This window comes from Apodemus sylvaticus, chromosome 12 (assembly GCF_947179515.1).
Source record: "Apodemus sylvaticus chromosome 12, mApoSyl1.1, whole genome shotgun sequence".
In the NCBI taxonomy this organism is placed as follows: Eukaryota; Metazoa; Chordata; class Mammalia; order Rodentia; family Muridae; genus Apodemus; species Apodemus sylvaticus.
In genome coordinates, this window is record NC_067483.1 from 63,697,753 (window position 1) to 63,986,110 (window position 288,358).

Sequence of the window (288,358 nt, forward strand, 5' to 3'; positions counted from 1 at the left end):
CTGACAGCTCTTCCATAGGTCCTGAGTTCAAATCCCAGCAATGACACGGTGGCTCACAACCACCCATATATAATGGGATCCAATGCTCTCTTCTGGTGTGTCTGAAGACAGTTACAGTATATTCATGTAAATAAATTAAATAAAAACAATTTGTCTTTCTGTCCCTCCCCCTTATTTTTACACAGAGTCTCACTATGGAGTCCTGGCTAGCCTAGAACTTACTATGTAGACCAGGCTGACCTCAAAGTCACAGAAATCCACTTGCCTCTGCCTCCCTGGTGCTGGGATTAAAGGGCATTCACCATCACACACAGCTTTTCCCCCCCTTCCAGTTTGAAAGTGCTCAATTCTGTGGCATGAATTATTCACACTGCTCTATAACCACGGCCACTTTCTAACTCCAGCATGCTTTACAGCCCTCTGGAAGGAGATCCTACACCTTTACATGGTAACTGCCGTGTCCCCACTGCCTCCATCCGCTGGCTACCACACATCTGCTTCCACTTACATGAATTCTTCTGGATAGATTGTAGCATGTGTACATCTTACACCCTAGAGCTTCTTGTGTCAGCATAAACTTTTCAAGCTCCATCCCTGATGACGTGTGCATCAGGGCTCCATTCCCTTCCATCAGTCACTTTCCTTGCCTGAATACACCGTAGCTGCCATATATTGATGGACTTTTGGGTGTTTGTAACATTTGGCTGTTGTGATGGTCCTGCTACAAACAAACATGTTCAGGCATTATTTCAATACTTCTCTTTAATTCATGGTTATGTATGTGTATGTAGACATATGTACATATATATATATATACACACACACACATATAGAGATATGTATGTATGTATCTGAAGCAGGACAGAAAAACATGGAAGATTAAGGGGACATCAAAGGGAAAGCCATCTTCTACTCTGGGGCCTAGTTGGCTTTTCTTGCCAATTCAGAGAGAGACAGGAAACTTAGACACAACTGATAAAGCCAAAATTGCCTATAGAGATAAGGAGTGGGTTTTTGAAAATTATAATACATACTTATTTGTGAATATGTTGGGTGGGAGTTTACCATGACATATGTGCGTGAGGTCAAAGGACAACTGAGAGAGTCAGGGTTCCAGAGATTAAACTCAGGTTGTCAAGCTTGGCAGCAAGCGTCTCTCCATGCTGAGCTACCTCACCAACCCTGATATGGTTTCCTTAGCAAAGAAGGATGTTTAAAATAATAGTGTTTACTCAGGACCACCACATCTGTAATCTTTACCATATTAGCATTCCTTGCTCTCTCCTTCCCAGGCCTAAACATTGTAGCTCCTATAACACCTTACAGTCTCATTTACAAGAGGAAACTTTTCTTCAGTTACATAAAGCCATTTGTCAGTTCTCTAAATGAAGTATACTTGTCCCCACGTTTACATTTTATAAAGTTGGGGCACACTCCTATGTAGGTGATACTGTGATGGCTACAACGCCAAGTCCCAGATGCTCACATCTTATTGTTCGTTTTTAGGTTTATTGCATTTTATGTGTATAAATATTTTTCTCAAATGCACGTCGATGCACCACACCCATGAGGTCAGAAGAGGTCATCAGATCCCCTAGGTCTAGAGTTACATAAGGTTGTGAGATGCCAAGTGGGTGCTAAGAATCAAACCCTGGTCCTCTACAAAAGCACCAAGTACTCTTAACTGCTGAGCAGTCCATTCAGAGTTTCATTATATATTTTCATTGATATATATTAAATTATACACATTCATGATATTTTTTAAGATTTCTTTATTTATAATATTTAAGAACACTGTAGCTGTCTTCAGATACTCCAGAAGAGGGCATCAGATCTCATTACAGATGGTTATGAGCCATCATGTGGTTGCTGGGATTTGAACTCAGGACCTTTGGAAGAGCAGTCAGTGTTCTTAACCGCTGAGTCATCTCTCCAGCCCATGATATTTTCATACATGAGTGCTATATATTATAATCTTGCTCATCTCATTATTAAGAGTTTACATTTGTTTTAGTGTGTGTGTGTGTGTGTGTGTGTGTGTGTGTACATGTATTTGCAATGTCGAGATCAGAGGACAGGTTGATGGAGTTAGTTCCCTCCTTCTACTATGTAGGTTAGGAGTATTGAACTCAGGTCATCTTAGTGGTAAATGCCTTATCCACCGAGTTATCTCACTGGCCAGTCCCCATTATTTACAAAAGGAAACTCTTTAAGAAAATAAGTAAGCTACTTCATATACATTTACTTTAATTTTTAAATTTTATTTAATTTTAAGATTTACTTGCTCTTTGAAACTTGTAAATTATATTCTTTAAGAATATAACCACCAGCGGTGGTGGTGCATGCCTTTAATCTCAGCACTTGGGAGGCAGAAGCAGGGGGATTTCTGAGTTCGAGGCCAGCCTGGTCTACAGAGTGAGTTCCAGGACAGCCAGGGCTACATAGAGAAACCCTGTCTCAAAAAAACAAAAACCAACCAACCAACCAACCAAACAAACAAACAAATCTTTTTTAAAGAGACCCTTAGAAAACCACAGGATTACAAATAACCTTTATAACAACACTTAAGTGTGACTCTCTTGCTCTTGAGAATTATACAACCATGACAGAGTTGGGCACTGTCCCTTTCCAATACGACTATGTCAAAAAGCTTGGTAAACTCATTAACTTTGCTTCACAATAGCTTATCCAGCGATGCAAGAACTCACAGCTGCAGTGCTTACCTACGCAAGACTAATCTTGGAGTCAGGCTCTAGAATCTTCCTCACCCGACTGCTCCTGTAGCACCTCTGACAATAGTCTGCTCCGACATGCTGGTGTTCTGAACTGCATACTTAATGGTGATTACAGAGTTTAGTGAAACCAAGGCTTTTAGATTCGAAGTGGGGCTCAAAAATGGTAGTGCTGGTGACAATGTCCTAAACAGAAACTCCAGCTGGGTCAACAGAAGGACTATTATTTGGTAACAGAAGCCTCAATCCAGCATTCCTTAGGAATCTCACAAGGTGCTTTTTCTGATTACCAGGAACGGGTGAAATACCTCAGGCAAGGGCATCAAATTCCCAGTTAACCAGAACAGTGTGTATCAGCTCAAAGCCCGCGATCCGGAAGACTACCACATAAAATCCATTTGCTTTCCTGACAAGCCTCTGTGTCACATCCTGGGAGGCAAACTAGCAGTTTGTTTCCACAATAAACTTTTCTTTCTTCCCACAGAGTGGTCTATCCTGGCGGTTTCACTTCACGCCCTCACAACAGGCATCTTGGTTTGTGTCAATTCTACTCTGTAATGTTTGCACAGCCGTGAAATAACTAACGACCCATCTCCCCCTTGAGCAATGTGTGACTCTATCAATTTTGTTTTTTCCAGAACAGATGAATGTGTGGCCTCCGCAGCTTTGATCATGACTCCCAAACAAACGTCTGGGCTGTTGATGACTGACATTCCTAATTGGCCCCCAGAATCCAGGGTGGGCGGAGTTTCAGGAGTACAGCAAGATGATAGCATTGAAGACTGAACCCAGGGTCTCATGCTAAGCACTTGTCTTTCCAGAGCTACTGCCTAAAGTCCTAGTGGGAGGCTGCACGACTCCATGGAACATTCATTCGTTTCTTTCTCCTTCGGGTTTGGCTGCTTACTTCCATTTTCTTTCTTTCTTTCTTTCTTTCTTTCTTTCTTTCTTTCTTTCTTTCTTTCTTTCTTTCTTTCTTTCTTTCTTTCTTTCTTTCTTTCTTCCTTCCTTCCTTCCTTCCTTCCTTCCTTCCTTCCTTCCTTTCTTTCTTTCTTTCTTTCTTTCTTTCTTTCTTTTTTCTTTTTTTGGTTTTTCGAGGCAGGGTTTCTCTGTGTAGCCCTGGCTGTCCTGGAACTCATTCTGTAGACCAGGCTGGCCTTGAACTCAGAAATCTGCCTGCCTCTGCCTCCCAAGTGCTGGAATTACAGGTATGCGCCAACACGCCCCGCTTACTTCCAAAATCTTAAAGGCCATTTTTTTTCAGCTTTAACACACATCTCTGCCCTTTATTAAGGACAGAATGGGATGATTGGTCCCGCCCCCTCCCACGTGGCATCCATTGAGAGTCAACAGATGTAGGAATACCTTTAAACAAATATGATCTATTAAAAATCCAAAGCTTGAGGATTTTTTTCTCTAAAGTCTAGGTCTTATTCGCTCTCTCCTTTCTTTCTTTCTCTCTCTCTCTCTCTCTCTCTCTCTCTCTCTCTCTCTCTCTCTCTCTCTCTCTCTCTCTCTCTCTCTTCTCTCTCTCTCTCTCTGTGTGTGTGTGTGTCTATGGAAACCCAAAATTGATATTGTCTTCCCGTCACTCTCCCTTTTTTGTTGAGGCAGAGTCTCTTGCTGAACTCCAATTCCAGCTCTTCTAGTTAGCCAGCTTTCTCTGGGGACCCCTGCCTCTGCCTCCTGAGTAATGGGATTATAGGCAACTCCCACACTTGCCCATCTTTTATGTGAGTTCTGGGGATCTGAACTTCCAGAGTTCACACTTCACGTGTGTGGCAAGTGCTTTAGCCATCAAGCTGTTTCCCTGGCCCTTGGTTCTAATTGTAGATTATCATTACCATTTTTTTTTACAAGAGATTTAATGATTCACTACATTCCCAAGATTTTTGTTTCATTTGGAAGGTCTGTTTGTTCGTTTTGAGGTAGTATCTCACTGTGTAGCCTGGTTGGCCTCAAGCTAACTCTGTAGACCAGGCTGGCCTCAAACTCAGAGATCTGACTGTCTCTACCTCCCTGGGGTTAAAGGTGTGCAGCACCACCTGACTATATGATCATATCTTAATTATTTGAGACACTTATCTCATGCATGCCCAGCTAGCACTGAATTCTCTATATAGCTGAGGATAACCTTGAACTCCTGATCCTCCAACCTCTACCTTCAGCGTGCTTGGATTATAGGTATCCATTACCAGCGACTGGTGAGGTACTGGGGAATGGAACCTAGGATTTCAGGCACCCTAAGCAAGGCCTCTTCCAACTGGGCCACACCCCTACCTACTCCCATAGCAACATTTTTAAATATTTTTTATTATATGTGCATGGGTATTTGCATGCATGTATGTCTGTGAACTGTGTGCATGCCCAGAGTCTGAGGAGCCCAGAAGGTGTTGGATTCCCTGGAACTAAAATTATTATAAGCCACTTTATGGGTGCTGGGATTTGAACTCGCGTCCTCTGGAAGAGCAAGCCTGTGCTTTTAAGCACTGAGTCATCTCTTCAGCCTCCCATATTAAATTTAATAGAAAAATATTTCCCTCCAAGCACTTAAGCACCCTATTTATACTCCCCTAGTTATTAAACCTGTCTATGCAGCGCTCACCAGGACCTTTCAGAGTCCCTCACTGGCATCTAACTGTCTGCTTCTCATATAGCTCTCTTGTAAGACTTCAGAAAATTGCATTTTGATCTTTTATGGGTGGTAGAAAGGTCATTGCCGGACAGCACCCATGGGTTCTGGGAATCTTAATTTCTACCTTAGGTTGAATAGCCTTTCCCACAGACTGTTGCAACCTGACACGCTGGGCTTGCCTGGGCTTGGGGTAATTAGACTTTTTATATACACTAAGTCACTGCATGCTTTAAGAAGAGTGCTGATATCTTTAGAAGGCTGAGTAGTTTAGAATCACCATCTATGGTGTGGGAGAGATGGCTCAGTGGTTAAGAACACATTCTGAACTTGTAGAGTATTGCTGGTCTTTGCTACTTTGTAGGTTCTTAATTCCCACTTTTAATCCCCCTGCCCCCACTTTTCAACCATTAACACTAGATAGGAGAGAAACAAGGATAGATGGGAAAGAGATTCCTGAATTTATTTTTTTTTCTTTTTGTTTCTCTGTTGACCATGGCTACTAACAAATCACAACCAACCTCCCTATATCACCAACAACCCCCTGACCCTATCTCAAAAGGCCTTTGCTTTTATATACCCTCTGCAAAGTTCCCGGAATTCCAAAGTCAAACAATCACAGAAATTAGAAGCCAACACATAAAATGGCAAGACCACACCTCTGCTAGAGCACAAGGCAAAAATCACAGTCAGCTGCCATGGACAATCCAGAGGAGACTCACATCCCTACACCTGGGGTTGGTTAATACAGGACATTCTTAAAATCAATCTCTCTCTCTCTCTCTCTCTCTCTCTCTCTCTGTGTGTGTGTGTGTGTGTGTGTGTGTGTTTTAAATAAACTTACAGAAACCAAAATGCTGGAATTCTCAAAAATGTTACTACAGTAGAGGACTGGAGTTTGGTTCCTTGCCCTCATATGGCAACTTATAACTGACTGTAACTCTAATTTTAGAGGCCAAACTCCTCCTGTGGCTTTTGTGGGCACCTGGCATGCCCAAGGTACACATAGACATTCAGGCATTCACACACACACACACACACACACACACACACACACACTAAATAAATAAACAATCACACATATATGTAAATACATACACATACATATATATATATATACACATATATACATATAATAAACCTGTCTTTAAAAGGTCATAGAATGAATGTGTCATCTATATATCTCCCTGTTCAAATCCTCTGTGAGCGGAGGTCATAAAGAAACGAACAGCCTCGGCTCAGTCAGTCCTGGCAGCAGCTGCGGCGGCTCAAGTCTTCAGTAGCTCTTTCTGTCTCCCTTCCGTTTCCAGAAACATGGCCTCTGGTGTGACTGTCCCTGATGACTCACATCCCTACACCTGGGGTTGGTTAATACAGGACATTCTTAAAATCAATCTCTCTCTCTCTCTCTCTCTCTCTCTCTCTCTCTCTCTCTGTGTGTGTGTGTGTGTGTGTGTGTGTTTTTAAATAAACTTACAGAAACCAAAATGCTGGAATTCTCAAAAATGTTACTACAGTAGAGGACTGGAGTTTGGTTCCTTGCCCTCATATGGCAACTTATAACTGACTGTAACTCTAATTTTAGAGGCCAAACTCCTCCTGTGGCTTTTGTGGGCACCTGGCATGCCCAAGGTACACATAGACATTCAGGCATTCACACACACACACACACACACACACACACACACACACTAAATAAATAAACAATCACACATATATGTAAATACATACACATACATATATATATATATATATATACACATATATACATATAATAAACCTGTCTTTAAAAGGTCATAGAATGAATGTGTCGTCTATATATCTCCCTGTTCAAATCCTCTGTGAGCGGAGGTCATAAAGAAACGAACAGCCTCGGCTCAGTCAGTCCTGGCAGCAGCTGCGGCGGCTCAAGTCTTCAGTAGCTCTTTCTGTCTCCCTTCCGTTTCCAGAAACATGGCCTCTGGTGTGACTGTCCCTGATGATCAAGGTGTTCGATGACATGAAAGTTTGCAAGCCATCAACGGAAGTGAAGAAACGCAAGAAGGCAGTGCTCTTCTGCCTGAGTGAGGACAAGAGGAACACCATCCTGGAGGAGGGCAAGGAGATCCCGGTAGGAGATGTGGGGCAGACTGTGGACGACCCCGACACCACCTTTGTCAAGATGCTGCCAGACGAGGACTGTCACTGTGGTCTCCGTGATGCAACCTATAAGATCAAGGAGAGCAAGAAGGAGGACCCAGTATTCATCTTCTGGACCCCCGAGAATGCACCCCTAAGATCTGTGCCAGCTCCAGGGATGCCGTCAAGAGCAAGCTGACAGGAATCAAGCGTGAATTACAGGCTAACTGCTACGAGGAGGTCAAGGACCGCTGCACCCTGGCAGAGAAACTAGGTGGCAGCGCCTGGGCTTCTGGCCTTCCCACACTGCTTTTGATCTTCTGATTCCTCTTGGGTTGAAGCAGACCAAGTCCCGTCCTAGGCACCCTCCCCATCCCACGCTCTCAACTTCTAACCACAACAGTAGCTCTGTGCTTGTCTCTTTAGCTCTATGTGTAACTGAAATGTGAAATGACCCTCCCTGTATCAGCTGGGCCACTCATGGAAGCAGGACTAATAAGGAACCTTACATTAAAAAAAAAAAAAACAATAAAAGGTCTAATTAACAGAAAAAGGAGAGGGGAGGAGGAGGAGAAAGAAGAAGGAAAGAAAGACAGAAAGAAAGAAAGAAAGAAAGAAAGAAAGAAAGAAAGAAAGAAAGAAAGAAAGAAAGAAAGAAAGAAAGAAAGAAAGAAAGGAAGGAAGAAAGAAAGAGAAAGAAAGAAAGGGAGGGAGGAAGGAAGGAAGGAATAGCTTCATGCCTTCTCTATTGCATATTCTGCCAACCATTATTTTTGTTTTGTTTTGTTTTAGTCTTTTCTTGAGACAGAGTTTCTCTGTGTAGCCCTGGCTATCCTGGAACTCTGTAGAAAAGGCTGGCTTTGAGCTCAAGAGATTTGTCTACCACTGTCTCCTGAGTGCTGGGATGGAAAGTCACCACGGCCCAGCTTTGCCAAACATTCTTAATCTGCCTGAGCTTCTGTTGAACTCAGGGCCTCGCATGGGTTAAATAGGTGCTCTACTTAGAGAGCCCGTATCTGCCCCGTCCTATGCTAAGCAGGTGCTCTACTTCTAAGCCTGAATCTGCCTGGCCTTATGTAAATTGATTGGTTGGCACAAACCTATAATCCCAGCATTGAGGGGAGGAGGTGAAAGCAGGAGAATCCAGAACTTGTATTGGGCTACACATTAAGTTGGAGCTGAGCCTGAGAATTTGAGACTTTATTTAAACAACAACAACAAAAAGCCAAACATCCATAATGCACATGTGAATCCCAGCATGCCTCACCACAGACATGTAATCTGTACCTCCAACATTAACAGATGTCTAAGAGTCTACACTGCCTGATGCTCTATTGTGTCAGCAGCTGTCTTAAATATGGTTTCTACTGCTGCAACAAAACACCATGAACAAAAAGCAAGTTGGGAAGGAAAGGGCTTATTTGGCCTATACTTCCAGATGTAGTCCACCATTGGAGGAAGTCAGGGCAGGAACTCAAGCAGGGCTCAGAGGCAGGAGCTGATGCAGAGGCCATGGAGAGGGTTTTTCCTTCGTGTATGAGGACCCATGTAGTGCCTAAGAACTCCAGAAGAGGGCGTCTAGAGCTGGCATAACGGGGGGGGGGGGGGGGGGGGTGTGAACACCTTCCATGGGTGCTGGGAACCAAACTTGGATCCTCACAGAGCCATTTCTCCAGCCCAGTCTTTTTTTTTATTTTTTTATTTTTATTTATTTATTTATTTATTTATTTTGGTTTTTTGGATTTGGTTTTTTTCAAGACAGGGTTTCTCTGTATAGCCCTGGCTGTCCTGGAACTCACTCATTTTATATATATATATATGTGTGTGTGTGTGTGTGTGTATGTATGTATGTATATGTGTATGTATATGTATGTGTATGTGTAGTGTATGTGTATGTGTAGTGTATGTGTGTGTGTGTGTGTATGTTTATGTATATATGTATAAAATGAAAATTCCGGATTCATCATCAGTTTGTTTTATAGGTGGCATTTTTCAGATGCTAAGAAGAGAACAACTCTGGCTGCAACCTTCAACTTGAAACCCTCTTTTTGTCATGAGGGGATTGGCTCCTGAGAGCTACAGTGACAGCTGGCCCGGCAAGGCATGTCCACTTGTGCAACAGTGGCATGAATATTGTGTCTCTATAATGTTGATACCACAGTCGTTTTTTTAGATTAAAAAAAGTTTTAATTATATGTATGACGGTAGCCTGTGTGTGGGTGTATATGTACCTGTAAAGTGTGTGGAGCTGAAGTGACAGGCAGTTGTGAGCTGCCTGACCTGGGGTCTGTAAATGATCTTTGGTCTGCAAGAGTAGTGACTTTTAATCACTGAGTCACCTCTCAAGCCTCAGACTGTGATTTTTTTTTTTAATGAAAAAGTAATTTCTATCACTACATTTAGGACCTACAACCTATAACACTAGTTATAAAGGCACCCCCAGACACCCTTAGGGAACATCAATAAGGATTAGGTTACCATGCCAAAGTTCCAGGTCACGAAACTGAAACTAAGCTATCGGACACTCCAGGAAATCAATAAAGGGAGAATTGCTAGCCGAATTCCAGGAACAGACTGATTTAATGTCAGGGCAGGCAGCTGCAGGTGAACTCAGCTGTAGAACAGCTGCCTCCCATGAAGGGGACCCTGCTCTTTCATCCTCAGCTTCAAAACCAAAATGAGCAAAACCAACTGATGCACTACAAAAATCAGCTGACACGGTCATGGGGCTGTTTCCGGCCTTAATTCTTACACATACACCCCCAAAAAGGAACCTGACATTAAGTTGTTATTTTTTCCATTGAACAATGTCTGCCTTACAAAAATAATGTCTATCTTTGTCTCCTTACTGTTTTCTGAGACATGATCTCACTGTGCAGCCCAAGCTAGCCTGACTTCCTGGCCCTCCACCACACGAACATTGGGATTATGAGAACACTACTTTCTTATTTAAGGTTTCTATTGCTGTGAAGAGATACCACAGCGATTCTTATAGGAAGACAGTGAGGGCTGGCTTACAGTTCAGAGGTTTATTACTATCCTGGTGGGAAGGAAGCATGGTGGCACGCAGGCAGACATGCATGGTGCTGGAGAGTTCTGGAGAGTTCTACACCTGGATCCAAAGATGTAGGAAGAGAGGCAGGAAGAGAGAGGGACGCTGGCTTGGCTTGGGCATCATCGGAAACCTCAAAGCCCAGCCCCCAGTGACGCGCTTCCTCCAAGAAGGACACACCTACTCCAACAAGACCACGCCTCTAATAGTGTCCCTTCTTATGAGTCTATGGGGGCCATTTTCATTCAAACCGCCACAGCTATCCTGCCCAGCAGAATGGTAACTTTGAAATGACCAAACTTTTTGTTTTGTTTGTTCATTTCTGTCCTACAATTATTGTTTGAGATTTCTGTGTTTGTTTTTTTTTTTTTAAGTGTTGTTATTTATGTCTGTGTCTGTACCCAAGGAGATCAGACAAGCACTGGCTCCCTGAAGCTAGAGTTCCGGGCATTTGTAAATTGCCCACTGTGTGTGCTGGGAATCAAACCTGAATCCTCTGTAAGAGGAATGTGTACCTTAACCACCAAGCCATTTCTCCAGCCCTTGTTTTGCCTCTGGAACTGGTTCTCTTGTAGCCCAAGCTGATTATAAATTCACTATTGTTGCTGAGAATGACCTTGAACCCCCAATCCTTCTTCCTCCACCGCCTAAGTATTGGAATCACAGATGTGTGCCACTGGGCCTGTTTTCTGTGGTGGTGGGATCAAGTCAAGGTGTTCGTGAGTGCTGAGGAAGCACTTCCTGACTGAACTACAGAACCAGCTCCCCGATTTGGCTCTTTATTCTGAGGCAGGACCTCACTAGCATGCCCTTGACGCACTCTTAGCTCAGAACGGCTTCTCAGCCAACCTCCCACAGCTGGATTGCAGCTTCCAATGACTAGACCTGGCTTTCTGTCTTTAGATTTGGACTTGGGCTAGCCTCATCCTGTTGGTTCTCCTACTTATCAGGCTGTTGGTCTCAGAATATAATTATGTCATCAGCTCTTCCAGGTCTCCAGTATGGATACATTAAGGCCATTGGTTGAAAAAGTCTGAGTGATTATGTTTGGGACTTAAATCCCTTCTCTCAGCAACTTATTGGGAGAGAGATGAGCCTGGACGAGATCAAGCTCAGTTTGATTCAAGCAGATTAAAGAGGATGAGGAAAACACAGACTTCATGGATTTTACCGGTGTTGTGTGACGAAATGTTTCCTAGGGAGAAACAACACACGTGTTTATTCACCCCAGATAGGCAGCCCACCACAAACACCACCAAACTTGGTGACCAATGAGCTTTATTGGGGTTATTTATGGAAATATGGGTGGGGGGAGGTTACTTACAGAAGCAGAAATGACTCAAAGAAAACTCTGTCACCAAAGCCCATCCCCTCATGGTGACAGTTCACAAAATCTGAACTCTGCTGGTTTCTGCTTCTTTCAGGAGGCTGATCTGGTCTCAGAGTCTTCTTTGACATTTGTCTTGTCTGAGAGTCTTCGCTGAAGTTCATCTCCTGAGAGAGACTCTTAGGGTTTTTTTTTGTTTTGTTTTTGTTTTTTTTTTTACTTACTCTGGCAGGGAAGGGTCTAGTGAATCTGTTATGTTTCAGGGACTTCCTGAAGCCACTTTGAATTGTTTACCTTCCTGCTTAAAGAGACTCCCTGTGGGACGGACTGTTTTAATCTTGGAAAAAGCTGTGTACAGAACATTAGAATAGGGAACTCTCATTACTTCCATACCTCAAACATTGAAAGTTAAGACAGAAAAGGCCTTCAGTGACTGAATTAATAAAATGTTTAGGTAATCCAAATGATATTTCCACATACCTATTGTACTGAAGAAGCTGCGTCCTCTATAAAACATTAAGATTAAAAAGAGAAGGCAGTGAAGAAGCAAAGAATGGAGGTGATCCCCAGGCAATGATGGTGCTTGCCTTTAATCCCAGCACTTAAGAGGCAAAAGCAGGTGGATCTATGAGTTCAAGGCCAACCTGGCCTACAGAGTTAGTTCTAGGACAGCCAGGGCTGTCTTCCTAGGACAGTTAACAATCAAGATAGTGCCCCCTCCCCAAGTCTGTAGAGAGACTCTGTTTCAAAAAATCAAAAAGAAAAAAAAAAAGGATGGCAGTGTCTCAAGGGTGGCATATAGAGGTAGTTGACAAATTTGGCAAATAAGAATCTAATACCTTCAATATTTGATCTGGCAACCCTGGCTTTAGAAAATAAGTTTGAGAATAGTTACTGGTATGGGAAATGAAATAACTTACAAAAATATCTAATTTTTGAAAGGATTGTCTAATGAAATCATAAATCTGAGCTGGGTTGTAGACCAGGGGCAGAAGTTGGGCTCACCATTCGTACACCATAGATTTATCTCCAGCTAAAAGGAAGGGTGCAGGAGAAGGAGGGACTGCATGGGAAGCCATAAGCCTGCTTTGGCCAGCCAGCTTAACCATGTCAAGCCTCCACACGTGTACAGGTAGGAGGTACTCCAGGAAAGTGTCCTGATTTGCTCTCTGTTGCTGTGATAAAACACTAGAGAGATGGCTCAGCAGCTAAGAGCATTTCCTTCCAAAGGATCCGCATCGTGTCCCACACAACACTACACCAGGCAGCACCCAATCACCTGCAACTCCAACTCCAAGCTGTCTTCTGCTGTCCATGGACATGTTAACTCACACTTGGCATTTATTCACACAGGCACAAGATATATACACAGTTCTCTCTGTCTCTGTGTCCTCTCAAGGGAAAAAAACCCACAGCTTTCTGGCTTATGTGCTGGCTCGTGCTGACCTAGTTTTCTTACACAGCTCAGGGCCACCTGCTCAGGGAATGGTGCTGCCCTCCCGTGGCAGTTCCTCCTAGGACAGTTAGCAATCAAGATAGTGCCCCCTCCCCAAGACACACAGACATGCCCAGAGGCCTATATGACCTGGGCAATTTCTCGATTGAGACTCTCTTCTTAGGTGACTGTACTGGCTGACTTTGTGTGTCAACTTGATACAAGCTGGAGTTATCACAGAGAAAGGAGCCTCCCTTGAGGAAATGCCTCCATGAGATCCAGCTGTAAGGCATTTTCTCAATTAGTGATCAAGGGTGGGAGGGCCCATTGTGGGTGGTGCCATCCCTGGACTGCTAGTCTTGGGTTCTATAAGGAAGCAATCTGAACAAGCTAGGGGAAGCAAGCCAGTAAGTAACATCCCTCCATGGCTTCTGCATCATTTCCTGCTGTGAGTTCCTGCCTTGTGTGAATTCCTGTCCCAACTTCCTTTGGTGATGAACAGCAATGTGGAAGTGTAAGCTGAATAAACCCTTTTCTCCCCAACTTGCTTCTTGGTCATGTTTTGTGCAGGAATAGCCTGACTAAGACTGGCTATGTGTCAAGTTGACACGTAAAGCCAGCTATGACAGAAAACCTCCTGAGATGGCATGTTCTTCACACTTACTACAGACATGCTACCTTTATGTGGATTCCAGTGGATTCCAGGAATCAGACTCAGGTAGTCAGATTTGTTCTGCAAATGTGTCACTCGCTGAACCATCTTACTGGTCCATGTTTCCATTTTTTAGATTATATATGTAAACTCTGCTATCAGCCTCCCTCGGTAACCTGTAGGACAGTGGTTCTTAGCTTTCCTAACGCTGCAACTCTTTATTTCATTTCTATTTCATAGCTGAATTTTGCTACTGTTATGAATCCTAACGTAGCTGAGAGCAGCCTTGAACTTGTATTCTTCCTGCTTCCTCCCATCTCTGCCTTCTAAATGCTGGGGTTTAGAAGTGTGTTCCGTGCTGGGTGCTGGGTGGTGCATGCCTTTAATCCCAGCACTTGGGAGGCAGAGGCAGGAGGATTTCTGAGTTTGAGGCCAGCCTGATCTACAGAGTGAGTTCCAGGACAGCCAGGGCTACACAGAGAAACCCTGTCTTGAAAAAAACCAAAAAAAAAAAAAAAAAAAAAAAAAAAAAGAAGAAGAAGAAAGAGAGAGAGAGAGAGAGAGAGAGAAAGAAAGAAGTGTGTTCCATGAAGATTTTGAGGATTTGTCTATTGCAAATGAATTCCAATTGCTCAGTTCATGGGAAGTGGCACTATTAGGAGGTGTGACCTTGTTAGAAGAGGTGTGGCTTTATTAAAGGAAGTGTGTTACTTGGGGGTGGGGTCTGAGGTGTCCTATGTTCAGGCTCTACCCAGTGTGAAAGGTACCCTCCTCCTAGCTGCCTGCAGAAGACAGTCTTCTCCTGGCTGCCTCTGGATCAAAACATGGAAGTCTTGGCTCCTCCAGCACCATGTCTGCAGGCTGCCATGTTTCCCGCCACGATGATAATGGACTGAACCTCTTAAACTGTAAGCCAGCCCCAATCGAATGTTGTGCTTTGTAAGAGTTGCCTTGGCCATGGTGTCTCTTCACAGCAGTGAAAGCCTGAGTAAGACAAGGCCCTAGGGTGTACGGGAGCAGAGAAAGAGCCAAGCACTAAGCACAGATGCAATCTTTTCTCCCTTTGTTGACTGGCTATGACCAGGTACTTCACATTTCTGCTACCTTGACTTCCCCAAGATAATGGACTGGAACCTGGAATTGTGTGATAAATAATTCACTTTTCACATAAAGATTTTTTTTTAAAAAAGATTTATGTATTTTATTTATATGAGTTCACTACAGCTGTCTTCAGACACACCAGAAGAGAGCATCGGATCCCATTAGAGATGGTTGTGAGCCACCATGTGATTGTGGGTCTTGAACTCAGGACCTCTGGAAGAGCAGCCGGTGCTCTTAACCACTGAGCCATCTCTCCAGCCCCTCACTTAAAGATTTTTAATTTATTATTCAGTGCATATGAGTGTTTTGCCTGCATATGTGTCTGTTCTTGTACCACGTGTGGTGAACCTCCACATGGGTGCTGGGTCCTTTGCAAGAACACCAGTGCTCTTAATCACTGAGCCAATTCTCTGATCCCTAATGTTTTTTTTATTAAGTTTTTATTATGTGTGTGGTATTTTGCTTTCATGTGTGTCTGTGCACTACATGAAGGCAGTGCCCTTGGAGTGCAGAAAAGGACAGCGGATCCCCTGGGACTGGGGCTAGAGATGGTTGTGAAGTACCACGTGGGTGCTGGGAACTGAACCTGGATCCTCTGCAGGAGCAGCCAGCGCTAACCGCTGAGCAATTTCTCCAGCCACTCCAACAATTTTAGTCGTTGCATCAGGGTTGTGAAATAGAATGTGGCAAGGTTGTTACATTTGGTGGGCCCATGCCAAGGTGTGCCCCTGGAAAATTACACCAGGCAACAGACCTGATGTACAAGAGGTTTTATTGGGGAAAGGGAGAGGGCCTGGTAAGAGATAGAGACAGGCACGTGGACATGTAGACAGGCAGACAGACGGGAGCAGAGCCACAAGGGCAATGAGAGGGGGCAGAAAGAGAAGAGGGGGCAGCCACAGAGAGCAGATGGGGGGCACTGGGAGCAGACAGACAGAGAGCTCCTGAGCGTTCCGCAGCTCCTCTTATAAGCAGCACGCACCTGTCACACCTGGCAGGAGTAGTCCTTGTTGTAAACAATTGCTAGGTCCCCGAGGGCAGGCCAGCAGAATGCCTGTATACTAACATTCCTTCCTTTTTGTTCAAAACAAAGAACTAGGAAGGAGTGGTGAGATGGGAATCAGGGTGTTGTGTTCTTTAGACTGCTTCCTGCTGTCTGGGGATAATGGCATCTTTAGGGACCCTAAAAAAAATTGAGATGCTGGCCAAGTCTTGAGAAAGCTGACTGTTCAATGCTGTCTAGGCTCTGTGGGACCATCTGGGGCTAGGAGAGTTCAAGCCCTGCTGAAGCAGTCTGTGAGACTGGACCAGAGCTCCTGGGGCTAGCTGCTTTGGGGCTGTCCTGGATGTAGATCTTGAGGAAACAGCTGGGCTAATGAACAGATGTATGTATGTGCATATATATGGGGCAGAAGTTAGCGTTAACTAGGTTAGCGAGAAAATATTCTGTAGGTGTACCTTTGAAACTTTTAGGTCCGTGGTCTTGGCAGTTAGGGCTGGGGAGTTCCAAAACCAGGAATAGCCGATACAAGAGCCTTAGGCTATTCACTGACAGGGGTACTTATCCGGAGTCCATTTGTCCCATGAGAGGTGGATTTGAGTTGATTTTCTGAAGCTTACAAAATCTTTTATTTTTTTTAAAGATTTATTTATTTTATATATGTGAGTACACTGCCGCTGTCTTCGGACAGACACACCACGAGAGGGCATCAGATCCTATTACAGATGGTTGTGAGCCACCATGTGGTTGCTGAGACTTGAACTCAGGACTTTCTGGAAGAGCAGTCAGTGTTCTGCACTGAGTCATCTCTCCAACCCACAAGAATCTGTTTAAGTTTACAAAAAGAGATACATTTTAGACATTACCAGTGTTTGTAATCTGTCCTGGGACTCGGAAGCAGACTTACACCTTTGTGTCACAGTAGAGGCATGAGAAATGATTTTGGGTTAAAAACATGAACCCTCTTTTTTTGGGGGGGGGGTTCTGGATTGGTTTTTTCAAGACAGGGTTTCTCTGTAAGGCCTGACTGTCCTGGAACTCACTCTGTAGACCAGGCTGGCCTCGAACTCAGAAATCCGCCTGCCTCTTCCTCCCAGAGTGCTGGGATTATAAGCATGTGACACCACCACCCAGCTAAACATGAACACTCTTAAAGGAGGAACTCAGGGAAGTCAGAAACCTTCCGTGGAGCAGAAGGGACAAAAGCTGACCTGATCTTGATTTTCAGTATAACTACAGACTGTGAAAGAAGGATGTCTTAGTTAGGGTTTTACTGCTGTGACCAAGGCAAGTCTTATAAAGGACAGCATTTAATTGGGCCTGGCTTACAGGTTCAGAGGTTCCATCCATTACCATCAAGGTGGGAGCATGGCTCTGTTCAGACAGAGGTAAGAGTTCTACATCTTCATCTGAAGGCTGCTAGCAGAATACTCGATTCCAGGCAGTTAGGATAAGTATCTTAAAGCCCACACCCAAAATGACACACCTGCTCCAACAAGACCACACTTTCTAATAGTGTACTTTCTGAGCCAGTCATATACAGACCATCACAAGGGCTTCTTCCCTCTCTCCTGAAGACATGGTGTATATAGATCTAGAACAATGAGAAACGCTTTTAAGCCTAAACTTAAAAAACAGCCAAAGGAAATTTAAAATCTTGAATTTGTGACGATGATAGTGGATTGTATAGTAGAAGGCTTTGATAGTTTGTATATGCTTGGCCCAGGAAGTGGCACTATTAGAGGTATGGCCTTGTTGAAGTAGGTGCGTCACTGTGGACTTTACAACCCTCATCCTAGCTGCCTGGAAGCCAGTCTTCTCCAGTTTGCCTTCCGAACCACGTCTACCTAGATGCTGCCCTGCTCCCACCTTGATGATAATGGACTGAACCTGTAAGCCAGCCCCAGTTAAATGCTGTCCTTATAACAGTTGCCTTGGTCATGGTGTCTGTCCACAGTAGTAAAACCCTAACTAAGACAAAAGGCTTTACCAGAGTTAGGGTAACAGCTTATCAGATCTCCGCTGATCCGCTGACTAATGTTAAAGCTCAGGTCTTTGAAGTCTTAAGATAACAGTAGCGCAGCAAGGGAAAGAAATCTGAAGCATTTGTAATTCCTTTTACACACCTTCAGTCACTTTCTTTCACCATTTAGGCTTTCACATCTCCACCCTTCATAATTTGGATTTACCAACCTTAAAAACACCTTCTTAGACCCTAAGACACTTTTTCCCTCCTCACAACTTCAGCTTCTGTTTCCTCAGACTTTACCTAAGCTCTGCACATTTTTCCTATCCAATCATTTACCACGAGACACAGGTGGTTGATTACTGGGAGCAATCATTATTAAATCAAGTTCCTTTCGATAAAGGAATAGTAAAAGATTACTTTGGAACCTGTTTTCTGCATCTGAATATGAAGTAAACTGTGTCTAGACCTGAAAGTAGCAGCTCTCAGATAGTAAGGCCTGTTGACTGATTTTTATATATGAAGAATATATATATATATATATTCAAAATTTATATATTCATAAATTTTATTGTTTATTAGTTAATTAATATAAATTTATTATTTATATATTTCTCAAATATATATATATATTTGAGAAAGTGTTTGAAACCTTGGTTGCTGCTGTTAAACTGATAAGTTGTTCAATAGCTTAGTCTTCAAATTCACCAGAGACCTGAGAAGGAGAAATTTCATTTGAATAAGCAGGAAATGCAGAACGAGCTGCTTCTGAATCTATAAAAGTGACACAGACGAACCAGTACCCGCACAGTTCCTCTGGGGTTGGCGGGATATCCATCTTCAGCTGCCAGGCCCAGAAGATCTGACAGACTTTTCTGTGGAGCAGGAATTTTCTGGGGGATTTGCCTAGGCAAAATAAGACAGCCAACTTCCCAGTGTCCTTCTTGTCCAGACTGGACAGCCTGCTGTCAGCAGCTGAGGCAAAGGGCAGTTTGTAGCCTAGTGGCCAGCTTTTCTACATGTAACAGCTTCAGGTGGAGGTTCTTCTGTGCGCATCTTCTCTGGAAGAGATTAGGGGGCTGGAGAGATGGCTCAGCAGTTAAGAGCACTGACTGTTCTTCCAAAGGTCCTGAGTTCAAATCCCAGCAACCATATGGCAACCACATTGGTGACTCACAACCATCCATAATGAGATCTGACACCCTCTTCTGGTGTGTCTGAAGACAGCTACAGTGTACTTACATATAAGAAATAAATTAATTTTAAAAAAAAGAGAGAGAGAGAGATTAGGGGTGCTGTTAGGAGCTGGCATGTCTATCACGGAGTTTTTTTTATTAAACATTTTAAATGCCATATTTTGCAGCTCTCTGAAGTGTTTGGGGACCTATCTAAAGTATATTTAGATAGACAAACTTTGCTTGTTTCTAGTTACTTACTTTCTGCTTAATATTGAAAACATGTATAGCTAAATAAAGTTTAATCTTGTAATTAATTACATTAGTACTTATCATAACTACAAATACGTTTCTGAATGCATTAAGAGATTTGATCATTTACAAGGTGAGTGACTGCCAACTTGGATTCCTCCATTATCCCTAACGGTTTACAATATTTAGTAGCTTTCATAAGACTAGGACTTTATATCACATCTGTTAGGTTTAGATTTAAAAATAAGAATTTTAAATTGGAGCCTTCTCAGCATGAAAACAAAACCTTTTAATCCATAAACATAGTCCACAGAGACTGGGAGCTTTATATGGTGTATCATTATAGAACATAACAGTTTCCTGCATGATTTAGTTTATAAGAAAAACTATAGCTTAGTAACATTAACAAAAACAAGATTAAACACATCTCAACCCAGTGATTTTTAAACTTTTTATAAACCTCCAAAAATGTTTAAAAGAAGTTTAAAATCCCTCATTTGTTTTTGCAATAATAAAATAATGTACTTTTTAAAGAGTAAACATAGTCGGGCAAGGGTGGCACACGCCTTTAATCCCAGCACTTGTGAGGCAGAGGCAGGCAGATTTCTGAGTTCAAGGCCAGCCTGGTCTACAGAGTGAGTTCCAGGACAGCCAGGGCTACACAGAGAAATCCTGTCTTGAAAAACAACAACAACAATAAATAAATAAATAAATAAATAAATAAATAAATAGTAAAAGAATGAACATAGACCATAACCATAATTTTTAAGAAGCAAACCCAAGTTCTAATAGTGTAACAATGTAATGTCTCTAAAATTAATTCCACGTGAGTAGCTGTTGTTTGGCTATCATGTTACTACCAAGGTTGGCAAGGTATGTGCTTGCAGGAAGGCACAGTGTTAGCATCTCATTAAACCAGCACTGTTTTAAATCCTACCTTTAATAAACCCGATTTTTGACAGGACAGGAACCATACAGAAGTCTTATCCCACTTTAAAAGTATCTTCAGAAACCGGTGTCCCTGGTCAGCTCATCCCACAGGTTGCCACCCTTTCTCAAGATGGTGGTGAAGCCAGACTTCCCAGGCGAAGGTCACAGCCAGCCAGGAGTGGCCATGTCCCAGAATGGAATCACGCCATATGGTCTAAGACTATCTTGGCACAGACTTTCAATTTCTAACCTCAAGTTAGGAGTTTTAAGTTAACCTTTAGCTATAGACATTACAGATTTTTTAGCATATCCAATAATTTATGTCAATGATCCTGTTTTTGATGCTGGACTTTAAAAACACGCCTGGGTCTGAAAAGGGGTAAGCAATAACCTATTCCAGAGCCAGCAATAAAGTAAACCATATAAAACAATTTTAATATTATTCATATTCAAATAATATTTGAATCCTATTATATTAAATCCTGTGGCCAGAAAGCCTGGAGGTAGATTCCAAGCCCACGCAGCAGGCAGCAGGAAATAGAAGCAGCATTTATTCAAATATTTAAGATCAGTCAGAAACAAGCCCGCAGTGGTCAAGTACATCTTAAATTAGCTTTTGTGTAATCTGAATAGGCCTTTATAACCTTGAAATATTTTCATATAGAAAATATTTTAAACCAGGGTTCTATCACATATACTGTATGCTGTAGCAAATATAACTTTAAGTTTCTATCGTCATCACACAAAAATCCAAACCAATTTAAAATATTTGAGACTTGTCTTCTTAGTCTGAAGGGAGATAAAATAATAAACAGAGTTTATTACGACTAAGACGTTTACAAGGGTCGCTTTATACCACGTGGTCATCTTAAGATGGTGAAATCGCATGGCAGGTTGCAAGCCATATGGTTGTTATTTAAATATATATACGGAAAAGAGGTTTAGCCTGGCTAAGCCAGAGGGAGGCGGGAAGGGGCGCACAGGCTAGTAGGGTCTAAGGAAACTGCAAGGTTGCAGCTCCGGGACGATGGGTCAGGGTCAGGTGAAGAGAGCCAGCCATAGCCTTACTGACCTAGGCTGGGTTACCTCCACCTCCAAAAGTACCAGAGGGATGCAGGACATACTTCCTGGGACTCAGGGAAGTGTTTACACAGACCAAAGGGTGAACTTACCTAGTTGTTGCTAGTGGGTGGGATGCTGAGCCTGTCTGTTGCCGGTGGCGGGGAGGCCGGAAATAGGGTCCCTGTATGGCTTAGACCCACAAAGAGGAGCTCAAGCACCGGGAGAGCCTATCCCAGTCCCGGAACCGAATGTTATGAAATATAATAGGGTGAGGTGGATACCTTTAGTGACCCTGTGCTGAGGTGTGCTCCTGGGAAATACCATGCAACAGATCTGGTATAAAAGATCTGGGAGAAGGAAGAGCAGTGAGGGTCTGGGAGAGGGATAGAGTGGACGAGTAGACAGGCAGGCAGATGGGAGCAGAGCCGTGAGGACAATGAGAAGGGGCGGAGAGAGAAGGGGTAGGCGGCGCCCGCAGAGAACAGATACAGAGGACACCCGAACAGACAGACAGAGCTACTGAGTGTCCGGTACGTCATTTAATTTGCTGCACACACGGGTTGCAAGGTGCTAGGTCCCTGAGGGCAGGCCAGAGGAATGCTTTTGGTTTTGTCTTTTAATCACAGCAACAGAAATGAAAGTAAGACAAACAAAATACTTTTACTTGATTGTTTACTTAGCAGTGTTGAGGGCGACCTGACCCAGGGCTTAGCATGCCAGGCAAGCCATAAGGCACACCACCTGCATCTCAGATAAACTCTCTTTGATTTCCTTCGCTTTGCGACAGGGAGCCAAGGGCCGGCCTCAAACTTTGCTTGATAGCAGAGGATAACCTTGAACTCCTGACCTTCACGATCCCATCTCCCAAGCGTGAGAACAACAGGAGGACTCGGAGAGGCAGAGGCAATCCCATGCAAACCGATGGCTGCCCCTCGGTCCTCTCTTCCCTGTGACTGTTTCAATTTCCCCAAGGCAATACCACGATTCAAAACAATGGCGCTTAATAGAAACACTTAAATGTGGCTAGTTCAAGTGTGAGGGACATGCAGACTTGAACATGTAGTGAATGTTCTTAACTACTGAGCCATCTCCAGCCCCTGAAAGATTGTTATTTATGTGTATCTGTGTGTGGGTATACCACGTGTGTGCCACGTGTGTACCACGTGGGTGTGCAGGTGCTGCAGAGGTAGGAAGAGGGTAGGGTGTCAGATCTCTTTGAGGCTGGAGTTATAGGTAGTTGTGAGCCACCCAGTGTGGGGTTCCAGAAATCAAGATTAGGTCCTCTGCTTAGCACCCCACCCCCAGGTATAACAACTGAAATGTGTGAAGACATTGCAAGACCCTGGGGGAGGGCGGGGAGGGGCAGGCTTGCAAGAAATGCTAAGTATGTTGGCTACTTGACATAAGTGGGCAGTTATATTAAAAAGTCTCACTGTCTATCTGAGGTCTAAGTTGACACCTGTGTTTTTATTTGCTAAATCTGGCAGCTCTACTTGGAATGCAAATCATTCCAGGTCAAGGTTGGATGTGGTTGATGAAGTCCATAGATTAAATGAAACCACGTTTAACTCAATAGAATTTCACCAAACACATACTCTGCATAAAGGCTTTTTTTTTTTTTTTAGAAAAAAATAAAATAAATTCAATTCGTATATTCAGACTTTAAACCCAGGGTGGGATCACAGACCTGCCGACGACAGTCAGAGAAGAGGATGCAAGGAGGAGCATGTTGTATAGATAGATACAAAGATGGAGACAAAGTGAAACCTTTTCATTTCAACAATCTCAAACCTAATCTGCTCCAGAATCTAAAACCTCTTGTACAGTGTGCTATGATGTGGCGCTGCGCGCTCGTGCGCGCACATGCATTTGCATTTGGAGGTCAGAGGACAACTTAAGGGAATCAGTTCTTTGTGCATTCAGTTCTTACTTTCCACTATGTGGGCCCTGGGGAGCAGACTCAGGTCATCAGGCCTGGTGGCAAGAACCTTTACTCACGTAGCCATCTGGTCAGCCTTCCTCTTATACTTTAAAGAACTGGAAAGTAGCTGCTCGGACAACAGGGACTCAGAAATGTCACCAGCATTCATGAAATAATATATAGCTTTCACAAAGGCATAGATTTTTGTTGTTTACTAGTTTATCCTAAACAGGGCCTAGTGCACAGGAATCACACAATAAACATTTGTTGAACAAGTGATTGGAAGAGTTGACAGTGTGTGTGTGTGTGTGTGTGTGTGTGTGTGTGTGTGTAAAATGGCCACATAATAATAACTATAATTGTATAGTTCCCTGTAAGCAATGGATGACTGGAGGTGGTGCATACCTAAAGTCTCCGTACTTGGGAGGCTAAGAGGAAGATTTCTTGGATTCAAGAGTTGGAAAGCTGTGGGGAGTACAGAGACATACACATAGATACAGAGACAAAGGTTTTGGGGAGACAGCTTGGCTGGAACAGTGTAAGCTCCATCTCCCAGAAGCCATGCAAAAGCCAGGTGCTGTGGTACGTGCCTGTATCCCAGCACTGTGGAGACAGCCAGGAGGACCTCTGGGACTTGCTGGCCAACCAAATCAGTTATCTTTAGATTCCCAGAGAGAGACCCTGATGCAGAAAGTAAAGCGGAGCAGCCCTGGGGAGGTGGCTGGTGGCTAAAACACTTGCTGCGTATGTGTTAGGAGTGCAGCTTCCAAAAACCCATGGAAATTCCAGGACACGTGGCAGCCCTCCTGTAATTCCAGTGCTCAGAACACAGGGCATCCCTGGAGCAAGCTGGTTAGCTAGACCTGTCCAGATCAGCAAGCCCTGGATTTAATTGATTGTCCCTGTTTCAGTGAATCAAGTGAAGATTGATTAAGAAGGACTTCCCATCTCAAGCTCATATCCCTACACACATAGTTACACATGTGCACACATGCATGCATATATATTACATACACACACACTTCCCATCTCAAACTCATATCCCTACACACATAGTTACACATGTGCACACATGCATGCTTATATATTACATACACACACACACTTCCCATCTCAAACTCATATCCCTACACACATAGTTACACATGTGTACACATGCATGCATATATATTACATACACACACACACACTTCCCATCTCAAACTCATATCCCTACACACATAGTTACACATGTGCACACATGCATGCATATATATTACATACACACACACACACTTCCCATCTCAAACTCATATCCCTACACACATAGTTACACATGTGCACACATGCATGCTTATATATTACATACACACACACACACACTTCCCATCTCAAACTCATATCCCTACACACATAGTTACACATGTGCACACATGCATGCTTATATATTACATACACACACACACACACTTCCCATCTCAAACTCATATCCCTACACACATGGTTACACATGTGCACACATGCATGCATATATATTACATACATACACACACACACACACTTCACATCTCAAGCTCATATCTCTACACACATAGGTACACATGTGCACACATGCATGCATATATATTACACACACACACTTCCCATCTCAAGCTCAGATTTCTACAGACATAGGTACTGTGATGGTTTGTATATGCTTGGCCCAGGGAGTGGCACTGTTGGGAAGTGTGGCCTTGTTGGAGTAGGTGTGGCCTTGTGGATGTGGCCTTAAGACCCTTGTCCTAGCTGCCTGGGAGCCAGTATTCCGCTAACAACCTCAGATGAAGATGTAGAACTCTCAGCTCCTCCTGCACCATGCCTGCCTGGATGCTGCCATGTTCCCTCCTCAATGTTACTGGATGAACCTCTGACCCTGTAAGCCAGCCCCAATTAAATGTTGTCCTTTATATGACTTGCCTTGGTCACGGTGTCTGTTCACAGCAGTAAAAACTCTAAGAAAGACACACATGTGTGCACATGCATGCATATATATTACATGCACACACCATACACAACAGGTGGAGAGTGATAGAGGAAGACACTGGGCATTGACCTCTGGCTTCAGAACATATGCTCACACACCAGAACATATGCTCACACACCAGAACATATGCTCACACACCAGAACATATGCTCACACACCAGAACATATGCTCACACACCAGAAAGAAGAAAGAAAGAAAGAAAGAAAGAACGAAGGGATGAAAGATAGATAGGAAGAAAGATAGATGGATAGATAGATAGATAGATAGAAAGAAGGTAGAAAGAAAGAAAGGAAAAAAAGAAAAAGAAAGATAGAAAGAAAGATAGAAAGATAGAAAGGAAGAAAGAAAGATAGATAGAAAGAAAAAAGATAGAAAGATAGAAAGGAATAAAGAAAGAAAAAGATAGAAAGAAAGAAAGATAGAAAGGAAGAAAAGAAAAAAGAAAGAGAAAGAAAGATAGAAAGAAAGAAGATAGAAAAAAGGAAGAAAGAAAGAAGGAAGGAAGGAGAGAGAGAGAGAGAGAGAGAGGACTAGAGATGAGCTAAGTGGTAGAGAACTACGTGTACTTGATCCCCGGCTCAGGTTCAAACACCACAGTCAAGCAGCCAACAGAACCTTAACACACTCCCTTTTGTGAGAATATCCAGATGTAGCCCAATGTCCAACCCACTTAGGTTTCTATTGCTGTGATGAACCAGAACTAATTCAGGGATGAAAGAGTTTATTTCACTTTACAACTCACAGGTCACACTCCATCATGAAAGGAATCAGGACATGAATGCAGGGTAGGAACATGGAGACAGGAATTGACCCCAAAACCATCAAAGAGTGTGACTTGTAGGCTTACTCCCTGCAAGCTTATCGCCTATTGGCTGGCTTATCAAACTTTCTTTTTTTCTTTTCTTTTCTTTTCTTTTTCTTTCTTTCTTTGTTTTTTTTTTCTTTTTTCTTTTTCTTTTCTTTTCTTTTTTTTTTTTGGTTTTTTTTTTTTTTTTTTTTTGGTTTTTTTCAAGACAGGGTTTCTCTGTGTAGCCCTGGCTGTCCTGGAACTCACTCTGGAGACCAGGCTGGCCTCGAACTCAGAAATCTGCCTGCCTCTGCCTCCCAAGTGCTGGGATTAAAGGCATGCGCCACCACTGCCCGGCTAAACTTTTTTATACCATCCAGGACCACCTACCCAGTTGGCATTGCCCATGGAAGGCTGGGTCCTCCCATACCAATCATTAATCAAGGAGACTTGCCTACAGGCAATCTAATATCCGTACAGTCTCGTCTGAGGGTCTGCTTCCCAGATAGCCCTAGCTTGCATTAAGTTGACAAGATACCACTCTGTGGCCACGTGGTGTCCTATGAAGATGAGTGCTGCTCCTCTGAAACCCTAGAGGCCCTGTCTGTGACAATTACAAGGTATAGTTATGGGGAGATGGTTTTCTTATTCAGGTGAGGCTCCACCCTTTCCCATCATCAGCATCAAGATGCTGGCCTGAGGATAACGGGCTCCAGGAAGAAACTGGGTGTCCATGAGACGCCCCAGAGCACAGTGGCCGGGTTCCTAGTGTCCCAGCACCAAGTCCACAAACACCAAGCTGCAGAACAGGGAACATGGGGTTGAGGACCAAGTTCAAGGCCCCTGGCTGTCAGAACATCCACATCTCAAACAAGTAGGGCTTCTTGTTTCGGAAACATGGTAGCTGAGAAGCAGTTCACTCCCAATGGCTGGGGGTTGGCTATATGTCTCTATGTGTGGTCCTCTACGTGTGGTAGGCCGTGTACATGTGAGGGCTTCCTCTGCTCAGAAATCATGCCCTATCAGTAATGTTCACTGACAAATCTCATATCCGGTCTCCAAATAAAATATCAAATATGACCAACATCCATAGTGTATGAAATTGTCAGGCATTTTTAAAGTATTTTTAAACATCTAAAAGAAAAGAACAGCAGCATGGAAGAAGGGAGAGATGGTGGAAAGAGGGGGAGAGGGAGGAGAAAGCGTGACTATTTAGACCTCCGCACAGAGCAGGCAAGCCGACTCAGTGGCCACAGATGGTTGCAGCCCCATTCACGGCCAGAGTCCAGGCTCCAGGACCCAGGGGTGGAAGAAGAGAGCCCACACGTGCCGTACATAGCATGTGTGTCTACACAAATACACACAAAAATAAAATAAAACAGCAGCATCAGAGCTGGGGTATGACTCAGCGGTAGAGCCCTTACCTTGTTTGTAAAGGCCCTCAGTTTTATTCGGGGTACCAGAAAAATAAGTAAAAATAAAAACAAAACAAAACAAAACCCTCAAAAGCTACATTAAGAGCTTGCTGACACTTGCAAGATTACACAGAAAAGTATGACAAATACTTGCACTATAATAGTACTCATAAAAACATAGATTTCCTTGGGCAGTGGCAGTATCTGTCTTTATTCCCATAACTCAGGAGGCAGAGGCAGGTTTTCTCTGAGTTCGAGGCCAGCCTGGTCTACAGAGTGAGTTCCAGGACAGCCAGGGCTATACAGAGAAACCCTGTCTTGAAAAACCAAAACCAAACCCAAATAAAATGAAACAAAACATAAAAAACCCCAAACTAAACCAACCAAACAAAAAACCCATGGTGCTGCTATTTACTGACTGAGTGTTTTGGCTGCCTTGAGTTTCCTGTCTGAGAACTGGGATAACAAAAACATGTGGGTTTATTATTAGGTTTTAGAAAGATGTGTACAAGTGCTTAATATCTGAAGCACCATGACCAGCACCCTGTAAGTAACTGTTATTAACAAATGTGAGGAGAGATGATATCTCCCATAAACCGACCCCCAATGTCCCATCCATTAAAGGTTCTCTTTGGCAACCTCCATCCTGTCTGGATCTTTTCTTCCCCGGTACCACTAGTGAACACCCTGTCTTAGTTAGAGTTTTATTGATGTGAAGAGACACCATGACCATGGCAACCCTTACAAAGAAAAACCGCTTAACAGGGGCTGACTTACAGTTTAGTCCACTATTGTCATGCAGGAAGCATGGTGGCCTGCAGGCGGACATGGAGCTGGAGAACGAGCTAAGGGTTCTACATCCGGTTCGGCAGTCAGTCAGAAAAAAGACTGAGACACTCGGGTTTCCTTCAGCTTCCGAGACCTCGAAGCCATACCTATTAGTGACACTTCCTCCAGTCACCTCCCAGCTACTCCAACATGGCCACACCTCTTAATAGTGCCAGTCTGATGAGCCTCTGGGTCATCTTCATTCAAACTGCCACATAGCCCCATATAAATTCCTTTATTAAAAAAAAGTATGTATCCCTCTGTCATAGATGTATATACAGTGCTTTGGTCATTTTCATTCCACCATCTCCCCTATTCCTCTCCATTTCTTGTGGATTTCATCTAGTCCTATCCCAGGTTACTCTCTCTTATGTAAGTGCAATCTAAGTCTCTACTCTCTACTTATCTAAGTACCATAAAGGGAAAAATGATATCAAATACTGAAAAAATATTTATTTATTTAGACTGGCCTTGAACTCATAGAGATCCACCTGCCTCTGCCAGCCAAACACGCAGGGCTCAGAGGTGTGTGTCCGCTACCTGGCAATGAAACGATTCTTTTACAAAAGACTGTAAGGATGTGCGTGATGGCGCCTGCCTGTGGTCACAGCACTTGGCAAGCAGACCACACTGGTTCCTTTATGTCAGCTTGACATAAACCTAGCGATATCTGGGAAGATGGAATCTTTAAAGAAGCCGGGCGGTGGTGGCGCACGCCTTTAGTCCCAGCACTTGGGAGGAGAGGCAGGCAGGCAGGCAGGCAGGCTGATTTCTGAGTTCGAGGCCAGCCTGGTCTACAGAGTGAGTTCCAGGACAGCCAGGACTATATAGAGAAACCCTGTCTCAAAAACAAACAAACAAACAAACAAACAAACAAAAAACCAAAAAAAAAAAAAAACCCAAAAAACCAAAAACAAAACAAAAAATCTTAAATGAGAAAAATGTTCCATAAAATCGACCTAAGGCAAGTTCTGGGAGCCATTATCTTGATTAATGATTGATGTGGGTGGGCTCAGCTCCCCGTGGGCCAACAGTGCCAACCCTGGACAGGTGGTTCTGCCGTGTATGCGGATGCAGGCACAAGAAGCCATGAGCAAGCCAGTAAGCAGTGGTCCTCCGTAGCTTCTGCTTCCATTCCTACTTCTCTGTTCCTGCTTTGAGTTCCTGCCCTGACTTCCCTCAGTGCTCTGGTAGTTGTGAGAGGAGATAAGCCCTTTCCTCCCCAAGCTGCTTTTGGTCACAGTGTTTTATCACAGCAGTAGGCACCCCGTCTAAGACACAGAGGAAAGGGGATAGTGACTCTGAGAACAACCCAAGTCACAAAGCAAGACTTTGCCTCAAAAATTAGAAAAAAAAAAGGAGCAACCCCAAAACCTAAATAAGGGCTTGGGGAGGATGGGTCAGTGGGTAGAGGTGCTTGCTACCAATCCTGACAACCTAAGTTTGATCCCTGAAACATGATAGAGAGACAGAAATGGCTTCTGTAAGCTATCTTCTCATCTTTGCTCAGACATTATGGTACATGCCTGTGCACACATGCCTCCCCTAAATAGAAACCAAACATAAATTGTTCTTAAAAGCCATGACTCCCCAGTTTTCAGCCTTGTTTGGCTATGTCAAATACTTGAAGGGTCATTTAAGATGTATTTATTTAATGTCTGAGTGCTCAATCTACATGTACACCTGCATGCCAGAAGAGGGCGCCAGATCCCATTACAGATGGTTGTGAGCCACCTTATAGTTGCTGGGAATTGAACTCAGGACCTCTGGAAATGCAGCCAGTGCTCTTGACCTCTGAGCTATCTCTCCAATCCCAGACATTACATTCTTTTCTTTTCTTTTCTTTTCTTTTCTTCTCTTCTCTTCTCTTCTCTTCTCTTTTCTTTCTTTTTTTTTAAAAAGATCTATTGGAGGGTCATTTAAAGTCAGCAAGATTATGTTTTGTTATGACAGTATTATGGATTCTTTAACCTATGTTGATGATAGAAGAGTCTATTTGAGGTCAGCTTTTGAGTTTGGGACTTTAGTCTCTTCCAGAAATAAGCTTTTCATTCTTTGAGACAGGGTCTTAGTATGCAGTCCTGGATGGCCTGGAACTTACTATACAGACCAGGGTGCTCTCAAACTTACAGAGAGCTGCCTTTCTCTTCTCTCCAACGTTGGGATTAAAGGCCTATGCCACCATGCCAGGCTAGGACTAAGCAATTTTTTTTCTTAGCTAGTTTGGAGTTCTTTTTGAGGCTCCATGATATGCCCAATGGAACCATACAATGATTATCCTCATTGCAACCCCAAAGATCTTTCAGATGTCCTGTGAAGAGAATTCCTCTGCATTTCAACATAGGCTCACAGTCAAGAATGTTAGTAAAGGACCTTTAGAACTTGACCTTCAACTTCAGTGCCCGGGTCTCTTCCCCTCTACCAGAAGGTCCACCCTCCATTCAGGACAGAAACAAAAGTATCTATCTGGTTGGAGACCAGAGGTTCCATTTCCTCCAGATGAAAATGAGTCTAGACATTATTATCTGAGTAAAGAGAAAAGCCAGCAAGATTGAGAGATGCCCTCGACAGAATCCTGGCCTGAAAGAAGAAAACTAAGAAACATTAGTCTTAAAGCAAAAAGTATGGCTTCAAAGGGACTGCAGTGTTTATGCATACCTCAAACAGAATGCTTCTGATCTCCTAGAACAGAGAAAGACCATGACAGAGACACTTTAAGTCTGAGTCTTGCTTTTTTTTTTTTTTTTTTTTAAGTTGAGACAGGGTTTTCTTATGTTGCCCCAGCTGTCCTTGAGTTCTGTATATCAGGCTGGCTTCGAACTCAGAGATTTGCCTGCCTCTGTTTCCTAAGAGCTGGAATTAAAGGTGTGCAACACCACCATAGGCTAGGCCTGAGTCTTACACTATTCTTTCCTATTGGGAATGCCCTGCAGTAGACGAGAAAGCTAGTCTAAGAGGTTAGACCATATAGCAATGATATTGAATATCCCCTGTGTGATCATGTGGGTCCCAGAATATATTTCTGTTCTTGCCTTGTGCGTGGGCACGTGCACAAGAGTCTCTTCCAAACCTCTCACCAGGAAAATATAAGGATTGTGTGTTGTGTGAATGTGCATAGATGACTTCATTATACGTTAACACTTTGTTTTGACCCAAAGCACCACCTGTGAGTCACAAGTATTCCCATGTTCTTTTGAAATCTCAAGTCTTGGGATGTCGAGAGGGCTGAGTGGTTAAGACTGCTGACTGTTCTTGCAGAGGGCCAGAGTTCAGTCCCTACTGCCGACTTGCCTGCATACAGTCACAGTCAGTCACTCTAATGGCATGGGATCTGAAGCTGTCTTCTGCCCTCTGCTGGTTTCTGCGCTGTAAATGGTTCACATAAACTCATACAGGCTCAGTCACAATCAATCAATAAATAAATAAATAAATCAGTGAAAGAAAGAGGCACCCTCAAGTCTGAGATAAAATACAGTAGCTTCGAAGGGTATGTTTAAGCAGTTTACTGAAAATGTTAACAATTCAGGTAGATAACTGGATTTTCGCGTTTTCATAAATTTCAATGAAGGAAGTCCTGTGCTGCTTGAAGTTTTAGGAGGAAACAATTGTAGAAGAGAGAGATTGGCATTGGGGAAATAGGGCAAAGGAGAAACTGTATCTTGCCAAGCCAGGTTACCCTGGGAAGGTCTTGGTAGCCACTCCCTTTCGTTTCTCTGTCTAAGGGAGACATCTAGAGGCTACTGGATGGTTCTGTTCTGAGAGGCTTCTCCAGATGGCTTCCTCGCAGATCCAATCATAAAGCAGAGATCACTGATCCTAGTGGACAAAGCCCAATTGAATGATATTAAGCTATGACTAATCTGAAGAGGTTATGATCACAGAGAGCAGAAGATTATAGTGGGTGAGAGAACAGTGAAGGACATTTAGGGGCCACTGAGGAAATCTTGAGTTTGACTAAATTCTGGCCGATGTGACTGAGTTGATGTTTATTCTTTTCTTTAATTTCTCTCCTACACCTCCTCCTCCTCCTCCTCCTCCTCCTCTTCCTCCTCCTCCTCCTCTTCCTCCTCCTCTTCCTTGTGACAGGGTCTTGCTCAGCTAGCAATCTGCAGCTCACACGACCCTTTTGCCTCAGCTCCCAAGTAGCTCAATACCACATCTGGCCCAAGATTGTTTTTCTTAGGTGTGGTTAGGACTGCATCCGCGAGTTGATTTGGGAAAGGTGAGTGTGCACAGACTCACAGAGAGCAGAATGTCACTAGCTGCAAACTTGTAAGTGTGTGTATGTAGAATGTGTGTTTATGAATAGCTAACATACTATTTTTCTTTGCAAAGTAGCAGGAAACTTTATTTAAAGCAAAACTATGTGGAGAGTGTGGTACACTCCTTTAATCCTAGTACTTAGGAGACAGAGGCAGGTAGGTCAAGGCCAGCCTGGTCTACACATAGAGTTCCAGACCAGCCAGGGCTACATAATGAGGCCCCATTCTTTTTTCTTTTTATTCTTTTAAAAGAAAGAAAGGAAAAAAGGAAGAAGGAAGGAAGGAAGGAAGGAAAGAAAGAAAGAAAGAAAGAAAGAAAGAAAGAAAGAAAGAAAGAAAGAAAGAAAGAAAGAAAAAGAAAGAAAAGAGCAATGGGCCACATGAGTGAGAAAATACTCAAGGACTTTACTTCTTTTTATAAATTTTATTTATTTATTTATTTATTTATTTTTGGGTTTTTTTTTTTTTTTTTTTTTTTGGATTTTGTTTTTTCGAGACAGGGTTTCTCTGTGTAGCCCTGGCTGTCCTGGAACTCACTCGGGTAGACCAAGCTGGCCTCGAACTCAGAAATCTGCCTGCCTCTGCCTCCCAGAGTGCTGGGATTACAGGCATGTGCCACCACCACCCAGCAAGGACTTTACTTCTTAAAGCAAAATCAAAAACACCTGAATATAAATGTATTGAGCAGAGCTGCTTGCTTAAGGGACTGGGAGGGGATAGGAACTCCACGGGAAGACTGAGTGTCAACTACCCTGGACTCTTGGGGCTCCCAGAGACTGACCCACCAATCAAAGAGCATACATGGGCTGGACGCAGCTCCTTCCTTCACCCCCACACACATGTGTAGCAGATGTGCAGCTTGGTCTTCACGCAGGTCCTGACTCTGTTGCCTGACTATAGATCCTGTTCCCTAACTGGCCCAGTGTCTTGGGCCTCAGTGAGAGGATGAACTTAGTGCTGCAGTGACCTGATGTGCCAGGATAGGTGGATACCCAGGGGGGACCTTCTTCTCAGAGAAGGGGAAGGGGAAGGGGGGGGAGGGGAGGGGCTAGGGGGCGGGGACGGGGAGTAGAAGGGACTGCAATCAGGATGTAAAGTGAATAGATAAATAAATTAATGGAAAAAATATGATCATAATTTGAACCTGGTAGCACAGAAAGCAAGATCATAGGTTCAAGGCCTGCCTGGACTTCAGAGATACTTTAAGGTCAGACTGAGCAACTTAAGGGTTAAAAGTGAAAGAAAAGCCTGCAGTAGTTCATGTCTTTAATCCTAGCACTTGGGAGGCAGAGGCAGGCAGATCTCTGAGTTCAAGACCAGGCTGGTCTACAAAGTGAGTTCTAGATCAGGCAAAACTACACAGAGAGACCCTCTCTTGAAAAAAGAAAAAGCCGGGGGCAAGGGGGCACTGAGGAATAGCTTAATGGTGGAATGCTGGCTTAGCATGTGCAAGGCCCTAGTGATCTCCAGCCCACTAAAAACAAGAAATATGACTGTAAAGCAATCGGGTGTGGTAGCACACTCCTTTGTCCCTGGCACTCAGGGGAAGGTAGATCTCCCTGAGTTCCATTTGGACCAGGGCTATTTAATGAGACCTTGTCTCAAAAACGCAGAGCAAAACAAAGAAACAAGCAAGACACAGCAACGGAAATTTGAGCTGAGTAGTGCTGCTTGCCTGTAATCCTAGCAGCACAGATGAGGAAACTGAGGCAGGGGGATCATACCTTGAACTACTCGGTGGGACCTGGAATCAAAACAACAGAATAGAATTTGCATCTGTGTCGTGACCCTTATTCGGATTTGCCTGTGTGGAAACAATGTTTCGTGCTTCTCGGTCTCACACTACAGGGATCGCTCACAGCCCATCATCTTCTCTGCTTTCTATCACTTCTGCTGTGCTCAGCAAACACAAACACTCGGCCATGCTAAAATGGTAACGCCCGTCCTGCCGGTGCCATGGTCTCTCAGGTCTCTCCTGGGCTGGGAGGACGCTGCCTTCCTCCCTTCCCCCACCCTAGCTTCCCAGGCTGACTCCCGCCGCTCCTCTGGATCCCTGAGCTGGAAAAGCCTTCCTGCCCTACTTCTCTGCTGGTAATCATTTCCCCTGCCTCAGCACTTAGCCCAGTCTAGTCTAATTATCAGTTTTCTTGACTGATATCTCCCCAGGACTACAGTTTCCTGGAAGAGATAAGAACTCCTTTTACAGCTGTAACCCGAGTCCCTGACGCAGCACCTACACAAAAAGCCTGAAAACAAACGTAGTGTGGGACTACACCGGACTGACCAAGTTTTTAGAGCATCAGAATGGAATGCAGCTGTACTAGAGAAACTCTAAATATATGTGCACATCATAATTTAGCATAAATAATGAAAATGGTTGCTTGATATGAAATGGATTTTAATTAGGATTATGATAGAAATTCTTAGAAATGACATAAAATCAGGTTCTCTTCAAAAGTGCTCTCTAATTATTGAACTACTTTTAGACACACCAGAAGAGGGCATCGGATCCCATTACAGATGTTGTGAGCCACCATGAGGCTGCTGGGAATTGAACTCAGAACCTCTGGAAGATCAGCCAGTGCTCTTAAACCACTGAGCCATCTCTCCAGTTACTATTATTTTGTGTGCATTTATGGAGAGGGTGTGTACCACAGTGTGTGTGGAAATCATAGGACAGCTTGTAGGAATCAGTTCTCTCCTCCTACCATGTGGGCTCTGAGAATCAAATAGGTTATCAATCAGGCTGGGTGGCGAAGCTGCTGAACCATCTACAGTTCTGTCTGTAGCTTATCATTGCCTGCAGTGCAGTCGTATCAAGGGTATGTGTCTTGTATCTCGTATTTCAAGTTGTGGTACTGTTTCTAAAACCAGCTAAGTATCTTATATTTCCTACATATAGTCATGCCTGAAGGTAGTTATTTCTCCAGCAATTAGACCACCCATTTTTTTTCCTACTTTATTACCTTATCTAGAACAATGGCTTTCATATTGAACCAGTAGAGTCTGCAAAGACTTTGCCGTGTTTATCTGAGCAAGGGACTTTATCAGTGTCCAGATTCTCAGCTTGTAGGAGCCTGTGTGTGGAGAGCTAGCGACTGTGAGTCTCCCTTTCTTCTACTTAGAAAGGCGCTTTAGTAAGCTCATCAGCACTGGAGTTAGATTCTCAGATGGATTTTATTCTAGCTACCTAGACCAGTTCCAAGTCTCCTGTCAGAAAGCGTACACCAGCCTTATGACCGCCTCCTCACACCTGAAGGTCTGTGCATAGTCACAGCAAGCCCCTTTTAATATGACAAGACTTTATACCAATCAAAGCTCCAGGGGTTTGTTACTGCTGCTGTGTTTATGTTTGGTGGTATTAGGGGTTAAACCTAGAGCCTTGCATGCTGGGTAAACCAAGCTACATCACTAGTCCTCTTTTTACTTTAAAAGGATTTTAAATTACATTTATTTATTTACTGTGGAGGTGGGTGGGGGTGGTGTGTCAGAAAACGACTTTCAAGCTTCTGCCAAACACTAAATTAAAAAAAAAAAAGTGCAGTTGAGCTGGGTCTGGTAGCAACTTACTTATAATCCCAGCCCTGAAGAGGCTAATGCAGGAGGGTGACTACAGTTCAGGGCTAGCCATGGGCTATATAGCAAAGCCCTGTCACACATGCCCATGTGTTATGTACAGGGTTCCGAACAAGGCGGATAGTGCAAGGCATTCACAGGTAGGAAGTTTTCATTTTGGGTAAGAAGTTTATAGAAGCTGGGTGTGCCGTTGCATTCCTATACTCCTAGCACCCAGGATGAGCGGGGGACAAGAGAGTTCAAGGCTATCTTTGGCCATGTAGGTAGTTTTCAGGCCAGCCTGGGCTACAGGAGACCCTGATACACCCCCCTTTGCCCCCACAAAGTAGTTTATAGACAATGGTATTAGCCAACATTTATATTTATACTGTCTGTTGAGTATGTAGGTAGATTAAAGTCTAGTTTGTCTTTGGGCAAAATATAATCTTATTTTTATATGTTCTTCACTTCACCAAATCATGAAACCTATTTTAAACTTGTTCTTTTTATTTTTCCAGAGTCTTTAAAAGCTAGGAAGAACATTTTGCAATTGTTCCTGTGATTAGAGGCACTGCTTGGCAGACCATAAAAAACATGGTTGTCAGTAGGACTTGTCAGTTTCAGTTCTGCACACTAAGGGAACAATCCATCTGTCAGCAAAATTTCTTTTTCTCTTTTCTTTTCTTTTCTTTTTTTTCTTTTTTTGAGACAAGATATCTATGTAACAACCTTGGCTGGCCTGGACCTCACTTACTGTGTAGACTAGGCTGGCCTCAAACTCATAGAGATCTGCCTGCCTCTGCCTCCCCAATGGTGGGATTAAAGGTGTGCGCCACCACATCCATCTAAAATTTCCCTTTCTATTTGCCAACAAAACTTCTCAAGTGGGAGCCATGAGTCCACAGGATCATGGAGCGCAGGTGCGAATGCACATGGGCGCGTGTTCCTTTGTGCTGCATCCGACAGCATCTATTTTAATCTGGGCTCTGGAGTCATGGAAGAGAGGAGAGTGTTTAATTTGGGGCTCGGTGTGGTTGCACATGCCTGTAATCCCAGCAACCTGACACCCTGCCCACGAAAGAGACTGAACTGAGTGGAAGTACTTGCCTTTCCCATCCTGAACTTTTGAGAGTCAGTCTATTTTCAATCCTTTGCTTATTCTTTGACAGTTTCAGACATGTCTACAATGTATCCTGGTCATATCTACCTCTAACTTCTTCTCCCTCATTCTCCTGATACTTTGCCAACCCCTCCCTGTTGGTTTTTCGGCGCAAAGGTCTGTCTGTCTACTCTGCAGACCTGTGTGCCCACCACGTGGGCCTCTCGGGCCACAATGAGATACACCAGGCCAAACAGTTCCACGTGGAACTTTATTTAAGATGGGAAAGGAATAGCGGGTGGGAAGAAGGAAGAAGAGAAAGAGGGGGAGAAACGCTGCCCAGTTATATACGGATGATGACGTAATTACAGGTAAAGGTGGGCCACTGAATTCTGGGTATATGGTGACTGTTGCCTTGGCAACAGACCTATACACTGTCCTAATTGTCGCCTGTATGGCGTCCCAGGCCTCGCAGGTCTCGGTACCTACACTCCCTTCTCCTCTTCACACCTCTCCTTTTGTTCTGTAACTCACTGGTCCAGTTAGTGTGCCCACTGGCTGGGACACTGATCTTGCTGTCCTGAGTTAATGACATCGGTAGTCACTCCTGTGACTTCACAGCACTCCTGCCCTTCCTCTGGCTCTTCTAGTCTTTCCACCTTCTTCATCTCCTTGTCTGTGGTATTCTTTGTGCCTTGAAGCTGGGGAAGAAGAGTTGGTATAGAAGTCCATTTAAAGTTGAGGACTTATCATTTATTCAAACTACCTTGATTAGTTATGAATCTCTGCACTAACTGGTCACCACTGCAGAAACTTCTCTGGCCAAGATTGAGAACATCACCAACCTATGCATAATAAACATAGCATTTAGAAGGCAATTTGACAACATCCTGTTAGGTAAAACAATAGTGGACTCTCCCTTAGGCCCCATGACCTCCTGAGCTCTGAGCTTTTCAAATTTACAGTATTTATTTATTTATGACAAGACTCTCCATCTATAGTTCAAATTATCTTGTATCTAACTGTGATGATTCTCCTTCCTGCCTTAACCACCGTGCCTGAGATGAGAGTCATTCTTGAAGTCACTGCTTCTGCCTTCCAACGCCAAATTCTTTCCCACAAGTTATACAGTGTGCTGTTTTGATAGAAGCTATCATTAGCATAACATAGATGGCCACAACATTAAAAAAAATTAAGCTAACAATATACTGACACAGGCATAATGGCTAATCCACCAGGAAAGTCAAAGAGATTGTTATACATTGTCCTTAAATTACATGCCTCGAAGTGATGCAACAGTGAGGGACAGCTAACTGAGGCGGAGACATCAGCCTGGGACAACAGAAGGGGGCAGCAAGCAGCCATGACAGAAGGCCAGCAGTTCGTGGATGTGAGGCCCAACTGACACTAAAAATAGTGCTACCTTCGGCCTCTTTTTTAAAAAATAGATTTATTTATACTTACATTGTGTATATGACTGCTTTCCCTGCATGTGTGTATATGTGCTTCATCCCCAGAGGTCATAAGAATATTAGATCCCAGGCTGGAGAGATAGATAGCTCAGCGGTTAAGAGCACTGACTGCTCTTCCGAAGGTCCTGAGTTCAAATCCCAGCAACCACGTGGTGGCTCATGACCATCGGTAACAAGATCTGATGCCCTCTTCTGGGGTACATAGTGCTACAGTGTACTCACATATAATAAATAAATCATTTTTTTTTTAAAAAAAGAATGTTAGATCCCCTACACTGAGTTAGGGATGATTGGGAGCCACCAAATTAGTGCTGGGAACAAAACTTGAGTCCTCTGAAAGAGTAACTGTGCTCTTAACCACTGGGCCGTCTATCCAGACAACTGTTAAGTGTATGTGTGTTTGTTTTTGAGATGTCTATGAATTCTGCACCTTGGGTACAGTCAGATGGCACTTTGTGAGAATCAGATGTTTAGCACCTTGAGTTTTATAAGTGATGCTGCTAATGACAACAGACATTCAGAGTTACTCGATTTATCTAGACATAATGGGTACATGCCTATAATCCCAGCTATGGGAAATGAATAAAATCCTGAGTGAATGTGTATTATTGACAGGGACACAGCCATGTCAAGGACTTCCATGCCTCAGACCCAGAGAACTGACAGAAGCTCCCTTAGTGAGGCTGGGGGTGGGGTTCTACCAAATCCTTCCTCTGGACAATGGACTACTATGCAAAAAACCCCTAGCAGCTGCAGCCTCTTCCTCCCGGATATCCACAACCCGACACCAATCCCCGACAGAGACCTCCTATGGAGACCAGCTAGCTGCTCCTCTTGTACTGTACAAAATAAATGCTCTGAGTTTCCAGGTGTCCACCATCAAAGCAAACTAAGCTCACCAAATTCTAGCTTCTTTCTATTCATACCTGTCATTTCTTCAACGCCAGTCATTTCTTTGTTCCCAAGTCACTGCTGTCAGATTTCCAGAAGCAAACCGTGCAGGCCAGAGCGCTGAGCACCAGGAAGACTGAGGCAAAAGGGTAGGTGTCGATTCTAGGCTAGTCTAGGCTATCTAGACTTCTAAGCTAGCACTGGGCCCTGGGAAATCAGGACTTCATATGTGAATAGAGAGAGGGACATGGCTCAGGTCACAGCAAGCAGCCTTACAGAGGAGAGCCCAGAATTGCCAACTGACAGCAGCATTGGTTGTTAGACGTGAGTGAATCAGTCCATCATGTCCCTTCTTGCTCAGCTCACCCTTCAGTAAAATTGTCCAGAAATAACCAAGGTTAGAATTATCTAGCCAATGCATGGGATAGCATGAAGCAATAAGTCAGAGGTTCTTATTTATTTATTTATTTATTTATTTATTTATTTATTTATTAAGTTAGTTTTTTCGAGACAGGGTTTCTCTGTGTAGCCCTGGCTGGGCTGTCCTGGAACTCACTCTGTAGACCAGGTTGGCCTCAGACTCAGAAACCCGCCTGCCTCTGCCTCCCAAGTGCTGGGATTAAAGGCATGTGTCACTATCGTCTGGCTATATATTCATTTTAAAGTAGGGTTTTGTGTACTTTAGTCTGGTTTTGAACTCTCTGGAATGTTGAGGATGACTCCCCATCTGCCTGTCTCAAGTGCTGGGATTATATGTGTGGGATCATTCCCAATGAATCGTTGTTTTAAGCCATTTTTCATTATGGTTTGTTATGTAACAACAGGTTACCGAAACAACCCCACTTCCCATAATTTCCAGTTCAGGCCTGAGCCTATTACACTGCACTTGATGATAGGTTACATGTAAAATCGATTGGTTAGTCAGCGCTTTCATTATTACCATTGAAAGGAAAGTGAGTACTAACTTATTAATTTAAAATGAATAGACAGTGCTACTGGTAACATCTATGTAGCACTTTGCCAATTGTTTGAAACAATCTCTTAATAATTTATAAGGTTTTTTAATCAAAGAAATATTGAATGCTAGACTCCCGGGGCTAAAAGGAACAACAGGAGGTCACTTACACCATCTCTTCACCTTCAAAGAGAATGACTTATTCTATCTCGGACAGATAAAATTCCTCATCTCTTCCCTTCTCTGCTTCCCCCTTGTTACTGTCAAAACAACCTTTAAAGTATTGATCTATAAGCAGGACTGCATTTGGCAGTCTATAGGCCTTTAAAGATTTAATACAACAATGCAGAAAAGAAGCAGCTCAAATCCAAAGTACTGTATGCCCAGACCGCTTCAGAGAAACGCTATACTTACAGTGACAGCATTTTTCCCTTTCCATTTGTCTACACAAGTGTTTTCAGAGCAGGTAGTTGAATAAGCAGAGGCTGTAGAGATGGCTCAGCAGTCAAGAGTGCAAACTACTCTTCCAAGGGATGGGTGTTCACCCGGTCCCAGCAGGTGGCTCACACTGCCTATTATTCCTTCTTCTGGGGGCCTGAAGCTCTCAGCTGGCTTCTCCAGGAACCTGTTCTCATGTAGACGTAACCACGCAGATGCACACTTACATGAAACAGAAGCAAAAAAGAATATTTTTTTTTTTAAGAAGAAACATACGGCCGGGTGGTGGTGGCACACGCCTGTAATCCCAGCACTTGGGAGGCAGAGGCAGGCAGATCTCTGAGTTCGAGGCCAGCCTGGTCTACAGAGTGAGTTTCAGGATAGCCAGGGCTATACAGAGAAACCCTGTCTCGAAAGGAAGAAGAAGAAGAAGAAGAAGAAGAAGAAGAAGAAGAAGAAGAAGAAGAAGAAGAAGAAGAAGAAGAAGAAGAAGAAGAAGAAGAAGAAGAAGAAGAATTAACACACGGAGAACATATAATAAACATCTAAGCAAACTCGCATATGCATGTATGCAGTGAAAAAGATATTTTTGAAGATTCAGGATGGCTTCCCAGTGTTTCAAGGACTGTGGTATAGAAGAAAGACCAAGATTTGCTCTGTGCAGCTGGAGGGTAGAGCCAAGATCAGGAATGAACAGGGAGAAGTTGGACTCTCCTCTCCTCTCTTCTCATGTAGCCCATGTTGGGTTTGAACTCATTATTTAAACTCCCTGTTTTCCTTCCTCTACTTCCTTGCTGCTGGGGTTACAGGTGCATATAACTACACTTGGCTTATGTGATACGAGGGATCGCCCAGAGCTTTGCCTCTACCAGGCAAGCACTCTACCGACCGAGTTCCATCCCCAGACCTCACGTGAGTATGTTTTATTTTATCTTTAGGGATAGCATTAGGTAACCATTGCCCTTCAAAATAAATGGATTCTCCTATAGTAGAATTACTATAGGAGAGTTTCTAGATTAACCTAAATGACCTCTAACACTTTCTCCAACTCTATAACACTGAGCTATATACCAAAAATTAAACATATCTGGGGGGGTAGATTTGACCAAGACACATAGAATACAGATATGAAAAAATTAATTAATCATACTTGGAAGATGTGGATGAAAGCAAGCTAATTTTAAAGGCAAAGTATTCTTGCAGTTATATTTCCCAGAAGACTCTCAGGTCCCTGTTGAAGTCTGAGGTTCTCTTATGGTGGAGATAGGATCTGAGTAGTCTCTTGGGCTCTGTAAGGGGGAGGGGCACGCAGGACCATACTGGGGAGAATAGAAGTATTACAAAGTGATTACAGAGAAGACATAACAGAATTAGATTGACTTGCTAAAGCATGTGTGTCTACTGCAGTCAAGGTAGAGGTTGGAGGATTAGGACCCAAAGGCCATTAGGTGACTATAACCCAAGGTATCTTGGAAAAATAACTTTGAAACAGTATATACAATTTTAGCCGCTTTATATAACAAAGTGGAGGAAGAGTTTAGGCTAAACGATGAGAAATGAAGTTTACTTAAAACTTTTTATATTTATTTGTGTGTGTGTGTGTGTGTGTAAGAACATGTATGTATGTGTATGAGCAATCAAGCCATGTGTGACAGTCAGAGGATAACTTTTGAGTATTGGTTCTCTTATTCTACCATGTGAGTCCTAGATATCAAATCCAGCTCTAAAGGCTTGGCAGCAAGTGCTTTTACACACCAAGCCCTCTTGCTGGCCCATAAATAGTTTTGGTTTAGTGAACTGGTTGGCACTAAAGGCAAGGAGCGGGGTGTGGGTGGAGCAAGGCAGGAAGAGGCTAAGCAGTAGCACAATTCAACAGAGAAGTCACCTGAGCCTAAAGTCACAGCGTCCCACGTAGCACTGTGAACTGAAACTCCCAGAAAATAGACACATCTGTTAAAGCTTTCTAAGGCGGATTGGCTGATTAGAACTAAATGATTACATTTAACTAAATGATTATATTTATTATTGTAAGCCACTCTGTGGGTGCTAGGAATTGAACTCAGGACCTCTGGAAGGGCAGTCAATGCTCTTAACTGCTGAGCTGTCTCTCCAGTTCCCCAACCTACATCTTTGTGACTATCAGGCAAAACCTTTTAGAATGTACCAACTTAGCTGACTACTAGTCAAGTGTCCTAACCCCTCCTTGCCCCCATGTGGTGTGATTCTCTGTTCCCTTTCTAGGGGAATAGCTAGAGCTAGGAATATCCTCAGGTAGCATCTCAAGTCTATAGCAGAGATTTTTCCCACTTTGCTATAACCTGCCTACATAATGTTCTGTCAGTATACTTTAAAAATGCCTTGAACTACTACTGTTGTCTGTGTTTGGCAACTGTAGAAAAGTCATGAAACCACTCCCACATTAGACATGTCATTTGGGGCAGCCTGAGTCAGTGTTGGGGGACCACAGCCACTCATCACTGGCTTCTCTTGGTGTGGAGCTGTGATCGACAACACTGTCTGTCCGTCTAGATGTCGAGAGAAGGGGGAACGCCTATGAAAACTGTAAATATGACAAGAGCTTGGAATGTAGATCCCCGAGGCAAGGAAGGAGTCAGGGAGGTGTTTAGCAGTTCCCTGCTTTTGCAAAGCTGGTGAGGCTTTCCGATGCAGATGGTGAGGGTATTGGGCAGCAAGTCTCTCAGCTAAGGCTGTTCTGGGCCTCTGTGTTACCATGTCTGCCTCCCCTTCCTCTTCTATCTTTCTTTTATTTATTTTTTTCTTAAAGATTTATTTCATTTATATGTGTACACTGTAGATAGATACACCAGAAGAGGTCATCAGATGCCATTACAGTTATGAGCCCACCATGTGGTTGCTGGGAATTGAACTCAGGACCTCTGGAAGAGCAGTCAGTGCTCTTAACCGCTGAGCCATCTCTCCAGCCCCCTCTTCTATCTTCCTTATTCTCTTTCTTCTCTTCTTCCTGCCCCTTGCACCTCTCCTGTGAGTGTGGGTCTTACATATAACAGGCACGCACTCTCCCACTGGGCCATGGGCTATGCATACCTCCACCTCTCTATTACTTTCTTTACCTGGTTATTCCCTAAAGCTCCCAGCCACCTTCAGGTCAGGTAGAGATGGTACTAGGAATTGTTTTAAATGTGGAACTCTGATGTCTCGACTGATTAGCATAATGAACAGGGTGAGATTTTATAGAATATATATATGTGTGTGTATGTGTGCACATATATATAATAACCAACCAGGCCCTCCCTAGTCTATTCTCTGCCTTTCATTCTGAATTCTCAAAGCTCTCCCTTCACTCTGAAAATAGAAGAGTAGAAAACCCTGTAAGATCATGGATGTGCCCTAAGTCTCCACTTACAGAGTGTTTGCATGGGTCCCAATAGGCCTTAAAGAGCGGTGGAGGTGGGCACGGCAGCCCCCATCCACAAACCCCAGTACCTGGAAGGCGAGGCAAGCGAAGATGGAGAGAGCTGAGACAACCAGAGTTTCCTGCAGGGCAGGGGTAACCTAGGACTCTCACCAGAGCACTTAGCACTGAGGCATGAGGAGTGCCGTGAGTCTGAGGTAGCCAGGGCTACAGAAAGAGACCATGTCTCAAAACTGGAAAAAGGAGACAGGAAGCCAGAAAGAGCTCGTGAGAGAGGAGAGAGGAAGCGGCCTCGATGGGGGAGGGTGTAGTCAAACACAGGATATGAAAGAAGTGGGAGACTCCTGGAAATTAAAAGGGTGATGGGGCAAGGGAGTTGGGGGAGAAGAGGAAGAGGAGCTGGGTTAAAAAAAAAAAAACACAACTAAAGGTGTCTGAAAAACCCTCATGGAACCCACTGCTTTGTAAGCCAATTAGCAAATTTAATAAAGCTGGAAGTAGGTTGTATGCCTTTAATCTCAGCACTTAGGAGGCAGAGGCCAAACTCTGTTTGGGTCTAGCCTGATCTATATAGCAAGTCCTAGGACAGCCAAGGCTACATAGTGAAAGCATGTCCCAAGAAGTAAATAAAAGGAAAAAAAATGTAAGAGTTTGAACACAGTACCCTGCATGGGTGGCCAACCCTTCTCCCGTAAGACGTGGCCTAGCAAGTGAAAAATCCCAGTCCCAGGTATTGACACACTTCCTTACAAGTTATTGATCTTGAAGCCCCCTTGAAAGTCCCCAGACAACAGGCAAAGTGCTACTGCTCTTTTTTTCCCCTTATTTTTAATTAACTTTCTTGAGCAGGAAAATTTTAAATATTTGTTTATTTACTTTGCATATATGAACATGTTTATGGGCACATGTAGATGTCAGAAGACAATCTGAGGGCATTGTTTCTCTTCCCATGTGAGTCCCAGGGATCAAATTTAGATTATTAAGCTTGGTGGCAACTGCCTTTATCTCATGGGTCATCTCACCAAGTCCTGCTTTGCTCTTAACTCCCCGCCATAACTAGACAGTATAATGCTGTTGCTGAAGACACTGTGCACTGTGGTTGTATGGCATACAGAATTCAATCTGGAATTGGTTGGGAAACTTCCTCCCTGAAGGCTAGCTTTTGTAGGACTAAAAAGAGCTATGTAGGCCATTGGGTAAGACATCAGTGGTCCAGCCCTGGGTAAGACATCAACCGTGAAAGGTACAGCATTGACTTGCCAGGCAGGATGCACCCACCAGTGCAATAGGGGCATAACTGTTAGGGGTCATCCATGTAATCTTTTAAAAACTAAATCTGAGGCTTGTTCCACAGGAGGGAATTCCTGCCTGTCACTGTTAATCTTGTCCACAGCCCACGGTTGAGACGTTCACAGGCCCTAGTGGGAACTTAACTATTGCTTTGCTAAATGTTGTCAAATCACTGTAAATATTTATATTTATGCCCACAGATTCAGGCTGCCCTTAACTTTGGTCATACCTGGATGTGGCATGGCCATTGCACTGAGGAACTCATAGAGGCTTTACTTACCTCCCAAAGTCCTGCATAAAATCAAGCCAGTCCCTTCTTGAGACACATCCCATGGAAGAGAGCCAACCCGACACTATTAGTGATATTCTGCTGTGCTTGTAGATAGAAGCCAGGTGTAAGCATCTCCTGAGAGGTTTCACTCAGCAGCAGATGGAAACAGATGCAGAAACCCACAGCCAAACATCAGGGAGCCCAGGGAGTCTTATGGAAGAGTGCGGGGTAGAACTGAGTGAACATCAGGTGTCAAGAACACCACAAGAAGATCTATAGAGTCAACTAACCTGGGCCCCTGGGGCTCACAGAGACCAAACCACCAACAAAGAGCACACAGGGGCTGGACCTAGGCTTCCTACGCATTTGTAGCAGATGTGCAGCTTGGTCTTCATGTGGGGCCCCTAACAATTGGAGCTGAGGCTGTCTCTGTCTGTCATGGTTTCCCTTCCCCTCACTGGACTGCCTGGTTGGGCCTCAGTGGGAGAGGATGTCCCAGAGTGGGCTGGTACTCAAGTGAGGGCTTCCCCTTCTCTGAGGAGAAGAGGAATGGGTAATGGAGAGAGGGATTTGTAAGGATGGGATTGGGAGGAGAGGAGGGATTTTTTTTTTTTTTTTGATTTGGTTTTTTGGAGACAGGGTTTCTCTGTATAGCCCTGGCTGTCCTGGAACTCACTCTGTAGACCAGGCTGGCCTTGAACTCAGAAATTCGCCTGCCTCTGCCTCCCAGAGTGCTGGGATTACAGGCATGCGCCACCACCGCCCGGCGAGAGGAGGGATTTAAAGTGAACAAATAAATCACACACACACACACACACACACACACAATCAAGCCAAAATACTAGCATGGCTTGAGGAGGCGCTCATGAGGCCCCACTTCTAGCTGAGAAGTTCTTAATAGTTGGCAGCTGCTGGGTGCTGGGGAGGGAGGGTGCTTCTCTTTGGGGATGTGCCCATTGGTAGGTTGGTTGTGCACACTCAGGGACAAGGGCAGAGGAAGGGTTGAGAAGAGGGAGGATATGATCAAAGTACACGTGTACACATATGAAATTCTTGGTAATAAAGACTGTATTAAAACACAACAGAAAGGAGAAAACAGAATTAGAGAAGCTAATGACATTAGAGAATTTACAGGTAATGGACTCTACAAGCACTTCTTTGTTACTTTTGCATTATTGTTTTATGTTTGAGGCAAGGTTGGTTCTGAATCTTCTTCCTCCGCCTCATATTTTTTGTACAAATAATAATATATATTTACATGAGGCTTTGTTTTTTTTTGTTTTTGTTTTTTAGGTTTTTGTTTGTTTGTTTTTTAAGTCAGGATCTTTCTATATAGCTCTGGCTACCTCAGAACTAACTCACTATGTAGACCAGGCTGCCCTTGAACTCACAGAGCTCTGCCTGCATCTGCCTGAGTGCTTGTGCCACTGCAGACTCTTTCCTCCAGTCCTCTCTCCCTCCTTCCCTCCTTCCCTCTTACTTTTTTTCCTTTTTTCCTTTCATGCTTGTTTTTACAAAAGGTTTTGCTATCTAGCCTGGGATGGCTTGATTTCTGGTTCCAGCCTTCAGAGTTTCTGGGGTTATAACTATCCCTGTTCTGTCAGAGCTAAGTTTTGAGTCTAAGCCTTCTAATTTCAGAGTCCCTGCCCTTAACCACAGCACTGTTCTACACAGCAATTACTGTCCCTCATTCACGAATTAGCAGAGAAACCAAACTGTTGTCACCACATTGAAATTCCATGGGTAAGTAAAAAACCAAACAATAAAAACAAATTCTACTTCTATGATCATCTTTATGCTTTGTGAATTAATCTTTTCAGTAGCTGCAACCACTTTGTGAATGAAAAGAAAATAAATAATATTTGGGAGCAGCGTCTTGCTATGTCACACGGGCTGGTCTCACCCAGATCCTCAGCCTCGAGTATTATCCTGCTTTAGCTTTCTTAGGAGTTGGGAATACAAATATATACCACAGCATGGAGGTGTGTGGTCATTTTTGTTTGTTAATTTTCAGACAGAGTCTAGCCTTGAACTTGTGATCTGACTGCCTCTGGATCTATAGTGGTAGGGGTACAACATAACACTCAGGCAGAAAAGGTATTTTAAGTACAGGAAAACATTGATATAAATTAAAATTCATATTCTATCCAGTGCTAAAGTATAGTGCTTCTTTTCTATGGGAATTAAATTTGGTTGTTTCTGTCTGTACCCTGGGTGTGGGCGTATGCGTGTGCATGTGTGTGCACGCTGGTTGTGTGCATGTGTGTGCGCGCTGGTCCCAGGACAACTCTTACTCTCAGTTCTTGCCTTGTTTAAGACTGGGTACCTAAGCCACTGCACATGTAAGCCAGGCCTGCTGGCTTCTAGAGACTCCCTCATCTCTGCCTCCCCGCTTCTTGTAGATCAGCCAGGATCACAGAGCTTGGGCTAGTGCGTCTGGTTTTTACTATGACCAGTAAGTAGCTTCTTGTGTGGGTCCTGGGGGTCCACGTGCAGGTGGTCAGGCTTGCAATGCAACTATTTATTTATTTATTTATTTATTGTCATTAACCAATCTTTCGCCAGCCCCTAAGGTTCTTTTTTTTTTTTTTTTTGGATTTGGTTTTTTTTTCGAGACAGGGTTTCTCTGTGTAGCCCTGGCTGTCCTGGAACTCACTCTGTAGACCAGGCTGGCCTCGAACTCAGAGATCCGCCTGCCTCTGCCTCCCAGAGTGCTGGGATTACAGGCATGCGCCACCACCGCCCAGCCTAAGGTTCTTTAATAGTGAATATCTGTATCAAAATCAGCTGGAGGTTGGGTAGTAGCAAGTGGAAGCGCACTTGCTTGAACTCAGGGCCCTGAGTTTGAATCTCATCAACACACACTTGTGATCCTACACGGTTCTACAAGAGACATGTAAGGGGAACTACATCTATTTTCCTAATTCTGTTCTTCCCCAGGGTTGTTTTCCTTGATCTAAGCAATGACTCCAATCCTCATCCAAAAGCAAAAGTTCAAGTGCTATGTCCAGTAACTGATCCTTTTGTTTTGTTTTTGTTTCCACCTGCCTCTGCCTCCCAAGTGCTGGGATTATAGGCATGCACCACCACTGCCCAGTTTGTAACTGATCGTTTTAAAGAACAAAACTAACAAGGAATGGTGGGAAACAAGCATCAAGTCTTTGAGAATTGAAAAAACAGCTGGCTAAACATTAAGATAAAAGAACACATAATGGGGTGGCATGGCGAAGACAATTGCACACAGGGTGCACATCTATAAAAATAACTTCTTTTCTGCCCGTTTCTCTATTAGACACCAGAAGGTAAAGATGAGTAAGTTCTGACTCAGAAACAAGGTCAAAACAATTATCTTTTCCTTGTCAACAAAGGAGGGCCTGACCTGCACGGCGAGGAAAACATGTCTGTGGGAAGATTAACTTTACTATCAGGCGTTTTAAAGTAAACAGAAACACATGCGGTTAGGTAGATGGTGGAAGAGTTCAAGAGAAATCCACGGTAGTTATGAGGAATTGAGCTACAACTGCTTTGGCAATAAGACAGCAAAGTGCACATCAAGAAATAATTCACCGAATTAAGTTAACCCCGCACTTTACCATCTCCCCGTGAATTTCGTACCATTTCAAATGTCACTCTAGGCCCGATGCTAAGTGTACGTGTGAAAGGCTCAACCGAATGGCAGGGAAGCACAGGGCTTCATGAGCCTCAGCTGTTTGCTGCTGAGCTGCGCACGTGGTGGCTTCTCAGCCTCCTCTGACTTTGACAGGTAGAGGTGGGACAGGAAAGGCTGGACGCCCACAGTCCTCCAAGTGGGGCAGTGTGTGGAGCCGACCGTGGGTGAAGGTCGCGGTAAATCATTCGAAAGCCCTCGAAAGCTTCGGTGAACCGGTGGGCTGCGCACGTGGTGGCTTCTCAGCCTCCTCTGACTTTGACAGGTAGAGGTGGGACAGGAAAGGCTGGACGCCCACAGTCCTCCAAGTGGGGCAGTGTGTGGAGCCGACCGTGGGTGAAGGTCGCGGTAAATCATTCGAAAGCCCTCGAAAGCTTCGGTGAACCGGTGGGCCCCCCGGCTTCTACCCAGCGGGGCGTGGCACTGGGCGGGGCCACGTGGAGCTCCGCCCACCGAGTAGCGGAGGTGCTTGGGCGAGAGGGGGGCGGGAGACGCTCTGTCCCACGCTCGCCCTGTGCTCGGTGGTTTAAAGATGGCGGCGGCGGCGGCTGGGGCGAGGAGCCGCCGGAGGGGGAGGGAGAAGGAGAGTCTGTGAGTCGCTGGGAGGCAGCGCGGAAGCGCGGCAGCGGCTCTGAGGAGTCCGCGTGCGGAGCTGCCGGCAACTCCGGCCCAGAAGGCCTGGGCTTGGGCCGGAGAGGCCGGAGTGGCGCCAGGAGCTCCGAGGCCGGAGCAGAGGAGGAATGTGAGCAGGGGTCGGCGGGGGCGCGGGAGTACGCGAGCGGCGGGATGGGGCAGCAGGTGGGCCGCGTCGGGGAGGCTCCGGGACTCCAGCAGCCGCAGCCGCGCGGGATCCGGGGCAGCAGCGCAGCCAGGCCCTCGGGCCGCAGGCGGGACCCGGCGGGGCGTACCGCAGACGCCGGCTTCAACGTCTTCACCCAGCACGGTGAGTGTGTCCGGAGCCAGCGGAGGGCGTGAGGGAGGCCGGGGGTGGGGTGGGGTCGGGGCGAGGTGCGAGGCGGACGGGCAGCCTTTGGGGGGCGAGGGCTGGAGGGGTGCCCGCGAGCGGGGGCGGAATCGGCTGCCATCTGGGCCAGTCACGGGAGGCGAGGCACACCCCTCCCCCCGCCCGGCTAGGCTCTCCAGCCTGCCTGGCAGCGTCTGGGGGCGGCGGCGGCGAGAACGAACAGGGGTCTTAGGGACCCAGGCTTGACTGTCTTGCTGTCCCGGGACAGGACGGGGCGGCTGTGGAACAGTGGATGGTATCCCCAGGGAGGGAAGGATGAAGGCAGGTATGAGCCCAGGTTCAGGAGGTGGGAGGATAAACCGGTTGTTAGCGACAGGAACGAGTCTTGCCCTGAGGAACTGGGAAATAGGTACTGAATCTTTAAGAGATTGTGGTGGCATATTCGGTATGTGCTTTATTAATCAGGCGGTGCGCAGTGTCAGAATGGTGAACTGTGAAACCCTTTTCGGTATCTCTTTACTTTCAACAGAGTATTTTTTCCAAACTAAAAATGAAAGGCTTTGCCAAACCACCCTGTTCTGCCTATCAGAGTAGGACACAGGATTCTGAGATGGCTGGCAGGGCTGTAGATGTGGGCATGGTTAGGGCTTCCATGTGGGTATGAACATGAGTTTTTCTTTGAGCCGCATTGGTGTATACATATATGCCTGTGTGCTCCATGTAGTCTTGGACTTACTCGGTCTCATATTCTTCAGAAGAGCTGTTTCTAAACTATTTAAAATTTATTTTGCGTATATGTGTGTGTGTGCACACACACACCCATGTATGCAGAGGTCAGGAGACAACTTGGGGAATCGTTTCTCTCCTTCCACCATGTGGATCCTAGGTATTAAACTCTTAATCAGGCTTGGGGGCAGGTGTCTAAACTCTTAGTAAATACAATTTTGAGCACATATTCTATTAATTTGTGTGTCTTTATTAATATACACAAGCTAATAATAATTAATAAATAATGTAATTAACAGTCAAAAATAGAGTATAAGAAAGGGTGCCTTGAGGACAATTAAGTATAGAGCCATGTAAATTAGTGACAGGGTTCACAGCGTGTCTGAAGCCTGAGTTCAAGCCCCAGTAGCCAAAAAAAAAAAAGAAAAGAAAAAAGAGAAAGAAAAGAAAAGAAAGAAAAAAGAATGAATGAATATTAATTTTTCCCCTTGATGCCAAGTGGGTTCTTTTGTTCTTCTATAGTGTTGTTGACCATTTTTAAGAGTATTGTTTTAGAGGAGGGCAGAATAGAGGAAAAAAATATCAGAAGCCATCCTAAGACCTGAGAGGCGGGTGATGGAGATGTAGTATTTGTAGAAAGGACCAGCTAGTAGAGGTAACAAGCTAGTTTCACTGATAATACAGGAGCAAAGTGAAGGGTAAACTGTCCCACTGCTCATAGCTCGGGGAAAGGGAAGGAGAAGAAGTGTAGACTAGTCATGGGAAAGGGAGTTTCAAAGGAAGTGATGAAGGCATGCAAAGAGGTGATCCCAGAACTTGTAGCTACTGGGTGAGTTGTGTCCGAGTTTTGCTTTTGGACTTAGGAATAAACAGAATTTGTTTCCCTTTCCCTTTTTTGATTTGTAAAAGCAAAATTTAACTTTTATGTGTATGTGTGTTTTGCTGCGTGTATAGCTGTGTGCCGTATGCATCCCTGATGCTGTAGAGGCAAGGAGGAGGACATCAGGTTTCTTCTGGTAATTCGATGGTTGTGAGCTGCTGTGTGGGTGCTGGTAACTGAGTCCAGGTTCTCAGGAAGAACACTGGATAAAGGCACTCTTGCACATAAGAAGTCAGTTTGGGCCAAGTGTAATAGTACACAACTTTAATATCAGCACCTGGGAGACAGAGACAGAAGGGTCTCGAGTTCAGGGCCAACCTGGCCTTACCTGTTTTCACCAGTGTTGTTCTAATTATAAAAATGAGGATGTGTTAAAATTAACATGAAGGTTTTCAACCTGGGTAACTGGGATAATAATTTTATTGACAAAGTTGAAAGTTAAAAGCTGATGGATAGGATGTGAGTATGGTAGCCAAAGACTAGTATAAAAATAATTAATAAGTACTGGAAGAAATATAGTAAATCCTTTTAGTTGGGGTGGGGGCAGGTGGTTCAGGGGATTAAACTGAGAGTTTCATATAGGCTAGAGCACTAGCATATAGGCTAGTGCTCTCCCACTGAGCCAAAGCCTCCAGTACAAGGGGGGACTTCTGAATTTAGTTAATATAGCCATCCAATTCAAAATCTAGCGTGTTTCTAACAGTAGTAGCCCACAAAGGATAACCTGGCCTACCTGGGGTTGGAAATGTGAAGACAGTTGCTTGTACCTAAGGAGACAAGCTAGAGGACTAGGGAGATGGCTCAGTGGTCATCAGAAGCCCTGCCTTTACCCTCCTATACTGTTTTCAAAACAGACACCTGTGGCTTAGATGCTCTTTGAATTTGAGGCCAGCCTGGTCTGTACACACTTGACATGTTTGTGAAAAATACTCTAGCTCATGGAAGTAGCACATAAATCACTATCCTTTTCCTACTGCATTTTGTAATCCCAGCCTGAGAAAGCTGAGGCAGATGGATTGTTGTGTATTTGAGGTTAGCCTGGGGGTATGTAGTAAGTACCTGACCAACAAGGCCCATGTAGCAAGGCCTCGTCTCAAAAAACTGGAAAAAAAAATTTACTGTCTTGAGTATATTGAATTATTAGCATATAAGTCCATAACAAACAGGTGTGTTGTGGAACTGGGGAGGCGGCTGAGTAGTTGAGAGCTTGCTGCTTGTGCAGAGGACCTGAGTGTGGTTATGAAACCCATTCTGGGTGGTTCATGACTGCTTGTAACTCCAGCTCCAGGGGGTCTGATGCCTTCTGACTCCCTCCAGCATCTGCTAACACACACACACACACACACACACACACACACACCAAATGAAAATAAAGCTTAAAAATGTGATAGGTCTTTTATGTGTAGATTTATATTTTAAATTTTATTATTATTGTTGTATTTATGTATGTATATATATTTTATTTGTGTGGGCTGTGTGTGTGTGTACGTGTACACACACGCGCGCGCGCACACACATACACGTGTTTGAGTGCAGCGTGCATGGAGATCAGGGAACAGTTTGGGGAGTTCTCTCTCCTCTGTCCTGGGTTCCTGGAATTGAACTCATGTCATCAGGGTTGCATAGTGATTGCTTTTTCTTGTTGAATTGTCTTACTGGCTCTACATATAGATTTTAATGTAAGTTGCATATTTTATGTATTTTAGAAAGTTTATCACAGTTCATGATTTTTTTCTTTATCCAAGAATGGCAATTTTTCATTGTTAATATGAGTAAGCAGTTACAATAATTTGCTTTGCCAGAAATGTTTTTAGAAATTTAATTAGAAGGAATGAAAATAGTAGACCATTTTTTGGTAGGAAAGAATGAGGTGCTGTATGATTTGCTAGTTTTTTAGTTGATGCTTTATTGGTGAGCCGATGTTTTATGCTAGTAATCTAGTGTTAAATGTATACTTGCCTTTTTTGTTGTTTGTTTTGAGACAGAATAATGCAGTGTTCCCTTAGCTGGCCTTGAGCTTCTGGCAGTCTTAGAGGTGTCCCCTTGCCTAGCTGCTTCATCAGCCATTAGTATCTAGCTTACCTTTCAACCGTTAAAAGATTTCAAGTCGGTGTTGCTTCTTACCTACTTTCTGAAAATTATATTAAAAATTAATCACAAATTATGAAGTTGTGACTAACAACATTTATTCCTTAAACTCACTATTTTAAATAATTGGAATTTTTTTCTTCTGTATCTGAAGTGCATTTTTAAGTCTTTATTGAATAAGTTGTGAATACCCCAAAATGAACTAATATTCCAGAAAGATAATGTGATCTGATATAGTGCCTGCTTATGATTCTTTGTGCATTGAAACAGTCTCTGTGTAGCTCAGGCTGGTATTAATTATTTAAGACCGAGTCTCCTGTAGCCCATGGTGGTCTGAAACTTGATAACTGAAGAGAGCCTTGAATTCCCAACTTCCCTGCCTCCATTTCCCAAATGCTGAGATTACAGATGAGCACCACCACATGGGACTTGTAGCCTGGTCTTGAACTCTCTGGTGTATCTCCTCTTCTAAATTGTAGGTGTCTTCATGTCTGGTAGTGGTCACAAATTGTTATTATTTTGTTGTTGTTTTTAGATAAACTCTCACTCTGTATCTACATATATATTTGGCTGGGCACAGTAGTATGTGCCTGTAATCCAGCACTCAGGTGGCTGAGGCAGGAGGATTGAAAGCTATGAATGTAGAAGAGTGTAAAATACTCACTATTCAGACCCTCTATTAGCAGTGGACCGTACTGGGTAAATGGTTCAGAACTATTGAACAGAAGAGACAGCTGAGAGCTCACATTTCCATCCACAACTGTCAGTCAGAGAGACAGTGGAGATGGCTCAATCTGCCTCCGGTGACATACCTTCTTTAAGAAAACCACACCTCCTCTAATCCTTCTCAAACAGTTCCACCAACTGGGGACCAAAGATTCAAATATATGTGTGTATAGGGGCCATTCTTATTCAGACCACCACACTTTGTATTCTTTATTAGAACATGAACTGGGTAAGTGTTCTTGGGTGGCTACAGTGTTCATTAAATCACATACATATTCTTCCTTTTATATATTTCTGTAATAGTGACAACATATTTGATGAGTAACAACTGTACTTGATACAGTTTTGTAGGTGAGGTTAGGGAGATGACTAGGATAATTGAATCTTAGGGGCTCACTGTCTGACACGGTACACTTCCAGTTCACTGAAAGACCCTCTCTCAGAAAATAAGGTGGAAGAAGATTAAGAAGGACATCCTCATGTCAATCTCTGCTCTCCACATGGGCCCACATGGTGAACTCACCTTTAAAAATGAAGACCAAAACAAATAAGAAAATTGTAGGTAGTTATTTTTCCCTTGATAACAGAATATCCAGATATGGAAGGTCATTTTGTCTTGAACATGAATGTAAATATGTGGAAGAGGCGTATAATCTTAGGATATTAGAATATATAATTGAAGTACTCAAATGATCTTGTATTAGAATTTATAATAGCTGCCTAAGGTATTCTCTCTAGTTTATTAGTACCTTATGTCATTTATAAGAACCTTTTTATTCAAATGATTCCCAAGAAGGAAGGAAGGAGAGGTCCCTGGTCCTGGAAAGGTTCAATGCAGCAGTGTAGGTGAATACCAGGACAGGGAAGCAGGAAAAGGTTGATTGGGGAACAGGGCTGGGGAAGAGGGCTTATGGGACTTTCAGGGAGGGGGATCCAGGAAAGGGGAAATCATTTGAAATGTAAATAGGGAATATATCTAATTAAAAAAAAAGCAAAACTATATATAAAAAAAGAACCTTTTTATTTCTAGATAATCTATCAGGCCTGTGCTGTAAGAACTTTTAGCTGTGGAGCCACCTCACCAGCCCAGAGCATTTCCTCTTTTTCTATATTAGAATAGACTAGGCTTTCTAATTGTACATGTTAATGACTCTTAAGAGAATTTTAAGTATAATTTAGACAAAACTGCTTTTCAAAACTGTTGATGCTCAGATAATTGTTAGTGAACATCTTCATTTCAGAAGTTATACTGCCCTGGCCTGGTCTCTACCTGAGAGGATCCTTTTGTCCTTGTCTCTGAGTGCTGGAATTAGAGGAAGGTACCACCATGTCCAGCGATTTATTTTTATCATTTTTAATTATATGTAAGTGTTTTGTGTAGGTATGTGAACGTTAGTGCAGTTGTCTATAGCGGTCACACACTTTGGAGCCCTTGGAGTGGTCCTACGGGCCATCTGGTGGGAGCCAGACTTGTGTTCTTCAGGAGCAGCCTCCATTCTTGACCCCCTGCCTAGCCATCTCTGTAGCCCCAACCACCAGTCTTTACATTTTTAAATGTTAAAAACTTTTGTGTGTGAAATTAAGATATTTTGCCCAACATTTCTTTTTTAGCAACTACTGCCTTTTGGGGTTACATGCATACTCTGAGAATACCATACAAGTTAGAACACTGTTTCAATATTGCTTTCAATCAAACATCCAATCACATAAATGCATGGATGAATACACACTTAATATAATAGTACCCAGATTTAGTGTGGATTCCTTAAAGAAACAGTAACTGCCGGACAGTGGTGCACGCTTGTAATCCCAGCACTCTGGGAGGCAGAGGCAGGTGGATTTCTGAGTTCGAGGTCAGCCTGGTCTACTTGGTGAGTTCCAGGACAGCCAGGGCTATACAGAGAAACCCTGTCTCGAAAAGCCAAAAAAAAAAAAAAAAAAAAAAAAAAAAAAAAGAAGAAGAAGAAACACTAACTGCCGGGCTCTCATTTACTTTGCTCCTTGTGAATGTGCCGAGTGTGGTGACGCTGGCTTTGCACAGTGCGCTCTGCCAGGGCTGGGCTTTGGTCAGCACAGCACAGAGCTCAGCAGGCTCAGGCCATTTGTTTTCTCTGGTTTGCTGTCCTAGGAGAGGACTGGCTCTTTCAGTTGATGTGATCAAGGTCAAAGATATTACTCTGTAGCTTAATAAATAGTGTATATACATATTTTCATAATCTATACTTTTTATGTTAATTATAACAAACTAGAAAAGTACTACTGAGTTAAAATCCAAGATTGTCACTTAATATCTTGTGGTTCCAGATAATAACTAAGAAAATTTTCTATGAAAATTAACAGTATATTGTTTATATCCTCCATGTGTATTTTATTTGTAAAAAGGCTGATGCCTGAAACTTCTTGTTATAGTAGCTCATTGATTGATTTAAAGATTGCATTTACTGTACAGTGATACCTAAATGCAGAAAATAAATGTACTGTGAAGGAGAGCTTATGTAGTAGTAAATGGTTGGGCATGGTGGCAATGCCTTTAATCCTAATACTAGGGAGGCAGAGGCCAGCTTGGTCTACACAGGGAGTTCCAGGACAGCCAGAGCTATATAGAGAGACCCTGGCTCCCCCCAAATAATAATAATAAGAAGAACAATAATTAGTTTTATGTATATGGGTATGTTGCTGCATGAATGTCTAACATGTGTGCAGTGCTCACAGTGGCCAAAAGAGGGCACTAGCATAACAGACAGGTGTGAGCCACTGTTTGGGTGCTGAGTATTGAACTGAGTCTTTTGAAAGGTGCTCTTAACCACTGAATCTCTCTCCAGACCAGATCTATGGGCACACAACAGACAACCACTTTTTTCCTTTAAATTAATGCTTTAGTTAACTTACAAATAAATGGTTTTCACCCTGACATTTTCATATGTATGTTTGTTTGTATGTATGTACGTATGTATGTATCCATCCATCCCTCCATCCATCCATCTATCTATCTTTGTAGTACAGATAGTTGAATGAAACAAAGAAATAAAAAGGAGAGGACAGACTGCTCCTAGGTATGGTAGAGGTTTATTATAGGTATGTGGGAGAGCATAGGCAGAGTCAGTGACGAGTCCAGAGTGGACATTACTCTGAGCTGGGCCATGTGGGGAAGGGGGACCAAGTACAGCAGCCCTGAGGCCAAAGGCACAAAAAGGGCTGGTAATCAAAATATCTGTATTATGGACTGGAGAGATGGCTCGGCGGTTAAGAGCACAGAGGTCCTGAGTTCAAATCCCAGTAACCACATGGTGGATCACAACCATCTGTAATGTGATCCGATACCCTCTTCTGTCTGTCTGAAGACAGATACAGTGTACTAACATATAATAAATCTTTTTTAAAAAAATCTGTATTATATAGGGAAGAGCCTCTGGGGAAGAGTAGTAGCCCAGCTTCTGGGATGGAAAGTTCGGGTAGAAACCTTGTACTGGGTAGGGGCTGAGGGATGCTGGGAGAACCCGGAGGCCAGGCCTGCTTTGATATGTTAAGCAGGCACCTCAGCCATTTGTCTGGGATTATATGCTATCTGTCATTATAGTACATAATTTATAGTCAGTGGAGGTGCTTTGAATTTATAGTTGTTGGGGTTTAGAAAATATATTTTAAATCTGCCTTTATTTTCTTACTATGCTCCTCTCACCCTAAGTGGCCTATTTTTAGCTTAACTGTATTTTACCATATCTATTTGAGACAGTCCTACTTTGTAGCCCTAGCTGGCCTGGAACTCATTATGTAGTCCAGGGAGGCCTTGAACTCTAGCCAACCTCCTACCTTGGCTTCCAGAGTGAGCAGCCGTGCTTGCCTTAGACTATCTGTATCATCTGTTTCATTAAATTTTTTATTATGTTCTATAATTACCCTTGTTATTTAGAAAAGTTCTAATGCTTTTATAAGTTCTTTGACCTAATTATTTCAAGGCTTTTATTTGAAATTATTAACTGTGTTCAAAAAGAAGTGTCATCTTAGTGATGGGCTGTGGTTGTCAAGGTGTTTTCAGCTCTGAGCAAGTAGGTTGTTTCCTCCTCAAGTCTCACTAGGTCACATGCTTAGTGTAGGTTTTTTTTTTTTTTTTTTTTTTGGTGCTTTGTTTTTGTTTTTGTTTCATTTTGTTTGTTGAGACAAGGTCTCACTGAGTAGCCCAGGCTGGTGGTGAACTTTGAACAATCCTTCTGCCTCTGTCCTGGGATTATAGGCCTGAGCCAACATCCCCTGCTTATTTCTTGCTCCTTTGGGCAGTATGTGGAATTTATTTGGTTCTGGAAATGCCTCATGCATGCTAGGCAAGTGGACTATCACTGAGTTATATTTTTGTCCCAGCTTTTCATTTGTATTCTTTAAACTGTTGGTCGTAAATCATAAAGGCTTGATATGGTAGGTGTGGGAAGAGCTTGTCTTAAGGAGGAACCTTTGTACATACCAGTTTTGCAGTTTGCTGTCTTTCAAGTTTAGGACGTTTTGATTATTTCTCTGATTTTCACAGTACTTGCATTTTGTTTTATGACTTTGTATTATAAATTTATTCACATTGATGTCTTCTCGATTGTTTTTTCAATTAGTAAATTTTCTCAAATTCTTGGCTGATTTGCTTGCACTCATTTCTGCCATTCTCTGAGAATTGCTGCTTCTGTCCGTGTCAGCAGTTGCTGTGGATGGTGTGTGTTGGCAGGACTCTAGGTATAAGAAGCAGAGGTCAGCTAAGCAGTCCATAGAGAGCTCCCCCTCCAGGTAGGGAACACAAGGACAGGCATGCAGCAAGGGCTGTGGATGGAGGGCTGCGAAAGCTCAGCCAGGATTTAGTTTTTTGTTTAGTGGCTCTAGCAGCTGAGCCACACCCCCAGCCCCAAGCAGCCTGACTGTACATTATTTATATCCTTTAGTTCTCTGCAGTCCTAGGAGATAGAGTATATACATATTTTTTTCTATGTTCCAAAGCTTTTATCATAATATGGAAGGGGGTGCGTGGCATATCATTTATTAAAGGTGAATGGATTGTTTTATTTGATACTAGTTTGTAGAAATAGTGTTTCACGTTTTAGTCTCATGTTTTTAGACTTAAAATGACTATTAATAAAAACAAGCATATATAATTACTGTCAGGAGATAATGTTTCTTTTAAACAATTTGGGATAAAAATGGGTGGTAGAGACCTATAATCTCTTCAGCTCTGGAGGCTTAGGCAGAAGAAGCCAAAGTCGTAAGACATTTCTGGGCTACAGAGTGAGTTTCCAAGCAGCACGAGCACTGCGGCCTTTTGGGCTGATGGTAGAGCTCTCGCTTAGCAGGTGTGAAGCCCCACATTCAGTCCCCTGTGAAGGAAGAGGTGGTGGCCGAGTGACATGCTTAACAAAGCGCCTTTTCTAACGTTACCTTTTTACATTGTTGTTTGCTTTTTGCATGCACGTATCTAGTTTTTGGCGTGCGCACACGTGTGGCTTTCTAGACCAGTGTTCTAACATTGGGCCAAACTTTCATTTCTTGTTATTTTTTGAGACAAAGTTTCAAACGTTGACTAGACTTACTGGCCAGCAAATCCTAGGAATCCTGTGTTTCTGCCTCCCTAGTGCTTGAGTACAGCTGTGTGCTGCCTGTTCTGACATTTTGTATGGATGCTGGAGTCAGAACTCAGGCTCCATGCTTGCCTGGCTAGCACTCATTGACCGAGTGATCTTCCTAGGCCTCACTGTACACCCAAAACTGGCCTTGAACTCCTAATCTGTGCACCATCACACCTGGCCCTACCATGTGTAAGACATGCTGTTAATAGCACAGACTTTGTGTTAGACTAGGTGAGTTTAAGATCCTCAATTAAATTAGTAATTTTCATAGCTTGACTTAGGTATAAACAAATTTAGAACCTTAAGACAGTTTAGAACTCATTTGTGTGTAGGGAAGTTATTTTTCTCTGTGTGTCTATTTTTTCCCTCATCAATAAAATAATAGTGTTGGGAGTACCTACCTGACAAAGTTGTTGTAGGAAATAAATTGTTATGTGTAAAATTACCCAGAGTGTGTGGTACATCCTAAGTACTCAGAAGGCAATAGTTGTTAGTACTTCAAACTTTTGACAAATTACAGTTATTTTATTTGTGGGCGTGTAGCACTGGGATCAAATCTAGGGCCTCTCATGGCCCAGGCAAGTGTTCTACCCAAGTGACATATAGTTCCCCTTTTCCTGTTGTTTTTTTCTTTTCTATTGTTTTTTGGTTTTTTATGCACTTTTTAAAAAAAGATTTATTTATTTTGTCTTTTTTTCCCCCCAGAGCTGAGGACTAAACCCAGGGCCTTAGCGCTTCCACTGAGCTAAATCCCCAACCCCAAGATTTATTTATTTTATGTATATGAGTATACTGTTGCTCTCTTAGACATGCCAGAAGAGGGCATCAGATCCCATTACAGATGGTTGTAAGCCACTATGTGGTTGCTGGGAATTGAACTCAGGACCTCTGGTAGAGCAGTCAGTGCTCTTAAGCGCTGAGCCATCTCTCCAGTCCTCCAAAATGTACTTTTAAAAACATTTAAAATTTCTTTTAAGCTTTAAATGAATTATTTATTGAAGGGCTAGTCTGAGAAATGTTAAGGCCAAGATAAATTTTGAGGTAGTAACATATGGTATCATATTTAAGATATATTCCATGCCTTGGCTTAATTTTCATGTTTCTGAATGTATACCTAAGTGCATGTGCACACACACACACATACACACACACAAACCAACTTTCTGACTGGATGTGTTTGTTGGACACTTCACCTATGGAAATCAGTTATTCCTCTCTTACAAAGAATGGGTACCAGCACTTGGGAGGTAGAGGCAGGATGATCAGGAGTTTAAGGTTAGTGAATGAAAGGCCATCCTTGGTTACAGGAGACTCTGCCTTCCCCCTCACTCCTTCCCAAAAGGGACAAAGCATATTTAAAATGATCCATTGCAGAGAGGGCAGAGATCACTGAAGTGGGGCTGGCGGAAACCCTGGGGCTGGAGCACCTGGGGCTCTGAGAACCAAGTCTGTAGCTTTCCTTCCCTGTTGTGCACTGGCTGCAGGCTTTTGGTGTCTTTGCTCTGTGCATCTGCCTCTCTGGTGCACTTTTCCTCCAGCTGGCTTTCTTTCTCAGTTTTGGCTTGTCTGTAGGGTATAATGGATGCTTGGCTCTTCTTTATCATAACTCAAAATATTCTTTTGGCATTTATTCCTACGGCTGAAGGGCTTGGTATTTCTTTTAAGCTGTAAATGATTTATTTATTGAAGGGTTAGTGATTTCAACCATTTGAATTCAGAAGGTGTGGCAGGTCTTGGTATTTTAGCACTCTTCTTTCAGCTGTGTTAATGTGGTAGCACATTGTATTCACACACACACACACACACACACACACACAGGTATCTATATATGCATATAGAGCCACTCCCCTTCTCTGTTTTATTATTTGTAAAACTTCTGTATTTATTTACTTGTTGTATAAGTAAATATGTAAATGTGTGGGTATGTGTGTGTCATGGAGGTCAGTCTCAATAACTTGAGTAGGTGGGTTCTCTCCTCCTTAGTAAATTCCAGAGTTCAAACACAGGTTATCAGGCTTGGTGGCAAGTGCCTTTCTCCCAAGATATCTCACTTGTGTTGTGTCCCCTTCTCCTTCCACTTTAGACTAGTGGGAGCATATACACTGTTTTTCTATTTATCTCCTACCCACTACCCTTAATTTATATTGGTTGTTTCTTCCACATCAGCAGTTTATCATTAGTGTATGTTCAGTAAATGTATGGAGCTCGCTATCTTCTTCCTTTATGTGGTGCTCTAGTTTTCTTTATGTTGTGATGAAACACTAACCAAAAACAACTTGGGGAAGGAACGGATGCTTGGCTTACAGGTTTCTGTCCATTGTCAGGGAAAGCTAGGACAAGAACTTGAGGCAGGAACTGCAACAGAACCATGGAGGGATGCTGTTTAGTTACTGGCTTGCTTCTAGTTTCATTCAGCTCCCTTACCCAGTACAGACTCACCTGCCTGGGGATAGCATCACCTACAGTGGGCTGGAGCTTGTTTCATCAATTCGTAATCAAGAGAATGCCTCATAGATGTGCGCGTGGGCCAGGCCCTCGGAGGCAGCTGCTCAGTTAAGGTGTGCTCAGCTGAGAACTAAAGCTAACTGTGGCTCAGGTTGCCAGGCTTGTGCAACCATGGCTTACTTTCCCCGCCGAGCTCTCTTTCTTGCTATTTCTTTTCTGAGACAGGATCTCTCACCGTATCCTAGCCTGACCTCAAACTTACGATGGTCTTCTCCCTCAGCTTCTCAGTTGTGTGATTCCTTCTATGTTTGGAGCTCTGAGGTCAGCCTTGGTGGTGGTCTTCCGGAAACAGGTCTCACTGGGACGTGAGGCTTGCCTGTTAGAGTAGACTGGCTAGCCACTGACCCCCCTCCCCCAATCTGTCTTCACCAACTGAACCATCTTCTAAGTACCCGCCCCAAAGGATATGTCATCTCATTTGTATGAGTGAATTTTATTATTAGGCTGTATACAGTGCTCCAGTGAAAGATGTGGGCTATCACTTTAGACCTGATACTGCAGCTCTGGATTATCTGTATGGAGTTGGAATTGCTAACAGAAACGGTATAAGGATTTCAGTACAACCACCATTGTTTTTTTTTTTTTTAATCTTCCATTTTGTGAATACAATGAATATCCTTATCCAATAACATACTTGGTGCTATTAGAAGTGTTTCAGATTTGGGAGCTTTTAGATTTTGTATAGATTCTATAGATTTTCAGGTTGAGTATCCCTAATTTAAAATTCTGAAATATGAAATGATCCAAAATCTGAAACTTGCTTTTTTTTTTTTTTTTTTTTTTTTTTTTAAAGAAGCATTTGGGATATTGAGTCATTTCAAATTTAGGAGCAGTTGTTTTGGAGTAAGCATGCACAACCTGTACAACATTCTGTGGGCTTTTGAGTCTATTTCTGGTCTTTCTGTTCTTGTTATGTTGATTTGCCTGTTAATTATGTACCAGGATCTCACTGTTTTATTGTACTTTTGCAATATGTAGCATAACATGATGGTCAGGGTCTGAGGAGCCGAATTTAAATTGCTCAGCTAAACTGAGACAGGCTTGTCTGTGCAGCCCTGGCTGTCCTGGAGCGCCTCTGTACAGACCAGGCTGACCTTCAACTCAGATTTACCTGCCTTTTCCTCGTGTGCTGGGATTAAAGGCATGTGCCACCACCACCTGGCCATTTATATTTATTTTTAATTACTGAATTTTAAAAGGATAGAGTCAACAGAAGAATGAAAACATTTTCTTGGATTTTTCAGAAATAAAATTCAGATATTTTGGGATTTAGAGGTTTAGTTCAGTGGTAGAGCTTGCTAGGCCCTGGGTTGGGTCCTCAGCTCCGAACTAGAAGGGCAGAGGGATTTTGCTTTGTCTCCAAACTAGGGCAAAGCCCCACAGGCATTTGCTACCCTTTCTCTAACAAAGTACTTTTCCTTATATCAGAGAGAATGCAAACAGAAACTGAAACAAGCCCCTTAGCCCCGTGTCCTTCAGACACTTTGAGAGGGAAGCTCTGCTGTCACTCCTCACTGGTATTGACAACCAAAGTGAAACAAAGAGTGAATTTAATTTCTGGATAAATGTTTTATTCACTTTGTTAATTGTGAACCTTCTAAACTAGAGTTCTTAAGTGAAGGAGAAAGTGTTCATTGACCTGTTTTGAGACAACCTCATAATATAGTCAGGCTGACCGTGTACTTGAGCCTGAATTCTGTTTCAGGCTGAGAACTATTGGGGTTACAGGCTTGAGATGCCATCTTAGGGCCCCCTAATAGTCCTCACACTAATATTAATATCTTTCTTTAAAATTTTTTTATTATTTCTGTCTCCCTTAGGTCACATTTTCCTGCAGGCTGTGTCCTCTCTCCTGTTGAGTGCAGTTAATTAAGGAGCAGAGCAGTGAACATTTCAGCAGTCATTTCAGGGTACAGCTCAGTGACTGACGTACTGGGAGTCAGAGCCACTTGATTTGATATAATAACCAAAGCCTATGTGTTGTCTATTGTTATTGTTGTTATTGTTACTACTACTGCAAATTATTATTATTATTATTATTGAGATGGGGGTCTCATGGAACCCAGACTAGCTTTGATTTGGAACTTGCTATGTAGCCAAAGGTGACCTTGAAGTTCTGATGGTCCTGTTTCCATCTGTCAAGTGCTGGCATTATAGCTAGGTGCCCCCATGTCTGGCCTGCTTGCCTGCCTTTTTCCTACCTTCTCATCTCACTCTGTAGCTTAGGCTGGGCTGAAAGTAACGGTAACTCAGGTTGGCCTGGAATTTGTGGGGATCCTCCTTCCTACACTTTCCCAAGTGCTGGGATTCTGAACTTTGTACTCAGATCTGATAGCTTAGCTCTGTTCTCCTTTTAGATTGTGTGTGTATGTGTGTGTGTGTGACTATCTGTGTCTATGTATATGCAAAGTGTATGTGCCCTCAGAGAATGTGTCAGATCCATCCCCTGGAGCTGGACTTACAAGCACTTGTGAGCCACCTGTCCTAAGTTCCCTGGAACTGAATTCAGGTCATCAGTGCTTTTAACTGCTAAGTCATCTTCCACAGTCCCCTCAGATCTTTTTATTCAAGTGAAGTATTCTTGTGACTCTTTGAATAGAACATCTTTAGTCCAAGTAAGACATTGGTAACTATTGAAAACAGTGTGGAGGAAGACTGCAAGGTAATAGTCTATTCCTTAAAAATGTCATGTAAGTTTAATTTCTATTCCTTGAAAATGTCATGAATTTAATTTCCTTCAAGAAGGAAGCGTGGGCTTTCTGTCTCGTTCTTAGGTGGTGATTTATAAAGGACTAGCACTCCCACACTGTTAGTCTGTAATTTGTAAGTGCACATGTCAACTAGCAAGAAGTAGAAATCTGGAAATAAGGCACATCTTTTTATTCTTTAGAAAGTACAATCAGTAATCTTTACTTTTGATGTAGATATTTACTAAGTTGTACCAAATGATGTTTCTCCTAATAAGTAAAGATTAAATTTTTACCATCTTAAATTATTAAAGATTTCCTGCTTTGTTATGGATAGGGAATGCTATAATTTCATATTGCATCTAGTACATTTGTAAAAGTTGACCATAAATAGATACTATGAAAATCTCAAAAAAGGAGATTGTAGTTTAAAATGGTGATAGTGATTAAGTTTTGAGTTTTGTTTTGTGGTGCTGGGATTGAACTCAAGACCTCAAGCATACTAAGCAAGCATTCTACCACTGTGCTTGTTATTTCTTTTTGGACAGAAAATAAGGATCACTAAAACCATACTAAAACCCCCATGTTATTTCCAAAAGGAAGACCTTAGTTGGACCAAAAAAAAAAAAAAAAAAAAAGTCACATTCTGGGAGTCTGAAATTTTGATCAAGAATAGGAAGGGGGTGTTTATGTTCCTCCCTCCCAGTTGAAATATAGAGAGCTTGCCTTGGAGACAGTATTTGATCAAGTGCCCTACTGCCGAGCTACATCCTTTTGGAAGAGTGCCTGCTTTCTTCTAAACTGCCATTGTGCTGGTGGTTGTGACGATTATGCTTTGTGTTCTTCTGCTATAAGTCAGAGCCCTCCACTTGTTTGGTTAGACCTCTTTGCTAATAAGTCGTAGTGTGACTACAGGTATGTGCTAGCTAGTGACTCTCCCTGCCCTTGTGGATTGTCGGCTGAGATCCATCTGACAGTCCATAAAGTGGGTGGTGAGGGGGATGGTGGTGGGGGTGGTGGTGGTGGAATGGTAGGGGTGGTGGTAGTGGGATGGTGGTGGTGGTGGGGATGGTAGGGGTGGTGGTGGTGGTGGGATGGTGGTGGTGGTGGTGGGATGGTGGTGGTGGTAGGATGGTGGTGGTGGTAGGATGGTGGTGGTGGGATGGTGGTGGTTGGATGGTAGGGGTGGTGGTGGTGGAATGGTGGTGGTGATGGTGGTGGTGTGGTGGGATGGTAGGGGTGGTGGTGGTGGGATGGTGGTAGTGTGGGATGGTGGTGGTGTGGTGGGATGATGGTAGTGTGGTGGGATGGTGGTAGTGTGGTGGGATGGTGATGGTGGTGGTAGAATGGTGGTGGTGTGGTGGGATGGTGGTGGGATGGTAGGGGTGGTGGTGGTGGGATGGTGGTAGTGTGGTGGGATGGTGGTGGTGTGGTGGGATGGTGGTGGTGTGGTGGGATGGTGGTGGTGGTGGGATGGTGGTGCTAGGATGGTGGTGGTGTGGTGGGATGGTGGTGGTGGTGGGATGGTGGTGCTAGGATGGTGGTGGTGTGGTGGGATGGTAGTGTGGTGGGATGGTGGCGGGGTGCGGGGGGGGGTGTGCGTTAGTGGTGTGTGCACAGTGGATGTATATGCACATACACCCCTGTGAGTATGTACAGTGAAGAAGACACTCAGGACCATCTGCAGGGAGGCAGATCAACTGCACTTAGTGTGATTCAAGCCTTATATAATTTAGGAGGATGAGGATGGTAGAAACATCCAGGATGGGCAAAGGTCATTGGCTGAAGGCTTAGGCTACCAAAATACCTCATTAAGCATTCGGGGAGCATTTTAGGAATCTCAGGTGCAAGCTTAATGGTTATCGGAAGACAGGAAGTCGAACCTGTAATCTTAACCAAGGCTGCCTGACAATCTGCAGGTAGAGGCGTGGTGGGCTTTTTACCCCCCAGACAAGGTCAGGGAAGGCCTGCCATGAAGGGAGCCCCCATACTGTGCTGAGCATAGAAGGCTATCCGGACAGGACGATGGTAGCAGTTAGCAGTTTTCCTTCACTAGCTCTCAGTCTTTCTGAGTCATAACCGGGAGGTGTATTGGGGACTCTGACACACAGTGGGTGGGGTACATTTATACTGAGCTTCTAGGAGGGAGCATCCGAAGAATGATTGCCACTTGTTTCTGTCTATCCCCAAATGTTACCTGTAGGTAGAGTAAGTAAGCTAAAAGTTAGTTCAGGGCCAGAGAGAAATGGAGGGGGCAAAAGCAAAGCAAACCCCACAAATACTCCCTTGGATTTGTGAGTATGAAATTTATTTTAAAGGGCCAATATTTGCTTTTTCTTTTTGAAGTAGGATCCTCTATAGTTCAGGCTTCCTTAGAACTCAACATGTAAGCTGGGCTTGAGAGGCAGAGGCAGGTGAATCTCTGAGTTCAAGGCTAGGCTGGTTTATGTGGTAAATTCAGGAGCCAAAGCTACATAGTGAGACCCTGTCTCCAAACATAAAAACAACTCAAGCTAGCCTTATGGGACAAGCTAGCCTCGTACTCACACACAGTCCTGCTTCAGCTTCCTGAGTACTGAGGTTACAGGAGTGAGTGTCTTGCAAAGGTTCTATGGTTCACGGAAATGTAAAGTTATAGAAGGGAAACTGGGGGCCACTAAGTGACTAGGAGCACAGACTTCATAGAGACTTTATGAATGCTGCTTGGCATGGGGTGATATGTGTGGTATCAAATTTCAGTGACTAAAAAGTATAGAAAACTTGTAAGAACAGCCCAGATTCCCAGTTGTTATTTTGTTTTATATTACTTCTCTTTTCCCCCTTTAATTAGAATGTATCAAAATCACCTAGAAAACACTTTTTAAAAAAAGTATTGAAAAAACAGGTGGACTCAATGAAAAATACTCTTCCCTGGCAATTTCGACACAATGTACCCAGTTAAGACCTTACTGCAGGGAGTTGGGTGTGCACACCTTTAATCCAAGGACTTGGGAGGCATAGTCAGGTGGACCTTTGTGAGTTTGAGGCCAGCCTGGGCTACATAGTGAGACTCAAGTCAGATAATGAGAACTGAGGTCTGATATGCTGTAAGACCCCCAAGTGGTCTTAACCACCAAGCCTCTCTGGCCCTTTGTGAATGTCTCTTTAGAGGGCTTCTTGCCATATTGCCCAAACTGCTCTCGAGTTCCCAAACTCAAGTGATTTTTTTTCTCCCTAGTCTCCAGAGTGCTGGGATTACTACCATATCCAGCAAGTTTATATTTTGATGGGGATGAAACACCCTCAATATTGTATCCAATTGCGCCAAATGTATCTGCCTTTTAAAGCAGCCAGCATTTGTTATCCCGAGTGTGAGAACTGTGAGAGCAACTTAGCTTGTCCGTTCTGCCGTTACACTGCTCACTGGAGCACCAGTCATCTGAAGGTTTGTCTGGAACTGCAGCCTCTATTCTAAGATGTCTCAACATGTCACCACCAGTGGGAAGCTAGGTTGTACATGGACTTCTCTGGATGTCCTCACACTGATGGCAGCTTTCCCCAGTATTTTCATCTTATTCTATGGGTTAGGAACAAGTCCAATTCTACCCAGAAAAGGAGCTAACCTTCCCTTCTTGAAAGAAGTATCAAAAGAGTTTGGGTAGGGATGGGGGTTGGATGTAGTTCAGTGACAGAGTGCTTGCTTGTTGCGTGTGTGCGAGGCCACAGGTTAGATGATCAGTACTGGGGGAAAAAATCCAAAAACAGAAAAACACTTTATTTATTTTTGGAGACAAAATCTTAAGCAACCCAGTCTGGTTTCAAACTTACTGAGTAGTTGAGGGTGACCTTGAACTCGGATCTTTTTTCTACTTCTCAAGTGCTGGGATGGTGGGTGTATACCACCATACCCTGTTAAGATGCTTCTTGAAAAAGAATTCTAATTACAAAAAAAAAAAAAAAAAGGAGACAGATACACATTTTATGATTGATAGATTTGATGGGGCTAATACTAATAATGTGTCTGACATTGTAGGCCAAATAGCTTAGACATTTCGTTTTATCTTTATAATAACATGGAAGATAATGGAGCCGTCTTCAATAGCCTGGTGACATGTAAATAAAAGAAGGAAAGAGGCTGCATGGCAGTGTGAGCAAGTGACAGTAGCGTGGGGACTCCACTTGGGAGATTCGCTGACTTAAGATTTGAAAGCAAGAGTTAAGAAGTTAGACCACAGGAGAGAGGTGGAAGCACTTCAGACACAAGAAAGGTAACTGGTACTCTGCATGTTTAGTGCACTGTTTATCTTAGGGTTTTCTAGAGAAACAGAACTGATAGAATGAATCTCTATGTGTCTCAGCAGATTATTAGAGTGGCTTAAAGGCTCTGGTCTAGCTAGTCAAACAGTGGCTGTCTTCCAATGGAAATCCCAATATTCCAGTAGCTTTTCAGTCCACAAGGCCGAATGTGTCAGCTGGTCTTCAGTATATGTTGGAATCCAGAAGAAATAGGTTCTAATGCCAGAGAAGCAGGTATTGATACCACAGCAGCAGGACAAATGAACTAACTGGCCAGTGAGAGTGAGGGCAGCTTCTATGTCCTTTGTATTGACTGCCACAAGAAGGTGTGGCCCAGAGTTAGGATGGGTCTTCCTACCTCAAATAATCCAATTTTAAAAAAAACCCTAGGTATGCCTAGCTGCTTTGGTTTTTAGTTAATTCCAGATGTAGTCAAGACTACCTATCACAAGTAGGTACCTTTTTTTTTTTTCCCAGTAAAGACATTAACAATATCTTGAAATTGTTTTCTCCCATGGTCATGGTGGCTGGTGTGGGCTTGCAGTTCTAGGACTGAAGAGCCCTCTTCAGTGAGGAGGGTCATTGTGAATTGAGGCAACGTAGGAAACCTTGTCTGAGCAAAACCAACACTTTCTCAGTTGGTTTTTTTTTTTTTTTAATTCTACATTAGCAGAAATAATACTATATGTGAACAATTTCTAAGCCCTCTATTATTAGTTTTGTCAGATACTGGCTTTTTGGAAATTATCCTGTTTAATAGTCATAATTAGTTTGTTGACTTAGATCAATGAAGTATTTTAACTTTCATAATAAATTCCTTTGTTTAAATTGTGTTACTAGGAAAATATTAAGTAAAAGTCCTTTGGCCTGGCGGTGATGGCATGTCCCTTTAATCCCAGCACTCAAGATTAAACACACAGGCAGAGAACTAACTTCGAGGCCAGCCTGGTCTACAGAGTTAGGTCCAGGACAGCCTAGGCTACTCAGAGAAACCCTGTCTTGAACACACAAACAAACAGGACCTTTGAAGAGATTGTATTAGAAACAGTATTTTAGGAAAAAACATAGTTTCTGTTTCATAAGAATTTTCTTGATCTCAAAATTATAACATTTACTAAAACCAACCAGTGTTGATACTGCTTTTACTATGTGTAAAAAAGAGGGTTTCTTGTAAGTGAATTTATTATCAGTTTACTAAATTAAAAAATTGTTCCTTACCAGGCCACTAGGGGCTACTCCTGTATTTAGGCAGAAGATAGTTCCCACTACAGCTTAAAAATCATCTCCCTTCTAGTGTAATTAGCACTATCTCATTTGCTTACATGAACACAATAGAGTTTTAAGGCTGGTTCGAGCTATTAATTTTGATAGTAATATGCACCTTTGGTAAGGATTTGTGTCATTTTTCTTTTACACTTACTCACTGGTATGATGTATGTGGCACAGTCAGAAGATAACCTGTAGGGGTCTGTTTTCTTTCTGCCCTGTGGCTCCAGTGCTGGAACGTGGGTCGTCAGTCTTGCTGGCTCTGCTTTGTGTTTAAAATGTAAAAATTCATTGGCCACTTTTTCTCATGGTGCTGCCTCAAACTGACTTCTTTGATCACTTGGGGGAAAAGTTAGAGTTTTCTTCTTTGGTACAGAAAATGTTTCTGATTTGTTTTTTACATTATACCATTCGTTAGAAACTCAGAAAAGCTGGTATTTAGTTACCTTCCCCCCCTCAAAAAAAAATTATGTGTGCTTTAGAGACAGGCAGCTAGAAGGATATTGATGTTACTTTCAAGAGTATTTAACAAGTGGATATGGTGGTATGTGCCTGTGGTTCCAGCGCTGGTTCTCTGAAGACACAGAAGCAGGAGGATCTTCAGTGCAGGACTAGCTTCGGCTGTGTGGTAAGGCCTTGCTGCCAGAACCGAGCACATGGACAGCTAGTCAAGGTATTTAACAGTTTATTTTTGTCTACATTTCTTCCTAGTTACATAGGAAAATACAATGCAGCGTGGTTTAAAGAAAATTACATAAAGTAGAGTGAGAGAGTGCTCTTGCTCTTTTTCTGTCCCTACCCCTCAAGGGTGTCATGTCATCCAGGTTGGTCTTGAGCTTAGTCTATAGCTGAGGATGGTCTTGAACTTAGTTCCATATTTTTTTTGGATTTGGTGTTTTCCGAGACAGGGTTTCTCTGTGTAGCCCTGGCTGTCCTGGAACTCACTCTGTAGACCAGGCTGGCCTCGAACTCAGAAATCCGCCTGCCTCTGCCTCCCAGAGTGCTGGGATTATAGGCATGCGCCACCACCGCCCAGCTTAGTTCCATATTTAATGGCATATTTAATATGGCAAATTTGCAAGAAAATAATTTAGGCACATATGTATTAGGAAAAGGATGTTAGGGTGTGTGTATCCATGTGGAAGCCTCGGCTCTTATTTAGTCCTTCTTATTTTCTAATGTACTCACCTCTAAACATCATAGAGTGATTTTCTGACTTCATACAGAGATTAAGTTTCAGTGCATGAACCATCGGGGTGTATGCTCCAATCCCATCTGGACCACAGCACGTACCTTAGAGTTAACGCAGCCTGTTGGGGTCTGTAGTTTCCCACTTGAAACAAACGTCACAGTTTTTGACTTCCACATCCCCCCCCCAAAGAAAAAATTACCAGACTTAATGTTTCAGAAAATATTTTGCTCAACCAAATTGTACCTATTAAGACAGCCCCCCCAAAAGAGGAGCCTTGCTATGTTGCACAGGGTAGTCCCCAAATATTGTGGCCTAAGCTGCCCTCTTTCCTTAGACTTTGTGGTACTTAGGACAATATCTAGTTCAAACTTTTCTTATTTGTAGTGCTGGAGATTGAAGTCAAGTCTCTACATAAGCTTGGCAGCTGATCTACCACTAAGCTATATCCTTATCCTATTAAAGTATCTTACTTTTTATGTGCCTTTAAAAGAAAGTGTGCGTGCGTGCGTGCGTGCGTGCCACTGTTTTCTGTGTGAGATGATTATATAATTTTCCTGCTGTTTCATTCTGTTAATAAATAAAGGTTAACTGAATTACCAAATTTAACTCAGTTCACCTGACTTATGCTAGTTTGCAACAAATAGGAGAAGCTCTGTGCAGTCCTGAGATATTTGGAAATGGAAATTGAAGCACATGGATCAGACAGTGTATGTATTTGTCTGAAGATGGAGGAGGCCTGGGAGATAGTTCTGCAGGCTACCAGATCCAACAGTGCTGAGTGCTAGCGTTAGATTTGACATTCCCATTGTCCACTTGTTCTGTCCTTATTTCCCCAGTGACATGGGGAGTGAGGAATTGGGCCTTTCACTTGTCCGTCTGGTCTGGATGACGTAGTGCTCATTCCCATGATAGCAGCTGTGGTGGAATAAGAGTCATTGGATTCCCGTGGGTCAGCTTTTCTAACTAGTTCTCCAACTACTAAGTGAAGTTCCTGGGGTGTGTCCTGACTGAGCTGTGACGTGTGATTGATTCATCTAAGACCATATTCTGTTTTCTGTTTCTTGATTACTTGTAGTAAAATGTATTTTTCTCAGATTACTACAACAAGAAAAGACAATTTTAATGCTTGTGCTTAGAGCAGTTTTCTTTCTTATCTTCATGGAATCACACACCAGCATTGCATATGAGGCAAAAAGTTTACCACTGGGCTATAGCCCCATCCCCAAACTTTCAATTTCTATGGCCATTTCCAATTGATGTTCAAATTTTTAAATTTTAGTTTTGTTCAGTTTTTCACATATCACTGTATACAGTAGTGGTTACTAATCAGGGGAAGTCTTGACTTTAAAAATCTGAACTTGGGGGAGGGGACTGAACCAGCAGTGTCCTATAACCAGATAAAACTTCAGTGGAGGGATTGGGACACCAGCCTAGACACAAAACCTTCAACCTACAATCTGAGCTGCCTACAAGATGTGCAGGGGTAGACGTGGAAAGGAATTGAGGGAATAGCCAGCCAGTGACTAGGCCAGCTTGAGATCCATGCGACGAGAGGGAGTGTCATCCCCCACTCCCCACCCCACCACCACCACCACCCCCGACACACACACACACACTGTCAATGATATCTGTCGTACTTGGAGACAGGAATCTAGTATAATTGCCGTCAGAAAGGCTCTACCCAGTAGCTAATGGAAAACAGATGCAGAGACCCACAGCCAAAAATTAGGTAGAGCTTGGGGAATCTTGTGGGAGAGGGGGATGAGGGATTGTAGGAGCCAGAGGGGTCCAGGACACCACAAGAAAACCAGAATCAACTAACCTGGGCCCAGAGAGGTTCATAGAGACTGAACTGTCAACCAAGGAGCATGCCTGGGACTGACGACGCTCTCTGTACACATGTAAAAGTTGTACAGCTTGGTCTTCATGTGGGACTCCTAACAGGGGGAGCAGGGGCTGGCTCTGACTCTGTTGCTTGCTTTTGGGACCCTATTCTCCTACTGGACTGTTCTTCTAGCCTCAGTAGGAGAAGGTATGTCTGATCCAACAATTTGACATGCCAAGGCTGGTTGATAGCCATAGGAGGTCTCCCTTTCTCTGAAGAGAAAGTGGAGGGAGGACTGGGAGGAGGCGAGGGAGGGTAAACTACTGTGGGGATGTAAAGTAAATTAATTAACTACAAACTGAATCGAGTGTAGATTAGTGGCAGTCTTGAAGTAAAATTGGAACAATACAGAGTATGTGACATGAGAATATGTATATGTACAGTAATTTCCTAAAGGGAGAATACTATAGTTACTATATAGTAACTATCATACCATGATATGATATATGATATGATAGTTACTATCATAGTGTAGTTAATTATTTAATTTTGAAGAAATGCACAGGCATATAACCCCTGAGTTTAAATTTAAGGCTTTGGGCTTTAAATTCATTATCTCACAGCCTGCTGCCCCTTCTGGAACTCACTAACTCCCACCCAAATAAAAGGAAGAAAGAAAAGAAAGAAGAAAATTAAGTACAATAGTCTTTTTTATTGAAATTGGTAGAATCAGTACTTGCTTTTTAAATTATGATTTATAATTTTCACCTATCATCATTTGAGGTCTCCTCTTCTGACACTGTCCTCTGCCCTGTGACTTTTGTGTCAGCTGAGAGAAGCATTGTTCACAAGAAAGTTGAGTGTCTTTAATAATCCATGTTAACATAATAATGGAGAAGTGGATTTCTACTTGTTTCCTTTCTTGACTCCTTCCCCACGCTATTCTGTTCATTAGCAGACCTCTAACTTTACAGTTTGCTTAGTCTCTTTATATTCTGGGATATTCTTTGTTGTTTGTCTTTGGCAGTAGAGTTGTTAGTAACAGTGCAACCTTTTCTAAGTGCTTGTTTTAATTTGAGCTCTGCCCCAATCTTTGGGGAGGGAAGAAGAGATGAAAGACGAGTTTATGGTCAGTAGCTATTGATTATATCAATGGCCTACATAATAAACCCTCTGTGAGCCCAAGAGGACTGGGTTGGTGCTCACAGCCCACCTTGGCGCTCTGGGACTAAGGGGTGCTGTGTCACAGCCTGCCTTGGTGCTCCAGACAGACTCTTAACTTATTTACTGTATTATGTGGGGTGAGTTCAGAAGAGAATAAAGTAAGAGGACAGGGTAACGGTGACACCATTTTGGACAGGCTCCTGATAGGGTGACATTTGAGTAGAGAATTATGTTCTAAAGGACTTTGACTAGTGTTTTGCAGAGAAAGGCATTGCAGGGAAAGGACTAGGGCAAGACTTTGGAGGGAACGTTTGAAGCAGAGAGGCATCCTGTTTGAAAATGGCAGAGGAAGCTAGGACTGACTTGTGTAGGAAAGGTAGGGAATAATACATAAATAGAAAAATGAGACAGTTGAGGATGGGTGATCTGAAGTGCTGATAACTTGTTCATACAAGACCTTTGTGAGAAATCAGAAGAGGAATCCTTTGGAGGATTTAGGTTGAAAAGGTTCAATCTAGCTGCTTTGTAAAGACTATAAATTCTTGGGATAAAGATAAGAGCAAAGGCGGTTATGAGGCCAAAATAATGTTAGAATAAACAATACTGATCATTGCAATAAGTATTTTTAAATTTAGTTCATTTTAGTTTTCTTTGTTTGAAGAATTTTAGTTTCTATGTTTGAAGAATTGGAATAAGAAATAATAAACTCATGATAATATTTTTATAATGTATTTTGATTCTATTTACCTTCCTATCTCCAACTTCCCCCGTATGCTCTGTCTCTCTCTTAGTATTCTGAACCCAATTAGTACTGCTCACCTGTGTACTGAAGGTGGGTCATTTTAAAGTCTGGGCAGTCTGCCTGGCCGCACTCCTAAGGAAGAATGACTCTCTCCCAGCAGCCATCAACTGCCCGTGGCTTCTGGAGTCAGGGCCATGGGAGCCCCTGGCCCAGCCATGCTGCAGTTCTGACTGGATTAACTGTATAGGTAACATTGCTGCTCTAGTCCCAATAGTCAGAAATGGAAGTAGCCAAATATCCACGAAAATGTAGTACATACAGACAATGGAATTTTAGTTAGCTATAGAGAAAAATTAAATCATGAAATTTGCAGGCAAATGAGTGGAACTGGAAAAAAAATTATACTAAGGTAACTCCAGGCTCAGGAGGACAAATGGCAAATATTCTCTTACATATGGATCCTACCCTGAGTGTTTAGTTTGGTATATTTAATTTGGAGTGCCTGTGGAAGCCAGGAAACTAGAAAAAGCCATGGCAGCACAGGGGTGGGGCTGCCTTAACAGACAGTAAAGAGTAGAACATTGGTGAAAGAAAAATTATTTTAGGTACATATGATGGTTTGTATATGCTTGGACCAGGGAATGACACTATTAAGAGGTGTGGCCTTGTTGGAGTAGGTGTGCCACATTGGGTGTGGGCTTTAAGACCCTCATCCTAGCTACCTGGAAGCCAGTCTTCTCCTAGCTGCCTTCGGAGCAAGAGGTGGAACTCTCAGCTCCTCCAGCCCCATGCCTGCCTGGTTGCTTCCATGTTCCTGCCTTGATGATAATGGACTGAACCTCTGAACCTGTAAGCCAGCCCCAATTAAATATTGTCTTTTATAAGACTTGCATTGATCATGGTGTCTGTTCACAGCAGTAAAATCCTAAGACGTCACATTAAAATAAAATAGGTACATTTAAAAATGTGTGTGTGTATGCATTTGTGTTTATGTGTAGTTGTGTGCATATGTGTGCAGGTGCCTGTAAGAGCCAAAAGAAAAAATAAGATCTAGAGTTGTAATTTTTGACCCACCCAAGTGCTTTGCCATCTTTCCAGCCCCACATAGAGTTGTTTGTTTGGTTTGGTTTTTTTGAGACAGAGTCTGTATTCCTGGCTGTCTTGGAACCCTATGTAGATCAGGCTGGCCTTAAACTCAACACCAATTTTTTTTTTATTGGTTTTTTGGATTTGTTTCTTTCGAGACAGGGTTTCTCTGTGTTGCCCTGGCTGTCCTGGAACTCACTCTGTAGACCAGGCTAGCCTCAAACTCAGAAATCTGCCTGCCTCTGCCTCCCAGAGTGCTGGGATTACAGGTGTGTGCCACCACCGCCTGGCTCAAATTTTTTTAAAAAAAATTCTGAAGAAGAAAATTATTTTGTTACTATTTTTCAGTTTCAGGCTTGGGTTGCAGTGCGGTGACACATCACTTGTCTAGCATGTTCAGTTCCTCAGTGTGTGTGTGTGTGTGTGTGTGTGTGTGCATGCGCGCTGCCGCCACACCGAGCTGTTGGTTTTTTCTTCAGATTTATGTGTATGGGTATTTTATCTGCATGTAAATAAGTCCAGTGGGTACGTGACCATGGAGGTCAGAACAGGACTCTAGATCCTTTGGAACTGGAGTTAGAAATGGTTGTAAGCCACCAGATGAATGCTGGAGACCAATCCCAGGTTCCCTGCAAAAACAAGTGCTCTAAATTGCTAACCCATCTCTGTAGTGCCCCACAGAGCATTGCTTGATTGCCGCAGTAGTCTCAAAATGTCCAAATGGCATAATAATTATCTTTTGTGTGTGTTTTGTGGTTGGAGTCTAGAGAAGTTAGGGGATTTTTCCAGGACTCAGACTTCATTAATTCGATTGTCACCACCTCCACCACCACCACCACCACCACCACCTCCACCACCACCACCTCCACCACCACCACCACCACCACCAAAGTAGAATAATTTCTCTGGTTTTGTACCTAAATGCAAATCTCAAATCATGGCAGCTCCTATTCCAGACAATCTTTCAATTATTTTCCTCTTTAGGGTTCTTTTTTTTTTTTTAAGTGTGTGTGTGTGTGTGTGTGTGTGTGAGAGAGAGAGAGAGAGAGAGAGAGAGAGAGAGAGAGAGCGCGCGCTTAGAAGACAAATTGGGGGAATTGGTTTTCTTCTTGCATGTGGGATCTAGGATTTGAACTTAGGTCCTCACCTGGCAGCAGGTGTCTTTACCTGCTGAGCCCATTTGGCAGCCCATCTTCTTGAGGCTTCTAATGGCGATGGAGGGGGTTGACTACTAGTGTTGACCTACCTTGACCTTCTTGTGAATATACACATGCCAGAGGCTCACACATGACCGTTTTCTTTAATCTCCCCTTTAGGCTGGTGGAAGACAGACTAAGTAGGAATGTAATAGTCTTTGAGCAGCGTGCCTGGGCAGGCAGCTGTGCTGTTAGAATGTGTCTGACAAATGCATGTGCAATCTTTGTGGTGGCAACGTGCATCATTACAAGTTGCAGAGATAAGGTATTGAGTTGTCTATTTGATACATGATTTTTCCCCCATTCCCTATTTTTTTTTTTTTTTTTTTTTTGGTTTTTTTCGAGACGGGATTTCTCTGTGTAGCCCTGACTATCCTGGAACTCACTCTGTACACCAGGCTGGCCTCAAACTCAGAAATCCTCCTGCCTGCCTCTGCTTCACAAAGTGCTGGGATTAAAGGCGTGCGCTACCACCGCCCAGCTCCCCATTCCCAAATAAGATAATACTATGCTTTTTAATTGTGTTTTTTGCACATTTGTTGTTGTTGTGGTAGAGAGAAGACCTGGAAGAGTTCTGTAACTTTGAAAGAAGGATGAAGGATTGTTAAATATTTTGTGGACCAACATTTATCATTTTTTAAATGTTTGCTGAAGCAAAGTAGTATTCCTAAGTTTCAGATAACTTTTATTTATATTAAATTTTACGTTTTTATTTTAAATATATTTTATTTGAAATTATAGTAAGATATATGTGATATACAAGTTGCCATCTTACCAGATGTTTTACTAGGCTCTAGTTTTATCTTTATGGTGTTGTTACAGCTCCTGAAAGTAATCTTTCACCACTTCCTCCATCTCCTCCTCCACCGCCACCGCCACCATCTCCACCACCACCTCCACCTCCACCACCATCACCACCTCCACCACCACCTCCACCACCACCTCCACCTCCACCTCCACCACCACCACCATCACCACCTCCACCACCACCTCCACCTCCACCTCCACCACCACCACCACCACCACCTCCACCACCACCACCTCCACCACCACCACCACCACCACCACCACCACCACCACCTCCTCCTCCTCTACCACCACCACCTCCACCACCTCCACCACCACCACATTTACCACCACCACCTCCACCACCTCCACCATATAATCCAAGTAGGATTACATTCATACACTACTACATCTAGTTTAACTAGTAGTTATTCTTGCTCTATGATCTCAGTAGCATTTGGTTATATTGTAATGGCTGGTTTGTTTTTGTGTTTCTCCTATTTGTATGTAAGGGTTTAAAAAAATCTTTTAAAAACATATTTTGTGTGTGTGTGTGTGCTCTCATGCTTGTGCTGCCTGTGCCAGAGTATGTGTGTGTTTACTGTTGTGGATAGCCCTGGGCTTGTATTTTGATGCTAATTCCACTCCTCAAGAGGGGCTGCAGATGAGGAGCTGCCTTGTGAACCTTCTCCCCACCTTCCTTAACTTTTCAAATAAAGGCTTGAGCCAATGATTGGCGGCAGGGAGAGAGAAGCTCGTGGCCTGGAGAAACCACAAGTTATATGGGATAATATAGATGGGAATAGAGTAGTGTTGTGGGATATCTGCCCAATCTAGGCTTGTAGCTTTTTAACTGAGTTGAGCTTTTTTTTACTGGGGAACTGGGTTGGAGACAAAGTAGCAACAGTTTACCATGTGCAAGAGCTCATGGTCAGAAGAGGGTACTAAATTTGATAGAACTTGAGTTTCAGGTCGCTGTGAGCTGACATGTGGGTGCTGAGAACTGTACTTTGCTCCTGCAAAGAGCGGTAAGCACTCATAACCACTGAGCTTTCTCTTTAGCCTCATGAGATTACTTTTAAAAAGTTTTAAATTACATTTATTTTATTTATGTGTGTGCATACATGTATGGGCACTGAGAAGGCACAGTACATGTGTGTGGGTCAGAAGGTAACTTGTGGGAGTTGGATCTCTCCTTATTAGATGTGGGCCTCAGGGGTCAACCTCAGGTCATCAGGCTTGGCTGCAGGTACCTATACCTGCTGGACCATCTTTCTGGTCCTAGTATGTGAGGTTCTTGAGGATCAAAGACAATGGCCCATTATCACCTTAGTCTCCTCTAACTAGCCACCATTTTATTTATTGTGAGTGTATGTGTGTGTGTTTGCACATCACAGCGTGTGTGGATGTCAGGGGACAGCTGAGAAGTTAGTTCTTCTGTTCTCCCATGTGTGTCCTGAGGGTTGAGTTCAGGTTGTCAGGCTTGGGGAAACTGTCTTTACTCCCTGAGTCATCTTGACAGACAGACGCTCTGAAATAAAAAATAAAAACTTAACTAAAACTCTGTTTCTTGAATTTCCTAGTATTTATAGTATGTAATGTTATAGAGTATTCTGGAAATAAGTAACCTATTCCCTTGGCTTTTTTGTTTTCTGTTGTGCTAGAAATTAAATTGAGGTATTGGCCTGCTGGCCAGTACCTTCACCTTGGAACTAGCCCTTCCTTGCCCTTTCAAGGTGAAAATTGCTTAGACACTTGACTTGTGAAATAGTCAGTTATAAATAATTCCAATGAGTAGTTATTGTAACAGTCATAATTAGTGTAATGTGGATGCTTATTACAGAATTGGGATTTGAGATAGGAAGCTCAGAATTACAGACTGTGCCTTCGTGTGGAGGAGTTATCTGTGCACTCTAAATAATTGTACTGAGTTATGTAAGCCATACCTTCTAGATAAGTATAGCTGAGTTCTGTACATCCCCCTGGTGACTCACTGAGACTGAGGTATCCTCCTGCTTAGATGTGATTGTGAGCTGCAGTTGTTTCCCAGTTTCTTCTTCCCATAAGTACTGCTTTTCTTCTGTATCCTGACGTCAGTTGGTGCCATGTGTTTTCCTTAGAATTAATGACTCAATAAGTTGTTCCCACGGAAAGCTTTTAAAAGATGTTCTTCCCTTTGAGAGTACATAATCGTAATCATTCTGCTGTGCAGTTCTATGCTTCCTGTGTTCCCTAACTGAGAGCAGCTCAGGAGCACAGGAGTCAAGGAACGTGCAAGCATATTAAAAGTGGTGGGCTCACCTGGCGGTGTGGACTCACTTGGGGGTGGTGGCGCACGCCTGTAATCCCAGCACTTGGGAGGCAGAGGCAGGTGGATTTCTGAGTTCAAGGCCAGCCTGGTCTACAGAGTGAGTTCCAGGACAGCCGGGGCTATACAGAGAAACCCTGTCTTGAAAAAACCAAATCCAAACAAAACAAAACAACAAAAAAAACCACACACAAAAAAAAGGGCTGGTTCCCCCCCCCCCCCCCTTTGGCTTGAGCATTTTTATATAGTCAAGGATTACCCTGGTGGTGGTGTGCTTGCTGAACACATATGGGCCCTGAGTGTGAGGGAGTGGGAGAGAAGAAAGTTCACATGCAAATAATCGTTGAAAATTTCAAATGTATTTGTTTATTTAGCTAAACATTTCAAATGAACAAATTAGAATTAAGCCAGATGTGGCTGCACACACCTTTAGTCCTAGCACTCAGTAGGCAGAAGCAGGTGGATCTTTGAGTCCAAGGTCAGCTTGGTCTATAGAGTGAGTTCGAGGACAGCCAAGTTACAGAGAAATCTTGTCAAACAAACAAGCAAAACAAAAACCAAACAAACAAACAGAAACTAAACCTGATTACTTTTTTCCCTGGTCCAGTAGGTCAATTCTTGTTGCTAGTTATTTGCCTAAAGAAGATTGGCTTTTTATTTTTTAATTTTTTGGTTTTTTGAGACAGGCTTTCTCTATGTAGCTTTGGAACACACTCTGTAGACCAGGCTGGCCTTAAAGGCATGGAAATCCACCTGTGTCTGCCTCCTGAGTACTGGGATTAAAGGTATGCACCAGCACTCCTTGTGATTGGATTTTTTTTAAATCAGTTTTTAAACTTTTAGAAAATTACTGTAAAATATATATACATCTCACAAACTTTACATATACAATTTGACTTAGAGATTTGTTTTTTTGTTTTTGTGTGTTTTTTTCTGTGAAGAGACTCCATCACCACAGCAACTCCTACAAAGAAAAACATTTAATTGGGGCTGGTATATAGTTTCAAAGCGTTTATCATCATGGTGGGAAGCATGGTAGCATGCAGGCAGACATGGTATTGGAGGAGCTGAGAGTTCTACATCTGGATTGCAGGCAGCAGGAATAGAGTGTGGGCTTGGGCATCTGAGACCTTAAAGCTTGCCCCGAATGTCACACCTATTCTAACAAGGCCTTATCTCCTAATCGTGCCTCTCTCTCTATGGTCCTATGGGGGCCATTTTCTTTGAAACCACCACACAGTTCCATGCCATTAATTAAATTCATAGTGTGTGACCATTACTGTTGTCTATTTCTACATTTTTTTCACCAACCACTGTGGAAAGTCTTGTGTCCAACAAAGAGTACCTTCTCATTCCTCCTCATGATCCCTGGTGGCCTCCTTAGCACTGTGAATTGCCTTGGATAGATGTTTGTGTGTGATATTTGCTGTTCAGTGTTTAGCTCATGTTAGTGTACTGTCAAAGTCAAACACTACAGCATGCTTTAGAACCTTGCTCGTTTTTCTTGCTTATCTATTTGTGTGTACCACATTTTGTCTATTAAACCACTGGTGGACACTTAGGTTCTTTTCACTTCCTGCCTATTATTAAGCATGCCTTTCTGAACATTGGCACATGCCAGTATCTGTCGAGTCCTTGTTTTCATTTCTTAAAAGTGTATACTTAGAAAAGGAATATACTAATTCTGTGTTCATATAGTGGTCAATCCATTTTTATATGCCTACCTGAGGTGGCCAGGGATTCATTCTACAGAAATAATTTTATGTAAATGTTCCTAATTAAAGGACCTTAAATGACTCTTCGTCTGTTATTTATCACTTAACCTTTAAAAAACAGAGAGTGAGATAGCTCTGTGGGTAAAGCACTTGCCAGGCGGGCCTGACAACCTGAGTTCATCTCTGGAACCCACATAAAATTAGGAGATAATAGAATCTACAAAGTTTACCTCTACATGAACGCCATGGCAGGCATGCCCCCTATACACAGTAATGATGATGATGATGAATAGCAATAATAACAATAACAACACAGTAATAATAGTAATAATAGTAACAATAACAACAACAATAGCAGCAATAATAAGCACAGAGCTTTAATTGCCTATCAATATTCTGTCTCTAACATTCTGGCTGGCATTTTACTTGATTGTAGCCTAAGGCTGAAATGTGATGCCTGGCATCACAGTGGATTGGCATGAGGTTTGTATTTGCAGTATATTTATCCCTTTCTTCCCTTTTATTTTACTTTTATTTACTTTTACTGTTGTTTTAAGATAAGCTCTCATGTATTCCAGGCTAGCCTTGAACTTCTGATCCTCCTGTTTTTTGCTCTCAAGACATTACATGCATAAACCACCACATCCAAAATGTCTTGCTAGCAACAAGAGTGACATTAATATAGAATAACGTAATGAATGCTTGATATTTTAAAGAAGTTTTACATAATGTAGTACCTGTAGTCTAACATTATGCAGGTAGAGGCAAAGAACACAGCCTGGACTACAGCCCCTGTCTCTGTTGCTTAAAGGTATTATAGGTATATATAGGTACCTTTACTAAAATTTTAAATTTCAAAACTAAAAAAAAAAAAAGTAGTTTTCATAAGAGAGGGGGTGGTTGGTAGAGTAGGATATAAAGTCAGCAGTTCAAACGAGGATATGCTTGGCTACAGTTGTGATGTTTCTGTATATCACAGATTCTGACATACTGGAACTCCAACCTTTTGTTCTGAAATTTGTATATTGTTCTGTATATAATGATATCCCTGCAGATGCAGTAGTATATTTGTTTAGCAGCAAGCACCTGCAGAACATATTACATATGTAATAAGTAGGATCCCTGACTCAGGGGTCCATAGTATGGCCATTGTATGAGAAAGCTGTTTTACTCCAGTATGCCTTTTCCCCCCTTGCTTCTTTTTCTTTACATCCCAATTACAGCCTCCTCAAACCCTGGCATATCAAGTCACTGCAGGACTAGGCACATCCTCTCCTACTGAGGCCAGATGAGGCAGCCAGTTAGTACCCCAGTATACCTTTAACTACTTAGGAAAAACATTTTTAGTAGCATTTTCCCTCTTGGTTACTGATGTCTGAGAGAATCTTGACCAGTTATTATAAAATGCATGACCAGGGCTGGATATATGGCTCAGCAGTTAAGAGCACTGACTGCTCTTCCGAAGGTCCTAAGTTCAAATAAAATGCATGACCAAAAAGCCACTATTCAGCTTGTTATATAATCTGTTAATACTTAATGTGCATCAGTTTTTAGGGGAAAAAGCTTCCATTTTTAAAGCCAAAATCTCAAAAATTGCCTAGGAGCCAGCAAGATACCAGCTTAGCTGGTAAAGGTGTTTGCTACTAAGCATGATGATGAACTGTATTCCATTCAGCCACATGTCACATGGTTGACAGAACTGACACCTACAAATTGTCCTTTGACCTGCATTCAGAAATACGTGCGCACACGCACACACATACACACCAGAGAGATCTGAGAGAGAGAGAGAGAGAGAGAGAGAGAGAGAGAGAGAGAGAGAGAGAGAGAGAGGAGAGCAAGAGGGAGAGCGAGAGAGAGGTTCCTTTCAACACTTTCAATTTTTTTATATACTACCTGAGATTTACAACAAAGTGACCTTTAGCTGCTCTCCACAGTTAAGTGGATTAACTGTTAAATGAAGTCTAGTCATTGCAGTTAAGTCCCACATTTCTTTGCCTAGTGTTTATTAGGATCTTTGCACATATAGTGAAAAATGGCAGCAGTGCCCGACTGCTATGTGGCCTAGTGCAGGGCACTCTTGCAGCCCTGGAGGGCCCTGTGGCTGGAAGGGTCTTCCAGGACTATTCTTGGAGCTTGACTTGTGCCCTTTGGCAGATGCCTCAAGGGTTGGGTTAGATCTCACTGGATCTTTGGAATAATTGGGATGTTTAGTGTAGCAACCAGGGCTCAGGGCTCCAACGGTAATTTTTATTTGTGTGGTTTTGTTTACCTTTTATAGTGTTTTATAGTTTTTGTTTAGTGGTTTTCTTCAAGTGTTTTTGTTTATATGTATGCATGCATTTGTGTGTGTGTGTGTGTGTGTGTGTGTGTGTGTTCATGCACGTATTCCAGGATATAAGTGTGAAGGTCAGAAGACAACTGTAGACGAGATTCTTTTCTGCCACATTTATATGAGTTCTCAGTTCACCAAGTATGGCAAGTACTTTATTTCATTTGGGGGGTGGGGTAGGGGACAGGGTGTCATTTATCTCAGGCTGGCTCTCAAACTTGCTGTGTAACCAAGGATGACCTCAAAATTAATGATTTTCTCCTGCCTCTGCCTCCACCACACACAGTGTTTTTATTCTTTGCTTGCTCACTAGAAATAGGACTTTTTTTCTTCCTCATTTTTCTCCAACATGTCTACTACATGCCTAGACCCCTGAAGTCTAGTGTTCAGTCCCTTTCAGTACATAGACTGAGATGTGATAGTGTATGTCTGTAATCCCAGCACTGATGAGGTAGCAGCAGAAGGCTCAAAGTTCAAGGTCACCCTCATCTACATAGTAAATTCAGACTGGCCTAGGATATATGAGACTCTGATTTAAAGCAAAAATAAAACTTATTTTTCCATTGATTTATTCCATCCTAAGGTCTGTACATCAAAAGCAGAATTTTGTTCCTAAATGAACTAAACTATTTGAATTTTCTTAAGCTAGGTGTGATGGCTATTCTTGGTTGTCAATGTGACTACAACTAAAATTAACTAAAACCCAAGTGATGGGTATACCAGTGATGGGGTGTTTTTAATTAAATAATTTGAAGTGGGAAAATCTACCTTTAATCCAGATCTTTGGAGGTAGAATGTTCCATCTCTAATGCAGGCCACACCTTCTGATGGCAGCCTATACCAGAGACATGGAAGAAGGGAGATATATGTATGTGTATGTATATAGATAACCACATATATACATGCATAATATAATGTATAAAATATGCATTTTATCAGTTCTGTTTTTCAAGAGAACCCTGACTAATGTACTAGGAAAATATAGCAGCACTAAAAACTAAAATTGACTGCTGCCAGTAACATCCTTTTAAGTGTGTTTTCTTACGCTACCTTAATAAGTTAGATATTTGCCTTCATCTCTCAAAGTGAGATATCAAATAGAACTAATAATAAAAAATTTTAATTGCTTAAATATGCTAAGAATGGATGATAATTCATTTTCATCAAGTTTTTAAGTCCCTCTATCAACTCTAGAGGCTATGGCAAGAATTTATTTTATATGCAGTCTAGGTTTATGTCACTGTTCCCTTTTGTTAGCCTTGGTGGCTAGGGCACGAGCCCATGTTCTCACTTACTAGACTTACAAGCACAGCATGCCAAGAGCAAGCAGTGAGCTTCCAGGATGCTCATCTGCAGGAGACTGCAATTAAAGCAGGATGCTTATGTCCCAAGGAATCCACTTAAAGAGAGTGGTCCCTCTCCTCTCCTAGCCTACCCTTAAATAATTTATTAATGAATTAACTGTTTAATAAGTGAATAAACTTGCTATTTATTGACAAATTTAATAAACTAGCCTTTGACCTTAAACATGACTGTTCTAATGCTCCTCAACATTTTATCTATCCCTATCTATCTATCTATCTATCTATCTATCTATCTATCTATCTATCTATTATCCGTTCGTCCGTCCGTCCATCTATCTATCTATCTATCTATCTATTGTCCGTCCGTCCGTCCATCTATCTATCTATCTATCTATCTATTGTCCGTCCGTCCGTCCATCTATCTATCTATCTATCTATCTATCTATCTACCTACCTACCTACCTACCTACCTACCTACCTACCTATCTATCTACCTATCTATCTATCTATCCATCCATCCATCCATCCATCCATCCATCCATCCATCCATCTATGGATTTTTTTGAGGCAGGGTTTCTCTGTATAATACAGCCCTGATTGTGCTGGACTTGCTTTGTAGATCAAGCTGGCCTGAAACTCACAGAGACCACCTGCCTCTGCCTCCAGAGTGCTGGGATTAAAGACATATGCCAACAAACGACTTATTCTTTTAATTCTATGTGTATAAGTGTTTTTGCTTAAATGTACGTCTGGATCAAGTGCATACCTGATCAAGAGTGTTGAATTCTGTGTAACTGGAGTTATAGACTGTTGTGAGACAACATTGAGTTCTGGGAATCAAACTTAGGTCCTCCTTAAGAACAGGTGCTCTTAACCACAGAGTTATCTTTCTAATATTCTGAAGACGCCTCTGGATACATACTAAGTTTTTGTTTCTTGGCAGTGGAAGTGTGGCCTTTACCAATTCAAGTATGTACGGTAGCTTTCCTTATCCTGGCAGAGAAGGAACAGAAAGCCTGTACAGTGGGGCCAAGGCATCAAGGTGGAACCAGCTGGGTATCATCTGTCTGTCTGCAGCCCTGGTGGCCTGTTGCTACTATGCTGTGTATGTTTCGGCCTTACCAGTGACTAAATTCCAAACAATAATTTGGAGACAAAAAGTCCCCCCAAATCTGTCTCATTTTTTTTCTTGATTTTTGTTTTTAAATAAAAAATTCTGGGGATAGAAAGATGGCTCAGCGGTTAGAGCACTGACTACTCTTCCAGAGGTCCTGAGTTCAAATCCTAGCAACTACATGGTGACTCACAACCATCTGTATGTAATAGTATCTGATACCTTCTTCTAGTGTGTCTGAAGAGAGTAACCGTGTACTCACATACATAAAATAAATAAATCTTAAAAACAAAACTCCTCTAACAGATTTCACAGAGCAGCAAAGGGAACAAAGCCCTCTTACCACGCTGTTTTCTGCTTAGAGCCAATAGGAAAATTGAGACTATTAAAAAAGATGTAGAAACTATTGATAATATCAATGGGCTGATTAATTTTAGACATATAGGTATGGGGATATTAATGGAGAACACAAAATATTACCAGGAACAATTTATCTACACAATAATGAAGGTAGGGGAATTTTCTTATTCCTTGATCCTAAAGATAAAGAGGCAGGAATAAGGAAGTATGGTTAGCCAGGGAACCCAGGTTGTGTATCTGCACTTTGAGCCAAGGATCAGAAACATTTGGGGGTTTAAACAAACAACTACATCTATACTGAATGTGGTTCCCCCCGACCTTTCATAGTCATTATAATATATTTATATACATAATATAGGCAAAAAGATTGCCCAGTTTTAGGGCAGCCTGGACTATGGAGTGAGACCCTGACTCAAAAATAGACAAAAAAGTACATGGGAAAATATGATTAGGTTGTATGCAAATATTTCAGCCTTTAATGTAAAGTACATGAGTAACTTTGAACTTTGATATCCATGTATAGAGCTCGAATGGAAGACTGTAATGCTTATGGTGTATGCTGGGTAGGAGAAAGGAGAGTCAGGGGACAGCAAGAACCTGTAAGGATTGGAGGGCGGCTCTGCAGCTGCTTGGACAGTATAGATGTAGGCGCTTACACACACAGCAGGGATTTCTGCTCATTTTCCCTGCCTTTTTTTTTTCTGGGGGATATATGACACTCTTGGTTTAATATCTTTAGAAGAGATTCACTTGCTTTCAGGACTGTGTGCGTGTGTGTGTGTGTGTGTGTGTGTGTGTGTGTGTGTGTGTGTATATGTGTGTGTATTATATGATTTGAGAAACGTGTCTCTTTGCCCACTCTTAAAATTAATTGGTATGTTTTAGTAATTCTTCACTCATTGTATTTTAGTATATTTATTACTATTTCTAATTCTTCCCAGATTTACACACATCCCTTTAAAAAAAAAAAAAAAAACCCGTTTGTGTGGGGTGATTCCCTGTAGTGTGGTTGACCGACAAGGCCCTTAAGAAAGCTTACCCTCCCTCCCCTAGATCCCCTAACTGTCAAGTTCTTCAGTTAGGGGTAGGTGCTTATAAGCTAGAGCGCTGACTGACTTGATCTTATACGACCTGTGCAGAGAAGCACAGCTGCTGAGAGGCTATGAGTGTAGAGGTTCTGTCATGTGCAGAAGACACTGTTTTGCTTCGGTCCTCTCCAGCCTTTGGCTCTTAATCTTTCTGGGCACCTTTCACAGTGATCTCCAAACTCCGTTCGCTTGTAAATGCTCAAAGTTCAGTTTTGAGGAATTTTTTGTATTTTGACTGTATAACCTATGAGGATGTAAACATTTCTGGAGTGGGGAATCCCTGCTATTAATTGTACACTGGAACATAGTACTTAGACTAAAACTGTAGAGAATAATTGTGGTAGAAGCCTGCCCAGAGCAGTGAAAAACCAGCAAAACTGTAAGATTCTCTGGGGCTGGCGAAGACTCCTCAGGGCCATCTAAAAAAGGTGGGGAAATCTCTCTCTCTCTCTCTCTCTCTCTCTCTCTCTCTCTCTCTCTCTCTCTCTCTCTCGCTCTCTCGCTCTCTCGCTCTCTCGCTCTCTCGCTCTCTCATTCAGACACACACAGTGAATAAACAAGCTTCATCAAGCTCCAACAACTTTACATATGTACATATATACATATACATAAAAGCAAAGTTCCAACAACTTTACATATGTACATATATACATATACATAAAAGCAAAGTTCCAACAACTTTACATATGTACATATATACATATACATAAAAGCAAAGTTCCAACAACTTTACATATGTACATATATACATATATATAAAAGCAAAGTTCCAACAACTTTACATATGTACATAACATACATATATTTCATGAAGGAAGCAAAGCTCCAATAACTATTTTTCCCCACAGTATTTATATACTAGTAAAATATTTCAAGCAGTATAAAAATTCCAACATGGTTATATTCTATTTTTCTTCTAGTGAATGATTATGAAAACCCATTATGTTCCCCAATACCTTTACATGAATAAATGCTTTATGTATTGCAGGTGAGAAAACAGATTATTCCCAAGGTCCCATGCACATTCATGTTTTAAGTAACTTATAGATTATCAGAGTATAAGCAAGCAAGGTAATTTTCTCAGCCAGTTTCTCTTACTGGCAGGTTGCAATTTGTGGTTACAAAGAAAGGATCAATTATTTTGTTATTTATTTTAAAGAGTAATCTTACTAAAAAAAAAACTGAGAAGAATCACAAATCTAAACTTATATATAAAAACCAGTGATTTCTATCTGAAATCCTCAGGGTGCACATCTCATTAACAATTTTTTATTATATTGTATTAGGAAGCCAAGGGCAAAATGGGTACAAGAAATAAATCACCTTGATCACTAGCCTATCTTTAGCGAGGGAGGCACGTTAGCTAGTACTAAAAAAAAAAAAATCTTGCTCAATTATCAAGAGTGTGCCAGTGTTTGGGGGGTGGCGGGTTTAATTAAAAAAATTAAGTTTAAAAAAATTAATTATTCAGTTTCCCATCCTCCATTTAATTCATGACTCTTCTGAGACTTAACACTTGGAGGTTTGCATTGTGAATTTTTCTAGAGAAAGGTATTTAATATTTAGTTACAATGACTAATACAAACCTGTTGTTAACAGGTAGGGTGTGTGTGTGTGTGTAGTTGGGTAGCATTAAGATGATGTTCCAAACAAGACTGTTCCAGATTAATTCTTGACATATGTTTGATTTTCCCCATATGCTTCTGATAATTCTCAGGTCTTACTGCTTAGTAAGGTTTGGTGCTCAGTGGTGTGGTATGGTATGCCAGGTTTTTGAGAAAGGCAGACTGGTTGAATACTGTTTACAATAGCCAAGCTATGGGATCAGCCTAAGCATTGTCAGTGATGCATAAAGAAAACAGAGCTATATACATAAGAAATTTTATACTGCTATGGTGGTATGAATGCAAATGGCTCCCATAGGTTCATAGGGAGTAGCACTAATGCGGGGTACGACCTTGTTGGAGTAGGTATGGCCTTGTTGGAGGAAGTACATCACTGGGGGGGTGAGCTTTTGGGTTTTACTTTTCCTGCTGTCTGTTGATCTGGATGTAAAAAAAAAATCTCAGCTATCTCTCCAGCACCTTGTCTGCCTGCGTGTCACCATGCTTCCTGCTATGATGACAATGGACTAAACCTCTGAAATGTAAGTCAGCCCCAATTAAATGTTTTTCTTTATAAGAATTGCCATGGCTATGGTGTCTCTTAAGCAATAAAACCCTTACTAACACACCTCCCTGGGTGATCTGCAGGAAAACATAGGCAACAAGATCTAAAAGTGTCTTTTACTTGCCAGATATAATTGTCTCGGAAGCTTACTTCCAGATAAGCTCATTCTTTCTAGTCTGTCTATTCATTCTGTCGTTTTGTCTGGCCCTCAATTAGACATCACTTTCAAATATGGCTGCTTCCTTCTACAAACTAACTTTACCTTCATTGTTAGGGCTTAAAGGTGTGTACTAAGGGTGTGTCTGCATTCCAGCCACATCACATACACCTAGGATGACTTTGGATGTGATCCCTTGCTGGAGCAGCCATGCTGCCAGATTGAAATTCCTCTACAACTAGAGATTGTCATAAGCAAAACTCAATTCAGAAAGGCTCATAATTCATGGTTTCTCTTGTAGAGTCTAGAGTTCATGTAGGTAGATAGACAGACACACACACACACCATAACAGTAGAAGTGGCAGGAAGGTATGAATGCAGGGTAAATATGATCAAAGGACAAGATGACACTTGAATGAAAGAAAGCCTGAGAACTCCTCACTGTGTATGGAGAATATCTACCAATACTAGCTAGACATTTGATTTTTAGTGTTAATTAATACACCCCCGCCCCCAGACCAGGTTTCTCTGTGTAATCCTGGTTGTCCTGGAACTTACTCTGTAGACCAGGCTGGCCTCGAGCTCAGAAATCCACCTGCCTCTGCCTCCGCCTCCCAAGTGCTGGGACTAACAGCATGCGCCACCACTGCCTGGCCAAAAAGAAATTTTTGCTGCTACGTTGCTGTTTGTTATAAGTGATTTCAAAGTATTGGTGGCTTAAAACTTTCCAATCCTCCATGAGTTTCTGGGAAAATTGGGATATACCTGGCTATCGTGCCTTTGGTAGCTTCTGTGTATCTCATTGTCTTCTCATAGAGGTAACAAAAACATAAGGTATTTTTTTCTAGTGTCTGTGGATATTATATACTGGAATGAGACATCTCAAACAGCAGGAGTTAGGGACTAAAGAGGTGATGAGAAGAAAATATTTGATGATGATTTAGGAACTACAGAGTTCAGTAAGTCCAAAGCATGGAGTGAGCCATCAGGTGTGGCCAAAAAGAAAATGGTAGAGAAATATAGTACACCTTGCAAAACAGCATCTCGTGCCATGTGAGAGCTGAGACTTGAATGCAAGTGAGGGAATTCTTACAAAGTTACATGGCCAGGCTTGTTCATGTCTAAACAAAATGAATGAATGAATGAATGAATGAATGAATGAAATCAGTCTTGGCTATTTATGTATATATCCCATTGATACCATATCTAAACAAAATAAACGAATGAATAAAATCAGTCTTAGCTATTTATGTATATCCCACTGATACTAGGTAAGAGCAGTGTGCAGACCATCACAAATTCAGCTGAGAAATTAATAGTCTAATTAAACTGAATTCATACAATCAGGTCCAGGGAAAATTAACTCGAACTGTGACTTAGGGTTTCATTGTTGTGAAGAGACACCATGACCACAACAACTCTTATAAGGAAAACATTTAGTTGGGGCTGGCTTACAGTTTCAGATGCTTAGTTCTTCATTGTCATAGCAGGAAACATGGCAACATGTGGGCAGATATGGTAATAGAGACGAAGCTGAGAGTTCTATTTCTTGATCTGTAAGCAACAGAAATGAATGCCACACTAGGCCTAGTGAATATGAGACCTCAGAGCCTCCCTCCACAGTCACATACTCCAGCAAGGTCACACCTACTCCAAGGCCACACCTTCTAATAGCACCATTCACTATGGGCAAAGCATTCAAACACACCTGAGTTGGGCGGCCATTCATATTCAAACCACCACAAATTGTATTTACCAAATAGTAAATTTGTCATACTCTTGGTATCTATGTCTTAGATTAAGAGCAGTTTTCCATTTCACACATGTTCTTAGTCTTTAAGAGGGTTAAATGCATGAGAGGCTAAGAATGATTTGAAAAGAGCAAAGCAATGAACCAATACAACCATTACACTTTTTTGATACTTATACTTTGGAGAGTTGAGTGAATACTTGGTATATTGAACCTAATTGATCCATATTTAACTATTAGTGACCTTTTGTTTTATATTTCCTTAGTGTACATATGTAAACATATCTCCCTAATCCAGACATTTAAAAATATGTACTTATTTAAAACAGAAACCTAGATGAATTAGCAATGTATTTCATAGCTTGCCTGGCATGCAGAAAGCCCTGGGCTAATCCCTAGGACCATATAAAGTGGCTGTGGTGGTGCATTCAAAACATCAGACGAGCAAACCAAAAGTAAAACCTCCTGACGCTCCTCTTTGCTGACTGTTTTCCTTGCCCTTCTTTCTTCACTTGTTTTAACCTGGGCCTGGTGTGTAGCTGAGGATGTCCTTGAGTATCTGGTCCTCCTGCTCCTACCCTTCAGGAGCTGAGAGTTCATCTGGGTGTCACCCTCCTGGGCTTCTCGTGGCTCTTTATTACTTTCTGGTTGCCAACTAGATAAATCTGGAGTTCTTGGTGTGGCTGCAGGGCTTTTCTCAATTTAATCTTCTTTACCTCCCTCCTATGTTTGCTATCTTAGCACTTTATTTAATGCACATATATTTTCTGTACTCAGAACAAATCTTGAGGCCATAATATGTATTTTTTTTTCATTCCAAATGTCTTATTGTGCAACATTGTCACTAGTCTTCCCTGACCTGGAATGCCTTCTTCCTTTACTTTAGAGCAGTAGTTCTTGACCTTCCTGACTCTGTGATCTTTTAATACAGTTTCTCATGTTATGGTGGCCCTCTTGTTTAGATGGTTGTTAGAAACATGACATGTTAGTGAATTGAACTGTAGGGGAATAGACCTGGGCATAGATCTCATCTTTCTAGTCTACTCACATAACTCTTGTTACCGTGTGTGGCAAAAGTAAATAATCATGGGTACATTAAGATTATCGATATGGACACAGTTTAGAACTTCCTATATGTGATGGTTAGTGTTGTCAACCTGACACATAGAAGGCTAGCCTTGGCATACCTTTGAGGGGTTGTCTGCATTAAAGTTAGTCTGTGAGCAGTTGTATTGGTATTGGTAATTGATGTGAGAAGATTGATCATTTTTAATTTGTTGAGAATTGTATAAATGAACACTTTACACTGTTACCACCTCCTCCAGTCCCTTCCATGTTCCTCTGTTCTCAAATTCATGACCTTCTTTTCTTTAGTTGTTATTCTTACATACATATACACACACAGACACACACACACACACACATCCCACTGAATCCATTTAGTGTTGCTCTTAAGTCATGTATTTAGTGCTGACCACTGGGTGTTGGGAAAATACAGATTCTCCCCTTCTCAGCATCCACTGATTGCCTATAGCTCTTCACCTAGGGGTAGGCCTTGTGAGATTTCCCCATCCAAGTTAGCATGTCAGTTGGTGTTGTCAGGAGCACTAGTAACCATGCTTTTATGCATTATTCTCTATTCTACAGTCATGGATGTGATGGGAAGGACCAGCTCCTCAGGCTCCTGCCTCTGTGGTTTCCCCTAAATGATGGACTGTAACATGGAACTGCAAGTCAGAATAAGCCCTTTCTCCCTTAAGTTGCTTTTGTCAGGGTATTTTATCACAGCAACAGGAAAAGAAACTAAGACCTGGATTGAATTGGTTTTTGTATTCACACAGATATATGTGCATTTTATGTACAGAAGCTGTGGAATGGTGTAGGGTCATGTGTTTGTGTGTGTGTGTGTGTGTGTGTGTGTGTGTGTGAGAGAGAGAGAGAGAGAGAGAGAGAGAGACAGAGACAGAGATAGAGACAGACAGAGAGACAGAGAGCCCACATGCACAGTTGTTACATGCTTCCATAGTTTTAGTGAAACAGCTGACTGCTTATGTTACAAAGGATTGTACTCTAGATCTTTAGCAATGATCTAGGTTTATTGTGAATCCCTCCTTAGGAATGTCAGCGCCAAGCTTGCATTGAGGTCACTGTACCAGGTGCTAGCTGCACTGACTTTGGGAATTCCGTGGGGGAAGAGGATTGGCGCATTCCTCTCATCCCTTAGATAGCTCTTTGTCTTTGTCTCCCTTTCTCTTTCTCTCTCTCTCTCTCTCTCTCTCTCTCTCTCTCTCTCTCCCTCTCTTTCTCTCTCTCTCTCTCACTCACACACACACACACACACACACACACACACACCATACCACAGTAAGTAAAAAAAAACCTTTACAATTATGAACAAAAGTTATTTATATCTAAAATAAGTTAAGCCAGGGTGGGCTGTACATTTTTACCTATAGATAATTGTAAAATTTGTGTTCTATGATGTGCTGGTTACAGTATTTTCAGTTTTCATGGAATTGACATGAAAATCATTCAACAACTTTTAATGCTCTGCCTGTCTCTATTTTCTTCATTTAAAAATTTTGATGTAGAGCCGGGCAGTGGCGTATGCCTGTAATCCCAGCACTCTGGGAGGCAGAGGCAGGCGGATTTCTGAGTTTGAGGCCAGCCTGGTCTACAGAGTGAGTTTCAGGACAGCCAGGGCTATACAGAGAAACTCTGTCTCAAAAAACCAAATCCAAAAAACCAAAAAAAAATATTTTTTTTGATGTAGATTTTTTTCATATAATTCTATTAATTTAATTATTTGCTTACTTAGGTTTTTTTTTTTTTTTTGAGACATGTTTTACTATATAGCCTTTGCTGATTTTAAACTCTCAATTCTCCTGCATCAGTCCTCTAAGTCCTGGGATTACAGGTATGTGCTGCCATATTTGGCATGTTTTATGAACTTTAACATTTGCAAATTCACGACCCACAACTAATAGAACCATTTTGACCCCAGATACATCATTGTTAAAACTGGAGAACTGGCATCTTCTTTGGACTGAATAGTCATCAAATAATTTGTACTTATATTTTCTATCTTTAACCCCTGGTAACCATTGATTTATTCTTGCCACTATAGTCTTGCCTTTTCAAAGACTTCAGGTAAGTGGAAGCGTATACTATGTAACCTTTTGTGAATAGCTTCTTTGAGAAACTCAGCAGAGTGTTTTGGAGAATCAGGCAACTTGAGTGTGTTGGTGGTGCAGTCTTCTCATTGGTTGGATGCTTTCCATCAGATGAACATCAAATTCTGCTTATAGTCTTTGATCCATTAGATGACATTTAGATTTTCCAGTTTGGAGTGATTTTTAAAAAGATTTTTACTTTGTGTATGTTTGTGTATGTGTCTGCATGCTGTATGTATGCAGGTGCCTGAGGAGGCCAGAAGAGGAAAAACCATCAGAGCCTTGTAGTTCGGGTTACAGGTGGCTGCTCTTACTTAGTTAACTCCTGTGCCGTCTCTGCAGCCCTAGTTTGAAGAAGTTTGGAAAAGAACTTTTAAAAAAAATGCATGCAGGTTTTTGTATTTATTGAAAATGTTCATTTCTCTAATGTGGGAATACTCTGGTGTTTTATACTGTAGGGAACTGTCCAATTGCTTTCCAGCTTGCTGTACTGCTCCTTATTCTAAGTCACACAAAAGTGAACGTTTTAGTTTTATCTTCATCTATTTGGATGGAAAATGATGATGAATTTAGTGTGTCACCCCCGTAGTATGGCATGCAGTTCATACTGTGAAACCTGAAGGTGTGTGGCATTTAGTTTTCAAATCTTGAAGCAAGCATTTCAAAATATACACAGAGTTATGAGCTATCTAGCTTACCACTTTCTTTCAAAGGTTCTCTTTTGTGACTTAAACTTTTTATTGGTTCTTTCTGAGTTTCCCATCATATATCCCAGTTCCACTCATCTCCCAGTCCCCTCATATTTACCCTCCTACTTTGCAGCCTCCCGTCCAGAAGTAAAACATACACACCAACAAAACAAAACAAAGCATAGAAAACATCTGGTTATGGAAGCTGTAGTATATCACAGTGTGTCCCACAATATACCCCTCTATCCATACATCTTCACTTGTGATGTTCATTGGAACAAGTAATTGATCTGGTTTGAGGTCTCATTTAAGGTCTCTAGCGTCTGTGATACCACCAATATTGGCTCCTCATGGGGCTCCTTTCTGTTACCCTGTTGATGCCCTGTATCAGCATGGCACCCTGCAGCTCACAGATGATGTAGGTTTTGGGATGGGCCAACTCAAAAGCCTGGATCTGGGTCTGGGTGGTAGCTGAGCTGCTCAGCACTCCAGCTCCCCCTTATCTGCAGGACTAGGGCAAGCCTGCAGCACAGCCACCCATTGCCACATCAGCAGGAGTAGGGTCAGCTCTCCTGCTCTCATGCCCTCTGCCAGCTCACCAGCACCCACACCTCCAGAGCCAGTTCCACTGTGCTGCCCAGTCGAGGTGCAAGGCTCAGTCTCCCAAGTGCTGCAGCCAGTGAAGGACAAGGCAAGGCTCACTGTCACACCCTTGGGGCTGGCTCTCAGGAGCCTTCACCATCAGGGTCTGTTCCACTGTGTTACCCAGGCAAGGTGCAGGGCCAGCATTCCTGTGCTTTTGCCCTACCTTTGGAGCCAGCTCACCTGTGCTTCTGCAAACAGGGCCTGCTCTCTTGAGAGTGCCATAACCAGCGAGGGAAATGCCAGTTTGCACAGACCCGTGACATCCATTTTAGTCCCAGGCGTCTGTCCAGGGACATCCTCATGGTCTCTAGTGGTAATATGAGCCAAGGACATCAAGCCTGACCCCTGCCTCTGCATAGCCACAGTCTCAGACATGGTACTGAGTGATACCGTGAGCTAAGACTACCGTGGCCTCAGGTGGCAGGCTGGCCACTCCCAGCAGACTATTCCTCTCTTTCCTCAAGTCTGCAGTTCCATCTGCCTTCACAAGGCTCAGACTATTCCACTTCTCTTTCTCTCCCATCTGTCCATCACACACTTGCACATTGTAGTGGCTTCCACTGCAGCGGCTGGTGGCTCTCTGGGTGACCTTTGTCTGCACTGCATGGCATAGCAGCCAGCAGGTCTCTAGATGTCTACGGTCAGCTTGTGTGGCAAGTGGCTCTATGGAGAATGGAAATCTTCCCCCCTCTCTCCACCGCATGGCATGAGGGCAGGTGGGTTCTTATGTGGCCCTGGCCCACTTGTTCTGTGGTGGAGGAGGGCAGGACTCTGGGCATCTTTCCCAGACCATACCATGTGGCATGGTGGGCAGCAGGTCTCTGCATACCTTCTCTTGCAGGGCAGTTGCATGGTGGCAGGTGTCTGTGATCTATTTTTTAAGGATTTATTTTTAGTTAGGTATTTATGTACATTGGGATGTGCATGCACACATTTGGGTGCAGGTGCCTTTAGAGACCAGAGGTGTCAGGTCACCTGTAGCTGGAGTTACAAGTGCTTCTGAGCCACTTAGCCTGAGTACTGGGAACTGAACTCTGTCCTTTGCAAGAGCAGTTTATGCCCTTAACCTCTGAGTCAAGTCTTTGGTCCCAATTTATGACTTTATAACCCAATTACTTCAGGGAGGTCTAGGCGCTGGTTTGAAAGTTTGGAACCACCCTGAAGCAGTACTAGAAATGTACTAGAAATCTTTAGGTCCTGCCCTGGGCCATGAGTCCGAAACCCAGAGTGAGATGTTGTAATACCCATTTTCTGCCAGCTTCCCTTGATGATTACGCTGTGCACTGAAGTCAGGGAACCACTGCACGGAATCATTCTCGTTGATTTTATTAACCCAACAAAACAACTAAAAAAGATTTTAAGAGTTTGGGACTGACCAAGATTAACCAGAACATTCTTTGTTGAGCCATCTGTTAATGTTGGGAATTTTTTATAAACTATATAACAACACTAGTTCAGCTTTCAAATTACAAGTTGTAAAATCTATTTAAATGGAAAAGCTATCCATCGCTGAAGAGAGGGATAAAAAGAAATGTAAGAATCCATGTATCTAGTAAAAAGCTGTGTTGTGAATCTTTCTTTGCAATGGGTTCAAAGTGTGAACAATTGAGTGTGAGTGCTAGCTTTTGTCAGAGCCCTGACTCTTGTAGGATTACAGCAAAGATTAAGTCAGTGGTGCTCAGCTAGGAGCAATTTTCCCTCCTGAGTATGTTTGAGAAAGTTTGGAGACAGTTTTGATAATCACATCTGAGAAAGGGGAGCTATTGTCCTTTAGTGGGTGGAGGGCATGGTTGCCAAACATTGTCATGCAAAAGCCAGTTGTCTACATCCAGGAATCACCTGACTTCACCCACCTCTAGATGCCAGAAGTGGAAAAGTTGGCATTACATTATATTAAAAATTCTATCATGAGAAGAGCATGTTTCTTTCACAGCTGGGGTTATAGCTCAGAGGCACAAGCATCTGCTCCACCCATTTGGCCTTTACACATGCTCGTGTGGGGGGGGGGGGAGGCAAGGGGGGTGTTTGAGACAGGATTTCTTTGTGGCTGTCCTGGAACTAGCTCTGTAGACCAAACTGGCCTTGAACTTACAGAGATCCACCTTCTTCTGCCTTCTGCATGCTGTGATCAAAGGTGTGTGTTACCATGGCCTAGCTCCACTCCACTCAGCCTTTATTAAATGCGAGTTCTGAGGACCAAATGCAGACCCTTGTGGTTCTGTCAACTGAGTGTCTCCAGCCCTGCCACGTAGACTTTTTATCCAGATAAAGCCATTGAGTCTATCTTTCATCCAGTGCAGTCTTCTAGGTAAGCATGTGCAAAAGGTTAAACATGTAATTGTTAAGGCCTAGAGATAAGGCTTGGTATCTTTCCTTCTACTGTGTCTTTATCAATAAAGTATATATATATATCGTTCTTGTTTTAAGATCTTTACATATCTTACTTAGTTCTTGTTACATATAATATCTCATATAATTCTTGTACTACTTTTATGAGTAATGACTATAGTATTGTCTGTGTGTATTTGTGTGTGAACTTTTGTATAGGAATGTGTATACCTGTATCCATCCCTCTCCCTGTCCCTCTCCCTCTCCCTGTCCCTCTCCCTCTCCCTCTCCCTCTCCCTCTCCCTGTCCCTCTCCCTGTCCCTGTCCCTCTCCCTCTCCCTCTCCCTCTCCCTCTCCCTCTCCCTCTCCCTCTCCCTCTCCCTCTCCCTGTCCCTCTCCCTGTCCCTCTCCCTCTCCCTCTCCCTCTCTCTCTCCCTCTCCCTCTCTCTGTGTATATTTAAAGGCCAGAGGTTGACCCCAGGTACCTTTCTCAATCATTTTCTACTTTACTTAGTGAGATATAATCTTTGATTCAACCTTGATTTTACTTTCCCAGGGATGGTATCCAGGTGGTGCCCCCATACCCCCCCTTTTGTAGGTGTCAGGGATCCCAATGTAGATCCTCATGTATGTGCAAACTTGCCGTGGTACCATCTCTCCAGCCATTTATGGACAAAGAAATTGAAGAACAGTGATGCCAGCTTGATAAAGGTTACAGAGATGCAGTAAGTGGTAAAACTTGTCCTTAGACTTAGGGACTATAGCTTGAGTCTGTGCACTCAGTCACCTAGTACCCCAGTCCCTTATGTTCATGGGGGCTTCGCTACAGGGCTGTTTATAGTGCCTCATACTTTACCTGTGATAGCTACTTAGTAAATGAGCTGCTATTGTTACATATTCTTGCTAAACATAACTAGAAATAATTCTTTAAAGCCTGACTTTAAAGCATCACTTAAACAATTACAATCATATCTAAATCAGGGAATGCTTATTTTAAATTTTTCCTAAACAATAGCTATTGAGATGATCATGTTTTCCTTGATTTATGTTAACATATGTGTCTTAGTCAGGGTTTCTATTCTTGTACAAACATCATGACCAAGAAGCAAGTTGGGGAGGAAAGGGTTTATTCAGCTTATGCTTCCATACTATTGTTCATCACCAAAGGAAGTCAGGACTGGAACTCAAGCAGGTCAGGAAGCAGGAGCTGATGCAGAGGCCATGGAGGGATGTTCCTTACTGGCTTGCTTCCCCTGGCTTGCTCAGCCTGCTCTCTTATAGAACCCAAGAGCACCAGCCCAGGGATGGAACCACTCACAAGCCCCCCCCTTGATCACTAATTGAGAAAATGCCCCACAGCTGGATCTCATGGAGGCATTTTCCCAACTGAAGCTCCTTTCTCTGTGATAACTCCAGCCTGCGTTAATCTGACACACAAAACCAGCCAGTACAATATGTCACATTGATTTTATGTTGTTTTAACCTTGCCTTCCTGCTGTTGGATTTGGTTTCTTATAAATTTATTAAAGGTTTTTAAATTAGTAATCATAAGGAATATTGATCTGTATTTCTCCTGTGCTGTCTGTTTTGCTTTACTCCTGCTTAAAATCCATTTTCTACCATCTCTTCACTCATGGAAAAGAGTTGTAGTTGCTCATTTCTAGCTGTAGGTCAGAAGTCAATTTTGTTAACGTAAGTGTGGAAGGCTAAGTATCAGTCTGTTGTGAGTTCACCTAAAATATCCCAGAGTGCGGAGCCTGTTGTCTTTTGCAGAGGAGGAGGTTTATGAATATGTATACTCATCCCCAGATTCCCGATCGATAGTTGGGTCTGAAGATATAGAACCCACAGATACAAAGAACTGGATGTGTAGCTCTTCAGCAATCCTTTAAGTATTTTAATTTGTTCTTTTTTTTTTTTAAACCTTGTGTTGTGTGTATGGTGTGTGTGTCCTCATGTGTGTACAGGGTGCGTGTGTAGAAGTCAAAGGACCACCCTCAAGTGTAGGTCCTTATCTTTTACCTAGTCAGCCTCCGTCTTGGGGAAGATGGAATTATAGGTCTGCACCACCATGCTCAGCTTGAAATATTAATAGCTTACCCACATTCCAGTGTATCTTGGTCTGATCCTGAACCTACCACTTTAGCATAAAATTCATAGTGCTAAGAAGAAATTGCATTGAATGAACATAAATTGTGTGTGACATAGGCACATGCACACATGGTCAGCTTCTGGTATTGTTCCTCAGGCATTGTACACCTTGTTTTAGACTAGGCAGCAGCAGGTCAGCAAGCCATAGTGATCCTCCATTCTCTACCCCGTAAGGCCCAGCTTACAAATAAAGATGGCATGCTACAGACGGGGTGGGCTTCTTGTTGTTGTTGATGGTTGGTTGTTTTTTGTTTTTGTTTTGTTTTTGTTTTTTATGTATTTTATTGTTTTTTTTTTTTTAATCTCTCTCCTTTTCAACCCTTATTTCACCCTAATCTCTTCCACGCTAGATAGAGGAGAAAGAAGGCTAGAGGAAAAGGGGAGGTAGGTATCTGACTACTTTCAGCTGATTAGGGGTGTTGAAGTCCTTGAGGCCAGCCCAATCTTCATCTGCAACAACAGCAACTAGTAGTAGGAGGGGCCAGCAGCAACTCCTCCTTCTTGGGAACACCTCTCACCCTTCTTGGGGCTCTGGCATTTATTCCCTCTGCAGAGTCCCCCAGAATTAAGCTATCTGTAGCTGGCAAAATCATACCCTTCCTAGAGCACAAGACAATCATAGTTGGTGGCTGTGGACAAACAGAAGCAGCCCCATATCCTACACCTAGGATTTAAACAAAACATTCGCCTCACATAACTCACCACAAAATTCTCACTACAGCCTGCTGAGACCATCTAGGGTCTCAGGACCACTTCTTTTTATCTGCTGTTTTACAGAATTAAAAAGATAGAAAAAGCAAGGTCTGACCACCCAGCAAAGACTTATTTGACACAAACACAGCCTCACCCCTCTACACACCCCATATACCCCCTTACACACACACACACACACACACACACACACACACACACACACACACACGGAGATAAGAGAAAGGGGGGGAAGAGGGAAGAAGGGGAGAGAGGGAAGGAGGGAGAGAGGGAGGGAGTCCGTCAGACAGACAGAGACTGACTTCCTGGGTGGGAAGGGGAACAAGAGAAGGTAGAGCTAAAATTTTGATGTGAGTAGGTGAGTTTCCATTCTCCTTAAGGACTGGCTGGTTAGTGCTGGGGGATTATTGGTAAATGCAGACAAAGGGAGCTGACTGGTCGCCACCACAGCACCCCAGGACCCCAGCACCCCTCCCAATGAGAGTCTGCTGAGCAGGTCTTTGCAGGACAGGGGAGGAACAAGTCCATCAAGTTTTTGTTTCTGTTTTTGTTTTTTACTACTTGGAAAGGTGGTGTGTTGTGGTGGGAATGAGAGGGCATTCTCCAACGAGTAAACACCAAATCCCTTGATCTCTTTGGGCTCAAAAGAAGCCTGGCTTGGGGCTTGGTTGGGGTGGTTCCCAGCCATCCTCCTGTGGAGGTGGCTTGTCACACTTCAGTGATACTTGCTGGGACTGAGGAGAGGGGAATCAAGTTTTTGTTTCAGAAAGGGAAAATAATCAGGAAACTTGAATGGAAAGTGCACATGTCTACCTAGAGCAGTGGTTCTCAGCCTGTGGATCATGACCCCCACAGGCTCACAGAGCAGAGATACGTTACAATTCATAACAGTAGCAAAATTATAGTTATGAAGTAGCATCAAAATAATTTTATGGTTGGGGGTCACCACAACATGAAAAACTGTATTAAAGAGTAGCAGCTGGGGCTAGAGAGAGGGCTCAGTGGTTAAAAGTACTGACTGCTCTTCCAGAGGTCCTGAGTTCAATTCCTAGCAACCACATGGTAGCTCACAACCATCTGTAATGGGATCTGATTCCCTCTTCTGGTGTGTCTGAAGACAGCAACAGTGTGTTTACACACATTAAATCAATCAATCTTTTAAAAAAAACAAAACAAAAAGTCGCAGCTCTGAGACTGTTAAGAAGCCTGGATTTAGATGCAGCATTTAGAGCAAGCCATCCTCGAAACAGCAAGCGTGGTAGAGGCTTGAGCTGCAGCAGAGGGACACAGATGCTATTCAAGGCTTCTTGTAAGTCCAAGATTAGACTCTCATGGCGGCTGAAGAACTGACTACTGGAAAAATAGACAAAAAAATGTACTGACTTGTGTCCTGTTTTCAGACCTGCCATTCAAATAGCTGAGTTTACAGCTATTTACAACACAGGAAAAAAATGATAATTACTTCATGGAGTCACAGATATGTGTAAAGTTGCGGTGAAGATCTGTCACATTTTAATGTGAAACTTTACTTTGAGGAAGTAGTCCCTGGTAAGCAGACAGTTCGGTAAGAGACTCTTCTCAACCTTCTTAACACTTCATCGCTCTAATACAGTTCCTCAGGTTGTGGTGATGCCCAAACATAAAAATGTTTATGATGCTACTTCATAACTGTAACTTTGTTACTGCTATGAACCATGATGTAAATATCTATGCTTTCTGATGGTGCTAGGCAACCCCTGGGAAAGGGTCATTCGGACCCCGAAGAAGCTGTGACCCACAGCTTGAAGAGTGCTGATCTAAATGGAAGCATATAATATGCATTAAATTTTGACTTGTAAAAATATAGCATAATGCTTTCAAAGATTGTCTATTATAGCATGTGTTTTGTTCTTTATTACTTAGTAATTTTATGTGTACACTCGTGAGTGGATCCTGGAGATTTGGGTTGTTTAACTTTCGAATCTTAGGGATGGTGCTGGGAGGTACTGTGTGGAAGTTTTGTGTGGACGTGCATGGCTCCACTTGCCTTTCTGCCTGCTACGCGCTTGGGCCTTGAGGTGAGTGCTCTGGAGCTCCATCCATCTTCAGCCCTCCCATCCTCCTAACTTAATCTGTTTCCAACCCTTACCAATTACAAGTAAGAGAGAAAGACAGAGAGACAGACTGACCAGGCACCCAGTGACACAACTCCTCTCAACCTCTTTAATCCTTCTCAGATAGTTCCACTCCCTGGTGACTATTCAAATTCAAATCTATGAGTCTGTGGGGACTGATCTCATTCAAACCACCATGTGTGTGAATTTGTGTAAGTTTGTGAACATGAGTGTGGTGCCCCCCAGGGACAGAAGAGGACACTAGGTGCTGTGGCTACAAGCGATGTGCACGCGTGTGAATTTGTGTAGTGCCCTCGGGGACAGCAGAAGACACTGGGTGCTGTGGCTACAAGGGATGGGCCAAAAAACGTGGGTGCTGGAACCCAACTTCCTTTACCGCTGAGCCACCTCTCCACACTGTTGTAGTTTTTCATTTTTAGTGTTCTAGAATTTCATAAAATTTCCCATTCTATCTAAATATCTTCCTTTAGCAATTCTTCTAGAGCCAGTCTTCTAGCATTGGATTCTTGCTGATATGTCTGGTTTACCATTATTTTTGAAGAGTATTTTCTTTTTAAAAAATTTTATGTATAAGGATGTTTTGCTTGTATGTATGTCTGCGCACCACTTGCATGCAATGTACTTGTGTGCATACCCTGATGTGCCTGTGGAGGCCAGGGGACAACATGTGGGAGTTGGCTCTCTCTTACTGTGTAGAACTGTCTTGGTAACAAGTGCTTTTACCAGCTGAGCTCTTCTACCACCATCTTGAGTCCTGATTTCAATTATCATATGAATGTTAGTACCTTCAGCCCAAGACTGTCTCTGAGCTTCAGATCTGTGTCCCTTGTAAATGTCCTTACTCTTCAGATTTGCTTCTGTGTGCACGGCACCTACCCACGTCTCAAGCTTAAAGCCTTTGTCTTCTCCTTCTGCTCTGTGTAAGCAGTCTTAGCCCTGGGCCTCCATCTGTGAGGCAAGTCTTAGTCCATCTGCTCTTTCTTTGTCTTCACCCTGTCATCTCTCTGAGCTCAGAGGATCCTGCTCCAGAGTCCCAGCAGCTTCTCACTTCTTCTGTGTCCCCTCTCCCCAAGCCATGGAGAGTATTTTAAAGAAGTCAGACCACGGCTTCCCTGCTCAGGGCAGTTCACCGGATTTCCTTTTGTAATTGGAATAGAGTTCTAAATCTTTGAGTGCTTGCTCCGGCAGCCTCAGGCAGCCTCAGCAGTGAGCATATACTGTTTTCTCCACACACCAGGCTCTTCCCTTTCTGCTTCAGTGGTTTCTCCTCTGAGGATCTTCCCTGCTCCCAGTTAAGGGTACCTGCTCTTTTACTCCTGGCCCAGGTTGTCCCTTTCTGTTAAATAGAACCCTTCCTTGCTTCACAGTGTTGCTAAAAAACACTTGTAGACAACGACAATGTTGTTTCAGTTGTCTCTTGAAAAATGGCAGTTTGATAAAAATGTTATTCATAGTGATAATGGATTTGATATTTTAGAATTAATAACCATTGTTAAAATTTCTTGGTTTTAATATAGTAAATGATATTGGAGACCAACTTATTTTAATTTTTATTATGATAAAAATATAAATAACTAAATTTGCCTTTATAATTATTTTTACTATAAAAAGATAAATTCTACAACATTAAATTTATTCACATAATTTACATCTACATGTAAGAAAGTAAAAGCCGGGCGGTGGTGGCGCACGCCTGTAATCCCAGCACTGAGTTCGATGCCAGCCTGCCTGGTCTACAGAGTGAGCTCCAGGATAGCCAGGGCTACACAGAAAAACCCTGTCTCGAAAAAAAACAAATCCAAAAAAAAAAAAAAAAAAAAAGGAAGAAAGAAAGAAAGAAAGTCAAGCTATTTTATATAAATGGAATTATAAAGTATTTGTCCTTTTGTGTCTGGCTTCTTGTGATGCTTTCAAAGCCTATATATGTTGTAACATATGTCAACTTTTGTTCCTTTTTATGGCTGAATCATATTCTACTATATGCACATACCACATTTTGCTTATTTACTATTCTTTTATAGTGTAAGAGCACACTAAAGTTATGATGGCTTAAGTAGATTTACTGATTGAACAGTAAATTATGTGATAAATTCTACACATGAACAGAACATGAATTATGGAGATACTCTCACAGAAAGAAAAGTTTTACATGGTCTTTGAAATTCTGAGTCATTATTTGGAGACATTTTACCTGGTATTTGAAATTGAATCATTATTTGAAGTAGCCTTTAGTCATTTAATTCTTACTTTCCCATGATATGGACACAGTAGCTTTGTAAAGGGTAGTTTCATTGAAAACATAGGTACCGCTGTTGATTATATACATCAAAGTCAGTTCTTCTCTTGCAATGTTAATTACAATTTGTGGTTATATTTTTTATTTTTGTTTTAAATATGTATGTGAGTATATTGTAGCTGTCTTCACATACACCAGAAAAAGGCATCTGATTCCATTACAGATGGTTGTGAGCCACCATGTGGTTGCTGGGACTTGAACTCAGGACCTCTGGAAGAACAGTCAGTGCTCTTAACCGCTGAACCTCTCTTCAGCCTATGTGTTTTTATTTTAATGGGTTATTTAGGTCATGGTTTCCTGTAATTTTTACTGTGTTTCTTTTATTGACCTAAATAAACTGTACATAGTAGGTACTTAAGAATCAATGCATTGGGCATTCCCCACTGTATGGTTATAAGTATTATTACTTATAATAGTACCTTATTATAAGTGTTATTACTATAGTGCTGTGGTTCAGGTTTCTTGAGGCAGGATCTGTAGCACAGGCTGACTTTGAATTTGTAATCCTCCTGCCTCCGCCTAGCCAAGATAGGGTGTTACAAATGTGTGCCCCATATATTCTCTGAATTATTTTCGTTGACTGTACTGTTTAATTATTCATTACTTACCTTACTAGTTTGTCTCATAAATCATTCTGACTTTAAGGTCTTAGATGTTATGTAACGTTCCATGCTGTACTCATGCCTTTCCAAGTTTATCCTTCACAGTTGAGCACTGTGCCAGGCCCTTACCTGCACCGAGCCACACAGGCCTTTTGTCAGGGGAGGCAGGTAGTTGCTCTCTGCTTCTGCCTGTGTTCCTGAGTCACCCTGTAGCTGTTTCTTTGACTTTAGATTTGTGGTTTCTTGACCTGGAGTGATGTAAAAGATGAGTCTCTTAGGCATTTCCTGTCTTTTCAAAGTGTTTGGTGGTAAACTGTAAACAGGTTTCTCCATGGAAACCCCCCCCCCCAACAGTCTCACTCCCTTATGTCCTTGGGATTGGAAGTTTTCTATACTTACTGACCTTAGCTGATTGTATTATTGAACAGTTACTGTTGTGTGACTGAAATAGCCTATGTCTTCCCCCCCCCCCCCCATGGCTGAGGTTTTGGAGTGGCTCCGCCCTTATTCGGGTCTCCGCCCCTGTGGGTTGAACTTGTGCTTTGTTCCTTCTGGCCTCTGAGTGTGTGAGTAATGTCCCACGTGTGTGGATTGCTGGCCAGTATGGAATTTTAAGGCTCATCTATTCAGAGCAGTTTAACTTTTCATGCTGCTTGGCCAAAGGCATGGTCCTGGGACCTGTTCAGCTGCCATCAACCAGTTACTGTAGAGACCAGGACTTGTTGCTTCCCTGCCCAGGCAAGGATGTCTCGGAGTTGCCTGTGGCCCACGTGACAGGTGTGTAGAGATAAGGCTGGGTGGGGGTAAGGACGCAGTAATGAAATGTGGGCTCTCTGCTCCTGTAGTCTCCACTGGGGTCCTGAGGATTACACAGCTCAGCTGTGTGCTTGCTTATCTTTTCAGTTTCATGGGGAGGGGAGAGGGCAGGCTGTCACTGTGTCACCTCCGCTGGCCAATCTCTGCCAGCCAACCCCAGGAGGAAAGGAAGGTGTGTGCCACAGCGGTCAGTCTTGTTTATTTAGATTGAATCTCACTGTCTTACTGGCCTGCCTAGAATTTGCTATATAGACTAGGCTGGCCTTGAACTCATAGAGGCTTTGCTAGCCTGTTTTTGCCTCCTGAGAACTGAGAGTAAAGGTATGTACCAGCACACCCAACATACTAGACCTTTAATAAATGCTTATGGAATGGAAGAACGTGAATAATGTGTAAAATGATGTTAGATGCATGTCTTGATTGAAAAACTTAAGCTAAATTGAAAACTATCAAATATATTCCCAGCTGAAATCGTTTTTAGAAGAGGCATTAAAAATTATTAGACTCTTAGAGAATATACAGAGTAGAATAAATGTTAAGTAATATAAATAATGAAAACATTTTGATGCATTGATTACTACCTGACAATTCTATAATGAGAATGATAAAAAAGTAACTGATTAAATATTGAAAATGTACTTTATAAGCTAAACATTAAATATCCAAATTTCCTCCAAATTTGAATTGGTGTTTCAGTTTTATTATTATAGGTTTTAAGTATGTTGCTGTTTTGTGGGTGTTGTCCTACAAATGTATCAGTAGAAGAGATAACAAATTACTTCTTTTTGGTTCTCGAAATATTTCTGTTCCCTAAGTCTTTTACACAGCTTGGTAGAGTTTGGGGTCCTCTGTTGTCTTCTTTCCACATCCTCACAATCTATTGCAGTGGGTTGATGGAAAGATTTAGTTAACTTGCATTGTTCAGAGGTTAAACATTCTAGCCACACAGACCCTGAATTGGGTGCAGTACATCTGACTCATGGGGCTTGCCTGTCCTAACTAGTGTCGAACTGACATGGACCCTGCTGACTGAGGCTCCAGATTTCCTTTGCTTTTGCTTTGTTCTTGTTTCTTTAACTCATCGCTCCCCAGCCCTCCCGAAGATCATCCTTAACTCCTGCTTAGTCTTGGCCTCAGCAGGAGTTAGGACATTTTTACTTGAAGACACTTTACTTTTGTTTGGTGTTAGAGGGTAGGATGGTGTTTTCTGTGGATATCCTGTACAGACAGATTAGACAGGAACTTGTTGTACAAGAACAAAAGAGTGAGTGGGAAGAAGGAAGGAAAGAAGGAAGGAAGCTCTGTAAGAGCCGGAGACGGGCGGGCGGGACAGCCAGGCCAGGGAACAGAGAGACAGACGGCGGTCTCCTTGGCTTGGCTTCTTCTGGGCCTTTTCTCTTAGGTACTGCATTTATCTTGTGCTTTTCACTTTGGTTGGCTTTTATTAAATTTATTAAAATTTTAAGAAGAGGTTTTTTTTTGTGTGTGTGTATTTATTGGCTATATATTGAATATATTACCTAACTCTCCTGGGTGCAATGTTTTGAGGACAAGAATACCCCCAACTCTTCCCATAGCTTTAAAATTTACACAAAATTGTTCTGTGAACTCCATTCTTTTTATGTTTTGAAGGTAACAACTTGACTTTGGTAGCCCTCTTTTGAGCCTGAAGTTCCTCCCCAGAGCAGATGAAACATGTCTGGATATTTCCTTGTATATTGACAGTTGGCAGTGCAGAACTTTTGTTCACACATTTAAAGGACTTCCAGTGTAGACTGAGCTGTGCATGGCTCCAGAGGCCCCCTGCCCCTGTCCAGGAGTGCCTGCTGTGTGTTTCAAACCACACGTTTACCCTTCAGCAGACCTTTTGCTGTGTGTTGGTTAGTTTGTTTGGAGATGGGGTCTTGTTATGTTGTGCAAGCTTATGTGATGTGGGACTTAAGAGCCTCCTCCCTTAGCCTCTGGAATACTGGGATTGCAGCCATGTCCCACATACCTGTTTTTTTTTGTTGTTTGTTTGTTTGTTTGTTTTTTAAACAACATCTTTTTTTAAAAAGCCTCTTGTACATAAGCTCTTGGGGAGGGCGGAGGCTGTTGTTGTTCAGTATTCAATGAACAAATAAGAAACTTTCTTTCCTTTAAACATTGCCCCCAGGAGAGTTAGGTAATATACACACATATAGGAGGAGTGTCTGCACTTTTGAATAGGATCATTAGAAAAATGTCATTCTCAGAGGGTTACATTTGAGTGAAATATCTTTGGGACAACTATTTTAGCCAGAAGAAAAGGCAAGTAGAAAAAAAAGGCAGGGTGTGTACCTGACCTGTTTAAGCGGTAGTGGGGAGGGTGGTCATCAGCAGAGAGCAAGGGTAAGGGAGAAAATTGACTAGGGCGATTTTCCTCAGCACCTCAGCACCAGCAGTGGGGAAAGGAGAAGGGAAGTGGGCCTCCATGAGTTCAAGTCCAGCAGGGTCTACAGAGTGAGCGAGACCCTGTCTTCAAATAAAGGAAGAAAGGAAGGAAGGAAAAGAAAGAAAAAGAGGGGGGAGGGAAAGAAGGAAAGAAGAATTGGGCAAATTAACCTGTAAGGAACCTGAAAGGACCTTTAAAGATTAGATTTTTACTGTAAGTCTGGGACCAATGAAGAATTTTAAACATTGTTACAAAATATGACCTTTTTTAAGCTTTAAAGGAGTACATGTAGAAGTAGCCTAGTGAAACAATTTTGATAGAAGTAAAAAGGTTGAATGAAAAATGGAGAGATTTGGGGTCTTTTAAATTTTTTCATAAGCTGAGCAGTGGTGGCATATAACTTTAATCCTAGCACTTGGGGAAGCAGAGGCAGGTGAATCTCTGAGTTCAAAGCCAGCCTGGTCTACAGAGCAAGTTGTAGGATAGCCAGGGATACATAGAGAAACTCTGTCTCAAAAAAGCCAAAAAAATTTTTTACATTAATTTATATGTATGGGCATGCTCACATGTGTAGTTAGAGGTTTCTGTGTACATATGTGCACACTCACATGTAAGGTCAGAGGACAGTGTGTGCATGCACACATGTACACACTCACATGTGGGGTCAGAGGACAGTTTGCAAGCATAGGTTCTCTTCTACCGTGTGGGATCTGAGGATGGAACCGGAGTTGTGAATCCGGGCAGCATCCCCAATTACCACTCTGCAGAGCCATTGCTCTGCACTGATAGGTGTTTTTCGGAGGGTAAGAATGGAGTCATAAATGGCCATAGCCACAAATTAGCTTTGTTGCTCTTTGAAGTTGCTGGGTTTCACAGAATAGCATAGATGTGCTATTTGCTACATTTTGCCTTTGTTGGGATTATGTTGGTTTCAGTGTCTTCTAAATACTGCAGAAAACTAAGTTCTAAACATTAGTTAATGGGTAGTTTGCTTTGTTGATGGTGGGTGTTTGTTTGTTTGTTGTTTTGAGGGAGGGAGTCTTCACTGTACTCATTGTACTCATCATAGCTCTGAATAGCCCGGAACTCACAGAAGTCTGCCTGGTTCTGCCTCTGCTTCCTCAGTGCTGACATTAAAGACACACTTCATTGTTTCTGTTGCTTACATTGTTTTTATAAGTTGAGTATCATGCAACTAATAGCTCTTGAGTACAGATTATGGAACTTTTAGAAAAAAATATGATTGTTAGCCATAAGAAATGCATTTTGTGCTTGGGAAAGAGTTGTAGAGAGAAGGGATTGATGCAGCACTCTTTGGAGAACACGCAAAGGAAATGGGGAGACTGCAGATTCACAGGGGAACTGAGTGTTGAACAGTGAGGGTTCAGCAGGTCAAGAGAACAGTGAGGAGGCGGGGCTGGAGAGAGAGAGATGGCTCTTCACTCACCTCCTTGCCTTCAAGCATGAGTTTGAGCTCCAGAACCCATGGTTTTAAAAGCTGGGCATGGTGGCACCCTTGGCATTCCAGTGCTAGGGGGGTGCGGGGTGGGGGGCAGCCTGAATAACCTGCTCAGTGAGTCCTAAGCCAGTCAGACACACTTTAAACAGAAGGATGGTAGCTCCTGAGAAGTAACGCCAAGATTGTTCTCTAGCCTTCACACACACACACACACACACACACACACACACACACACGAGAGAAGAGCAGGAGAAGCCACTACAGGTGTAATGGATTGCGTGGACAAGGCCCGGATGTGGGAGGCAGCCCCAGGAGAGTTTACTGTGTGAAGTGTGGTGTGGGAGAGGTGAAGCAAAGAAGGAGGTCTGCCTTACTCATGACAGGACTTGAAAGTCAGAAACAAGGAGACCAGGACTTTGATGAATAACTCTTAAAGGGGCTCACGAGTGATGTGGTCCAATTTTTGTCTTAAATAGATCACTTTGCCAGCTGTGTGGAGGATGGATTTGAGGGAGACAAGACTGGAGGCAGTAGTCCAGGTGAGATCTGTGGGAATTGAACAAAGCATTGGAGGAGAGATGGAGAAGAGGGAATGGTGTGAAACAAAAGGAAACCCGCAGATGCAAAGCTCTTTCACTTCAAATGTGGCAGCAAAATCAAGTTTGAATAAACTAGGAAGGAAACCTAAGAGAAAATGTTACATGACATAGACAGATGGATCATTTGCCTTGGCATGCAGCCATTTAGCACAGTCCCTTGGAACAAGAACAATGCTCCTGAATGAACAGTGGGTCTTTTTGGTTTGGGTTTTGGTCGGTTGGGGTTTGTTTTGCATAACCAAACTAGGGTATGAGAATCAGATAATTTTTATCAAATGTGGTTCAAGATTAGATTCTGAAAATGTAAAAGCCTTAGGAAGAAACAGATCATACAAGGTATTAGCTGGTGTGCATAATTAAAACTCAGAAGTACATTGATGGTATTTTCTAGAGATTAGAGTTCTTAAGAAATTAAAGAATGAACAAGTGTAAGCTATCATAATATAAAACAATATTTTGGATGCTAGCAGTATTTTGTGTTGTGTTTCTTTTTCTTTCTTTACTGTTTTTGACATAGGTGAGTCTCACTCTGTAGTCTAGGCTGGCCTCAAACTGCTGGCCTCAGAGTCCCCTGAGTGGTGTGTTATAGGTATGAGCTGCTATGCCTGATTCAGATGTATTTCTGTTGGGCAGAGAGCGTCAGGGTTAATCTTGCTAGAAGCACTATGTCTGTACTTGTTATTTGTAAATATATGATATTGATATATAAGATATTTATTTCTAAAGAAGCTTACTTTCCCTGCTTTGTTTTGTATGAAGGCATAAAGCACCTAGCTTAGAAGGGTTTCTTAATGTTACCATCCATAGTTCAGGTCATTATCACATTAGCCGGGTGTGAAGGACATTACTGTCATCTTAGCACTGCCTAGGTGGCAGAAGGATGTGGAGGGAAGGTCACCTTTAGTTCATAGCAAGCTTGGGACTGAGGCCAGTATGATCCATTTGAGACTCTTAACCCACCTCCAAAGAGCTGTGCATCCTTACACAGCCATGTATCACACGTGCTTTTATAAAGCTTATAAGCCCTTGTTTGTAAGTTTTGTTCTCTCTCTCTCTCTCTCTCTCTCTCTCTCTCTCTTTTTTTTAAGAGAACTGCACCTTTGTTGTTGATTTAGGTCTGATTTAGGTGAATGCATATAAAGCAGAACTGAATTCTCTGGTCATGGTCTTTCCTTGACTGCAGTATTACACTTTCAACAAGTCAGTGCTGCCATAAGCCTAGGAAACACACCTTTTGTGCTTGTTGCTTTTTGGGATAGTTTTATGTAGTTCAGGCTTGCCTTGAATTCACTGTACAGTCTGTAGAGGATGACCTAACTCCTGGCTTCCTCTTTGTAACTGTGAGTCTAAGTGTACGCCAGCAGCTCACAGGCAGCCCTCACTCTGAGCTTCCAGTTCTTAGCTGTTTGACTCACTGGACATCTTTCCCCTTTTGTATCTTCCAGAAGTCTTGCACCGCCCGTTTGGCTGTGACGCTGAGTCTCAGGCACTGAATGAGGCTATCAGGTGGAGCTCCAAGGAGAACCTGCTGGGAGCCACTGAGAGTGACCCTAATCTCTTCGTTGCACTTTATGACTTTGTGGCAAGTGGTGATAACACACTCAGTATCACTAAAGGTGAGATGTCTAAATTCTGCTTTCTAGTTTTCTTGGCTGAGAAATGAAGAGCTGTGTGCTGGCTCCTGCCGCTGACACTGACCAGGTGATTTGTGGCCAAGCACTTTTGGTTCGTTCTTCTTTTTACCTGTTTCTGGACTGGTGCCTTAAAAACAATCAGCTCTATTTTCAGGATTTGTTAAGAATAAATGATTTAAAACGCCTCGGGAGTAGTCCATATTGTTAGAAGTTGGTGCTCTGATACAGGCTAACATCCATTTGTTTCCATTGAATTGTGACTGAAACAAGATGCAGTATAGAACCCAACTGGCACTCAGAGTAGCTGCTGTGGACAGACTGCGCCTCTGAAGACTCACACCCATCACAGTGAGAGCAGGACCTTGGACCCAAAGTGTAAGCCACATGGGTCTCTCACAGCACTATGGCTTAGGTTAGCAACAGTCTCACTCTTTGGAGGAGTAGAGAGAGTGGTCCAGAGCTAAGGCCATTCTCAGGCACTAGGTAAGTGGCTCCTGTTCCGTTGTTGACAGGCTCTCATTTGCACTGGCCAAGACGTTTCCATGGGCTAGTGAAAGGAACAGTTAGGAGGGGCTGTCCTGCCGCAGTAGCTGTAAGAGAGAGTAAATAAGATTATTTTCATTGGCTAGGAAACATTAAGAACATGACCAGATAAAATCACCAATGAAAACAGAGTTTTATGAGAAAGAAGAAGGGTGGGTACATTCTCAGCTAGTCTGCTGTACTGTTTTTTGTTTGTTTGTTTATTTTTGAACCTGGAAAGCCTCCCACTATGAGAAAATGTATTTCAAAATATTTAAATGAAAGTATAGCAAATTATCACTTGTCAAACAGACCCTTTGATTCCTAAGGGTCTGAATGAAGAAGTTAGTGGAAATGATGATACCAAGTCAGCAGACCTTCCCTGAAATGTTTCTATATAAATGTTTTATAAACAGCCATTTTCCAGTGCTAGAGATCAAACTTTGGAACCTCATGTAAGCTATGCAAGTACTGAAGAACTCCAACCCCAGTTCCAATGTATCAATGTTTAAGTGCCATCAGATCTACTAAAAATAAAACTCCTTAAAACTGGGTTTCTTTACATTTTTTTTTACATTTATTTAATCTATGTTTATGAGCCTTTTGCCTGCCTTTATACATGTGTACCATATGTGTGCTTGGTGCGCTGTGAAAGTCACAAGAATGGTTGCATCTCATGTAATAGGAGCTTCAGATGGTTGTGAGCCACCATGTGGTTGCTGGAAACCTAGCCCAGGACTGCCGGAAGAGCAGCCCATGCTCTGAGTTGATGAGCCATCGCTCCAGCCTCCAGACAGAGTTTCTCAGACTCAGTGTTGGTTTGTCCAGAGAGCGTGATCACACACATTGAGGCCCAGGGGCAGTGAATACAGACCCTCCTCTGGTCAGCCCTGGGAGTGTGATTTATTGGGCCGGGTATCAGAAGAAATGTACATGTGGAGGCTGTGCTTATGCACTTAACAGGGACTTTTACATAAAGTTGAGGCGAAGGCAAAGGCCTCCCAAGCTGTGTTGTGTTGTATTGTGTACATGCAGTGCTTTGTGTTCATGTGTATTTCCAAAGCAGTGATTAACAACAGTTCTGCTTAAGTAAAATTTTTTCACTGTTATTTTCCAAGATAGTTTCTTCACCGAGAAAACATTGGTAAATAGTTAATTTACTTACTAGTTAATAGTTATAACAACTGTTAGTATGTTGCTCAGGACCCAGGATTCAGTCTCTTTATATCATACTTGGCAGTAGTTTCTCAAAAACCCTGAAATACCTGATTTTTATATCAGGTTTTTATTAATACAAAGATATTATGCTAAAGCTTTGTTGTTGTTACTAATGGAGCAGGTGTTGGAATAGAGGCATTTGAAATCATGCCTGCATATTTATATTTTTTAAAAGGAAAAAATTATCCTTTAAAAGAAAATAACACTTACTTTAGTTACTTTTCTGAAGGTGATAGCTTGCTTGAAATAAATGAAGAAAAGTTTTGGGGTTAGAGAGATGCCTCGGTGGTTAGGAGCACTTGCTGTTCCTGCAGAGGATCCTGGTTCAATCGCCAGCACCCAGTGGTGACCTGCACCATCTGATGCATTCTTGTAGCCTCTTCAGGCACCACACACAGACATGGTATACATACATGCATTTGGCCAAGACATTTGTACATGTAAAATAAAAATAGTTTTTTTTTTAAAGTGTTGTGTTGAACATGTGGTTTTTGTCTGCAATTCTAGCATTTTATAATACTTGAAGCAGAAACATTGTTGGCCAGAGTGGGGCCAAAGTGGTCTCTCCTCTACTAACAGGTTCAGTGTCTGTCTTCCTGTCTATTTCTATAGCAGCCAAGAGTTCCAGAGCAGAAAATTCTAACTAAAATGGGTGGGTGGGGGGGAGGAGGTAGAGTGTCAAAACCCTAGGGGTTTTGGCTCTGTCCTGATTATGATGGCCTATATTAAGCAGTTCTGTTTAAGTGTTTAAGGAAGCAGCAGTGTAGACAAACACATGTGCCAGCACGCACACACACAGAGATCTTGAGTTCTTTTGTACACATAGCTACTGTGCATCTGCATGTTTGTGTAGATGCACCACCATAACAGACACTCATGTCTTATTATGTATATACAGTATATAATATGTACAAATATGAGTTCCTACACAGACCTCTGGGTGCTTTCATATTTAGTTGTCTCAGGTGAGTGAACAGCAGGGCAGAGAAAGCCACATTATAATAAATATTTCTGCAGGCCACAGGAGAAAGGTAGATGGCTACCACAGGAAAGCCGATCTTCTCCTTACCAACCTTAGCCTGCTAGTTCCTGTGCCCTGTACTACAGATTGGGGTGTCTTCCTTTTGCTCTCTAGCATTAATGCCAGGTGTGAGTTCTGTAGAAAAGCTGTATCTCTTGGAAATAAGAGCATCAGGTGCTATAGAGAGGCCTTAGATGAACCTTTGCTCTAGTCTGTGCTGCAGGTGTGGGGTCGGGTGTATACTGAAGTCCACACCAGATGTTTCCAGTTGTAATACAACATCAAGAGATTCAAGCTGATAGAAAGATTCACCAAGTGACTGGAACTTTGGGTTCCAACTTTAGAGCTCTGTTCCCATAGACTAATTTTAGAGGAATGGCAAAGAGTGAGTCATTCTTTATGGGAAACAGGAAGAAACTGAGAAAATGGAACTTTAAACCTTTAGTCCTGGAAACACTTGAGCTTTAAGAGTCCTTGCCAGCCCATCCTGTTCCTCTAAACAGTTTTCTTGCTGAAAATTCTTTGTTGAGTCTAGGGTCTTGGGAGGTGATTGTTTATATTGACGGATTTGTTGCTTTGGTATCATCTGAAAATGTAATTTTGTATTTCACATGTCCTGTTCATTAACAATGAATAATTATGTATGTATGTGTGTATATCTGTTTTAAGTGAAAGTAAAATTGATTGTATGTTTTGAGGAGTAAGTACTATTCGGGTGTGTTAGTTATGTCTTATAGTCCAGCGCTCAGGAGACTGAATTAGGATCTCGAGTCTGAGGCCAGCCAGGCTAGGCTAAATGAGACTCACATAAAAGGGAGAGGATGGGCAGGTGAGCTGGCTTGATGGCTCAGGAGTTAGCGTTCAGTGCTCTTCAGAGGCCTGGAGTTCAGATTCCAGTACCCATGTTGGTACCTCACAACTGCCTGTTACTATACAGTTCCAGTGGACCCAACTGCTCTTTTGGGGACACATACACAAGCACTGTCATTTTCTATCTATTTGGGTAAACTCTGTATTCTAGTTTAATACAATTTATAATTTCTGGAAGACTTTATAAGTGATATGTAATCCTTCAAAAACCCATACTAGCTGTCAGAAGCCAATTTTTTGATATGCTGCTATGATTTACGGTACAAAGTAGAGATCAGTCAGGTTGTTCATAAGCAAGAGCCAAAGTTCTTGGTTAATTTTTCAGTGAATGTGAAGTTTGACACTACACTGCTTCGGTCTGACAGTCCTACCATGTTTTCCTTTCTTTCTGTGATGACTTCACGGCTAGGTGAAAAGCTACGAGTCCTTGGTTACAACCAGAATGGCGAGTGGAGTGAGGTTCGCTCCAAGAATGGACAGGGTTGGGTGCCAAGCAACTACATCACTCCGGTCAACAGCCTGGAGAAGCATTCCTGGTACCACGGGCCTGTGTCCCGCAGCGCAGCAGAGTATCTCCTCAGTAGCCTAATCAATGGCAGCTTCCTAGTTCGAGAGAGTGAGAGCAGCCCTGGGCAGCTGTCCATCTCTCTCAGGTATGAGGGACGTGTGTATCACTACAGGATCAATACCACCACAGACAGCAAGGTAAGACTTGTCAGCAACCTGTTCATGTGGACTGGCTCTTCAGTAGAACTGTATTGACCAGGGAAAAAATAGAAAATCATTTTTATATCTGATGTAAAGTATTGCCTAACTTTGTGAGTTTGGACTTTTTAGCATACAAGAGCTTACTTATTTCAAAACAACTCAAAAAATCCTTGTTATAAATTGTAGATAATTAAGGGTAAGCCATATTTGAAGTTGAAGATTTATACAGGTTAGCTGTTTTAATCATTAGCACAAATACATACCAAGTGCATAAAGGAGAAGTTAAACGTCAGCTATAAACCTGTGGAATTAGACTCCTGTTCAGTAGAGTTCACAGTGAGAGGGCTTTCAGAGGCTGCCAGTCCTCATCAGCGTGTGCTAATGGCAATAGATGCTTTGCCCAGCCAATCTGAGGAGAGAGAATGTTCACACGGACTCTCGAGGGCTGGAGAGAAGGAACACTGTTGCTCTTGCCGAGACATGGGTTTGATTTACAGTGCCACATGGAGACTCCCAACTGCTTGCAACCCCAATACTGGGGGATCCAGTGCTCTCTTCTGACCTCCATGGGCACCAGGAATATGTATGGTGCAGAAACATGTGGGTAAAACACCCATACATATAAAATAATAATGGTAATTACATTTTAAAACAAAATGAAACATAAATTATAAGTCCCGAACTTAAATCAGTTGTCCTATTGAATAGTCCATGAAGTTGAGCCCCCTTTTCCTCCCTCAGTAAGACATAAAAAGTAGGAGGGACACATGGGCCTCGGAGCAGGCGGAACTGTGCTTTGTACCTCACCATTTATTAACTCTGAGACTTGCGTCGTGGTGGTGGTGCTGCTGCTGCTGCTGCTGGTGATGATGATGATTTATACTGGATCTCTTTGTGTACTGGAACTTGCCATATAGGCCATATGTACAAATATGAGCTTGTACAACCATCCTGACTGTCTTCAGAGTGCTGTGATTACAGTGTGCACTGCCATACCTCCTTCCCTTTGCACTCTTTTACTTTTGATTTGTATTAATGATGTGTATAGAATGTGTTGGGTGTGGGTGGGTTTGTGCATTTGGGCGCAGACCTACACAGGCCAGAAGAGGGCTTCAGAATCCCTAGAATTGGAATTGTGAGCTCCCTGGCATGGGTGCTGGAGACTGAACTCTCTTCAGAGAATCCAACCACCAAGGCATCCTTGTCTCTGTCCATTATTAACTCCATTTTGTAAGATTATTGTAAGGATTAAATGAAGCAATTTTTGTAAAGTATGAGAGCTGATTCAGCACAGGAAATATTTTATTAGTGTTCTCTCTGTCTGTCTCTCTGTCTCTCCTTTAACCATTGTATAAGCATAATGTATTGTCTGAATGGATCAGAGTATGTAATATAAGAAGAGATGCAGCCATTATTAGTTGTTTTGCTTTTGTTTGTCTTTGACAAATATCAGAGAGAAACAGTGAAGAAACATGCATTTTCACTCCTGGTTTCAAAGAGTTCGGTCTCTACCAATGGTCCTATTACCTGTAGGCTTCGGTCAGGCGGACCATCATGGTGGGGCTGTGTGGTAGAGCAGAGCTGCTCGCTCTGTAGCACAGAAAAGGAGCAGAAGATGACACTGACTGATTGAACCCACAGCTGAAGACCAAGTCTTTTGGGGAACACTTTATATCTACTCCCTAACACATACACAACAAAAATGAGTACACATATGTGTAAAACTGTACAAGAACATTGATTCACAGCAACAGTATTTATGGTAGCCTCAAAATAGAAGCACCAAATGGCATAATTGACTAATAAATTATCGTATGTTGTTAAGACAGAATCTCCTACAGAAACAGAAGTAAACATGAGGCTCTGCAAGCAAGGCCACAGGAAGCTGGGGCCTACTAGCTGTCCAGTCATTTTTGAATTTTCTGAAGCTACTTTTTATATCTAAGCACACCTGAGTAGTTGCTACAGAAACCCTAGATAGCCCCAAGCCTAAGATACCTGTTTTCCATCTCCGTTCAGACAGCTTTTCTGCCCTCTCCTAAAGATAAATTTCATACACATAAAGTTGACTGACAGATTGTATTTGCCAGAGAATCGTGTGGAGAGGAGTGTTGGGAGTGATTGCTGACAGCTGTAAGTAACTGTGCTGGAGTTAGATAGTGGTGGTTGGTTAGCGAGCCTTGGAAATGTCTTGAAAGCTACTGAATTGTATACCTTAAAATACTGAATTTTATAGCATATGAATTATAGGTTAATAAAGAGAAATGACGGAAAGCAGACACTAGACAACACATACTGTATGATTTCTTTTACATGCAGTTTAGAAAGAACTAGTTTTACATGCTAGAAGCGCACGTAGTGAGAACCTTTGCAGCAGTAAACAAGACTCTGTGCTGGGGATGCTGCCATCCTTGGTGTGGGTGATGTTTCCTACGGGAGTTTATTTTTGTGAAAGACCACATTCTCCACTTACGAATTATGTACATTTAATATACAAAAATACAATTTTTCATTTGTTTGTTTTAAACAATTGTTTGTTTACTTAAACAGTTTGGGCGCGATGGCACGTGGAGTCCCAACAGTCATGAGACTGAAGCAAGAAGCCCACACGTTTGAGGCCAGACTGGGCTACATAGAGGAACTCTGTGAATTCATTAGTCAGTTAATTAAAATAAGTCATACTCACTTTGACAATAAAGCCAAAGACTGCTATCTTATTTTACACTTCTAACTAATTATCACAAATTAGCAAGCATCTTGTTAATAACTCTGAAATCCAATTATGTCTCTTTTTTAATTGCCTAGACATTTTAAAAGGGTGTTATATAAGTAAATAAAATTTATAATTAATTATGTGATATTAAATCAAATTTATACCCATATTAACCTTGCAATATCTAAATTAGTGGCTGTCAGTTTATGTTCTGAATGGATTGTGACATCATACTTTCTTAGCTTAGAAGGCGGATCCAGATTGCCTATTTGATCGCTTCTCTCAGGTTTGGGTTGTATAAGCTCTTGTTTTTGGCCTTGTCTAGCTTGAGCCCAAGCTGACCTGGAACCCCTGGAGTTCCTTCCCCAGAGGCTTTGGAGTGCTGGCTACGCAATGTACAGTCCTGATGCTGAAAAATGGTTTGAGGACTTGTGTGCCCACCTGATGTCCCTGCAGCTGTGTTGGACATTCTTATTCAAGGCTAATTTAGAAAGTACAGGAAGGATGATTAAAATGAGATTAAGCCATCTCCCTTACCCTAAGCATTAGCACTTACTTTGCCTTAATTATAACCTGAGGCACTAGAAGCAATAGCATACAACCTGTAATCCTTGTGCATTAGAGGTGAAAGCAGAAATGTCAGGAGTTCAAGTCCAGCCAGAGCTTCATAATAGAGAACACCCCCCCCCATCTCAAAAACAAACAAAAAAGTCAGGCTAGGAATGTCGGTGCACACATTTAACTTGAGCTCTCTGAAGGCAGAGGCAGATTGATCTGTATGAGTTCAAGGACCCCCGGGCTGCATAGTTAAGACACTGTCTGAAAAAATAGACAAATCCCCTTCCTGCTGTCTGACCACTCTTCCCACCAGGTGTACGTGACTGCCGAGAGCCGCTTTAACACCCTGGCTGAGCTTGTTCACCACCACTCGACAGTGGCCGACGGGCTAGTGACCACGCTACACTACCCAGCACCTAAGTGCAACAAGCCGACCGTCTATGGCGTGTCCCCCATCCATGACAAGTGGGAGATGGAGCGCACGGACATCACCATGAAGCACAAGCTCGGGGGAGGCCAGTACGGGGAGGTATACGTCGGCGTCTGGAAAAAGTACAGCCTCACGGTTGCTGTGAAGACACTGAAGGTGGGCTGCAGAGAGATGGGCTTCCGGGTGTCTGTGTGTGTCACTTGGAAGATCAGTGTGCCCCTCTTCAACTCTGAAGACACCACCCACTGGTGCCAAACTTGAGCAAATGGTGTGATTAATTTGGTGCCTTTGCTGGTGGCGCAGGCCACCCACGTGTGGGGAGGGCCTGTCTCCCGAGCTGCTGAGAGGGAGGGAGCTCAGGGAGAATTTAGAAGCAAATTATAAGTTCTGTTGAGAACAACCCCTGATGGACAGAATTCCTCATGCGCAATCTACGTCACAGACTCCTGCTCTGCCCTCTGTCCCCCAGGCTTTTGTTTCCCTTCCTCTGTACAATTAGAGATGCTACTTTTAGTTAAAATAGAAATGAAAGAGTCTCTCTCACAAAGTACTCTTTGTCTGTTCGCCTTTAAGTCACAATCCTCCTGCCTCAGCCTCCGAATGCTGGGCTTACGGGTGCCACTGCCACACCCAGCTAGATCACATCTTGTTTTTAAACTCACAGAATACCTTTCCCTGACCCTACTGGCTCTATTTTAAGTGTCCTGCTATAAAATCCGAGTTGCCACTCACTGTGGACTGTCACGGTAGTAGTCAGCCCTGTCAACGGCATACACTCTGAATGTGAAGGAAGCAGTAAGGCCTGCAGATGTGCTTTGTTCTTTAAAAACCATGGGCTCTACTCAGGCGGTCAGACACTCACCTACCCAAAGCTGACTCTCAGTCCCCTCTGCCGTGGTAATTGTAAGATGAAGTTGTTGAATTTTGCCTACTTGCTTATTCCTACTCCAGTGTCTGACACTGGATACGTTTAAGGACATTATTATTAGTCATTCTTCTATAGAGCATATTATATTGTAGCAAAATTTATTAAGGTAATATACTAAAATATCAAATGATCTTTTACTTTAAATAAGTATTTTTTGTATATGGGTGTTCTACCTGTGTTTAAGTTCACTATGTGAGTGCAGTACCCAGGGAGACCAGAAGAGGGCATCAGAGTCCTGGAGAACTGCAGGTGATTGTGAGCTGCTGTATGGGTGCTGGGGACCAAACTCAGGCCCTGTACAGGAGCTGCAAGTGCTCTTAACTGCTGAGCCGTGTCTCTAGCCACCTTTCCTTAATAGCTGAAGTAGGGCTGTGAGTTGACTTAAATAAAAGCTTTGACCTTTTTGTCATTTTTACCCTCCCTTCTCTTCCCTTTGGCAGGAAGACACCATGGAAGTAGAAGAGTTCCTGAAGGAAGCTGCAGTGATGAAGGAAATCAAGCATCCCAATTTAGTACAACTGTTAGGTGAGAACCACAGCCACAGATTTCGTAGGTCCACACTCCGTGTCCCAGCCTCCTGTTATCTTCAGATCATGGTTCTGGATTGTTTTGTTCTATTTTGCTTTAGCACTGTGGTAGAAATGCTAGATGTAACTCAACTATGGAAAATGGTATTTTGAGTTAGGGGTAGCCCAGTGATAGGACACTTAGCTAGTAAGCATCAAGTCTTGGTTAAGCTTAGTCCTTCACACACACACACACACACACACACACACCTCTTCTTATTTTAATCAGACTTTAAAACAAAGACAGTAGCCCAAGTTGATTGCTTTTTTTTTTTAAAGAGTATTTTATTTTTTTAATTTATTTTATATATGTCATGTTTATCTGTAAGTATATCCTTGTGTAGTGTCCAAGGAAACCAGAGAGGATAATGGATCACCTGGAACTAGAGTTATAGATGGCTATAAGCTGCCCTGTGGGTACTGGGAATCAAACCCAGGTCCTCTGGAAGAGCAGCCTGTGCTCCTAACCACTGAGCCATCTCTCCAGCCCCTTAATTTTTTTTTTTTAACTTATTTTATGTGTGTGAGTATTTTGCCTACTAGTGTAGCTATATACCACATGTGTGCCCTTGGAGACCAGAGGAGGAAATCAGATCCCCTGGAACTAAAGTTACAGACGATTGTGAGCTAGCTGCCGTATGGATGCTAGGACTCAGACCAGGTAGATCCTCTGTTAAGAGCTGCCGTTGCTGTTAGAAGCATTCAAGATGGTATCAAAAAAGTCATGAACTAGTTTTGTACGACAGAGACATTAGACAAAAGACTATCAAAAAAAGTGAATTAAAACTTGTCTGGCCTGGTGGTGGTGGTGCACGCCTGTAATCCCAGCACGCTGGGAGGCAGAGACAGGCGAATTTCTGAGTTCGAGGCCAGCCTGGTCTACAGAGTGAGTTCCAGACAGCCAGGGCTATACAGAGAAACCCTGTCTCAAAAATACCAAATCCAAAAAACCAAAAAAAAAAAAAAAAAAAAAAACCAAAAAACAAAACAAAAACAAACAAACAAAAAAAAAAACAGAAAAACAAAAACAAAAAAAGACCCCCCCAACTTGTGTCTGATCATTTTATCCTAGCAGAAAATGTCTATGCTATAGTGGGTTAGTTTCTTTCCTGTTTGGGCTACAAAGGAACCAATTAAAATTGCGCCTGTGTGTTTGTTTGTTTGTTTGAAGACAGGGTTTGTGTGTGTGTGTGTGTGTGTGTGTGTGTGTGTGTAACCCTGGCTGTCTTAGAACTCACACTGGTCTCAAACTCAGAAACCCGCCTGCCTTTGCCTTGCAAGTGCTGGGATTAAAGGCATTCACAACCCCACCCCTACCCCCAAGCCATTTTCTTTGAATGCTTAAATTAAGCTAAACTATACCAAAAGAAAAAAAATTGATATACTATCTGCCATATATTAGTGAAATCTTTGACTATGAAAACAGTTTTTTTCCCCAAAGCTCAGGTAGAGGTAGGTGGTCTACTTCTCCATAAGTGAAGTGGTTTTACTTCATATTAGCATAGGCTGTCCACAGTTGCAGGGAAATGTGGACAGGTTAATATAAGAAACTACCTCGCTTCACAGGCAGATGCTGAAAAGATCTGCGCTGCTTCAGAGAACAGTACAGCAGAACAGGCACCCTGACCAACCTGTTTCTGGGGTTTGTTGTATTCATTTCATAGAATGTGGTAAAGATTATCAAATTGTTCTTGGTCAGGTGTGTGTACCCTGGAGCCGCCGTTTTACATCGTGACTGAGTACATGCCGTACGGGAACCTGCTCGATTACCTCCGGGAGTGCAGCCGTGAGGAGGTGACTGCCGTGGTGCTGCTCTACATGGCCACGCAGATCTCCTCGGCCATGGAATACCTGGAGAAGAAGAACTTCATCCACAGGTGAGCAGGCCCGACGGCGCTTCTGCTAGCCACAGGGCGTCCTGTCTGGCCTGACCTGGAAGGGAAGCAGGAAAGAGAGCTTTCAGGAAAGAGAAAGTCTTTGCTGTTCCTGTCTCAAACCAGAAATCTGGTCCAACACTACATCCGAGGTCCTTTTGCTCCACCTAGTGACCAAATTTTTGAAGTAACGTTTGCCTTAAGTTGGGAGGGGTGTTTTTTATTTTTGTTGTTATTTTAAGCTTTAGGAAGGGTTCTGTTGCTAACCTGTGAAATCTAGCCCATTGTTCTTAAAAATAGGAGGTTTTTTTTGTCCAGCATCTTTATTCTGCCTCCTTGTGGGTATTCAGTGTAGGGTACAGATTAGTAAGTTTCCACCATGTTGGTGATTATCATTGTTAGTTAGCATTACCTTCAGCTGTGCCTGCAGCAGAGAATCGAGCTGTGTAATTCACACCTTTCTTTCTACCAGCGGGAATAATGCAGGGCTCTCTTGCCCATAGGGATCTTGCTGCACGGAACTGCCTAGTGGGGGAGAACCACGTGGTGAAAGTGGCTGACTTTGGTCTAAGTAGACTGATGACTGGAGACACCTACACTGCTCACGCTGGAGCCAAATTTCCTATTAAATGGACAGCGCCTGAGAGTCTGGCCTACAACACCTTTTCAATTAAATCTGACGTTTGGGGTAAGGGTGACATAATTTCTTTTTTTAAAAAAAGATTTATTTATTTATTATATGTAAGTACACTATAGCTGTCTTCAGACACCCCAGAAGAGGGCAGCAGATCTCATTACGGGTGGTTGTGAGTCCAGTTGTGGTTGCTGGGATTTGAACTCAGAACCTTAGGAAGAACAATCATTGCTCTTAATCACTGAGCCATCTCTCCAGCCTGACATAATTTCTTACATGTATTGTTTGATTGTCTTTGTACATAGTCTTAATCTTTTTTTTTTTTTTTAAAACATCACTAGATTATCTTGAGTAAAACTTGGAGCAATTCTTCAGACTCAGCCTTCTTAGTGCTAGGACTACAGATAATTTTCTTAGTTCTTCAGAACTTTTAGGTTGCTCAAGTAATAATAATAATAATAATAATAATAATAATAAGTTGAGTTTGAAGTGAGGCCAGCCTGGGCTACTTAGCAAGTTGAAGGGCAACTTGAGCCACATACGGTTGGGGTACGGTTTAGTGGTAGGGTACTTGTCTGGAGGTACAAGCCCCTGTGTCAGTCCCAGGGTTGGGAATAAGCAGAAGGGAAAAACTGTAATGGCTACAGTTGAGGTGTGGTTGTGCATGCCTGGGGTCCCCGCGTGCTGGATGCTCGGGTCCTTTGAGTCCATGAGTTTGAGAGCAACAGCTAGGGAGCTTGGCTTGGTGGTGCAGGCCTCCGACCTCAGCACTCAGACTGAAGGGGCGGGGAACAAGTACAGAGGACGCCCTGTATAGCCCTGGGCTCTCTTGGTAGAAGCTCTCTAAGAGTGAATGCACCTTACAAGGTCAGATGACCTTCATTTACAATTGTTCTTGTCCTGGATCTAATTCCTGCTGCTCTGCGAAGTAGAGACTAATTAGAGGGACTGGGGCCAAATAGAAACATTTTTTAATTCCTTTACACAGCGTTTGGAGTACTGTTGTGGGAAATTGCTACGTATGGAATGTCACCATATCCAGGTATTGACCTATCTCAAGTCTATGACCTACTGGAGAAAGGATATCGAATGGAGCAGCCTGAGGGATGCCCCCCTAAAGTGTATGAACTTATGAGAGCATGTAAGTGTTTCGCATGTTTGAGCTTTCAAAAAGGACCAGCAACAGGATGGTTAATGAAATGGGCACCATTTTTGCTCTCAGCCTTGTCAGACGGACCAGTCTTACTAATAGCTTGTCATTGCTGGGCGGTGGTGGCACACACCTCTAATCCTAGCACTCTGGGAGGCAGAGGCAGGTGGATTTCTGAGTTTGAGGCCAGCCTGGTCTACAGAGTGAGTTCCAGGACAGCCAGGGCTACAGAGAAACCCTGTCTCCAAAAAACCAAATCCAAAAAAAACCAAAAAGCTTGTCATCGACAGGCCAGTTGGCATAGTGCATGATTTACCACTGAGTCTTATCAGAATCCTAAGGGAACTGTCAGTGGCCCAAATATAGTGCCAGTTTCTCAAAACCATTTGTATATTCAGTAAGACAAGATGAAGTTGAGTTTGCATAATATGTTTGAAGGATGTCTGCTTTCAGCTCGATATGGATGGTTACTAAAGACTGGTAACCTCTACTGGGCTGGAAGACCTGCCTGAGTTCAAATCCCTAGTAAGCACATGAGATGCCTGTCTCAGCTGCACATCCCTATATCCCCAGTATCAGGATCACAAGAGATCCCAGGAACTCATTGGCCAGCCAGCACACTTAGCTGAAGTGGCAGCTTCTGTTCAGAAGAGACCCTAGGTGAAGGGAATAAAACATGGGACAGTAGAGAAAGATGTTCTGCTCAGAGATCTGCATGAGGGGCAAGTGGGAAGTGGAAGCGAGCTTGTGTTCACGGGCAGTGGATCCTTACTGCTTTCTACTGTCATTGTTGTCATTGGTTTCTCATGCTCCTCGGTAACAAGTGTAAACTCCAGCCAGGCAGTGGTGGTGCACGCCTTTAATCCCAGAACTTGGCAGGGGGATTTCTGAGTTCAAGGACAGCCTGGTCTACAGTGAGTTCCAGGACAGCCAGGGCTACGCAGAGAAACCCTGTCTTGAAAAAATAAACAATCAACAACAACAAAAGGTATAAACTCTGGAGACCCTGGAGAGTTTGTTAAACTTCTGAATTTATTACTCAGATTTTAGGAACCTGGGCTTGGGGGTTCCCACCATGAATTCTGAGCTGCCTGGAACTCACCTGTCCAGCAAACTGGCCTTGATCTCAGAGATCCACCTGCCTCTGCCTCCTGGGGGCTGGGATTAAGGATGTGTGCAACCATTCCCAACTAGTTCAGTTTTTAAGTTACATTATTTAATTATGGGGGGGGGAGAGAGAGAGAGAGACACAGAGAGAGACAGAGAGAGAGGGAGAGAATGTGTTTTAGTGCACACACACATATACAATGCAGTATTAGTGTAGAAATCAAGAGGAAAATTTGATAAGTAACTTCTCTTATTCCACCTTGTGAAACCCACTTGGGTTGGCAGGCTTGGAGGTGGGCACTTCTGCCCATGGACCCCACTTACGAGCCCCGAAGAACCCTTCCCTCTTTTGAGACAGGATTTCTCTGTATAGCCCTAGCTATCCCGGAACTCACAATGTAGACCAGGATGGACTCAAACTCAGAGATCCCTCTGCCTCTGCCTCTGCCCCTGCCTCTGCCCCTGCCCCTGCCCCTGCCCCTGCCCCTGCCCCTGCCCCTGCCCCTGCCTTGTGAGCTCTGGGAGTAAAGCCATGCACCACCACCATCATTCTGTGATTAGTTCACTTTTAATAGAGAAAAACTTGTTGTTTTCTACATTTTCTCTGCATCCTGTCGTCATTTTTGTAGTAGTAAGAATGGGAACCAAGGATAAATTGGACCAGCACTGAGAGGCGCTCCCAGCTCCCCAGGCTGGGGCTGAGGAGCCACTCGTCCCACAGTTTGTGTGCATACGGCAGCCCTGCTAGGCACACACACGCCATGGCATGTGTGCCTTTGGCTTGGTGTGCCACTGGGGCTGAGTCCCTGAGAGACTGCGCGTCCTCTTCTGCTGCAGGCTGGAGGTGGAGCCCTGCTGACAGGCCCTCGTTTGCTGAGACCCATCAAGCTTTTGAAACAATGTTCCATGACTCCAGCATCTCTGAAGGTGAGTCTTGGGGCAGGGGGTTGACGACTAGTGGACAGGTGCAGGGTGTTAAAGGTAATTTCAAATATGGAAGCTCCGCCAGTTGCTGAAAGATACTGAGTTGACTTTTGGCCTCTCTTATTCTCGTGTTACTACTGTTCTACACCTTTTAGTTCTGGGCTTTCCTATATCATATTTCAAACTGAAATTACAGTTTGATTTGAAATTTACTCAGTCTCTACAAAGAAAATCAATAACATCAGCAGTTCTTAACATAATACAAAGAAGATTAAAAAATAAGTGTGAAAATATTCTAGGCAGTAGAGAGATGGCTCAGTGTTTGCAGAGGGTCAGACCAGAATTCAGTTCCTAGCACTCATTCTGGGCAATTTACAAACGCCTGTGGCTCTGGTTCTAGAGCAGCGCGTCAGCCTGTGGGTCACGACCCCTTTGAAGCTCAGATAACCCTTTTACCTGGATTGAATATCAGATATTTAAATTTCAGTTCATAACAAATAGTAACAAAGTTATGAAGTAGCAATGAAATAATTTTATGATTGGTGGTCACCACAATATGAGGAACTGTATTAAAGAGGGGGAGTTTTAGGAAGATTGGAAACTCTGGTCTAAGCTGGGCGTTGGTGGCACACGCCTGTAATCCCAGCACTCTGGGAGGCAGAGGCAAGCGGATTTCTGAGTTCGAGGCCAGCCTGGTCTACAGAGTGAGCTCCACAACAGCCAGGGCTATACAGAGAAACCCTGTCTTGAAAAAACCAAATCCAGAAAAACCAAAAAAAAAAAAAAGAAAGAAAGCTCTGATCTAAAGGTTCCAGTACCCTCTTCTGGCCTCTGTGGGTACCTGCACTCATGCATATATACTCACACTTAGATACACATATATACACATAATTTAAAATAAATCTTTTAAAAGATATATATTCTAACTCTAAACCACATCTCAGGGAAGACCAGCATACACACACACACACACACCATATATATAAATATATACGTACGTGCAAACATACACATAAATAAGTATAATTAAAATTCATCTTGTGGTAACAACTTATTATTATATCTAAGCATACTGTAGCTTTCTGTAGCTTTCTTCAGACATATCAGAGGAGGGCGTCAGATCTCATTACACATGGTTGTGAGCTACCATGTAGTTGCTGGGATTTGAACTCAGGGCCTTTGGAAGAGCAATCAGTGCTCTTAGCCACTGAGCCATCTTTCCATCCCCAACTTTGTACAATTTAATTGATTGTTTCACTTCTGTTTTGGAATAAAGAGTAAAGTATATTTTTGCCTCAGTAAAAGCCACAAAGCTCATGGAATCAGCCACAGTGACCAACTAAGTGAGTGTTGTTTTCATAATCGGGTGTTGGTTGGTTGGTTTTTTGTTTTTTTTGAATTTAGACTTTTGCTTTAATTTTGGTACTTGGGCATGAACCTAAGGTCTCATGAATGTTAGATAAGCACTTCAGCACCTGTGACATCCCCTGCTCAACAACAGAGTCAGGGTTTTGTTTTTCCTGTTGTAGCTGGTTAGTTAAGGAGAGAGTGTGTGTGTGTGTGTGTGTGTGTGTGTGTGTGTTGGGGGGGAACACTGTTTTTTTTTCCACTTGAATGAAATGGAATAAATTTATATTGCTTTTCTTTTTATTGAAAACTGCTTCTCTAAAATAGAAATCTCTACAGACATGAGTCCCTTTTATTTAGCACCTGAACAATGCTTGGTGAGATTTTCCGATGCCCAGTGAGCATGTGAGGCCCTGAGCAGCACCGCTTGCCAGCAGGAAGTACAGGTTGACCCATGAGACTCCCGTGACATGCCTACCAGAATGAGCGAAAGCAAATTACATGCACTGGAGAATAACAGCCTCCAGTTTTGACAAGCATGCCAAGTGGGTAACCAGAGCATTTACACACCTCTAGCGTGGTGCCATATCTAGCGTTGTACTGGTCAAAGCCTGATGAGGCTCAGTGCACTCCCCGTGTGTACCAGTTAGATGGACACAGACATTCGTGAGTCACGGAACAAGTGTCAGGTTGCTCCTAGCTACATATTTCTAGTAACTCAAACTGGAAACATCCTACATCAACACCGAGAGGAGGACAAATCAGAGTACTTTGTGGCAATGAGAAAGAGGTCCTGCTACATGCAATAACATGTAAATCTGTAGGAATAATAGTGAGCAGAAGTTGTCCATTAGCGTATACGTGAGGCAGGAGGGTAGGGAGTGCAGTTAGTGAAGTGTTGGCACTCTGGTCAGAGACCCCATGAATTCAGACCGCCAGCACCCACATGCAGAGCTGGGCACGAAAGCACACACCTGTGGGAGATGGACACAGGAGCTACCTGCTGCTTGTTGGCCAGCCAGTGTAGCTGGAACTGAGCTCTAGGCTGCCGAGAGACCCTTTCTTAAAGGGCACGGTGGAGAGCGATTGGGGAAGGCATCTGCCTCCGTCTCTGACCTCCATGCGTGCACGCCTGCGTACACATAAGACTTCATACACTGATTTCACTATTTTATGCTTTGCATACTTTATTTTTGTTATTTTTAAGATGCTATTTGCCGAGGCTAGTCCCCTGTTTCTGAGTGAAGGGATCCCCCAGCCTCAGCTTTCAGAGCTGCTTACTATAGCACAGACCATGCACCCCACTGCATTTGAACTCAGTTTCCTGCTCTCCATGTTTCTGTTTTCAGTTGTATGTCTTGGACTCTGTCTTAAAATTGTCTTTCTTTACCAGACTTTGTCTTTTTTACAGAGGTAGCTGAGGAGCTTGGGAGAACTGCTTCCTCCTCCTCCTCTGTGGTTCCATACCTGCCTCGATTACCGCTACTTCCTTCTAAGACAAGGACCCTGAAGAAGCAGGGAGAGAACAAAGAGAACCTAGATGGGGGCCTTGATGCCTCCGAGAGCCTGGCCTCCAGCTCAGCACCAGGTAGGTGGGGTCAGGGCAGAAAAGGTCCCTTAAGAACCAGGGACCATGATGCACTGCCAGTGTGGGCAGTCCTATCTAGCCCTATCCAGTCTGTTACCGGTTCTGTATTTTTAGTCCCTGGCTCCCAGTGGTTACCTAGATGGGTGATGACATGCACCTGTGTTCTAGAGAAGGAACAATACAGAGCAAACTAGCAAGTGTCACCACTAATGTACATGTCACAGTTGGAACACTAGTCCCTGAATCAGTGATTTGTCAGTTTCCTGAGTAGTGCCAACATCTGGCATTTAATAAATGCAGACAGAACTTTATACTTTAGTTGCATTAACTGGCTTAGCTCTTGTCTATCCTGTTATTGATTGGCCATTTCTCAGCAGGGTTCATTAGAAGCACACAGGCCTCCAGTGGGTCCCCAGCTCTGCCTCGAAAGCAAAGAGATAAGTCACCCAGCAGCCTCTTAGAAGATGCCAAAGAGACATGCTTCACCAGGGACAGGAAGGGGGGCTTCTTCAGCTCCTTCATGAAAAAGAGAAACGCCCCCACGCCCCCTAAGCGCAGCAGCTCCTTTCGAGAAATGGAGAATCAGCCCCACAAGAAATATGAACTCACGGGTAACTTCTCACCTGTTGCTTCTCTACAGCATGCTGATGGGTTCTCTTTCACCCCCGGCCAGCAAGAGTCGAATCTGGTGCCAGCCAAGTGCTATGGGGGGAGCTTTGCCCAGAGGAGCCTCTGTGGCGATGATGACAGTGGTGGGGGTGGGGGCAGTGGCACTGCTGGGGGCGGGTGGTCTGGGATCACAGGCTTCTTTACACCGAGATTGATCAAAAAGACACTGGGCTTGCGAGCAGGTAAACCGACAGCCAGTGATGACACTGCCAAGCCTTTTCCAAGGTCAAACTCTACATCTTCCATGTCCTCAGGGCTTCCAGAGCAGGATAGGATGGCAATGACCCTTCCCAGGAACTGCCAGAGGTCCAAACTACAGCTGGAAAGGACAGTGTCCACCTCTTCTCAACCAGAAGAGAATGTGGACAGGGCTAATGACATGCTTCCAAAAAAATCTGAGGAAGGTGCTGCTCCAGCCAGGGAGAGAGCAAAAGCCAAACTCTTGCCCAGAGGAGCCACGGCTCTTCCCCTGAGAGCCCCTGATCCAGCGGTCACAGAGAGTGACTCTCCGGGGGTAGGGGTGGCTGGAGTGGCAGCTGCCCCCAAAGGCAAGGAAAGGAATGGTGGGGCGCGACTTGGAGTCGCTGGAGTCCCAGAGGATGGAGAGCAGCCAGGCTGGTCTTCTCCAGCCAAGGCTGTAGCTGTTCTCCCAACCACTCACAACCACAAAGTGCCCGTCCTTATCTCACCCACTCTGAAACACACTCCAGCTGATGTGCAGCTCATTGGCACAGACTCTCAGGGGAACAGATTCAAGCTCTTATCTGAGCATCAGGTCACGTCCTCTGGAGACAAGGACCGACCCCGACGGGTAAAACCAAAGTGTGCCCCACCCCCACCGCCAGTGATGAGACTACTGCAGCATCCGTCCACATGCTCAGACCCCGAGGAAGAGCCGACTGCCCCACCTGCAGGACAGCACACTCCAGAAACCCAGGAGGGAGGAAAAAAGGCAGCTCCAGGCCCAGTGCCCAGTAGTGGGAAACCTGGGAGGCCAGTCATGCCTCCACCTCAAGTGCCTTTGCCCACATCTTCCATCTCACCGGCCAAAATGGCCAATGGCACAGCAGGTACTAAGGTGGCCCTGAGAAAAACCAAACAGGCAACTGAGAAAATCTCAGCTGACAAAATCAGCAAAGAGGCCCTGCTGGAGTGTGCTGACCTACTGTCCAATGCAATTACGGAACCTGTGCCCAATAGCCAACTGGTAGACACTGGGCACCAGCTGCTGGACTACTGCTCAGGGTATGTGGACTGCATCCCTCAGACTCGCAACAAATTTGCCTTCCGAGAGGCTGTGAGCAAACTGGAACTTAGCTTACAGGAGCTGCAGGTGTCTTCCACAGCTGCTGGTGTGCCTGGGACAAACCCCGTCCTTAATAACTTATTGTCATGTGTACAGGAAATCAGCGATGTGGTACAGAGGTAGCCATAGTCAGCCAAGTGGGGAATGCACACATTCGGAGGGGAGAGGGACTCGTTTTCCTGTGTTCTTGTTCTCAAAAAGTGAAAGATTGATCCGTGAGTGAGTTTATGTGAAGTACCTCAGATCCCTGAGTTCTCACGTTTACAGGTTCATCTCAAAACAGCAGAAAGAAAACCATACAAGTAGATAAAAGGTCATTTTGGTGGAGCAGGGCAGCGTGGGCTGAGTTGGAAACTGCACTGGAAAATGGGGAACATCGTGTATACATCCTAGGAACGCAGCCGTCCCTACCTGCAGTGGCCGTGGCCTCCATTGGGCTGCTCTCAGTTGTGCTGTCCCATGAAACAGGCCTTGACCTGGCAGGTCCTGGGGGTTATCACGGTTCAGTTCACTCTGCAAATCCTGGGAACAGGAGAGAGAAAGCAGCGTGGGGAATGCAGCAGGAAATGTGCAAGTGGCTGTTGGTCTTGCTTCCATGGTCATTGCTATTGTAGCAAGAAATGCAAATCAGATGACCAGAGTGCTCACTGGGAAACAGGGCCCTTTCCATCCTCTCTGCCGTTTCCCACGGGTGTGTCAGTTGGTGCAGAAAGCACGCGGGTGAGTCTAGTCAGAGACGCCTCTGAGCGCTCGTGCTGACTAACAGTCATTTCTCCCACTCTCCTGGCGTGTGGCTTGCTAGTGGGCCAGTATAAGCTGCTGCTTGTTGGCGGCTGTCTGTAAGCCATGGGCATAGGGTGGTCTCGGTTCTGTCCTTTGCCTGGCAATCTGTCTTCCTTCATTCCTGGCAGCATACGGGCATTACCCAGCATTGATGTTGAAGATAGTGCTCACTGCAGCTTCTCATGTGGCCTGGACATGGACCACTTGAGCAGCTGTGCATAGTCTTGACCTAACTAAAACACCAAGCAGATACTGTACTGTTGTGAAACTGTGGCTGGCCTGGGGCCTGGGACTGAGGAGCCTGTTCAGCTGGTGTGGCTGCTTGTACCTTTTCCTCTGTAACCCCGTTTGGGTGGACGTAGGGAACGTGGGTTCCCCGAGGGCTTGCCTCCACAGCATTTCTCATGTTCTGTTTCTTTGCTCACGTATCATCCCTAACCCCTTGTTGCACTTGGAGTTTGTGTTGGGAATATATACCTTATTTATTTTCTCCTTTTATCTCTGTTTTAGAGTGCATAGTAGAAGTTATTTTCAGGGAGCACCAGTTAAGCCCAGAAACCTAAGGATTTAACCTGAGAATCGGTTTTACCATTGAAAAATGGGCATTTCCCTTCCCTAATTACAGTTACAGAAGCTAATAGAGTAACGTGGACTAGAACAGTAGCAGGTTACACATTACTGATGGTTTTGGTATTGGGTCTAATTCCAGTTACTGATTTTTTTTTTAAACTTCATGAATACCCCTTTCATTCTTCAAAGAGAATCAATATAAAATGTAGTGATTTTTCTTCTTCCAAAGGAATATTAATGTAGGAAGATGGGAATTGAGCAATAAGCAGTGTTTTCTTCCTGACTCATTGATCCGCTGTCAAGTCGCTGCCCCATCTTCTGATCTATTAATTGAAGGCAGTAGGCCTCATTCTCAAGAGTGTTTTGCAGACTTAATATACCACTCCCGCCAAGAGGCTCTTTGGGAAGCTCTTAATGTCATTACGTTGAGTCGCTTTTCATTCTCTTTGCTGAGTCACAAATAAGAAACTTTTGAACTACTGTTCTTACAAAATTGGGCCAGAATCCTAAGGGGAAACTATTTCAAGTTGCATTTGTTGTCCTTGACCAAGGAAGAAGTTTAGTTTTCTATCAGAAAAAGGAAATTTGGATGCCTGTCAACTGCTGCTCCAGAGAAAGCTCAGGGTAAGATGAGGCTTGGGACAGAGGCGACAGCCCTGCAGTGGCCATGGGCCCTCACAGCTGCAGCCTGACTGCTAGCTTTCAGGTTCGTGCCCCTGGAGTCACTCAAGAGAATCCCCCGCCTGTTGGCCACTATTCTGCATATCGGCCGCACCCATAAACTTGAATTTATTCTAGCAGTTAGCTCTGTGCGGGTGGGGAGGAGGAAGTGAGAGCCTGAGGGCGTTACTAATGCTGCTTTTGGTGTGTGTCCTTGCTATAGTGGGGTGTCTTAAGGCATGGTGGCTGTTTGGGGTTTGGGTCTTGTTTTTGTTTGTTTGTTTGTTAGTTTTCCCTTCAGAGTTCTGAAAATAGGCTTGGAGAAACACTCCTGAGTCTCCTGGCTGTCTGCTCTGCTAATCAGTGCCGAGTCAGGGCCACGCCTCACTCAAGCATCTCCACGCTCACAGCCAGTCATCGCATCACTAAATCCATGGTTGAGCTGACTTCTCTCTCCACACAGTCACGAGGAACATTAAGTGTTGTAGCACTCTCTCTCCACACGATGCACAAACTGAGTACTCTTCAGGGATTGAGGCCTCAGGCCACAGAGACACTGTCAACTTGCTGTGGAAGAATTATTTAGGTTTGTCTTATATCTATCTGCAAGGGACCAGCTTAGAAAAGGGAAAAAAAAAAAACAAATTAAAAGCTTTGAATCTAAAGCAGAGAAAACTGCTTTTAGAAACTAAAAATGTAATTACGTAGCCTAAAATCAAAGCAGATAGCAAGAGAAAGAAAGGTTCTTGTTGATGGTGTCTGGCAACTCCTAAAGCCATTTGACCTCTGTAGATCTTTGCATTGCCAAGACTTCATTACTTTCATATACAAATCTTGTGATTTCAGTTGGATTTCCTACCTTCAAATGTAGTGTTTTGTATTAAAATATATCCTAATTATGCTTTATGGGAAGTTTTTCTTTAAAGCGTTGGGTACAATTATATTTTACATTTTCTAGTGATCTCCATCCTGATATTCAGAGAGAGACCTTAAAATTGGCCTTTTGTATAACATGTATTTTGCAATGAGATGGACTGAATTGAACATGATACACCAAACTGATCTGGCATGTAAGAAAGTGATTTGGTCATTTTCAAGATGGCCTTTGTAAAAGGTCATCATATTGGATTGGAGACTAGTTTCTGGCTTCATTTTTAAGGTTTCTTCTTCTTCTTCTTTTTTTTATTATTTTTTATTTTTTATTTATTTTATTTTATTTTTTGGTTTTTTGGATTTGGTTTTTTCGAGACAGGGTTTCTCTGCATAGCCCTGGCTGTCCTGGAACTCACTCTGTAGACCAGGCTGGCCTTGAACTCAGAAATCCTCCTGCCTCTGCCTGCCAGAGTGCTAGGATTACAGGCATGCGCCACCACCGCCCAGCTATTTTTAAGGTTTCATTTATAAATATTCCTACTAAATCATATTTAAATCCTCCTTAGTTGACAATTGGCTAGTAAAATAATTTCCTGTTAATAAAGACTGGTTTTTAAGCTTAGGGGGATACAGCATTCCTATAGTGTGAGGTGATGTTTATAGGGTATAGCTCAGGTGCCTGGTGCATTGACCACTCCATGGATGTTAGCTGCTAGTATTAACTCATAACTGTGGAGCACACAAAAATCCTCTAGAGGTTTTTAAAGGAAAACTGATGAATTAGCCCCGCTTTGTTGGAATTCCCAGTGGGATGAGAGACTAGCTAGTGTGCTTCTCCAGGTTTCAGACACTTTACTGCTGTCTGAATGAACACTGTGTACAGAAGAGGAGACAGGAGAGGACAACTGTCACTAGTCCATATCTTGGAGCAGTTAATGGCAGAGCTGAGGCTAGAATTCAGGAGTCCTGACATTTGGCATCTCTCCACAGCCTGCTGCCTGTGAGATAGATGCTCAGCGAGACAATCAGTGGACATGGTACTGCACAGGCTCTGGCAAGCCCTGACCAGGAAGGGCTTGGATGTTTGGTAACGGCAGTGTAGCTAGACAGGCCTTTAGTAGAATTCCACTCTGAAGAGAACTTAGCACTGTTCTCCCAGACCTCAGGCACACATAGAGATCTGCATTTTTTAGTTGAAGAATACCAGCTTGAGTTGTTTAAAAACAAAAAAGAAAAAGATTGGCAAAAAGAACTAGTCCTATGTAGTGTCCAGCATCTACATTCTAACAGCAGGTTCTCTGGAAGGAGAGATGGGAATAGGAACAGGGTGGCAAGAGAAAACATGTGGAGACAGACATGGCTTCTGGTTCAAGTCTCTACCTTTAATGCATCTCTCCCAAAATAAAAAGTCAGGCCAAGCCCCTCCCCTGAAGGCTGGAAACTGGTTCTCCTTGTTCTGCAGGAGGCTGAAGGTCAGGTTGCTGGCTGCTATTCTTTAAGAACAATGGGCTGGGGGAGGTCACAGTCCTGTACTATTTTGTTGGGGAAAAAAAAATGTGTTGTTCAGTCCCATTTTAGTGCATGTGAGGTAGTGTACCTGAAAGCATCTTGAGAAATCCAATGCATTCAGCTGTAAAGCCGAATGACGAATGTCCGTAGAGGATGAGCCGGCCTGGGCCTGCAGCTGGACTCACCTGCCTCTGCAGTTTGTTACAGCCGTATGTACGAAGCTACTGAATGAACAAGTGAAGACGCAGCCCGTGTTTGCTAATAGCCTAGAGCTGAACAACATGTAGGGCCAGTTTTTGGTTTAACTCTCATCTTTAAGAAGTAGTCAAGTGGTGGCATGTAATCCAGCAGTAAAGAGGCTAGAGCTAGACTCAGGTTCTAGATCAGCCTTGGCTGCAGGAGACTCAAAGGAGGAATAGATTACTACTCCCTTTGGAGCCAGTAGCTTGATTGGAAGATGAAGGCCTCTTCCTCTTGAGCAGCCATCTACTACTGGGGTCCTTGCTGTGGTAGGAGCAGACTCATTTCTTGTTTATGTTGACACTTTCTTTTTAAGACTAATGTTTTGGGGTGCAGGGAGCATTGGGGGCAGAAGACTGATGTACTTGGAGAATTTCTAGAATTTTTTACCAGTTATAAATGACATTGACATTTATCATCGCTCCTTTAAAAAAAAAAGTAGCTGAGCTTAACTCACCTATTAGATTATCATGTTTTCAAGTGAATCATGTGGAGGCGCCTTGCATATAGCTGCGCTCTAGTCTGTCCCCTCCCATACTTTCCTACCTGTGCTGGTGACGCCCTTTTCATGAGGCTTTCTCTTCAGGGGAGTTGGTATTGGTTGGCAGTCATCTTGATCTCTGTTCTCAGCCATGTGTGTCATCAGCTTGCGTGCATTAACTTGCTTCATCTGAGGCTGGCGTACGCCTTTACGCCCTTGCATCTGCTGTGGCCAGGACTTGATATTTCCTGTCAGCTGCTTTAGCCTTCTCAAGCTGGCACCCCAGTTCTTTAAGAATGCCTGTTTCTGTTTGGTTCCAAGGGAACCTGTGTGCAGACTGGCTGAGGCTGCCTAAGGGTTTTACGGCTTCCAGAAGCAAGACCTTGGGATGGTCCTAAAATTTGCTCTACTCCTAAGTCTTGTGCATAGAGCTGCAGTTTTCCAGCTTAGGAGTCTGTAGTGCTTGGAGTAGTGCTTCCTGTCACCTGCGGTGATCAGCACAGCTCAGTGACCCAACTTCAGTGCTGTTGCTTGGATCCTGCTACTGAGGAGGCTGGCTCAGCTCGCCGTGCTCCATTGCCATGTGTTTGCATTCCATCTTGACTGTAATGATAACTCTTCTTCTGGACTAGGTCCCCCTAGTTCCCCAGGTGTCTCGGGGAGATCCTGGATGAGGTCTGGGCAGTTTATCTTGGTTAGAAACTAACAGAAGTCATCCTCAGGGATTGTACCATTGAAGATGAGTTCCTGAGTATTGCTGGGAAAAATCCTTGCCTGCTGGGCTGGGGTGCATCACTGTTGAACAGAGCTCAAAGTCCCTGTTGGTTCAGACTCTTCACACACCTCTCTGCACACTGGCAGACTGCTGCTGTGCTTTCTAGATGCTGTGTGATGTGCTGAGGGAAGGAGGACCTTTTGGGCCAGCCTCTGCCTCCACAAACACTCCCTTTGTTCCACGTACACCTATAAATCTGAAACTGATTACCCCTCTAGATAATAATATTCTTTATTTCCCTGGTGCTGATAAACAAGAGCACAGTAGCAGAACCCTGTTAGCCAGAGAGGACAGGAGAGGCACACTGGGTGCACCTGCAAAGCGGCCATCTAAGCACCTTAACATCCTGAGAATAGTAGGTCTTTTGTGAGGTCCTGAGTGTCCTGAGCATGACCCTTTAGGACATGGAGGAGGCACTGTCAAGTTCTAACAAGGTAGTGAAAGGAAATACGGAGAGTTCTGTGGGTGGAGCTTGCTTGCTTAGGTTTGTTTCTGAGTTCCTGAATAGCAGTTTAACATCTTGTTTTTAGTGACCATATAATTAAGGACTAGTGGGACTTCATAAAAATTTCACATACCTAGGTTCCTAATTTCCAGCAGATATAAAAGTGACACGTCTCTTGTTGAGCCGGGGGACACTGCAAGGGCTATAGTGCTCCAGGACCATTAGTTCCCACATTATCTTTGGTATTCCTAAGACCCATGCTGTGTTGTGAATGACAAGAATGCTGATGGACAGGGCCACATGAGCATGCATTCTTATGTCCATGGCCAGCTCCCACCTCGGCACTTGAACACCATCAGGAGAAACTTTGCCGAGACCTTGAGAAATGACCTTCAGGAAACCGAGGATTCAGAAATCAAGGGAAGGTGGAGTGCTTCCTGTAGCTCCTTCGGTTTTGAGGGCAGTGGCTGGTGAGCACACTGCACACCCAGACCCTTCCGTGTAGACCCTGCACTTCCTTTCCTCTGCAGGCTGATTCTGTAGTAACTGTCAGTGGAGCTGCCTGACTTTGTGTTTGCTTGATAAAAGTAAATTTGAACATTTTGTGGTGGTTGCTAGAACTTTGTCCTAAAACTTGCTAATTCAGACTCTTTAAAACCCTAATGTTTATACCAAAGGTTACACTGCAGGCGTAGGTGGTACACAGAGGGTGAAGCCCACAGTGGGGCACTGTGTGCATTGCTAAGGGGACACAGTGCCCAGTGAGACCGTATGGGATTTTACTAAAACACATCAATCATGGGTCACACTACCACTGTTGTCAAGTATTTGTTCTTAATTGTTATTGTAATATATTTTCAATTGTTTTTCTAATTTAATTCTCTCACTCTGTCGTCTGACTGTGAACTGCTAACAGTGTTAAAAACTTGATGTGAATAAATGATGGCCCTGGTGGGGACTGCTTCCTGCCATGTCTCACAAAGTTTGCAAGTTGTGTTTTGTTTTTAAATAAAAGTTGAAATATTTTATAGGCAAAATGGGCTTGAGTTGGAGTATTTCTCCTGGGGTTTGAATTGACAGGGAAGCTAAGCAACTCCTTACAGGCGTACAATGAGTGGATGACTATAAAGTCCAGAGGGTGATTAGTAAGCATGCCTCTGATACATTCTTTCTGGAGTGTGAGTTGTGGTACGAATCCTCCTCCTAGAATGAGTATTGTACACATGGTACCTTCTAGAGTCTGGGCGCAGACATCAGGTAGGTACCGTATGCGTGACGTGAAGGGCTACACACGGGTATTCTCTGAACATCCATTTTGAACACAACTGCAAATATGTTCTTAAAGTGTCTGAGACAGGAATTAAAATGGAATTAAAGGGTTCTCTATGGACCCTCCAAGAGAACATTCTTATTCAAAATTACCTTTTTTTCCCATGCTTTAGAGACAGTGTCTCATGTATCCTTCCCAGGTAGCCTCAGACTTGCATGTGACAGAAGATGACCTGGAACTTAGGATCCTCCTGCTGGAATTACTGTTGTACATACAACACTCTGTTTTATTGTGTGAGTGCTGGCAATGGAACCCAGGACTTCGTACATAATAAGCAAGCACTCCTAACAAGAACCACATTTCCAGGTCCCAGTACACATCCACTGAGAATAAATAGTTGTTTCTGTACATGTGCACATTGCAATAACCAAATCGGAGTATTTAGAATATCCATGACCTGGCTTCATTGTGGTGAGAATATTCAGAATCTTATTTGTTAGCTCTTGAAATGTTCTGTGCAGTATGGTGAATTCTAATCACTCACTTTAGTAAAACACCACAACCAAGTTCTCCGAGTTGCCTTTAACTGTGTGGCAGCCACTGACTGTGTTTTCTTTCTTTCTTCTTCTTTTTGGTTTTCTGGATTTGGTGTTTTCAAGACAGGGTTTCTCTGTGTAGCCCTGGCTGTCCTGGAGTTCACTGTCGATCAGGCTGGCCTCGAACTCAGAAATCCGCCTGCCTCTGCCTCCCGAGTGCTGGGATTACAGGATTGACAGTGTTTTCACTGTTGCCACTTCTCTGTGCCCAGCCTAGCCCAGCCCCAGGCATCGGTACACTCTCCCTCTCCCTCCATGAGATCAGCTCCCATTCCAGACAAGTGGGGCGATACATAGTATCTGTCTATGTGACTGATTCAAGTAGCATGGTGGATTCCACAGACTGGATTCCATTGTCTTCCCTGCTCCAATACTTTTCCCATCGAGTGTGCATTTCCAGAAACTCCATCATCGGCTGAGGACATCTCAGGTGGCTTCCATCTTCCCCCATCATGTACAGCGCTGCGCTGAACATGAGTGCAAGTATCTGACTAACAGGATTCCATTTTTCTTTGCTCTCTGTAGTGGAATTTGTGTTTATTTTTCAGTTTTCCTGAAATTCTGTGTACACTGGAATATGATACATTATAGCATATTTAAAGCAGTCCTGTTGAAAATATATTGTTAAAATATTAACTATATAAAATTATACATATTTATAGGGTATTATGTGATGCTTAAATCATTGTATACACTGCATAATGTTGAAATTATGTTAAACATATCCACTTCCTTAAATATTGATGTCTAATTCTTTCTTATTTTTAAAACAGTCTCACTGTGTTGTCTGACTGGCCTCACTTCAGCCTTGCTGTGTAGACATGCTGGCCTTGAACCCTGATCATCCCACCTCTCCATCATGAGTGCTGGAATTACAGGTGTGTGCCACCATCCTCAGCCTCAGAGCTGGTTTACATCTTTAAAAAAACAACTTTTATTTTTCTGTGTGTGTATATATGGTGGTATGCTCAGCAGCTAGAGAAGGGTATTGGATCCTTGGAGCTGGAGTTACAGGTAGATGTAAGCTGTTGGATATCCATGCTGGGAACCAAATTCAGGTCCTGGAACAGCAGCAACCTCCCCCCCCCCCTTTTTTTTTTTTCTTTTTTTTGAGACAGGGTTTCTCTGTGTAGCCCTGGGCTATCCTGAAACTCACTCTGTAGACCAGGCTGGCCTCAAACTCGGAAATCCAACTGCCTCTGCCTCCCAAGTGCTGGGATTACAGGTGTGCTCCACGCCTAGCTGCAAACCCTCTTCATTTATAAGCGAAGGCTGTCTTACTCTACTATACAAAAGAGAATCTCGTGACTCGTGCAGTGCCCACCGATGGCCTCACCGTGTTGCCTTTTAACTTCACCTTCTGCTGTCCTAAAGGATGCACTGCTGTTACAGTAATCTCATAGGTTCAGCTCTTACCTTTGTATATTTAACTCACATTTAGTTGTTTTAGCTGAGATAGTCTTCTCAATGAGCTGGGGTTACAGGTAGGCACCTCCAAGCCAAGCCAAGCATAAGGCTTTGCATAACCTCTGTCCCGTTTCCATAGCGGCTGTGCTGGTTTACACTCTCCCCAACAGTGTCTGACAGTTCCTTTCTGTATCTACCCTTGGATCTGTTGTTTTCATATTCTCACTGGGGTTAGGTCTGTCCTCTGGGCGGAACTGAACTGTCTCCCTCTAGAGGGAAGAGAAAAGCTCACGCAGCTTAGAGATTCCCAAGCCCTCCCCCAGGCTGCCTAAGCAGGAAGGACTGTACTCACTCTGGGCCAAGCTCCAGCAGTACAGCTTTCTGACATGACCTGTGCTAGGAGAGGCTTTTCCGGGAGGTAGCACTGCATAACCCGGGAAATTCACTGATTCACCAGGGTGGACTTGAAGTCATCTCTTTGCTCTGGCGCCCCATCTGGGGTGAACAGAAGTTTGTTCACGTCTTTCTTAATCAGGAAATCTGCAGTGCTCTCACAGCTTGATACTTTCATTTTTTAGGATGAACGCTTCTGTCTCTTTCCTAAGACTTTTTAAAAGCTTATGTGTGTGAGTGTTGTCTGCTCGTATGTCTCTGTATCGTGTGCATGCCTAGTGCCCACAGACCCAGAAGAGGGTGCTGGATCCCTGTGAACCACCAAGTGCGCTTTGCTGTCAAGGTAATGCCTCATGGAATGAGTTTGGAAGTATCCCTTCAATTTTGGAGGCAGTTTCGGTAGAATTGGTTTCTTACTGCCTGTTGTTTATCTCATAAAACCAGTCTCAAACTCCTTAACCCTTTCCCTCAGCCTCCTTAGAGTTGGAGTTAGTAATGAGTTTCACCACGCCCAGATTTTAACTATTTACTTTGTACTGATTTTAACTATTTACGTACTTAGTTACTATGCAGACCAAGCTGACCTTGAATTTGCTGAGATCTGACTTCCTCTGGATTAAAAGGCGTGTCACCATGCCCATTTCAGACTTTTATCTCTTTAAAAGGTAGATTTCACTATGAAGTCATATATATATATCCCTAGGCAGTTTCAGATTCACTGGACAGCCCAGGTTTTCTTAACCCTGACAGCCTCCTGAGTGCTAGAATCACGGTGTGTGCTGTGTTACAACACCTAGCTTTTTCACCACTGTGGTGTTCGTTATTATACTAATTTGGAGCTTGATGTTTTCTAGTCCTTTGGGGGCACAGTGCCTCTCTGATATGTGTATATTGTCGCAATTTCTCAGAGCAGTTCTCCTCATGGCCTTTGCCTTACAAAATTAAGATTTTTCCATTTTAATCTAGTCACTGACCTGCTGTGTTCAGGAGTGGTAAGTTTCTGAAACTCCTGCTCTGCTCTTCTACCTATGATACTTGTGACCACGAGGCATTTTTAGGATCCCAATCCTGTTAGATCAGGTGAGACTTGTTCAGCACTCCGAGGACCCGTCCAGAGGGAGAAAAGTGTGTCTGTGTGTGCCTAGCTCTGGGATGGGAGGGATCTGCTAGCATTGTTACCGTTCACTTGCTCCTCCTGTGCCCAGGCTCTCCCTCCCGCTGTCCCGCTGAACGTGCAAGGACAGCATCGCACACCTGGCTGGAGCCAGAGTCTCTTATACCACGTGGTATAAGAAAGCTGAATTGTTTAAATCCCCATCCTCGAGGGTTCCGACAGCAGAACGCCTAAGCTCTTGAACTTTGTGGAACATGGGTGGCATCATAGACACGTGGTGCATGATCTGCCTCGCCACGTCAGCCTCAGGACCCACAGCTTTCCCTTCGGAGCTGGAGTGGAGAACACGTGTCTGAGTACCGAGTCAGGAGCTCCACAGAGACTGAGGCCAGCTCCCAGTCGGCACATGCTGTGCCAGCCTGCCAGGGCCAGCAGTTGCCCTGTCTCCACCAGTTCCCGTTGGTGCAGAGTGTAAGGACCAGGTCTCAGTAAGAAAGGATGTTAGAAAAATACAAACTTTAATTACACATGATGAGGCCTCTTAAGAAATTTTCAGTGTGTCGAACAGAACAAGCCTTAGCTCTCTATCCACCTGTGGTTTTGTCTGTCAAGCCCAGCTCGGGTTTCTTTAGCTCCCTCTCCTGCATTAGCCCACTAAGTGCTAGGTCACAGGTGTGTGCCACACCCATGTCATGGTTTGAAAGCATGTGGTTTTTCCTTTAGCCTAAGGCCCTTTGCTGGTCTGCTCAAATGCAGAAGCTGTCCCTCTCCCCCTCCTCAGAAAGCCAGCCAAACCTACAGACCAGGGCCACGCTCCTGCTAGTCCACACATCTTCCATGTTCCATAGCCCAAAGATCCTGGAGCCTCAGGCTCATACTCAACTCCTGCTGCCTTCCAGGAAGAACTTTGGTGCCAAGAGATCGAAGGGAGAGTTCTAAGGACCCTTTGGTACTTAGACTTTCCACTGGCCTCCTGACTTCCTGACCCTCAGTCTAGATCATCTAGAATGTAGGTTTTTAAGGCACCAGGTGGTTTTTAGAAACTGCCTTCTGCACACTAACTGAAAGCAGTGATTGCTGGACACCAGGCTACCTGGCAGATGGGTGTCTCTAGAAGAGAAAGATTATTTAGGGTGCACAGGAGTCACTTTCAAGGCAGGAAGAGGTTGATTCTCTGGGAAATGGATTTGCAGCCCTGAGAGGAGAAAAGTCGCTCTTCCTCAGGCACGTATGTCATCATCTTGGCGATTTCATCCAGGGCCTCTTCTGTGTATGGGAGATTCTGTCCCAGGAAGGCATCTCGGACACACAGCCTCACATGGCGGTACTCCAGTGGCAGGAAGGGTATAAAGAGGTCAATGAGGTGTTCCTTCAGGAGACGGCTGGAACCAAAGCTGCTGTCTGGAATCAAGACCCAAAGTTCCATGGAGTCTGGCCTAGCCTGGGACTGAACCCTGCTATACACTTATGGTGTCCCCCAAACTGAGACCCGGTCAAGATCTGGGCCCCCACAAAGCTCCTGAGTACTGTGTGCAGTTGTTGCCAAGGACTGCAGCTGTGGCTGTTCTAGGCATGGAGAAGTACAGTGATTGTGGCTGTAGCAGGAGGTGAGCACCATGACTGTGGCTTGCTTTGGTGGAGCAAAAGGTAGGGCTGCCCCCTGCACTGTTCTCTCAGGGAGATCTGCCAGCCTCTGGGCAGGGACCACAGCTGTTGCTGGGGCTGGGCCAGTGGCCCTGTTGAGAAAGCATTTCCGGGAAAGGAGTGTAGGCTTACTTATTACACTCCTGCCACCAGAAGGTGACAGTGTGAGACTGTCCTGTGTCCTCCACTGGCCAGACACCCATCATCCCTAGCTGTGCTCTTGCTTGGCAAGGCTGTGTGTGTATCTGAAGTGATCACTTACCTGCAGACTCCATGATCTCAGTCTGGAGGGGCATCTCCAAGTGCTGCATCGTAATTTCCTCCCTGGACCATCCAGCCTTCAACAAACTCAGGACTGCCTCATTGATGACACTGCCCCCAAGGTTACTGAAAGAAACAAGCACTTGTTAGCAGCTGGTTCCCACACACTCCCACCATGTGTTCCCTGACCGAGGATACCAGTTCTGAAGGTGGGAGGCTGCTGTGGAGCAGAGCGGACGGGCACTGCCCTGCTTTGTCCCCGCTCTGCCTTGTTGGAGCTTTCTGGGAAACACTCAGATTGTGAGTAATCTGCATGTCAGATGTGAATGAGATTCTGGGGCCATGCGACACTAATGGAGGAACGCAAGGCTCCCAGCAGGACACCCTGAGCAGTGACAGACTCAAGGGGGGACTGTGGGCACAAGGCTCAGAAGGTAAGGGTGAACGCTAGACCACAGCGAGGGAAGGTGCCATGTATCCACTGAAGGATTTGGAGCCAGAATGTAGGGTTGTAGCCTCATCCACTCTGTGTCCTAAGAAACTCGTTTAGGCTATAAAGGTTGGGTGTGGGGCATGGAGTAGAGGTAGAGAGGAGAAGGACTGGAGAATTAGTTTAGAAAACACTATTGGCAGGGCCCTGCAGTTGGTGGACATAGGAGATGTCTGGGCTACACGTCTTTCAGAGACGTGTACAGGAAAAGCATATTCTGCACTGCCTGTGTTCTCTCTCAGGCTAGGCACAGGAAGATGGCTGTTAAGACAGGAGTGACAGCCGGGCGGTGGTGAATGTCTGTAATCCCAGCACTCTGGGAGGCAGAGGCAGGCGGATTTCTGAGTTTGAGAACAGCCTGGTCTACAGAGTGAGTTCCAGGACAGCCAGGGCTACAGAGAAACCCTGTCTCGAAGAAAAAAAAAAAAAAAAGAGTGACGCCAGGAGGCCCGGAGCAAGTGCTGGGACCTGCAACCAGGACAGTTCATCCCTGTCTCAAGTTGCAACCAGCTGAGCCTTGTCTGTCTCCACAGCCTTCACTTTCCTTGCCTAAGGCCCACAGAATGAGGAATGTGTTAAGGGAAGGATAGAAACTGGGGCCAGCATCTCCTAGCCTCTCTCCTCACAAGGACCAGTATCCTGGAAAACTCAGAAGAACTCACTCAGCCCTTTAGAGCAGGCTGGCTTCAAACTCAGAGAGCTGCCTGCCTCTGCCTCTGCCTCCCCAGTGCTGGGATTTAAGGGTATGCGCACTGCTGCTGCTGCCCCCACCAGGCCATGCTCATGTTGCATTTCAGTCTGTCCTGCAGATGAGGCTCACTGTGTGCCCTTCCCAATCCCCATCCTGCCTCCCTAGCTGGGTGGAGAGACTGGGACAGCATCCTTCCCCAGCAAACATGAAGACCAGTGTGTCTCCCATAGCCATAGACTTAAGAGGGACTTGGGGCCCCCATGCTGGGAGAATCCAGTAAGAACAGGGCATTCCCTGCTCCTTGCTCCAGCCCAGCCTGCTCCGCCACACGTCCAGCCCTGCAGAAATGGCTTATATCACTCATCTGGTCTCTGTCCCTGCTGGACAGCCTGTCAGGAGCCTCTCCGGTCCATACCTGCATCAGCAGAGATTACCCCACACATACGTGTTTGCCACAGTAGCCGAGTCCACACCTTAGACTAGGAGGCAAGCCTCTGGGAGATGGCAGCCAGCAAGATGAACTGCTCACGCCCCAAGGACACAGACTCTAGTGCAGCGGCATCTCTGTCCCAGGTCGCCTGCTGCTCTCTCTGACACGGCCCCTCTGCATGCTTCCTGCAGATTTATCAGCTGTGTGCAGCCTCCTTCTGAACTGCTTGCACTGTGGCCCACAGCTAGTGTTGCCTTCGCACCGCCTGACAGGTTGTACCTCTCACAGGACAAGGCTTGGGAAGCCTTCACTGCCTGCCCAGTGTCTTCAGCTCAGCAGGGCTGCACTCTGGCACCTGCATGCCAAGAAAGAGAGATGCCAAATTCCTCACCCTCCCGGTCCTGTGGGCTATATGCTGAAAGGACCAATGTGTCCCAAGCTCCCATCACCAACTGTGAACTCTTCCCTAATCAACAGAGCTAGGCTCCCATGAACCTATTTGGGCCTCAGTTTCTTCATTGGTAAAATGAGAAACTGGGCCCAGACAATCTAGGGGCGCTTCATCAGTCTAGAGGCAGTCAACAAATACCCACTGCACCCCACATGCTCCATTCATAGGTAACTCATGTCTGTGTAGTTAGTTCCTCAAAGTCCTTTCACCTCATACTCTGACCACAGCTCAGAGAAAACAGACATTAGCAACCCTCTTGTGGGTGTGTGACGAAAGGCCAGCAGCTCCAGTCCTGTCATGTGACTTGGGGGGTCTTCTACTAACAGGAGGAGGCAGAAATCAGTATTTGTGTAACCATACAGCAAGTACCTGACTTCTTCCAGCCAGGAAAGGGATGGGCTTTGGTCCCCTGACTGCTTCGACTGTAACCTCTGAAACCAAGCCACAAACAGTACTATCCTGTCCTTGCTACTGAAAGCTATCTGGACAGTTCCTCAAGACGTGCATATGGCACTCTAGGACAGACCTAAAATACCCTCTGGAACCTAGTGGGAGCAAGTCTCCCATAAGCATTACCTGAAGACTGAGCCCCTAGATGAGAAGGGAGGCACGCAATGTGCAGATGCAGGAGGGACCAGGGCCGGATTGTGACAAGGTTCTACCTGGACGGCATCAACCCAGCCCACAGCTAGCCCTTCACTCTGCCCTGCCCCAGGCCTGGCTGCCTCCTGTCCTACTGTCAACTTTACAGAGAAAGCTTAACTCTTGCAAAATTTTGGCACTCAAATGGCCTTTGTTAGTGTTGGGCCTGCACAAGCCCTCCTGGGTGTCACATTCTTTGAGGTGCCACAGAGAGAGCAGGCAGATTGCAACAGCCGGCTCATTTCAACAGCAGGTCTCAGAGTACTTCAGGATTAAACTGTAGATCCAGTTGGCAGCGTCAGGGCTGGGAAGGGTTCAGTGGACAAACTGTTGACTGCCTGAGCATGAGGACCTGAGCTCAGGTCTCCAGCAACCCTGTGGAGAGCTGGGTGTGGCTCTGTGCCCTTCTAATTTCAGTTCTGGGGGCTTCCTTGCTGGCCAGCCAGCCTATCAAGATTCTGTGAGGTCCTATCTCAGAAAACAAGGGAAGAGCCAAGTCTGGTGGCGCCCACCTTTAATTACCTCAGGAGACAGAGGATCAGGGGTCTCCGAGTTCCAGACCAGCTCTATCTACACAGTGAGACTCTGTCTTTAAAAAGGTAGAACAGCCAAGTAGAGTGTGGTACAGGATACCCAGAGCGGACTTCCACATAGACCTACCCGCACACACATACACAACACACATGCAAGAATCCTTACCACAAGGGGAAGACAAACTGGAGTTTGTTCTAGAAATCAAGTCTAGAGACTCGGATCTCAAATGTATTGCTCTCTCATAACTAGAACAGCAGGGAACCCTGGGGCAGGGGTTGGAGGTGGTTAATTTTGGGGCGCCCTCAGGAGGGGTGCCTGTGGTTCTGCATGGCTGGAGAGGGACTGTGGCGGATTGGCTCCTGCACTCTCCTTGGCACACGCCAGCAGCAGGTCGTTTCTTTAAGAGCCCTTGGGGGAGTAAGTGCCCCGGACGGGCAGCTCAGCTGCTGTTAGGTGGTCACCCCAGCTCCAGCTTCACCCATGTGCGCTATTGTGTGTGTAGCTACGTAGCCTGAGTCAGTGCGCTGAGGTCAGGTCTCTAGGGGAAAGGGCAGGACTATTGCCAGCTGGTCAGTGACCAAAATGCTTGCCTTGAGATAGGAAGGTCACTGGGTCACACTGAGCAATGCAGCACGTGAGAGAGTTTGTCCCGTTGTAAAGCGGCTGGGTAGGAGAGCTGGGTAGGCAGGGTACCATCCAGCTGCCTCTGCTTGTGGGAATGTCATGGGCAGCTGAGGCCACTGACTCAGAAAGGGGTGAATCCTGGGGGAGCTGGGATCAGTTCTTATTCTGGTGTTCCAGTTATGTGAACAAATGCCGCCTGCTCTCTTAAAACCACTCGAGATCCTCCCCTGCTCCATCCTTGGCTTCCATATGCAGAAACCCCAGTGGCTTAAAGCTTTCATCTTGTCCCAGGGAACCACCAGAAACCCTAACCTGCTTTCCAAGTTCAGCTGAAGAAAAATCACTCCTACCTCCCCAGGGCACCCTGGAAACCCCACCCCATCCCATCCCCCACCCCACCCCATCCCATCCCCCACCCCACCCCATCCCCCACCCCACCCAAGCCGGGAGCAAGCTCTAGCCTGTGGAAAAGGAGAGTGACCCCGCAGTGAATAAGCAACCGGCTGGTAACCGTCCACAGCGGAGTCTGCAAGGGGCTTTGGCGAAGCATTCATATTGGTGACGTTTCTTGTCCACAGAGTTCTTTTGGGACCTGGGCATGTGAATCCCGGAGTGGCTGTTCCTGCTCCACAGCCTGCACAGTCCATAGCAAAGGTGAGAGTGCCGACCCTCACTGTGCATTTTCTGAGAAGAGTCTGCCCTTCTAGAGTGGGGATCCCAAGGAATGTAAGGTGGTTTTCTACTTGATTTTAGAACAAATAGCTGACTTAAAAACCAGACTCTTGTCATTAATCCCTACCCTAATCAATCTCTGTCAGGGAGTATGGCCTGCTGATGCTAACTCTATCCAGCTTTGCTTGCCCCAGTCAAAGAAAGGACACTAGACCCACAGTGGCAACTACACCCACCTCTACCATCTGCCTCTGGACCAAGCATCTTGTTGGCTGTCTTTCTTCCACTGCATCCCTCCTTGCCACCCTCAGTAGGGATTCTAGATTTGCATTTCGAACCCCTTCGTACCTACTACTTAAGGAAAGGTTCTGAATCTCCCAGAGACTCCTGAAGACTAACCATGAGAATCTTCTAACTCAACAGAAGGTCTGCTGCAGGTCTTAGAAATGTCACGTAGCTCAGACTGAGCGGGAACTATTTCTAATACCCAATTGGAACCTCAATACTGAATTTCCCAAAGACTCAAACCTAAGCCTCAACTGGTCAAATACCCGACAAGCTGGGGAACAAGAAACAGAGCTTCAAACTCACACACAAAACAGATACAAGATTCCCACATCCAGAACTACTACCAAAGATGTAACTGTAGATGCCTAGGTCCCATGACAAGTACACAGGAATAATGGAAATAAGTCTCTACAAAAATTAGTACTTCCCAACGGGTGGTAGCGCACGCCTATAATCCCTGCACTCTGGGAGGCAGAGGCAGGTGGATTTCTGAGGCCAGTCTGGTCTACAGAGTGAGTTCCAGGATGGCCAGGGCTACACAGAGAAACCCTGTCTCGGGAAAAAAAAAACAAATTAAAAAAAAAAAATTAGTACTTCCCTAGTAATGTCTAAGAAATCAACTCAGATGACATATATAACATGAACAATTGAATGAAATAATGAAAACAATTCAAGTTATAAAAATAATCTCTGAAGAAAAGACAAAATCAAATAAAACATGAAACCTTCATGAATTCAAACAAAATACCCAAAGGGAAGCCTCAGTATGATCAAAAACAAGAAAGAAAGGACATCGGGTGGAGGCACACTTACTTAATGTCAGCACTTGAGAGGCAGAGGCCAGCTTGGTCTACAAAGAGAGGGCTGGGACAGGAAAGCCAGGGTGACATAAAGAGAACTTGTTTCAAACAAAACAAAACAAAAACCCACCACCAACAACAAAAAAATCAGGACAAGATACCTACACAAGGACCGAAAAGGAATCACTTAGTCAAAGAAAATGTCAAATCTAAAAAATTCCTAAGAACAGAACAGGTAAAGAGGCCTAGGTCAAGACCCAGAAAATATATTCAGCAAAATCAGAGAGAGGGGGGAGGGGGGGAAGAGAGAGAGAGAGAGAGAGAGAGAGAGAGAGAGAACAAGAGAACTCACCCAGGGGCTGCAAAGATGGCTCAGTGATTAAAAGCACACACTACATTTACCGAGGACCTGAGTTTAATTCCTAGCACCCACATCAGGGGACTCACAGCTTCCCTTAACTCCAGCTCCAGGGGACCTAACACCTCTGGCCTTGGCAGATACTGAACTCACATGTACATATCCACACAAAAGCACACACACTTCAGAAAAAAATCCCTAAAGAGGGTTGGAGAGATGTCTCAGCGATTAAGAGCACTGACTCTTCCAGAGGTCCTGAGTTCAATTCTCAGCAACCACATGGTGCCTCCAACCATCTGTAATGGGATCAGATGCCCTCTTCTCTTCTGGTGTGTCTGAAGACAGCTACAGCATACTCATACACATAAAATAAATTAAAAAAAAAATTAATCCCTAAAGAAACAGATGGTCTAAGGAGCATACAGATCAAACAGACATAGCCAGGTGAACACAACATATCAAAATGTACGGGGTACAACAAAAGGTCAAAGGTAAGTCTATAGCACGGTGTGCCTTCGTTCAAAAAAGCTGAGATCTGAATAACAACCTGAAGGCCTTAGAAAAACAAGATCAATAAAGAAAGAGAGAGAGAGAGAGAGAGAGAGAGAGAGAGGGAGAAAGGAAGGAAGGAAAGACAGAAAAAAAGAAAGGAGGCGGGAAGAGCGAAAAAATCATAACTAATACTAATAAATAGAAACAATTTTTTTTTCAAAAAAATAAATCAATGAAAAGATTAACAAAATTAACAAACCAAATATTAACTAAAAGAGGAAGGGATCCAAACATCCAAATTATTAAAATTGGAAGTGGAGCCGGGCAGTGGTGGCGCACGCCTGTAATCCCAGCACTCTGGGAGGCAGAGGCAGGCGGATTTCTGAGTTCGAGGCCAGCCTGGTCCACAGAGTGAGTTCCAGGACAGCCAGGACTATACAGAGAAACCCTGTCTCGGGGGAAAAAACAAAAACAAAAAAAAAAACCCAAAAAAAAGGAAGTGGAAATGGACCTGAGGGGATTCACTGAACTGTAAGGGCATGTATTAAAAATCTATGGAGGGAAAGTCTAAAATAAATTTCTAGATATATAAATCCTACCAAAGTTAAATCAAGATAAAGTAAATAATCTGAACAGTGAGGCAGAGCAGTAACAGTAAATAAAAGTCTCCCAACTATCACAGGCATGCATGAAGGCAAACACATAAAAATAATAATTAATTTCAAAAAGAACTACCCAACTATAAAAATCCCAGGGCCAGATAAATTCAGTGCAGAATTTTACTAGATCTTCAAAGAACTGACACAAAAGCCCCTCTGTCTATCCCACAAAATGGAAAAGAAAAAAAAATCTTTTTCTTAATTAATTAATTTATTATATATAAGTACACTGTAGCTATCTTCAGACACACCAGAAGGAGGCATCAGATCTCACTCATTACAGATGGGTGTGAGCCACCATGTAGTTGCTGGGATTTGAACTCAGGACCTCTGGAAGAGCAATCAGTGCTCTTAACCACTGAGCCATCTCTCCAGCCCAGGAAAAAAACATTTTCAAATTCCTTTTGTTTTTTTTTTGTTTTGTTTTTTTTTTTTTTTTTTTGGATTTGTTTTTTTTTTTCGAGACAGGGTTTCTCTGTATAGCCCTGGCTGTCCTGGAACTCACTCTGTAGACCAGGCTGGCCACGAACTTAGAAATCCACCTTCCTCTGCCTCCCAGAGTGCTGGGATTACAGGCGTGTGCCACCACCGCCTGGCTCAAATTCCTTTTATGAAGCAATTTTTATTTGCATACCCAAACTATCACCAACACCCCAAAAAAGGGAGAAAAAAAGCATACACTAATCTCTCTGGTGAAAATACATTCTCAGTAAAATATTTGAAAATCTAATTGAAAACATAAAAAGAATACCACCACAATCAAGTCAGTTTTTTCTAGAGATGCAGGGATGGAGCAACATATGTAAAGGAATAAATGTAATCCAACACCTAGGCAGATGGATTGTGCCTACATGCAATTGGGGGGTGGGAGGTGGAGGTGGGGTGCAGACTGGAGTTAGACTAGACTGAATCCCATCCTGTGACTGGCAGGAGTGTGGACTGCTCTCCCCTTGCTCTCCCCCACCTCTGAGGACAGTCTATGGCCAGGTTACAGGTTCAGCTTCCTCTCTATCTTCCTCGTCACGTAAACGAAACATTCCCAGCACCTCAGCCCCAGCCAATAATGTACACACATCCTGGAAATCCCTCCCCCCTCCCCCAAGAGCTATATAGTCCTCGCTTAACCTGAATAAAGTTGAGCTGTCTCCCTGAAGCTGATCCCAGAAGTCAGTCAGTACTCATGCCCACAGCAGATCATCTCATTGCATATAGAAAAGGCCTTTGATAGCTGGATAGTGGTGGTGCACACCTTTAATCCCAGCACGTGGGAGGCAGAGGCAGGAGGATTTCTGAGTTCAAGGTCAGCCTGGTCTACAGAGTGAGTTTCAGGACAGCCAGGGCTACACAGAGGAACCCTGTCTCAAGAAAACCCAAGGACAAAACAAAACAAAAGGCCTTTGACAAAATTCAACATCCATTCACGATAAAAAGTCCTGGAAGAATAGGGATACAGGGGATTGTTTCAGCATAATAAATGTGTAGCTGCTTGTACTTCAAATACTGATTATGTCCCCCCCAAAAGTTTACATGAGAGGGTCTACAGGTAGCTTCTGGGAACCTGGCCCCAGTTAGTTCTGATGGGTAAATACAGACGCCAAGGACCAGTAGCTGGGGGGCGGACAGAGGCAGGACTTTAGGTTTCCTGGGCTTGGGATGAGGAGGACTAGGAGGAGGAGGAAGAGGAGGAGGAGAGCGATCTGCCATGCAGGAGTAGATTGTGGACAGAAAAGAGGAAAGTCTGCCAGGGAGTAGAAAATGAAGGAAGGGGCCCCAGACTCCGGCCAAGAAGCCGTGGCCCAGAGGATTGACTAATTGGAGCTAAGAGCAACCAAGTTGGAACATAAAATTAGTAATAACTAGGGATTAATAGCACGGAGGTCAGGCAGCAGCCCAGCTATTGTGCTGTTTAACGAATATTCAATATAAAGGCTGTGTGTCTGTGTTTTTCATCCGGGAACATAGACCTTTGGGGCTGATAGCAACCCCGAGTTGGGATTTATTAATTTAATAATTAATACAACATAAATACAATACACAGGAAGCCCGAAACCAACACCATTCACTAAAGCACTTCCACTAAAATCAGGATCTGGACAAGAATATCTATACTTCACATGATGCTTGAAATCTTAGCTAGAGCAGTTAGACAACTGAAGAGTACACAAAAGGCAAAGAAAGAAGCCAGAAGCTCTGCATTGGCAGAGGATGTGATTCTCATATAATGGACCTAAGGAGTTAACTGGAAAATTACAGGTGATCCTGCCAGCAAAGTAGCAAAATACAAAACAAACATTAGTAGCTTTCCTAAATACAAATATTAAACACACCAAGATAGAGACCAAGAAATGTCCCCATTCACAATGGCCTCTAGAAATACCTTGGAACAAATCTGAGGAAGCAAAAGACCTGTATAATGAAACCTTTAAAATGTTTAAAAATAAAAGAACTTGAATAAGATACCCGAGGATGAAAGACCTCCCATGTTAATACTGTGAGATGACCGTGCTACCAAAAGCAAGCTGCACATTCAACACAATCCCCATTAAAATTCCATTCCAGCTCTTCACAAAAATTGAAAATTGAATCTTAAATTTCATATGGAAACACAAAAACTCAGGGCAGCCAAGACAATCCTAACCAATAAAAACAACCCTTCTGCAGGCACCACCATCCCAGACTTTAAGTTACATTACAGAGTCATGGTAATAAAAAACTGCACGGTACTGAGATTAAAAACAGACTCATTGATCAACGGGATAGAATCCAGAAACCATATGTTAACCTACACACCCACAGGCTTTTGACAAAGATGCCAACACTACACATTAGAGAAAAGAAAGCATCTTCAAAAAATGGGGCTGGTCAAATTGTATAGCTACATAACATTTCACCCTTACCTCTGATCCTGCACAAAAGTCAACTCCCAAAGGATTAAGGGCCTAAACAGACCTGACACCCTGAATCTGACAGAACTCATATGCACAGGGAAGGGCTTAATGAATATAGAAGAACAAGCATTGAGATCCTCTATTGGTAAATGAGACCACATGAAACTACACCATCACTTGAGTGAAAAAAATGGGGCGGGGGTGGGGAACCTTTTCCAGATACATATCTGAGGGTTGGAGTCTAGGATATACAAAGAACTCAAAACAACATGAAGAAAAAAAGAAAATTAAAAACAAGGTATGAGCTGGGCTGTGGTGGTGCATGCCTTTAATCCCAGCACTTGGGAGGCAGGGGCAGGCAGATTTCTGAGTTCCAGGACAGCCAGGGCTACACAGAGAAACTCTGTCTCGGGAAAACAAACAAACAAACAAGGTTGGAAACAAAAGAGTTCTCAAAGGACAAAATGAAAATGACTGAGAAACTTTTTTTTCTTAAATTCAACATCCTTAACTATCAGGTAAATAAATGCAAAATAAAGCTACTTTAATTTGCATCTTAGTCAGAATGATTAAGATTAAAAAATTAAAAATTGGGCTGGTGAGATGACTCAGCAGGTAAGAGCACTGACTGTTCTTCTGAAGATCCAGAGTTCAAATCCCAGCAACCACATGGTGGCTCACAACCATCCATGATGAGATCTGATGCCCTCTTTTGATGTGTCTAAATACAGCTATAGTGAACTTACATATAATAATAAATAAATCTTTTTTAAAAAATTAAAATTTAGCTGGGCGTGGTGGCGCACGCCTGTAATCCCAGCACTCTGGGAGGCAGAGGCAGGTGGATTTTTGAGTTCGAGGCTAGCCTGGTCTACAGAGTGAGTTCCAAGACAGCCAGGGCTACACAGAGAATCCCTGTCTCAAAAAAACCAAATTGAAAAAACAAAAAACAAACAAACAAAAAAATCACGGCTAAGTGGTTGGAGCTAGAAACAACCATTCTGAGGTAACCCAGGCTCAGAAGGACAAACAGCAAGCTTCCTTCCCCTCACCTCTGAGTGTTAGCTTGGACTCTCAGACCTGTGTTTTGTTTGAAATTACTCATGGAGGTTGGGACATCACCGCAGGGCCACAGGGAGAGAGTTCCAAAGGAGGGAGACAGGGCACAGTACAAAGGCTAATGGGGGATAATGGAACAGGGGTGTTAAACTGGGTTAAGAAAAGGGAGGGCGGAGTCAAGGAGGGACTGTACAGATGGATAAATAACATTAAAAGATGTTGGGGAAAGGCATGGAGTAACCTCTCACTTTCTAAGTCTCACTCCACCATTATAGAGCCAAGAAGCAATGGTCAAGCCTTACAGGATAGCTGCTACTATTATTCCCCTACAGGGACACAGCATTAAACAAACTTCTGATGACATATCACTATACCCATAGATGAATATGTCTCCCAGGCCTCAGAAGCTTCTATTTGCAGTAGATTGTGATTAACACAGAGACCCATATTGGCCAAGGCGCCCAGTCCCAAATAACATAAATACCCCACCCTCTCTTCCCAAGAGAGGAACCATTGATCAGGGATTATTTCGGAACAGGAAGTAGGAAAAGGATAAGAGGTGGGGCTGGTGGAAGACCACAAGGAAACAGTGTCTCCTGGACCCAGCAGGGCAGTTGTGAGCACACAGCTGTTGTCACATCATGCTCAAGATCTGTGCAAGTTCCAAACAAACCAAATCCCACTGAGGAAAGGGGGGCTGGGCACCACCTATGCCCCCCCGCCCCCACCCCCCAGCTAAGGGGCCAGAGGCAATTAGCTATGGGAGAAGGAATTTTCTTTCACGTAGCCCTTGGTAAGCTGACCCAGTGAAAGACCACACACATCCAAGAATATCTGGGATTCACAAATCGGTCTTGACGGATTTTTTTTAAGGACATAAAGTTGGATGGGTAGAAGGTGAGGAACGGATCTAGCGTTGGGATTGTGTGAATATGATCCAAATACACTGCAGGGGAAAAAAGGCAAACCAAGCACAACCCCCGATGCTTCTGCACAGCCAGGCAGCCAGAGACCCTGGGAGAATTAGGGGGCGGGGGAGTGAGGGGCAGGGGCGGGGTGTGGAGCATGCTCAGCGTCCCTTGCCTGCTCCCAAGCTGGGGACTTTGGCGGGTCACAGAACTCACCTGAGAAAGAGGAAGATGGCTCGCGGCGCCTCGGCTCCCTGGGCCCCGGGGCTCCTCGGCTCCAGGTAGGGTTCAAGCAGCTCCAGCAGCCCCGGGTGCAGCTTCTCCGCTTCGTCAAAGATGAACGTGCTCTGGTGGCAGCGCCGCTGTGTCTCCTGCATCTGCCTCTGCAACTCTTCCTGCACGGAACATGGGGAGCTGCAGGCCTCGCAGGAGCGCACGCTCCTGTTTCCTCAGCCCAGGTGAGGTACACCTGGTACACCTAAGTCTGGGCTCCACCCACCACAATCACCAAACCCGGGCTTGGGCCCCACCCGGCTTCCCTGGTGACTCTCCCTGTTCTTGGGCTCCGTATGCTCACCTGGGATGAAGACCAGTGCTGGAAAGTTCCCGAGAGAAAGTCGGGGCGGGATCTCAGGCAGCCAGCCTGCTCTAACTCTGTGCACAGGCTTTATGTAAGTTGAGGGTTACCACATGGGCACATGGGGAGTCCATTACAAGAAGACATGAGCTCTCCAACAATCAAGAGCTTTATGGCATCTGTGTCCCTTCAACACTCGTGTGTGTGTGTGTGTGTGTGTGTGTGTGTGTGTGTATTTCGGTTTTCTAGTGGGGAAGCTGATATCCTCCAGTGATTTGGCTGTGGCCAAGACCAGAGAATTCTCCTGGGAAAGCTCAGCTGTTGGCTGTCTGACACCAGCTTATCTGGGCTCCCGATGCCCAGCCCTTGCCCTCCAAGGCCATGCTAAAATTACCAGGTGACTCTGGCGAGCTCTGCCCTCAAGGCTGACTTAATCTTCCCAGTTTATACACTCCAGTACCACAGTTGAGAGCCAACATGGGCGAGTTTGCTCATTTTCAGGCTATTTTACTACCCGTGTAAGTGAGAAAAACCTCCAATAGTAAAACAATCGGCTGGCTGGTGTGTGAGAACTGGAGACTCGCGTGCAGTGACGTGATAGGACATGCCCTTTCAAGGTGGCCGGCAGTGTAGCTAAGCAGAAGACTGCTTGCCTAGCCTTCCATTGAGTTCCCAGGACCACATATTTAAAACGGAGCATAGTGTATGCCCATGACCCCAAGACTAGGGAGGTTAAGTCAGAAGGGCTAAACTACCACTTAAAAAACCCTCAGAGCCAGGCGAATCTCCAAGAGTTCAAAGCCAGCCTGGTCTGTAGAACTGAGTTCTAGGACAGCCAAGGCTACATGGAAAAACCCTCAAATTGTTGCTTTCATTATTCAATGATGACTTGAAGGGTAAAAATGTAAACAAACCAGAGTCCACTTATAATCTCCACCATCTCTGCCCTGCAGCTGGTGGCTGTTATCTCTGTAAGCCATAGATAGGCCGGTTTTCCTGTGTGAATCCAGGTAGCTGTGCTTCTAAGGCCCAGCTACACTCATAGCCCAGTGTAAATATGGGGAAAGCAAAAGAGACCTGCGCAGAATGTGCCCCTTTCTGCCTGATAAAATTACAGTGGCTGAGACGGCCTGAAAGGTCTCTCAGCAGCCCAGACAGAAGGCTAGCTATTCATGCTAAGGAGGCTGTGGCCTTTGGGGTGGGGATGGTAGAGCGTCTGCTCTCCTCCATTCCACACTTAGACATAGACAGGATCTTTGTGTAGCCCAGGCTGGTCTTGAACTCAAGGTCTCCCTGCCTTAGCCAATGAGCCTTGGGATTATAGGCATGCAGCACCACACCCAGCCACATTTCACTACTCTTAACACACTCAACACCTCCCCACCTCCACTGTTTGATTCTCGGGCGCTGTGCCTGGCCTCCAGTGTGCAACTGTCATGGAAACAGTTCTAAAGGGTTCTGGAAACGTGGTTCTCCCTTCCAGAGCTCTGGGCTTCCTCTCTGAGAGGGAAGGGAATGGCTGTCTGTCACAGCTTCTGTCCCTGCAGCTGTCTGCCCCCATCCTGTGCTAGGCTGCTCAGGAGTCCACCTCCCTTAGCCAGGATCTCCTCTCAGCACAGAGGCCTCCCCAGGCCAGGGAGAACACACACACACACACACACACACACGTACCACAGCCTCACCTTGTACATGTCTAGCTGCTTGGAGTGTGGGAAATGGAAGGTGGAAATAAACATCTTGACACAGTCACTCCTCATTCCGTCCCGATACAGGTTGTCCACCAGCATCCGTGCCACGAAGTTCTTGCCTGTGCCGGACCAGCCGTGGAATGACAGAGCCAGGGCCTTGCCCACGTGGGGCATCTCTAAGTAGCCCTTCACTGCTCTTAGGACCAGCTTGCTAGCGAGATGCTGGCCGTGCAGTCGCACACGCAAGTCTGATTCTAAGCCTAGGAGGAAAGAGGTCCCAGTGAGAGGCACGGGGCATGTGTGCACCACCTCCCCGCCACACACCAGGATTTCTACTGTCTGATCCTTGCGGCCTCAGAGCAAGAAGGCAAACCTCACAGTAGATGATATTCTGTTGGGATGACCTACACTCACTCACACTTACTGTTTCAAAGGGCGGTCGCGCCCCTGTATATTCAACTGTTAATTGTTTTGCAGACAGTGCCAGATGCTGGCAGCAAGTTGGTATTGTTATTTCTATGGCCCATCTTCTGCTTTCTCTTAGTGTTTGTCACATTCTCACCCAGCCAGAAAGAGGAAAGCAAGCTGCCACGGGGTGGGGGGTGGGGGGTGGGCGTCATGGAAGGTCACCTTGCTCTCAATCTGGCCAAAAAGCAACGCATAAGATAAGCACTGGGCCAGGTCTGCAGGGCCTTGACCTTCCTGTAGGATTTCCAGATGTAGAAGACAGCGAATGGGGGTACAGATGGAGCTGGTACCGTGGCGAGCAATTATGGGGTCAATACTACCAACAGGGGGCTGGAGAGCTGGCTCAGCGGTTAACACTGACTGCTCTTCCAAAGGTCCTGAGTTCAAATCCCAGCAACTACATGGTGGCTCACAACCATCCGTAAGGAATCATAACCAACTGTAACAAAATCTGACACCCTCTTCTGGGGTGTCTTAAGACAGCTACAGTGTACTTACATATAATAAATAAATAAATCTTAAAAAAAAATACTACTGACAGAACAATACTTAGTTATCTAGGGCTGACAAGAATGCCCAGTGAAGAACTCTGAGCTCTTTTAACTCTTAAGTGTCTAAACATGTACTCAGACAGACAGACAGATATACATTTATACACACACATTCTGGCCGGACACAGCCACCTGTCTCAATCAACTCCACAAGTGTTCATTGATACTTATATACGTACGCATGTACCTATACACATACATATAAACAGACATAGACATTTGGATAGATAGATGGATGGAGGGAGCAGAGGCCCCAAAGCTAACCCCATCCTCTTAATTTCTTTTCTTTGGCCTTTTTATAGACAAAGATACTTAGAAAATTACCTCATAGATAAAATGTTACACAAAATGGAAGTTACAAAAGGATGTTGATATTAAGTTCAAAGCAGTGTTTCATTCTGTAAGCTCAGTATAAGTTCACAGCAGCAGTTTCATATAGTGTTGTCTTAGAGTGCACACCTGTGGCTTTTATCCTTGGATCTGACCTAGAATGAATGTTTTTCCTTGAAAACAAATTTGTCCCAAGCCTATATCTCTTTTTTAGTGTAATTATAAAAGCTCATTGCATTTATTATGCAGACTTTACTTACTATTATGCAGAGTGGGCATATTCTACCCTTGATTTTAACTTTATTACATCTTCCTCACAAAACAACTAAAACCATTTCTTTAAACTTTCCCCCTAGGATTAAATCAGGAATTCTATAGAATCATTAATTTGCCTAAGTAGCAGACCATCTCAGGAAAGTCATCCACCAGCCTTAGCCTCCTGGACACCTGCTGCTGCTGCTGCTGCTGCTGCTGCTGCTGCTGCTGGGCTCAGACTGAGAAAGCTGTGGAGACTTTCCGCTATGCTAAGAGCAGTTTTGTATGAGGGGGGAAGGTGGGTTTTGTTAAATAAAGAGCTGGAAGAACAACTGGGCAGAGACAGGATGAATGGAGCAGGAGGCGAAGCAGTGGAAGCCACGTGGAGAAATGTGAGAAGTCGTGTTTAGTTAGAAGGTAGCTGAGAGACTGACTGACCGCCCCAGCAAAAGGCCAACATCCTCACACTATACAGATGGAAATGTTGTCTTTATTCTGGATCCCCTGCAATGGACAGACAGAGCAGTGCGGAAGGACCCCGCCAGGCTCCAAGGAACTCCCACCTCTGCTTCAGGAGTTCATGTTGTCTGCCTGTCACTCCATCCCAACCTAACATATACTTGAGAGCAGTTTCCCAAAGTCAGGTCTGCTTTCCTTTCCCCATTGAAGAAGCACAGTTTGGGTAAGGCACTGGCCATTACCCTGCTATCAACGCCAACTGACTAGGTACCTTGAGCCAACCCAGAGGGAGTTCTGGAACACTGCCAGATGACTAACCCTGGCTGTCCTAGAACTCACTCTGTAGACCAGGCTGGCCTCGAACTCAGAAATCCGCCTGCCTCTGCCTCCCAGAGTGCTGGGATTAAAAGCATACACCACCATCGCCTGGCTGACAACACACTACTTTAAAACACTGCCATCACTTTGCTTCCTTTCAAAACCATTGGTCTACAAAACTGACACTTGCAGCTGTCCCCTGTTGTTGGAACCAGGCTGCTTTAGATTTGGATATCCAGGTCTAAAGAACAGTGTGTAATCTAAGGAGAGAGCAGTGCTAGCCAGGTGTTGGTGGCACACGCCTTTAATCCCAGCACACGGGAGGCAGATCTCTGTAAATTTGAGTCCAGCCTAGTTTACAGAGTGAGTTCCAGTACAGCCAAGGCTACACAGAGAAACCCTGTCTCTAAAGCAAAACAAAACAAGAACAAGGAAAAAAAAAAGAGGGGTTGAGGGGACTTGCTCTAAGTCTTAATCCAGACTTCCTGACCTGTATGTGGCCTGAGATTCCTCTCTGTGCTGGACCCTCCCTGAGTTACTGATGGTCTGTCTGCCTATCTTTCCTTCCTTCCCTTTCTCTTTGTGGGTGTGTACATGTGAAGAGGATTGCACATGCATGTGCACACTAATGTGAAGACCACAGGTTCACATCTGGCAATCACCACCTTGGTTTTTAAGCCAAGGTCTCTTTCTCTCTCATTGAACCCAGAGCTCTGGTTTGGCTAGACTGACTTTTAAGCCCGAGGGACCTCCTGTCACATGGGTGCTGGGGACTGAACTTGGATCCTCCTATTTGAGTGGCAAGCAGCATACAGACTGGGCCACCTCCTCCATCCCACTGGCACTATTTGTAAATAAGTAACCTGATGTCTAGTTTGTGCTTCAGTGTGACAGATGCAAGGCAGGACAGGCAGGCGAACTCCAAGAAAACTCCAGGTGAGAAACAACTTCTGGAAAAACTAGTCACATTTTACAAAGAACTAAACCACTGGGCTTTTGTCAGAACAGGTTTTCTGACTGATGCAAAATACCACACGGAGAGCTAAAACACAAACCACGAGTCACGACGATGGTGGCCACCATCCTGTGGTGAGTTATCAGGTTCTCTGCATCTCTTGGGGAGTCCCCGTGCCTCCTGCGGCCAGGGGACGCAGGGCCTGGGGTGAACGCGACTCCAGGCGACTGTGACAAGCCCCCACCCCCGTCACATTAGGCACCACGCAGGTCACCTTGAAGACCCTTCAGCAGCAGACCTTCAAGATTGACATCGACCCAGAGGAGACAGTAAAGGCATCGAAAGAGAAGATTGACTCTGAAAAGGGCAAAGATGCCTTTCCGGTAGCAGGTCAGAAGTTAATTTACGCAGGCAAAATCCTCAGTGATGATACTGCTCTCAAAGAATATAAAATTGATGAGAAAAACTTTGTGGTGGTTATGGTGACAAAACCCACAGCAGTGACAACAGCAGTGCCAGCTACAACCCAGCAGTCCAGTACTCCCAGCACCACTCCAGTCAGCTCCTCCCCAGCAGCAGCTGTGGCCCAGGCTCCTGCTCCCACCCCTGCTCTGGCTCCCACCTCCACCCCTGCCTCCACAGCTCCAGCCTCAACTACAGGGTCTTCTGGACCTGCGCCCGCTGGTGCGACTCAGCCCGAGAAACCAGCAGAAGAGCCAGCAGACACAGGGCTTACTAGCCCAGCACCAGCGGACAGTGCACCAGGAGACTTCCCGGTCATATCCTTCTAAAGATGCAACAAGTGCCCTTGTGCCAGGCCAGTCTTTTGAGAATATGGTAACTGAGATGGTGTCAACGGGCTATGAATGAGAACAAGAAATTGTAGCCCTGAGAGCCAGTTTCAACAACCCTGACAGAGCTGTGGACAGTCTTCTGATGGGAATCCCTGGAGACAAAGTCAGGCTGTGGTTGATCCTCCGCCCCAGGCTGTGAGTACTGGAACTCCTCAGTCTCCAGCAGTAGCTGCAGCTGCAGCAACAACAGCCACTTTTGGAGGCCACCCGCTTGAATTTTTACGGAATCAGCCTCAGTTTCAACAGATGAGACAAATTATCCAGCAGAGAGAACCCTTCCTTGCTTCCAGCTCCGCTGGCTACAGCAGATAGGTCGGGAGAACCCTCAGTTCTGCAGCAAATTAGCCAGCACCAGGAACATTTTATTCAGATGTTAAATGAACCAGTTGAGGAAGCAGGTGGTCAGGGGGGAGGAGGGGGGGGAATTGCAGAAGCTGGAAGTGGGCCGTGAACTATATTCAAGTAACACCTAGGAGAAAGAAGCTACAGAACGGTTAAAGGCATTAGGATTTCCTGAAGAACTTGTGATTCGAGCATATTTTGCTTGTGAGAAGAATGAGAATCTCGCTGCCAACTTTCTTCCACAGCAGAACTTTGATGAAGACTGAAGGGACTCTTTTGTACCTCACACTCACACCGGTGCATTGTTCACTGGATTGTCTGGGGTGACTTGGACTCATATCCACAATATTTGGTATCCGGTAGTAGGTGGGTGGGGTGGGAGTTGGATATGGGGCAGGGATACATACGGTGCATGTCTGCTTCAGTCAGCAGATGCTGCAGATCCACACAGTGTAAAATATTATACAACCAAACATCCGCCTTTATTCTTCCAAGCAGTAGGTAACTTCCTGGGTTTTTCTTTCTAGTTTACTAGATCCAGAAATTTGGTGTGATGCCCTGCTTTCTCTTTTCTTTGACTTAACATTCGATTTCCTAAAGAATCTTTGCTACCTAGAACTATAATCTGTTTTATGGCAACACTGGATAATGGCTTTTTAAAACTGAGGGGGGGAAATTACAGCATCTGTAAACAGAAATGCCAAATTATTGATAGTCATTGTTGCTGCTTCACATAAGGAAGAAATTGGTGTAGAAGGAAGCTCATTCTTCATGGGTAGTGCTTGGGGTGGGGAAGAGAGAAAGGGGGCTTTTTCTTAAAATGAAAATAATTACTGCTATTCTAAAAATTCTTGATTATTGAAAGTGAGACCCGCCAGGCGGTGGTGGCACACACCTTTAATCTCAGCACTTGGGAGGCAGAGGCAGTCGGATTTCTGAGTTCCGAGGCCAGCCTGGTCTACAGAGTGAGTTCCAGGACAGCCAGGGCTACAGAGAAACCCTGTCTCAAAAAACCAAAAAAAAAAAGGAAAAAAAGAAAGTGAGACCCTCTAACATGATTTGAGAAGCTGCACACATAGGCAGAGTTATCGTCCTGTTTATATTCTTTCTTTGGGGGAAATTGGTAGGTGTCTAATTACTGTTTACTTCATTGTTGTATTGCAGTAAAAGATTCAAAACAAACAAAAAAATAAAATAAAACACAAACCACAAGCAACATGCACCAGGTCACCTGACAAAAAGGTAGAAGAGATGCATACAGCTATGGGGGGTGGGCACAGACCAGCATGGGCTCTCAGGCGGGGCCATTTTTATGCATGGAATAGCATGAATTAATTTATAATGGAAAACAACTTTCTCAAGATGCAGAGCTCCACCCTCCCCCACCCCCGCCCCCAGCCTCACTCTATCAAGATATATAAGCCAAGAAGCCCAGGTTAGATATACCCACAGACCTTTTCTGGTTAAACCTCGAGACAAACGCTTCTTTAATAAGACTGGGTCTTTCTACACAGCCGAGGCTGAGCTTGAAGTGGGGTCAACGTTAAGTGTCTTCCTTAATCACACCTGTGGTTTTGTTGAGAAGTGGCCGCCCCTGGCCTTGCTGCTCCTCAGTTTGGCTGTGACTGGCAGGCTTCAGGGAGCTACTGTCTCTCCGACACTGGAGTGAGTGGCAGATGTGCAGGGCTGCACCCACCTTTATGTGGGGTGAGGTCTGGAACTGACTCTCACGCTTGCCCCGCTGGCACTTTGCCAAGTATCTATCTCCCAACCCCTGGAACCGTTTTAAAAATTCTTTTTATGACCAAGAAGAGGGGTGGGACCTGCAGTGTGGAGCCAGAGCGCGGGGGAAGATGGCTGCGTCCATGGCAATGGACGCCCACCCGGCTGATGTCTGGCTGGTTGAATATAGTTGAAATATGCAAGGCCGGTTACAATGATGGAGTTACATTGCAGTTCTCACCAAGGGGATCTGTCAGAGGGAAGAAAACGGCTTTTCCTGAGCAGAGACTTTGATGGTGGAAGGTATTCCTTGCTGGCTCCATTGAAGACACTGTATCTCAATTTGGAATGGAAACTGTTCTCGTTTTTTCTCCTTTGGTTTTTCGAGACAGGGTTTCTCTGTATAGCCCTGACTGTCCTGGAACTCACTCTGTAGACCAGGCTGCCCTCGAACTCAGAAATCCGCCTGCCTCTGCCTCCCAAGTGCTGGGAATAAAGGCACGCGTCACCACTGCCTGGCAGAAAAACGAACTGTTGCCTATCATCCCAAAATAGAAGCTGTCCAGGAGAACCCGCCCTGGTGTGGCATCGGCAGGACTGGACCATTCTGCGTTCTTACAAGTACCTTCATGCTGAAGAACAGAAGGCCTACAGACGTGCACAGGCTACACTGCTGGCTTTGTAGAATTGGGGTGAACAGACCTCCTCACCAACATGATTGTGAATCTGTTCTCAGTCTAGACTGAAGATGTCTCTACAGTCACGCCTGAGGGATATCTTCTGAAGAACCGTTCATCTCCGTTGGCTCCACTATGGGCCAGGCCCTGTGCTAAGAGCTCTGCAGCGGCTGAGGAAGAGTCTGATACAGCCTGCCTCCTTCCGGGAGTGTTAGAGTCAGAGCAGGGAGAGTCCACAACCTGAGGGAAGCCTGCACCTTACAGTGTCTACCAGCGGTCTTCGCTGGGTGTGGCACGTTCATGGTTCCCATAGATCCCAATAAGCTCCGCACCTTTAAACTAAAGATAAAAAAATGTCCCCAGCACTGGGGGCACCACGATTGGGGTTGGGAGTAAGGTAAGGGGCCTCTTGCTCTTGATCTAAGTGCTAGAGCTCGGTCTAAACTCCACCCCACAGTTACCTGGCAACGCCAGGTAGGCCTGGCCCACTAAGGGGCTGTGTGCCCCTCCTCCCTCTTACTCCTGTTTCCTGCTTGATTCTCGCTTGGGCTCTTCCCCGCCCCCCCCCCCACGTGCTCATGGCCAGGCCGGCCTCTCCTCTCCTCCCCACCCCCCCTGCCTTCCTCTGCCTCTACTACCCTCTTAACTCTCCTCCCCTTTCAGAGTTCAAGGCCAGCCTGGTCTACAGAGTGAATTTCAGGACAGCCAGGGCTACACAGAGAAACCCTGTCTAGAAAAACAAAAAACAAACAAAAAGCATCTCCATACTCTAACAAACAAACAACAAATCCCAGGAGGGCTGGGCTGGGGTACTTGCCTGGCTCTCCTGAGGAGGGTGTTATGAAAACAGGCACACAGCAAGGATTTGGGCCCTTGTTCCTAGATGTTATAATGTAATATCCACTAAGGACACTATCAATGATGGTGTCCTGCCGTCCCTATTGTTGGAGGTGTCCTTTCTAGAAATGGAGTTCAAGGTCTTGTCAGAGCAGACCCCCCCTTTCCTCTTATTAGAGGAAAAGTCGGGGAGGTTTCTCACCAGTGGCTCGCTTCTCCATAGTCACTACCCACCCCCTCCCCCGACACCCGAACCCTGAAAATTCCGTCAGCGCCAACCTGTCAAGTTGTTGGAGATCCTGCAACCTCGGCCGCCGCAGCAGTCCTGAAAGCGGCAGAACCATGCAGCGAGCATATCCAGCGACCGTCGGCCCCAAAGAGGAAGGCTCCAGCCTGGAAAGGAAGTGCTATGAGATGGCATAGTGATGAGAGAGACAGTTCTGAGGTTTCTCAGTGACAGGGCCTAAACCAGCGTTCAGGTCCCAACTCACCGCCAGGCTCCCTCAAGCGCTCCGTTGCTTCCTCTCTAAGCCTTAGAAGCGAAAGTATCTGGGGTTGGGACGATCACCAAGTGTTGTCTACACAGGGCTTTTCCCTAAATCATCATCAATAAAACGAGCAAGAATGGGGAGGCTTGAGTGGCTAGAGAAAGCGGGGCAGGTGAGGCGGCAGAGCAGCCAGACCTTTAGCTGTCCCGAGGGGCTGCACCAGGAGTCGTGCGGAGGTGGGGTGCAGTGACCAGGCCTCTGATGCAGGCCTGCAGGATGCAGTGCTTCAGAGTGTCTGACTATATGCAGCACGCAGTGCGAAAGAGTGAGACTGGCAGGTGAGCGCAGGGTCGGCGGCCGGGACTGCTCTTACCTAGAGGTGGCACGGGAGTCTCCTGGTCTTCACAGTGATCCGGCCACAAGGTGCAGCTGAGGAGCGCCCAGTACCGTTTGGAGAGGGTCCCGGCCGTCCTCAGCTGCTCCTGCAGGCGTTGGACGCTCGGCCAAGGGTCGGCCTCGTCGGCCTCCTGCCCCGGGCTCGTGGCATCGCGGTGGCCCTGAGCTCCCGGGGGGCGCAGCGACAGTAGCAGCAGCAACCAGAGAGCACCACGAAACATGACTGGAGCGAGCACTTCCGCTTCGAAGAGTCTGGGGATCCAGGACTCTTCGACACCCACCGGCAGGCGTGGCCCAGGATTGGCGTCGCCGTGGTGACCGCCCCGCCCTCACTGAGGCTGACTCAACTGGAACTGAGTTTCGGTTCAGACCAGAGACCCATCCGAACTGAATTTCAAGCTGGTGTCCGGGACTGCAGGAATCCCGAGACCGATTTGAGTCCCTGTCCACCCCACGGGATGCAGGTTACTCCGGGGCATGCCTGTGGCCACAAAATGGCCACTGCCAGCCATTCAGCTGTACCTCCCACATAAGGATTCCCTTTGGTGCCCTGCCCTCGTAGGAGGTCAGCTTTCTGCCAACCGGTCTAAGCAGGGGAGTCAGCTGGGTGCAGAAGCAGTCGGAAGAGCGTGAGCAGTGGAGAGCTGGGTGGACAAGGTCACTCCTGGTCCTCTGAAGAGGAAATCGAAACAGTAGCGAGCAGTCAGCAGCAGCAGCAGCGGCGGGCTTTCATGGATGCCAGTCCAGCAGAAGCAAGAAGTAGGGTCAGGATGGCATTTGAGTTCGGGAAACCCCCGAGTCAAGAGGAAATCGTATCATGTGAGACTTACAGAAGTTAGGCTAAGTACTTGCCCACTCATAGCTAGGTTTACAAAGTTGATCAGATGCCCAAGGCAATGCAGGCCTTTAATCCTAGAACCCAGGAGGCAGAAGCAGGCACAGCTCTGAGTTCAAAGCTAGCCTGGTCTACATACTGAATGCCAAGCCAGCTACAGGTACATTGTGAGACCCTGTCAATATTTAGAGAACACGGAAAACCCAGGCTTGGTTCCGAGCTTAGCATCAGGAGGCAGGTAGTGGAAATTAGATGTGAGCCCCAGTGAGGGTTATTGAAAAAGAATTGTAGGTGAGCAGTTTTTGTTCTACCAATAGCTACAGCCACAACGCACACCGCCCACCTTTCCCAGAGGTAAATAGCGAACTAGACCTTCAAGGCTATGAACCAAATAAACTTTCTTTGGTAAATCTGGTGTTTGCTAAGGTGGCAGGAAACTGACACAAGTCTTTATGCTTATTTGTAAACAATAAATATCTGAGCCTGCCTGACAGTCTAACATACTGATTATGGGTTTTGTTATTGTTTGGATTTTGTTTGCCTCTTTAGTTTTTCAGACAGGGTTTCTCTGTGTAGCCCGGCCAGTCGGTTCTACCCCTTGACAGCCTCCCCCACTCTTCACATCCTTGGGGTCCTGGGGAGAGGTGCTTACCTGTACTTCCTCCGGTAGCAAGTAGGTGCATTTACATGGAATGTGTAAATCAACAGCAACTAGAAGACGCTTTAGTTACTAGAGTTTACTGGTGAATTATGGTGTAAATGAAGACCAGTCGGCAGCTTAGGTGCTAACTTTAACTGTGGAGAGCTATTTGGGGCCACTTGGCAGGAGTCTGACAAAGGGCCAGGACAAGAAGTAAACACTGTGGGGAATCTAATTTTAGGCTAGGATGGGGAAGTAAGTTCAGGGAGGAATCTGATTTTAGGCTAAAACAAAGACGTAGGCTTCTGGGGTGAATATGACTTGGGGCTAGGACTCAGAAGCAGGCTCAGATATCTTGGTCATCCGGATAAGCCCTTAGAAACAGAGATCACGGGACTTTGTTTATTGCCTTGCTTGTCCCTTGACTACTTGTGTTTATTGTTTTACTTGTTTTTCAACCTAGAACTGACCTTAATATTTGCATGTGACTAAAATAGTATAAAAGCAGATTGGGGGGGAACCCGCCTAAGCCTCAGAACTAGCTGGGGCCATGCTACGACACTGTCTAATTGCCTTTTTTTCTTTTAATCCTCACTCCAGTGCTGGAGAACCTATTGACTGACTGAGCTGGCTTGGTCATTTAACTAAAATGAAAAAAGAAAATACTAAAAACAACAATATGCCAAAACCCAAGTTTTAAGACAGCGGGGTATTCATCTCAGCTGTACAACTTTTGGATAGTGCTAGCCATCTCTGAGATGGTTTGAATTAGCATTTCACTGCAGATTAACTGGGAAAACCTGGACTAACTTGATTTCAAGACATTCCTTTTCAAAACAAAACAACAAAAAAATCTGAGGTAAGTGTTTCACCAAGAAGTCGGCCCACATTGAAACAACAAATCCATACAGCAGTGTTTGGATCAGTTTCTAAGTATTTCTCTAAATTTGTCATACCCCATTCTTGTGGGACTGGTGGATGTAAACATCAGGAAGAGCTCATGGGTGATGGGGACATCTAGAGGCCACTGTGGGAACTACAGGAAGCTATAAGGTCTCACCAATTACTCAAGCCGTCTAAAGACCCAAGGCTTTGGCATTTTCTAAGAGCTTGTCATAAATGCATAACTTGAAGTGTGGATCTCTAAGTTTGAGGCCAACCTGATCTACAGAGCGAGTTCCCCCAAGAAAAACAGGACTACACTGAGAAACCCTGTCTCAAAAAACAACAAAAATGTTTAAATACTCATGCCATTTCAAGTTTGCTTTGCTTTGTGCTTGTAGTTCAAAGTATGCCTCTAGCCTCTACTCTACCATCACAGATCCAATCTGAACTGTAAACCCAAACTATCTTCCTCTTCAGTAACTTGCCTTGGTTACGTTTTATCACAATAGAAAACTGATACGTTCTGCGTGTGGTGAACTGGAACACATGCCAGAATTTGGCCTCCATGTGTCCTGTTCAAATACGATGACAAGGCAGGCACACTTACACAGCACACCATGAGGAAATCTAAATGATGCTTGTCTAGCTGAGGGGTTAGATGCTAGATTTCCATTTCAAAAATGGAAATTCCAGGTATCCTAATAATTCTTAGCAGGGACACCAGCCCTTTCTTGTATATAGTGTAGTGTGCTGCCAAGTCCTTTTAGGATTCATAATTCTTCATTTCCAAGAAGCTGCAAGAAAGAAGGTAACTAACCATCCAAGAAACACTGAAGACTAGTCCTAGGAGGACTTGTATATAACAGCTACAATCCATGTGGGCCTTTCAAAAGCTTGTAAGGAAGTGTAAGGCTCTCAACCACAGGAAGCAATCCCTATGGAAGGTTAAGTAGAGATAGAGGGTGTAACATTCTCTCCCTAAAAAACAGCAGTAGGGGGCGGTGGTGGCGCACGCCTGTAATCTCAGCACTCTGGGAGGCAGAGGCAGGCGGATTTCTGAGTTCAAGGCCAGCCTGGTCTACCGAGTGAGTTCCAGGACAGCCAGGATATACAGAGAAACCCTGTCTCCAAAAAAACAAACAAACAAAAAAAAAAAAAAAAAAAAAAAAAAAAAAAAAAAAAACAAAACAAAAAACAGCAGTAGGACGGGCAGTGGTGGCACACGCCTGTAATCCCAACACTCTGGGAGGCAGAGGCAGGCAGATTTCTGAGTTTGAGGCCAGCCTGGTCTACAGAATGAGTTCCAGGACAGCCAGGGCTACACAGAGAAACCCTGTCTCAAAAAAAAAAAAAATCCAAAAAAACAAACAAACAAAAAACCCAACCAAACAACAACAAAAATTATCAGTAGGAATAGAAATGGCATAGAAAGCATGGGGTGGGGGGGTTTAACGAGAAAACATGATACAATAATATATATTAAAATCTTTTATTTTTTTTTCAGAATTGAAACCCATATAACACATTAGAAATCTGTTTGGTATCTTACCGAGTACCACCTCTATCTGCACAACAGCTCCAAGAGGAAATCCTAGGCAGATCAAACAAGTGGGTGGTGACACCCACACCACCCTTTAGACAAATAAATTAGCTTCCCAGTAAGTTACTCCCAGCTTCCCCCGGGGGTTTCTGAGGATCACCTTAGGTCCTAAGAACCTGCAACAGTACAGTGCCCAGCCCCCACTCACCACCCAGACTAGAGACACGAGGGGCGAAGAGCCAGCCTCCCCCATGGAGCACGCTCAGTCAGACCACCGGGCTCAGCAGGCTGCCTGGGAAAAGCTCCGTGTACATCCCAACCCTTACAAACCAAGCCCTTCCTCAGTGCCAGTCACTCAGCATTTCCTTGTGTCAAAGTATGAACATTTTCCTTGGCAGAATACATACTCGGCCACGTTAACCCAAACCTGCAGAAACCCTGGTCACAGGGCTCACAGAGTGTGTTGACAGCAGGTGTTATGATCACAAGATGATTAGAGAGATCCGGGAAGGACAGGGAAGGGAGGGGGGCTGAAGGAACAGGAAGCTGGGGATGAGAAGAAGCGTGAGTTTAAAGAAAACCTGAGTTTCTTTGGATGGCAATGCTGTCTCCAGCACTGGGAAAATTAGGAAACTGTCAGGGTCCACTTTGCTGAATAATTTGTAATGAATGTACCTGAATTTCTCTATTTTCTTCTAAAAATTTAGTCTGACACTTTAACCCTGAGTGCAAACAAGGAGACATACCAACCATCTTGAGCAAATCAGAACCTATTGTTTTAAAGGTGAATTACTTATAGCTCTCCCAAAATTACAATGCAGCCTTCAATAAGGGACAGTTTGAGAATAAAGGTTCTATATTCAAATCTCCCCCATTTCAACTTCAGAATCCATATATTTAAGAAGTGGAAGGAAAGGAGAAAACAGCAATGGATTGACTTCTTGGTTTTGTACTATCTATGGTTTTGTATACATCTACGCGGATGTTCAGTTAGTAAAGCTAATTTAGAGCTGACCGAATCCCGCCCGTGCCTTGATTATAACAGTCCTAATCTAATAAAGGACCCTAAAAGAGCCTGGAGCTACAATACTTTTAAAATTTGCATCTACCTTTTTTCCCCCAACAGAACTTGTGTCTGTAAGTTTGGGGCTGGAAGCATACGGCTACCCCGCCCCTGCCACGCCAAGATTCACCCAACTGGACCTGTCCTAGCTTCACCCAGTGCCAGGTGGAACACAACTGTGTGCTCTAAGTGCCGTGACCCCGACTCAGCTGTCCACTATGGGTCTGCACCTTCTAATTCCATGAGTGTGGAGAGGAAGCCTGAGGTGGCTCCGCTCCAGCTGCTACAGCAGCCTTTCTGCCTGGTCTTCACCATCACAAGTGAGGCTGCCTGCCTGGGGACAGTTCTGCCCCCTTCTCGGCTTAGTCAGCACTGAAGGGAGGGCTCACTGCCTCCCACCCCTCTGCTGGCTCCCAGCACAAAGTGCTAACAACCACGCTAATCTCAAAAGTCAACTGTCAAGTTTCTTGGTGTACACAGCAAGTAGCCTGGAAACTGGACTTAATACCTCCTTTTGTTTTTGCTTTGTTTTTTGGGTTTGGTCCTAGAACTCACTCTGTAGACCAGGCTGGCCTTGAACTCACAGAGATCTGCCGGCCTCTGCCTCCTGAATGCCAGGATTAAAGGTGTGTCACCACTGCCTGGCTCAATATCTCCTTTGTTAACACTATTCTAGTTGTTTTGTGCTAATATTTGTTTTTTGAAGTTCAATACCCTGAATTTAAAAAAAGAAATATGCAGTGTATTCCTTAATATACCTCAAAGTGTACATTAAATGTACAAATTTTCTAATTTCCTGTCATTTAAAAGTGGTTACAGGCTACCAGATTTTATGTGAGAAACTGGGGGAATAAACTCAAAGGTAGTTTTCTCAAGCCAGGCTCTGTGGCTGGCAGTAGATGTCAAGCAGTGCCAACAGGCTAGTCTCGACAGATTCCAGAACTGCACAGGATGCAGAGGGACAGCTCTGAGCGCAGCTCCCGTCCCAGACACATCCCCTAGCTATCTGGCAGCTGTCAAATGACTTGCCAAAACACAAAACTAACCCTGACCCTGACACAGGAAGGGAAGAGTTCTACTACACCACGGGCTCAGAACTCCACATAGGACTGAATTTGGATTTGCTATGAACCAAAATATTAAGGCTCTTTGTGGTAATCTCCTGTTTCAAGCTCAGAGGCTTAAAATCTTTCATTCTGTTACCTGTAGGACACACATCACAAGCTTAGTCCAGGCACCAGGGCACTTTCTCATCAGAGAGGCACAGACAAGGCCACCAATCTCCTAGGACCAGCACCATTACAGGCCATCATCACCTCACAGGGTTCACTTCAGAAGAGAGCTGGGCATGCTGGTTCATACCTATAATCCTCGCATGTGGAAGGCTGAAGCCAGTATAACTGGAGCCTGGGCTATACAGTGAGTTCCAGATCAGCAGGGGCTAGAGTCTATGGTCTACATCAAAATAAACAATGCCATTGAGAGAAAAAGAAAAGAGGGGGGCAAAGAACAGTTTTGGTTTGTTTTGCTACTTTGGGCAAAAGTGGGCATGGGGTGAGTTAGTGTCCATAGAGGATCATGCTTGGGTTGTAATAGTATTTCCACTAGAGATGATTGTGGTTAATGTGAACACAACTGGGGGATGACTGTTTGCTCTGGACATAGCTAAGAACTTAAACAGAGGGGAAGCTGTTCTTCACTAAGTCAATTATTTTCCCCGTTCTATAAAGTGAGTCCGTCCCTCTTCTCTTCCCTGAGATGTCAAATCCATGCCACCCAATAGCTTGGAGTCCCAAGCCCTTCCTGCCCTTCCCCTTCCTCCTCTACCTTAGACACGGTCTCCTGGAGCAGACTGCTCTCTCGTCTGATGCCACTCTGGAGGAGCAGTATGTTTTGCACTCTGACTAGTTCTGGTTTTTGTTTTTTAAAGACACAAGGGACTGCAAAGTATTTTCGGAGAATCCATAGTATGGAGAAAGGACAGCCAGGTTCACGGCAGACGCACACTCTGGAACCAAGTCCTTAGCCTACTTGCCCTCTGGAGTGGGAATCAAGACTGAGCAGAGCTGCGTCCTGCTGCTTGAGAGGTGAGTCCACAGAGACACTCCTGCGGCACTGTGGTCTTTAGCTTGCCCTGCAGAAAACACGGAGCCTCCCAGGGCCACTGTCTTCTGCCACCAGAAGCCGCTGTGGCCACCTGCAAGCCATCACATGCCATCTGGAATTGACTGTGCTGTTTCTCTATCTTTGTAAAAATCAGTTCCACTTGTTTTGTGTTGAGAGTTACAAGTGGGAGAGCGGCATCCTGTCTTCCACCAGCACAGTATCCATCCCAAACTGGTCAGTACACTGCTTGATGGTGGCCAAGACATTCAGAAGCCGCTGGTCCACAGTGTCCAAGTGTGGCTCGGAGAGCACAGGGGAGATGGGGTCATGGGCCATGGCAGATTTTAAGGCAGACTTTAGTACTCCATTCTTTAGATAATTCAGTCTATTCCACGTTGAAACCCGAATACTGGAAGAAAAAAGTTTTAAAAGAAATTACATAACATCTTGATATTCAATTTAGCTTGAAGTTTTCATGGTAGAAAGGTTTTTGTTTGTTTCTTTGAGTCACCGCTATTTCAGACTTGTCTCTCTATTAGAAGCAAGCCATACTGCCATGGTGTAAATTTTTTTGGGGGGGAGAGGAGGAGTAATTAGAGATATACATGACGTTTTATACATATTCCTAACAGTAAGAGGAAAACAGAACCATCTAACCACCTAACAACTGAGAGGTACTTCAAATTATGGCTAAGTTCTCAGGAAATACCATGCAGCCACTACAAAGGTTTGAAATTGAGTAGCACAGGGTAAGTCCATGATATTACGTTAGAGGTAAGGAAGTTAGAGAAAATCTTTCACTCCCTGTCCCAGGGAAACTACTGTGTGTAACTAGAGTGCAAAGACTACAGGGACAGAGTGAGTACACTGTGCTAACAGCTATCCTTAGACACTCAGGGGTGACTCTAACTTCATTAGTCAAAGGTTTCTGATTTTAAAAATTCTGCCATTAATAAAAGAAAAACAGTTAAAGAATATCTATTTTTTGCTGAGTAATGATAATTACCCACCTTTAATCCCAGCACCTGGGAGGCAGAGGCAGGCAGATCTTTGACTACTGAGCAAGTTCCAGGTCAGACAGGACTACATAGAGAAACCTTATCCCAAAACACCACCAATACCACACACATACAAACACAGCAAACAGAAAGAAAGAAAGAAAAAAAGAAAGAGAGAGAGAGAGAGGGAAGGAGGGAGGGAGGAAGGGAAGAAGGAAGGAAGGAAGGAAAAGAAAGAAAAGGAAAGAGAAAGAAAGACAGACAGACAAGACAAGGCAAACAACAAAAAAAACAACCAACCAAAACAAAAACTACTTTCTCTAGGATAGAGATGGCTCAGCATAGAAGAGCATTTGTTGGTCTTGGAGAGGACCTGATTTCAGTTCTCAGAACTCACTCTGAATGCCTTCTTCTGGCTTCTGTAAGCACTGCATTCAGGAGTACATAGTCCCACAGACAGACAGGCAAGCAGGTGCGTGAGTGCACACATGCATATGCATGCACGCACACACACACACACATACTTTTTAAAATTTTTAAAGAGATTATCTATTTTCCTAAGTTACTTCACTAACACTAGCTATCGGCTAGGTATTTACCCCTGATAAAGCTCATATGGGAATTCAGTTGCCACTGTAACAGTATTAAGAGCTGAGGCTCTAAAGGAGTGACTGACCGATGAGGCTCAGAGGAGCTGATGCTGCCCCTCTGCTCTTCCGTCACCTGCCACATAGTAATATAATAAGAAAGCTCTTTCAGGACGCCAGTGTTTAGATCTGGAGCTTCTCAGCTTCTAGAGCAATAAGCCAATGAATTTCTGTTCTGTATTTGGTAAGATGGATTAAGAGGTAAAGGCAGTTGTCCCATGAGCCTGGTGACTAGAGTTTGATCATGGAATCATGTAAAGGTGGACAGAGAGAGCCAAGTGATTAAGCTGTCCTCTGACTCCACTCATGTCCTGTTGCACACAAGCCCACACCTCACAATGCATACAAATACACAAACACTAATCATAAAATAAATGTCTTAGTTTGTGACTTTCTGTTATAGCAGAATGAAACAGACTAAATGACCAACCAAAGAGAATTATTGTCTCAGGGAAGAAGTCCATGCCTCTCGGTGGGTATAACAGGGTAACCGGGCAGAATGTGGATGTTCTAGAAGTCACCAGGCAGACAGAAGTGTCTGGCTTTGTGAGAAGTACTGTTTTTCAGCAACTTAAATTAAGGATGAATAATTGTGTACAAAGCACAGAAGAGATGGGCTACACATGACGGACACCAGTTTCCTTATTCTGAATTGTACTATGAATGCCTAGAGCACCAGAGCTTCTCCAGGGTGACAGAGCTGTCACTTGATGGACTCAGCACCAACTTCACTCTTTAGTATATGCTTCTCCAAAATGGACAGAAGTCCTTTACCGATGTCTCCTCATAAGCCTTCTCATAGAGGAACAGTGTCGCAGGAAGGCATTCTCTCTCTCACCTCTGGCTACTATAGGGTAGGTAGGCCAGTGGTGCAGGAAGGAGGTCACCAAAGCAGCGCTGTCCAGGCACATTCTTAGAAGATGCAAGGCCATGAAGCCACAGCCTCATCTGCTCATGACTTCTCTGAGGTTTCTTTTCTAGACGGGTCTCAGGTAGCCCAGGATGACTAGGAATTTGCTATATAGCCCAGATGACAACTGAGTTCCTCTTCTTCCTACCACCTTCTCCCAAGGGTTGAGGTTACAGCACTCTGGTTACTTTCTGGACACAGGGAGCAGCATAGCATCTGCCCACTCTGCCCCACTCTGCAGGCCCACAAATGCCCTGCAGGTGGCCCCGCGGCTTTCCAGAGGCATGCTTTCCTCTGCAGATCATGACACCAGGTGCTGACTGCCTGTATCCCACCTGCTCTGTTTTCCAGGATCACTAAGGAGAATTAGGGCTAACCAGATAAATACATACTACCTGCTGAAGAACCTGCTTCCTACTGAAAAAGCTGAGTTTCACAGCACAGACATGTAAGCCCAATACTTGGGAGACTGAGGCAAGAAAACTGGGATGCCCGAGGTCAGCCTATAATATATAGTGAGAGCCAGTGAAAGAAAGACAGAGAGACAGAGGGGAGAATGGGGAGAGGAAGGAAGGAAGGAAGGAAGGAAGGAAGGAAGGAAGGAAGGAAGGAAGGAAGGAAGGAAGGAAGGAAGGAAGGGGTCAGGAGAAAAGATAGGGAAGGAGAGGAGGGAAGGAGGGGGGAAGGCAAGGAAGAAGAAAGGAAGGACAGATGTGGGTGGGCTGAAGATAGTCAGTAAAGGGTTTGCCCTGCAAGCACAAGTTGCTTGAGTTTGACCCACACAATTCATGTAAAAAGAATTTGGGCATTGTGGTCTATGTAATCCCAGAGTCATGGAGTGGAGACAGGGCAATCCCTGGGACTTAAGGGCTAGCCAGCCTAGCCTACCAAGTGAGTTCCAGGGCAGTGAAAGACCTTGTCTTAAAAAGAGAAGAGAGGTGGTGAACAGTTCCTGAGGACGACACCCAAGACTGTTCTCTAGACTACACATGCACACTGCAACAGAAGTGTGGGGAGGGGAGGAACTAGTATAGCTCAGCAATAATGCACTTGCCTAGGAGGCACATTAAGTTAGACCCAGCACTGGAAAACAAACAAACAAACAAACAAACAAACAAATGGGGTAGGGGCAGGGGGAGGAGGGAAAGGAGGCATAGTCACATGTGTCCTATTTCTCGGCTAACCAGCACTAGGATGTTCCCAGACCTGCTTTCTACAGCCAAATGACATAAATTTCACTGACTGTTGATGTGTGGACTTCACAATCAGCCCAGGAGTAGCAACCTGAAGCAGGAGTCCTAGGGCTGGGTTTTGGTTTATTTTCTTCACTTACTCTCAATTCCTTTATTCTCCAATATATTTAAATCAGTTATTAAATACTTAGAGAAAGGTATTTTTGGTTTAGATAATTTCAAGCTAAAACATTCAACTTGAAACCCCAAGGTAAACTTGATGTTTGCCTTGGAGAATACAGATTAACAGATTTTGAGATTGTTTCACTATGTAGTCCTGGCCATCCCAGAACTCACTATGTAGACCAGGGTGACCTCAAACTCACAGGGATCTATCTGCTTTGATTCCTAGATGTTGGGTTTGCTAAAGCCCAGCTAGAGTGTTTTTAATAGGTGGTAGAGATAATAAGCCAAACAAACACATATTACTATAGATACTACAAACTTACTGATGCAAAATTCAAAATGAACTCTGAGTTTTGGGTGGCCTGCTCTGTGTTTCTCTCACCTCTGTGAGGGTCACAGAGTCTCTGGGCTGCAGAAGTAGGAAGTGCAGCAGGGATGTTTTAAGGTCAAGAAAACTGAAGCACTAGTACTGAACCTGAAGGAAGAAATGCAGGCACACACACTGTGCGTAACTTACATGCAACACTGATAGAGAGGGGCAAGAATGCTTCTCTCATCCAGCGAGGGGTTCCCAAAGCTGAAAATTAAATTAAGACAGGAATTAGGTGCAAGTGCTTATTCCCCTCTCAGCATCACAGCAAGAGCATAAGCTATAAAAACCAACTGTGAGCCTAAATGATTTCATGCTCCAACAGCTCAAGTCATTTAAATTAAAAATAAGCTAGGCATGACTAATTAGACACAGGATCATTAAAAGCCTGAACTAAAGTATCAAACAGCAAATAAACTCATGTACCAAGGATCTTTTTCCTGCCAAGATGCTGCAAGATGCTGGGACATAGCTGTGGGGCCACACATGAGCTCTCAGTCCAAAAGGGGAGGGCACAACTCCTAACCTGTAAAGCTTTCTAAAGGTCTGGAAAGAAATCCAAGCTCGTCCTGCTAGAGTTCCTAAGAGGCAGGTGACTGTTACCTCCAGAATCACTAAAACCTTATTCCAGCAAGCAAGCCTGGCAGCAGCTGCAAACTAGAAAACTACCCAGGGCTTTCAGAGGCCAGGACGACATAAATGTGGTATTCTGTTAGGAAAGGAACGGTCACTCTGGGAATCCGGTTACTATCCGTCTCCCTCTTTCTGGAACTCTCCTCAATGACTGAGGAATCACTATGCGCAGGGACAGAGCAGTGGAAGCAGCTGCCATCCTCTGACTGTGCTGCTCACAGATCTTGTTGCTATTTCATCTCCAACGCAAGGCTGTAAGGGGTGAGCTTGGGAAGTTAAGTCCAGGAGAGTCTGATCCCAAGTCTTCCCACCCCAGCCCCAGGCTCATCTGCTGAGGCACTAGAGGCCAGCCTGAAGCACTACTGAGAGGTGAAGAAGCCTTCGGGAGGCAGGGGCCAGCAGAAAGAAGTTAGATCACTGGCGTGCATTCTTGTTGGGGATTTTGAGACCCGGCCTCTCTATTTCCCAGACCCCACAGGACCAGCAGCTCTCGGTGTGTCCCCAGCCATGATGATTCTGCTCCATCACAGGCCCAAGAGCAATAAAGCCAACACGCTTCTGAAACCACGAACTGAAATAAGCATTTCATTGCTATGGGTTGATTTATGCCAATATTTGTGTCTGAAAGCTGACGAGCACAGTGCCCTCGAGAATGCCCCTCTTTCACACAGACACTGACCAAAGCCAGTCCTGCTTCTCTGTACCTTTTGGCATTATCAAGAAGAATAAGCATGCTAGCTCCTTCATCATCTTGAAAGCTTTCATAGTGATGGCGGTCAGCATTGCCAATCAAGTAATCAAAGACAGCCGTGTCAATGATGTCCAGGAGGCGTGGACCTGAGTCATAGGGGGACGTTTTCTTCACAGCATCGCAGTAGCTCTCATCATATTCCCACCTGGAGGCAAGGAGTATAGTAAGGGTCACCGAATGCCAACCACACCTGACTACAGTTTAGCCACTAAGAGCAAGGGCCATGTGTCAACAGCTGGATTGCCAGACTACGATGTTAGGAGGTAGGCTTTGTGGCAGGAAGATGAGTTGCTGGAAGCAACTGTGGGTGGATATGGTTGCCTTGGCCTTTCCTCTCATGTTTGCATCCTAGCCACCATGAGGAGAGTAACTTTCCTCCATAGCATACATGTGCTGCCTTGGCATTGTCTTATCATAAATCCTAAAGCAACCAAGCAGACCAAGCTGGGCTGATATTTCAGAAACTCTGAGCCAAAGAATCTTTCTTCATTCAAAGTTTTAGGTATTTAGGTATTTTTCTAGAGACAGAAAGCTGTGTAGAAAGTTGGTATCAAGCACTGCAGTGAGGTTCAGGGCCTTTGGGCTTGGTTTGCAACATTAGAAGAGTTTGGAGAAGCAAGCTACGGAAAGCAGTGTGCTGGGGCACAGATGCTAGGAGGATCTGGTGGGGGCCAGAGGCTGGCAGGAAGAGAGAGCAAAAGCTATGCTGATAGGTTTGGGCTGGGAACAGGGATTGCATGGGAAACAGACAGGAGCTAATCATGTGCACTCTGTCCATGATTTGTACATACTCTGAGACTTCGTGGACTGGCTTCTACGGTAGAGGTAGTTTAACGCTGCAGGATGGGGATTACCGACTGCTTTTGCCATATTTACTGTGAGAAGAGGAAGCAAATTGCAGAGCCAAAAGATCTGAAAAACTTGTAGTTGATCCAGGAAAGAAGCACACAGAAAGTTCAAGCCAAGAAGGGTACAACTGCTGAAGAGACTAGACTAGCATGACCTGACTAGCACCATGAAGAGCCAGTGCTCCACACTAGGATGGTAGGAAAGATATCTTGAGGCATCTCAGGAGCCTGCAAGATCCAGCCCATCCCAGGCTAAACTGTGTCCAACCATCAACACACTGAAGAAGCACTGTGGTTCAAGAGGACCTGGATAAGCTCTAGATAGTGCCAGACCTTGGAATCATGCATGTGATGTGAATGAAGCAGGCATACATATGTAACAAACTGTGGCGCCGCTTCCACTGAGATTCTACAGGGGTCTTAAGAGGGTACAGACAGGGCTCCTGCCAGCATCCCTAGAGTGATGCAGAGCTGTGAGAGTTAAGCTGAAGCAGCTGCCCTGGGCATCCCACAGGCCTGAGCACTGGGAATGTGGATACTCGCCCACTGAGGAAAGCCACGAGCAATGAGCAAAACTGTCTCAAGACAGAAGCTTTGTGGGCTTCACCCTCAGGACAGGGCTGAGCTTTTAGCAGCTCACACTGCACCAATGTGAGCCCTTAATTCTGGACATGGAGCTAGAAGGTTTTTTTATTTATTTTTATTTTATGTGCATTGGTATTTTGCCTGCATGTGTATCTGTGTGAGGATGTCATATTCCCTGGAACTAAAGTTGGAGACAGTTGTGAGCTGCCGTGTGGGTTCTGGGAACTGAATCTAGGAACTCTGGGAGAGCAGTCGGTACTCTTAACTGCCGAGCCTCCGCTCCAGCCCCCTAGATTATTTTAATAAATTATTATTATTGTGTGTACATGTACATGATATGTAGGGAGTGTATGAGTGGCATGGCACACGTGTGAATGTCAGAGGACAAGTCTGTAGAGCTGGCTCTCTCTCCTCCTTATATAGGTTCTGGTGACTGAAGTCTGGCAGCTGAGGCTTGTGTGGCTGGCACCTTTACCCACTGACTATCTCACTGGCCTGAGCTGGAGGATTTAATGTCTGTTGTTGCTTTTGTCCAATCCTGGCCTTTTCTATTCTTTGGAATGAGAGTGCTTCTCCAGTGTCATTGTATCTTGCAAGCATATAACTTGGGTTATATAACTTGGGTTTTATTTTTCTTGGTTTTATTTAATTTTTGTAGGGCTCACAGCTTAAGATTTGCCTTATGTCTCAGAGACTTTAGATGTAGGCCTCTCAGCAATATTGGTACAGTTAAGACTTGGGAACTCTTAGAGGGAAACCAAATGCATTAGGCAGACATGAGCCTATAGAGACTAGCAGCAAATGCTATGGCTTATATTTAAAAAGCAACAAGAAGCCGGGCGGTGGTGGCGCACGCCTGTAATCCCAGCACTCTGGGAGGCAGAGGCAGGCGGATTTCTGAGTTCGAGTCCAGCCTGGTCTACAGAGTGAGCTCCAGGACAGCCAGGGCTACACAGAAAAACCCTGTCTCGAAAAACCAAAAAAAAAAAAAAAAAAAGCAACAAGAAAATATTTTATTTGTATGTGTGTTGTACATGCCCCCGTCTCCCTCTCTCTCTCTCTCTCTCTCTCTCTCTCTCTCTCTCTGTGTGTGTGTGTGTGTGTGTTAGTGTGTTAGTGCACTACATGCATACAGTTGCTAGTGGAGGCCTGAAAAGGCTGTTGGGTTCCTGAGGCTGAAGTTACAGGTAGTTGTGAGTCCCAAATGGGAGAGCTGGAAATCAAATTCAGGTCTTTTGCAAGACCAGCAGACACTCTTGAACCCTGAGCCATCAGGTCCCTAGGGCTTATATTCTAAATGTCTGTTAAAGGCCATGGACTAAAGCTCTGGCTCAGCTCTGGGACTGTCAGTAGCTATTGGACCTTTAGGGAACGACAGAAGTTTAGTCACTGGGAATCACCCAGAAGAGGATAAGGGGATACTCCAGGGAGTCCTTGCCTAGCCAGCTGGCTCCTGGTCCTTTCTCTCGGACTTTGCTTTCAGGCAGTAACATGATAAGCAGTCCCTGCTACCACAAGCTTCCGCAGTGATGAACTGTGCCACTAGAAGTCCAAACTAATGTGGCCAAAATTAATCTCTCCCCCTTTTTTGGGGTTTTTCAAGACAGGGTTTCTCTGCGTAGCTGTCTGGGAACTCACTCTGCAAACCAGGCTGGCCTCAAACTCAGAGATTCGCCTACTTCTATCACCTGAGTGCTAGGGTTAAAGGCATGCACAACCTCTGCCCAATCTAATCTCTCCTCTCTTTAGTGAGAGAAAGACACTGACTGACAAACCAGCGCTGCTGAAAACAGGGCCCTGCCTGGCAGGCCTGCCCTGAGCCACAGTCTTTAACTCTTGGCAGATGGCTGGCTCCTACTGAGGGAAGACAACTGGCCTAATGCAGCACAGACTTAAAGCGCGGCTCACAGGAGCATTTACCTGGCCAGTTTGCCTTCTCGGTAAGTCCTGCCCCAGGGATGTCGATGCTTCTGCAGAGGCCACACATCTGGAAGCCAAAGTGTGACAGATCCCTCCATCATATCACCATCTGCACATGCTGGCTCTGTTTCTCGACAGTAGTAGCACTTCCCATAAAAACAAGTATTGTTCCCTGCAGGGTAGAATGAGCCAGATATACTTAAGAAAGGAAATTAAGAATCCGAATTCTCCCTCAAACAAGATTGAACAGCTAATAAAAAGGCACCATGAAAATTAGAATCCTGATGTTGGATTTCACACATGTATATTCCTATGTAGGTGATCAAAGCAAACAGTGTAAAACAACTCCCTTATGAATGGAAGGCTATCTACTAGAAAGCAAATCTTCCCTTGTCTTCCTTTTACCCAGCCTCTCTCCCAGAAGTCAACTATCATCACAGTCTTACTCTCAACTCACAATAATTAAAGGAAAGCAATGTCTTCTAGTTCTTTATCAGAGCTGAGGTTTTGGTCAAGAGGCGAGAGTGCAGACAGATACTTAGTTTGGTCACACTGAGGAAAACAGGAGCAGTAAGTGGACAGACTGAGGGTAATGGACTAGTTTCTCACTGATGGCAAAGGAAGTTAACACAGAAAGTAAGACAGTCAGAAGAAAATCCTGCCATGAATTAGAATCTGAGACTCTGGCTTCAGTACATACCCATAGATAAAGATACAGATGTGTGTCTCTCTCTGTGTGTGTGTGTGTGTGTGTGTGTGTGTGTGTGTGTGAGTGAGTGAGTTCATGTACCTGTTTTTAATATACATGTATGTCCTACCCTACTCTTCAAGAAAACCTACAAACAATGAGATCCAGGACTTATTCAAACATCGGTTCCCTTGTCCTTCCCCTTTCTTTCCGTGATAATAGGGCCTCATACATGCAAGGCAACTGTGCTCCTCACACATGCGAACCAACTACACTATCACTGTGCTATATATCCAGACCTCTGTTTACTTCTTAAGGCTGGCTTTGACTTACAATCCTCCTGCTTCAACCTCCCAAATAGCTGGAATAAATGCCAGAGCCCTGAGAGTGCAGAGCGGGGGTGAGGGGACAGGGTGCAGCGACACTCCAAGAAGAGTGCTAATGAGCCTGGCTGCTGTTTTGAGGTTTGTCAAGTGTTTGAGAGCAAAGCGACTAGAAGTTAGAGATAACCTGATGAAGAAGATTGGACTGGCCCCAAGAAACACAATGTCCCTAACCAGCAAGAAGTAGTCTAATGAGGTCTATGCCCCCTTTCCTCTCTACCCTTCTCTCCTACCTATTGTTAAGTTGGAAGGAATTAGAATAGAACAAAAAAATTCGCCAACACAAACTCATAGATGATCCTGAAACAAAGTATCCAAAACCTCTCTGTTCCACTTCAAGTCTTTCCTAAACACCCCTCAGTTGTCTGCTTCTGTATTCACTTGGCTATCCAATCTAGAAACTTGGAGTCATTCTTAAGTTTTCTTTTCTGCTTACTGTACTCCTAGCCAAGATGTTCACCACATGGCTTGTGTTCCAGTTCGGGAATCTCTAAGTCATTCTATCCCTATGCTCATCTTAGCTCTGGGCCTGCCAGGGCTGCTAGTGTCTGATTCCCCCATCGTCATTCCCTCTCCAGTGTAATTAGCTTTCTAAATTCAAATCTGATCAAGTCATGGTCAGACTCCCTCAACAGCTCCCAATGTCCAAGAAGAATATCGATCCCTTTAGGGACCCTGTCCTGAGTACTTCCTCTCATTGGCTAAACCCACAGGCACCCTCTACTGACCACACACTCTCCCAGCATCTCTAATCTGTTCATCTTCTGTCTTCAGCCTAGATCAATGTTAACTCAGGGATGGGAGGAGTGAAATGGATAGAACAAAGATACAACCTTATTTATACTAAACCTCTATCTGAAATTTAGTGTTTCAACCAATTATGACAACAGTAACCATAGAGTAAAATTTCCTGTCTCCATGTCACTAAAAGAAATCAGAGTTTTCTATATTGTGTAACCTTTTTGTACATTTTTTTGAGACAGGTATTGCTTTACCTCATTTTTTAAGTATGAATCTATTTACTGTAGTAAGAAGCAAATTGAAGTTCATTTTTCAATGTCTGTTTTTCACTTATGCCATGAAGTAGGGCATTAAAAGAGTCACCACAAGAAGGAAAAGTCGAGAGAGCACAGCACCTCTAAATTCTTCCTGTTTCATTATGCCTACAAGGGCAAGACTGAGTAGTCCCTGCGCACGGGAGGATGGTGGAACTAAGGCCAGGGTGTCCTGAGGAAGGCAGAGCGGTGAACCAAATACAATTCTCTAGTAGAACAGTCATCTTCTGGTCTAACGACTGAGAGGTGTTTGGGCTTCTTTAATTCTTTATTATTTACTTGTTTTCATGTGGTGGGCACATGTGGACTTCAGAAGTTGATACTGAGGCCTTCCTCACTGCTTCCCACCTTACTTTTTGAGACAGGGTCTTTCACTGAACCTGGAGCATAATACCAATTCCACTAGATGGAATCGTGATCTTCAAGAATTTGCCTGTCTCCAATTCCTCAGGCCAGAAATACAGGTGCTTATTTCCATATCTGTTTTCTTTTTACATGGGTATGGATGGGGATTCAAACTCATGCCCTTATGCTTGCACAGCAAGCACTTTATTAACTAAGTCATGTCCTTAGTCCCAGGGTTTCCTTACTTCTCAGATGATAGTTCCCAAAAAGAATGTACATATTAAAACTACCCAGGACAATGATATGCAGACAGTAATCAATTTAGGCCAAATCCTGGATTTGAGGCTTAGCTAGAAGATCAAACAGAAATAAAGTTACCACATTTGCTACTGGTAAATGACTTCATTTTTTACTTCAAGAAGTATATATTAGGGTAAAATTCTCATTTTCCATTCTCACCATTAGACCTAATTTCTACATTTACCTTTTATGTTCCCTTGAGTTCTTTAGGTATGAAAGAGATGAAGCTGACGTGCCCACCGCCGCCCACTCTTTAGCTTACTGACCAGACCCTCTCTAAACACCCTCCAAAGTCTCTCACCTACAGTGAGGAAGGTGCTCAGCAGCTGCTCCGTGGCAACAGGTTTGATTTCTGTCCGCAGATTAACATGTCTGCCCACGACCAAGGGAGCGCGTCGGAAACCCAGAATCCTAGTTTTGAAGGTTGAAGAGAGAAGAGAGAAAAAAAAAATTTTTTTTTTTTTTGAGACAGGATTTCTCTGTGTAGCCCTGGCTGTCCTGGAACTCACTCTGTAGACCAGGCTGGCCTCGAACTCAGAAATCCGCCTGCCTCCCAAGTACTGGGATTAAAGGCGTGCGCTGTGCACCACCACTGCCCGGTTAGAGAAAAGAGAAATCTTTGGGGATGTATTTTAAGTTTCAAAAACCATGATCAATCCTGTTTAAAAAATTAAGGTTTCAGAGGTAGGTAGGTGAATAAATCTTGGTTTTCATAGGTACATAAATTCAAGATGTCAAGATGTACACTAGTCAACAGTTCAACAAAAAAAGGAGTGAGCCAGCCAAGCGATGTGTAAAGACTGTCACACCTAGGGAAAAGGAGCACAAGTGTATCTCAGTACCAGCTGCTAGGAATTTTTCATAATCAAAACTAGAAATAAGTGTTGATAAAGCATTAGAAACACTGTGCTTAAACTCAGATGGATTAAATGCTTAGCTAAAGTAGGCAAACTGACCAAAACAACACACTTACATGACAATTTAAAGAAAGGCACATTTCAAGGTTTTTCTAATAATAAGCACTAGAAAATTATATGTATATGTATGTGTATATATGTATACACACACACACACACACACACACACACACACACATACTGAGATCTTGAGGCAGAGTCTTACTATGCTGGCTTACTTACTTGGCTGGCCTAAAACTGATAAGCAGACCATGTGGCCTCAAACTCAGAGACCCTTTGCCTCCCATAGATTGGGATTAAAGTTGTACACCACCACACCTAGTATTTTCTTTTAGAATGACATTTTCTGGTCAAAAATGTACATTTCCTAAAGAAAATTTAGAGAGGCAAAACTTTAAAACTAATAATAAGCTAAGATCATCCTTAATTCTCAAGTCTAGCAACTGACATTTTGGCATGAGCATCTCCTCTCACATTTGTAAAAATACACAGGTATATATAAATATACACATACATTTGGCTTATCTTCTTCTTTTTTTTCTTTTTTGGTTTTCCTAGACAAGGTTCCTTTATGTAGCTTTGGCTATCCTATATCTCTATAGACCAGGCTGGCCTTGAACTCACAGCGATCCACTTCCTGATTGCCAGGATTACAATTACTACAGCAGCATCTTCTTTCTTTCTAACCAGGATCTCACTCTAGCCCAGTTTACCTGTGAACTCATGGCAATTCTCTTGCCTCAGCCTCACAAGTGCTGGGATTGCAGGCATAAACCATCACACCTGGCTTAACAGTAACCATATCTATACAGTGAATAGTTTACCAAACTAATGCTAAGGAAAACTATATTTGGCCAATAATTGGGGGAAGACACACTGGTCTGGTAGTGAGAGATAAGCTCTCTTCATGATCTGCCAGAGTCCAATAAACAGAAAGTAGAGAGTCTGAAGGGAACAGCAGACAGACAAGGCCGGGGACAATCACATTCTAACGTGCGTCTAAATGATTTGGCTTTATACAGCTCTGCCTACAGTTCCTTTAAAAGGCTGCAAACATACATAGAATTATAAACTCACTTAACTCTCCCTATCTAGAATATTAAGTTATTATCAAGTTTTCTATACTACAAAATGCTAGTAAGATGTGTGTGTATCTATAAACTTTGCTATGAACAGTAAGATTTCTGATATAAAATGACATAGTTCGAAACAGAAAGAACAAAATTAACAATGCTTTAAGCAACATATAAATTAAATATATTCCTGACAATAAAACATTATCTTTAAAAAAAAAAAAAAGTTCTGTCATTTCAGCAGGTGAAAATAGTAAACCACAGTTTCATGGGATTTTTAGATATTTCTAGTGACAAGAAGCCTGTCCAGCACTCATTAGCACCTCTAATAATTGCTGTGACTCTCCTAAACTATGTACAGTACTTACTTATCCATTTTAGTCGGTTTAGACAGTAGCCTAGGCTAGCCTCAAACTCCTGCTTCTTCTTCCTTAGCTGTCTAAGCACAAGGATTATAGGTGTGCACCACAGGCCCAGCTCCACCTGTGGTAGTTTGTTCTTTTCTTCTCTCTCTCTTTTTAGTTTTTTTTAAGAGTTTCTTGGTGTAATAACCTTTCTTTCTTTCTTTCTTTCTTTCTTTCTTTCTTTCTTTCTTTCTTTCTTTCTTTCTTTCTTTCTTTTCTTTCTTTTTAAGGTTTATTTACTTTATACGTACACTGTAGCTGTCTTCAGATACACCAGAAGAGGGTATCTGATCTCATTACGGATGGTTTTGAGGCACCATGTGTTTGCTGAGAATTGAACTCAGGACCTCTGGAAGAGCAGTCAGTGCTCTTTACCACTGAGCCATCTCTCCAGCCCTTTTTTTTTCTTCTTTAGAAACTCATTTTATGTGTATGAATGTTTTACCTGCATGTATATATGTATGCAAGCAATCTGCTTGTCTGTTGGATTCCCTAAACTTAGGGTTACCGATGGTTGTACGGGTGCTGGGTTTGAACCTAGGTCCTTAGGAAGAGCAATAAGTGCTTTTAACCATTAAGGTTCAGTCCTGAATCCTGTTTGTGTTCTACCACAGTGTGTGGAAAAATGAGAAACTCATCCTAATTCAGAAAAAGGCAAAAGTTTACCTTTTGTTTTCTGATTTCTCTTTTTCTGGCTGTTTTCACTGCTAGAGGTGCTCTACCCCGAGTCTCCTCACGCCCTAGCCCCCCACAACCATGTCTTTTTGCCTCTATGGCAAACTGAGTGCCTGTGAGGAGGAACTCGGAATCATGGTTTGGCTAAGAAGTACGTGTGGGAAGAATACCCATGTTCCCAGAGGGGCCTGCACCTTCAGCCTTCTGAGATGACGAAGGCTTGCTATGAAGAGACTGGCTTTAATCTCACTTTGTGGCCACACCAGCCTTGAATGCCCAGCCCCAGGCCTTTGTCTTCTTCATACCAGATCGCAAGTGTACGACTACAGCCAGCTAGCTACTGGCTATCTATTAGATTTCAGGGTGATTTTTTTATTGTTTCTTTTTTAAAAAGCTACTCTGAGCCAGGTGGTGGTGGCACACACCTGTAATCCCAGCACTCTGGGAGGCAGAGGCAGGCGGATTTCTGAGTTCGAGGCTAGCCTGGTCTACAAAGTGAGTTCCAGGACAGCCAGGGCTATACAGAGAAACCCTACCTCCAAAAAACCAAATCCAAAAAAAAAAAAAAAAAAGTTACTCTGATTTTTGAAGCTGTATACACACTGTACAAAATCCAGTTTCAATTCCTATATTATGTGATGAGAATAAATTAGTATTACTTACAACAGAAACAAAGCAGATGTTATAAGGCCCAATTAACAGCCAATTCAATATAGAGATTCGAATTCAAACTTCTGTTTTCATTTTGATATTTTATTTGCCAACTAATACCTTCAACTATGACAATATTAGGCCTGCCAAGAATGATGTGACATAATAGGAAGGAAAAGTTTGGGGTTGAAAATGGTTAACCCTGTTGGGGCTGGAGAGGTGCTCCGGCCAGGCGCACCTGCTGCTCTTGCAGAGGACCTAGACTTGGCTCCCAGCACCTCTCAGCAGCTTGCTCTGTAGCCCAGTTCCATGGACTCCAGGGCCCTCTTCTGGCCTCTGTGGGCACTAGACACACTTGTGATGCATAGACATACATGTAAGCAAAACACTCGTGTGTGTGTGTGTGTGTGTGTGTGTGTGTGTGTGTGTGTGAAGAATAAATACATCTTTAAAACTTTACTGTGTTCTTTTTTAGGCAGCACCCAAATCTTAGGTGCTTACAGAACTCCAATGGCACTAACTCATCAGCTACACACAGGGAACATGCATGTGTTACTGCTCTATCACTCACGTCTGAAGGAAGTTCACAGGTTTTCTTTGAAAGAAAGGAGGACAAGGAAACATGAGCTCACACACCTGTCCAAATGGAAGGCTGCAACCTCTGCGTTGTGTCTGTCATACCCAGCGTATGGCTCCCCTTCTACCACATAGTCTCTGCTGTATCTGCAAAGGGAAAGGGAAGTAGATATAGACATGATTACATCAACAGCTCAAGAGGTAGAATCCATCTGTCAGCGAGTCCAGTCTGTTCCACACACTCCTTTTCTGTCAACCCCGAGAACTGGGTGTTAACACAAATAGCTGGTAGATGAAGAGATAAGCTGAGATGAAAACCAGAATACTTCTTCTACCTCTGCAATCATCTTTGAATAAAACACAGATGACATTAGCTTTACTCCTAAAAGGTCTTTCGGTGTAGTTTAAATACAACCACAGGGTAGGCTTCTAGAAGGAAAGAACCATCTTTGTATCTCCAGCATAGTACTCCACCCAGCGTCATACAGCTCAATAAACATCTTTAAAATGTTTGTTAATGGTGTAAGGCTTATAGGAGACGTTTAAGTTTCTTGGGGAAGCTCTTGCCGACACCTCTGTTTTATTAATGAGAAGGCAAAGGTACTTCTGCAAACAGCAGTTTGAATAACCATTCCTGTTCTCTCTTTTCCGAGACTGGCAGTAATAAGAGGATAGCCTTGAGCAAAGCCTTTCTGTTCTGCATCTCAGTGATCCCTTATCTATAAGACCCAAGACTGGAAGGAAGGAGGTAATTTTTAAGTTCTCTTTCATCTTAGAAAGCATTCTGATGATTTTATGCCACATGTATTACATAAAGAAAAACTGGCACCTTTCAAAGATACAATTTAGAACTTGCTAATTAGGAAGGAAAAAGTATCTAACTTACCTACAGCTGCTCGCCTGCGTCCCTGAACCAAAGGGGACCTATGGGACTTTAGAAGGAAATTGTGACACAGATGCTGAGACTCAGGTGACGAGCAGTGCCACGGAACACAGCATGTCTGATGCTCAAACAGTAATCATCAAGTTGGAAATGGAACCACAAGAAGTAATTACCTTCAACGTTCTTGGAATACAAAGTGAAACCCTACTTTAAAGCATATTTTTAAGGCACAGTGGCCCAGGGGTCCTATTAGAAGGCAACCATGCCTTCTAGTCACCACCTTCTCAGCCCGATGCTTTAAGGTTCCTTAGGTTTATACTGGCTGCCTTTAAATTGTCAGTTTAAAAATATCACTGCAGCAGAAGCCGGCCCAGTAACAAGCACTCTTCTCTCCACCACAGGTGCAGGTGGCCGTTCAGCTGGGGACCAGGCCTTGAATACAGTTCAGGACTTCAGCACAGTCATGACAAACTATGAGCTGCAGTGCATCCTCCTGCTGAAGCCTCACGGACTTTGACGGTAGGCTCCAGAGCAAAGAGGAGGAGTAAGTATCAAAATGAAGGAACCACAGTGGCGTCAGGAGGCTGGAATTCTGTGTTGTATGTGATTGTGTGTACACATATGTGTGAATTTGTATGGGTGTATATGCATATGTGTGTACATGCATGTGGAGGCTAGAGGATAACCACAGTGTCATTCTTTAAGCACCATCTAACTTTTTAATAAGTGTTTTTGATTGACATGGAACTTACTGGTTGGCCAATGGGACCCAAGAATGCACTGACTGCCTCCCCAGTACTGAGATCACAAGCACACGTCACAATGCCTGGCCTTGTTCACGGATGTGTGTATATAGATGTGTTTGTGAGTGTGTTTGGAAGCCAGAGGCTGATATCTTTCCTTTATTGTTCTCTACCTTATTATTTTTAAGACATGTCTCTTTCCAAACCGGAAGCTTACTGCTTTAGCTAGTGTGGTAGTTTGAATAGGAATGGGCCCCTCAGGCTCTTGCATTTGAATGCTCAGTCATCAAGGAGCAGTACTACTTGAAAGGATTATAAGGATTAGTAGGTGTGACCTTGTTGGAGTAGATATGGACTTAAAGGAAATGTGCCAGAGGGTGGGCGTTGAGGTTTCAAAAGCCCAGGCCAATACTCTTATAGATCAGGATGCTACTTCCCAGCACCATGCCCGCCTGCCAGCCATGCTCTCTGCCATGATGATAATGGACTAAGTCTCTGAAAGTGTAAGCAAGTCTCCAATTTTAAAGCATTGCCTTGGTCATGGTATCTCTCCACTGCAGTTGTTTGTTACCCATAAAAAACAAATTTACTTCTAGAATGAATACATGTACATTGAGAAAAAAATCACTTGCATAATATACTAAAAAAAAAAAATAAGTGTCCTCTGTGTGTGTGTGTGTGTGTGTGTGTGTGTATTTATATGTATCACAAGACTGGCTTCAAATTTAGAAATCTGGAGTACTGAGATTAAAGGTATGCATCACTAGGCCCAATCAAATCATGGACTTAAATTAAAATACTATTATTGGATCATCAATTGGATAACTGAACATTAGTAACTTAGGGAAATTGGAGGGAAAGATAGTTAATGGGACTTACCTAGTATACTTCCTTAAATGAACCAGAAACTTAAATGTGCTGAAGTCCTGATCTCAAAAAACAGAAACCAAACACAACAAAGCTCTAGATAAAGGAATCAGTGCTTCAGCAGGGACACCCCCCATTTGAAGTCTACTAACTCTATCTCCTCACTTTGGATATCTAGTTTTTAGTTGTACTTTAGGTAGAGGAGGCCACAGACTGTTTATTTTCTATTCAGTTCATTTTGTTTCTCTAAATCTTGCCAAACTGAAGATATTTAGTATTCTGATATCTAGGCCAGGCATAGAAGCTCAGGCCTGCATGTTGCAAGAGGATTACAAAATTGAGGCCAGCCTGGATTGTACTGTCTCAAAACAAACAATCCAACAAACAAAGCCCCAGAGAAATCAACATCAGCTCTGTTCAAAAGGTCTGTTGTTTGTTCCTTACTGTAACATCCCAGGCTGCCCTCCAATTGTCACAATCCTGCCAAACTCTCCTGAGAGCAGATGACAGGTCTGACTGAGCCACCATATCTGGCTTTTAAAAAGACCTAAAGGAATCAAGATGGGTTCCCATAGATTTCTTTCAAAGAATAACTGAACTTTCAGAACTAGAAAGGCTTCTGAGATGTTCCAGTCTAGCTCTGTCATTTTACTGACAAGAACAGCAAGGAGAATGTGCCTATAGGAACCCCAAGTTGAACCAGCAACCAGCGCATACACCTTCTAAGATGAAGACTCACCGCTTAGGTTTGAAGACAACTTTCTGTCCTCCGTCAAGAATCAGTAAAGCTTTTAACTGTGTCCCTTTGTAGCCCACGTCAGCTTTAATGATTTTCTTAGTGGCCATAGCATGCATGATTGCTCCCAGCTCTGGTGTCTCTTCAGGGTACACTTCTCGGGGCACCACCCACTGGGCCGCAATCTCCCAAGGAGACTGCAGGGTGTGGTCCAACTTGGGTACCAGCTCCACCCGCAAGCCAGTCATCATTCGGTGAAAAGCCCTCTGGTCCTCTCGGTTGGCAGCTGATGTATCTAAATTGTCTATCAGGAAAACTTTGGTGAAGATAAAAATGACAAGGAGTATTGCTAACAGCACAACTCGCTGCTTCAGCTTCATGTTGGCCTCTTTTCCTTCTCCTCCGCCCACGTCCTTGCTGGCTTATCACAAAGAACAGGTGGTGACAATTAGCAAGATTCCATGATTACACATTCCTTCACTGCAGTGCCTCCATGATTCCTGTAGGCCAAAGCACAAAGGATGACTTGATCAGGAATTCCAGCCTTCTACTTCTACATGTTGTAGGCCTCTAATACGTTACTTACCCTTTCAGTGATTCATTGCTAAAGTGAGCTTGAGAAGGCCCTTTAGCTGAAGACAGTGTGGGAAAAAAGGAAGGAGGAAAGAAGAACTGGGTACCCGGAAAATGATAAGAAACAGGTTCTCATTTCAATCAGGACAGGGGGCTCATCTTGAAGACATTTGGCTGCTATATATATTTCCAAAAATTATAAAAATAAGGGGAGAAAAAAATGAAAACAAAACCTAAGCTAAGGATAGTTCTTAACTCCAAGTTTTACTGTTCAAGATCCATAAGTGAACCCTTGTCATGTGTGGTAATTTCCCAGTTCCTTCTATACCTTGTGAAACACGAACTCCCAAGAATAACAACAAGGGTCTAACAACAAGGGTCCAGGACAGAGGCATAACTCCTGTTGCAAATATCCAGCAGTCAGACAGACTATGTGCATGTGATTAAGTACAACACTCTCCTTAATCAGACCTCCACTAATTATTTTTCCTGCTAAAGTACAGATAATCAAATCTGGATGAATTAAGTAAAGGAAAACCATTTCCTAAGCCATCTGGCTGTTAGCAGACTGAGCAGACAGCTCACAAGATCTAACACTGTTATGCCGTGAATGGGGAGACAAGGATGCTGACGCCATGGAGCAAAGCGAGTGCTGCTTCCAGTGTGCGCACCATGCTCCAGGCAATTCCCGAGACGGAGGTGTCAGAACATCCAATTCAGTTTTCTTTGTATGCTGAGAGGTTGCTTTTCCACTCCACTGGGATTTTTTTTTTTTTTTAGGACTAGGTCTCAAGTAGTCCAAGGCTGAACTCATGATTTCTGCTAATATCACACAAGTGCTGTGCTTATAGACATAAGCTACACTGCCCAGCTCCACAGGGCCATTTTAAAATGTGCACAAGCTCACTCTGCTATATGCCTATTGATGGTACTGTACAGCAATGGAACAAAATAAATGAAAAGAAGATAACAGGGCGCTGCTTTGTTGTACAATTTACTCAACAACCCAAACCATTAATCTAAGAAATAAGACCAACACAAAACAGAGCAAACAACTTTGCTGGGACACTTCCACCTACATTTGAGGCTTCTTTAACAAATGGAAACAACCCAAAAGCAAAATTCTGAGCAATGCCTTGCCTTGGGCCAGCTGATGTGACATTCATTCTGAAGGACCCATCACTCCTTCCTGTTCTTTTCAAGACAGAAGCAGATAGTAAGAGGTAAAGTCAAGTCCTAGTCCCCTGGCCACCTGCTGTGTCATCAAAGTCTGGACAAAAGTTATGTGAGTGCAACTAAAAAAGGGATTTTTATTTTGTTTTGTTTGTTTGTTTGTTTTTTGTAACTGTGATGGTATCAGCTTTGGCATGGCACTCAGTAAAAGTAGTTCCTGGTAATTACATACACCAGCAGTGTCAGGAGAGTGGATTCAGTATTATCTTCAAAGATCCCGTTCTTTCTTCATTTTCAACAGTACATATTGTAGGGTGCAGTGATAAGGGAAACAGAAAGGTAGCAACATCTTTAGCACCTCCAACCCAAATAGTCACAGCCTAACACTGGGCAGTTCTGGCTAAAGGAGACAGATAAACGTGCTTTTCCTTTCTATAAAATGCACTTTGGGACTAAAGTCTGGCTTTGAGAGTATATATCTAATGGTTATGCATATTAGATGCAGAATAGACTCTTCCCTCATATATAAATAGCACTTCCAGACCTCTTTTTGTTTGTTTTGTTTTCGCTGGCCTTGAAACTGAAGCAATCTTTCTGTTTCCCCTCCCCACTTGCAGGGACTGCGGGCATGTACCACCCCATCTGGGCTTAGAGTTGATTTGTTTGTTGTGTTGGGGATGGTACCCAGATTCTTGTGAATGCTAACCAAATGCTCTACTACTGAGCTATACACTCCAGCCACATCTGTCTTTCTAATTATCAATGAAATAGAAAGTTATAACAGTCCCAAAATTAAGACAAAAAGATTCAAATTGGAAACCCAGTTTCTAAGTGTTACATTTTGAAATCTCATTACCTTTTAACAAGGCATCAGAAGAACACACTCATCAACTCTGCACTGCAAATAATTCATCTATTCAGGTAGAACAGAAATTTATACTGGGAGAATTAAATTAAATTGTTACATTATCACTATTCAACTTTGAAGAATTATAGTGAGAGCAGATGTGAAAAAAAGGGAAGTGTGCTTTTATGTTTGTGACTCATGAGCTGACACATATGGGTATAAGACTGCAGTGGCACTAGTCTTTCTTCTTGTTTTGAAAGAAGGAAACTGTTTAGATAGGGACTCACTATGTAGTTGGTCCACTGCCATCTTAATGTGGTGAGTGGTGGGATTACAGGCTGTGCCTACGTACCTGCCAGGGACTTGGCATTGTTCTTTACAACTCTCTTCTATTTCTACAGCCCCAGCCACAAGCTCACTGTAATATTCAGTTCCTCCTACCTGACCCTGGAAAGAACACATTTCTGGACCTGTGGGCTTCAATGGAACCTAACCAGTCCGTCAATCATCCTGAATTCTAAAAATTCCTTAACAGGGCATTAAAGGCTTATTCTAACCCAGCAGTTTTCAACCTGTGGGTCTTGACCCTTTGGAGGTCAAATGACTCTTTCACAGGGATCGCCTAAGACCATCAGGGGAAACATATTTACTACTTCAAAAAATTTCATGGTTGGGGGTCACCACAGCATGAGGAACCATATCAAAGGGCTGCAGCATTAGGAAGGCCCAGAGCCACTGTTCTAAGTGGTTTTGAGTGAAGCAGCTCTCTCATGGTCCATCTTGGCTCCTGACAAAGAACTATGGATGCTGGGTCTCCTCTTGACGCATATCTGCCCTTTGCTTCCACCATTCCTCACCCTCAACACCCTTAAAACACCCCCTTTCTCCTTACCTCCTCTTGTTTAAAGCCCAATCCTTCTCTCCAGGCTCAGCTAAGGGCATTTCTAGCCTCTCCCCACACTGTTAACACCTCCCTCCTTTTAACCAGTGTAGAACTACATTCTGCCTTAAATTGCCTTGTACACAGTTCCTAATTTCCTGCCCAGAATCATGACTCCCTAGGAGGACCCCCCCCCCCTTGCTCCTTTATATTTGAAAAAGGGTGCCCAAGACCCAGCTTCTGGGTGTATTATTATTTTTTTAGATTTGAGTCAAACAGTTATATATTATATACTCTGCAAGCTGGATTTTTAAGATCCTCCACTTCAGATGCAAGAAAATAAAAGCAGGGTTACTGGGTATCTTCCAAACTACTCAGGAAACCTCCCTAGCATTCCCAAAGTAGCACTGCGTACCCGCTCCACCTCATGTCCTTACCTCCTGCACAAATGTGCACACAGGGCAGCACTGTTCAGCTACAAACGGTCATTTGTCTTCAGGTTTGTTATATGGAACAGAGCCTACTTCAAAGGACAAGCAGACTCAAGGTGACCACATACCTCAGAAAGTGTTAAATACAAAAGAGGCAGTGCCAAAAGGAGAACATTTGCCAACAGTCTCCACAATGGCAAGCTGGCATAAACTCTGGGAAGCAGACATTCACAAGGAGTCTTCCTAGGAACACTTCCTTCACTCCCCAGCAGCCCACGTGGGGCTTACCACACAGGTTCATTTTCTTTCATCTTTCACACACATACACCACAACCCTTCATGTTGATACATGTTTGGAAGGATAAACCTTTGTCTGTAAAGTGCTTCTACAAGACCTTTATAGATTCAGAGGAAAGGAAACATGGCCTCTTAGTATACAGGCCTCTGTTTAAGAATCTAGTGATGCTGCAAAGAAGATATATAGAAAAACGTATTGATGCAGAGGTGTGTAAACTGTGCAGTTAAAATTCACATATGTAGGCAGCTAAGGAACGTGGAGAACACCTAGCCCAATACTTACTGGGTTGGGGAGGTCCCTTAAGTCACAGCTCTAGGGAGGCTCCAAGCCTCATTAATAGCTGAGCCCCTTTGATTGGGCCTCTGATTTGACAAATTAAGGCTAATTCCAACTTTTATTCACAGCTATGAAAAGTAAAAGTTTCAGTAAAAATGAACAGAAGTTTCACTTTTTTCCCCCTAGAATTTCTAGTCAAATAAGCTCTTCCCCATAAATGGAAGCCTTATGGACATAAAATACCACAAAACAAGTAAATATTCTGTCACAAACATTTTGTGCAGATGACTAGGGGATCTGTGGCATAGAGACTTTATTAAATAGCTTGTATGTGATCATATTTATGCATGTTCTCGCCATGTCTCCTACCCTGAATACAAACTCTTAGGTCCCTTTTACCAATCAATCTCTTTGGAAAGTGTTGGTTTCAGCAAAACTGAAGAATTGGTAAGTTTAAGAAAAAATAAGATCTTAATACAAAGTTCTTATATTTGTGTATTTATTGTGTATGTATGGGACACACCCAAGACACACCCAAGACATGTATGGAAATCAAAAGACCTCCTTGTGGGTTCTGGGGACTGAACACATGGTCATCAGGCTTGGTGGCAAGTGCCTTTACCTATAGAGGCTACACAGATAGCCCAGATCTGAATTTAATCAAGATTTTCTTGTGGACTATTTCCATAGATAGACATCAACAATTCCTCCCACCGAAGGATGAGGTCTATTTTTTTTCTCCACCTGATTTGAACTGGCTTTATAGCTTGTTTTGATCAAAAAGCTATACAAGTAACTATGTTCCACTTCTGAGCCTAAGCATATTGGGAAAGTCATTTCATATCCAACCCTAATATAGATCATTTACTAAAATCTACTTACATACTCTACAGTCTTATTTATACAGTGCAATCGAAGCTGACATCACATATTCATACTACACATGCTCAGTTTATAATTCCTAACCTTTGTATTTCAGCCAAAGCCAACAGCAAAACTCTTAACCCCTTAATACAGAGGGGAAAGATACTTTCTCCTAATGTCCTGACCCTCTGATTTTTAACTGGCATTAACATTACAATCTTATTAGCTGTTACAGGTTTACATCCTTTGCCCCTTAGCAATAAAAAAAAAAATTGACCATAGTCAGTCAATATAACTAAAACAGAAGCATGGCCCTACATTCTATTTCACACAAAAATCAGAAATACAGCATGCCTTTCACAAGTCTTTCATTTAGAAAACTAGCTGTGTTTAAAGATGATGACTCTGTCCTTAAAACTGTTTAAGGCTTAAAACTTTTAAAACTGAAGTGTTGAGAATAAGTTAAAGTTACTGGTATTTAAAAAAAAAAATCTAATTTCAAGTTGAACTATTAGATTTTCCTTAATATTTTCATTTCCACTTAAACACCCATACACTATCTATAAGATAAGAAACTTCCATGTGAAGTCTTTTACCTGTGAAGGACAGCAACAAAAATGACCACCAGGCTCTAAGGAAGCATCAAGGAAACTGCCCAGGCGTGAGACTAAAATGAAAACAAAAACTCTCTCTTTAAAATAAAAGAATGAAAACCTTGTAACCTAGCTCCATTTAAACCTTACTTCAAGACAACCGTCTAACCTTCTCCCTTAAAAAAACAAAAATCAAAAATCAAAAAACAAACCAAACAAACAAAAAACCAACAAAACCTTTAGTAAGACCTGTACACAAAAAAGAGACAGGCAGTTTTCAGTGACCTCAGTGGAAAGTGCTTTAAAGGTTCAAAGTGTTTACTGTTCGATTTTCAGCACATAAAACATCATTTAAGGCTGTGTTATAGAATGTTCTTCATATATGCTGCGGGAATATAGAATTTCAAATATTTCCCTCTAGTTTTTTTGTTTTTTTTTTAATCAGAATTGCCTTTAGGTGCAAATCACTACAGTTCTCAAAAGATATAAACATCTGCAATTAAAAACACCTTAATATTTTATTGATTGATTGTTTAGACAGAGTCTCAGTATATTGCTACCCAGGCTGGCCCAGAACTCTTGGGCTCCAGTGATCCTCTGACTCGGGGCTTCAAGCATACAAGCAGGCCTACCTGGAACCTTAGTTTCCACCCCTGCGTAGGCTCCATGGTACATCCATTACCAAGCTTACAAACCACGAGAAGTAACTTTGAGAAATAACAGAACTCAAATGGACCTGGGCTGAAATGATGGCTAGTGTGATCACTTTTTTAGAGTATGAAGGAACACACGTGTATACAGGCATGCGTGTGCACACACACACACACTTTTTTGGCATACCCTTCTCTTCTACTGTCTAGTGAGTTCCTTGAAGACAGGCGATGTTTTAGTTTTTTTGTACTTCCCAAGGCCCTAACAGAAAAGTGAATAGCAAGGGAGAGAGACTTATGGATAAAAGCATTTCTTCTGGACTGTCAAGACTTTGGTTTAAAGATGGCCTTTGTTTTTACAAACATGGAGAAATAAGCCCTATAATGAATTCAGAAACACAGCATAGTAAAAACTGCAGAAATATTTACTATGGTTACCAGTTTTACGTATTCAAAATTGCCTATATTGCTACCATCTGCATATCATACCTACACCATTCGAGACTACTGCTATTGCTAACCTGGTTCCTGATGAAATTGGGAATAAAGACAATCTAGAGATATTAGGAGAAAGAATGAAGAAAGTACAAGAAGACATTGCCCAAGAATGATATATGATATATGATATATCAGACAAGGCTGAACCAGATCTTCAAGTATTTACTGGCAATGGTTTCTGAAACAAGGTCCAACACTACATCTTCCATGTTATTTTCTTTTTATGCATGTGTATGCTTATACATGTAGATGCATGTGTAGGTGTGTAGGTGTGCATACATGTGTGTATGTTGTGTGAGATGTTCAGTGCCATCTTCAATCCTTCTCCACTTTATTTACTGAGGCAGAGTCCCTTACTGAGCCTAGAGCTCACTGATTCAGTCTAATTAATCAGCTGTCCTAGGGATCCCAGCTCAGCCTCTGGAATGCTGGGATTAAAAGCTGCCATGCGCTCTCAGTTTTTATGTGGGTGCTGGGGATCTGAACTCAGGTCCTTGTGTTTGCATGGCAAGAACCTTATTCACTGAGTCTTCTCTTCAGTCCTATTTTGTCTCCCAGAACTGCACAACATAAAACGCATACATACATCATACATACACATATACATACATACATACATACATACATACATACATACATACTACAGGGTGTGTACACACACAAGGACTGAGAACAAGAAATGAATTAAAAAGGTCTTTGGGCAACCCCAACAGTGGTTACAAAGTTCAGTCACTAATGCTGAGAGAAGAGTCTATAGACCCTAACAGGCCTACTGAACTATCCTAAGTTGGACCTGGGGAAGCAGAGTGACCTAGATGTCTACTCCACAGAACCAGAAGTTGTGTAGCTTTCTCAGCCATGACAGACAATTCAAAGTAGATTCAGTAAGTAGAAAAGCTAGGGTGCACAGCTACATTTCACAATCACCTCTGATTCCTGTTTAATTACTGACAGTAATGGATCCTGGGAATACTAAACTTGAGACAAGGATTGCACTACATGTTTATAAAGAAATAAAGTACACACCATACTGTAAGACTTTTTCCACAAATGCATACCTAAATAAGAATTAGCACTTAATACATTATTTCTCAGCGTTAGATAAATAAGGCAAAGGTATGCGGAAACAGCAGAGTCAACACTTGAGAACACAGACTAGAAGACTTCCTTATCTGCATTTGGCTCTGTCCTTTCGCATTCATAATTTCATATTCCTTGACCTCCTTTTTTTTTTTTCCAAGACAGGGTTTCTCTGTGTTGCTCTTGTTGTCCTGGAACTCACTCTGTAGACCAGGCTGGCCTCGAAGTCCACCTGCCTCTGCCTCCTGAGTGCTGGGACTAAAGGTGTGCGCCACCACTAGCACCTTGGCCTCCTTTTATAATGTACCCAAATTAACAGTCTCCTCCAATGTAGCCAGGACTTCCCCACAAAGTACAGACCTCAAACACACCAAAGTACACTGTCTCATTCTGCATTGTCTGACACTCAGCTCTCTCTCTTTTATACTAAAAAAATAAAGATTTTTATTAAGCATTGTAAGTTGCATTCAATAGCCTCTGTATATGCCACAGCACAATCCATCAACAGTCAATCAGACCCAACTTCCCTTCACTCTTCACAGTCCCTAAATTAGGGCGGAACTCCCTGCGACTTACAGTAAGACCCTACATAGCTCCTGCGGGTAGGGGCTGGGGAGTTCCACCTCATTTCTGGTCACTAATGTGATAAAGAGCATCTGAAGTACATGAACAGTGATTCTGATTCAAAGTACATTGTCTGGAAACAGTAACAAAACATCAAAATGATACAAGTATACCTGCTTCTACTAAATTCCTGATGGGAAACTTCTCAAGAACAATTTGTTTCCTGCTATAGAAGGGGCGGGAGAGGGAGGGCGGTGGCAGCGGCAGCAGTGGGGCACATGGGGGGGTGCTTTGCTTTTTAAGACCACAGGACTTTTTTTGTTTACAGAATTTCATATTTTGCTGACATGAATATGAAGTCATAAAACAACAACCAAGAACAATAATGCACACAGCAGTGCATACACCAGGGTAACCTTGATATTCCAAATGGCTAGAAAATTTTGGGGGGGTTAGAATAAACACAACAGAGGTCAATCACAAAATTTTAAGGCTGGAGCAAGATCAGTCAAAGACTAAGCAGAGCTAACATCTTATATAGGACTATTACTGATTATTACCATTTTGTTTTGTAAATGGCACATATTGGTAAGAATGGAAGAAAGGACAATAACATGCATAATAATAGCTACACACTTTAAAAATTATGAACCATGCATAAGTTTAGCTCAAGTAATAGCACTAATGGTCAAAACCAAGTAGCTCACTGATCTCAGATGTGTGGTATTAGTCTTAAAGCTTCAAAACACACTGTATTGACTTTGAAAGGTCATTTGTATCTTCTATGATTTCAACCTTATCTCCATTGAACTTGCTTGTAAAGTATGTATGATGTACTGTGTATTCAAAATCAGCACAACAGCAGTTTACTCCATAATTCTTTTTAGTTTTGATAGTTGCACTTTTTTAACACAAAAGAACATCAACAGTGATGAAATTTAAGAAAGAAAAACTGTGGTTGTGCCTTATTTCTTTCATGATCATAAATCAAAGTCTTAAAACAATGCTTCATTGTAAAACAGTAATGCAATATCAAATATAATGGCATACATACGGTGCCAAATGCTAAAAATTATATTTTAAGCTACTTATACTTAAACACTGGCAAAATTTGTTTTTTTTATAGTTCAAGAAACACAACTCTAGGCTTTTGTCATGACACTTAGCTCTTACTGACACCCAAGACTCTTTAGATCTAGAAAGACAGGCACTTCTGTTGGTTTTGGCAAGAAAAATTATATCAGAAGAACTTTTCATTATTTACAGGCTAGTTTATTAATTTCTGTAATCAACCCACGTAGCAGAGGATCTCTGCATTATATTCTCTTCTAAGCAGCTCTTGCTGTCATATTTACATTGTAAGTTAGTCAGAAGGGAATTTCAGCAGCAAAGGAAGGACTTCTGTTCTATGCCCCAGGCCCACGTTATTGAACTCAGTCGCACTGAGGCTCACAGAAGGAAGAGAGGGAGAGATGCACAGGTGCTGGAGAAGCACTTAAGGGAGAACCTTCCTCTCTCATCTCCACTGGGAGGGACAAGAGGGCAGTGAGCACTGAAGCTACTGGTACGGTTATTACTAACAACACTGGTTATCCGTCTAACTGCTCAGCTAGCCAGTCCAAGTGGCAGGAGGAAATCTGTGCAGCATTCCATCTGTGCTGGTGGCTGGGACACCACTATATGATCACAGAACAATACCTTTTGCAGACACCCATCTTAATAACACATTTCCAACAGAAATCTAAAACATTGTTTTTGTGTTTTGTTTTGTTTAATTCCTTTTGATTGAAAAATGGGGGAGGGCAAGTATAAAAAGATCTAGCGTTTCCATTTACTTCAACCAACCAAAAATTAATGCACACCTACTATGTACCCTATGAATTACAACTGTAGGGTTCCTTGATAACTGTGCCCTCTACCCCAATCCACAAAAATCATCTTGTGTTCTATCCCAGATCAACCTGTCACCCACAGCTCCTTCTGTCCATAACTGTGTCTCTAACAGCTGTCTCTATTGTAACATCTTAGCACTCACCAGGTGTTAAATAGTTATCAATCTGAAGGCTGAAGTTGCTGACTTCACACTTACAAGCACTGAAATGGTAGTCAAAAGGAGATAATTCATGTCCTAAAAGCAAACAGAAATTTCCATTTAGGAATTGAAAATTCAGAAGAGATTTTTAAAAACAACAGAAGGAGCCGGGCGGTGGTGGCGCACGCCTTTAATCCCAGCACTTGGGAGGCAGAGGCAGGTGAATTTCTGAGTTCGAGGCCAGCCTGGTCTATAAAGTGAGTTCAGGACAGCCAGGGCTACCAGAGAAACCCTGTCTCGAAAAACAAAACAAAACAAACAAACAAACAAACAAACAACAACAGAAGGCTTTAAGGCTATATGAAAAAAGTTAAAATCTATAAAGGGAACTCAAGAGAAGTGACTAAATAATCATTGACAGCACAAAATAATTCTATGACATAAAAAATTATGAAAAATAAAAATCTGTGACTTGCTTTTTCCAAAGTATACTTTTGTTCAAAAATATATTTTAAAAAGCAAGGCATGTGCTTTAAAAACAAAAAGTACCTATTTTCTCACTAGTTCTAAGGAAACAAAGCAAATCAACACCATTTTCACAAGGAAGGCTGTAATCCAGACTTTTGTTAGTTTTCAAGACAGGGTTTCTCTGTGTAGTCCTGGCTGTCACGGAACTAACGTTATAGTAGACCAGGCTCGCCTACAACTCAGAGATATGCCTGCCTCTGCCTCCAAAGGCTGGGATTCAAGGTGTGAGCTGTGTCTGCTGCCATTACCACCCAGTCAGGTTTATTTGTTTTTAAAATTATCTTTTCCCTTCATCATTTTTATTTGTGTTCTTTATTATGACTGAGACTAGACTTACAGTACCTTTATTTTCCTCTATTTGTTGGCTTTTGAGGAATGTAGCCCTTGCTATTCTACAACCCACAGATGCATACCTGCCTCTGCCTCAGGAATGGTAAGATTAAAGGGGAATACTAATCCCTTTCCCCCACCCCACTGTTCTCCTTTGATAAGCATTTTCTAATGTGAAATGGCATCTTGTTGACACAAGATCCAACATCTTCACAAACTTTAAGAAAGTTATTAATTTAATACAATAATTTAATTTTAAATTTTCCTTAAATCGGCTCAGAGCCTATGCAAATAATTCAGCATCTTTAATATGTTTTTCAGGACGATAACCTGCAGAAGTGCTTTCAGCTACTCAAAGGGTTTGCCTAAACTCAAGGAATGGCAAACACATTGTGATCAATGTGAAATTGCAACCCAAGCAGCGTAGACATGGTTAATGAATGACAATCTTGACTTTACTGGTTGTATTATAAAGCCCTAGACCACGACAGCGAAAAGATTATTACTTTCTCCCAAAGGGAGCTATCAAATCTGCAGAGGGAACCTGGCTGGGTAGACATGACCCTCACACCTAGCTCTAGATCCAACTGACAGTGTTAAACATATCCCTTTCCCAAACTGTAAACGCCTTCCCTATCCTACTGGAGACATAGTCTTTAAACGAAGTAATAGTATTAGGACCACCCACGCCCTGTTGTTCCCCCTTTTCTCCTATTTATCAGGAGCCTGACAGATCACTGACTCCTGATTAAAAAGAATGTCTTATCAGACTCCACAATCAAGGACACAGCTTGACAACGTTCACATTCATCATCACGGCAACGTCTGGGCTCGCTCTTAATAGCCGGGCCATCACACCCGGAAATGGAACCGCCAGCGCAGCCCACTCCGGACAGTCTCATCTCAAGTAGTGCCCCTTGGCGCTCTGAGCGCACGACCCCAGGACACGGCTGCTCTCTCCAGCCCAGGGCCTGCAGGTCACTCGCGCTCCCCGGCCACCACGCGGCCCGGTAAGGGCTCAGCGAGAGCGCGCTCCTCGGCCACCAGGAGGGCCGCGTAAGGACCGAGCGAGAGCGCGCGGCTCGCCGGGCCGCCGGTTCCAGCTTAGCGTGACAGAAGAGCGACACCAGGGCCAGGAGCCTCTGGGGATCATCCTTGGCAGCGACCACCGGTCACCGCAAGGACTCTCGGTCGCCCGCAGCCTCGCGGGGACGCCCGTAGCCCCGCATCCGGCCCCTGAGGGAGGTGCCCCGCCCCCCGCCGCCGCCCGCGCTTTCGCGCCCTCCCTCCCTCCCTCCTTCCCGTCGTTCCCGGGCGGGGGGTCGCGCGCCCTCTCCAGCCGCGCCGCTCACCTGGCGGGCCTCAGGCACGCTCCACAGCCGCCCGCGCGGTGCGGTGCGGCGCGGCCCCGGCCGCCCCCGCCGCCTCCGGGGAGGGGCAGCCCCACGCCGCACTCACCGCCCCCGGCCGCCGCCGCCGCCACTGCGGCTCCCGCCCACCGCCGGCCCGGCCATTCCCCGGCCGCCGCTCCCCGAGGAGCCGGCCGTCCACACCCACCCCCGCCTCCGCGCTGCCTGGCTGTTGGTACGGTCCTAGCGGAACGCCCTCCCTGTGGCCAATCCCAGCGCGCACTCAGCGCAGCCCCGCCCCTGTTGCGGGTGGGCGGGACTACCGGGCAGCTCCGGACCGCCCTCTTTAACCCCTTCACCCTCACTCCTGCTGCGCTGAGCTCCGCAGACACCGTCGGCGGTTTTCTCCAAACCCGTTTACATAAACTAGCTCCTGGCTTCTCTCTTACCTTCACGATATCTTTCCTGCAGTCATCTAGGTGAAGTTCTATTCGGAAGAAATAATTTTTCTTCTTTCGTTCTTCTGCCTTGACTTTTCCTAGGAGATTCTGCCCAAAAGTGCCCTTCCCTGACCAAAAGAGGCCAGACTCCCCACCTTGGAAATCGCTCCAGCTTTGGCCCAAAACAGAGCTCCCCGGCTGTACCTTTTCAGTAGCTCTTAACAAAATCCTGATTATTCTATTATAATAGCATTTTTTTATGTTTGTGCCTTGCGGTGGACTGTAAGCCCTAAGAGGGCAAATCCAACGCGTCTTGGTTTCCAGTGCCCTGCACCCACCCACTAGACTCCTGATGAGTGAATGATGCTCCTCCCCTTAACGTGTGTCCACTACACACATAGTAGTAGCTACCGTATAATACATTTATTCACCATATAGTCAGATTACATGTAGTCTGCTTGACCATAAAATATTATGGTGTACGTTTGCTTTGTGTAGGGGAGGATGGGGTCGAAGCACGAATTTCAAGAAGGAAAGAAACGTTCTTTTTTTTTTCTTTCTCTCTCTCTCTCCTGACTGTATGCCATTGGGTATGCTATACAATGCCTCTGAGTATAAGGCTCTGTGGAAAATGGAAGTTAAACACTGTACCTACTTGACAGGATTGTGATGAGATTTAAATAGAAAACATATGGAGAAGACATTATTGTGTGAGATTAGGTGTGTGTGTGTGTGTGTGTGTGTGTGTGTGTGTGTGTGTAGCACTTTCCGATCAGGAGACTCGGAGAACCAATTGGACTTGGCACCCTACCTCAGACAACTTAGTGAGGGAACGCAGCTTTAATCGCTGCTGGAGGCATTAATCACTGCCAGGCATGCGAAGGGCAATGCAGAAGGCCCTGTGTCAGCCTTTTACTGGATGGAGTTGAAAAGGTTTGAGGTCATTATCTGACAATGGAAAGTACAATTCTTGGGGAAACTGGCTGGATGGTAATGAGAAGCTGCCTCATTTCTCAACAGGATCATGGGTCTGCTCACAGCCAGCTCTTCCTGGACCAGAAAACTGTGAAGCAAAAGAGGAAATCAACAGTTCCTTTGAGACTGTGAGACTAACAGCGTTCCATCTTCTCTGTCATTCCAATGACACTAAGGATGGACCCTGCCCTGTCATGGACAGTGGGCGAGATGAAGCCCCTCTGTGTTAAAGGAATCTCAGAGAAAGAGAGCTTTTGGTCCATGGAAGCAATCCAGTGAGGTGCATATTGCAGCCCATCCCCCATACTGCAGTATAAACAGTTTTCTTCCTCAGAGGGTTCAGAGTCTCCGTGTCAAAGGCTTTCACACAGAACTAATCTGTCTCCCGGTTTTCCAGTCATCAGGCTACAGCTACGTTACACAGGCGCCCCGATACTGTGTACACAGCACCAGCACAGGGACTCACAATCTATTCTGTGTTGAGAGGGATGCGGTCACTTAAGGAACTCGCATGATTTGGACACAGGAAGCCCCTGTGAGGAAGACAGGACACCTAAATTATGCAGCACAGATTCTGAACCTGAGTCTGGGAAGAGTGTGGACTGGTGTTGTCGGAGAGGAAGGATAGGGGTGAGCAAAATCTGGGTGGGAATGGAGATTAACAATACAAACCCAAAGTTGCACAGTGTTAGGAGAAGTTATGACCGGAAGGTATCCGGGACAGATAACACAGGGAGGTGTGCTCACTCATTTGTACATTCATCTGTCTACCCAATACATGTCAAGTGCCGGGCATCAGACTAAACTTTGACTATTTGGAGATGAAAAGGGCTCCGTCCCCCAGAAGCTTTTCAGCATCAGTGAAGTTTCTTCTAGATGTCAGAGCACTGGAAGAGTTGCATTACTGTCCCCAGTCACAGGATGTGCTGTGGTTTTAAGTATCAAGCTAATCTTCTCTTGGCCTTTTTCTCCTCTGCCCCCAAATTTCAACGTTCTTTTTTTTTTTTTTAAGATTTATTTATTTAATGTATATGAGTACACCATTGCTCTGTTCAGACACACCAGAAGAGGGCATCGGACTCCATTACAGATGGTTGTGAGCCACCATGTGGTTGCTAGGAATTGAACTCTGGAAGAGCAGAGCAGTTGGTGCTCTTAATAGCTAAGCCATCTCTCCAGCCCGACTTCAATGTTCTTAAAGGCACAAACTGTGACTTTATGTAATGGAGCACCTTTACCAAGTACATGTGTGGCAGCTTATGAAATTAAATCCAGAGGAGAAAATTAGCTGTCCAGCTCCCATGAAGGGCAGTGGACCGCCCTCGGCAGGGGAATATTAGTAATTAGTCCAAGTGTTTGGCCATAAATGAGATATCTGTAACACACACACACACACACACACACACACACACACACACGTTCTGCCATTTCCTGTCGAGAGCAAGAACTCGCTCAGCTACCTCTGGGAAGTCTTGTTCTCTGCAAGAAGTGCTCCACAGATAGCAGCTTCTTTCTGCCTTTCCTTCCCAATAGAACAACTGGCTTTCTTTCATTTTGCTGTCAGCTCTGCAGAGTTGTCCCCAGCCCTCTCCTATCTGATGGCAGCGGACTGCCCAACTAACCCTTCACAGGGCACCTCTGCCAACGCCATCTGAGCAAGCCGTTCGTGTCCCAGGGCAGCAGCATGCACACGCACAGAGGTAGGCAGCTTCTTTCCTGAGATATCAGGCCACGTGCTCTGAGAGTGGGAGAAATCTTCCTGTTTTTTTTTTTTTTTCCTAGTAGTATCTTTTTAAAGAGCCACTTTATTGAGATATAACATACATCCCATAACTCACTAGTTTAAAGCATATGATTTGCTGTCTTTTAGTACATTTACAGAGTTGAGTCAACATTATTATAACTGAATTGTAAAGTATTATCATCACTCCCAAGACAGTATGGACCATTTTCTCTCACTGTAAAATCTATTTGGGTCTATTTTTAAAGTCTGCATATTAAAGCAAAAAAAAAAAAAACAATAATAAGAAAGTCTTCTGGTTTAGGAGAACGCTGAGGGGTATGGTGTCAGAGCTGTAATTCCCTTAATTGCTCTGTGTGGCAACAGCAGTTTAATGACCAACGTTGCACACTACGCCGCGGTATGCCCTCCTCAGGAACTGTCCAGGGCCACATTTTTTAACATCTTCCAGTTTGCTGTGGCTCTCTCTAGTGTCGTAGATGGCTCTTCTGCAGTTAGAGCAGAGATAATTCTACAAATCCCAGTCACCAATTCTCAAAGGCAGTCACTTTATAATATGATTAGGACAGTACCACACGCTCTGAGTATTTAGTATCTATGCTGAGGAAGCTAAGAAGGTCTTTGTCTTTGTTCCTGCTTTTGAAACAGGGTCTTACACTCTGGGGAACAGTTTTTTCCCAGAGTGTTAATAGCTAAAAAAACAAACAAACAAACAAAAAAACAAACAAAAAAAACAAATCAGCCACTCAGATGATTCTTGGTGAAATAACTCATGTACTTTATTTCGTGTGGATAGGGACTTTGTAAACATTTGGGGGTAGGGTGGGATCCAGGGATGGACACTTCCCATTGGCTCAGTCTGAGATGTCAGAGATGCTCTGTTTACATGGAGAAGGACTTCAGGTGTTGTCCCTATGTGGCTGAATGTCATGGCCCTCTCAGTGGGGTGTCCTGGTTACATGTTCCAGGACGGGTAGTGCTTAGCCTGGAGCTGACTCAATACCTTCAGATCTGGATTCTGAGATTCCCCGAGGTTTTGAACCTGCTCGATCTTACCAGTTCTTCTGTCTGATGGCACAGTCCATTCGCCTCATCTTTTATTGCTTGATGTAATTGCAGTCACACGGAAGTTCTGAGTTCTTCATGCTTCCTCAAAACCAGAAAGCATCTTCCATGAACAGTAACAGGGTCCAGCAGATGTTCTTTGAGTCTCTCTTATGAAGCCTCGGGAATGTTCTAGAGCTACAATTCTCTAGTAGGCTGCATAGGCAGCTGAAATATATTTATACCTGCCCCCATATTCAAAGATTGGAATTTAATTATCATGGGTCAGATCCTAGAAGGATTTCTTTTTCAAGTTCATTCTACCTTGTAATCAAAGCTGACAGTTATTGTCTTACTAACGAGTAAGCCAGGATCATGTCCTAAGCTGGATTGTGCAAGACTGGCATCATTTAGGACAAAGACAAGTAAAAACTGATGGTTTTATATACAGTTCAAGCTAATTATGGGTGGCCGATTTCTGTTTTCAGAGCAAGTGGCTTGGTTTTTGGAAGACCTTCTACAAGAAGCCAATCATTTCTCTCTAGAGAAATACAGCCACTGAGTGAGGAAGGGTGAAGAAGATGGGAGGGAAGACAATACCCTGTGCAGTTCAGCTGCCTCTTCAAAGTGGACCAGATCCCCACAGCTCCTTCCAGTGAGTCTGCCCTTTCGAACAGCTAGAACTGTCAGACACAAAGGGAACAGAGCAGAGAAGACCAGGACAAGACTATCACACACATCAGGAAACAGGACAGACCAGAGAAACTGCCCTCTTCTTCAAGCCACTGGCTGAATTTAAGTGTATCACACACACACACACACACACACACACACACACACACACGGACTGCTTCATGATGAGATATAATCTGATAAATTCATCACCAAGAGATTTCATCACTGTGCAAACATCATAGAATGGCTTTACTCAAAGATGGTAATAGAAAATTTTCAGCTTCATTATAATGTATGGAACACCAACTGTCATTGATTGAACCACCACTGTGTAGCACATGACTATAGATAGACGGATAGATAGATAGATAGATAGATAGATAGATAGATAGATAGATAGATAGATTTAAATAGTAAACAAATATAACATATGAGTGGACACTGGGCAGTGGTGGTGCACGCCTTTAATCCCAGCACTTGGGAGGCAGAGGCAGGTGGATTTCTGAGTTCAAGGCCAGCCTGGTCCACAGAGTGAGTTCCAGGACAGCCAGGGCTACACAGAGAAACCCTGTCTCGGAAAACTATATATATATATATATATATATATATATGAATGAATGAATGAGTGGAAATTTGGCCCTCATTCCTATAACTTGTGACCATCTCCTAGAGGGTGAGCTATTAGTAGAACAAGGAAGTGGCCCAGAAGGAACGAGTCCAAAGTGCTCGGGACAGTGGATGATAAGCTTAGAAGTATTGAGTATTACCTCGCTGACAAACCTGGTGTCACCTTCAGGGATCCTGTAGTTGAAAGGGAGGTGATGAGGAGAGGCAGGGAGGTCCCTGAGACCGAGGACATGTAAGTTTCCACTTGACATTAGCAAATCTCTGGCAGCAATGATAATAATAAATCGTCTTTCATGATGATGCTCAACAAAAGTGGGTAGGGGAGAACTTAAAGGCCAGGGAAGCAGCTCTGCAAGTAAAGGCATTGGTGGCTAAGCCTGAGAGCCCGAGAGGCGCTTAGTGGAAGGAGAGAACCTCTTGCAATTTGGTCTCTGTCCTCCACGTGGACACTGTGGTGCATGTATACTCTCTCTCTCTCTCTCTCTCTCTCTCTCTCTCTCTCTCTCTCTCTCTCTCTCGTACATACATACGCACATACAAATTTTTTTTGGATTTTTTTTTCGAGACAAGGTTTCTCTGTAGCCCTGACTGTCTTGGAACTCACTCTGTAGACCAGGCTGGCCTTGAACTCAGAAATCTGCCTGCCTCTGCCTCCCAAGTGCTGAGATTAAAGGCGTGCACCGCCCGCCCGCCCGCCCGCCACCACCACCCGGCAGACACAAATTTCTAAGATAGTGCCCAGATTTCTTTGTATCCAGCTCCTCCCTCCCCCAGCCCCACCACTGCTAAGTTAACCCCATTTTCTTCTCCCTTAATTATGCCATTAGTTCAATTTGTGCCTACTCGATGAGCCACAGAGCACCCAGATATCTGGTTAAGCACTGTTTCTGGATCTATCTTTGGAAATGTTTTCAGGATCCATCAGCCTTTGAAGGAATGGCCCAAGCAGAGACTGATTCTCGCCGTGTGGCTAGGCTCCACCCACCTTGACCCCCCTGCTCCAGGGAGTCTGCATAAGCAGAAAAGGAGAAGACTGAATTTGCCCTCTGCCAGGATGCTGAGCTGAGACACTGCTCTCCTGCACTCCCTGATTGTCGATCTTCAGAGCTGTCCTAGAATGCGCCATCAGCAACAGCTCTTAGGCATCTGAACGGCACCACTGGCTCTCCTGGGTCTCCATCCTCTGGTCCATCTAAGAGCTTAATGTGGCAGTATTTCTTTGGGAAACAGTTAGGTCATACATGCTCAGCTTTCATGAATAACTTTGGAGCCCTTAAAAGAAAGGCATGACAGAGTGATGGCCTGTCTGCTCTCTGCTAGGCAGAACCTAGCAAGATCACCATCAGCAAACAAGGAAGCAGGCCCGCAGAGATGCCTGATGTCTGCCCACACCTACACTCTGTATTTCTTGACCTCCAGAAGGTCTGAAGGGACCAATTTAAGGAGTACGCCGCTTAGACTCCCTGTCTATGATGTTGTTCCTCTCTGGTCGTCCTGTCTCCAGCTCACTCCCATGCAACCCAGATGATATCCATAGAAAACGTCATCTAGAAAGCTCTTTCGAAAAGGAAACCTTCCTCATATTGCGCATCACTTACAATCCTTTTTATGATCCAAAGACCAAAGGCCAAAGCTCTCACCAGGGCTGAAGCTTCAAGGGCCCCACCTGGCCCCGCAGCAGTTTCTCACCTTTCTACATAGTTTGCACTTGGGTGCGGGGGTGGGGGTGGGGGAAGGAACTCCGCACAGCGCAGCATATGCCACGCCACTTCAGATCTCCGTGCTATATCTAAGGCTCTTGTTTCTGTTGGAATCCCTTCCCACTTTCATCCAGCCTTACTCATCCTTTAAAATGTCATCTTTGCTGAAAAGCTAGTACCCCACCCCTTGATTCCCCTAGCAACCTGTGTATCCCTCTCCCTTATATTGATCCGGCTCATTCTTTTCTAAATATAGGCATTTACAGCTCAAATATGTACTATGCATGCTACATCCTATACATTTTGTAATCTTGTGATTTTGTTTTAATTCATCATAAAATAGCTTCTAATTTTGCTGGGTAGTTATTCTTTATCCATTGGCTATTTAGGAGTGTGCTGTTTAGTTTCCACATGTATGTGAATTTCAATTTTTTTCTTCTTGTGAAATGTTATAATCATTTTTTCCACACTGGAGTCATTACTTTTCCTTGTGGAGTAGCCTCTGCCAGGAGCTAGACAGTACAGATAGTTATTATTAGTGTCTATAGTTCTTATAGACAGTCCAATAGTGATTTAGTTATAACATATGCTTTTAACCTATCCCAACCCATGGTACTTGAGGAGAAATCCTCATCCGGGCTTCTAGGAAAGGTTTTCTCTTTGCTGAAGAGAAGAATAGCTGGGCGGTGGAGGCACACACCTTTAATCCCAGCACTCAGAAGCAGAGGCAGGCAGATCTCTGTGAGATGGAGGCCAGCTAGGACAGCCAGAGCTACACAGACAAACTCCATCTCAAAAAATGAATATAGGGGTTGGAGAGATGGCTCAGCGGTTATGAACACTGACTGTTCTTCTAGAGGTCCTGAGTTCAATTCCCAGAAACCATCTGTAATGGCATCCAATGTCCTCCTCTGAGGACAGAAACAGTGTACTCAGATACATAAAATAAACAATTTTTTTGTTTTGGTTTTTTGATTTGATTTTTTTTTTTTCGAGACAAGGTTTCTCTGTATAGCCCTGGCTGTCCTGGAACTCACTCTGTAGACCAGGCTGGCCTCAAACTCAGAAATCCGCCTGCCTCTGCTTCCCAGAGTGCTAGGATCACAGGCATGTGCCACCACCGACTGGCAACAAATGTTTTATTAAAAACATAAATGAATATATATTCACATATATAAATATGAGAAGCATGACACTTACATAAAAACCTAGAGTCACCCAAATGTCAGCGTTAGAAGGTCAAATGGAAATGACCAGAAGTTGGGGAGAGTTGAGAATGGGAATGGGAACAGAGCTTCGTGGAGATGGCCACTAACAGTGGCTGCAGGGCATTCTGGGTATATTCAATACTGACAGTGGCTGCAGGGCATTCTGGGTATATTCAATACTGATAAAGTCCACACCGAGAATGACAGCAACCGTTTGTATAAGAAAGGAGAAAAGCAAGCTTAAGCCATCCTATTTCCTGCTGTTAGATGCAGCTCAGTGAATAGCTCACGTGCATAGTTTGGCAGCAACTTTAATAACCACAAGGGCAGAAAGTGAGGCCAGACGTTGAACAAGGAGCCACAGAAGAAAGCTGGCGCCCACACTCTTGTTTTTGGAAATGTAGTAAATACGTAGGAAACTACAAGCATACAGCGTAGTGTCACGAAAGGTCACAGATCAAGCAATCATATGGAACTAGCATCTTCTCTTTACTGCTTGCCCCAGAGGGCAGCCTCTGTCCTGATATCTGACATCGCAGACAGCTTCTCCTGCTTTAGGGCTTCGTAGAGAGCCAGTGGTTCTCAACCACAATAACACAACCTTCCTAACATGCTGCGACCCTTTAATGCAGTCCCTCATCCCCATGTTGTGCTGACCCTCCAGCCATGAAATTATTTTGTTGTTACTTCATAGCTGTAATTTTGCTATTATTATGAATCATAATGTAAATGTCTGATTGCAGAATATCTGACATGAGACCCTCAAGGGAGTCGAGACCCATAGGTTGAGAACTATTGGTGCAGTCGGAACCTGGTTGGTCCTGATGAACACAGCCCCTCCTCAAACATAGAGCACCCTCTGCATCTGAGATCTTCCTTTTAATATGTCTGCGAGATACACCCACCGTAGATCACTCATTCTCACAGCTGAATACAATTTTATTTGGAGAGCATGATGTAATTTATCCATTTTGACTCTTGACAGGCAAATAGACAGTGTCCCAATTTGGGCTACTAAACACAGTGCGGCTGTGAGTGAAGTCTGCTGTAAGAGTGCCTGGCCATACCTAGGGGTGGAGCTGCTCGGTCTCTGGGAATGCCTCTGTTCACCATTAGAGAGTCGGTACAGTTTTACAAAGCGGGGATGCCAATTTAGAAACGCACTGGCAACCTGTGCATTATCTCCATGGTTTTTATTTTAAAGATTTATTTATTTATTATATGTAAGTACACTGTAGCTTCAGACACCCCAGACGAGGCCATCCGATCTCATTACAGATGGTTGTGAGCCGCCATGTGGTTGCTGGGATTTGAACTCAGGACCTTCGGAAGAAGGTGCTCTTAACCGCTGAGCCATCTGTCCAGCCCCAATTTCACCTTTTTAAGCAAGCCTTTTCCCTGGTGCTTTCTGTCTGGCCCTACACGGACTGGGTGCCCTCCATCCTGCATGCCTGTGGGGTCTGTCTCAGTGGCATGCAGGGACTCTCTGTGGGACTCATTCACTCATGCACACCCACAGTTGATATTTTTTGTTTTGTTTGAGACAAACATGTCTCATGGGTCACACGTAGGCCAGGCTGGCTTTGAATTCGTGATCTTCCTGACTCTCCCTCTCAAGGGCAGTGACTCTAGGTGTAACCACCATACCTGGCGCTTGAAAGACTTTTTCTTTTAAAATGTTTTATCAATTTTTTCAGGTATATACTTTTATAAATAGCCTTTGAAGTTGGAAATAGTTGGCACATGCTTTTAATCCTAGCATGTGGGAAGCTGGGGCAGGGGATCGGGGCCACCTTGGGCAAACAAAGACACAAAGGCTCATTTTAGTATCTACATGAGGCTTGGAGAAGAGCCAGGGTTACACAGGTGTTTATTCTGCCGTCTTCCCCAGGACTCCTGTGTGGATTCTTTTGAAATTTACTCTTTATTTTTACTTTGTAGTGCTGAGGATAGAATCCGGGGCCTCCACGCATGCCAGGAAAGTGTTCTCCCACAGAGCTATACCCCCAGTCCTAAAAAAAAAAAAAATCTACTTTTTATTTTTAATTTAACAACATACCAATCATACATATTCTTTTGTGATCTCTTGTTTCTCTCTCTCTCTCTCTCTTTCTCTCTCCGTGTGTGTGTGTGTGTGTGTGTGTGTGTGTGTGTGTATTTTGAGACAGTCTCACAGAGAACTCAAGTCCTCTGCCACAGCCTCTAAAATTCTAGGGTTACAGGTGTGCACTACCAGACCCAGTTTATCACAAACTTTTTTTTACATTACCACCACATTTTAGAAGGGCTCTGCTAGTGTATGCTGAGGATATGATAAAATATATTTAACTTGTGCCATCCTGTTGGACATTTAGGCTGATTACATTTGTGTACTGTTGATAATTTTATAAAGGTTATGGGTAGCCCTGCAGAGAGATGGAACCGTCCTCCTAGGAGCCTGCCAGAAGTGACACAGACGCAGCTCGTCACCAGTACAGCACAGGTCACTGCCAAGGGCTCCTAAAGGATTATGAACCATTGGAATTGTCTGATTTGATGCCCCACCCGGTTGTCAAGGGCAGAGCATGCAAAAGGCCAGCTAAGAGCAGTGGACCAAGGAAATGCAATGCTAACTATTTTCAACATGTCCCAAATGCCAGATGTCAGTGTGAGAGTGTGTGTATGAGTGCATGATGTATACATACATGTGTATAGGTATATGTGTAGGTGTGTCTGTGTATCTATGTAGGGGTATGTATGTGTATAGGTGTGTGTGTGTATAGGTGTGTATGTGTGGGAGCACATCTGCTGTGACACACGTCTGCTGTGACACACGTCTGCTGTGTCACATGTCTGCTGTGACACATGTCTGGACACCAGAGGACAATTGTCTGGACTTTGTTCTCCCCTCACCATTGAGTGGTTTTGGGGATCGAACTCAGATGGTCAGGTCTTTGCCCTCACCCACTGAGCCATCTTGCTGGCCCTCTGTTTTCTCTTTGTTACGTTTTTCCTTTTTGCTCTGTGAAAGAAATCCGTTACAGGTTTCTCTAGCATACAAGGAAATCGTGTGTAAAAACAGATTTCTGCCTCGAGTTCATTTTTGTCGCTGTTATACACAGTGTTTCTATGTCCCTCTTCAGAGCTAAGCGGGCCTCATCCAGGATCTTGTCCTAACTCCTGCTGGGTGTGATGTGATGTGATCCTCTGACTCCAGTGCGAAGAAGGGGGGCAGCTGTCTACACCTCAGGTTATAAAATGTGCCAAACAGTGATGTCATGGCACAAAAATAAATACAGGATTCTCAATGAAATGCTAAGCATTGGAGAAACTTAGAAACTGAAAACCGCCTCCCTCCACTCACACACACACAGGCAATTCACAAGTAAAATGCAAACCTTTCAACAACCAATAGTTTGTAGCCATGAAAAAAAAACCCACCCACAAGTCAAACACTGACTACAGAGCTTTTCCTTGTCCTTGTCAGAGCTCAAAGAAGGTCACCCAACAACACAAGCCTCTGAGGTTGAGCGCTGCAGGGACCAGGGCGGTCCAGGACAGAGTTCCTTTCATGAAGTGGAAGACTGAGCTTATTCGTGGGATCTGGGGGTAGGTGAACTTCATGCTCTCCAAGGCCCTGTCTGCAATCCTGGAAGAGGCCGGGTCCTGAGGGCTTGTTCACCCTCTGGAGAGCAACATGGGGTGTGGCTCTGTACCCCAGCCTCTGCTATGGGAGGTGCTGGGATGGGAACTGAGGTGCTGAGTCTCTGAGGCTGTTGTGACATTTGTGACTCACTGCTGAGCTGATGCCAGCTTTCAAGGAGCAGAGTCTCACTATTAACCCTTTCATGCCACGCTTTCATGGAACAAACACCTATGTGCCAGCGACACGGTGCCAACAGAGGAGAGGTTAGGAGAGCCTGCCAGGTGGGAATGGGGCAGGCAGGGCATCCGGGAGGAGGTACCCTCTTAGAGAGAGGGAAGTGCTCTCCAGTGACATTTTCATTATGTCCTGCACGTACGACTGAGAAAATGCCAGTTTCCATATTACTCCATATCTCACCACACTAAATTTTTCTTTTCTTTTTCTGTTATTGCTATGTGTGTGTGGGGGGAGTGGGGCAGTGGGGAGAGGGGCCTGTGTGTTTGTGTAGACGCCAGAGGTTAACGTTGGAGCAATCTCTCACAGAACATGGAGTTCTGCAATTGGCTAGTCTGACCAGTAAGTCCTGATACCTGTCTGTCTCTGTTCCCCAAGCTAAGCTTCTCATGTTGGTGTTGGGGATCTGAACTCAGGTCCTCCTGCTGGACCAGCTAACATTTTGTCCATGCAGCCATTCACCAGCCTCTGTTCTTATTTTCTTATTCCATGGGGTCAGAAGGGACACGTTGATAGAGTCTGTAGCAGACAACAGAATCCTCTCAGCAGGTACTGTTTATTCAAAGTGTGGCACCCACACTGCAGAACCAGAGTGCCACTGTAACAGCCCTTCTGTGTTTGTTGAGCACCTACAGACAGCAGGCACAGGCTCTGGGTCCTTGCTCTTGGAACTCTAGGGCAGTGGGAGCCTAGTAGTAGGCCACTTGAACTTCAGACGACAGTATTTTAAAGTAAGAGTGTCCTCTGTGGTCCTTTCATTTGCTAGATCTGGCAAGTCTACCCAGGACCCCATTAAGAATACAAAGTCTGAGCCGGGTGGTGGTGGCACACGCCTGTATTCAAGGCTAGCCTGGTCTACAGAGTGAGTTCCAGGGTTTTTTTTTTTTTTTTTTGGATTTTGGTTTTTTCGAGACAGGGTTTCTCTGTGTAGCCCTGGCTGTCCTGGAACTCACTCTGTAGACCAGGCTGGCCTCGAACTCAGAAATCTGCTTGCCTCTGCTTCCCAGAGTGCTGGGATTATAGGCGTGCGCCACCACCACCCCGCTAGCCTGGAGTTCTTATCCAGGTCTCTTGTCATTACTTCCTTTCTGACTTTTTCCAGGTATTCAAGGTGTTGATGTAGGGACATGGGGTGGGTCCTCTGGAGTGCATTCCGGATTTCCCTGGGTCTTCTGGTAGGAGCTGTGATCAACTCTGCTGGCATTACAGGAACCAAAAATGTATATATCATCTCTGTGAAGGCAATCAAGGGACAGCTGAACAGACTTCCTGCTGCTAGACAGAGTTAAGAAAGGCAAATAAGAACAAAGAAAAATGGCCCACCCAGCAGTGGTAATTTGATAATGAAAGTCATACAGAAGAGAAGATAGGGTGCCGCTTTATTTTGAAAGATAATGCAGGGGTCAGAGAAACCAATAAAGGTGAGATAAAAGGTTCTCTATCACAGGTCCGGTTGTAAAGGAGACTGTAGGCCTGTGGCCCAGAATTGTATCCAATGTAGGCAGCATTGCCTGATTCTCTAGTGTATTTGTAAAATATACTAATTAAAGAGTATTTGCTCAACAAACAAAACACACACACACATACACACACACAGACAAACACACACACACACAGTCGGCTAAGGACATACTTCAGTTAGCTTCGGTTAGTAGAATATTTGTCTAACACATGGGAAACCCTGAGTTCTAGACCAGCACTGCATGTTGGTGCTACAGTCCTGTCCTCAGGAGAGTGACAGCCCCAGTGACCCCTCCACCATCTTGTCACTCATGCCATAATTATCCCGAAGCTGCTCTGCATTTCTGTGGTCTCAGCAGCCTGTCCCCATCAATAGACGATAGAAGCTTCTGGAGTGTTCTCCATCACCCACTGTCTTGATTTCTAACAAGGAAGCTGACTGCTTGCTTACTAGACATATGCTGCTGGGACCCATAGAAGGAGGATGGGAAGGTGAGGGAAGGCTGTCAGAGGACCAGGCACTGGAGTAGGACCTTAAAGGACATCAGTATTGTTGAGAAGACAGAGCAGAGGAAGGAGGCTCCCCGGGTTGTGGTGGGAAGGAAGAGCAGAGGGCCCGTGTTCACAGACTTGTCAGGATGTGTCTGGGAAGGGATGGGACGGTGGCAGGAGCGTGGCCATGCAGGGTCCCCTGTGCCTTCCCTGGAGGAGAGGGAGGCGAGGAAGGTCTTGGGGAAGCTGAGTGTGAGGTGTAGCAGGGGAAGCGGCCTGGGAGCCCCCGGGCAGCAGTAGGACGGGGCTCCAGGCAGGACAAGCTGAGGGTCCTGTGAACTGAAGTGTCCAAAGAGTCTCCAGACTGACCAGTTAGCATTTGGAAAGTTATTCTAACTGGTCCAGATCTGGAGCCAAATTATCTTGGGTTGTTTGACCCTTTAATCGCTTCTCTCTGTCCAGTGTTGTCGCACCTAACAGCCACATAAAACATTTCAGAATGTTTTGACAGACTTAACGATTAGCTTCCGCCAGCCCCAAATCTAAGGATATCGTTAAAGAGCCTCTACAACTTTATAGCATAGACCCGTCTACTTTACTGTAATCCACCTGTAAGCTTTACACCACTGTGAATTTTTAAAATTCCTTGAGGGGGAAATGTCTTTTGTTCTGCAATCATAAAAAAATCCATGAAGTCATTGCCACTTTGAAATGTGGTATTTGGGGTAATGTGAATCCATGTTCCCGGACCATTGCAATCATATTTAGCTACAGAATCAACTATTGCCTATTCCCCTTGAGGTGAGAGCTGTATATTGACTTGAGACCCTGAACCAGGCAGGGGATGGTGATTCTCAGTGGGAGGAGGACATCAAAGTATTTAAGATAGAAAGCCAATGGGATTGTAGCCTACAGAGCACTAGAAGAAAAGGTGGTAGTTTCTGCTTCAGGTGAAGGGGAGAGAGTGACAAACCAGCAGAGTCCCAAAGCGGGCAGGGGCAAGGCTACGGGCTGGCACAGAGCCATGGGCAGGCACAGAGCCACGGGCAGACACAGAGCCACAGGCAGGCAGGAAGTAGCTGTAAACAGAGTAAACACACATCCACATGGTAGGTCCTACAGTGAAACCTCACCTTGTACTTCCCGCCCCATCAAGGGCCATGGGTTAGTGGTCTCTGCTAGTCCACGACCTTGCTGGGTTAGCTAACAAGTAAGCTGGATCCATCTATTGTGGTTTGAAAGAGACTGGCTTCCATAGGCTCCTATATTTGGATACTTAGTCACCAAGGACTGGAACTGTTTGAGAAATAGTAGAATGATTTGAAGGAGTGGTCTTGTTGGAGGAGGTGTGTCATTGGGTGTGGGCTCTGAGTTTTAAAAGTCCATGCCAAGTCCTCCCCACTCCATCTTCCCCCTCCCCCCTGACTGCTGCCTGTGGATCAGGATGTAAAGCTACTGTTCTCAACTACTGTTCCAGCACCATGCCTGCCTGCTTGTCTGCCTGCTGCCTGCCTGCCTGCCTGCTGCCTGCCTGCCTGCCTGCCTACTGCCTGCCTGCCTGCCTGCCTGTCTGCCTGCCTGCCTACTGCCTGCCTGCTGCCTGCCTGCCTGCTGCCTGTCTGCATGTTGCCTGCATGCTGCCTGCCTGCCAGTCTGTTGCCTGCCTTCTGCCTGCTGCCTGCCTGCTGCCTGCCTGTTGCCTGCTGCCTGCCTGCCTGCTGCCTGCCTGCCTGTTGCCTGTCTGCATGTTGCCTGCATGTTGCCTGCTGCCTGCCTGCCTGCCTGCCTGTCTGCCTGCCTGCCTGCTGCCTGTCTGCATGTTGCCTGCATGCTGCCTACCTGCCTGTCTGCCTGCTGCCTGCCTGTCTGCCTGCCTGCTGCCTGTCTGCATGTTGCCTGCTGCCTGTCTGCCTGCTGCCTGCCTGTCTGCCTGCCTGTCTGCCTGCCTGCCTGCTGCCTGCCTGCCTGTCTGCTGCCTGCCTGCTGCCTGCCTGCCTGTCTGCTGCCTGCTGCCTGGCTGCCTGCTGCTTGCTGCCTGGCTGCCTGCTGCTTGCTGCCTGCTGCCTGCCTGCTGCCTGCTGCCTGCTGCCTGCCTGTTGCCTGCTGCCTGCTGCCTGCCTGTTGCCTGCCTGCTGCCTGCTGCCTGCCTGTCTGCTGCCTGCCTGCTGCCTGCCTGCCTGCCTGCCTGCTGCCTGCCTGTCTGCCTGTTGCCTGCTGCCTGCCTGCTGCCTGCCTGCCTGCCTGTTGCCTGCCTGCCTGTCTGCTGCCTGCCTGCTGCCTGCTGCCTGCTGCCTGCCTGCCTGTCTGCCTGCTGCCTGCCTGTCTGCCTGTTGCCTGCCTGCTGCCTGCCTGCCTGTTGCCTGCCTGCCTATCTGCTGCCTGCCTGCTGCCTGCTGCCTGTCTGCCTGCTGCCTGCCTGCCTGTTGCCTGCCTGCCTGTCTGCTGTCTGCCTGCCTGCCTGCCTGCCTGCTGCCTGCCTGCCTGTCTGCCTGCTGCCTGCCTGTCTGCCTGTTGCCTGCTGCCTGCCTGTTGCCTGCCTGCCTGTCTGCTGCCTGCCTGCTGCCTGCTGCCTGCCTGCCTGCCTGCTGCCTGCCTGTTGCCTGCCTGCTGCCTGCCTGTTGCCTGCCTGCTGCCTGTTGCCTGCCTGCTGCCTGCTGCCTGTCTGCCTGCTGCCTGCCTGTCTGCCTGCCTGCCTGCTGCCTGTCTGCTTGTTGCCTGCATGCTGCCTGTTGCCTGCCTGTCTGCTGCCTGCCTGCTGCCTGCCTGCCTGTCTGCCTGCTGCCTGCCTGTCTGCCTGTTGCCTGCCTGCTGCCTGCTGCCTGCCTGCCTGTTGCCTGCCTGCCTGTCTGCTGCCTGCCTGCTGCCTGCCTGCCTGTCTGCCTGTCTGCCTGTTGCCTGCTGCCTGCCTGCTGCCTGCTGCCTGCTGCCTGCCTGCCTGCCTGCTGCCTGCTGCCTGCCTGCCTGCCTGTCTGCCTGCTGCCTGCCTGCTGTCTGCCTGCCTGTTGCCTGCCTGCTGCCTGCCTGCCTGCTGCCTGCTGCCTGCTGCCTGCCTGCCTGCTGCCTGTCTGCATGTTGCCTGCATGTTGCCTGCTGCCTGCCTGCCTGCTGCCTTCCTGCCTGCTGCCTACTTCTACACTTTCCACCTCGATGATAATGGAGTAATCCTCTGGAACCGGAAGCAAGCCCCCAATTAAATGCTTTCCTCTATAAGTTACCTTGGTTATGGTGTCTCCTCCCAGCAACTGAGCAGTAACTAAGACAGGCTATACATTTTCCTCTGTGACCAGAAGGGGATTTGCACTGGTTATGACCATGGGGAGTCATAAGGCAGATCCACCCATTTCTGGGTGATTTCAGGCCCAGGGACTGAAAAGCAGACTCAAGGCTGTGTGGAGCTGAGAGTGTTCCACAGACAGCAGTCACTCTACAGCCACAAGAACAGAAGGCTGAGAAATGAAGCTTATGGATGTTTGGTTTGTGATAGGGCACGCCTTGCTCTTAGGAGGCCTCTGCCACTCCTCTGTCCTTTCTGCAGAGGCTCAGAGAGCAGAGGTCAGAGTCCACAGGGACAGACCAAGTTTTTGGTTGGGCTGCACACAGTTTTTCCTTAAAAAACCAAAATGTAGCCGGGCGGTGGTGGCACACGCCTGTAATCCCAGCACTCTGGGAGGCAGAGGCAGGCGGATTTCTGAGTTCAAGGCCAGCCTGATCTACAGAGTGAGTTCCAGGACAGTCAGGGCTACACAGAGAAACCCTGTCTCGAAAAAACCAAAAAAACAAAACAAAACAAAACAAAACCAAAAAAAAACCCCAAAACAAAAAAAACCCCCAAATGTATGTGTGGTGGTAACTCAGCTGTCATATTACCTTCCTAGCATGTACAGAACCCTGGGCTGATCCCTGGAACCATATAAACCAAATACGAAGGCCCAGTCCTATAATCTCAGCATTTGGGAAGTGGAGGCAAGAGAATCAGAAGTCAAGAGTTCAAGGTCATCCTCATCGATATAGTATATGAGCAGCGTGGGCTATATGAGTTCCTATCAAAAACTTGTTTCAAATAGTATCTAAAAACTAAACGTCAAAATCTATTGCATATAGGAAAATTAACTTCCTGGTGTGCGTGATATGCATTTTATACACAAGGATTCTTGTAAATGCAGCTTCAGGGAGAAAAGAACAGTTCCAGTGCCTCAAAGAACCCCCATGCTCCTTTCTTTGACTCAGGCCAAGCCAAGGGCTGCCCACCTCAGAGCTTCATGTAAGTGGGTTCTCATCATGCGCCCTTAAACCCAGCTTCTAATCCGTCAACACTATGAGAGACTCACCCAGGTGGCTGCGTGCTGCTGTCGTAGTGTATTCTGAAATGTTGTATTATAGAACAAAAGATTCTGCCTTGTATGTTTCCAGACATTTACTTGCTCTCCAATGGTGGGCACTTGAGTTGAATCCAGCTTGAATCAGAAACTTAACCTGGAGAGATGGCTCATTGATTAAGAATACTGGGCTGCCAGTCAGAATGGCTAAGATCAAAAACTCGGGAGACAGCAGGTGTTGGCGAGGATGTGGAGAAAGAAGAACACTCCTCCACTGCTGGTGGGGTTGCAAGCTGGTACAACCACTCTGGAAGTCAGTCTGGCGGTTCCTCAGAAAACTGGGTATGATACTTCCAGAGGACCCCGCTATACCACTCCTGGGCATATACCCAAAGGATTCCCCAGCATGTAATAAGGATACATGCTCTACTATGTTCATAGCAGCCCTATTTATAATGGCCAGAAGCTGGAAAGAACTCAGATATCCCTCAACGGAGGAATGGATACAGAAAATGTGGTATATCTACACAATGGAGTACTATTCAGCCATTAGAAACAATGAATTCATGAAATTCTTAGACAAATGGATGGAACTGGAGAACATCATCCTAAGTGAGGTAACCCAGTCTCAAAAGAACACTCATGGTATGCACTCACTGATAAATGGATATTAGCCTAGAAACTTGGAATACCCAAGACACATTTCACATATCAAATGATGCCCAAGAAGAAGGAAGGAGTGGGCCCTGGTCCTGGAAAGGCTCAGTGCAGCAGTGTAGGGGAATACCAGGACAGGGAAGTGGGAAGGGGTGGATTGGGGAACAGGGGGAGGGAAGAGGGCTTATGAGACTTTTGGGGAGGGGGGGATCTAGGAAAGTGAAAATCACTTGAAATGTAAATAAAGAATATATCAAATAAAAGATAATATTAAAAAAAAAAAAAAGAATCCTGGCTGCCCTTCAAGGGGATCTGACTTGGGTTCCCAGCATCCGCATGGCAGCTCACAGCCTTCTGTGACTCCAGATCCAGAGCTTCTGATGCCCTGTTCTGGTGTCTTTAGATGACATGAACATGCAGGTAAAACGTAAGCATACACAAAAAATAAAAGCAATAAAATTTTTAAAAAAGAAAAGAACTTGCTCTTACACCTACCTAGGCTGCGGGCCAGATCTCTGACGATTTCCTCTACTGCCCTATTCTCTCTCCTCTCTTTGCGAGTGTCCCCAAGGGGACCTCTGCCCCTTTCCCTTGGCCAGCAAGCACATGCCTCCGTAGGCTCATGCTAATAGCTGCTTTGGAGAAAAGGAGTCTTCTGTATGGCAGACAAATCCCAGGCAGACACTGAACTAATACTGACTGGGTAACTGAATGAACTCGCCTCTGCCTCGTGTTTTAACATTAAATCACACAGCCATGCACCCTTCTCCCTAAGTTTGCTTTTCTCTTAACCACCAGCACTTACTCCCCCAAGGGTCAGGGGCTTCACTGGAAGCCTCTGTTGAAGATGTCTGGAGCCATACGCCAGGCAAAACAGTATGTTTTATTTTATTTCAAAATATATTAAATGATTTGCCTTTCTGCCAACAAAGATGACTTAGTGGGATTTTTTAAAACTTCTTATTGATTATTTGTAAATTTCGCAGCAAGCACCCCAATCCCACTCATCTCCCCCCTTGATATCTGCCTTCCATCCTTGCAGCCTCCCCCACAAAAGGAAATAAGTAAAATCTCACACTAGAAGCCACAATATGTCACAGAGTACATCCTTTCGCCCAAAGAGCTTCACTTGCAAATGTTTGTTGCAATAAAGTCATTGGCCTTGTCTGAGGCCGCTGGTTCCTCCTACGCCATCAATAGTGGATCCTCACTAGGGCTCCTCTCTGACATCCTGTTGTCATGGAGAGCCTGCAGCTTTGGGTCTGCAGGACTGGCTCCTTTACACACTCCAGCAGTTCATAGATGGGGTAGATGTTGGGGTGGGCCAGCGCAATGTCTGGGCCTCAGTGGTCGCTGAGCTGGTCAGCCTGCCAGTGCTCCTGTGTCCACACCACCAGGGCCAGCTCTCCTGCGTCCTTGCCACTGGGGTCAAGTCTCCAGCACTGCCCTGTTGAGGGGCTGGTCCAGCTCATCCAAGTGCCATAGCCAGGCAGGGGCAGTGCCCATGCCATTGAGTAAGCTCTACTGTGCTGCCCAGGTGAGGGGCAGAACCATCTCTCCTGCATCCTCACCACGGGGTAGGAGCCAGCTCCACACAGCCCTCAGACATCAACGTGGTCCCAGGCAGTAGCCCAGACCAGGGTAACCTGGCCCATGGATACCAACACAGACCCCTGCTACTGCAGGGTCATGGCTTAGTGGGATTTTTAGTCAATTAAAAAATATGCTTAGAATTTTCTCTGTGCCAAGCACTGCGCTAGCTCCCCCCTGCCTGCAGGTCTCTTCCCTGGGACAATTCAAGGACAGCCTAGAAGGCTGGAGTTCAGAGCAGGTGACACATGGGGACAGACATCCAAGAGGCACAGAAGAGTCACCTGACCCAGACCTTTGAAAAGGTTTTTAACAGGGAATGTTCGCGCATATGTAAATACTCAGCTTTATTGGACAGTGAGTGCAGTACGGTGAGCTTTAGGAACGTGTCTCTCGGCTTCGAGAACGACCAGGATTTTGCCAATTGTGTTTCATTTCTCTTGCCCATCACTCTTTTTCTCTGGATTTAAAAAACAAACCCAAGGTATCACTACAATTCTCTATTTCTGTAAGTTTTTTTTTTTTCCCAGCAGATAAGGCCTAACCAAAGGAGGCGGGGAAACTGAGCTAGACTCTGAGGCCTTAGCAGCCAGGCGGGAGACAAGACAAAGTGGGGACAGATGGGGTTGATGTTAACCATGAAGAGAACGTAGAATGGTATCTAGTTGCTCACTGGCAGCCGTGGACTCTCGGGGTTGGCATCATTTTAGGAACTTGCTAGAACCTCCGAGCCCAGAGCCCAGGAGGACCTGCACTTCATCTACGACCTCGGAGAGTTGTCTGCACATTGCAGCCTGAAAGGCCAGTCAGGGAGGAGCTTGCTCAGCTTCCCTGTAGCAGAAGAAATTGGAGAATGATGTGGCTGAGGGAAGGGGCAGGGTTAAGTCGGACTCAGACCTGGGCTTGGGGACCCAACAGTGTCATCTGTTACAGACATGAACAGCAGTGGGTATCTCCAAAGGAAGCTGCCATGCAACTGCCCCGACCCAGCCTCCAGTGGGAGGAGCGTTAGAAAGAAAGAACACGATGTATGGAGAGCTAACATCGCAGGGCTGTAGAGGGAAGGAGGGGCATCCGTTTAAAGCCTGGAGGGAAGCCAGCTTCATTAAGAGAAAGGAGGAGGAGGTAGGAGACATGCTCACACAGAACCTGAGCTCAGTTCCCAGTCCCCATGGTGGGTGGCTCGCACAACCTGGAACTCCAGCCCAAGGTGGAACTGACGCCTGTGGCCTCCAAGGGCCCCAAGCACACACCCACATACATAATTAAAAATAACAGAGAGGCGTCTTTTTAAAAAGAAAAAGAATGAATGAGAGATATGGAGGAAGAAAGAGACAGAGGGAGAGACAGAGGTAGTTGTCACTGAGAAGGATACGGGGGTGAGGGTTGGGGGGGGAGGGAGGAGCGCAAGAAAGCAGCCTAGAGTAGTTTCCTGAGCAGCCTCCCTGAGGGGTCTTCTCTGGGCCAATCCCAAGAGAAAACCAAACAGATGAAATCTGACTTTCATAATCTTTTAGAAGCGGCAAGAAGTTCCACATCATGTGATCTAGTTCAGCACAGCATACGTGGCAGTGTGAAAGGACCAGATATTATAAACTAAAGGTCATCACAGCAGCACAGATTGTTCTCTCAACTCAGTCCCAGAGAGCTGCAGGGAGGCGTGGCTTGATTCTGGCCATGGGATCTGACCTAAAGGTATAGGCCAAGGTTCTACTGTAATTTCACTATTTGAGCTACTGAGGCAGGAGGATAGACAGCTCAAGGTTTGCCTGGGCTACATGAGATTGTGTTTTAACCATAATTAAAAAAAAAAAAAAAAACAAGAACCAAAACCAACCAACCAACCAAACAAACAAACAAAAAACCCAGAGCAAATAAGCAAGAAGCCTCAGGTAAGAGAAATTGTTCTGTCTTTATTTTGATGCCAGAGAAAGTTTTAAGCCAGGATGGCACCGAGAAGGGGTAACCTAATCTCACTTGCCGAGGCAGTGGCTCTGTTGCATGGGGTGTGAGCGTGGGGTAACCTGATCTCACTTGCTGAGGTGGTAGCTCTGCTGTATGGGACATTTGTGTGTGGAGGGGGTGGTGAGGAAGTAGGAGGGAACTGGTTAGGTATTTGGTTTTTATTTTTGGAAGCTATGGCTTGTCAAGGTTGGCATACAGACTCTAGGGCCAATGGCTTTGTCCAGTGTGTATTTTTTATTGTGTTCTTCAACTGCCAGCTTGGCTTATTAGATCTCGACTGACTGTGATGTGGGACATAGCTATTTCAATTTCCTAAACTTTTCTTTCCTTATCTGTCCCAGGCATGGCTTCTTCTTACGGAAGCTTAGTCACAATGTTGGAGAAGAAATGCCCAAGACGACGGGGCCTGGCAGTCGGAAATGAGACAGCTGCTTGGGTCTCTCCAGACTCCTTCTAGTCCTGATTGTACAAGTCAGGCTACTTCCTTCTAGACGACTCGTGGTCAGGGAAGGAACACAGACTTGGGGGCAGGAACTCACACTGAACACTGGGTTCAGCGCTTGGCCTAACAGAAACCCTATTGAGCAGCAGCTGGCTTCTCTGGCCCACTCTGTGAGCTGTCTGACATTCTGCCTCTGCTCAGGCCCAGAAAACACCTACATCCCAGGAATGTGTGTGTGTGTACCTCTTCCATGTCACCAACAGAACACTCTATGGGACATACCTCTCAAGGAGGCCTGAGGAGTAGAAACAGACACCGCTCCCGCTCCTCGCTTATCAAACTCCACTGTGTGCTTTGAGAACATCTTGAAGCTACCTGTCTATCTAACACAGCTGACTACCTCCTAGATGAGCTCAGGTGGCCTGTGAAATCATGGCCCAGCTCAGACTTGAAACTGAGAAAATATTTTTTTCCCTCTTCCATTGCACTTCTACACATGGCCACACGGGGTCAGTGTTCTCTTAGGCCTGGTCAGAAGAACTGCGATTGGGGGTGGGGGGGTGGGGGGGAAGTCCTGGGACTCATAGCTTTTCTGAGGTCTTTTTGCAGAGTTGAAATAACTGCAAAAACCTCTCTGAGACTGGGAACAGGTGGCTTCCTTAGGTCAGAGGTTCTAATAGTGAGGGTGAGGGTCTTCGGCTTGCGGTGTGGTGAATCTCATGGCTTTCCTGAGCAGAGGCACAGGGGCAGTACAGGTACAGACAGCATGGGCTAGCTCTGTCCACGGTTACCTGAGCTGCCACTGGGCAGGCAGGAGGTCTGTCACAACAGGGAGAAGACTGAAGTATGCAGCCCTGCTCCTCTGGTACACTGAGTGCTACCACAGAGGACTCCTTCTGGTCCTGTTTGATTGTTTGTTTTTTGGGGGGAGTTATTTGTGGAGGAGTGGGGAGTTCAAGACAGGGTTTCTCTGTGTAGCCCAGGCTGTCCCAGAACTCTCTCTGTAGACCAGGCTGGCCTTGAACTCACAGAGATCTGCTGTTCTGGTGTGCGCCACACACCACCCAACTTGTTTGATTGTTTTTAACATTTAATGTCTCTCTGTGTGCCCACGTGTGTGAAGACAGTTGGTTCCCTCCTTCTGCCTTTCCACGGCTTTCCAGGGATCATGCACAGATCATCATTGGGTGGAAAGTGCTTTTATCCACTGAGCGGGGACTACAGGGGTCCAGGCTCTAGGCAGACCACAGCTCTGGGACTTTTTTTTTTATACCAGAAGATAAGCGGTGCTGCTAATACAATGGCCAGCCACCCAGTCACACAAACCTTTTTGGAAGAGAAGCATCTAGAGGTCCACCAATCAAATGAATGTCTCACTGGCCCATGTGCCTTCTGGTTTATGAGCCTCTAGGTGAAGATGGTTTCCGGGGTCTGGAGACACGGACAAGGGTAGAGACCTTGGGAGGGAGTGGACTAGAGAGCAAATGGAGCTCCGAAGGAGAGGACTGACTGTTGGTCTACAATACCTGTGCCGGACAGGAGAGGACTGACTGTTGGTCTACAATACCTGTGCCGGACAGGAGAGGACTGACTGTTGGTCTACAATACCTGTGCCGGACAGCTATCTGGATTTTATAGAGTTGGAAGTTTAGAGGCCTCTGTAAGAAAGATAACAGAGAGCTGGAGTAGTGGGGTAGACGCTTGTCTTTCCAAGGACCCGGGTGTGGCTCTTAGCAGTCACACAGCCACTTGCCATTGTCAGTAATCCCAGTTCCAGGGCCTCCTTAGGCATCATTGCACACACATGGTGTACTGATCTACACGCAGGCAACATACTTGTATATGTAAAAGGAAAGAAAATAAATCTTAAAAAACAAAACAACCAAGTACCACATTCAAGTAAACACTTTTTAGAATGAAAAAACTTTTCCCAAACTGGTTTCTGACTCAGAACAGTGTTGAGCTTCCTTTCTCTTACACCTCCTGTGGACATCCAGGGCTGGGTAGGAAGGTCCTTTCCATACTGCACTGACTTCGTAAGCCGTAGCCAGTCAGGACCGTCCTAGAAGTCAGTTATTTACACAGGAGGGGGCTTGCCAGACAGTGCCAAAAGAGAAAACCACAACCAATTTAAAGATCTTTGTTATTGTTTCAAGACAGGGTTTCTCTGTGCAGCCCTGGCTGCCCTGGAACTCACTCTATAGACCAGGCTGGCCTTGAACTCACAGAGATCTGTCTGCCTCTGCCTCCGGAGTATGGGGACTAAAGATATGTGCCACCACTATCCAGGTCAACTTGAAGATTTTAACTAGCGTTTGTTTCTGATTCTATACTTAGCTAGACCCGCAGATCAGAATGCTGTGTCTGTAAGACATTCAGATAACACTGAATGAAAAGAAATAGAAGTAATGTAATAAACTTATTTGATTACCACTTGGTATTTTGCCATATTCAATCCAGGGGCTATCCCTGTGACTGACTGAAGCTGCCACCAGGACTCAGTGGACCCCTAAATTAGCTTTGGGATAACAACCCAAATTAGGTTGCAGTTTGTTATATATTGACTTAAGTAAGGAGGGTGTACCACCAGGCATGGTTTTAGTTTGACAGAAATGACTGTACATCACATAAATAAACATCTTCTTAACTCAGTTTCTCTCTAGCCAGAGGCTGAAACTCTCTACAGCCTTTCCAGTTTCCATTTAGCTTGAAGAAGTGTGACTGAGGGATGTCAGAATGGAACAGGAAATTATTGTGGCTAAAATATGAACTCCAGATTTTATAAGTGTAAAACCAATTGTTTTGGGGGCTCCCTTCTGGAAACTTTGGAGGCTCCTCGAGAGTGAGGTGCTCAGGTTTAATTGCCCTTTCTTACCTTTGTGCGAACTCTGGGGCCCACCACTCCTCATCTCCTTCCTCCTCCAGGTTGACCTGCCGCCATCTTTTCTCTCTGCGGCCCAGTTCCTAGGGCCTTTGGGGAGGGAGTTTCCTCTCCTTCCAACTCCCTCCAAAGGGAAAACAGAGTGACCTTGGAACACATCGAGGGAGATGACACATTATCCCTGAACAAGGGCTGCCTAGAGACTACGGTCACAGTTCGGAGGAGAGTGGCATTCATTCCTGGAGGTGGGGGTGAAATCGTAGCAGGAAGAGACCAGAGAGAGACTGGGGTCATGGCTACCCCCTCCCTAGGCCCCATCACACTGCACCCCTCATTGCTCCTTTGATGTGGCTGTCTTTCGAGGTGGCACCTTATTTGTCTTTGTATCACCAATCCCTTACACAGTCTTGGTGCATAGATGGTGCTTGACCAGTGCAGAATCTAAAACCCAGAACAGGGCTGGGAGACTGGATAGCTCCCTGGTACCTTATTGGCTGTGAGCATCTGAGGGTTGGGAGACAGGATAGCTTCCTGGTAGCTCATTGGCTATGAGCATGTGAGGGCCAGGGGATGGCTCCATCCAGGACGCTATTCTGTCTTGGGGTTAGTTTTGAGGGAGGATCTTGTTATGGTGCCCTGGCTAGCCTGGAGCCCTCTGTAAAGACCAGACTGGATGCCTCTCTTCTTGCCAAGGGTCTTCCCTTAGCAGGTAGACAAAGAACCCCTGTAGCTAACTAGCATTTCCAAGCAGGAATGTCTTTCAACTCTTGACCCCTAAGAAAAGTCAACTGGGAAAAATGAGAAAAAGTGATTCTAATTCTCTCGTGAGCACTGAGGCTTGGTCACCCACACAGAAACACCAGGGGTTTAAGGACTCTGCTGGCATTCCATCCTTAGCACCAACAAAAGGCTGACAACTCCAAGGTGAAGGTTATGGCTGAAGCTTTGGGGACACAGAAGAGAGATGGTCACTGTATAACCACTTTTACTGTAGATGCTGTGAGTATTCGTGACTTCTTCTGGTGCTGTGAACTATTGGTGAAGTGAAATAAATGGTAACAAATTTGTATTTACAGTCTAAGCTGTCCCAAGTCTGTGAGTGGGCTAGATCTGATAGTGCAGGTTTGCTGCTCAGACGCTGGAAGCAGATGTCACTTACAGGCCAACTTCAGGGAGAAAGAGAATTTAGGGCCAGCCTGGGTTACTAAGTGAGCCCTTGTCTCAAAAACAAAAACATGCTGAGTCTAGCTCAGGGCTAGACTTTGCCTAGCATCCCTATGGTTTTGGGGGTGTTTGATTGTCTGTTTTTTAAAAAGCCTGTTGGTGGAGTTCCAAGAAATAATGAAGTCTGAAAGCAAAAACCAAATCTGAGAGGCTGGTAGGATGGCTCAGCAGGGAAAGGCAACAGACACCAAGTCCGATGACCCAAGTTTAATCCCGGGGACCTACATGGTAGAAGGCGAGATCTGACACCTGCGAGTTGTCCTCTGACCTCCACACACATGCCACAGCACAGGCACCCACACACACAGAAGGAGGAAAAAAGGCAGTTTTTAAAAATTCCAAGATTCATAGCTCCAAACAGCAGTTCTGTGGAGCACCGGTTCCCTTGCAGAGATCTGAATAGTACATTATCTAAGTATTTCCCGATCGGTGTCTACTGCCCTTTTCCAGTGTCTGAGTGTTTCCTAATAGGTGTCAGTTCCATATAAATACCCTAAACTTAATATGTATTATATATTCTATAAACTAATATATACTAATGAGCAAAGATTATAAAGAATATTAGTATTTCTTTAGATAGTATATATAAAATATATCATATTAGTAATAATATGATGGCAGAATTTCTTAGAATTCCCAGGAGTTCTGATTTCTTTTTTTTCTTTTTTCTTTTTTTTAAAGATTTATTTATTGTTATATGTAAGTACACTGTAGCTGTCTTCAGACACCCCAGAAGAGAGTGTCAGACTTTATTACAGATGGTTATGAGTCACCATGTGGTTGCTGGGATTTGAACTCAGGACCTTCAGAAGAACAGGCAGTGCTCTTACCTGCTGAGCCATCTCTCCAGCCCTAGTTCTAAGTTCCTATTCCCAGAGGAGCCATCTGTAAGGGACTGGAAGCCCTTCCGCAGCCGCCATGAAGGTCCCATTCTGAATCAGGGATTCAGCAGATCAATTTTTATACAGTAAAGACTCTTGGTTGCTCCTCTTCAGTGACTCTTGGAAAACACTGCTCCCGAGGACATCGTGGTCCGGAGTGCATACTGGAGTTTGAATTGGTAGAATCGAATCACAGGGAGCTGGGAATCCGAGAGGATTTCGAGGGTCATCTAGAGCTCCATGATAGAGGGTTATAGAGATGCTTTCATTACCCATGATGCCCTGGCCCCAGCAGTTCCGGCCTCCTCCCAGGGCACTCCATTTCCTCAGCCTTTCTCAGGTGAGGAGCGTCTGTGAATAAGACACCGCGGAGAGCCTGACTGTCACGTGATCAGCCTTATGTACTGTCTCGGTGGCTCTCAAGCTGCACCCCAAAGTGTTGCTAAGGCACGTTAATTGTCCCCCTCCTTCCTTTGTGGTGAGATTGCAGGTGGCTCAAAAGTTCCCTTCCTAAGCATCTGAATCCAATAAGATAAAATTGTGAGCCACAAGGCTTCCACAGGAGAGGTAGGGCATGCTTTTTAATTAAATGGGATTTCTTGTGAAATGCCTAGAAATTACTACACTTTCCAGCTGGGAAAGGACAAAAGTCATACGTGGCCTAGGTTTTAGTCGAGATTCAGGGCTATCTTAGTATGGGCATTTGAAAACCTCTCTGTATGAAAGAAAGACCACCTCTGTGTTGGGAACCTTCACAGCAAATGTTATTTGGTTTGGAATTCTTGGTTCCCAGTTGGCCAGAGGCTTGCATCCGAGTATAATTTTGTTTTTTACAGAATGAGTTCTAGACCCAATTTTAAAACCTAGATCTGAGTTCTGGGGTCTGCCAGTTAGAAGTGTTATCTTGCTGGACTCAGGTCTGTTTACAAAGAGTTTTCCACGGACTGTGAGGAAGGGCCAGGCACTAAAGAAACACTGGCTAAATAAATAGAGTGGGGGAGGGGAGGGATGGACACTTTGGAAGATTCTTGAAAAGTGCCAGGGCCTGACATCAGCCTCATCGCCAGCCTTCACAAAAGAGAAACAAGACCTCGCCGGACTGAGCAGAATGCGTTGAACATACACACTCTTTCTCTTCCTTCCCCAAATTCCATCTGAGAAATTTTAAGCAATAAGAAAGTGTAAACTCCCAAGGACCCAGCAGGAGACACCAACAGCGGCTGGTGTCCATGAGAAGATGGAGTGGAGAGAGAGGGAGCTGAAGGAGTGGGCGCCAGCTTCCTCGGCAGGCAGCAAAGACAAGCAGAGAAGGGGAGCGAGCAGTGGTCAGGAGCAGCAGAGGCCACCTCTTCTCGTTCCTGTGGAAGAGACAGGAAATTGGTCCTCTGGACTAACAGGCCAGATCAGGCGCCATCGAGGGTGCAGGACAAGACACTGCAGAGCATCTCTGGAGCCCGAGGCTGCCATGTACACCTCACAGTTCGGTCGCCTGTACATCGTCATGCTCTGTGATGGTGATGGACAGGTGAGCTGCAGAGGCTGCAGGTCTTGCTCACCTGCCACAACGTGTGCTAGGCAAAGGCAGTTTGCAGGCGCTGGTTCCCTCCCGTCTTTATGTGGAGGAGGGGCTTGGCTGCTACCATCTAAGAGAGCTATTGCAGGATTTCTCTGTGGAAAACTGGCCAGCCGGGGAGAAAAAGGCCTATAGCTACTGAAATTAGATTCAGGCAACAAAACAAGCAGGCGTCAGGCCTGGTCATGCTGGATAAGAGCCCAGTAGGCCCCGTGCCCTGTCCTGGTGCTTACAGAAGCCCGACTCAACACCCTAGATAGCCTGGGGCCTCCAGAGCGGGAGGAAAACATACCAAGCCAGGAAACCAAACTTTACTACTTTTTTCAAGTTTAAAACAGCCACCATGCTACTCCAACATACATGAGCAAGTAGAATTCATATATGTTAGAAGTACTGGGTTCTAAATTCCATAATCCTATGGAAAAATCATTAATATTATTCACATCTTTGGGCTTACAGTGAATGTTATACTGTACATCACATTTTTAAATATTTTTAAAATTATCTTATGTATATGTGTGTTTTGTCTGCATGTGTTTGGGTGCCAGACACGTGTGTGCCTGGTGTCCAATGAACCCACGGAGAGGAGATCATATCCACCAGGTCTGGAGTTACAATTGGTTGTGAGCTGCCGTGTGGGTGCTGGGAATTAAACCTGTGTCCTCTGTAAGAGCAACAGTACTTTTAACTGCTGAGCCATCTCTCCAGCCATAGATATATGTATAGCCATATACATCATATACACATATATGAAAATCCAATGCATGGGAAAAGGCAATATATTATATTTTATATATATGTATGATATTACATATATCACATATATGTGTGTGTGTTTTAGACGTCCCGTCCCGCAGTTGGATAGTAAAGGCAAGGTGTGTGGTGGGTCATACACTAGTCTTAAGGCACATGTGTCCCCTCCCATGAATGAAGTAATTCTGATTGGGCCAAGAGAGTGTGCGGAAGACCTATGGACTCCTTGGTGGTTTCTGTTCACTGTGTACTCAAAAATGGCCAGCACTAATTAAGATGACTTCAGTCCCCAGTTCCTGCCCCAGACCCATAAAAGCCCACGGCAGGTCAACATGGGGTGTTCCATCTGTGGAGCCCCTCTCACTCTTGGGACTCTTTTTAAACATTAATTAATTAATTATTATTATTATTTAATCTTTTTTTTACAGTCTAGTCGTTATTCCCCTCCCAGTCCACCCTCCAACAGTTCCTTATCCCATTCCTCCCCCCCAAAACACCCCCTCTAAGAGGATGTCCCCCCCAACCTACCAGATCTCCCCACTCCCTGGGGCCTCAAGGCCCAGGTTAGATGCATCTTCTTTCGCTGCCTGGTTGGTGGCTCAGTGTCTGAGAGATCTCAGGGGTCCAGGTTAGGAAGACTGCTGGTCCTCCTACAGGGTTGCCCTCCTCCTCAACCCGTTTCAGCCCTTCCCTGATTCAACCACAGGGGTCCCCGGCCTCTGTCCATTGGTTGGGTGTAAGTGTCTGCATCTGACTCTTTCAGCTGCTTGTTGGGCCTCTCAGAGGGCAGCCATGCTAGGCTCCTATCTGTAATAGTTTGTTTTTCTTTTACTATGATAAAACATTTACCTAAAGCAACCAGGGAGGGGGGGAGAAAGGGTTTATTTGACTTACAAATGCTACTGTTCATTATCAAGGGAGGCAAAGGTGGAAACTCAGGCAGGAATTGGAGCAGGAGCCACAGAGGGACAGGCTCTTTTCTTCCAATAAACAGCTATCAGCTTAGCAGCTGGGAACTAATTCTAAAACAGAAGCACCGCTACGTGATGTTTATAGTGAAAACAAGGTTTAACACCAACTAATTCCTTTATTATTCTTGAGCTTCTTAAATGTCGTCCAGAAAGTAAAATGCACAGCGAAATGAAATCTAATTTGAGATTTTTCATTTTATAATAATGACTTTACCTTTTGTTTCTTTAAAGGGAGCTTGTATATTTAATTTTTTCTAGAGGGGGGTTTATTTTGTTGTGAGGGTCTCCTGCCTTAGCTTTTGTATTTTTTATTTTTTAATTTATTATTTTATTGAATATTGTCTTCATTTACATTGCCAATGGTAAAACCTTTCCTGATATCCCCTCTCCCCTAAGACTCCCAATCCCCCCCTTCATCCTTCCCCCTGCCTCCACTTATATGCCTCTCCACCCAACACACTCCCCCCCCCTTCGGTTTCCCTTCTTTAAAGAAGCTTGTATATTTAATTTTTTTTCTGGAGTGGGGCTTATTCTGTTGTGAGTGTCTCCCCACTCCTGCCTTAGCGTTTGTATTTTTTAAAGCCAAACTACACAACTTTCAATGTTAAAGACAGACACCAAAACTAATAAAAATAAACAGAAAGGGATTCAGGTGACAAAGGGAATGTAAGATACAAAAAGCCCCAAACAAACACCACCACCAACAAAACAAACAAACAGAATCCTAACAACAACAAACCAAAACAAACCAAAAAACCCCAAACCATTAAAATAATTACAGAGATCCTCAGAGAGATCAAAGTCCAGTTTTTCCTTTCTCTTTCTTTTTCTTTCCTTCTTTCCTTCTTTCCTTCCTTCCTTCTTTCTTTCTTTCTTTCTTTCTTTCTTTCTTTCTTTCTTTCTTTCTTTCTTTCTTTCTTTCTTTTCTTCCTTCCTTCCTTCCTTCCTTTCTTCCTTCCTTTCTTCCTTTCTTCCTTCCTTCCTTCCTTCCTTCCTTCCTTCCTTCCTTCCTTCCTTCCTTTCTTTCTTAATTTCTAGTTTTTTTCTATTTTTCTTTTGGCGGTTTGGGAGGGTCTAACTATGTAGATGAGGTCTGGTCTCAGATACCCACCTGTTTCTGCGTTACCATGAACAGCTTAAGGCACAGCATTTTGTTTGGTTTTGGTTTTGGTTTCATTTTTTTTAAAGGCAAAGGGTGCCATTTAAGGAAACGGATATGACTGAATAAGAAGTAAGTCTTGGAAACTAATAACAGTTTTATCCCACTGGGGACTGTAAATACCAATTGTGGAAATCTCCCAGGAGTAAAAAAAAAAAAAAAAAAAAAAAAAAAAATCAAAGTAACGGAAAATAAGAAAGATCAAAGGTCATATTGCAGGCGTTTCAGTGGGAAAGACCAGAGAAGGAGAGCACATTATTAATTAAGCATACTAGATGGCGTTTCATTCAGTGCCACGTTTATAAATCACTGGCCCGAAGGCATGGCGGAGAAAGGAGACCACAGCCAGGTACTTAATCTTGAGTTGTCTGAGCATCGAGAACACAGAGGTGAGCTGGGTAAGGAAGGGGGAGTCACATCCAGAGCTCAGCGATGAAGACAGACTAAGGCGGCTGGCCAGCACGCACGCCAGGGGACAAGGAACAGTGTCTTCAAAGTGAACCCTTCACCTTTTTGCTCAGGACCCCGCTAAGCAGCAACTCCACTCAAATGAAGAGTAGGCCAAGGCAGAGAAAGATAGGATCGAAAAGGGGCCTCGGAGGGGGATGAAAAGCTCCAGAACTGTGCTGAAGGGAAGCCTAGCTGGCCCAGATAAAAGCAAGGCGGTGCGAGCTTGGGAAGGTGATGCGTTCACAGTCCTGCGTTTGAACATTGCGTCTCCAGTTGGTGGCGCTGTTTGGGGAGCTTTAGCCGGGGCAGCGTGGGGCTGGGGTTACATCAGTGGACGCAAGACTTTGACTTTAAAGCCTTGCAGAGTTTCAGTTGTGAGCTGTCTGCTTCCCGCTTCTGCAGCCTCTTGTTGCCCCGCCCCTCTCCCATGATGGGCTATAAGCCCTTGAACCGCAACCCCGATTTAACCCTTGCCAGGAACTCGTTAACTCCTGCAGCTCCAGCTTTCTGTATTCTTGATGCTCAGACGACTCAAGATGAAGTACCTCGCTGTCGGTCTCATTTCTCCACAACGCCTTCGGTTGCTTTGAATGGTGTCTTATGGAAGCAATGAGAAGTAAATAAATCATCCTCTGAAGAGAGGGATGTTTCTGAGAAAAAAATAAAAGCATCCTGCTGTGGGTTTGGGTCATCTGAGGGGTGGGTGGCACGGGGAGAAATGAATGATAGGCTACATGGAGAATAAAGCAAAACAATAATGGCCGTTATTTTTGAAAGTTAAGGTTCAGGCTGGAGAGATGGCTCAGTGGTTAAGAGTACTGACTGCGCTGCCAGAGGTCCAGAGTTCAATTCCCAGCAACCACATGGTGGCTCACAAACATCTGTAATGGGATCCAATGCACTCTTCCAATGTGTATGTGAAGACAGCTGCAGTATATATATTTATAAATAAAAATTTAAAAAGTTAAGGTTCAGTTTTATTTTTCATACACGTATGTGGCTGTGTCTCTCAGTGTTTGCCCCATATGTGTGGGTGTCCTTAGAGGTCAGATCCCCTAGATCTGAAGTTATAGGAGGTTGTGAGCTGCCTGCCACAGGTGCTGGGAACTAAACTCTGTTCCTCTTGAAGAGCATCAAGTGATCTTAACCACTGACTTATTTCTCTAGTCCCATAAAGGCAGGCAGTCCCTAAGGTGGGAAGGGCATAGGGGTGGGGGACTCTGTACGAAAGGAAATGAGTCTGGACTTGACATGAAATACTGTTTGCCTAGAAACAATAAAAGTGCTAAATATTGGTTATTATTTTTGGCACTACTTTTTGATTGATAAGTAGTAACTATATGTATTTTGGCATTGTTTATTTTAATACAGTGTATGCTAAATATTTAAATTTTTTTCCTATTTTTAACTTTAAAATGTTTTTACTTTTGGCTTGGGAGCTGGCTCAGTCCATGAAGAGAGTGTCTAAAATGAAAACTAGATGGAGATTAATAGCCTTTAAAATGTGCAGTTAACATTTTAAGAATGGGTAAAGGAAATGCAGGAGTTTGCCCCCAGAGCCAGAGTCTCCAAGGGAAAGCACTAGCTGGACTGTTGTTTGCATTTTATGCTTTGAAGTGATTCTTAACTTCGGAAACTATGAAATTATGCATAACTGTATAACACTATAAAAATGAATGCCAGTTGTTCAACATTTCTGCTTCCCTTCAGTTTTATACTGCACTCCTCCCACCCTGGCCCTCTGAGTTCAGAAACCAGGTCACAGGCATCTAAGACAGTGTCAGAGTCACCTGAAGTCTACCAGAAACAACCAGAAAGCCATCTCTCTCCCCACTTCTAGGAGAGAAGCTGCCAGCCAGCAGCTCCGCAGTGGGGTGAGCCCCATGCCGACCCCCCCAGCCTTGCTTCTGAGCTGGGAGCACCTTCCAGAGTCAGTGCTTTTTCCAAATCAAAGCGGAAACCCTAACTCTCCACTCCTGGCACCCAGGCTGGCTAAAGTGACTTTGCAGGAAGTCATTGAACTGGAGGAATCTACATAAGGAGAAACGTGCACAGCCCTAAACCACAGGCTTCTTCAATGGCTTTCGTCCTTCCCTTCGGAGACAGCAGAATGGAGAGGCTACCCTGGGAGACCTGGCAGATGGGAAACTCGTTAGAGATGCAAGCTTCAGAGAGAAGGCCCCGGGCATGTCAGGAGTTTGGGGGGTAGTCACTGTTGCCTGGAAACCAGAGACCAAATAGGAAACAGGAAACCCCAGGAGAAGAGAGGCAGAAATACTTGAGCTTCATTTCCAGAGGTGAGGGCTGCCTGCCAAGCCTGAGGGCAGCTCTGTGCTTCATTCTCCTCCAGCCCCAGACAATCAGTACAATTTCCCTGGCGCCCACTCCCTCCCAACCTCTCTTTGCACCTCTTAGAATTTAGGTGAGCCTGTGATAGTGTCCAAGGACATATCAATGTGTGTGCGTGCACACCACACACACACACACACACACACACACACACACACACACTCACACACACTGAGCTTTGGGTTATTTTCTGGAAGAAGTGTCTGATGAAACTTAACAGCCTAATAGAAAAATTGCCTCACCCTGGGGTTTCCTGCAGCTGTTTGGTCCGGTCACGCTCACTCAGGTCTATTTGTGTGACCCTGGGTGAGGCAGGGTCTGTCTGAGTCTGCCCTAGAAACTGCAGCTGGAGCAGAGTGCAGCCAAGTTGGGAGAATTCCTAGCATACGAGGGAGCAAAGAGCACAAACCTGAATGACCTCTAACCTGGGGACCTGCTGACCATACCGACTAGGTCCTTTTCTGAGGTACCTGCAGGCCTGGCTAAAAAGGGCCATTCAAGGGGCCATTCCGGTTCCCGCCATGGTCTTCACTGTCTCTGTACATCTGTCACTCCAGATGCAGGTGGAACCTCGTTCTCATTCCCATCTTGGAGCCAGATTATTGAACCTACGCTATGGATCTTTTTTGGTGTTAACACCTGTGCATTTGAAGGTTTGTGAGGAGGGCATGAACTGGGGGGTTAGGCAGAATGCTCCCATCACTGGAGCTGGGACTGAAGATGAAGAAGTTTTACCTCAACTTCTTCATCTAGATATACGTGGGTACTATGGGCTCAGTGAAGGCATGGGGATTTGGGGATTTGAAATCTGGGTCTTGAATAAACATAGCTACAGAGAGGATATACACACAGTCAACAAGCATCTGACCAGGGTAAAAACCACAGGAAAAATACAACTCCATGCCTTCAAGGATGCCTATAGCAACGAGAAAGGAAAGGAAAGGAGACAGTACCGGGTGTTACAAGCATGCGTGGAGCCTCCGTACACTGAGGGGAGAAATATAAATGTAGCTGTGGGTGAAAGGCTGGCATCTGTGACCCCCATCTCCCCGTCCCCAGTGTGCCACCAAGCCAGGTGCAGCACTCATCTTTTAGAGGAGGGTTGTGACCGCCTCTGGACATCGTGTCTTCAGTTGGTGGCGCTGTTTGGGGAGCTTTAGCTGATGCCCCGGTGCAGCATGGGAGGTATTATCAGTGGGCTTTAAGCTTAAAGCGGCTCTGCTTCTGTTTGTAGCAGAGGATGTGAGCTCTCAGCTTCCCGCTCCTACAGCCCCGCTTGCCTCTTGTTGCTGCGCCCTCCACCATGATGGGCTCTAAGCCCTTGAACGCGAAGACCAATTTAACCTTTCGATGATAAGTTGCTCCCTTTATCTGCATCTCTGGCCACCTGGTCCTCTCCCTTTTTTGGTTTCTTTATACTGAAGAAAATGGCATAATTGTGTATTCTAAACAACAACAACAACAACAGCAGCAGCAGCAGTCTTCCCTGACACTGCCTCTCTGTTCCTTCTCTTGAAGGAACTTCTCATTTACTGACACACTCACTGTCCAATCTCTTCCATGTTCTGAATACCTCCTCTTTCCCCGTCCCGTCATGGCTTGATGAGGCTGCTGTGGACTCTCTTCCCGACCCTTCTCCTGGTTCAGCCCCTGTGCCTGAGCCCTGCACTCTCTCCAGAAGGAACAAGTGGAACACTTTGCTCTACCTACTGCTCCTGCCTGGCTCTCCAAGCCTTCACAAGACACTCAGCTCCTTATCCCAGCTGGTTACTGAATTCTCCCTGCCCTAGGTCTCCCCGCAGACCCAGAGTGGCACCCAGCTGTGCACCGCTACAGGACTTCATTTTCTCCATCGTTTTCCTCATTATTTCCTATTTTCTTGTTTGTCTGCCTCCACCATATGCCTCTTCCTTTTCTTTCTGTTTCTGTTGTTGTAGTTTTCAAACTTCTAGCTATTCTTAGTTCGTCTCTCATCTTAAGTTGAATAAAATCTTTCTGTGTGTGTGTGTGTGTGTGTACATTCTTGAGTGTCTATATGCTTGTAAGAGCACATTCATTCATGCCACAGCAAGGACAGCCCTGGGTATTGGTGTTGGTACCAGGACCCCCTTCCCCCCAAAACCTGTGACATCACTGTCTTAGTCAGGGTTTCTATTCCTGCACCAACATCATGACCAAGAAGCAAGTTGTGGAGGAAAGGGTTTATTGAGCTTATACTTCCACACAGCTGTTCATCACCAAACAAAGTCAGAATTGAACTCAAGCAGGTCAGGAAGCAGGATCTGATGCAGAGACCATGGAGGGATATTTTTTACTGGCTTGCTCATCTTGCTTTCTTATAGAACCCAAGACTGCCAGCCCAGGGATGGCACCACCCACAAGGAGCCCTCCCGATTTGATCACTAATTGAGAAAATGCCCCACAGCCGGGTCTCATGGAGGCATTTCCTCCCCTGAAGCTCCTTTCTCTGTAATATCTCTAGCCTGTGTCAAGTTGACACACAAAACCAGCCAGTACAATCACATAAGCCACAGTGCGACCTGTACACCTGTTGCCAAGACAACAGCTACCATATTCCCAGAATCCGTTGGGCTCACCTTTGCCTGTGACCATGTCAGCCTCTGTATATATAAGAGGAGTACCTCCCTCTCTCTCTTCCCCTCTTCTCTTTCCACCATCACCTTTGCCCTTTTCCTTCTCAATAAACCTCACATGGAACTATTTGGCCTGGTGTGGTCTTTCTGGAGCTGCCACCATCCGCCGATCCGATCCCAACAGTTGGTCCTCTCTTGCATCCTGTGAGTCAGTCTCTCGTATCATTTCCACTGTATACTTCAGGAGAGCTTGTTCTCCAGCTCCCAGGATACTGACCTCCATCTCACATGTCCCAGGAGGAGTGCTGGAAGAACAGATGCGTGCCACTGTCACTGTCATGGTGTCTGGCTTTTACTTGGGTGCTGGGCTCTGAACTTGGGTCATCAGGTGCCGTAGTAGTATTGCTTTTACGTACCGAACACTTCCCTTGCTTTGTCTCCGTTTTCAAATCTAGGAAGACCATTTCATGTGTTTCCACCAATGGCTTAGGTAGAGACTACATTGTGATGAGCTCTAGGTTTTAACCAGACAGTCACACACAAATGCACCTATCCCTTGGGGAAGATTTTGGAAAGTCTAGAAAAATACAGGCAAGACTCCGGTTGTGGGAAGTCTCAGGGGACAGTGCTGCTGCTGACCCCTGTGCAGAAGCAGGACATGGCTAAAGGGACAGAGCCACTCACCCAATGTGTCACTGTTCTAATGCAAAGGACACTCATCAGAGGGACAGGACAAGTACCAGCTGGGGGAAGGGAGAGAAAACTTCAGGAAAGCAAAAACAGGTTACTTCCAGTGAGTGTTCACACTGGTTATTTTTGTCCTTTTGTATTGCTCTTATAACTAAGCTGAGACACTTTAGACATTACAGATTTCTGTTCTTATATGTTTAGGGATTGGAAGTCCAGCACATGTTTCATTGTGCTAAAGTCAAAGTGGGGACAGGCCAGGACTGACTGCTTATCTGGGCTCCCAGGAATAGAGTGCCTTCCGGCCTTTCCTAACAAGTCTGCCCTCATTCATCAGTGGCCCCTTCCCCATCATAAAGAGGACTGTGGGCCCATGGCCTTCCCATGCTGCTCTGACACGCCCTTTTCTGCTTTGCAGGTCCCTTGTAGTCCACTTGGATGTATCTGAAGAGTCCAGAATGAGATTCCTGGTAAAGACAACCTTGGCTCCTTCGATCTCATCCACATACTCTGCCAGGAATCAATCCATTCCCAGATGCTGGGGGTCACATGTAAACATCTTTCAGAGGCTACAGTTTTGTTTGGAAGATAAGTATGAAAGATGAACCTTCAAGGGTAGATCTATTACTTGGCGGAAACAAGTAACCATTAATAAATATCAGAGTCCACTCGGAGACCATCTGCTCCTAACAGTTTTAAGATGCCGTTGTCCTTGGAAAAGGAGCTGGCTTAGCAGATGAGACTCTTGACTCACAGATACATGTGCAGAAGAAAGGCCATATTTCTCTATTTTTCCTCCAGTTCATTTCAGCCTGAATCCAAGTTCCTACACTGTCAGCTTGGCAGGAAATCCTATTTAAATTATTACCATGACTGTCTCCTTCCCAGAACCCAGGGGCCACAAAACACCCAGTCATCACAAGGGACAACACAATGCTGTGTGCCAGGCACTGTTGTAAGCATTAAAGTTGTAACTAGCTTAACCCTCTCAACCAGCCAGACGCAAGGGATCATCCTTATTTTACAGATGATTCTAGTCCTCACTCACGATCTTACCACACCAGGATATTTACGATTGTGAGTGACACCTTTGTCGTCCAAACCCAGACTGACACCTTGAAGGTTTTCTCTGTTTCGATAGAGTATGGGTGTTGTTTGCTGGCCACGAGTGCCTGTGTTGTAGCTACCCTGCCCCATGGTACCACGTAGCCATTCACCCAGGTCTGACCACTCCCTCAGAACTGCCCACTATGACTGATTTCTAATTTATTTTCCATTTTTGGCTTTGGGGGTTCTCTTGCCATTTAAAATACTTGGTATTATTTTGGCCAGTGCCAGGAATAGTTAAGCGGGTACCTCTGGAAAGAATGCTCCTGTGGGAGAGAACGTGCATACATATACATACACATACACATACACATGCATACATATACATACACATACACATGCATACATATACATACACATACACATGCATACATATACATACACATACACATGCATACATATACATACACATACACATGCATACATATACATACACATACACATGCATACATATACATACACATACACATACATACATATACATACACATACACATGCATACATATACATATACATACACATGCATACATATACATATACATATACATATACATATACATATACATATACATATACATATACATATACATATACATATACATGCACATATTCATGCACATATACATACATATACATCATATATATCATATACATATACATCATATATAACATATACATATACATCATATACATATACATCATATACATCATATACATCATATACACATGCACATATATGTGTGTATGTGTGTGTGTGTAAAAGGCTAGTTTCCTTCACCCTTCTTGAGGCCAGTACATACATTTCAGTGAGAAGACACTCACATTCAAGTTTTAAGAAGTGACCTTGCTGGGGCTGGAAAGATGACTCAGTGGTTAAAAGTACTGATTGCTCTTCCTGACAGCCTGGGTTCAATCCGCAGAACCCACGTGGCAGCTCATCGTCATGAATAACTCCAGCTCTAGGGGATCCAATACACTCTTCTGATCTCGGAGTGCATGGATAGACACACGGCCAAAACACCCCATAGACATAAAATATAATACACGCTCAATCTCCCACTCTTCTGGGAGGAGACTTGGAGAAGGGAGGGGATCCCAGGAGCCCTTCAGATGTTGAGCCAAGTTTTTTTAAAGGGGGAGGTAATGGGAGAAAAGATTCTAAAGACAGATGCCAACTTTGACGATGGTCTCTTTTCCTGTACTAGCAGGGCCATCAAACTGGAGGACACAGGAGTTACACTCAGGGAGACTCAGGGCTCTAATATGACCGTTACCAACTTGAGTTTGAAATAGAAAAGTCAAGTTAATAGCTGGTCAGATGGGATTGTAGCTGCTTCAAGGGAAGCTCTTAAAAAGCAGGTGTTTAGAAACTCTGTGGTGGGCGGCAAGGATCAGAGTGGAACTAAACTGATGTGCGTGGGGTGGCTCTTATCCCATCCGACGTTTGAGTTAGTTTGCTGGGTTACACAGGGGCATGCTTGTGGAAATACACCCTGAACTATTCCAAGAAAATGGGAACAAGAGGAGCTCACAGGTCATGTGACTTGTTTTGGCTTCCAGAACAGAGCCTGATTGACAGGTCCCCAGGTTCCCCTTCACCTCATGCCTCCGTATGTACTATCATCTCATGCTTGTTTGTTTGTTTATTTGTTTACTTGGACGCGGTTTCACTGTGTAGCTCTGGCTGGTCAGGAGCTCATTAGACCAGGATGCCTTGAAGTAATAGTGATCTCCCCGATTCTGCCCCCTGAATGTTGGGATTGTGCCACCACTACCCGGCTGCTCAAGTTAATTATTTATGTATATTTCATATACATAATCACATTTGTTTTGAGACAGGGTTTCTCTGTGTAGCCCTGGCTGACCTGGAACCAACTATGTAGGCCAAACTGGCCTCGAACTCACAGAGATCTACATGCCTATGCCTCCCAAGTGCTGGGATTAAAGGCATGCACCTCCATGCCTAGCTTCTAATCCTGTTAAAGTTACTTATTATTATTAGTGTGTGTGTGTGTGTGTGTGCCCATAGGCATGGACACTGCATGCCCACGGAGGTCAGAGACAGCTTGTGAAGTTGGTTCTCTGTTCACCTCTGTGTGGAGCCTGAGGAGTGAGGTAAGGTCTCCAGGCTTGCACATCGAGTGCCTTTGTCTGCCGAGCCATCTCCCTGGCTCCTCAGCGCTATTAGTCTCATGTACTTAGAGGTTTGCAAGGCACAGCTTGGGCCGTGCTACAAGTTCTCACCCATTTAATTCTCTCAACCCTAGGAGATCGATGCTGTGATCAATCAACCCCATTCTCCACCCGAGGAGGTCACGATCCAAAGAATCAAGGAGGTTAATGTCTGAGCTGGACTCCACTTCATTTTAATCAACTCAGTGATCTCAGGCCAACAGCCCCTGAAGTCTACTGTGGCACGATGTGGCACGGCAAGACCTTGAAAACATCCTCTGGGGCCACATGTGCTGTCTTGGGACAGAGAGTGCACGGAATGTGCTCTGTCACAGCGTCAGGCTAGACAGCTCAGAGCACACAGCAAGCTGGGTGCTGGGTCACCTGGATGACCGAGTCCACAGCTGGCTAACATCTCGGGATGTCTTAAGCTGTTTGGCGGCCAGTAAAATTCCCCGCAATGTGCTTTGGGGGAAAAATACCCAATCATCAAACCAGAACCCAACCCCCACCTTCGCCCCTTAAATTTTTGAATCCATGTGTATTCTTTGGGAAAATTCAATCCATATGTTTCTCGGCCTTTTATACATTGAAATGTTTCTTGGGGAGTATTTGCCTTCCAGAATGTTTGGGTTCTTCTCTCCCCCCCCACCCCCATATTCCTCCCTCCTCCTCATTGTCTCCACTCTCCCCACACTTTAAAACCAGGAATGCATGCTTGTTCAAGCGAAGCTCCAGGGCAATACTAAAGCTATAACCTAACGTCCTGAATGGTCTGGAACCATCAACACGCCCAAAGCGGTACCCTAAAGCTACCACCTCCACCTTCACGTTCCAGGTCAGAAAAGCTGGACGTTCCCGTGTGTCCCGAGTGTCCTACTCAAGCAGGGTGAACTGGAACTGGTGTAGGGCCTCACCGTCTCTTTGCACACACAGGGTGGGGTCAGCCTGTGGAATCTGATCAGACTCACATTTTGTTGGAAACTGGAGACTGGGCCCAGCGCGCTCACAATCATTCCCAATACGGCCCTTCATGCAGGCTGAGTATGCAGTGTAGCAGATCTGAGGTGTTGCTACACAGGGCTGCAAGCCAAGCTCCAGGAGGTGGGGGTAATGATAATTTTAATGCCTGGCTTTTTATAGAGCACTTCATAGTTTGAGAAATGCTGTCAGCAGCTGGATGGAGCCAACAGTTTTCTGGACCAGGAAATTTGGATCCAGATTCTTTGTCCTAGATCCACAAGCTAGTCTAATGGTCTCATCTACCTAAGCCTCCGTCTATTCATCTGTGACAAGGGACAGTGGTACCTACTCACAGTCAAGTCTCATGAGATAATGCTACTGACACTCTATAAGGCTAACTGTCACCACCGCTGTTAAGGAAGCAGTCCCATTCAATGCTTAAATCTCAGTGTTTAAGAGCCTCGCCTACAGTTAAAGAAAAGACTGAAGGAGCTGAAGGGTTCCCATAGGAAGAACATCAACCAACCAAAACCATCAGAGCTCCCAAGGACTAAGCCACCAACCAAGGAGTGCATATGGCTCTGGCTGCATATGTAGCAGAGGATGGTCTTGTCAGGCATCAATGGGAGGAAAGGTCCTTGGTCCTATGAAGACTCCATAGATAGGGAAATCAAGGGCAGGGAGGTGGGAGTGGGGAGGTGGGTGGGTGGTTGGAGGAACACCCTCATAGAAGCAGGATGGGATGGGGGATTTCTGGGAAGGGGGAAACCAGGAAAGGGGATAACATTTGGAATGTAAATAAGGAAAATATCCAATTAAAAAAAAAGAGCCTGACCTGCTCAAAAAGATAATTCCAGGAAAGGAGCAATATCTGCACAAAGATGTTCATAGCACACTTATTTACAAGAGGAACTTCAATTTTTAGTTATTAGGAAACAACTGTGTCCTATAGGTGTACACATACATACACTCACACACACAGGCAAAGAGAAAGAGACAGACACAGACAGACAGACAGACAGACACACCAAAACCAAAGCATTAAATAGATTGCAGATGTGCAGATGTCAGGAGGGACCAGCATGAACACTCAGGAGTGTGGAAATGTGTTTACAATCTAGTTCTAAGTAAAATAAACAGAATACAAAATTACTTATAAACACTATGATTAGAACTAAGTAAAAAAAGTATTTCTAGCTGAAGATTACAAAGGGGCAGAGAGAAATGGAAATGGTTGTGTAAGAGGAAAAGGTAGGATTACACATTGGCCTTTTTCCTTTAGGCTCTTTTAATGTTATTGTAAAAACCATGTCAATAAACATGTCATATAAAATTAAAAGTAACACACTACTGTCCCATTCCAAGAAAGTTCATGCCAAATATGTCACGGCTTGAAGTTACTTTCTCCTGGTTGTCCACTTGGAGCAGGAAGGAGGCTCCTGGGAAGGAGACCTCCCCTACTTTTAAATGTCTTATGCGTGTGTTGCCTGCACGTATGTATATGTGCACCATATGTGTGCACTGAATCCCCTGGAACCGGAGTTAGAGATGGTTGGGAAGGGAATTTGAGTCCTCTCCAAGAGAAGCAAGTGCTCTTAACCACCATGCCACCTCTCCAGCCCGACAAGGCCTTCTATAGGGCAGAGAAAACCCTAGGAGATGGGGTCTTGGGCAGGCTGTATGGTGCGAGCCAGCTTCCGCTTTGTTTCCTCACAGACTCCAGTAGATGAATAAACAAATCATTTTTCTTGGCTTATTCCAGAGACCAACTTTCTAAGGAGCCAACAGCCTGTGGCAACTGCTCTTCTGTTTCTGGATGCCAAATACCATGGAGCAGGTAACTAGCTCAGGCTCTGTCCAGGCTGAAGAGTAGCTTACAGCAGCAAGGGGCGAGGCACGAGATCTCAAGAGAGAAGGGAGAAGGGCTGAGAAGTGACAGAGCTCATCCAGGTGTGGCCCAGACTGGGAGTCAGTGTGCTCCGGCAGAGGAAGAATGGAGACTTTGGCCACACCCCATATTAGCCAGATGTCTCAGAACAAGTCGTTTGTCTTTCCAGCCTTAATTTTCCCTTCTGTAAAATGGACATTTAATGACTCCTTCCTGTGAGAGATGATCAAGGACCTCTAAGTCCAGCGCTGCTCACCAGAGGCACGGTCATTGTTTCCAATGTGTGTCTTTGCTGGAGCTGGAAGGAAACCTAGGCAGACTCTCTCCAAGTCCCCGATGTTCCAGGGGAACCACAAGGGAAAGGACACCATGAATCATGCACGAGGCACAGAGGAGCTGGGAATGTGGCCCAGATATAGAGCACTTGCCTAGCATGTCTGAGGCCCTGGGTTTGAACCCATCACCACAAGAAGAAGAAAAAAAATCATAGCAACCCTGGTGGGCAGGCCCCAGAAGGGTGTGCAGCCCAGAACATTCTTGCTTTATGATTTTAACCCCTTACTAGTTCATGCTTTATCACCACGGTGTTGCCATCTGTGCCACAGGAGTTCTGAGTGTGTTCCCTCAGAGCTCAAAGGACCATGGGGGAATGGATGACCAGTGTCAGGGAGAACAGCCTAACACTCAGCCTCTTGATAAAGCTGAGGGGGTTTTTGCCAACTCTTGACTAAGCAGGCTAACCCAGTGCCTGGCTTGTGAAATAAGTGGTCAGGTAGAGGCTCCATGTGTGTCCTCTGTGAACTAAATGGCCAGAGACTATCAGAATGACCAGCTACTGGGGCACAAAGCTGACAGGCAAAGCCAATGTGGAGCTTAATCATGATTAAGCCATGGGTGGCTGCAGGAGGCACTGTAGATTGCTAAGATGTTACTGGTGTGTGTGTGTGTGTGTGTGTGTGTGTGTGTGTATGTGAAGGAAGGAGGGGGGGCAAGAAGTGAAAACGAGGTGTGGCGGACATAACTGATAACTGATTGACTAGCTAAACTGTAGCAAGATAAGCCAATTCTGTGTCTCCCTCCTGTTTTCCTGGAGTCCTCAGAACCTACCTGGGTTCTGAGGCTATCCCATTTCACCAAATCACTTCTGTTTTGCTAAATAAAGTCCATTAAATTTAAATGATGGGACTATCTGTAGCAAAGCGCTCGGAATGCCTTTGCCCTGCCTGCCTGAGACCGACCACGTGGCAGACAGCACAGGCCTGGGTCCTCATCCCTGCTGTGGAAGCTTGGCTCTCTGTTCACTCTAACGCTGGGGAATCCTGGGGATGTCCTCCTCCCCTTTAAACTTACTGTACTTTTATTTATTTATTTATTGCTTTAAAGAAGACCTTATTATTTTGTCTGTATGGGTTTTTTTCTGCCAGAATGTTTGTCCGTGTATGCAGTGCTCTTGGAGACCAGAAGGGGGCGCCATATCTACTGGCCCTGGAGTTACAGTGGTGAGCTGCCATATGGGTTCCAGGAAGAGAACATGGGTCCTCTAGGACCACTGAGCCATTGCTCCAGCCCCATCGTTTGGACAGGATTTCACTTGTGCTGCATCAGAGCATTGTGGCCTCAGATTTGTATCCCAGCCTCCCAAGTGTGTGGGCCACTGCCCAGTTTAATTCACATGAAAAACATTGTTTGAACGGGTGCATATTCATCGTGCAGTGAGTCTGGGGTTCTGTAAATGTATTCACCCTTTCCCTCCCCGGTCTGCTCCTTGCCCCACCCCCACTGGGTGCCTTTTTTCCACACAGTCTTTGTTTTCATGATATGTGTGTGTGTGTGTGTGTGTGTGTGTGTAAATACATATGATCTCACATATATGATCTTATGTCGCTCTATAAAATCTAGAACCCACAATGAAAGGACGCATGACATTTGTCTCTCTAAGTCTGGCTTATTTGACTTAACATGATGCTCTCCAGTTGCATCCATTTTCCAACGAATGATGGAATTTCCTTCTTCCACATGGCTGAGTCAAACTCCACGGTGTATAATCATTTGGCTGATTCTGTAACTTGGCTGTTGTGACTAGGCCTGAAGTACACGTGGGTGTGGTATGCTATCTTAGGTTTCCTCAGACATATACCTTGGAGTGATATAGCCAGGTCATACGGTCATCTCTCTTTTTTTTTTTTTTGGTTTTTTGGATTTGGTTTTTTCGAGACAGGGATTCTCTGTGTAGCCCTGGAACTCACTCTGTAGACCAGGCTGTCCTCGAACTCAGAAATCCACCTGCCTCTGCCTCCCACAGTGCTGGGATTACAGGCATGTGCCACCACCGCCCAGTCGGTCGTCTCTTTTTAGTTTGTTTACTTGCAGTCGGCCACGCCCGTCTTGGACGAAGCACTGAAGGTGGCATACTTGCTAGGGTGGGTTGCCTCACAGGCTCTGAGGGGCCCGTCATATTGAAGCAGACCAGAAAAAGCCAAGCTTGCAGATGGAGCCCAAGCTGAGGCTGGAAGGCCGTGTCCTATGTGTCCCGGGTATCTGTGTGGTGATTGGCAGGTAGAAAGGCAGAGTCTCAGGCTAGGCAAAGAGGAAGAGCTGTAGATGGCGGCAGTGGGGAACTGTAGTTAGAAAGGACAAAAAAGACCCCCTCACGCCTTGATGCCATGCTCGGGGCTTTGAGCCTTGTCCTGGGGACCCAGCTTCCCATGAACACCAGTTTGAAGTGTGATCAGTTAACATCACAATGATAGACAGCCCTTCTCTGTGGACCTCTAACCACCACCAGCTCCTACAGTCCTCGGAATCCATAGGAGTTTATCATTTTGTCTTAGGGTTTCCACTGCTGTGAACAGACACCATAACCTAGGCAACTCTTATCAAGGACAACATTTAGTTAGGGCTGGCTTACAGGCTCAGTCCATCGTCGTCATGGTAGGAAACATGGCAGCATGCCAGCAGGAATGGCCCTAGAGAAACTGAGAGCTCTACATCTTCATCCAAAGGAAGCCAGGAGCAGACTGTCTCCTCTGCCTGGCAGAGCTTCAAAGCCCACTCCACAGTGACACACTTCCTCCAAAAGACCATACCTACTCTAACAAGGCCACACCTATCCTAACAAGGCCACACCTCCTAATAGTGCCATTCCTTGGGCCAAGCATATTCAAAGCACCACACATTCCCTGCAAATTTGTTCACTGCCCCAGGCTCCTTGGAACTCAGGAAGGGATCTGGGACATTGGATGGTAAGGCCTCTCCTTACTGTGCCTCATGAGGCCTCAGAGCTCCGTGCTCTCGGTGATGTGCTCCTGCACACCAGGCAGTCACACCATTGTCCTTGTCTCAACCTTCCTGCAAGATTCCTGATATTCAATGCCTCCCATCTCCTTAAGACACGTTACTCAAGCCCTGGAGTATCCCACCTTTCCTGGATCTGAGTGCCAACAGGAGACTCCATGATCCCTCCTAGAAATGCTACAGACAAAGCCCCAATCTTTGACATCCTGGGACCCACACATCACACAGTCAGGGAGCTACACCAACCTGAGTCCTTTCTGGAAAAAGTATGAGGAGTGCACTCAAGGTGACAAGCAAGGCTCTCGCCACCCTGACCTAATGAGGGAGACAACACAGCAAAAGTCTCATTTCTGGGAAACCCAAGGAAGCAGTTAGCACACTAAGGTCAACTTGGACTCATACCCTAGCATGGGTTGCAAGACATCTCATTGGAGGACTTCTTTCACATACTCAGGAGGACTCTTTGCCCTCCCAAAGTTCTCTTTTTATTTTCATATATAAGATTGTACATAAAGATTGCATGGGTAGCACGAAGTGTCCTCATGTGAATTCATTATGTGCATCTCTGAACATAAACATGTCCATGTGTAAATTAATATGAGTTATGCTCATTCTCGTCCGGCTTCAAGTGAATGAGACTCAAACTATGATTTATTTATTAGGGCTGTGCAATTACTGGAGGGTTGCCTCTAATCTAATTCTAACCCTACCCTGGCCACTTCCCCAAATGTGCTCCCCAAATACTTGCTGTTTGAATCTTCCTGGGTTATTTGTGCTCTAGCAGTCTTGTGTCCTGGGGAGGCATTTCCCTCGGGCACGTGCTGCTGGCCCATCACAACTAATGGAGACCTCCTGTTCTCTTTGTCTCCTCCTCCTCCTCCTCTTCCTTCTCTTCCTCCTCTTCCTCTTCTTCCACCTCCTCTTCCTCTTCTTCCTTCTCCTCTTTCTCCTCCTCTTCCTCCTCTTCTTCCTCTTCTTCCTTCTCTTCCTCTTCCTTCTCTTCCTCTTCCTCTTCTTCTTCTTCCTCTTCCTCCTCCCCCTCCTCCCCTCTCCTTTCTCCTTCTCCTCATGGCCCCTACCCATGACTCTGAGCCCAGTAACTCAGACTTCATTTCTAGTCCCCCTGGTGATTAGCTGTTGCCAGTTTTATTTAACCAAATGGTTTTTAACTGGAGAGTAAGGTTTGCACAACAAAGGCTGGGAATTTGTCTAGGGGGCAACCAGATCTTGGGGTACAAAATTTATCATATACATATAAGCAGCCCCAGACCAACCCCCAACATCATATCATGTAAAGTTCTGATGGAAGTAAATGTGTCCTGTCCCTATCATTTCTTCATGGTGAGGCAATTGTCTTTTTAATGCACCGTCTTCTGGCTCCATTTGTACAAGCAGATATTGGAAGGCAGAGCCTGAGTCACATTTTCCTTTTGTCCTGAGAATTGATGAGAAGTACCCCATTTCTGTAGGCTAGAAACCAGGGCAGCCCACCTCAGCTTTGAGATTTGGGTGGGATGCCAGTTGGTATAGAGGCAAGGAAGTATACCCAGACAGAGATGGCATTAACTCAAGCAGAATATGAGAAGGGACAGTGTCAGGAGCCCAGACGCAGTGGGTGGGGTCCACAGTACAGAACCACGAGGAATAAGGCCTCGGAGAGGGCCTTTGGCATAGCCTGAGCCTGGGGGAGTGATCTTTTCTCCAGGCTGACTTTGGCTTAGCACAGGGAACGGCAGTGTTGTGGAAGGGGCTGATTGCACTTGGCACTTACTTGCAATCAAGAGAAGAGGAAGAAAAATAACCTAACACTAAATTAGGTAAACAAACAAGACCCAAGCTGCTGTGTCCAGACTCTGAGTGAAAACAGACAGCCTAGCTGTCTGACACAAGTGTGTCACCCCAGAAAAAAATGGACCTTTGCAGCTGTTCCAGAAGGACAACAGTAGGGACCTCTGTGGCACTGGTCACTGTCTGAGGTGAGGTTGACTCCTAGTGGCAGTGATGATCAGGCCAGCTCTGCCCCTCAGATGCTTAGGGGACTGTTGTGAGGCAGGATAGACAGCTTTCCTTGGGAGCCTTCCTCTTTTGCTGGCCTCTGCTGTCTGTCCAAAGACTCTAGAGTCTACCAGAGAGAAAGCTGGGGGGAGGGGTAGAGCCGGCCTTCTGGAATGGCTAGGACTTTCTCAAGAGCCTCTGGAGCCTTGACTGTAGGTATCTACCACCTTTCCCTGCTCTCTCGGGTTGGCAACGGGGACAAGTGGTCAGCCCCTACTCTGGGGCCCAGCCTAATTTTGTTTGGAATTCTGGTATTAAGTAAAAACATCAGGGAAACCTGGCAATGGCTCAGACAAAATGAGAATTAGGAAAACAGAAGAGTCTCCAAGTCTTCCCAAGTGGTATGAGCCAGCGGCCCAAGCCTTGGAAGCCTCTGGAGAGCATCCTCTGGCAGCCCTCAGCCCACACCACCTGCCCAGATTGGGAAGCTTCCTCCGCCTGTAGTTCATGTTAGAGACGCTAACTGATGCGGACAACAGGCTCTAGATGTTTCCATCTGAAAGGAAACGCCTCACACTCAACAGGTCAAATGCAAACTTTCCCCAAGCCCCAGGCACATCAGAATTTCCAGTACCATTACACACCGGGAGAACAGAACCAGGCTGCTGAGGCTCAGGGATCAAACGCTGAGTGCTCCCTAGAGCTAGTCCTCCTCTCTGATTCTGCCGCTGCTTCCTGAGTTCAATGCTATTGTTCAGGAGTCTTTTTTTTTTCCTTTAAGACTTATTTATTTCATGTATGTAAGTACACTGACACTGTCTTCAGACACACCAGAAGAGGGCATTAGATCCCATGACAGGTGGTTGTGAGACACCATGTGGTTGCTGGGAATTGAACTCAGGACCTCTGGAAGAGTAGTCAGTGCTGTTAACCGCTGAGCCATTTCTCCAGCCCTGTTCAGGAGTCTTACAAAGGACTTCCACGACCTTTCTGCATACACGCTGCCCATCCTCCAGGCTATGCCACCAGGAGACTCTTTCTAAAAACAAGATGGACCATTGCCGTTCCCTCCTCTTAGAGTGTGCTGCAGGGAACAATTGGAAATCAAAGCTTTGCCTGGCATATCCTTCTGAGAGGTGGTGGTACTCTGGCTGGGAAGTGGGCTTGGGGAGCTTCTTTCCCTACAACAAAGGATGGGGAAAAAGAGGCATTGTGTGTGGTGGATTGCAGAGGCCAATGTAGACAAAGCACCAGAGGTCACTGAAGGCTCATGGGTAAGAAAAGCAGATGGAAGCCGGGAGGTGGTGGCGCACGCCTGTAATCCCAGCACTCTGGGAGGCAGAGGCAGGATTAGGGTTATCTGGATTTCTGGGTTGGGCTACAGAGTGAGTTCCAAGACAGCCAGGGCTACACAGAGAAACCCTGTCTCGAAAAAAACAAATAAAAAAAAAATAGTAGCCAGAGGTTAGTGGCACAGGGCTGTAATCCCAGCACTCTGGGAGGCAGAGGCAGGCAGATTTCTGAGTTTGAGGCCAGCCTGGTCTACAGAGTGATTTCCAGGACAGGCTATACAGAGAAACCCTATCTCGAAAAAAACCAAATTCAAAAAACAAAACAACAACAACAAAAAACAAACCCAACAACAACAAAAACAAAACAAAAAAAAGAAGCTACAGTGTATTCATTGATAAGATTACAAACCATGACTTTGACAAATAGCCTTTTGTCTCTTTCACCAGCCAAGCAGTATCTGTCACCACATATTCAGAATGTCCAATTTTGGTTTTTACGGGGTGTGTAGTATATGCACATGTATGTATTTGTGTGTATACATGTGTATGCCCATGTGTGCATGCATGAAGGTAGAGGGTGTCTCGCTCTATTACTCTGCATCTTACTCTTTCAGACAAGACATCTCATTGAGCCTGGAGCTTGCCGCTTCAGTTAGCCTGGCTGGACAGGGACCCTTCAAGGTCTGCCTGTTTTTCCACACCTCCTCAGCCGAGTGCCGGAGTCACACTTGCATGCCACACTTTATGTGGGTGCTGGGGTCTGAACTCAGGTGCTTATGTAGAGCAAGCACTTTACCACTGAACCATCTTCCAGCCCCCACAAAGACTCCTTGTGGGATGGCTGACTGTATGTGTCAGGGTCGGGGAGAAGACAGGATGAACCTGAATGTGTTCTTACTGTCAAGTGCTTTCTAGGATGTCAGGGGCAGGGGACCAGAGAGATGGTCCCATTGAGTGGTTAAGAGCACTTGTTGCTTATGCAGGGAACCAGCACCTGCATAGCAGCTCACAACCATCTGTAACTCCAGTTTCGGGGGATCTAATGCCCTCTTCAGACTTCATGCACACAGAGCACATAAATACATGCAGGCAAGTGTACATGCACTAGTAGGAACAAATAAAATTTATAAAGCTTCGCTTCTTTCTATTTTCCTTCCTTCCTTCCTTCCTTTTCTTCCTTTCTTTTCTTTCTTTCCTTTCTTTCTTTCCTTTCTTTCTTTCCTTTCTTTCTCTTTCTTTCCTTTCTTCTCTCTCTCTCTCTCTCTCTCTCTCTGAGAATGTCAGGGCTAGTCCTGCAGAATAGAGGAGCTAACAGATTCCATGTCAAACTTCAACAGTTGAGCCATAATAAGGTGGTAGATTCATTAAAACACCCAAACTCTATACAGAGAGAGTGTGGATATAATGGGGTGTATTAATTTGATCTGACTTTGATATATGGGACATTTCATAGAAACAGGGATTTTTTTCCTTATATATACCTTTTATAATGGATAGATGCTTATATCTGTCTGCAAGTAGGAGAAAACAGATGAGGGAATCTTGAATCTTAACCTTGGGAGTTTGCTGACTGACTAAAAAAAGGTCTTCATGTATTTCCAGGGGCCTACAAGTGACCCAAATGGATGCCCTGCCCCCTCCCTTAGTCCATTAAAGTTCACAGTAGCTCTGTAAATCATGATTCAACCCCAGTAAGGAGACACTCCCCTGTAATTTACACTAACAGCCCCCAAGTCCATCCTGAATGTGGAGCAATGGGTGTGGCCACACCAGATGCTTCTAGCCTCCTTTCCTGGGGGGATGGTCAGGGCTACCAACACCTTCCTTAAAGGCAGGGGTGTTAAGTCGTTTACTTGCATACAGGAAATGTCCCCAGATGGACTATCCCTGGACTCTGCAGCCCAACTTCCCATCCTGACCCAAAATCAGCAGCCCAGAGTCCCAGACTTGTGCAGCCCTGACAGATCAGAGTGGCTTTTTTCTTCTTGTTGTGGTCTGGTAAGGTTGTTAAAAGTGCCTAAGAAGGCAAAAAATAGTATTTGGTAAAAGTCACTGAAATCCTAGGAAGGTGTTAAAATTGGCACCCTGGGAAGGTGTGGAATTTAGAATAAGAAAGAGTGAAATCTACACAGTCTTAGGAGTTTTATGGTCGGTTTTGGCACAAGGGTATTAAACAGCTTGAGATGAATCATGGTATTTTTGTTTATATGCTTAATATATTTCAACTCTTTAAAAGAAACGGCTATTTATAAATTTAATTAAACGCTTGGAGGTGTTTAATTTGCAATAAATGTTAAATATTTGTGAAAATTTGATTTACTAAATACATGACATTTTTAATAGATTTCCTTTCCCTCCCTCTTTTTTTTTCCCACCTCTCTATGTAGCCCAGGCTGGCTATGAACTTCTGTTCCTTCTACCTAAACCTCCTGAGTGGGGAGATTACAGTCATGTGCCTCCAGGCCTGCTATGGACTATAGTGCAGAAGACTTTTAGGAGCGTCTGTGTGGTAGCACGCATCTGTAGTCCCAGCATACAGAGGCAGAAGTGCTGCAAACTCAAAGCCAGCTTGGTCTATGTGCTGGGTTCCAGACCAGCTTCAGGTATGCACTGAAACTCTAGCTTAACAGAAAAAACGCAACAAATACAGATTCCCCAACAATTAAGTAGAACAGTTTTAGGCTCATAATAAAATTAAGCAGAATAGGAGAATGACTAGAAATGCCCCTACCCTCATATGTTCATGACTGATCCCACAACTCTCAACCATAGTGGTACCCAGACAAAGGCATCCTTTTCTCCCAGAGTCCATAGTTCACACAGAGGTGAGTTCTTGGAGTGCATCCTATAAATTAAGACAAATGTTTGATGTCATGTGTTCTCCACATAGTATTGTACAAAATGATTTCTGTGCCCTAAAAAATGCTGTTCAGAAAGGTCCCCTACTGGCCCCTTCCCCACACCAGCCCCTGATCTTTTTGAACTCTGCTAATCATTTTGCTTTTCTAGAATGGTACACACAGCTACATCCTGCAGCACAAAACCTTTTCAGGTTGGATCCTTTCTCTTAGAAATATCCATGTAAGTTTCCTCCATGTTATCTTAACTACTTTTCTATTGCGGTGATAGGATACAATGACCTGTACAATAAGTCATTTATTTAGGGCTTATGGTTCCAGAGGGCTAGAGTTCATGACCATGATGTTGGAAAGTGTGACAACAGGCAGGGAGGGCACCACTGCACTGGCGCGGTACCTGAGAGCTCCCATCTCGATTCATAGGCATGAGGCAGAGAGAACGAATTGTGTGGGCTTTTGAAACCTCAAAGCTACTCCCAGTGACGCACCTCTGTCAATAAGTCCACACCCCCTAATCCTTCTCAAACAGGTCCACCAACTGGAAAACGAGCACCCAAATATATGAGTCTGTGGGGGGCCATTCCCATTCAAACCACCACGTATGCCATTTCAAGGCTGGATGGTTCATTTCTATTCAGCAGAGGATAATATCTCATGGTGTGGGCGCTAAAGGGCATGGTTGCTGCTTCTAAGTTTTGACAGTTCTGCATAAATCTGTACAAATGGCTGTAAATGTCCTTTGTCAGATTTGGGGGGGGGGTCTATAAAAGTTTTTAGTTTATTTGGGCAAATCTCAGGAGTGAGCCTGACGGGTCCTTTGTACAAGTACATTCAGTTTTGTGAGAACTCTGAGCCATGTTCTAAAACAACTGTGGTATTTGTCATTTCTCCAGTGATGACCCTGAGTCCCTGATGTTTACACCTTTACTGCCACCGGGTGGTTTAGACTCTGACCATACTTAGAGGTGTGAGTTGGAATTTGGAGTAAATTATCCTATTAGCCATGTGCATGAATATTTAGAGGAAGGTTGATTGGTAAGAGTCAAAGGATTCTGCCAGGTATAACTAATAATTGGAAGTTAGATTTGGTTGGGTATACCTGTGATCCCAGCATGCTCAGAGCAGAGGGAGGTGAATGTTCATGTATGTGGAGGCCAGAGTTCAATCTCAAGGGTCATTTCTCAGGATCTATCCGCCTTGATTTTGAGATAGGCTTTCCCACTGGGGTTCACTCATTAGGCTAAGCTGCCTGGCCGGTGAACCCCAGAGATCAGCCTCTGCTTCCCTGTCTTGGAATTACACGCTTTTACTGTCGCAGTCAGGTTTTTTTATGTGGGTGCTGGGGATTGAACTCAGGTCTTCAGGCTGGCACAGCAAGCGCTCTGACCATGGAGGATTTAGAGAGGCATGTAGAGGGGAAGAGGAGATCAGCTGAGGTCGGAGAGAGCAGGTTCAAAGCAGGAGCCCAAAGTCAAGATGGAGGAAATGACTTAGCGTTGAGCAGTGGTGGGTTTGGTGCTGCAAGGTCAGTGGAGGTCACATCACAAATCAGGGGTCAGGGAAAGCTACAGAGAAGCCTGTGGCGAAGTCATGTGACTGGCTGCTGAGAGGAACCTGCTGACAAGGACAGGGACTGAAGAGGCCGTTCTTCTACCCAGGCTGAACCCTGAAGCCTCCCCACATAGGGCAGGAGCTCTGGCCACTGGTCCGTCTGTTCCGGAGGGAGGCACCAACCCCGCAGAGTGCACCAGTCCCTAGGCGGCAGACGGAAGCCTCAGCCCCCAGCTGTCCCTGTTGTTGTTCCTGGGGCAGAGCTGCTTTCTACCTTGTCAGCAGGACTAGAAATGGCTCCTTAACACAAAGATGAAACTGGAGGAGTCACCTTTGGGGCAGCAGTGAGGCCAGCTGCTTGGGAGGATTTTACAAGGCTGTCTCCTTCCTCACACAGATGCGGGGCCTTCAGTCTGCCCCTCCCATCTCAGTTTCTTGGATGAAGAGAGAGACAGGAGAAAGATAATGGAGAATATTCCCCGACTCTGTTTCTTACTCAAATAGCGCCCGCACATCACAAATCCTGTTTCCTTAGATTCTAAATACCAGTTAAACTTTCTTACTCATGAGGTCTTATAAACCCAGAAGCATGTCCGGCTAACATAGGATGTTGTCCCCAACCCCAGCAGGAGCGTGTTCTGTGATGAATGAACTCAGTTGCCTTGTTCATCTAGATTAGGGGTCCTCAGCCTCCCTGATGCTGTGAGCCTTTAATACAGTTCCTCATGGTGTGGTGACCCCCAAACATAAACTTATTTTTATTGCTACTTCATAACTGTAATTTTGCTACTGTTAAGAGTTGTAATATAAATCTCTGTGTTTTCTGATGGTCTTACACAGCCCTTGTGAAATGGTTGGCTCTCAAACGGGCCGAGACCCACAGGTGAGAACCACTGGTCTAGAAGCAGCCTCTAGATTCTAGAAGCAGCCTGGTCTGGATCAGGACTGGCATTATCAGCAGACTCACTTACCTCTCAGGTCTTAGGTTTTCTGGGCTCGGCCAAGATTTCAGTTCCTGGAAAGCCCACAGGCCTGTGTGTTTCCTGAGCCTCTGGTGTTCACTGCCGGTTGACCAAGGCTTTCCTGGGAACCACTTTGCTGTGGTTGACAAGGTAGCAGAAAGAATCTACCTCACAGCCAGGCTCGGCTGCCAGGACAGACCTGCTCATGTGGAATTCCTTAGTGGTCCAGGCCAGGGCTGAGAGCGGCCCGTGGTTTACGAGGGTCATGCCGGGCTTCCTGTTAGCCTTGTTCTGACTGGAGAAACCCACATGCCACACACCCGGTCGTAGCTTCTTCCCATTTCTGCTGATGAATGGAGCAGGTGCATGGACGGCTCACAGTAACCTTGATAGGTAGACCAGTCTGGCTTCAAACGAGTGGTGATTCTCCTGCCTCTGCTCTGCCTGTCTTCCGAATCCTGGTGATTAACAGGCATGTGCCACCATACCCAGCCGGGAGAATTATCATTAAAATCATCTTCCATATGGGAAGTGAGACTCGGAGATTTATGGAGCTGGTGACAGAGCTCATGAGCGCTGGAGCTGAAATTTAAACACAGCTCAGAGTGCAGGTGTGATCCTGCCTTGCTGTAATGAGGAAGAGTGGTTTTTCATCTGACTGTAAAACCCACAGTCTAACTTGGACTGTTTATGGACAAGAGACAGATATAGTATTGTTCCTTACTGAAAATAGATGCCATTCCTGGGAAAGTTCCTTCATTCTGTCGTCCAAAGGATAGACCCAGTGTAACACACACCAGCTACTGCTGGGCTGAGTCCCCTTTGCCTGGTTTTCTCTCTGCAGCCTGCATTCCTCCACCCCTACTGTAGCTGCTAAGTGTTACATTGACTCTTCCTTATTACGGGTTGTCTCAGTCAGGGTTACTATTGCTTCGATGAAATATCATGACCAAAGCAACGTGGGAAGAAAAGAGTTATTTCACTCACAGTTCACAGAGCAGTTCATCATCAAAAGCAGTGAGGGCAGAAACTCAAGCAGGGCAGGAGGAACCTGGAGGCAGGAGCTGATGTGGAGGCCATGGAGGGTGCTGCTTACAGACTTGCTCCTCATGGCTTGCTCAGCCTGCTTTCTTATAGAACCCAGGACCACCAGCCCAGGGATGGCCCCACCCACAATGGGCTGGGCTCTTCCCCATAGATCACTAATTAGGAAAATGCCTACTGGCTTGCCTACAGCTGGATCAATTATCTTAATTGAGGTTCCCTCTTTTCAGATGACTTCAGTTTGTGTCAAGTTGACGTAAAACTATGCGGCACAGGGCCCGAACCAGTAAACGACCGGCTGTCTCATGCAAGGCATCGCCACCTGGGCTACCTTTCCTGCCTTGATTACATTTCTCCTCACCGAATCACAGTTTTTCTTGGCCAGACCTAACTCTCAAGTTTCAGCTTGGAGCATGCCACCTTTTCTAAGAAGCCAGCCAGCTTTCCGACTGGAAACACTATTTTCTGAATCCCCATAGTATTTTGTCTATATTTCTGGTCACATTCTTGCAAATGCCTCTGTCTGGTCAGGGAGCCATGCTGAATGTTTGTTTACCTGACCAGCTCTTAGCACAGCAACTGGCAATGTTGTAGGTGTTAGTTAAAGCCGCCTTAGCTCCCCTGTGACTTCCTGATTCTTGGAGGGCAGTGGCTGCCAGGAATTGAGCTTGTAGAAGAATCTGAGTGGGGTGGGCAGCGAATTCTCTCCTGGTTGAGTGGAAATGGGACAGGTAGCCTCCTAAAGTCAGGCTGAGTGGAAGGATTAAATGAGAATGGTGGACAGATGAACCCTTTTCATGTCGTCTGAAGAGGACTGCGCCTCAGACATGCTTCATCAGCAGAGATAGGAGCCCACAGGTTTAGTCACTGCTTTGTGAAAGATTTAAAGATAAGGAAGACGCGCGAGGTGCGGAGACAGAGGGCGGGTGGCTTTGTGCTTTTGGCTGATTACATTCTGCCCTCTTGGCTGCCCTCCTCTCCAAGGCTTAATTAAAGTGGAAAGGATTAATGGGTTTCCGGTCTCTTCGGAGGCTGCAGAGGCTGGAAGCATACATGTCTGTGTCCCCCTTAGAAACAGTAGTTTAGACGACTGTGTGGCTGAGCAGCCGATCCTCGAGGGCCTGTGGCTTCCACTCTATGTACCCTGGCTTGAAAATGGAGAAAGGCAGGGTTGGAGGGGCTGACAATCCCATTTCTTTGTGGGCCACAGCCTAGTGCACACTCTACCTCAAGCCTGAGGGAATTGGTGTGCTACAGAAGTGAGCAGAGGGAGCGCAGGGCTCGGACCTGCTGAGCTTTCCCTACATATCTGTGAGACCAGGGCAGCAGGGTCAGCAGGGTCCCCTGAGACCAGGGCAGCAGGGTCAGCAGGGTCCCCTGAGACCAGAGAAGCAGGGTCCCCATGAGACCAGGGCAGCAGGGTCAGAAGGGTCCCCCTGATCACTTTGTACAATCTCCTCCATCATCTCTCCTGACTCCCAGCTCGGAGAAAGCAGACGGTGCAGGCATGCTTCTGAAAGAAATTGGTGTGTGTGTGTGTGTGTGTGCGCGCGCGTGCATGTGCTCACCCTCGGCAAGGCAGGGGTCATTCTGGGGAAATAAGTAGCACGGATGGCATTCCACGTCAGGAGTATCCCAGGTTGAGGCCCAGAGGCAGGGAGACTGGGACACGCCCGAGGGCCTCTAACTGTCTTAAACTGTAGACAGGAAGAAGAGCAGGGTTGGGGGCTGTGCAGCCAGAGTCAGCCTGGGACCGAGTCAGGGCGTGGCTTGACTCCTGGGATTGCTGGAGTGTGCTGTGGGAGGAGACGATGCCAGTGGAGTTTTCTAAAGTAGGCGAGTGACAGACACAGGTTTGCGGCACCGAGATGAACACACACGGAGCCCGGGGTGGGACCCTGTGCGTGCCTTGGCCTCCACACTGGAGGGGGAGGAGCCACTTCGGCCAGTATGGGACAGAGCAGGCAAATAGGGAGCCCAAACTGGGAGAGCAGAGAGAGGGTGCCTGTGTGTGTGTGTGTGTGTGGGGGGGTGACATCTGAAATCGGGGAGAATATTTAAAAGCCGAATGCTGTGACTGAGAGATAGGATGAACGGACTAAGGGAACTCCATGAACTCACTCACAACCGACTTCACTGCAGTTTGCTTTGTTGGCGAAGATTGAGGACACAAAGGGAAATACACAAGTGAACTAAAGTCCCTCTTAATTCTGTTCCTCAGAGACAGTCCCTGAATGTGTTTGTGAATGTGCTCCCGATTTTAAAAGTGTAAATGTAATTTTAAAAAATAGGAACAAAGCCTAATTCTTTGTATGGCTTCTGCTACGTGGCTGGACCCCAGCTCAGTCCAGACCCAATCCCTGGGGCGCTGGAGACCAGGCACCGATGCGTTTTAAAGTTCCCCGTGGTTCTGAGAACGGGTGCCATAGAGACCGTGCCTAGAAGGGAGTCCAGGCCGCCCGTGTTGGTTCCATACTGTTTTACAAGGCCTCAGAAAGAATCCCGGATTAGGAATAAGTCAGGGGCCATAGTCAGTTTTGTCTTCTACCCAAGAGATCGGACTGAGTAGGGGTGGGATCCCAGGGAAGAGCCGTGTGAATTCGGAGCTTCTGATGCCGCTCCAGCGGCTGCCTCCGCTTTGATGACTCTTGGTGGGGAACCCCTCTAGCGTTCACACAGTTACCCGAACACCAGAGACTCTGACTTTCTTGCTGGCTATTATTTATCTCTGAGGATGCAGTCAGTCGCTTAACCAAGTCAATGCTGGGTACTACCTACCGAGAAAGCGACTTTAGACTCTTGGAACTGGTTCAGCTTCGTAGAGAAAGTGAAGAGGTAAGAGTGTTTCTGATACACACCAGAACCCCGTGTCCAGGAATTGTAAACACGCGCACGCTGCCAAGTCTCACTCCAAATATATTCCAATGAGCTCATACTTTCATATGCTGTGGAATTAAAAAGTCTTTTTTTTTTTTCCTTTTCCATTTTGGATGACAGAATCAGTCGATCTTTTGGGAGTGCTGAGGTCGGAGTCGAACTTAGAGCAACAGCCGGTTTGAGCCTGTCGAAATCACCCGCAGGCATATTAAACACACCGCCCAGCAATTACCCTGTCAGTGCAATTAGACCTTCTGATGAGTTCCCGAAGGTCTGCGGGCCAGTCCCCAGCCTGGGAGAGGTCTCCAATCATGGATCTTCTAGGGAGAGCCAGGGAGGCTGGACGGAGCCCTGCATATTTGGAGATGATTAACATTCGGGTTTGGCCTCCGTGTGTGTCCACGAGACCATCATCTGTTACTTGTTTTCTCTTTGGCTGAAGAGACAGCATCCAGCGTCCTGAAGAGAAAGCTGGATTTTTATTTATTTATTTATTTTTTAAGAAAGGCTTTTTAGGTGGAGCCCAGTGAAAGACACAGGCAGCCGCTCTTTAACAGAGGTCTCACATACAGGACAAAATGGAGACCTTGTCTCTCCTCCCTGGGCTGTGGAGGCTGTGCTATCCTCAGCCTGAGCTGAGTGAGGGTTTGATGCTGTGGGTCACCCTTTTGGTGACCCCTAGGGTGAGTGATGGAATAGCCCATCACTCCAGCTCCTGACTCCTGGCCTCTGCCCTGCGTCTACATAAATCAACCAGCAGGGTAGCTCAGAAATATGACGAATACCTTGGCTGGTCCCGCTTGAAAAGACGGGGAGGAGAGGGATTCTAAAGTAACCAGGCCTGGCTAGAAACGCAGCCAGAATTTAGTGTTCCCAGAGCCGAAGCCAGCTGCTTGGCTGGGGAGTCTTCCCTGGGGGCAGCCTGAGCTCTCCACACGCAGGAGGAGGAAAAGGCTGTAGTGTCTGTCAGAAACATTATTCACAAAATCTTGGACACGTCTAAGCCCTTGCTGCGTGCTGGAGAGGGGAGTGGGGGTGGGGCTGGGAGCTTTTGCCTGGACCAGCCTGGTGCTTGTATACAGCCTAGGTTCGAAGGCTACTATTTCCATGAAAATCTCTAAGAGATGGGCGCGCAATGGTTGTGTGTATGGAGGGGCCAGTGGGGCAAGAGCCTTTCTGAGTACTGTTTCAAGTTTATATGCAGGCTCTAGGCTTGGGGGCTTAGTGTGCCAATCAGTGTCTGTTGTCACGTCTCTGGAACTAAGTTGGTCTTTCAGGAGCACCAGGGTCTCATCAGCAACCTACTCCCAGTCCCTGCCACAGTGCCAGTGTGGTTCAACTTAGAGGCTTGTTTTGTCTTTGTCTTTCTTCTGTTGTTTTAATGCAGTTTGTTTTGTCTTACCACTTTCGCTTTGGTTTATTTTATTTATTTTGGTGGGGGGAGTCTAGTTCAAGCTGGCTTTGATCTCTCAGTCCTTCTCTTTAAACCTCTTGAGTGAGAGGAGGACAGTTACCACATGGCTTGTTTTGCTTCTGAGAGTCCTGAAGAGAGCATCCTAATCACCACAGACCTGAGGCCCTGGGAGATTGTGCGCACATGGGCCCGCTGAGGGGGTCTGTTTTGAGCAGAGCTCTGGTGGGGATCTAACCTCTTCAGCAGTAGGTCTGAGGCTCTGAAAAATTGCCTCCTTGGAAGTCGTTAATCACATTAAACTATTCTCTCCCCTTTCCAAGACCTTCTCCTCAGCACTTAAAAGCATTGTTTATTGAAAGAAACCTATTTTTTTTTCTTGATGGTGAGAAGCTCTGTGGGGCTCTCTCTAGAAGGTGATGGGCCACTATCTTCCCCCACTCTGTCCCGCCACGCCCTATCTTGACCACAGTGTCAATCTTCCCAGCTGACTGCCAGAGCAATTAGTTTTCCTCAGGGCAGGGCGGATCATCAAGGCTGGCAGGCGAGCGTCCAGGGGCTTCCTGACACTACAGATGCACTAATGCAAATCCATTTTTCATTAGAAGAAAATAAAACTCGTAAGTGACATCAACTGAAAAAAGGTTCTTTGAGAGCAAGTAATTTCCATTCGGAGCCGAGCGCATGACAGCTGGTGACTTTTAACGGAAAGTGAAATGTGCTGGGCTGAAACACTAGCAACCCACTAGAGAATTTGTTTTTAATTTTCCTTTTTGGAGGAGGCCAGCACTTCAGAGTCCAGCAGAGCAGAGGAGGGATGGAAAGGTCTGGTCTTATGTATAACCGTGGCCTGAAAGGACCCTGGAAGTCCTTATATAACCGTCCCCATATAGAGATCTTACTCTGTCTTTACTCCTCACAAGAAGCTCAGATAAGCACTCCTGATCGGGCTGGGCAGTGATGGTGCACACTTTTGAACCAAGCACTTGAGAGGCAGAGGCAGGATCCCTGTGAGTTTGGGACCAGCCTGGCTTGCAGAGTGAGTTCTAGGACAGCCAGGGCTATGCACAGAGAAAGACATACTCTGTCTTGAAAAAACAAAGCAAACCCAAAATTCCCTCCTAACGCTGCCATCCAGGTTGTATTCCCAGACAGTTCTGCAAACTTCTCACCTTTCCTCAGTCTTAGGCCTGAAGGAAGCTGCAGTGCCTATTGAGTGTACGGCCCATCGAGTTCAACTGCGAAAGCCCAAAGGGTACTACTGGAGGTAGAGCCTTTGCTTTAGATGAAGTCAGAGCATGGGGCCTCTCTGTGGCCCCAGCTGGTATCCTTATTAGATAAGGAAGTGTCTGAAATTCTCTGTCCATGTTCTGTAAAGACACGTGGCCACCTACAAGCCTTAGCTCAACAGAATCTGCTGCTATCTTGAACTCGGACTTTGCAGCTCTCTGGGTCACGAGACCTTCCTTTGTTGTTTAAGTAACCAGCCTCTGGTATTTTGTGTTAGTGGCCTCAGCTGATTAAGACCATAGTAAAGTGAGCTAGGGGACCCTCTTCACCACAAGTGCTAGAGAATGAGATACCTACACAGCTGGGCTCCATTGTGCAGGCCAAGCCCAGCTGCACACTCTATTTCACACTAGTAGGAATCGAATTTCCCTTTTCTTCCAGATTCTTCTAGCACGCTAGTGGAACTATAGCATTTGTTCCCTGTACTGGCAGTTGATAGCACCTTTAGCCTTTGGGGACGAGGTGGAGCCTTTGGAGAGAGAGGTTCAAGAGTCCTCACAGCCAGACAGTGCTGGCACACGCCTTTAATCCCAGCACTTGGGAGGCAGAGGCAGGCTGATTTCTCAGTTCGAGGACAGCCTGGTCTACAGAGTGAGTTCCAGGACAGCCAGGGCTACACAGAAAAACCCTGTCTCGAAAACAAAACAAAACAAACAAAAAACCTAAGAGTCCTCACAGTAGGATTGAGGTCAGCCATCTGCAGACACACTCCCCTTTTATAGAGGTTTGGGGTGCAGTGATAAAGATTTCAGGGGTTACTCCATCAAGATTAGATGGCACAAAGTTTACTGAGAGATTAAGAGATAGAGATTAGGATTAAGAGATAGAGATGAGGTGTGAATTGTGTAAACCACGTGACCTGGTAAGATTTAGTGTCTAGGCATAGAAGACCCTGTGGAGACCTTAGCGAGGTGAAGAGGAAGGATCTAGTGATGCTGACCTGGGGGGGCGTGACACCCTCCTTCAATACCTTTATTCTGATTCCTGCTCCCCAAGCAGTTTTTAAATATGAATCTACTCTGTCTGGAACACACTGGAAAGAGAGTCCAAGACAGCAGCTTAGGAAAGTTATGTCTCCACTGTCTGCTGGCTCAAAGGCATCTGTGTTTTCCCAGCATCCTGCTGTTTGGTCAGCCAGGACTCTTACTTGCAGCCTGGTCAATCTTGTAAGGACTGACTGCATGGGGTTTCTGAAACTTGCCTGTTACCAGCCAGACCTGCAGTGCAGCATAGATGCCCTTTGAACTCCCTTGATCTGCAGCACTAGCCAGGGGACATCACCTCTGTGATCCCATCCCCACAGTTCCCATGGTTCCCACTGCTGAGAAGTGACTTTGCACGCAGTTGAGCCTTTCCTATACACTGCCTTTCTCCCCCCTCGGGAGGTTAACTTTGCTGCAGGGCACTCCCTCCCTCTATACATTGATAGAGCAGCATATCAAACCACAGGTACTGAAGTAACATTGTAAACAAAGGTATCCGAAATCATGGAAAGTGCCAATAAAATTGACTTACCTTCCTAACTATTAAAAAAGTAAAGCAGAAGCCATTTTTTTGTGTGTTGTTTAACTTTGGATTCTCCATCCCATTATAGGTTAGCAACAAGCACAAAACGCCACCGCTGTACCTTTCTATGCTCTGACCTACAGCCGTTGTTTATATTTGACTGTCCTCTCCTGGCTGCTAAACCTGATGCTGTTCCAGGCTGATTAGAGCTTGCGGTGCTTAAATTTATTTCCAATTACATAGTTAAAGATAAGTATTACAGTCAATCACCATATGGAGCCACATACCTTTAATCATACTGTGGAAAAAAAAAAAGGCTGATCTTGGAAGACCGTGTAAGGGCAGCAGCCAGTGGGTTCACCTCAAGGCTGCAGGAGGGCATTGTGTAGGAGACACAGCTTCCAGCCAAGTGCTGGTTAAATGCACGAGCTTGGGCAAGGTTCTTCAACCAAGACACTATTTTCTCATTATAATAAGTATGCAGACAGCCATTCCTCTTTTATGGGATGGGCGTGAGGGTTGGGTACCACAGCGTATGTCAAAAAGCACAGCTGTCTGGCACATGTGGAAATGGTAAAGTTTTTGCTCTCTGCGCCCAGGGTACAGAGGGATGGAATGGCGGGTCGTTTGTGGAGGGTTCCTAGTTATTAGTTCTTACTGATGGGATCCAATGGTACCCCACATTCCCACCTGGACCTCCATTGCAGCATGGATGCAGGGCATCAGGGTACGGACACAGCAGAAGAACACTCTGTGACAGAAAGGTTATAACCTTAAGGAGCTAGGCGTCTCACTTTGCTGCCAGAGGGGAGCAGCTTCTGGCCGATCTGTTGGAAACGTGTCCGCCTTATCTCCCCCCCCACCCCCACCCAAGAATGCCCACTTCAGACTTGCTTGCTGGGTTTCTCCTTCGGCTGTTTATCAGAGCACAGTAGCCATGTTTAGTCACAGCAGGTCCTCACAAACACACGGAGGAGGACTCTGTGGGTGTCAATTGCTGCAGATGCAGAAGCCGACTTCTCAGGCTGGCTGCAGGGGCCCCCTCATCCCCACAAGCACTAGGCCTCTAGCTGCTGTCTGTTATCTCATTTGGCCTCACAGGTACCTCTGCAAGGACGACATAGTGCATTCTCTGTAGATGAGGAACCAGGCCAGTGAGGTGACAAATTTAGTGAGATGGAGGTTGGACCCAGGGCTACTGGCATTATGGGGGTGAGGCTGTCCCACTCTTTCTCCAAACAGGGCGCTGTGTAATCTGCAAGGCCCAGGGCATCCTGCCAACAGATGGGCTAAGTCATCAGGACCAATCCCGCCTGGGCACGTGGGTTCTTCCTGCAAAATGCAGCTTGTAAGTTTTCGAGCTTAGTGGCTGAGGAATGTTGGAACCAATTGTTCTTGTGGGTAACAGATTTACGAGGGGAGATCTTGATGCCAGAGAAGACTGGCAGGGGTTCTGAAGAGCCAGGGTCCCCAAAACAAAGCAGGGATTTCCTCTCTCAGGTTCTAGAGAGGCTGAAGTAGTCTAGAGCATGTAGTTGAGGAGTGGCCCGTATCAAGGGCTAGCAATGAGGTTGCTTCTGAATCCCAGGCAGCCAGGAGAGAGAAGAGAGATCCAGCCCTTCAGTTCAAATGTGTCTAGATTATGGATTATGCCGCCTGTAGTCTCAGTCGTTTGAGGGGCTGAGTAACGGTCCTTTGAGGAAGTGAGGGTTACACACAGATAGCCACAATAGGGCTTTCTAGCAGCTATGAGGGGAGAAGAAAGATGTTCGAGAACCTTCTAGCCTAAATCTCATGTCAGGGCAGAGCAATTATCTGTCCGCTGGACCATAACTACTTTCAGCCTGGTCTCCAGCATCCTATCTCTGAGGCCTCCTCCTGGCAGCTGAAGATCTAAGCAACTTGGCTCTCATTCTGTTCCCGACTTCATGCCCTGGCACGTCAGGGTAGACTCGTCCCAGTCTCAACTACACCCTTCTACTTCCCAAGACCGTTCTCCTGTGGTCCTAAACCCTGACCACCAGCTCTCAATCTCCCCTCTTCCTTTCAGCTTCCCCAGACTCTTTAGGCCGCAGCACTTGGCCTGAGTAGGTATGCTTGGCACTTCCTTGTCTAATATGGGCAGTAGCGAAATTCAGGCGGTCTGGGAGTGTGTGCGCTGTGCATGCTGTGCCTTGTGCTGGCGGTGAACTTGTCAAATGCCAGGGAGCAGATGCAGCATGGCTTGAGGCCCACCGGGAGGCAGTACCCCGGCACAGACAGAAAAACAGAGTTACTCAGACATGTTGACAGCGTACACATAGTCTTTCAGTGAGAAAGCACCCTTAGCAAGCACTCAGAGCAGGGAGCATCTGGGCCGTCCCTTGTGTTATGTAATTTATCATAAGGACTTCTGAGCTACTGGCTCTGGGCACTAAAACTACAAGTGATGACTCTGGCTTGCTCTGCCTGCCCAGGCCATGTGGCACCAGGCAGGGGACGCACGCAAGTGACAACTTGGAAAGGCGTTGTTCTCTGAGGCTGAGAGACTAGGGCTGGAAGCCTAGCTCTATCTGTCTGCTGGGTGGCTAGAGGTGAATTCCTAAACCTTTCTGAGCCTTAGAGGAACAATTCTTTCTTTCTTTCTTTCTTTCTTTCTTTCTTTCTTTCTTTCTTTCTTTCTTTCTTTCTTTCTTTCTTTCTTTCTTTCTTCCTTCCTTCCTTCCTTCCTTCCTTCCTTTCTTTCTTTCTTTCTTTCTTTCTTTCTTTCTTTCTTTCTTTCTTTCTTTCTTTCTTTCTTTCTTTCTTTAAGATTTATTTATTATATGGAAGTACACTGTAGCTATGTCTTCAGACACCCCAGAAGAGGGCATCAGATCTCATTAAGGATGGTTGTGAGCAGCCGGGTGGTGGTGGTGGTAGTGGTGGTGGTGGTGGTGGTGGTGGTGGCGGCGGCGGCGCACGCCTGTAATCCCAGCACTCTGGGAGGCAGAGACAGGCAGATTTCTGAGTTTGAGGCCAGCTTGGTCTACAGAGTGAGTTCCAGGACAGCCAGGGCTACACAGAGAAACCCTGTCTCGAAAAAAGCAAATCCAAAAAGAAAGGAAAAAAAAGGATGGTTGTGAGCTACCATGTGGTTGGCTGGGATTTGACCTTTGGGAGAGCAGTCAGTGCTCTTAACCACTGGGCCATCTCTCCAGCCCTAGAGTAACAATTCTTGAATCACAAGAAGAAATGACAAAAAGAATTCAGATGGTCATTGGAAGGAATGATTGATGTATTGTGCCTACGATGAATAAGATTAGAGCCAGGGCCAGCCTCCGAGACTGTACTGAGTTAAGCTGGTTAAGTTTCATACAGTGCTTCAGGGACATTGAATGGCACCTGGAGGGACCTAGAGGTCAGGTGGGTAGGAGAGCAGATGCCCTGTCATCTTCACGCGGTGAGTTTGAGCGGAGAGGGATCTGAGCTGCGAGAAGGAGTCCTGCTGAGCAGCCTCGGTCCTGTTCTGTCTGTGCAGCCCGCCGGTCTGGTGTATAACCTGGCTTCCAGCTTTCAGGACAGTCTCAGGTTTCTCACCTGAAAACTGTGAAATCAGCACGGGACCGTGATCTGCCTGAACAAGGAGCTAGATTTGAGTTAACCAAGAAAGCCCCAGCTGTGTCTTGGTCTCTGAGTGTCCCGACAGCAAGCACACTCCTTTGTGGTTAAACAGCCTGGAGGCTGTAGATCAGTTGTTCCTGTTCTGCCAAAACCTAAAGTGCTTGGGCATTCTGCCCTGCGTGCACACTAACGACAGGAGGCCCTTTCTAGAGGGCCATGGGAGGGGATTCTCTACAGGTCAATCTAGCCCAGCGTGACTTAGGAGGGAAGAAAGTCAGCTCATTAAAATTCATCAAAGTTTCTTTAAAACCCACAGCAAAGAATACAGTGTCCCTCCCTGTGCGATAGCCCACTCCAACTTCTGTCCAGAGAGTTTGCTTTGTTCTACTAAATAAATATCCACTTAAACTGTCTATGCCTCTCAACTGAATTCTTTCCCACCTTATCCTATCTTTCAAATTCTCTTGTCCTTTCCCTAACTTTTTTTTTATTGATATAATCTTCATTTACATTTCAAATGCTAAAACCTTTCCTGGTCCCCCCCTCCCCGAAAACCCTCAACCCCTCCTCCAATCCCCTGCCTCCAAGTATATGCCCCTCCACCTGACCCACTCCCACCTCCCCCACCTTGATTGTTGGGGCATCTATTGAGCCGTCACCTGGCCAAGGACCACTTCTCCCACTGATGCCCCGACAAGGCATTCCTCTGCCACATTTTAGGCTGGAACCCCTTGGTTGATGGTTTAGTTGGTTTAGTCTCTGGGAGTCCTGGGGCATCTGGCTGGACATCATTGTTCCCATCTTAACTATGTCAATCTCATGCACTTGGGCGTTTACTGGGAGCTCGGCCACGCCCATTCCCTGGCACTTGCTTCTTTGCTCCAAGACTGTTGAGACTCTAACTTCAAATTCCCATAAGGCCAGAATTCAGCACATTTTGTGTGTGTGCGTGTGTTTGTGTGTGCATGTGTTCGTATGTGCATGTGTGTGTGTGCGCACACACGTGGGTACGCACTCATGAATGTGTGTGTTCATGGGTGTGCATTCCCATGTGTGAGTGTAGAGATCAGAGGTCAGGGTCACGTGTCTTCATACTCTTGTTTCTGTCTGCTAGTTACAGACTCACACTCACAGACTCTCGAGTGAGTATTGGTGATTCGAACTCAGGTCCTCATGCTTGTGCAACAAGCACTTTACCCACTGAGTTATCTTCCCAGCCTCCTCATTTTGGTTGTATCAGACATTCTAAGGGTATGCTTCCTAAGAATAAAAGATGCGGGCCAGAGCTAGCAGGGCCGGAGCGAGCAGGGCCGGAGCGAGCAGGGCTGGAGCGAGCAGGCCCAAGAGAGAAGAAAACGTGTCTGAAGACAGCTACAGTGTACTTACATATAATAAATAAATAAATCTTAAAAAAATAAAAATAAAAACAAATGCAAGCTTCTTTTTAGAATAGATAGCAGTTCTCAACCCGGGGGTTGAGACCCATTTGGGGGTCGAACAAACCTTTCACAAGGGAGGTCTATCAGATATCCCACACACCAGATGTCCAGCATATCAGGTATTTACATTACAATTCATAACAGTAGCAAAATTACAGTTATGAGGTAGCCGTGAAATAATCTTGTGTTTGAGAGTCACTGCAACATGAGGAACTGTTGTAAAGGGTTCCGGCATTAGGAAGGTGGAGAACCACTCATCTAGATGGATGTTCTAAGCAGCAAATGGATAATTAAGAAGTCTTTGGCTGTGGGGCGAGGAGCTGCTTTTTTCAAGCCCTGCAGGGCTGCTCAGGGGTCACAGTTTTGGACAGCAATTACAGTAAAGATGGAAGGGCAGGTACAAAGGAGAGTTCCTCTCTTCCTGGAGCAGGACTGGCTTTGTTTGGTAACTACCCTGGTAGCGCAGTGGGGGAGGGGCCACTCAGTCTGTAAGAGAGAATGTAAATACTTGGTGGGAAAAGCATAATTATTTTAAGGCACTTCAAAACAAAAGGGAAGAGGGAAACAATCTGGCTTTAACCCTGTGGGAGAATCCCGCTTAAGACTGAGCTGAGCTGTTGACAAATGACCACTGGGGCTGGCCGTGGCCCTGGGGCACCCATGACCCCTCACTGACCCTTAGAGTCAGCATCTCCCAAGTGACTCAGAAACCAGCAGAGCCTAGTCTGCCTTACCAAAGTAAGTAAACCCCAAGTTCCTTTTCAGGCGGAATCTCCACAGACAGGCCCTGGGGAGGAAGGTAGCCCAGGCCTCCCCAGGGACCCTCCAGGTGGTTGAGGAGTGGCCGGGCCAGGGCTCTGTTTCTTTTCTAGTGGATCTGTTTAGTTTGGGAAATTCTACTCTCATGTTCTGCAACGGTCCCATTTTTTTCTCCTGTAAAACTGTTTCTGTTTTATTTATTTACGTGAGGTGTCGCACCATGGCACATGTGCCGACTTGTGCAATCAGTTCTCTCCTTCCACCATGAGGGGCGCAGGGGGTCAGGCTTGCTTGGTAGCGAGCACGCTTACCTGCAAGTAAGATACTTTGCAATCGTATTTATCCATCTGTGTATCTAAGCATCTATCTGTCTATCTACCTATCTATCCATCCATCCATCATCTATCAATCATCATGTCAATCTTTTATCTATTTGTCTGTGCATTTAATTGTTTTTTCGAGACAGGGTTTCTCTGTGTAGCCCCAGCTGTCCTGGAACTCACTCTGTAGACCAGGCTGGACTCGAACTCAGAAATCCACCTGCCTCTGCCTCCCAAGTGCTGGGACTTAAGGCGTGCGCCACCACCACCCGGCGCAAATTGTTATTTATTTATTTGTTTATTTATTTATTGTGTGTTTTTCCTCCACGTATGTCTGTACACATGTGAATGCCTAGCACCCAAGGAAACCAGAATAGTTCATGTGATCTGCTGAGACTGGAGTTACAGATGGTTGTGAGTCACCATGTGGGTGCTCGAAATTTAACCCAAGTCCTCTGGAACAATGAGTGCTTTTAGCTCCTGAACCTCCTCGCCAACCCTCGTGATTTTTTTTTTTAAATAAAAAAATCATTTTTTAATAATATCATGTATAAGTACTTACATGATATATACCCTTTCTCCTCTTTCCAACTCCTATCATGTCCCGCAGCCTTCTCTCAAATTTATGACTTAATTATTGTTGCATAAATATCCACATGCATACACACATATATGAATACACATCACGTAAATCTGATGAGTCCATTTAGTGTTGCTCGTGTGTGTGTGTGTGTGTGTGTGTGTGTCTGTGTCTGTGTGTTAACCACATTGGGCTGGGTAACCTATCAGGGAAGACTGATTTTCCCTTCCCCCGATACTGATTACCTGTAGTTCTTCATCTAGAGAGGGGACCTAGTGGAATGTCCTGTGGACAGTGGCATGCCACCTGGTGTAGTTATTATCCAGGCGTTGCTTGTCTTGCCACACTGTTGGGATTCCACAGGCACAGTTCCTTGTGTGACACATTATCTGGTGGGCAGCAGCCCTGACCCTGGCCTTTACAGATTTTCCAACCTCTCTTCTACACTTTTCCCCACACCTAAGGTTGCATTGCAGATACATCAGTTGGGGCAGGACTCTCCATAGACCCATAGTATTCTTTGAATTTTGGCCAGCGGAGGTCTCTGTAATAGTCTCGATATGTTGTAAAAGAAGGCTTCTTTGGTGAACAGTGAGACACTTTGCTTGTCTGCAGGCATAAGAATAAGTAATACTATCAATAACAGATTATAAGGAATATATTTCTTTCCCCTATTTTATACCCAATAACCAATACTACTTTGTTATACTTTCCAAAATTAATGAGTTGAGGTGTACAGGCAGAAATTGCATGAGAGATTTTGGGTAGGGGCTGACTGTGTTGCCCAGGCTGGCTGGCTTCAAACTCCCTGTATAACCAAAGCAGGCCTTGAACTTATGATCCCCGCTGACTGGGCCCCAGCCATTCAAATGCTGGCATTGTGGGCATGTTCTACTCACCTGGTTCCAAAGTATTTATTTATTTATTTATTTATTTATTCATTTATTTATTTATTTTGCAATCATATAATTTCTTACCAGTACTTATATATAAGTTATCTTTAAATTAAAAGTATATTTAAGTTACTACTGTGTGCAGGCATGTGTGCGATTGAGGATGGATAAACATATGCCAAGACAGGCGTGGCAGCAAAAGGACAACTTGCAGGAGTTAGGTCTCCCCTCATACTTTATTGCGATAGCAGGGTCTATTGTGTCTGCCGGCTCCATCTCCCGTTCCACTATGGGAGTTGGTCTTTCTTTTGACCTCTACGGGGGTTCCAGGAGTCAAACTCAAGTAGTCAGGCTGGCAAAGCAAGTGTTTTTATCCCTTGAGTCAGCACCAACATTTGTAAATGGTTATTTTTCTCCTTTTGTTGATTTTTTAAATTGAGAATTTCCTATGTGAATAATATAATGTGTTTTGGTCATGACCACACTCCGTTCCCTCTCCTCCAATTCTTCCTCCATCTTTGCTGTAACTATTCCCTCCCCAGTTTCATCCGTCCTTCTCCTCTCATGCTCCCCCCACCCCACTGAGTCCACGGAGTGCTCACGGCTGTCGGTACATCTACTGAGGCATGGGTACCTCTTCTCAGGAATGGAATCCCTAAAGAAAACTGGCTCTCTCCACTCTCAGTGGCCACCTGTTACCAACAGCTCCTCAGCTGGGGCGGGACTTTGTGAGCGCCCCTTTCCTCGCTTGGCTCTTAATTGGCTCTGTCTTGTTGCAGGTCTTCTGTGTGCTGTCTCAGGAGCCGTTCATGTGTGCAGTCCCTGTTGTCACTGGAAGATACTGTTGTTTTGATTTTTGTTTTTGTTTTTTGTAGCAGTCCTCCCTGACCTCTGATCTCTGTCGCCTTCCCCAATGAGCTGTCTTTAAAATGGCCTTGTTAGTTTCTTCCTTTTCTTCTCTCTCTCTTCTCCCTTCCTTTTCTTTTTTCTTGCCTGTTTCTTTTTCTCTTCACTTTTCCCCCTTCCCTTTCCCCGGTTTTCTTTTCTCTTCCTCTTTAGAAAAAGAACATGACACCTGAACGGCCAGAGAGAAAGAAGCTCCTCTTTTGTGGCTCACTTAGCAGCACGGGGAGTCCTGGAGGACCTGGGCTCTTCCAGCTTTTTCTCCTGGTGCCGCGGGACCAGCTCTGCACAAGGCTAACTTCCCTCTGTCTATGGTGGAGTCTTGGTTCTTGGCGTGGTGTGACAGCACCTATTGGGATGAGGAACTGGGGCAATGGCGAGTTGGCATGGCCGTGCCCAAGGCTTTCAAATAGAAACACCTCCCCACATTGCTTCAAGACATTTAGGTCTTGTTAGAGGCCAGCTTGCAGGAGTCACTGTGGTTCCAGAGGATTCCTGCACACCTGTCGTCTCGAACAGTTAACGCTTTGCTCTTCTTTAAGTCGGAAGGGTGTGTCAGGGAGGTGAGGTGACCCACGCAGGTTCAACAGGGGCTCACAGGGCTTCTCGGTCCCAGTCTCCCCTTGGGTTTTCATTACTATTGGGGCAATTCACCCCTGCTCAGCCTCCAGCTCTGCCGCCACAGCCAAGTCCCTAGTTAAGTAGGTAGGGGTGGAGCCTTTCTCCATAGTACCCGATAGATAGTATTCGCTCAGCAGGGTGACTGCTCTAGTGTGCCCCTTGCCAACTCATTTCTGATCTCCCACAGTTCTCCAAGTGTCCTTCTCACTGACATTAGGAAAATTAATCTATAGTCTCTATAGTCTCTACCCCCAAGCCTACTACCAAATTAGAGCCTGTGTGAGGCCCAGCAAACAGTGTTCAGGGCTTCTAATGCCTTCTGAAGTTTGAGATCTTTACATCATGTCTCACATGAAGTGCCAGGATGTTTAGAGACCAGCAGTGAAGGATTCTCCTCCCAGATACACCTTCAGGTCACACAGTGAGCTTGCAAAGGTGAGCAATTCCTGGGTAATAGCCTGGCTCCAGACATCTGATGTCCTCACTCTGCTGTGCAACCAGGTGATTCTAAACCGGCGCCGAGGACCACTGATATAAACGGATCCTCAAGGAGAGAATTGTATCAAGTAGCAGCACACTCACACTGACTGGGAAAGGGGAAAGTACTAATAGAGGGTGCTCTAAAAATGGAAACAGAAGAGTCTCTTTGGGTTAGAGACTTCCGGAAATATCTACCTCCCATGATTTACAGGAAGCTGGAAACCCCTTCACCTCTCTTGGGAACAGATAGCTAAACTTGTGTATGTTGCTGTTCCTGGCAAAACCCTCCCCACTGTTTTAAAACATCAGTGGTGAGGGTGCTGTAACACCCTCATCGCGGTGTTTCCTTCACTGTTTATTCCCCTTTTGGGAGTTCAGAAGCCTTGAGCTGTCACAGCAGAAGCAGCATGTGTCCCACAGAAGTCTCTGGAATGTGGAGGCTCTCCTGCTACCAGGAAGAAATAAAGACACACAGGGGCCATTTTAGCTAACAGTGGAAATGGAATATCAGCCTTGAAGGAAGCCGTTTTAATTTAGGGACAATCAAGAAGGGGCAGGGGAGATGGCTCAGTCAGAAAAGTGCTTGGCATGCAAGCCATGAAAACCTGAGTTCAGGTCCTCAGTACCCATATAATCGCAGAGCTGCGGATGTAGAGACAGCCAGATGCCTTGACAGTTGCTGGCCCGCCAGTCTAGCCAAGCTAGAGCTCCAGGTTCAGTGAGAGGCGGGTCTCACACAGTAAGCCTCAGGCTCAGCAAGTTGTCTCAGCAGGCAGAGGTGCTTCTCACTTCTCATGCAGCCTGACTACATAAGTTTGCTCTCTAAAGACCTATGTGGTAGAAGCTGAAAAAACCAACTCCTCGGGGCAGCTCTCCGACCTCCCACACATGTAGTGGCACACGCAATCCCCTCCATAAAATAAATAGATAAATAAAGAAAAATAAGGTGCATAAGTTATAGGGTTGTGATAGGCAGCCTGGTCCTGGTAGAGCACAGGCTTGAAGCCACGGTGACCCTGCAGGGGATAACTCTGCAAGGAATGGTAGGCATTTTGCCACGCTCCTGGACACCAGGCTCCTGGCACGAGGCCACAGCTCTCCAAAGGTTTGTGGCCATTAGTCACGTAAGGGCAACGCCCCAAGCCCCTCCTCAAGTAGAGGATGCGACCACAGGTCAGGTAGCCTCAAGACAGCTCCATTTCAATGAGGCACCTAAAGGTTTGGAAGTTTAACCAATAAACTCCTCTTCCCAGAAACTCCTCCCTGCAAAAGGTATTTACCCTTAGGCCCACCCTGAGAAAGTGAGGAACGGTTATACTCATCGCTACTTTCTGCCATGACAATAAATATCTTAAAATCGTCTCTTTTCACTGGGATCCACTGTGGGGAGAGAAAGAGAAGCCCTTTGCCTAAAGGTCGGGTTGCCTATTCTCCTGTGGAAGGCCTCTCAGCGCGCCCAGTCACAACCACCAGACCACCAAGCCAGCCACCCGCTGACAAGCCAAGGACTCTCCTCCCTGAGACACGCAGCCAGAGCTCCCCTCTTCTCCCCCTCAGGCCCGGGCTAGATCCAGTCCATGCCCCGCCCCCCGCCCCCCGCCCCCCGCCCCCCCCCATTCTCAGCTCTTCCGCAGCATCCGGAAGCACCTGGGTGCTCAAGAGTCTGAGAACCTGACGATCCCTGCCTCCATGCAGGTCCGGAGACCCCTGAGCCGGTTCTGGTGGTCCCCAGGACCTCAGACTGCACTCCCCCACCCCTGGAGCAGTGTCCACCAGCTTCACAGAGCCAGACACCTGCCCGGCGCCAGCATGGGGTAAGCACAGTCAAAGCTCCAGCATCCCGCCTCCACCAATGGCCTGAGCTCTGTGACTTGGGATTTAGCCCATCAGAAGAGATGAAGACACCCATGTATGTGCAGTCCCGAAATGGTCACATGTTGTGTGCACATTCAAGGAACTGCGTAGAAGGTATCCGTCCCAGAAGCAGCCTATTACCTCATTTGGAAATGCAGATCAGGCGAGATCCAGGCTTTAATTCAAATTACAGCAGCTATACTCTGGACTGGTTTTGAACTCAAAAAAAAAAAAAAAAAAAAAAAAAAAAAAAAAGTTCCAGGCAGACATGATCACACAAGTGCAGTTATTTGTCTTTTGGACGTGAATGGAAATTATAACCTCATGTTTGTGTGGCTGAACATGACTCAAGTTACATAAGCCATAACACATGGCCCCAGAGAACCACGCTGGCAGGGGGTCACGGACTCGACCTACAAAGCCCTGCTTGCCAATCCGAGCATTTCTTCCACATCTGAAGGTAAAGGGTCCTGTTTTCACATTAGCATCGGTTCCAGGCACCAAAAATAGCTTCTGACTTTTTGTGTTTCTTCTGTAGCAGCTTACCACAGATGTTGGTTTGGGAGCCTAAATGGTTGACGAACTGGACTTTGATGATCAGGCTGTGTCAGAGATAATTCAGCCATGGCGGTCACTTGACATGAGCTGAGAGTAGATACAGGGGCACTGCTTTCCCTGAACACTAGGCTGTCCCCAGCTCCCGCTTCGGCCGAACCGGGGTGGCATTCTAAGTCTTAACAGCCTTCCCCCCATTCTAATGCAGGTGGGTGAACTGCTCATTTTAACAAGGGGAAATTCTGTGTGTGTGTGTGTGTGTGTGTTACAGACATCTCATTTATGGCCAAACACTCCACAGACACGTAGTCTCTGCACTTTGACCTGTTGGAAGTCTCTGAAGTCACTATCTATTGCTGGAAGACTCTTCTGATGAGGACTTATAGCTGAATCCGAAGATTTAGGGCTGGGATCCACATGAGTAGCATTTATCTTCCTGAGTCTGGATTACCCCACTCAGCAGAATTTTTTTCTCTCATTATCCTTTACCTGCAAAGTTCTGATTTCATTTCTTTTTGCAGCTGAATAAAATTCCACTATATATGTGCAGCATACTTTCACTACCTATTGGTCAGTTGATAGATACCTAGCTACTTCCATTTCCTAGCTACTGTGAACAGAGAAGCAGTGACTCTTCAGGAGATGTCATTTGGTAGGTCTATTTCTTTCTTTCTTTCTTTCTTTCTTTCTTTCTTTCTTTCTTTCTTTCTTTCTTTCTTTCTCTCTCTC

At 44.8% G+C, this 288,358-nt stretch overlaps 3 protein-coding genes and 2 pseudogenes across 11 annotated transcripts; 3 read left to right on the forward strand and 2 right to left on the reverse strand.

Annotated features, from left to right (window-relative positions):
- The first annotated feature begins 6,644 nt into the window (after positions 1-6,644).
- LOC127697143 (cofilin-1-like) lies at positions 6,645-7,843 on the forward strand (annotated as a pseudogene).
- A 42,351-nt stretch (positions 7,844-50,194) lies between these two features.
- On the forward strand, positions 50,195-142,766 carry Abl2 (ABL proto-oncogene 2, non-receptor tyrosine kinase). 7 transcript variants are annotated; one of them, XM_052201254.1, is made up of 13 exons: positions 50,195-50,625; positions 113,555-113,617; positions 115,123-115,293; positions 119,352-119,647; positions 123,235-123,507; positions 124,720-124,804; positions 126,545-126,722; positions 127,223-127,407; positions 128,342-128,494; positions 130,448-130,537; positions 133,293-133,469; positions 133,844-134,080; positions 134,393-142,766. In XM_052201254.1, exons 1-13 carry the CDS (start codon positions 50,469-50,471, stop codon positions 135,565-135,567), a joined length of 3,240 nt encoding a protein of 1,079 aa, XP_052057214.1. In that variant the 5' UTR covers positions 50,195-50,468; the 3' UTR covers positions 135,568-142,766. The 7 variants fall into 7 exon arrangements, with proteins under 7 accessions (XP_052057214.1, XP_052057215.1, XP_052057210.1 ...); XM_052201255.1 differs by having other exon boundaries at positions 133,847-134,080; XM_052201250.1 differs by having other exon boundaries at positions 133,844-142,766.
- A 4,293-nt stretch (positions 142,767-147,059) lies between these two features.
- Positions 147,060-171,955, reverse strand: Tor3a (torsin family 3 member A). Its single transcript, XM_052200178.1, has 6 exons — positions 171,346-171,955; positions 170,764-170,877; positions 162,711-162,976; positions 160,668-160,846; positions 148,467-148,591; positions 147,060-147,961 (listed from the first exon to the last, which is right to left on the reverse strand). The coding sequence occupies exons 1-6, from the start codon at positions 171,587-171,589 to the stop codon at positions 147,711-147,713; spliced, it is 1,179 nt and encodes a 392-aa protein (XP_052056138.1). The 5' UTR covers positions 171,590-171,955; the 3' UTR covers positions 147,060-147,710.
- LOC127697212 (UV excision repair protein RAD23 homolog B-like) lies at positions 166,354-167,535 on the forward strand (annotated as a pseudogene).
- Positions 171,956-175,203: 3,248 nt separating the features above from the next.
- On the reverse strand, positions 175,204-210,892 carry Fam20b (FAM20B glycosaminoglycan xylosylkinase). Of its 3 annotated transcripts, XM_052200200.1 has the most exons (10): positions 210,723-210,822; positions 208,516-208,608; positions 203,692-203,762; positions 197,757-198,253; positions 194,585-194,671; positions 190,530-190,639; positions 187,458-187,629; positions 184,058-184,249; positions 182,868-182,927; positions 175,204-178,846 (listed from the first exon to the last, which is right to left on the reverse strand). In XM_052200200.1, exons 4-10 carry the CDS (start codon positions 198,131-198,133, stop codon positions 178,615-178,617), a joined length of 1,230 nt encoding a protein of 409 aa, XP_052056160.1. In that variant the 5' UTR covers positions 198,134-198,253; positions 203,692-203,762; positions 208,516-208,608; positions 210,723-210,822; the 3' UTR covers positions 175,204-178,614. The 3 variants fall into 3 exon arrangements, with proteins under 3 accessions (XP_052056160.1, XP_052056159.1, XP_052056158.1); XM_052200199.1 differs by lacking the exons at positions 203,692-203,762; positions 210,723-210,822 and adding an exon at positions 210,829-210,892; XM_052200198.1 differs by lacking the exon at positions 203,692-203,762.
- Positions 210,893-288,358: the final 77,466 nt, after the last annotated feature.

Excerpts from the sequence above, each read along its gene's own strand:
- Abl2 (XM_052201250.1), top strand. The coding sequence starts at position 50,469 with ATGGGGCAGCAGGTGGGCCGCGTCGGGGAGGCTCCGGGACTCCAGCAG. Across the intron at positions 123,508-124,719 it reads TTGCTGTGAAGACACTGAAG|GAAGACACCATGGAAGTAGA; the intron begins GTGGGCTGCAGA and ends TCCCTTTGGCAG. Across the intron at positions 133,470-133,843 it reads GGCCTCCAGCTCAGCACCAG|CAGGGTTCATTAGAAGCACA; the intron begins GTAGGTGGGGTC and ends GCCATTTCTCAG.
- Tor3a (XM_052200178.1), bottom strand. The coding sequence starts at position 171,589 with ATGTTTCGTGGTGCTCTCTGGTTGCTGCTGCTACTGTCGCTGCGCCCC. Across the intron at positions 170,878-171,345 it reads GACTCCCGTGCCACCTCTAG|GCTGGAGCCTTCCTCTTTGG; the intron begins GTAAGAGCAGTC and ends CTTCCTTTCCAG. Across the intron at positions 160,847-162,710 it reads AGCAGCTAGACATGTACAAG|GAAGAGTTGCAGAGGCAGAT; the intron begins GTGAGGCTGTGG and ends TGTTCCGTGCAG.
- Fam20b (XM_052200199.1), bottom strand. The coding sequence starts at position 198,133 with ATGAAGCTGAAGCAGCGAGTTGTGCTGTTAGCAATACTCCTTGTCATT. Across the intron at positions 184,250-187,457 it reads CGAGAAGGCAAACTGGCCAG|GTGGGAATATGATGAGAGCT; the intron begins GTAAATGCTCCT and ends CCTTGCCTCCAG. Across the intron at positions 178,847-182,867 it reads CCTCTCTATCAGTGTTGCAT|TATTCGGGTTTCAACGTGGA; the intron begins GTAAGTTACGCA and ends TTTTTCTTCCAG.